This window comes from Solanum dulcamara, chromosome 1 (genome assembly GCF_947179165.1).
Source record: "Solanum dulcamara chromosome 1, daSolDulc1.2, whole genome shotgun sequence".
NCBI classification, from domain to species: Eukaryota; Viridiplantae; Streptophyta; class Magnoliopsida; order Solanales; family Solanaceae; genus Solanum; species Solanum dulcamara.
Genome location: NC_077237.1, coordinates 5,645,045 through 5,933,402, shown reverse-complemented (window position 1 = coordinate 5,933,402; position 288,358 = coordinate 5,645,045). Strand labels below are relative to the sequence as shown.

The window sequence follows — 288,358 nt, the reverse complement described above, 5'->3', positions numbered from 1 at the left end:
CTTCGGCTCAAAAAAGGCATAAAAGGCATAAAAAGGGGGTCAGATAAGGTTAAGAAATTCAAGGCGCTATAGGAAAATAAATAACAACAGCGTCACAGATAAAATAGAGTAATCAAAAGTACAGAAAGTAATAAATAGTAACAGAAATAGCAGAAATGAGAGCACAAGGAATTGTAATGTGCTAATGCGCCTACGAATAGGGAAGAATAACGAGACTATGTACTAGCCTTCTACCCTAATGTGAGTCCTCCACACCCTCCTATCTAAGGTCATGTCCTCGGTAAGCTGTAACTGAGCCATGTCCTGTCTAATCACCTCTCCCCAATACTTCTTCGGCCTACCCCTACCTCTTCTGTAACCATCCATGGCCAACCTCTCACACCTCTTCACTGGGTCATCTGTGTCTCTCCTCTTCACATGTCCAAACCATCTCAGTTGCATTTCCCGCATCTTGTCTTCCACCGAGGTCACTCCTACCTTGTCCCGAATAGCCTCATTTCTAATCTTGTCGCTCCTGGTGTGACCACACATCCATCTCAACATTCTCATCTCGGCAACTTTTATCTTTTGAATGTGAGAGATCTATATTTTCCATCAAACAAACAAAGATATCTTTTCCTTTAATAGGATTTTCCCTTTTTTGAGTAAATGAGAACTCTTTTTAATATTATAAATATGGTCAAAAAAACTGAAGTACAAACTTGATGATATTGGACCAGCTCTTTCACTTGACAAATAAATTTTCTTCTGTAGTTCTGTTTGACTCTTTTGACTAAAGGAGTATAGAAAATGAAATATATTAAAGTTGATGATTTTACATACCACTTTTCAAAAAAAATGGCATTAATTACAGATTTGAAAACAAAGGAAATAGTGAATCTACTTTGGTAGCTCATTTGAAAGTGAATTATCCAAGCATTAAATATTTTATAAGTAATATCAGATTTGATATTTAATTAGGAGTTATATAAAATAAAAAGTGAAATAACTAATATATGAATAACTAAATTTTGTATAACTAATATATGCATAAAATAATACTCTTTTTGTTTTAATTTGATTGTCATGTTTTGACATTATATATCATTTAAGATAATAAAGAAGATTTTTGAATCATGTAATTATAAATTGAAAATATGTATAATCTATTAAAATATTTTTTAATTTTATTGTGTTACACATGTCATATGAAAAATTAAATTTAAAAACTTGTCAAAAAAAAGAAAATATGCATTCTTTTTTAAGGCGACTTAAAAAGAAAATAATACAAATAAATTAACACATAACTTTTCTCATAATTAATCATTGTTAACTAAGAATTGTGTGCATAACTCTAACCGACTACCAAACTACTTCTTGTAATGGATTGATAAGTACTACTCCCTTTGTCCATCTTTATTATCCACTATATTATTTTGAGATGTTCAACACTACTTGTCCAATTTATAAAATCACTTAATAATTTATCATGATGTGTCTATTTTATCTTTGCTATTAAATACTATTTATTTTTCAATATTTAGATAACTTGTATTTAATAAGGCTAGTTTGATAAAATTATCTCTATCATTTATTACTTCTTAATTTATTATGTCAAGTCAATCATGAACAACTATTATTGAACAGAAGAAACATTTTATTTTTAATCAGAATTTTTGAATATGATATATGAAACCACATTTGTTAGAATACACTCAATTTCTCGATGTGAAATTTTCGAATTCTAACACAAATACCAAATACCGGGTGAACCCAACCACACAAAAACAAAGGAAGAATTGTTAGTACCATAATAAAATCTAAACAAATTAAATTGGGCTGGTGGAAAGGAGAACAATAAATAGGAATAAGTTGGAGGCTGCAAATGCAAAATAATAATAAATGTATCATAAATTTCACTCGTTTTTTCAATTTTTTTCCCTTACAAAATTTCCACTTTCTTGCATGTGGACTCATAGTCTCAACTGCACCTTCCTCTTCTCTTCCTTTTCTTCCTCCCTTTCTTCTACCCCCACCCCCCAACCCCAACCCCAAAACCTCAAAAGAATGGAACCCCTCGTGATTCTTGAGTTGTACAAATAATTTCTTCTCAGATAATCGGTGAGTTTTCAGCTTTCTTGGTTTTTTTTTCTTTTGGTTAAAAATGGAGTCTTTTTGTAGTTTTAGTTCTGATTTTTGAAGGGGTTTAAGTTAAAGACTTTATAGCTTTTGTGAAGTAGCTTCCATGGATTTTTATCTGCTTTTTTTCCTTTCTTGGTTGAGATTTCTGTATAAAAATGGAGTCTTTGTTAGTTAATTTCTGCTTTGGGGAAGAATTTTGAGTTTATGCTTCTATTTGTATTTTTGTAGAGTAATTTCCTCTTCTTATTTGTGTTTAATCTTTTTAATTGGATTTTGCTTGTAAATGTTTCTCTTCATGTTTTGAAATTTTGAGAAAAGAAAAAGACAGAAGTAAAAGAACTTTATTTGGGTTCTGTTTGGGTGAACTTTTGGTTTTACAGATAGTGATAGTAAAGTCACAGAAATTATGGAAAAGACGAGGAAAAAGGGAAAAAAAGATTTGCTTTTTCCAATGCAAACCAAATTAAAAGGTATAGACTTTAAGATGGGATAGTGAAATCTTGGAGTAGAAAGTATCAAAGATCTGCTTTTGATTGCTAAGCTGTAAAATTTATAAAAGGACAAATAGTGAAAGAAATGGATTTCACATTTTTCCCCCCTTCAAAAGTTTCAGAAATTACTAGTTAAAGCTTTTCATTATGTCATTTCATTCATATGTTGTTCTTGTATTGTTTTTAGTCAGAATTAAGTTGCTGGTGGATTTGAGCTTGAGATCATTCTTGAATATCCCCTTTGATACTAGAGATGGTTGCTGAATCTTGGTTTCGTAATTTGTGGAAAAATTCGAAAAAACATGAGAAGGGTGGTCATCAAAAGGTGCTAGTTGGTGTTCTAGCATTTGAAGTTGCAAGTTTAATGTCTAAACTGGTTCATGTATGGCAGTCTCTGAGTGATAAACAAGTAGCTAGATTGAGGGATGAGATAATGAACTCTGTCGGTATAAAAAAGCTAATTTCGGATGATGATTCATATATTGCAAGAATGATATGTACTGAGTTGGTTGAGAACTTGGGACATGTAGCAATTGCCGTTTCCAGGCTTGCGAAAAAATGCAACGACCCATTCTTGAAGAGTTTTGAGCAAGCTTTCAATGATTTGCTAAAAGTTGGTGCTGATCCTTACGGTTGGCAACTTTCATGGAAGAAGATGGACAAGAAAATCAAGAAAATGGAACGGTTTATTGTGATTAATGCGAATTTGTATCAAGAAATGGAGAATCTTTCCGACCTTGAACAGACGTTGAGGAGATTGAAGGGAAATGATGATGCAGATAGCATTACTTTGGTTGAATACGAGAAGAAGCTTGCATGGAAGCAGCAGGAGGTGAAGCATCTTAAGAATGTCTCTATTTGGAATAGGACTTATGATTATACCGTCCGTCTTTTGGCGAGATCCCTGTTTTCTATATTTAGTAGGATAGGCCATGTGTTTGGAGTTGATCCCGTTGTGGATGAGAGGGATAAAGCATCCAGAGATCTAGATTCTGATCAAATCTATCGGAGCCACTCAGTTGCTTATGCTCAGTCATCTGTTCACCCATCTGAAACTAGTCTGTCTAGATTTTCCTCCGAACCAGTAGAAAACATCCTTGCCAAATCTGGGCCAATTTCAAGCACAAGGAACATTCAGAATTCTTATTCAGGTCCTCTGAAAAGTTCAACATCAACAGCAAGCCCGATTCCTGGAAGGCATTCTTCTGCTGGTTTCTATTCGGGGCCTCTGGGGAGGTCGACAACAAAATCTGGGCCTCTCCCTCTATTTAATAAATCAGGCATGAAGTGGTGGAAATCCCGTGATCGTTCAGGTAACTTAAATGGAAAAAGTTCAAATTCGAAACATGCTCGACCGACCTCTGTTGGACCGCTAAAAGGCTGCATGATGGTTGGGAACGGTTCTCCACTAAGTAATTGCCATCTAGATCCACATGGATTTCATTCCGGTTTTCTCAATGCAACCAAAGGAGCGGGTGTAGATAGACTTGCTGATGGCTATTCAATTTGCTCTTATCTAACAAGTTATAATGCGAAAAAAAGGCTGCTAAACGCCCCTCCAGAAACTCTCGGGGCTTCTGCCTTAGCACTGCATTATGCAAACGTTATTATCGTGATTGAGAAACTAGTGGCATCTCCTCACTTGATCGGACATGATGCAAGAGAAGATCTTTACAACATGCTACCGGCTAGTTTAAGAGCAGCCCTCAGGGCGAAACTAAAGCCATTTGCTAAGGGCTTGACGTCATCCGTTTATGACACAGTTCTTGCTGGTGAGTGGAATGAAGCAATGCTGGGGATACTAGAATGGCTTGCTCCTCTTGCTCATAACATGATAAGATGGCAGTCTGAGCGGAGTTTCGAGCATCAGAACTTTGTTTCCAGAACAAATGTGCTGCTAGTACAAACCCTTTATTATGCAAATCAAGAAAAGACAGAATCAGCAATCACAGAGCTGCTCGTTGGTTTGAATTACATATGGAGGTATGGCAGGGAAGTGAATGCAAAAGCAATAGAGGAGTGTGCAAGTGCTAGAATGATGTTTAACGACGATTACTTGGATGACTGACGACATTTGATCTTTAGCCAGTGATTTTGGGTTTAGGAACTGTTCCACGGCAAAATGCCTCTCTTCAGAAGCAAAGTACGAGTCTTCTCTGCCACATTTCTCAACTGTTGCTGATTCAAGCCTACTCAGATTCCATGAGATTCTTTATTCGTTGAAAGGGTGACGAATACTGCAGGAATGTAACACTTAAAGCTTCTAAACATTCTTTCAGGTCAGTAAGCGATGACCATTTTCCTATTTTTCCAGCAGAACTTGGGGTCTCATTTGATGAATCGGAGTCCACGCTACAAATTCTGTATCTTGTTATTTTGATAAAATATATAGAATTGGCTGAGCTTGTTTTTTTCTAGCTTTGTAAATTTACATAACAAAGGCTTTCCTTTAGCATATAATATAATGAAAGGTTTGGTGCAGTTTGTTCTTGATGAACTTTTTGGAGTATCTTTGCAATACTATGAAGCAGGAAACTTGAGATTTAAGTATAGCCACATTTTTGGCTTGTGGTTATTATGATGGTTACATTGATACTGATTAGAATGCATCCATGTTTGGATACTTTCTTTTATTATAGTGGTGTTTGGCCATCTTGTGCACCTCGATTATTCTATCGAGTGATTGATTCCTTGTACTAGCACCTGCATTGGATAACTCTATCAATCTATCCACCAATGCTTTCATTGAGTAGTAGCTACCTCGTATGAGCTTGAATATCGGATAACTTTGTCCACCTACCTCGTTAATAACACATGCATTGAATAACTCTATTAGTTTATCCACCAAATGCTACCTCGTATTAATAGAAGTACCAGATAACTTTGTCCACCTACCTCATATAAGCACAAATATCGAATAACTTTGTCCATCTACTGCATCACTAACACATGCATTGAATAACTCTATTAGTTTATCCACCAATACTACCTCATATGAGCAAAAGTATTGGATAATCTTGCCCATCTACCTTGTTACTATGCACATGCATTGAATAACTCTATTAGTTTATCCACCAATACTACCTTGCTCTATTAGTTTATCCACCAATACTACCTTGTATGAGCAGAAGTACCGGTTAACTTTGTCCACCTTCTTCATTACTAGCATAAGTATTGGATAACTCTCATCAATTTATGCATCAAAGCTTTCATCGAGTAGTTGCTACCTCATTACCTTAAGTAGTTCCGAATAAGTTGAGTTTGCCGTCTACTATGTACGGACACATATATCTGATAACTCTATCAATTTGTCCATCCAAGGCTTTTATTAAGTAGCTGCTATTTTGTATGAGCACAAGTATTCGCTAATTTTGTCTAGCTAACATGCATCAGGTAACTCTATTACTTAGGCTTTTATTGAATAGCTGGTATCTTGTATCAGCATAAGTATCAGATAGTTTTGATCATCGACACTATCTAGACTTACAACAACAACAAGAAGCCCAATATAGTCCCACCATGTGGGGTCTGGGGAGGGTAGAATGTACACAGACCTAACCCCCACCTTGAAAGGTAGGGCGACTGTTTTCGAAAGACCCTCGGCTTTAGAGATAAGAACAAGAGAGGAGGAACAGGGAAAACAAGACATAGGTCAATAGAGTCAAGCATATCGAAAATAATATAAAAATATGATTAATGAGAGCGAAAAAGTCAGGGAAGGAAAGACCGAAAAGAAAGGAGCATTAACTACTATAGATAAATAGGACATCCAAAATAGATCGGACTAACAAATATAAGCAGTAATCAAGACTTAAACATACAATAATTGGTACTTCATATCAATATTAGTATCAGAATATTCTAACCATCAAGACTTAAACGAGCAAAGAGGAAAGAAAGAATGGTCAAGATTTAATCTTTTTTAGTTTTTTTGGCTCATTAGTACATTACAAAATGATGTGTCTATATTAAATGTTTTCAACTGTCAAGAATTGCTGGCGCCAACTCTTCATACAGCTCTGCAGTTACTTAAAATTAACTGCCCTTTATATAAAAGCATTTTTAATACAGAGAATTTGTATTGCCGACTTTACATTATAGCCGACTTCCACCCTCTATGAGTCTTGGAGGATTTAGAAAGAGAAAAATCAAAGTTGAAATATATTAAATATTTATGAGAATAAGATTAGCAAAATCGAACTCTTATTTGCAGGAGATTTTGGTTGAGATTTTTTTTCTAACACTAGTATAAGTATTAGATATATGTTTTCTGTTTAAATTTAGTTGTCTGATTTTGATTTGAAATGAAGTTTAAAAAATAAAAATAAAATAAAATTATGGTCTAAAATTAAAAATATATTAACTGTACCAAAATTTATTTAATTTTATGATATTAAATATGTCTTGTAAAAAGTTAAAGTTAAAGAGTTCAATAAAGGAAAAAGACATTCTTGTTTAAATGTGTTAAAAAGGAATATAAGATAAACCTATTAAAATGTCATTTAATTTAATCGTATTAAACATGTCACGTAGAAAATTAGACGTAACTGTCAAAAAAGGGGAAGGAGACATTTTTTTTAAAAAACTAGCTTAAAAAGAAAAGTAAGACAAATGTATTAAAACGAAAGGACCTGAAGTATTAGCCTTTATCAATTCAAACTTCAGGAACGACTTAGGAAGTTTATATTGATAAATATTTGTGTATTTTATAAGCAATTACAAATATTGGCGTTAATTACTATTTTTCAATAATATATTTCTTTTTGTATGTATTTTATGTTAATTAATTGACGCGATATATTAAATGCAGAAGATCATTTAAATTAATATATTGTATATATTGTAATTTCACTTACAATATTATAAGCTAAATTCATTTTGCCTGAATTTTTTTATATTAATGTGACATATACGTGCGTCGTAAGCTACACTAATATTAATAAATGGTCAAACCTCACAAAATTTTCTTTGCCTTCCAATTTCTTCCATCACCTCTTTCCATGGGCATTTTAATTGTTCAGGTTCCTATAATTAATTTTTCTTTGCCTTATTACCACATATTTTTGATGTAGTAGTTAGTGGTCCATTATGGTTAACTTAAGGAAAAATTCAAACTTGATACAAAGTAGGTGAAGAAGAAAGTTAAAAAATAATAATTTGTGACGATACTTGATTTTGACTTGAGAGAATTGAGTACAATCTCATTTCTTTATAATAACATCATTTATTAAGATATTGCTAAAATATAGCAATATAACATAAAAATTTAATTTTCTGATTTTTTTAATTTGTTATAGTGAAATATTATTATAGAAAAATGATTGTTATTGATAAATTTGACTTGATATTCAATATTTATATTAAAATTTGATTAAATTCATGAATTTCAAGATCTATTTCTATTATCATAGATTGAAATTCAAAACTTTTAATTAAAAAGAAAAAGAGATGTTAAAAGTTAAATACATTCTACTATTAATTGTGAGTGGTTTGCCCATTGAGTAAAAGCTATCAAATTGCACACAGAAAAAGATATGTTTAGTGACTCAAATTGCATGTGCGGTATTAGGTGGTTTGCAATATATATGTCATATAAATTCTTTTCAAACGAGGTGTCAATATCATATGATTTAATTAAGTTGAATAATTACCAAGATTTGGTAAAAGTTTGTAATTTGACAAAGTTTGCAATATATATGAGCCGGAGATCGCTTAAGTAGCAAACTATCCATTCATTCGCCAATTAATATGATACTTTAATCTTCGAAGATCAAATAAAGATAAATCTAACTTTGATATCATATAAAAATATAACACTTAAAAATGAAAAAAAATGTTGCCTTTGGTTAACTTTTGCTTATAACAAAAAAAATAAATCAATATCAAATGATATTATAGATATATACAATCGGTTCTTATAAAAATAAACGAGGCTATTATTATAAAAAGAAAAGATAATGTTTAAGATAGTGAGGCAGCAAAACATGTCTGTAACGATTAGAATAAATCTTGGCCACATCAAGTGCGCAAATCTGATATGATATGATTATATGAGAAATAATCAAATCTTTGTGTCGCCATTAGTGGCGGCGTCAAAATTGAATTTTAAAATATGAAAAAGTAGATATACGAATTAGTTGAATGTGTTTAACATATATTATATATATACATAAAAATAGTTTTAATCATATATAAATAGTGCAACTTTTCATGGAAGGAGGTTCAGACGAACCTAACCTCAAACTGGCTCCGTCCCGGGTGACAATGTTATTTATCCGGTTATCTTTTTATCGATGAGGTGCTATTATAAAGAATATATAATATGATATATTCTTTTCGTTTCAATTTATTTGTTTTACATTTTTTTAGTTTGTTTCAAACATAATGTATCTTTTCTTTTTTAGCAACTCTTGTTCCAACTTTTCACACAATTTATTTTATCATATTTTCTATCATATGAAAAAGTTACAGAAATTCCTACTCTCTCCTATTCTCGGATACATCACTTTACGCGATATATCGATCATATACATCACTTTACATGATATATCGATCAGATACATCACTGATCGATACATCACTTTACATGATGTATCGGGGACGTTGAGTGATGTATCCGGATCTGAGATACGATGTATCGGGACATTTTGGGATGTATCCGAATTCCACCAAATTTAAGGGATTTTTGTAATTTGAAAAAGAGTAGGGATATGATGTAATTAGATTGTAACACTATAAGAATTGTGTAATCACTACATTTTATTATCATATATACTATTATTTTTTATACTTTTAAAATATTACGTATTTTACACTAATTAAAAGTTCCATATCATGTATTGAGGAAAACACACGTAGATACATGTATTTTTGCTACCAAATACACTAAAATAAGGAGAGAGGCGAGCGAGATGGGGAGGAAGGCGAGCAAGATTCGTTATGCATCCCAAATACATGCGTATCACACTAAATACATACTAAATACATGTATTTTTATGTATCTTGTGTGATTAGCATGTATCTGGGACACCAGATACATAGAAGAGTAGCGAGCCAGATGGAAGAGGGGCGAGGGAGGTGAACAAAATATGCGCACTGTTACAAATTAACTTTAGACCCACAAATTTTGCGTCTTCAAATTTTTACATCAGAAGTTTTTTCGCTTTCAAATTATTTGAAGCTAGACTTGACGGGCTAAACTTTAAATGCATATATATTTCTGAAATCTTTAAAACTACAAATTTACACGTTGAAATTATTTTAAAATATCTAAACTTGCAAATAAATAAAAACTTAGACTATGCCTTAAATGGGGTCTCTTATTAGTTTGTACTTCCCCCATTTTTTGTTCAAATTCAACTTACTTATTTCAAAGTAATTACTAAACTTTAAATCATTCTTGAAAATTAGTTTTGCCTAATGTCATTTCTACAAAATTATCCCTCGTAAAATATAAATATTTTCATGGCATACCTTCCTTAATAATCGATCTTTAAATTTTTGATCCTCTTAAAAAAATGTACAAACATAATATTCCGTCATAATTTCTCTTCTTTCTTCTCATCTTTCCTCCTTCTCTATCTTCTTATTTTAAAATTTTGAAAACTTGTTACTTATTTATGAATGAAATTAAGTGGGTAACGTTTCATTAAACTTATATTATCAATCCTAAATGATTTGAATAGGTTTGGTTGGTAAAAATTTAAAAACGTCATTGTGAAATTTTTTGTTGAAAAAGACAAAGTGAGTATTAATTTTGAATACTTAAAAAAAAGAGTATTAATTTTGAAGATTTTGGTTGAATTAGACGATTGAAAATTATTGAAATTGATATATATAATATATCAAATTTAAAGTCATTTGAAGTTGATCTATGCTAATTTTGAAATAAATATATGTTTGGTGCAATCTTTACACAACAAGTTATGGTGATCTGTCATGACATTATAGATAATTTCGCGATTTATCAAGCTTTGTGATCATAATTCTGATGATATGTCATGATTTGCAACACGGCAAGTCGCTTATCAATATGTTTGGATTTGAGGCCAAAATTCTAGCGATACATTAGGATTTGTCTAGAATTATTGGCAGATTTAATGACAAGACAATTTGTGCCCATTAATTTAAAATCTTGACGGTTCACAAAACTTAAATGGTGACACCAAATGTGTCTATTCGTGTAAAATTTCCTTTAATATACGCTTGTCAATTGCAAAGTGAGGCCCAATTAGTTTTTGTCAAAGTAATCCTTTAATTTTTAAATCCCGGTATATAGAAAAACAATTGGGATAATTACGGCTCTTAACATTTCGATCAATTAGTTAACAATATATATATAAAATGTATAAATAGTAAATACTTTACACTAAATATATATATATATATATATATATATATATATATATATATATATATATACTATACATAACATATACATTGATAATGTATATGTTATATATATTTAGAACATATTGATAAACTAATTGACCGAAATGTATATATACGTAACTTTCCTAAAATAATTGAGTCTCGTTTTTCTGCAAAGAAATTTCATGACATTTAGCTGATTATTTCTTCATTTAGTTTATTGTTGAATCATTTGTGTAACCTAAATAATCAAACCTTGTTAATTTAAAAGATTATGGACAACGATGCCATCAAAATACCAACCACATCCAATTATATGTCTTTAATTTATTTTATTTTTCTAAAAAAGTTCAATTTCAAGTGAGTTCAATCTTCAATTTTACAAGTTGAGTTTCAATTTTATACAAGTCCTGTATTAATTGGTTCTTCCATGGTTGTCTTGGCCTTCAAGTTCAAATTGAAATATATTGTTTTTTTTGTGTAGCATTCTTATAGGTCGTGGGTTCAAGTTGTAAATTAAACCATTAATATTATGTATCGTAAGTTATCTATATTACAACCCTTCTCGGAATTCTGCGTAAATGTAAAATACTTTGTGCGCCGATGGTAAAGATTGAGTAACAGTGTATCCTATTTTCTTCTATCCATTGCCTAGTGTATAGTAGTACTATATTACATATATTTCTTTGGTTAAAAGTTAAAAACAATTTGTGAATATGATATGTTTATTTTAGGCTCCACTGAAAAGGAAGAAAACACAAAAATATGATGTGTTGGTGTTTGAACCGACAAAACTGAAAACTGATGTATTAGTATAAGGATATTGAGTTTATCTGAATTTAATATTTTTGATATAGTGTATAAGTTTATAATACAAAAATATATATGAAAATTATAACAAATAATAGATATGAATTTATAACTTTAAATGAATAATGAATTTAATACTAAAAATCTTAAATATTGAACTCCTAAAATTTAAATTATAGATTCGTCTCTACTTTGCATTATGTACTACTTTTGCATCGTTAAATGTATTTGTAGTTTAACTAAATAAATTGGATCCAAAACAAAATATATTTTTAAAAATTTAAGAGGAAATAATTAGAGTAGTATTTCCTTTAACTTATTGCTCATTTTGAAAAGAAACAATGGATAATTAAAATAAGCAATTTTTATGATTTATTTTATTAAGTAATTTTTTTTAAATGATAAAAAAAGGGCAGTTCGGTGCGCTAAAGCTCTCGCTATGCGCAGGATATGGAAAATGACCTGACTACAAGGGTCAATTGTACGCAATCTTACCTTAGCATTTCTGATATTTAAAATTAATGGATGGAATATTTGCTAAGAGAGGAAAGGGTAAAGAATGGAGTAAATCCAAAGATTTGATGACTTGGAGATCAGAAAAGAGTTTTGTCTGGATTGTCTACTCATATTTTTTGCTTAGACCAATAGTTGATATATATTGTAGTATTTGTTTTCATTTGATAATCGATATTCATTTGAAATTTTGATTAATTTGAATTTGTACCTGTAAAACTCATTAAAGGGAAAAGAGTTTTCTAGTTGAAACTTTTTTTATTTTTTTCGTTTTCATGATTTAGACATAGAAGTCTTTTGAATTATAGACTCCTCGATTCATGTTTTCTTATTTATTTATTATTTTTATAATAGTTGATATAATTGAAAACAAGTTTAGGATTTCAAAGTTATTCATCTATTTATTTTTTTTACATTGATGTTTTTATTCATGCTATGTTTTACTTGAGCAGTTGATTAATTATAAAGAATTTCTCTATTTTCACAAGACAAGAATAAGAGTTCATACACATCATCCATTCACCTCAGACTCCACTTACGAAATATTAAACATGTTACATATAATATGCGTGTAGCTATAAGAACTTTTTAATTAATAGATATATAGAAATACATAATTCTTTTTGGAACGGACTGATCATTATCCTTTTTAATTGTAACGATCCATTAGGTCGTTTTGAGTACTAGGGCTTTTTATTTCATAAAAGACTCATTCCGTAAATTTTTAATAGTATTTTGGACTATTAAATAATTATGGTTATTTAATTGAGGGGTGAATTTAGATAACTCATTTAATTAATAGGCTAAAGTGATAATATATTTAATATCCTATATCACTTGTCTCATATTTATTGAAATAAGAAATAGCGTTTAATAATTTTTAGATCATAAATTGAGGGCACAAAATAAGAACGGGTAGAAGAGAAAGAAAGTGACTTCAGGTAACATTGATTGCTGCTTTAACTTTTGAATTTGGATTGAATTTATGATACCATACATATGTTTGTATATTGCTTCTAATTGAAGGAATAAGAACCCATTTTATTGTTGGTGGTAAAGTATTTTGGCCAGAAACACGTGTAGGCCATTGTAGCTAATGATAAGAAAATTTGAGTAAAAAGATTTATGAAGTATTATTAAATAATGACGACCAACACCATAGAATAGCCAATCATTAGGTGTTAAATATAGATGAATGAGAAGTTGGTGCTGAGATTTCAGTTGATATTTTCTTTCAATTTATCATATCACTTTCTAACTCAGTTGATTTCTAGCTTAATTTTTATTATTTTGTTATCATATTATAAATTAAGTTTGATATATGGAAATATGTAATTAAATATTAGGTATATTGTATTATATGAATATCATTAGACTTATGTTATTTAAAAAAATTGAGGCTTAATTCTAAGCTTGAGTTTTAGGAAATTGATTATAGAGTTGGGTCTAGGTTAAACATATATATATATATAGTATGGATGTCTACGAACTCGTTTGCTTATGAATATTATATACTTGATAGATTGAAAACGTTTCAAGGCGTTGAAGAAAGGAAAAGCATTGATAAATTAGCTTGCTTGATTTCGGTTCTTCGGTCGAGATAGGTTATGGTTTTATTCTATATCATAGATAGACTCTTGATAGTGATTGATAGTCATTGAGTAATGCGTGAAGTTTACTATGCATTTAATTATTGTGGTTTGGATGGTTGGTATGTTCTTGTGATTTGTCTGAAATTCCAAGACCGTGAAATCCATAATCTTGAACTTGCCCTATCAAAAATGGTGCCTTGAATAAAGAAGGCTTGATGAAATATTGTTAATGGAGTGAAATGTAATTAGAAGAATGATAAATTAATTATATTTAGATCGGATGTCACTTTCCGATACGGTATATTTGGATCGGGTGTCATGTTCCGACATGGTATATTTGGATCGGGTGTCACATTCCGACACGGTATATTTGGATCATGTGTCACGTTTCGGCACGGTATATTTGGATCGGGTGTCACGTTCCGATACGGTATATTTGGATCGGGTGTCACGTTCCGATACGGTATATTTGGATCTGGTGTCACGTTTCGGTACGGTAATATTAAAGGAAAACAAATTAAAATGACTTAATACTACCCAATCTCCAAAAACTCATTTTCCAAAAGAGTGTGATGTGGAGGTTTGAGTCCTCATGTGTGATCTTGATATTGTTGACTGGTTATGTAATTGTTCATTGGTTGCCACCTGTTAAGTGTTATTGTTGATTTCCCGCTATTACTTTATGCATATTGATTTCTATTTTGAGTCGGCCGATGATATCTACTTAGTATATTTTGTCCTGTATTGATCCTTACTTGTATTTTTTTTATTTTATTTTGTGGAGTGCAACGAGTATTCCATCGACTTCGGTTCAACCTCAGTCCTAGTCAGTCTCCAGTTCATCGGATTACAGGGTGAGTTATCTGTCTAACTGGCGATGAAATCTCTTGGTTATGGCATGGTGTCCTTAGTTTTCGGACACATTATGTTAATTATTTATTCTGGTATTTGATATTTTCAGACTTAGTTTTAGAATTTAAAGAATGGAGTAAATCCAAAGATTTGATGACTTGGAGATCAGAAAAGAGTTTTGTCTCGATTCTCTACTGATATTTTTTGCTTAGACCAATAGTTGATATATATTATAGTATTTATTTTCATTCGATAATCGATATTCATTTGAAATTTTGATTAATTTGAATTTGTACACGTTAAACTTATTAAAGGGAAAAGAGTTTTCTAGTTGAAACTTTTTTCTTTTTTTCTTTTCATGATTTAGACATAGAAGTCTTTTGAATTATAGACTCCTCGATTCATGTTTTCTTATTTATTTATTTATTATTTTTATAATAGTTGATACAATTGAAAACAAGTTTAAGATTTCAAAGTTATTCATCTGTATTTTTTTTTCATTGATGTTTTTATTCATGCTATGTTTTATTTGAGCAGTTGATTAATTATAAAGAATTTCTCTATTTTCACAAAACAAGAATAAGAGTTCATACACATCATCTTATTCACCTCAGACTCAATTTACGAGATATTAAACATGTTACATATAATATGCGTGTAGCTATAAGAACTTTTTAATTAATAGATATATAAAAACACATAATTCTTTTTAGAACGGACTGATCATTGCCCTTTTTAATATTAATTAATCTCAATTAATGTTATCACTTTAATTTGCTTAATAATAATGATAAAATTGAAAGAAAGAAAAAATTATTCTCTTCTGTTTGTTTAAGTGGACAAGTAAATGTTTCAACATAATGGATAAGTAAAAATAAAATGGAGAGAGTAGAATTTAGCTTAAAATATTTTCTTGATCTTTGATGAACCAATTAAGGCTTTGACATCAATTGTAAAAATGATATTTCCAATTCCCTTCTTTCAATATCACTAAAAATGTGGACCAAAATTATTGGATCAAATTAGTGTCCACAACCGGCCAAAAATATTTCAATAAAAAACAAAACAAAAAAAAAAGACAAATAGAAAAAGTCAAGCTTTATATATACAAAGTTTTGTGAGCATGATAGTGACACTTAATTAAAAGTCAGAAAATTATTTATTTCCACAAAAATCCTATGGTTTAAATGTAAGAATATTGTAGTTCAGATCTTACAAGTACCACTAAAATTTTTAATTCTAACATTTAATAATTACATAGACATCATATAAAATGACCACCACTAAGGTTTGCCAATTTACTCATGTGTTTTACACATTTTAGAACTTTTATAACGGAACAATATGATAAAAATTGAGGGATTACACAATCGAATTGATTGAGCAGGTGATCTTTCAAATAAAAAGTCTTAAGTTCAAAATTCTTTATATACTTTTTTTGGTCAAACTTATTGTACAAGACTTATTTAGTTCATTAACAACAAAAAAAAAATGAGGAACTCATTCAATATGACTTTTATGATTTAAATAAAAAATGATTATGTAAAAATAAATACGGTTTATTTTTAGATTTTTGATGTGTAAAACATTTTTTAATTTTTTTGACATTAAGCTTTTTTTTTTTTTTATCTGTTCAAACTCCAGTACTCCACTGATTATTGAATAAGAGAAATTAGTATGGATTATTCAAGTCAACTACTAAAGAATAGAAAAAACAGATAAGAAGTACCAACCAACAATAGTAATTAATTTGTGATGATAATGACTTATTAAATAATATTGATTCATGTGTATTGTACCAACTAATTTAGTGGGAAATTTATCCAGTAATTTGGTATCTACCTATATAATTAATACTAATAATCTATGAGAAAAAGGAAATAAGATTAATGCATTTCTTATTTTGTGAGGGCGCCTGGCTAGAAATTAAAATTCATATCTTATTTATAGTTTAAACATTTAAATTTTGTGTATTAAAGAAGTTCATAAATCGTAAGGAGGCAAATTAATATATGATTTTTCGACAAATGAAGGGTACCAACAGGGTCAGAGGGAGTGTATTTGATTACAACTTACTGGATTCAATAATTTTTATTTAGATTTTATACTTGTATTAAATTTTTTATTAAATATGTATAAATATTTAATTGCGAATCTAATAACTATGATGAGGATGGGTTCCAAACAATTGACAAATGAACGATACGAGCGAGACAAATCAATATGCAATTTTCTGACAAATGAAGAGTATGTGCAAGGTGAGGGAGAGTATTAATTATGAGTTCAAATGAATCCAATAACGATCTCTATTTGAATTTTATATGCAAATTAGATAGAAAAACTCATTAAATATACATAAATTTTTATTGCGACAATAATTATGACGAAGATGAGTTCGATGATAAATTAAGAATTTATAAACTTTAAATTATGACTCTACATCGCTAATATGAGAAGATACACTCAATACAGTAAAACCTCGATAAAGTAATATTCGATAAAATAATAATCTCGCTAAATGAATATTTTTCTTCGGTCTTCACTTGGGCCAGTTATATTAAAGTAATATTCTCGCTAAATGCATTAAATAATAATTAAAAATAAAGTATTAAAGGCCCAAAAAAAATATAAAGTAATAATTACTATAATATATCAATAATTTATATATATTTAATCAGTCAATAATACTACACCAATAACTATTTCTAGCTTTTTCCTTTTATAGTTAACATAAAATCTCTTCATCTTCTATATACACAAATACAATTAGAAGCATTAAACTTCACTAAATTTAGCTTTTCTATATTTAAATAATAAATATGCAAAGACTATACTTTTTAGTTTCCTAGATTTAAACTTTTAAAATTCTTAATTCAAATATTTTTATTTCTTTCTTATGGCACATACTGCAAAATACTTTCTAAAATAATAAATATTTATTTATCGATAAATAAATATTTTATAAATTTATCGATAAAATAATAATCTCGATAAATGAATATTTTTTTCGATTCCAAATATATGCATTTATAGAGGTTTTACTGTAATATGTAATTTCTTCTCTAGCAAAATTCAAGGCAGACGTCTTATAACACTTGTTTGGATGGTTGTTATATATTGTATTATTGTGGTGTTAGTTTGAATATAATATTTATTTTGATTAATATTTAAATTTTATCATATCGTATCATTAAATTTATTGTTAGGTATGAACGAAAATCTCATTTTTGTAATCTCATTGTTATCATTCTTTTACCTCAATTTTTTAACTTCTGCATTTAATAATTCTATTGTATTCTTTATCCTACCTATGTTGAGTGAATTGTCTATCTGAAATAACTTCTCTATCTCAATGAGGTAAATGTAAGATTTGCGACACTCTATCTTTCTCAAACCACACTTATAGAATTACAATGATTATGTTATTGTTGTATCTTACCTATTTACGATAATTCTACCCCGTACATTTTATTATACATTTATTCTTCAAGTTGTTCATGTGTGACATTATATAACGACAAAAAATGATACTCCCTCCATTCTTTTTTAATTATCATAGTTTTTTTTTGAGAGTCAAACTATATAAATTATGATTAATATTTTAAAAAAAATATATTTTTGTCATATTAATATGAAAAAATTTAAAATTATAATACTTCTTGTATAGTTTTGTAAATATCTAAATTTTTTATTTAAAATATTAAATTAATATAATCTAATTTTACTTTAAAAATTAGTCAAATTAACTCTTGAAAAATAAAATACGACTAAAAAAGAAAGAAGAGATTATAAATTATAATCCAGTCAAACTTTACATTCATCAAAATAAAATAAACAAAAAACAACAGAAGAACTTAAATTCCACGTCAGATGGAGCCCACTGATTTCACAGATTTCTTTTCCAGAAATATTACCCAAAATATAAAATATAAAAAAGCTGAAATTCTCTCATTTCTTTTGGTTCACTCTGTTTTTTTCTTCCATTTTCTTCTTTGAATGCTGTAAAAAAAAAAAAAACCACAACCACCATCGTACTCGAGTCGCCGCCACCGCCATGTATCGGAGTCGGTCGGCGCGATCATCGTCACTCCGTGAGCCGGACTCTCGACTCTCTGAGTCCGATAAAATGGAAGGAGCCGGTAGCTGGGATGCCCTTGAATGGACCAAAATCGATGTAATTAATTTTACTTCTCTTAGGGTTCTATTCAATTCAATTTACAGATTCCGTTAATGTGTGTTGAATTGTGCTTAATTTTTTTAATTGAATGCGGAATTTGATTTTTTCCCCTTTTTTGTGGTGATTAACACTAGCAGCCTGTTTCGAGGTCGATTCCTCTTGGAGTTAAACAGTTTTTGTTGGAATCAGAGCATGTTATAGTAGAGGTAATGCTATACTGTGTGTGTTTTTGGTGTATGTATGTGTAGTGCATTTTCAATAATTGTGTTTCCATACAATGAAATTAGGACACTGGTGATAATTGCTGTGTAATCATAGTGCGGAATGCAGATTTTTTTGGAAAGAAATCTGCAAGGAAATAATTAGAGGATAATTTGTAGTGTTATTAAAACCATTTAAAGCGATGAGGAGGGCGTGTGCACTTCAAAGAAATGTGGCTTGAAAGAATGATACCCAAAGTGGTGGTTCTTTAAATCTCAACTTTGAGGAATTGGATTAATATTCACAATATTATATATTGGATGCGGAAATTAGTTAGTTTAATTGTAATTTGATTATTAGGTACTAAATTCAGGTATGCTTTTTCACACTTTCTACATATCCTGTGAGCATTTTCTGATCACGATTTAAATAATTCCGAGATGTAAGAAAAAACGTTTATCGTGGTATCATAAATGAGATGATGCGAGCTAACTTAAAGAATGCTTGTGGGCCAAGCTACTCTCTTTTGCCTTTAAGGGTTATAAATTTGGCCTGAACTCTGTTGCATTTGAAGCTTTCTCATTTCTTAACTACTTACAGAAAATAAAGTATCATATGTAGATGATATGTTGTTTTATTTGGGGGTGGGGGTTCCATATCTCTCTATGTTGAAGAATACATGTTACCAGTTTTAACAAAAAAATCTCTCTCTATGTTACTTATTATTGAAAAATAAAATCTGGCCCTTAGTTGCGAATATAGGGATTTCATCAATTATAGAAAAGGTGGTCGGCCTGTACACAATGAGAGTATGTTATACAACCAAAGATGGAGCAATTTGGAGATTAACAAAGATGTTTGTATGGTTGGCTAGGTGTGTGATCTTGGTTAAAAGTTGACAGTTCACCTAAGTTTTGAGGTACTTAAAAGGGTTTACTATGATTAACTAACCACCTTATGAATTGTGAATGTGCCCCTGCGATTTTTGGATAGGATAAAGTAGCGATTGAGAATAGTGGCTTAGCTTTAGCTTTTCTCTAGAAGATGGGCATCTCTTTTTTGATATGACAAGGGAAGCCCGAGGGACCATGAAGGAAGTCTGTAAGACCCCTTCTCTCCCTTCTTATTCATTATTGCTATGGAGGGAGTCAATGAAATGTTGAAAATTGCCCAAGAGAACCAATGGCTAAGAGGGTTCAGAGTTTCAAACAAAGTGGGATTTGACATGGAGATCACACATTTACAGTATGCTAATGACACTCTGCTCTTTTGTGATGCCAATAGAAACCAACTGATGATACTCAGAGTAATATTTGTGCTATTTGAAGCCATCCCAGGGCTACATATAAATTGGGAAAAGAGCTTCCTAAACCCTGTCAATGAGGTCAACAATCTAACCTCACTGGCTAGGACACTTGGGGTAGAACTGGTGAGCTATTGACAGTATATTTGGGTATGCCACTAGGAGTAAAAAGCAAGTCTATAGGAATTTGGAATGAGGTGGTTGAAAAGTGTGAAAGAAGACTGGTGAACTGGAAAGGTCAATATCTAACTATAGGGGGAAGACTTACACTCATTAATAGTGTCTTGGACTCCATGCCTACCTATATGATGTCCATTTTTCCTATTCCAGATGGGGTTGTGGATAGACTTGATGCAATCAGAAGGAACCAGTGAAACTAAAAAAATTCACTTGGTTAAGTGGGATGCATTGATTGGAAGCAAACAAAAAGGAGGTCTTGCGGTAAGGAATCTGAAGACCTAAAACCAAAGTCTTATGATGAAATGGCTATGGAGATTGGCTTCTAGTGCCTGAAATGGAGGCTCATTAGACTACCAAAATGGTCACTAACACTTATGGAACTAGCCTCTGGAGGGCCATCAGAAACCTTTGGCCAAAATGAAAAGAAAATTGCAGCATTAGAATAGGAAATGGCATGAAGGTCTCTTTCTAGGAGGACAGTTGGTTAGAACAAGGCTTCTTAAAAGCTCTTTTTCCAGACATCTTCATTTTGAACCAACAACAAAGGCACACTGTGGTTGAAGTATGGTCAAATCAAGGATGAAATTTGAGTTTTAGAAGGCCCTTAAATGATTGGGAGATCCAAAGACTAGTAGAGTTCTTTAGAATTCTAGACCAATTCAAAGGAACTTCTACCTCTCAAGATGGATTGATTTGGCATCACAGTAGCCAAGGATTTTTCAGTGTCAAGGAAGCTTACAAGAAGTTCAACCCTTTCTCATATCAGGTAGCTGGTTGGCCATGGAGACTTATCTGGAAAGTTAAAATACCTCTTAAAGTATCATGCTTCACTTGGCTACTAGCTAAGCCGGCTGTTTTGACTCAGGAAAATCTCATGAAAAGGGGTATCCAATTGAGTCTTAGGTGTTTCCTGTGTGGAGAAGAGGCTGAAACAGTGAACAACCTTTTCCTTCACGGTAGGATCGCTAATATTTTGTGGAGTATCTTCACCAATCTGAAGGGCCTATGTTGGGTGATGCCAAGAAATATACCCCGAAGATATGGAGTAGTTTTGCTAATATGTCTGGCCATAAAGAAAGATGGAAGATCATTCCCACTTGTGTCTGGTGGTCTGTGTGGAAAGAAAGGAATCTCAGATGCTTTCAGAACAAGAGCAACAACATCCAGAAGGTGAAGATGAATTGTTTTGTTTCCGTTTTGGTGTAAACAGGAGTATATGGAAGATCTAGAATCAATAATGAATGCTTTAGGCACCTTGTAATTTTTGCTTTTAGGGTTGAAGATCTTCCTGATACTCTCCTGTATTTGTAATTAGTATACCTGTAACATGTTGTGGCAGATTTGATTTTTTTGGAATAGAATACAACTTGTTACCTTCTAAAAAAAAGAAGCATTTATTATCTAATGCATAAGATACAAAATATGATTCACCACACATACACTGCTATTTAATATTTTTCCTGATTTATTGGGAAGACATGATGCTGGCTTGTGAGGGTGTTAAATTTTTTTTAAAAATTAGTTTATATGTTGATTTCATTGAATGATTGTTTGGTTATTTATCTCCTCATAAGCCTCTATGACATCAAGTTGAGGCTATAGTACCAAGGCATTTTATCAATAACATATTAGTAGTTTAAAGGGCAGCCCGGTGCACTTAAGCTCCCCGGACCCTGCGCATAGCGGGAGCTTAAGTGCACTGGGCTTCCCTTTAAACTACTAATATGCTATTGATAAAATGCCTTGGTACTAAAGCCTCAACTTGATGTCATAGAGGCTTTCATCAGTTTCTGTTCTCTTCAGTTGCCAAAATTTTGAGTTGGCACAAGTCTCAAGTTTAACTGATTTTTTCCAGGGTTATGGGGTAGTTCTTGTAAACACTGATGATGCTGGAACCTTATATGTAACTAATTTCCGCCTCCTTTTCTTGGTAAGTAATGCATGCAGTTTTCATATTTTATATCCGATGGTGTATATGGCCAAAATCTTATATTTGCATGCATTCTAGTTATGGAAGTTACCTTTTGTAAATCGATGCCAGTGAAATTGTTCTCAAATCGTGCAAATTCATTCTATATAATATTATAATGTCGGAAACATCATCTCTACCTTCACAAGGTAGGGGTAAGGTTGTGTATACACCACCCTCCCGAGACCTCGCTTGTGGGATTACACGGGATATTTTATTGTTGTAAAGTATTGTAATGATTTATGAAAGCACTGATTTCTGAAGGCCTTATGTCAATTTGATAGCCATACTGATGAGGTATTTAGATTGTTAAAATTTGTAATTGCTTATGTCTTATCTATCTTTTTTTTTGGATGCATGCGCCTTGATTTTAGAAAATGTCTTCATCTTCTTTTTCTCTACAGTGGGACAATTTAAGCGATGTAGTTACTTTTTTTTTGGATGAAGTAAAAGATTTTATATAATATGCATCAAGAAGAGGCAATAAGTACGAAAAAAGTAAGTAGAAGTCAGCTTGGTACAAAAAGTGCTAAGCTAGCAAAAGAGATGACAAAATCCAAAAAGTTAATAGGGCAATCTAGAGGGTCTACTAAATCTGCTAACTATATACTACATTGCTCGAACTCTCCAAAATTGTTGCCGCACCCGTGTCGTATACTCCAAAATGCCTACTTTTGGAGTATCTGGCATGCACTCGTCGACTTTTTTTAAGAGTCCCAGCGACATAGACTATGGAACCATAAAAGACATCTAACTTTAAGAGTATGACGAGGAGTTGATAACCCATTAAAGTATCTGCGATTCCTCTTTGTCCAGACACACCAATTTTCCATTATTTGTCTATCTTATGTTTTCATGTTCAGAATTGCTCGTTTGCAGTACTTACACGATTGGTCATAGATCTTATCTCCAGGGAAAAAAAGGAAATTAAAAAAAGATGCTAAAGAAGTTTATCGATTTCCGAAGCTTTCTCCCAGGTCAAGCAGAACTAGCTTTCAGTTTATCTTAGCCCTTCTATACACGCAAGGATATGACCTAATATCTGCATATAATAGTCCCAAATCAGCACACATGTCATTATCAGTCAGAAAAAAAAATTAGCACCTACAAACAAAGAAGTAACTAAGATAATGAAGAAACTTCTAGAAAAAGGAAAAAAGGAGTTTGAGACAGAGAGAGCAGAAGACAAAGAAGAATTGTTGAATCAGAAGCTAATCCAATTGTAGCAATGTGAAGATGATGAAAACTTGAGAACATACTAGCAAAGAAGAGGAAGTTGAAAGCAGAAGATGAATAAGAACAGCATACTAGTCATCAGTTCACCTAGCCCCTTTAAGAAAAGAGAAAGTTCATGAAAAGTGGCTTGGACCTCTTGCTAACCTAAGGATAGATAAGCAATTCCTTAGGGGTCATTTGGTACGCGGGATAAGGTGGGATATCCCAGGATTAAAACTGGATAAAATTATACTGCGTTTGGTAGACGATATAAATGTATCCCAGGACAATTTATACCATCTACCAAACTCCGACTTGGGATTTTTTTTTTTCATCTACCAGATGGGATAAATTAGTCTGGGGATTATAATCCCAGGATTATTTAGTCCCCGTACCGAACTACCCGTAACAGTATCAAGGCTAATTTCCATGAACTTGCCGTGAAGTTCAAATAGCTGAGCCCATAAGATGGCCTGCCTTTTTTTTTCTCTTGGCCTGCTTGTTTGTATCAGAAAATATTTGTCTCCAATTTTCCTGGAAACCTAGGCAAGGAGAATTTCGTTTTATTGGTAATTTCTGAAATAATGTCTTGAGATAAGACTACAAACAGAGGTTTAAAGATGTATCCTAATGGAGATGTTTCTGCCCTCTTGCCAATGAGACTATTTTCTTGAGATAAGACTACAAATAGAGGTTTAAAGATGTATCCTAATGGAGATGTTTCTGCCCTCTTGCCCAGTGAGACTATTTTCCCGTTTGGGGTGTTGGCCGGTTGGGGTGTGTGTCTGTTTTTGGGGAGGGGGAAGGGGGGATATGTTCTAATTTATATGTTGGTTCCGTTAACTGATAATGTTCTTAGAAGTAAAAGCAAGCAGTCCTTGACCTCTTGTCAGTTGCATTTTGTTGCACACAGATGTGTAGGATTAGCGTGTACTTGATTGAATGTAGTGTAATGGCTTGATGGTGTTCTGATTATTGTGATTGTGATTTGTTGAATGTTCAGATAGTATTTCGACATTCTGTGGTTTTGGTGGTAGTTTCAGATTTCCGGCTGAGACCATTGAAAGATTTTGGTCTTACTCTTAAAATTTGCTTTCTAAACTGCCTTGAGTACTTTAGGCACGCATGCTTGGTTACTTACATGAATTACATGAGATGTTTTTGCAGTTTCACAATTTTCTTCTCATCTTCTTCTGCTTTCTGCTATTCTTTACTGAATTGAATGTTGTTTCTTTGTATTATCTAGAGTGAAGGGTCTAGAGATATCATTGCAATTGGCACAATACCGCTGGCAACCATTGAAAAGTTCCAGAAAATTGTAGGTTTGCTTTTGTTTCTTCTTATAATCCAGATATTCAACAGTTATATTGTATCACTCTTTTTTTATTTGGGATAAAGGTGGTGTCCTGTCAAGTTTTGCGCACTTCGATTAATCCACCACATAATTGTTTTTACTAAAGTTTAGCTAAATGGGAAGAAATCACCTAGCTTTTTTCCCTTCTACATACATTTGAACCTTGGTCTTTCACGGTCCATTCTAGAATCAGTACTATGTAACCCTTTCCTGTGCTGGTCAAGTCTGGCTATAATTCTTTCTTTTCCTGCTAACCAGGCTTTGAAGCCTCCATCAGGTCCACGTCAACCTGAAAAAACTGGATCACAGCGATTGCTTCAGATCATCGGTATGTCATTACATGAAGGCACTGTCTTCATCCTTGGAGAATATGTTATTATAATATATTCTGAAAATGGTTAGTTAAATTCATGTGTTTTTTCAGGCAAAGATATGAGAATCATCGTCTTTGGTTTTCGTGCTCGAACCAAGCAGGTGAACTTATGAGAACCCATGTGCTGATTTTATCTCTTTTTTCTTCTGTAGATGCTTTAGGCTTCATTAAGATGATTTGTTCATTCATTAATATATTTGCTTTGTTATCTTCTCTTTATGGTTGTGGGGGAGGAGGGGGTCCATGAAATTCCAGCTGCTTTATGTTTCTCAAACTTGCAGACTGAGTTCTTCAATAATAGCATGAGAGCTTCCAGTTTCTCTTCTTGACTGGGTAGTTTGAGTTTTTGTCCTTCTGAATAAATTTTTTGGACTATTACTGATAAGAGATGTGTGTTTCACAAAGTACAATGCCCTGAGCAATTCAGGTTGGAAAAGTGAGTTTAGATTTTGAAAATATAATGAATTAGAGATTGCAACAGTTAGAAATATCTAGATTCGTTGTACATCTCTAGTTTATTTGGTAGTGGCTGTTAAACTTGTACTTAATTAGAAAGACAATAAATAGAAACTTCACTAATTCCCGGTAACTTTCCTCATGTAGGAAAAAATACGTCGTGATGGTCTCCTATACAATGAATCGTCTTTTATATTATTTGTAACCAATTAAATACGAGTTCTTTCCTCTACTTTATTGTCCTTTCAACAGTACCTGGGATTTATAAAATTTTGAGGTACTTATTTAGTGTCCTGTCAGTTAGTTGTGAAAATAAATAAATCCTCACCACATTTTGTTGCTCCTTGTTTATGCTTTATCCTTTTACAGTAGTTTTTATCCTGTCACATTGAAGTTGCATTCGTTCACTTTTCCTTGATTCTTTCCTTAGTAATCTCCATTCCAGAAAAAATAAAGGTCTTATGTCTTTGGTGTTTTCTCCATTCCACCCAATTTTGACATGGAAGAATTTTGTGTTGATACACACAATGGTGAAATCTTGTCAGAGATCCTGTGCTTATGCGGCTTCAGGTCTTTAGTTCCAGCCGCAGGTACGTGAACGTACCCGACGTGTCGAGTTTCTATCAGCCATGTCAGCACATCATCCCTGTCCCCTGTCATGTCCTCTCTGTTACATAAACAATACAGTTTCACTTTATTACTTTAGCCATCACATCCACATCACCTGACATGTCAAGTTAACAATTCATTTTAACTAACTTGTCTTATGAGATGTCCATGTAAGCTGACCCGACCAATCAAGTCAGTAGCAGCCAGTAATCATTGCTATGCCATTGGTCTATGTCAAGTGACCGGTCAAGTCAGCATCCACATTAGCTGACATGTCAAGTCTATAGTTTACATTAATGTAGCAAGTATTCCATGCTAGCCAATATGTCAAGTTAGTCAATTTATTTGGTTACTAATCCACATTACCAGGTCATCTTGTTATTAAGTTATACTAACATACAAAATCTAGTCAATAACAACAACAACATATCCAGTGAAATCCCGCAAGTAGGGTTGCTGACTAGTCAAGAACTCACATGTTCAAAAGATGCATGTTGCGGAGATGAGGATGTTGAGATGGATGTGTAGACATACTAGAAGCAACAAGATTAGGAATGAGGTTATCCGCAGGAGAAGGTGAGAGTGACCTCTGTGGCGGACAAGATAAGGGAAGTGAGATTGAGATGTCATAGGCATGTGCAGGAGGTATGTTGATGTGAGGAGGTGCGAGAGGTTGATTCTAGGGGGTATGTAGAGGGGTTGAGGTACGCCGAAAAAATTGGGGAGAGGTAATTAGATAGGGCAGAGCACTGCTTTATATTTACGAGAACATAACTCTAGATAGGAAGGAGTGGAGGCCGCGTATTAGGGTAAAAGGTAAGTAGGGGTGGAGTGTTGTCTTGTCGTGTGTAGGTTTAGGCTTGTTAGTGCCTATCGTAGTACTAGTCGTACCCTTGTAGTTCTTGCCATGTGTTATTTATTGTATTTCGATTATCACACTATTTTGCTGCTATCATTATTTCTTTCTGGTAGACTTTACATTGCTTTTCTTATTAACGACTAGCTTCTTCACTGTTTTCTTCTTCCTTTACTTGGGTTTGATGCACTTGAGCTGAAGTTCTTTCACAAATAGTCTCTTTACCTCCACGAGGTAGTGGTAAGGTATGCTTACACTGTATCCTCTCCAGACCCCACGTAGTGGGATTTCACTAGGTATGTTATTGTTGGGGTATGGAAGGGTAAGAGTATGCAAGCCTTACCACTACCTCATGGAGGTAGTAAGGCTGCTTCCAAAAGACCCGCGGTTCAAGTGCAACAAATTCAGGTATAAAGAAGAAGAAAACAGTGAAGAAAATATAACATATAAGAGAAGCAGTGCAAAGCCTACAAGAAAAGAACAAGAACAACAAAATAGTGTAGTAACCGAAACAAATTATAATAGATATCCAAAGCAGGAACTACAAGAGTACAACTAGTACAACGACAGACCCCAACAAGCCTAAACCCTCAAATCAAGACAACATTCTACTACCTACTCTTACATTTTATCCTAATATGCGACTTTCACACCCTCATATCTAAGGTCATGTCCTCGGTAATATGAAGTTGCATCATGTCCTTTTTAATCATCTCTTCCAAATACTTTTTCGGCCTACCTCTATCACTTTTCATGCCTACTCTGTCCAACCTTTCACACTTCCTCAGTGGGGCGTCTGTGCAACTCCTTTTCACAGCTCCAAACCATCTCAATCTCGCTTTTCTTATCTTGTCCACCACGGAGGCCGCTCCTACCTTACTCCGAATAACCTCATTCCTAATTTTATCTTTCCTAGTATGCCCATACATCCATCTCAGCATCCTCATTAAAGCAACATGCATTTTCTGAACGTGAGAGTTCTTGACTGGCCAACACTTCATCCTGTACAGTAGGTCAGTCTAACCACCACTTTATAGAACTTATTTTTAAGTTTTGGTGGTACCTTTTTATCACATAAAACTTTGGAGGCAAGCCTCTACTTCATCCACGTCGCACTAATACGATGTATGATATCATCGTTGGTGTTCCTACTTCGCTGGATTACAGACCCAAGATACTTGAAATTTTCTTTCTTAAGGATAGCATGTGTATCAAGCTTCACTTCCACGCCTGCCTCATGCATTGCATCACTTAATTTGCACTCTGAATACTCTGTTTTGGTCTCGCTCAACCCAAATCCTTTAGACTCCAGAGTTTGTCTCCACACCTTCAGCCTCGCATTAACTATGCTACGTGTCTTTCAATTAGTACTATGTCATCCGCAAATAACATACTCTAAAGCACCTTGTCTTAAATATACCGCGTCAATTCCTCCATTATCGAGGCAACCATGAACGGGCTAACTGATCCCTGGTGCAACCCAATTTCAAATGGAAAGTGCTACGAGTCTTCGTTCACCGTTCTAACCAGATTTTTGGCTCCATCATACATGTCCTTTATCGCCCTAATGTAAGTCACCGGTACACCTCTAACCTCCAGGCATCTCCAGAAGACTTCCCTCGAAACTGTCGTAGGTCTTTTCAAGGTCAATGATCATCATATGTAAGTCTCTTTCTTTCTTGATATTTCTCCACCAGTCCCCTCACAAGTTGGATGGCTTCTTTAGTCGATCATCTCGACATGAATCCGAATTGGTTCTCGTAAATGGACACCCTTCCTCACCGTAATCTCTACCACTCTCTCCCAAACTTTCATAGTGTGGCTTAGCCACTTGATATCCCTGCATTTGTTGCAGTTTTGGATATCACCCTTATTCTTAGACAATGGAACCATTGTACTCCACTTCCATTCTTTAGGCATTTTTGCCGTCTTAAAAATGACGTCAAACAAACTAGAATGAATGTGCTTTCCAGGAGTCAGATTTTTTTTCTCCATATTTTGATGCTCATTGTTCCTATATTTGAAGTCTATTTGACAAATTATTTCTGTAGTCCAAGAATCAAGTACATCTTTGGTTAGCTTGGAGCATTGATATATATGCTCTAGCCCGAGGGTGTTTATCAGAGTTGTATAGGATGCTAAGATGCTCTAGGTTAATTGTATAGCATATTCCTAATGGCTGTATTATAATTTTGATAATTATTGAACCGTTTTATTTAGGAAACATTCCCAATAATTTCCTTGTTTTAAAAAACTTCTATCTATAAAATCCTATTGTATGTTCGTAACCAACATTCATTAAGAGTAATATTTTGTAGCATTTACTACTTGCTGTATATCAATGAATTATTTTTACCAAAAAAGTATACATTCATTACGAGTTCTCTCTTTTCCCTTGTTTCTCTTGTTTCATAACAACGAGTTCTCTCTTTCTTTTCTCTCATTTCACATGTTTCATAGCAATCTTGAGTTACTATTTTAACTTCTTCAGTGATTGCTGCACATAGATCTGCTTCAAAATGATGAAATTTATGCAGGATAAAGGGGTATTTCGTGAGGACCACATCTCATTTGTGTTGGCTTTAGTAGTTGTTAACACCTCCATATATGCTATTTCAATGCCTTGATGCATCGTAAGACTATTATGGTAGTTGAAACTGGACAGTAATCTGAATACTTCTATGTTTAGCATATATCTGTAATAGCTTGTATTCATTAACAATGTCATGCATACTCTTTACTTCACAAGCTTCTCCTAACTTATGCCAAAACAACTGCACACGTTTTGCTTACAAGCTCTTCTTATGGTTTCCCAGAGGCGTGCTGTCTATGATGCATTATTACGGTGTACAAGGCCTGCAAGGTTATGGGATCTCTATGCATTTGCTGGTGGCCCGTCCAGGTTTAGGAACACAAATCCCAAAGTAAGGCTGTTGAATGAGTATTGCCGACTTCTTGGAATGGGGTTTTATCAAGCTTCTATCTGTGCTATTGAAGATGGGGCATTCACACTCTCAAATGAGTGGTGGCGTATTAGCAGTGTCAACTCTAATTACACAATGTCCCCTACCTATCCATTTGCTTTACTCTTACCAAAGTCCATAAGGTGAGGTTATGCTTTTTGTTCTGCCATATTTCTTGGGTTAAGTGATTATTTTTTTAGTATTTACCTAATGACTTTTCGTTCTGCTTACTTTAGTGATGACAAAGTGCTGCAGGCTTGTACATTCCGCGCACGGTCTAGGCTTCCATCCATAACATGGTGTCATAGAGGTGTGCCTAAATTTAGTTCTTTGCACTCATTTGCCTTGATCTTGTTAGGCCATTGCTTATGTTTTGCATCTGTTAGGAACTGGGGCTGTTCTTGCACGATCTTCTCAACCTCTAGTTGGACTCATGATGAATATGAGAAGGTTATTCAAAATTATATATATATTTTTTCTTTTATGAATTTTTGTGTTAGGTTTGTTCTCGTGAAAAATTAAGTGGGCTGTTAAAGATTTATAGTGGTCTGTGTTTCCTCTAGCTAATTTGAAAAAGAAATTTATATGTTCTTTTCTGCAGCAATGCTGATGAGAATCTAGTTGCTGCACTCTGTACTCAAATTGCTGGAGAGAAACGAAGGTTTTCCTTTTACTTCTTTCCTTTTTATATCACTTAATTTCTAGATGTCTTCTTGATTAAATTTTTGTTCTTAAGACTTACAAGTAAATTTCTTGGTGTGTGATTAGTTGTAGAATTTCTTTCACTTCTTTCCTTGGTCAGGTCATAAAAATACTTCTATTCTTGTTTCTCTTCTTCTTACTGAATTTTTTTTTAGATAGTACCATTTTGATGAATCATTCCTTTCAGATAGCTGCATGTGGAGTTCTAGAGCATACCTGGCTATCTCTCATTACTTGTGTATGATCTTGATTTGTCTTCTTAGGAAGCTATATATTGCTGATGCAAGGCCGAGGAAAAATGCTTTAGCTAATGGGGCAATGGGAGGTGGATCAGAGTCATCTGCAAACTATTTTCAGTCCGAGGTCTGTTTAAGTATTGAGCTGTCTGGTTATGCTGCTTTTTCCATCATACTACTCCATCCGTTCCATTATATATGGACACACTTCCTTTTTTAGTTTGTCTCCAAAAAGAATGACATATATTTGGTAACTCCTTAACTTTAAGCTTCTCAATTTACCCTTAATGACATGCTCTTATAGCCATATAAATGTCATGACATGGCATGCTTAAGACCATATGATCTTAGGGTAATTTAGCTGTGTGTCAAAAAGCTTTCTTTGTTTCTTCAACTCCATATAGAGTCAAAAATCTAAATATAAAATGTGACGGAGGAGTAGATTTTTCCCCTTTTTTCCTTGGGACTTATGTTGCTTGATTTACATGCTCTTTCAGATTGTTTTCTTTGGCATTGATAATATACATGCAATGAGGGAGAGTTTTGGTCGGCTTAGAGACTATGTAGATACTTATGGGACTACTTCATCAGACGGAATGTCGTCTTTTCTGGTATGCCGCTAATTTATCTGGTATTATTTTCCCGTTTTCTTCTCTTATAATGATCTATGACATCAGTATTTAGTGGCCCAGCCAGAAGCTACCTCATAGGTAAGGAACTAAGAAAATTGACGGGGAGCTTCTGTCCTTTCGCCACCGTTAATTTCTCTCCTTTTTTTGGGGTGGGGTGGGGTGGGGGGCTTGGTGCCAGAAGGAGATTGAGCAAAGGCGGGACAGTGATGATAAGCTAATGCTATCAATTGTTTATCTGCTTTTACAGAGGCATGGTGGATGGAGTTGGGGTGGAGGCAATCTCAGCAGTATGTCTGCTTCAGTTTCTACTCTGGGGGACACTGGGTGGTTAATACATGTCCAAACTGTCCTGGCTGGTTCTGCTTGGATTGCTGCTCGTGTTGCACTAGAATCAGCTTCAGTGCTTGTTCATTGCAGGTTTCTTGTCTTCTGGACCCATTATTATGCTTATAAACAAGGCTATAAATGTCTAAATGGAGAACTTTGTTAAATGCTTGAGTCCCTTCTATTCATGTTTCTGCTGATTCCTCTTTGGATATTTATCAGTATATTCTTATTAGTTGGGACTATGTTTTAGTCACGGTACTACGTTTACTTTAGGCCTTATGTTATCTAAGAGCTGTTTAGTCCTATTTAGCAGAGACCTCCCCTCAAATTTTGCTTCATCACACTGACGTCCCTTGTGGTTTACAAGATTATGCTTACTTGTTTTAGTTTCTTTGTAAAAATTCTTTTATCTTATATATTATTAATTCATAAAAATTGTGATATGACTAACTTGCCCTTTCTAATGTACTCTTTTGCTTAATTAATATTGTAAATGTACTAGCTCTCCTGCAATGACATTGATGACTCATAAGAGCCATAGAAACGGGGAGCCACTGATCTCTTGTTCATAGGTTAATCAAGGGTTAAGTTTGTTATTTTATAGCAGAACTTATGAGATTATTCTACTTTTTCTGTGATTGTCGTGATAATATTATGCTTCATACCTTTACCATGCTATGTTTGCTTATTTTTAGCAAAATTCTTTCATAGACAGTCCAGAGGCAACACATCATCAACAACTTAATTATGAACACAACAAATTATAGTAACCGTAAAAATATAATCGATAAGCATATATTGAAGTTCAGTTAATTGTGAATTGTTGTCTTGACCCTTTCTGTTAGATATTTAGTACTTTAGGGTTTTTCTAAAGGGATATCTTTTGGTTAATGCTTCAGAAAGCATTTTTCTGATCAATATAATTTTTGTAAGTTGAATGAAGAAGTGCGGAATTACTTCTTTTCCTTGGTTTAGATGTTTAGTTAATCATGTTTGCATAACTTGGCTGGCTGATATACCTGATGCTATACTAAAAAATTTAAGTTGATGTTCCATAGTTTTTTAAAACCTTTTTAGCAGTACTAATTCTCTTAATGCTTCTCTCAACGTATTGGAAATTACCTATAGCATCTTAACAGGTCAATTCTAATAAATTTATTTTGTCAAAACACGAGGAGTGATGACAAGCAAAACTAGTAATCGGTTAAACCTGCAAACGAAGTTTGTCCACAACTTCTTCAACTGGCAAGTGGTTCAACATAAATTGCAGTATGCAATTAATTTGGCAGTAGCTTTTAGTATGTTTTGTTTAAAATATTTGTGTAGTTCCCTTTTTACTCGAATGGGCAAATGCACATTCATCTGTGGTTTTTGTTTGCAAATAACCAAGAAACTTTGCTACCTCATATTTGTTTATCCTACTATTCTGATCTTTCCTTTATTTATTTTTAATTGATTGTGCATCTAAATCTTCATCTGAGAGCATTTGAAGAGAGTAGCTCGCTTTTTTATTTTTTGAATGCTGGAATTTTATTTTGCAGTGATGGATGGGATAGAACAACACAATTGGTCTCACTTGCCAGCTTGCTACTTGACCCATACTATCGCACAATTAGAGGGTTTCAGGTACTGAGACAACTTGTTTGAATCTAATCTGCACATGTTACGTGGTATTTACATTTGTAGCCTTGTTTTTTTTTTTTTGCTTCTTGGAGCGTAAAATACTCCATCCACATGAAACCACTAAGGTCTGTTAATGCTTCAGCTTTTCATTTTACTCCTGATAATGTACTCAGTCGCGCTTCTGTCCTGGGTGATAGAAAGATTTAGCTTTTTAGTGAGGCATTCCTACCCCTTGGTTATATATGGACAGCTTTTCTAAGTTGCTCGAATGATCTGTTATTATTTAGGCACTTGTAGAGAAAGATTGGCTTGCATTTGGTCATCCATTTTCAGATCGTCTGGGAATGCCCAGTATATCTGGAAGTGGCAACATGCCATTTGAATTATCTCGTCAGGCTTCGACTGGGAGTTTACCTTTATCACCCATGCGGCAAGGATCGGGGTCAGCCTCACCCCAAGCTCAAAATACATCACATTCGCAGAACCAAAGTTCCCCCATTTTTTTGCAGGTAAGTCTTTTGGGTGATAAGTCTGCATGGTGCGCAGTTCTATCCTTTGTTTGGGTTAATTTTTTGCATTTGACAAAATATCCCTCCCGCCCCGTGCTGCTGCTGCTTCTTCTTTTTCTTCTCCTTCTATGAACCCTTAATTGGTTTCTCTGATATTTTAGCTCTAACTTGATATACTTGGATGGCCTATGCAGTGGGTTGATTGTGTTTCGCAGTTGTTAAGGATGTATCCCTTTGCCTTTGAGTTCTCTTCGGTATGTGTTGCTAAAGGACATGAGAAACCAAATATGAATAAAATGATTATGTTCCAGTAAACTGATAAATCACATCCCCAGGAGAAAATAAAGCTTCCCATCTTTCAATTCCAACAATGCAGGCTTTCCTGGTAGATCTTCTGGATTGCATGCTTTCTTGTCGTTTTGGAAACTTTTTGTGCAACAGGTAATCTCATTTTGGCAGTATTTTTTTTTGCACTTTCATTTCTGTACACTTGCTTTTTGTTGGAAAAACAGAAGAACTTGCACTCTGTTAGAAGTTAAGGTGCTTGTTTGATGTATTGCTATGAATGAGATCCAGGTCTGATAGAAGGGAATAGAATTAGAGTTAACAACCTGAAGAAGAGGTGTTATAGTTCTGAGTCGTCCTCATACCTGTCAAACTATAACATTAGGTTACTTGGATGTGCATGCTCCTTATTGGATTATCATGAGCCTCCTTCTGTTTCTACATGGCTAGTGTTTTGATATGCCATTTTTCTCTCAACAATTTATGCTCTCTTTTGTGTCTTGTGTTCAAGTGGACAAGTCACTTGAATGAAGATGATTTCTAGAATAACCTCTGTGTGTGCCAAGTGGAGAGGGGCATCCGGAAGGATACAACAACAACAACAAGAAGCCCAGTATAGTCCCACCATGTGGGGTCTGGGGAGGGTAGAGTGTATGCAGACCTAACCCCCACCTTGAAAGGTAGGGCGGCTGTTTCCGAAAGACCCTCGGCTTAAGAGAGAAGAACAAGAGAGGAGAAACAAAGAAAACAAGACATAGGTTAGTAGAGCCAAGCATATCGAAAACAATATAAAAATATGAATAATGAGAGCGAGCAAGTACGGGTAGGAAAGACCGGAAAGAAAGGAGCATTAACTACTATAAATAAATAGGATACCCAAAGTAAACCGGACCAACAAATATAAGCAGTAATCAAATGCAGAAATCAAATGTTAATAAACAAATGAGCAAAACTACGACTACTATGGAGAAAAGATAAGCCACCTAGCCCACTATCTTAGTCTGAGTCCTCCACAGCCTTCTATCTAAGGTCATGTCCTCGGTGAGCTGCAAATGTGCCATATCATGTCTAATCACCTCTTCCCAATACTTCTTCGGCCTCCCTTTGCCCCTCCTGAAACCGTCCATAGCCAACCTCCGCACTGGAGCATCTGTGTCTCCTCTTCACATGCCCAAACCATCTCAGTCTCGCTTTCCGCATCTTGTCCTCCACCGATGCCACTCTCACCTTGTCTCGGATATCTTCATTCCTAATTCTATCCATCCTAGTGTGCCCACACATCCACCGCAGCATTCGCATTTCCGCGACTTTCATCTTCTGAACTTGAAGTTTCTTGATTGACCAACACTCCGCCCCGTACAATAGAGTCGGTCTAACCACCACTTTGCAGAACATGCCTTTGAATTTTGGTGGCACTTTCTTGTCACACAGCACTCCGGAGGCGAGCCTCCATTTCATCCACCCTGCACCAATACGGTGTGAAACATCATCGTCGATATCCCCATCTTCCTGTATAATAGACCCAAGATACTTGAAGCTTCTTTTCTTTTGAATGGCCTGGGTACCAAGCCTCACTTCCCCGTCAACCTCACGCGGCAGGCCATTGAACCTGCACTCCAAGTATTCTGTCTTGGTCCTGCTCAATTTAAATCCTTTATACTCCAACGTCTGTCTCCATCCCTCCAGCTTGTCGTTAACTCCGTTGCGAGTCTCGTCAATCAGGACTATGTCATCCGCGAACAACATACACCAAGGCACCTCACTTTGTATTTGTCTTGTCAATTGATCCATCACCAGGGCGAATAGAAACGGGCTAAGAGCCGATCCCTGGTGCAACTCCATCGTAACAGGAAAGTGCTCCGAGTCCCCTCCTACCGTCCTTACCCTGGTCTTAGCTCCATCATACATGTCTTTAATCGCTCTAATGTACGCCACAGGTATACATTTCGCCTCCGGAAGGATAATGAAGTGAAATGGTTCAGTAGTAGGGGTGACAATTATTTCATGACAACATGACCTGCCTAACTCATGTGAGTTTGGGTGGGTTAGTGACCCGCCTAATTGCTACTCAGTCCATTTTGACCCGCGTAATTCAACTCATCTAAAAGTCGGGCTGATTGGGCTAAATATGTAGTCCAAATTGATCCATGAAAGCCTTGTCAAAATATTTTTAAAAAGTTTATTTTTAAAGTGAATATGTTATATCCATGAGGAAAAAAAATGTTTTATTAGGTAATTAAACAAATTGAAACTTGGTAAGAGTCGGGCAGATTGGGCTGTGAGTTTACCCCATCTTGCCCAACCCATTTCAGCCCAGTAATTTTTGAGCGGGTTAATGACCTGCCCTTTTGTTAATTCAGCTCATTTTGACCCGCCACAGTTCACCCCAACATGCCAATTTAACACATGGTAGAACAATTGTACTACCGACAATGTTACATGGAAGTGAACGTTGAGCATCTAACCGGCAATGTTACATGGATGTGAATGTTGAGCCTCTAAGGTCCAATATTATATCCACAAGATGAGTAAGCAGAAATGTGATATTTTTTTACCAGAAAGGTACCAACAACAACATACCCAGTGTAATCTCACTAGGTGGGAATTACCAGAAAGGTACCAGTGTTATACAGATATATAGATACTTACCACAAAAGTTGTGCTAAGAAGAGCCATCTTTATAACTCAGAAAAAGCGGAAAACCCCCAAGAGTGAATCTTTGTTCTTCGTACAGAGACTCTATAATGCATAACAAAGATTCTCAGTCATTTACAAAATCCCTTTTGAACCCAAAATAAAACAAGAAGTAGGCAATTCCTCTCGAGTCTCTAAATGAGGTGTTAATTCCTTAAAAACATCTTGAGTTCCTTTCCTTCCAAATAGTCTACCATATGCACCTAGGTATGCGTTTTCAACCATCTATCTTGATTTACAAAGACGCAATTGAAATTTCAACAGGCTAATAAGTCTCCAGATGTCTTAGGCAGGACCCATTTTTGATATCAATGAACAAATTTCATAACATCTCAATTACTTCACACACTCACAAAAAGTTGAATGTTGCTTTCTGATTCCTTTCCACATTAATGACATTCAGGAACTGTATAGCCATACAAATTATTCACTTTTTTGGGGAATAATTTCACTTTATTTTAAAATCAGTGTTTGGTCGTGAAAATTCTAAATTCAACTTGAAGTTGTATTTCAAATTTGGAAAACAGTTATAAGTTGTTTTCCCGTTCACTTAGTTGTATTTAAGTACATTCAAGCATGAACATTTCCAAATATTCTTTGCAAAAAGTATAACCAACAGAACTCCATCTTCAACTTCAACTCTATAAACTCCAAAAAAAGTGATTTTATATTTTGGAATCTATAGTCAAACGCTTACTTAGAACAGAGTTATATCCCTCTCCTTTTAAGGTTTTCCTATGTCAAACATGCATCTCTAACCACTAGCCACACAAAACGTGCTACTTTGCAAGGAATCTTGAATTTCCATACTGTTTTCCACTTATACACCTGCTGCCCCTCTGGTTTAAACTTGAATGTGTTGATTTCAATGTACAATTTCCTTTGCTCTGTCTTTCCGGATCAACTTATCCCTCTCTAAATTGGTCTATCTGAACTATTATAAATGGTTTAAAAATTCAGAAAGCCTTGTAATCTCCTGGTCCTTTAGTGACTTCTCAAGTTGAAAGTCCATCCATGTTGACTCCAACATTCTTCCACCGTGGCTGCAGAATTCATTACCTGATTATATATATATAGGAAAAGTCTCTCCGAGAGGCCCATGGCCAAGCCAATTGTCATTCCAGAATAACGTCTTCCATTCCCCGGTTTGATGTCTACATAAGCAGCAAAAGTTGGACAAATATTCCCTTTGCTTCTCCACACAGCTTATGGATAAGCTGAAGTCACTGCTTTTGATACCTAATGCCCTTCCAGACCATATTTCACCTTGATCACTTCCCTCCATAAGGCTTGTTCCTCCCTGTTAGACTCCCATAGCCACTTCATTAGCAGGTTGATGTTCTGGTAGTTTTTAATCCCCAAACCCCCGGACTCTTACTTGCTCTGAGATTCTTCTGCTTCACCAGATTGTAGCTCTTCTTCTCCTTGTTCCCTTGCCAGATAAAATTTCTCCTCAAAGATCTGTTCTCTTTCTGCCTTAACAGAAATTGGAAGTAAAGACATCATGTATATTACAGAAAACTAAAGTATCATCTGCATATATATGACCGATGTCTTGACTTCTAATAACTCATTTGATATCTCTAAAGATCTCTTTGCTCCCAATGGCATACCCCCAGGTATTTAGTAGGCAGGGTAGGGTGCCTTCGGAGCACCCAAGTATTGCTGTCAGGATATGCATATCAGACACTTTATTAACTGGGAAGAGAGTTCTTTTACCAATTGACATGGACCAGATACTGCTTCAAAAACTGTCAAAATAAGTCTTAAGATGCTTAAGTTGTTCCACTTTAATATCACAGAAAACTAAAGTATCATCTGCATACATATGACAGATTTCCTGGCCTTCCCGTCTCCTATTTGCGACCTGGAACCCTGAAAACCAACCATTTTGTTAGCTTTCCTCCCAACGCAAGGAGAAATGTGAATATTAAAGGTATAAGATAAAATTAGAAGTAATCACATTTGACAAAGGGGCAAGTTGCACACAGAGAGTTTAAAATGGAGGTAGCTTGAGATGGTTCTATCACGTCCCATCTGAATCTTCAGGTGTACAGTCCCTGGGTGTGAAACCACGGTGATTGAAGGTATAAGAAGGCATCAAGGTAGATAAAAAATAGCTTGGAAGAAAGTTGTCCCAAAAGACATTCTATCTCTTGAAATCCATGCAGATATAGCAAAAGATAAGATACAATGAAAGAAAAAGGTCCATATAGGTTATGCCAATTAGTTTAGGATTAAGGTTTAATCATGTACATTTACTTTAGGTCCATTATTTGCTTGGAGTCTTTTGTTCTGGTTAAGAGATTTGTATGGCAATAAAAAATGTAGAGAACTAGGTAGAGAATTTCTAGTGCTAGAGAACTTAATTTTTAAAATATTGGATTAGAACAGGTCTAATTGAGCTATATGGATACAGAGGATTTATATGACCAACCCTACTATCTTGAGATTGAGGCGTTATATTTGTAATTGACTTTTATATCCCCCTGGTCATGTTTGATTACATCATATTGGAAGTTAGGTTTCCCGTACAGCACAAAAGGGTGTAGTAATTTATCATGTGTGCATGACTTATTTAAAAAGAAATTATCCTATATTATTGTGCAAGAATGACAAGATGGGGTACATATACTCGGGAAAAATAGTTTTACCCTATTAATCAAACATGAAAAAAATAATCCTTTTTTGTGTCTCTTCTTTTCTTTCTTCATTCATTATTTTTTTTTGGGTGGGGTTGGGGGTCGGTTATTTATACTTTTATAATCAGGATTTACAGCTATTAAGCACATTAAGAAACTTCGCCACCTCAGTGGTTTTGGCTTTAGGTTGTTTGAACTCCATCTCAGGAAGCTAGGATTTTCTAAATATCATTTCCTAGTTTCAGTTCAGTTCTTCTAACTTTTATAAATTTCAGCGAGAAGGAAAGAGAGCAAGCTGGTATATCTGATGCTTGTGGATGCCTGTGGATATATTTAGCTGGACTAAGGACATCCGAAGGAAGCTCTCATGCGCATTACAACCTATTCTATGACCCACTGAAACATAACGGTCCTCTACTTCCACCAGCAGCAGCTTTAGCTCCAACTGTTTGGCCTCAGTTTCACCTTCGTTGGGCTTGCCCCTCAGAGGCACAAGGTGGGGAAATTGAGGCAGAATGCAGGAAGCTGACGAGAAAATTCTCTGAGCTGCAAAGGGTAAACTCTCTTTTTTCCTCTGCTGACTCCTTTCTCCTCCGGCCTCTCCAAAAGAAAAAAAGGTGGTTTCCAGCTTGAAACTGCAAAGTGTATGGAAACCTAAATATGGCATTTTAGTGTTGACAGACAAATTATAATGGTTGACCAAATTTGGCTTGTAGAGTTTCATGAGAAGATTGGCTACTATGAAAAAAATAACTTTGCCATACAGTCTAGTATAAGATTCATCCAACCGACATAATTGACAAGTATAGCTTTCTAGCTTCTTTGTAGTGTTGCTTGTCATTGTCGGTCGACTGTTGCATCTTAATTTTGTCAATGCAAGCTAGAACTTGGTGTATCCATAACTCCTTCATCAACTGTCTAAAAACAACTTTTACACAGGCCAAAGAAGCAGCAGAAACAAGACTTAACGAAGCAAGTGCAACCGTGGAGTCCTTAGTTACAGAACTGAGAAATGAGAAACTTGTCAGCACCTCTGCCAGGGATGCGGTGAAAAGAGCAAGCAAAGAAACTGTTAATATAAAGCGTGCAGTACAATCTTTGGGGTTCAATGTCTACTTTACAGCAGATGGAGACTGTAATGTAGGCATTGAAAGGAACCCAACCGAAATTCCTCAGCGATCTGTCTGCTCAGTTGTTACAAAAGATATAAATGGTTCAGTGTCCCACAGTGAGAAAGCAGACCTCTCTGAACCTGTTTCTGTGATGGAAGATAATGTTTCTGACAATCCTCTCATCCGAGTTTGTGGATCGCTGTGCCCGATGCACAATAGAGATGGAGAGTGCCAGTTGCCAAATGCTGGTTGTGCTCAGTTTCAGAGCCAATTGGTTGATTTCAAAGCCAACTTTGATGCATTTGATCGGCTTTCGATATATGATAGTTATTTCGGATCTTAACAAAGACGGTTTCAATCAAGCTCACTTTGCTTGCGTCAAACTCCATTTATCTGGTCAGATATCTTTGTACAGTTGGGAATTAAATGGATGCAGTAGGTCCAATTTCTATTTTTGGCAAAAATTACAACAAACAATTAGACAAGTAGCAGCAAGTGTTCAAACATAGTTTCTGTTAGATGAGATGGCCCAAGAACTGTACATGGAGAACTGATTGAGTTTCTATGCAGACCATCTGAAAGTTTTGACATTGCGGAGGATTTCAATTGGAGAAGATTGGAACTGATACTGTATGTTTAGGACTGATATTATTTAGACACAATTCAAATGTACATTTTGACATAGGCGTTCCTCCTCCGCAGTGTCTGTAGGGGTTCTTTCTGCATTTTTGTAAATGACAAATAATTATGAGTTCTGAATAAAACGATTCCGGTGGACATCCTCTAACAGTGTGTGGTGTTGTACCTTTCTGCTAAACAACTGTTCGCTATTATACTGGGGCTGTCTACCCGCAGCATTCAGTCTTAATTATAATTCGAACAGATTGTTTCTGCACTGAGCCAGAGCACTTTTCTGCGCTTATCATACTTGGAAGCTCAGATTTTATCTGCCCATGTTTCTTTTGATTGGGTGTGTGTGGTGGACGACAAGTGTACAAGTAGCAGCATCAAATGAACTGTTACATTTTGTCGTTCATTTACACAAGTTGTTGTTCAGCTTGGGTCTGTGGTTCAGGAGATAAATCATGTGGAATTTTGGCATCTCAATGTTGAAAATTTTGTCTTCGAGCAGGAACCTCGTGGCACAGTGTCTTCTTTGTTGCCAAATGTTTGTTTGAGCTTGTGGGTGGGCATTTTTTTTCTCATCATAAACGTGCGTGCAAGGCAAAGGTCATAAATGAGACAGATACTTTCTCGTTTTCCGGCTAACTGTGAACAAGAGTGAAGGGAGGCCAGTGGAAGTTATGGAGGTCGAGGATTAAGGTAGAAGGTTAGTAGGTAGTCAAGTATCGTTTAATTTTCAATCTTTGTATTATTATTAGTACTCTCCTATTATCTCGTCGTTTTTTCCCTCATTATTTTCAACAAGACTTTCTTTTTTGTATTTTCTTTCCATGCCTAATTTGATATGCTTTACTTGAGCCAAAGGTTTATTAGAAATAACCTCTTACCTTGAGAACGGAGTAAAATTGCACACTCCCTCTCTAGACCCCATTTGAAGAATTACACTGAATATGTGGTTGTTGGGATATCACTATGCTTGCAACTGAACGACATTCAAACCTAATACGAGAAAAGTGAGATTGTTGTGCTGTATCATCGAATCCACAAGTTCTATATAAATGTATTTTCGTTCATCAATCCATCTCATCTATTTGAAGGTGATTAAAAATAAATTGGCTTCGACATATCTGAAATTTTGTTCCTCGAACTGCAATCTGAGCTACTTAGCATGAACAAAATGATGAGAATTAGCTTTCCACTCTCCCAATATCATGTGCTCAAGAGTACCATCTTTTAAAAAAAAATACTTATCAAGTTGGATGAATATATGAGCTTGCAATAACTCAACGCACACATCCACTTGCTTTAGCAAGAATTATCAAGAACGGCCGAAACACAGGTTGTACAAAATAATGCTGAACGGCCAATTGACTTAAATCTTGATTCGGGTTATTACTTTTAGTATTGTAAAACCAGAACTGTGACTTCAACACTTTACAAGACTTACATAAAAGTCATAAACCTGTCTCCACAAGTGTCATGCTTCTTTTTCTCTCGTCTAACATGTTGCAGTACAAATGTCAAAGTCTACTCTTGACCGGGAGGAGGTTCTTCATCGGATGGCTTCCTATTTCCACGACGCTCATTCCATCTTGACCATGCCCACCTTAAAACAAAGAACCCTCCGATAGCATATACCTGATTTCAGAAACAGTGCAGAAGATTCAGGCAGTAGAATAGAAAAGGCAGCATATGAAGAAAAAGCAAAATCTTAAGCATGTAGGGGCTCCACATTTTGCTCGTCAAAGAGATGATTATTTACAATTTCCTCCTATTCCTTTTTTGGGTGTCACAATTCATTCAACCAACTTATTTCCTCATCAGTACTCTATACTGAGACAAATAAAACTTGAAACTACACCGACAGAAAACAGGAAATATAAGATCTAGAAATTTGGTCATCAAAGTTTAGATCAAGACAGATATAGATTAACCCCAGAAGCATACACAAGCCGTGTCCACGCATAAGGAGAATTAAAGCTTACTATAACTGACTTCAACTGTCAATATCTCTACTTCTCTTCCTTCCTTTGTCGTCTGCCTTTGCGTTGACCTCGAATACAAAATCTTGTGTGCAAATCTTTCATTTCATCCTTGGCTCACTTTGATGTATATATATCCACAGCAAGATAATTCATTTACATCTTTCTAAATTATACAGCTAAATGTTCTGAAACATATAATAGATGTAATAGATGGTTCCACAGTAGTCGTATGGCTATCCCATGTACAATATCTGACATTATTATTATTTTCTGCCTTTTTTTAGAAAGGTAACTTTGTATTCATCAGTACCAAGCTGATACTGGCAGTAGGGTAGTTACAAAAGGCCTAGGATCTTGCAAGGAATAAAAAAAATCTACAAATGATTCTGTATCCACTACATAATTCTCTTTACACCAGAACTGATATGACGAAACAATTTAGCTTGATTCTCTGTATAGATTATTTCTATTCTCAAAACATCTACTGTTCCTCTCTTTCCAAATGGTCCATCAGATACAAGTTGGTGCCACTGACCACTACTTCTCCTGTCTATTCTTATCTACTACATAATTCTCTTTACAACAGAACTGATATGACGAAACAATTTAGCATGATTCTCTGTATAGATTACTTCTATTCTCAAAACATCTACTGTTTCTGTCTTTCCAAATGGTCCATCAGATACAAGTTGGTGCCACTAACCACTACTTCTCCTGTCTATTCTTAGTTTTACGGTTGTTTCAGCACCACAAAAGATCCTTAGTAATCCTTGGCATCACCCAATTTAATATGTATTCTAGCCTAGCTGCTGCTCCTAGTTTGTCTTTTTTATCCCATTTATGATATCAGCACTGCTTTTTTCCCTCAGAATCAATGATAAATAACTGATTAATCAGTTGAGGTACTTACAGACCCCAGTGAATACACTGTTCTTTTCTCTTTCTAGTTTGACAGAGTGTAAACTGCTCTCAAAAGGTGCTAAGGTTGGAGAATATGAACTGCTTTCACTACTGTAGACATACTATACAGTAGCTATTCCCAACAGGTCTGGAATTTCATGAAGACTTTTCTGATGGTAGGAATTCATGCTTCTTCTCAGCACTAATTCTCTTCGATACAATCTCTCAGAAAACAAAGTCACATGGGCCAGTACTAGTATCATATACAAAATGTTGGTTTCAGATAAGAGGTGTCTATTTCAACTCAACATCACTGAGAAGTGAAAGGATAGTCTCAAGGAAATAATCCTTTTTTCATGGAAAATAATCTATTCATCATAAGGTTAAATAGCACGAAATGCCACTAGATAAGCTCTCCAAGAAAACATCTTACCATAAATTCGCTTTGATATGACCTCTTAAAACCAAAACCAATAGTTGAGGTACTAGTACAAAAGTTTCATAGAACGCACATCTTCTTTTACTTCTCTATCTTTGAGAAGTAAAAGGCAGACGCACATCTTCTTTCACTTCTCTATCTTTGAGAAGTAAAATCAGTGCATCTTTGTAAAAGGCATGCTATTACAAAGAGTTGAATACCAAGAAAAAGGTAAAGAATCAAAATTTAGTTTTGATTTTCAAGTACATAAGAATTTCCCGGTAAGCTAAGAATGGAAAATTATCTCCTACTATATTCCTGGCAAAGTTTCAAAATTCAACCCACGGAACAAGAGTTATCATAAAGGCAAGCTAGCCAGATACATGGGCAGATGTGCCCAACGAGTAGGTGGTGGAGACTATTTAGGTGAAAGGACCCTCCAAGTCTAGAATTAAGAAAAGAGAACCATTGATCTAGTCAAGCATAATTAAGTGGATAGGGTGTGATTATAATTCCTAAAAAAATTAGGGTAAAGATAAAACTCTGAAAATTCTTAAAAGATCCATGCGCATAGCGGGAGCTTTAGTGCACTGGGCTGCCCTTTTTATCCATTACCCACTTCCAATTTTTCAAATTTTAAATTTGAATTCCCTCCTCTTCTCTTCATCTTCAGTTTCTCCTCCCCCTCCATTTAAGTGTGAAAAACGATTTTCTAACCAGTGAAGGGGATTCTGTAGTATATCCAACAACTACCGCACATGTATTCTTCTTCTCCTTCAATCTCCTCTATTTAGGTGGAAAGAGATTTTCGAACCTGCGGAGAGAATTATGCAGTAAATTCCAACAACTTACTAAAGTTGTCCAAAATGTTCCAACAAGTACTAATGAGTGTTGGAACGAATTCGGTTGTTGTCAACTATTGTAGACAGCTATGAAGTTGTTGGAACATATTCAATAGTTGACCACCAATTGTTGAGGGAAGCTCTTGTAGTTGTTGGAATTTGTTGTGGGGATTCAAAGAGGATAACTAATAAAGTTGTTGTTGGACAACTAGTTAAGTTAAAAGGGAGCTTTGAGTCTTCTTTTTAAGGAAGAGAGAGACTCATGTTCTTTTTCTTTGAATCTTCTTTTTAAGGAAGGGTGAATCAAGTTCTTTTTCTTTGCTACAAGTGACTCCTTTAATTAGTATTAATGATACATATTTAAAAGCCTCTGAAGTTTTTTTATTTACACAAAGCTCTGGCCCCCATCTCATCTGCCTCCGCCTCTGTCTTTAAACCCACAACAATAGAAATCTCACAACAACAACAACAATACAGAAATTCCTCTTTGAGACTGCATCACAACAACTTCAATAGTTGTCCAATAACTTCTTGTTGGAGCTTGTTGGACAACTTCAATAAGTTGCAACTATTGAAGTTGTTGGATTTACTGCAGAATCCCCTGCATTGGTTCAAATCTTTTTTTACAACCAAATGGAGGAGGAGATGAAGAAGAGAGGAGAGCAAAATTCAAATTTGAAAATCCAAAAGTGGTAATAGTTTCTTTTAAGAAGTTTTGGAGTTTTTAATTCTTACCCCAACATTTTAGTAATTGTTTGCACACCTCAATCTACTTAATTATGTTTGAGCAGGTCAACGTAACTCTTCTTTAATTCAGAACTTGAAGGGCGTTCACCCAAATAGTCTTTAGTCACCTTGCACCATTATCCATCCTTCCATTTACAAAACTACTGTTTTAGCCAGTACCAGAAAAGTTTTGTGTCAATACATTTTACAACTATAGTTGACCTTAGCTTTACACAAATTCTGCATAGCAAACTCTGCGGTCATCTTTACCACCTATTCCTGAATAATACTCTACATTGTTAAAGTCAACTATATGACTCATGAAAGAATCAAACATTCAAATCTCACATTTCCAAAAAGATCAGTTCTCACAAACAGAAGGAATTCAAAAAAATAATTCATTTATTTCTACACGGAATTTCAACAACAACATACCCAGTGTAATCCCACAAGTGAGGCCTGGGGATGGTGGGGGTGTACGTAATTTCAACAAAAACAACATACTCAATGTAATCCCACAAATGGGTTTTGGGGACGGAGGATTGTGCTGAATTTCAACTACAAACACCAAACATAACCAGTGTAATCCCATAAGTGAAGTCTTGTGACAGTGGGGTGTAAGAAATTTCAAACAACAACAACAACAACATGCACAGCGTAATCACACAGGTGGTGTCTAGGGACGGTGTACGGAATTTAAAATGTTAATTTGACATATACACACAGCAAATACCAAATAGTAGTTCAAAAACTAATTAGCACGAATGGTTAAAGGAATTTGAATTTCAAAATGGAAAAAGAGTATAAGTGATATAGAATACCTGCCACAAGACGATTGGGTTTGTATTGGGTTCTTCCCCTTCTGATTCGAGTTTCAAAGAAGGCAAATCCTGTCGTGGAAACTTCACTACAGCAGGTTTTTCCTCTTCTTCAGCTGAAACAATTGGTTTGGGGTCTGAAGTAGCGGCGGTGGGTTCAATCTTCTTACTGGGTGGCGATGGCGGCGGTTTGAAGAGCTGAAGAACACTAGAGATAAATGAGATAAGTGGGTTCATCGGTTTGCTTTGCTGTTTATCGGGAATCGGAATTGAGTCACCGGAGATTGTTGTGGTGGTGTCCGCCATAGCTAAGTTTTTGGAGGTTTTTGAGTTTGGGGAATTGCGTTGGTTACGATAACATTAGTATTAACATTCTTATAAGTTAAAATTGTTTATAAATTTTTTTAAAAAAAATAAGATTCAGACCATTTTTTTTTATACTTATAAACTGTTTAAAATAAGTTTATCCAAATAAACTCAACTATTTATTGAGGTTTATTTTAAGTACAAAATGACTTTAAATTAGTCAATCAAACACTCAAAAAAAATTAAAAACAACTTATAAGTCAATACAAACCGCCTCTATATATAAGAAGTCAAAAGCAGCCAGAAATTACCGGAACAAATGGGGAACGGGTAATGGGCCCCATTTTTTTTCTTTTCTTTTCACAACCATGACAGTTTTACTGGGGCGTAGAGGTCATGTATTTGGATTGAGCGTTAGTAGATTATTGAGCGTATGTTTTTTTCACTATAAGAGTATTTGTAATTTTAAGTTGCTTATTCTTAGATTCCTAGAACAATGTGATAATTTAATTTGCTTCGTTTATTTTATTATCTTGTTAAATTGTAGTGGATCTCAGAGGTGACAGTGGCGATCAAAGTGATATTGATGATAGTAAATTTAAATATAATGATGGAAGTGATAAGTGTGATAGTGACTGACGGTGGTGGTTGCCAATGATGTTATGATGACAGAAGCAGTTGGTGGTGGTAGTGTCACGCCCCAAGAGGATACCATAGGAGTGACCGGTACTCAGAAACCATCTCTGGCTTCCGAGAGAACCACTTGGTCTCATCACTCATTCATTCATCAACGAAAGACTTAAGTGAAAATAAGAATACTTATGTGGGCTCGCCATCATTAGCATCAAATGAAAGAAATAATTTCTTAGAAGAAGTAGTTTCAAAGGAGAACTATTCCAATTACATCATCAAACTCTGACTATGAAGCCTCTAATACTATCAGAGGGTGTCAATGACATGTCCATGACTACCTCAAAAGAAACACAATACTCAACAATAAAAAAAGGATAAAAAGTTCCTCCGAATACAATAAAAACTCGCCAAATAACTGAAAAGTAATGATCTTCAACGATGCGTCTGTTGAGGATCTCTAACACTTGTATCTGCATCATAAAACGATGCAGGTCGAATGATGTCAGTACATAGAATATACGAGTATGTAAAATGGCAGGAAAGTAAGGACAAATATCAAGAAACTCCTCTCTAGAAGACTCAGCTCAGAACTCAACATCATCTCAACATCAATATGTAATGCAAGTTTAAAAATAACAATAATAAGCAATGTTTACTCAGTTAAGAGTTTCTCTAACCGGCAACTATCATTTATGAGCTAGTGATGATACAACGAAGTGATGTCGTTGCCACATCCATCCAATACCTTGCCATGGTAAAGGACATCACCATCTTGGATCCAATCATCAAAGTCCTCTTTTGGGGACTTAAGAGGTATAGCCTCTATCCCACGCCAGCTACATAGTTCTGGGGTTTGAGTCAATTAAACTCTTATCCAACTCGGTGCTCAATACTACTCTCAAAATATGTGCTTATATTAATATCATTATCTAGTTTTATTGAAATTTTATTTAAAACATCAAACTCATCTCATTACCTCTTCGTCAATCATTACACTTCAAAACATCATTTATATCTTATCAAAACATCTTGCTCAAAACATCATTTAAACTCAATTCTTTTGCTCTTTCAAAACTCAATAAAATACATATATAGTATTAATTCAAATCACTCTTTTTGCCAATGAATATTAAAAGCCAACATCTTTACTCAAAACACGTGTGAAAATATTCATGAACATCAAATCAATTAGGGTTCATGGAAAGTAGCCACGAACAATAATTCCAATAATATAAGAGATAAAAATAATAATAATCTCAATGCATAAATATATCTAGCTCAATAGAAGAATAATTAATTCATTTAGAATTCAAGATTAGGGTAAAACTCAACTATAACTCAATTACAATGAATTTAAATATTGGGCGCATGGAAGAACTCAATCCAATGCTATGAATAGCCTTACATACCTAGAATCCAAAGCTTTACTCCGAATTGAAAAACTCAATGAACACTCTTGAACCCCTGACCGTTTCTCCTCGTTGGAGCGTTTTGTGTACTACCCGGAGCATAAGAATCACCGGAATAATTTCTACACTACTAAAAACTAAAACTATATTTGAGAATGAGTAAAAAAAGTGTATATAGAGAAAAGTTGTTTGAGAAAGCTCGATGAATAAAATAAGAAAATAAGGTGGTATTTATAGGTGTGAAGGAGAGACCTGACAATAAATAAAAATAATTACAAAGGATGATCTTGAAAATTCAATGGAGGATTGTGATCTCATGGATGATGTCAAATGGAGGACTATTGATGTCATGGGTGATAGTCAAATTGATCTAAATTTTTCCATGGTTGGTGAGATGAACCTTCTTTTAACGGAATATCCTTTTTCGGAGCTTTATTTGAACAAGATAACTTCCTAATTAAGATTTGGTATCTTCATATGTATTATATCTCTAGAAGTCTACTTTCATATCGTTCAAGAATCAACCGATTTGGATCATCCTACCATGAGATATGGTTTTTTTCTATAAATACTCTATTTCGTCACATCACCATGTCTTGCAAAAATTAATTTATTTGACCTACTTATCCTCTGAATCTTAAGATATGGTATTCATGAAAGTTGTAGGTAGTGACGTTGGGGTTATTCAAAAATTTGAATCACCTAATTTGGACTATTCTATGAAAAATTATGCCCAAAATACAGAAGCAGTATCATTTTCATCGAGAATTGAAATACCATATACAACGTTTTAGGGGGTGTTACAGATAGCTAGTGGTTGGCGATAATAATGATTGTGACGAGGGAGGTGACTATAAGTAGTGGTAGCAGTTGTATGAACAGAGCGATAATGAAAATTATCTATACAAAAATACATCTTAATAATATAAATATTTTGTTTATGATCTTAATGATAAATACATATTCAAACTAAGTACTTAAATTTGATCGTAAGCAGATGTTCTTAATGACCTAAGATCTAAATCATTTAGCTTTAGACTTTCATTGAGTGTAAACATATGGAAGATTCATGACCCAAATTCAATATCCAACAAATATGTTGTGGCTAATAGATAGTATAATTTAATTACTTTTGACACTTTTTAACAGAATTATGTTTGATTGATTATAAAATATGAATTTGGTTAAATAAATTTGATGAGTTAAATAGATCTATTGTTAAATAAAATCTTAATAATATGTCAAATAGTAAAGAACTCGCTTTTATAAAAAGTTTGATTTCTCCAAAATTACTCATTTAGGTATTTGTTTATGTTTGATCAGAACATCTATCTTTTTTCATGATATGAATTTATTAGATTGCCAGTTTTTGATTTCAAAGTTTTATACAGTAGGTTCAATTTTGCAAATACTGATGGATAAAACTTTTTCCTTACAACAACGACGACGACCCAGTGAAATCCCACAACGTGAGGTCTGGGAAGGGTAGTGTGTACGCAGACCTGACTCCTACCAAGGTAGGACGGCTGTTTCCAAGAGGCCCTCGGCTCAGTAAAATCAGATAAGAAAGAAGTGAGATAAGAATAGGAATAGGAATAAACACAAGGAGTTCAAAGCGATATAGAAAAGCAAGCAAAGTAAGATAGGGCAATCAAAGTACAGAAAATAATGAAAGTAATAAATGATAATAGATATTAAACTACGAGGAATTATAGTGCGCTAATACGCCTACTAATATGAAGGAATAACGAGACTATGAACTAGCCTTATGAACTAATAAATTAATATTCCTTTCGTTTCATGACACTTGTCATGCTTTGTTTCAGAGTTATGCTATTTAAATTTTTATAAATATTTTAAGATGTATTTCTTTTACTGATATAAGAAGAGTTGCATGCTAATAGGACTTTTTATATAATTCTTGAATACCAAAATCTTAAATTAATTTAATCTAATTTAAGTTAGAATATTAATCAAATTGATTATGAAAACGAAATGTGACAACTATATATTATGAGACGAACGGAGTAATAAAAAGTTGTGATATGAGAATTGTAAATTACGTCCTTACTTTGCATATATCAAGAAGTTTAGTAGCACTCTCTCGAGTTCTTTTAATTTAGGAAAGTTGACATCACTATTCACATAAAACCTTACTCGAATTGGGAGTTTACACACAATGATACTAATATATTACGATTAAGTGATAAATTAAAGCGAGAACATGTGGTAAAAATATACTTCTTGTTTAGCTATTTATCAAATATCGTATTTGATATACTGAACTTTACGGATCACAATTAAAATGCTACCAAATATGGTGCCAAATATATTAATTTTAATACATAAATAATTTACCTTCTAACTAGATTACACGATTCAATCATATTTTTTTAATCATTTTATAAGAAATTAACAAGATGCGAAAAACTTATTATTCATTAGTATAATAACTATTTAAGTATTATCATTAATCTTGGCAAATTAAATTCCACTTTGACACTACAATATTAATCTCTGAGATATAGCCACACAAGAAAAAAAGATAATGGAATAATAGTTAAAAAGAGTGCAAAGACTTAATTACAAAAGGTTTATATAAAGTCATGTTTTTTCATGGCAGAACCATGCGTTTTAGTCTTGTATAGGTTTTGTATCACAAGTATTTTTGGTCATTCAATCTTAAATTTCTTTAACATCAATATAAAATTTAAGCTTAAGTTATTGCATTTTATCGAACTCATACAAGCCTACAATACTTATTTGCTTTTAATTTCACATAATCGACTCATTTTATCTTGTTGGATATGATTCATCTTTTGTACTTTATATTTTAAAAAATATTTCTCTCTTTTTAAAAAAAAAGAAAGGAAAGAAAGAAAAATACTAGTTAAGAGTAATGTTGATTTTTAACATTAACTAATTATATAATATAATATTCAATTGCTCCTTTTTATTTTCCTAATAATAATAATACATAAGTTATGCACAATAGAATGTGAGACAAAAATGATGAATATGAATATTAGTATAATATAATATATTCTATACAAATATTTAATACATCAAACTAAGAATTCAATAAGATGTTGTATATGATTATTGCATTATTGCTTTTTTAAAATTATAATTCTTATATTATTAATTCACGTATTACAATTCTCGCCTGACTAATAAATTATGTTATTACTAATAACTTGTCTCTGTACCAAAATGACTCCTAAGTATAGTTATTCCCATTGCAAAAGCAAAAAAAGGAAAATAACATATAATACATTTATATATATATGTCTGGTCGTTGTCAAATTTCAACTTCATGTTATTTAATCTTTTCTTTTTTTCTAAATCAATTTGGTTCATATAGTAATATATAAAGCATGATCGATGTTGGACTATGATGTTTTTCAGAATATTATATTGTCCTATCAATGAAAAACAGTCAAAAACAGACTCAATTTTATTAAATATGTATAAATATTGAACTCAATATTATCAACACTCCAACCGTTGATAATATTTTCATAACTTCGAATTAATATATTAATATCAATAACAATTAAATTCATGGTCAAAATATTAAATATTTTTTAGTACATGTATAAAAATCCCGTGACCATAGTTCTTATAAATTATGTTCTCATTAGTGGACAAGTGCTGGCCACCATTAAAATCTACCGACATCATGTACTAAAAGAAAATATAAAGCAAACACAAATTGATTAATAAATTAAGAGATCTATCTTAAGTTTATGCACCTATTGCCATGGGTAAAAATATTAATATTCAGTTTATTTATAAAATAATTATAACTATTATTTCTCTATTTCAATTTAAATATCTTAATTATAACATAAAAAAATAATTCACAACTTTTTTCTTAAATATTTTAAATTATTAATTGTGGTAACTTATAATAGTTATTTGTTTTTTAAAATATAGAATCTTTTATTTTTTAAAAATAAAATTTTATGTTTAAATTTCACAAAAAATAAGTTAATTTGACTCCTATACTATGAATCAATACAATAAATGGAAAGAGTGTGAACAAATAACTACTAACACTTATAATCTGTGTCTCAAGTTCCGTGGTATCCTTTTTTTATTATTATTATTTTTAATTAGTTTAAAAAATATTATCACATTTCGTTGTTTGACAACTAGTTAATGGCTAAAGATGTAAGTTGTTTGAGGTGAGGTATAAAGTATAATAATTTTATGATAAAATGTAGATTTGTTTCATCTCACATTTAGTTGGAGATATTAGATAGTCGTTTAATTATTTATTCCATTATTTTTGTCATAATAATGGAATAAGATATCTCACATACACAATAAAATAATTTATTGATGGCTCATTCCAACCAAACGATTCCTTATCTTTTTTTTTTGTTTTTCCTATTTGAGAATTAAGTGTCAAAACGTCTAATTCATACCAAACATTTTTTTTATTGAGACTCAGTAATACTTTATTAATGAAAAAATTTAACTAAAAGTAACTACTAAAATAATTTTAAATAAAAATAGTTTGATAAAAATAATAAAGTCTTTCGTCGTTTCTTAAATTTTAGGTCCAGATATCACATATTAAGAGAAACGGGATAGTAATTATGAGGCTGTTTGGATTGACTTATAAGCTGTTTTCAGCTTTTTTTGAGTGTTTGACTAACCAATTTAAAGTCATTTTGTGCTTAAAATAAACCCCAATAAATAGTTGAGTTTATTTGGACGACAATTTATAAATTTAAAATAACTTATAAATCAAAAAAAAAGTTTACCTGCATCTATTTTTTTTTTAATAATTTATAAGAAGACTTATAAATTGGTGAAAAAAAGAAAAAGAATGACTTTTGAGAAATCGAAAAGTTATTTAAAATATATCTATTTCCCGGCCTCACTCACCAAAAGCATTTTTGTTACAGTAGTCTACTATTTTTAGCATTTTTGCTACCTCCATTATTCTATTCTCTCTCTGAGCTGAGCTCATTAACTCATCGCAGCTGCAGTGACGACCGGCTACCGGAAATATGCACTCCACGAACTTGCTCCTCGAAGAACCGATTCGGATGCCTTCGATTCTCGAGCCATCAAAGCCTGTGAGTAAATTCTACTACTTGAATTTGAGTTTGTTTGATTCTCTGTAGATTCATAATTCTGGTCAATTTAGGTTTGTTATTTATGAGGCTTTTTACTCTTTAGTTGTGGAGTTTGTGTTTCTTTTTGGGAGAATTGTTTTCGTAATGTGCTTGCAGATGCTATGAGCTTGAAGTGATTGTTGTTGTTTGATTTGTGTTTTATGATCTGTTAAATTTACTAGTAGTTGTAGCATTACTTTGGTAGTTTCTTGTTCTTTCGATTTCTGTTACTATATTTTATTTCTTGTACTTCAATTATTGTAGTATTATGCACCCAAAGGTGTGGCCAAGTGGTTTAGAACTATGAAGTCTCATGTTCAAATCCTACCGAGAGATAGGAAAACACTAGCTGATTTTTTTCATATCTTCTAGCCTTAGTGGACAAAGTTATCTGGTGTGTGTTGCTAGTGGGAGGTGCCATGAATCTCATGGAATCTGGCCCGAACACCACGATCATCATAAAAATAAAATAAAAAAATTATAGTCTTATTTTGTTGTAGATACTATTCCTTTTTTTTTCTCTTCAAAATACTCTATCATGCTATCTTTAGTATTTTATCTAGTTTCTTCACTTCTGGTATTCCTTTTCCCTTTCCCGAGTGCTTTCTTATGTTTTTTGTTGAGTCGAGGGTCTATTGGAGACAACCTCTCTACCTCTTGAGGTAGGGGTAAGGTTTGGATACACGCTACCCTCTTACATCCCACTTGTGGGATTACATTGGGTATCCTGTTGTCGTTGTTGTTGTTGTTGATTTGTTAAATTTTGATTTTGCAGACTTTTTTTCCAGCAATGACGAAGATTGTCGGCACGCTAGGTCCAAAATCACGTTCGGTGGAGATTATCTCTAGTTGCCTCAAATCGGGAATGTCTGGTATGGTATCATATTCAAGCACTAGCTATGGGGGCAGAGTTGATGTCTGTGTAGTGTTAAATTGGCCATTTGAGTAACTAAAATGAATATGTTTGAATTTTTTTTTGAAATTATTATAAAGGGCAACCTGGAGTACTAACCTCGCATTATGTGTAAGTTGGGGAAGGGGCAGACCAGATTGGGTCTTATCTTGCATTTTTGCAAGAGAGTATTTCCCCAACGTGAACCTGTGACCTCCTGGTGACACTGCAACAACTTTTTCCATTGTGCCAAGGCTCCAAATGTTGTCACTTGTCAATAAGAAAAAAGGGGAACTTCAGAAAACTAAGAAAAAGGAACTAATGGACATCAAATCAGGGGAGGCTTACACTAAGACATCTGCATTTTCTATATATGTGTATATAGAGAGATTTTTTGTTGTTATTTTTTTTTCCAAAAAAAAGAATGTCTCTGTAATGTAAGTAAAACTGTGGAAAATATTTCCGCACAAGTAATTTACCTGTTTTACATTTGTAACCCAAATTGAAATAGGAAGGGGACATAGACTTTGTGTTGGGAGATTTAGAACATACAGGGAGGCATCGCGATTTTGGGTATTGCAGGAGTATTAAAGTCGAGGAGGTTAAGAGTGTCGTTCGTAGGATGCGCTGGGGAAGAGCAACGGGATCTGACGAGATTCCTGGGGAATTTTGAAAGAGCGCGAGCTCGGTAGGTTTGGAGTGGTTGACTAGGTTATTTAATGTCATCTTTAAAACAGCAACGATGCCCGAAGAATGGAGGTCGAGCGTAATGATCCCTTTATACAAAAACAAAGGGGATATCCAGAGTTGCAACAACTATAGAGGTATCAAGCTACTAAGTCATACTATGAAAGTGTGGGAAAGAGTGGTGGAGATGAGGGTGAGGAGAGACGTGTCTATTTCAGAGAACCAGTTTGGATTTATGCCGGGACGCTCAACTACAGACGCCATCCATCTTATGAGGAGACTGGTGGAGCAACATAGGGAGAGGAAGAGGGACTTGCATATGGTATTCATCGACCTAGAAAAGGCTTATGATAAAGTCCCAAGAGAAATACTATGGACATGTTTGGAGGCTAAAGGTGTACTTGTGGCATATATTAGGGTGATCAAGGACACGTATGAGGGAGCCAAAACCAGGGTAAGGATAGTAGGAGGGGACTCAGAGCACTTTCCAGTGGTGATGGGGTTGTATCAAGGATCAGCTCTTAGTCCTTTTTTATTTGCCTTGGTGATAGATGGATTGACGCGACAAATTCAAGGTGAGGTGCCATGGTGTATGCTTTTCGCGGATGACATAGTCCTGATCGATGAGACTCGCAGCAGAGTTAACGCTAAGCTGGAGGATTGGAGACGTACCTTGGAGTCTAAAGGGTTTAAGTTGAGTAGGACCAAGACAGAGTACTTAGAGTGCAAGTTCAGTGAGACACCTTAGGAGGTTGGCGTGAAAGTTAGGCTTGGTGCCCAGACCATCCAAAAGAGAAGTAGTTGCAAGTATCTTGGGTCTGACAATTAGAACAACTAAATCAAGCTTCAAAAAAAAAAAGAAGGTTACTTTCGTCCGGGGATGGATATGAAGCTTCTATCATGCAAGGCAGCGGGGAGATTGACGATGATGTCACACATCGTATTGGGGTAGGGTGGATGAAATGGAGGCTCGCTTCCGGAGTGCTATGTGACAAGAAGGTGCCACCAAAACTTAAGGGCAAGTTCTATAAAGTGGTGGTTAGACCGGCTATGTTGTATGGGGCGGAGTGTTGGCCAGTTAAGACTTCTCACATTTAAAAGATGAAAGTTGCCGAAATGAGAATGCTGAGATGGATGTGTGGGCACACCAGGAGCGACAGGATTAGAAATGAGGCTATTCGGGACAAGGTAGGAGTGGCCTCGGTGGAAGACAAGATGCGGAAAATGCGACTGAGATGGTTTGGACATGTGAAGAGGAGAGACACAGATGCCCCAGTGCGGAGGTGTGAGGGGCTGGCCATGGATGGTTACAGAAGAGGTAGAGGTAGACCGAAGAAGTATTGGGGATAGGTGATTAGACAGGAGATGACGCAGTTACAGCTTACGGAGGACATGACCTTAGATAGGAGGGTGTGGAGGATCCACATTAGGGTAGAAGGCTAGTTCATAGTCTCATTATTCTTCTCTATCCGTAGGCGTAGTAGTGCATTACGATCTCTTGCGCCTTGATTTCTGATTTCTGTTATTTCTGTTATTATTTATTACTTTCTATGCTTTGATTACTCTATTTTATCTGTGACGCTTTCATTATTTATTTATTCGTTATTTGTTATTTGTATTTATTTATTTGTATTTATTTGTTATCTATTCGTTATTTGTTTGTTGTTTTTCTCATAAAGCTTTTAATTTCCTATTCTTATCTAACATTTTTTTAATGCGTTTATGCTTTTACTGAGCCGAGGGTCTCCAGAAAACAACCGTCCTACCTTGGTAGGAGTAAGGTCTGCGTACATTCTACCCTCCCCAGACCCCATGTTGTGGGATTTCACTGGGTTGTTGTTGTAAACCAAATTGCTACTTGCATCCTACCAAGTATGGTTTGATATAATTCAGGATGGGAAATGAACTAGACAAATAGAGCAGGCTTAATTGAGTGTTAGAATATGGTGGAAATAGATTTAAGTTATATATACTATTAGTGTAACGATTTAGTGAATTTTAACCTGCGATTGCATGTTAGTTACCATTTTAATCAGATTACCCATTTATACTTATCAAGAGATTTACTTGTAATTACCTAATTTGTGACCTGGTTGTGTAAGTAAGTTTTACAACTTCAGTCCATAACACTTAAAATGGTGTTTTTCAAAAGCTTGTTAGTAGCCTTCCGTGTGCTCCTTTGTTTGGAAAGATGTTGAGTGGCTGGAACTAAGCTGATCAAGAACATTGACACCACTGAGCCAATAATTTTCTTGTTGTGTATATTAGTGGCACGATTTGACTTTTCATGGGGAGATGCCGAATTTCACCAAGAGACATTGGAAAATCTAAGGGCAGCTATCAAAAAGTCGAAGAAGCTCTGTGCGGTAAGCTCGTTGCTCCTGCTATTCATACCAAGTTGAAATTCTCTGTTTATATGTCTGAATATATAACCTCTAAAAATGGTTATGACCAACTATTCTCCTTCTCTTTTCAGGTTATGCTAGACACTGGTGGTCCTGAATTACAAGTTGTCAATAAGAGCGAACACCCAATTTCACTCCAAGCAGATTCCTTAGTTGTCCTGACACCTAATCAAGATAAAGAGGCTACACCAAATCTACTGCCAATAAATTTTAGTGGCCTATCAAAGGTAATTTCCCTTGGGAAAAAGTATGTCATTTCTGGAAGTTTATTGGAACTGCACCTCCAGGCTTCCTATAGCATAACATACATAAAAGTACATTTGAGGTTGAATCGACTCTTATCAGGGGAATGGTAGTAGTAGTAGGAGATGGACCGGTGTGCTATTCACATCATGTTAGTTCTCAAATTGGACCTTTTTACTTTTTCAGGGAAATTTAGGTTAGTCAATCCCTTAATTGATCATCAGCAAACTGTAGCTATTAATGTGCATGGCGATTAGAGTTGTGGACCCTAAAACAAGGTTGCAGTGGGTTGGTGATCAAGAGACATATGGGCTTAAGGATGCGAAGGCTTCTGTTGAACTGGGGAATCAACCGATGACAAGTGTATCAAAAATAAAATCCAATCTCGAAAGTTAAAGTGATAGATGGAAATTACATCCGAGACTGTAAACGTAGAAGCATACTGAATTTTAGTTCCCATCTTTGCATTCACTTTGCATGAACCATGACATGTTCTGATACTCAGTTTTCATGATTTTGCAGTCAGTGAAGAATGGAGATACTATTTTCATTGGTCAGTACTTGTTCACGGGAAGTGAGACTACCTCTGTGTGGCTAGAGGTGAGGCAGCCTTGAAAAACAAATAACTTAATGTTTGAACCAGCGAGATGATCATTTTTATTTCGTTTTAGAAATGTGAGAAAACTTTGTAAGCCATCACTGTGCAGTCCTCTCTACCCCTTCCCACAACACACGACACCACCAAAATAATGTGTGCCCGCATGTTCATGCGCGTCTCTGTGTGTGTGAGAGAGAGAGCCAATGCTAGAGTATGGTACTTTGCTATCACTTGTGACAGCATAGTGTAGGTACTCTTAGAGTTGCATGGGCCTTCCATTTAGACTTTCTTCTGATGCAGGAAATCAATGTGAAAAAGATGCACAGGATGTGGTCAATGTTATACTAGTTAAATTTCTGATCTCAAGAGTTCCCCTCAATGCAGGTTACAGAGGTTGAAGGAGAGGATGTAGTTTGCTTGATTAAAAATTCTGCCACCTTGGCCGGACTATTGTACACATTACATGTCTCCCAGATCCGTATTGAGTTGCCAACTCTCACTGACAAAGATAAGGAGGTCTGTTGTTACCTAATATCGAAGACTATCATTTTGCAATTAGTCTTTCACTCTCTCTAAATTTATTTCACATCAAATTGGTCTGAGAGATCCAAGTATTTAGTGTAGGCAGTACAAAAACCAAATACTTATGGTTATTTTGGGAATGACAATTTGTTTGCTCATTAAGGTTCACATTGTACAGTTTAAAAACAACTCTGCAGAACTTACTGGCCAACTTTTGTTTAGAACTATGATATTCTAACGGTAAAATTTTCGCTGTACATCTTGTAATCATTTTAGGTTTTAAGCAGTTGGGCTTTTCGAAACAAAATAGATATCCTTTCACTGTCATACACGCGACATGCTGAAGATGTTCGACATGTAAGGCCATTTTATAGAATTTTGTTTTCCACTTTATTAATTTCAGCATTTTTCTTACCTATGTAAGATCTGGACTTCTCCTATGCAATCACTTCAGCAGTGAATAAGCATATCTTGTAACAATCTTGTGGTTCTTCATGTTCTTGTTCAGGCTCGTGAATTTCTATCTAAGCTGGGTGATCTTAATCAAACGCAGATTTTTGCTAAGATAGAAAATGTGGAGGTTAGTTACCTGTTGAATTGGGATTTATTCATAAAAAGAACTGCACTGTAGTTTTGAGTTTACAATGTAGTTTGTATAAAATTTCCCTTGCATTTGCTTATAGGGAATGGGCAACTTTGACGAGATTCTCAGAGAAGCTGATGGCATCATTCTCTCTCGTGGAAATTTAGGGATAGATCTACCACCTGAGAAGGTCCAGTGAATTCTCCTCAGTCTTTTCTGGTGACATATTATTGATGATGATAAACAGCCCCCTCATTAAAGTGGCATATCATTAATGGACATTCAAATGATCTACCAATTCAAACACCAAATGGTACATAGATTATTTTTTTTGGGGGTGGATGTGAGTGAATTTTATGTTAGGGATGAAAAGTGATACTGTGGATTATGCGAAAATAAATGGGATCCCATTTGACGTACATCCATGAGGCAGTGTTCTCTTACTTAGAGTACTAAAATGTATTGCGTGGCTTCAGATAATTTAGTGAATTAATTCAGACTTAGATGTCACACTGTTTTATTTGACCAATCTCTTTCCTAGAAAGGGCGATAATCTATGACTCCTTTATGTTATTGATTTAAGAAAAATGTTATAATCTACATAAAAATGCGTTGTGACTCGAACTTCAAATTAAAGGTTGAGAAAGCAACAACAACAACATATGAAGTGTAATCCCACAAAGTGGGTCTAGGGAGAGTGGTGTGTACATAGACCTTACCCCTACTTTGTGAAGGTAGCGAGGTTTTTTCCGAAAGACCCTTGGCTCAAGTAAGGTTACAACAACAACAACAACATACCCAGTGAAATCCCACAAGTGGGGTCTGAGGAGGGTAGGATGTACGCAGACCTTACCACTACCTCATGGAGATAGAGAGGCTGTTTCCGAAAGACCTTCGGCTCAAAAGTCATAGTCCCAAGCATAATGGCAAAAAATGAAAAGCGATGCAAATTTTACTAGACAAGAACAATAACTATATCCAAGTAATGTGATAATCAAAGACAATAACAACATAACTATATAGGCACACCTAGACCTACGACCACCCTAAAATGACACACGGCAAGACACTATTCTATCCCTACTAGCCTTCTACCCTAATCCGCGACCTCCACTCCTTTCTATCTAAGGTCATGTCCTCGGTGATATGGAGTAGCGCCACATCTTGTCTAATTACCTCTCTCCAATACTTTTTCGGTCTAACCCTACCCCTCTGCCTAACCCCCAAAGCTAACCGCTCGCACCTCCTAATTGGGGCGTCGACACTCCTCCTTCGCACATGCCCAAAGTCATCTCAGTCTTGCTTCTCTCATCTTGTCTGCCACAGAGGCCACTCCCACCTTCTCCCGAATAACTTCATTCCTAATCTTAGCACTCCTAGTGTGTCCACACATCCATCTCAACATCCTCATCTCCACAACATGCATCTTCTGAACATGAAAATTCTTTACTGGCTAGCACTTCACTCCATATAACAACGCCGGTCTAACCACCATTCTGTAGAACTTACTTTTAAGTTTAGATGGTACTTTCTTATCACACAGGACTCCAGAGGCAAGCCTCCATTTCATCCACGCTGCCCTAATGCGATGCGTGACATCATCATCGATGTCCCCACTACTCTAGATGATGGATCCAAGATATTTAAAGCTTTCTGTCTTGGGGATAAGTTAAGTGGAAAGACTCACTTCCATGTCCTCTTCATCCATCGCAACACTAAATTTGCACTCAAAGTATTCTGTTTTGGTCTTGCTCAATATGAACCCTTTGGACTCCAGAGTTTGTCTCCAAACCTCCAATCTATCATTAGCTCTGTCCTGAGTCTCATCAATCAAAACTATGTCGTCCGCAAATAACATACACCATGGAACCTCCTCCTGAATAAACCGTGTCAGCTCATTCATCACCAAGGCAAAAAGAAAAGGAGTCAGTACAGATCCCTGATGTAGTCCCATCTCCACAAGAAAATGCTCTGAATCACCTTCCATCGTCCTAACTCGAGTCTTGGCTCCAGCATACATGTCCTTTATCATCCTAATATACACCATCGGGACACCTTTAGCATCTAGACACCTCCAGAGAACATCCCTCGAAACTTTGTTATAGGCCTTTTCAAGGTCAATGAATACCATATGGAGATCCCTTTTTCTTTCTCTAAATTTCTCTACCAGTCTCCGCATAAGATGGATTGCTTCAGTAGTCGACTGCCCCGGCATGAATCCGAACTGATTCTCTGAGATTGACACTCCTCTCCTCACCCTCATCTCCACCACTCTCTCCCAAATCTTCATAGTGTGGCTTAGGAATTTGATACCCCTATAATTATTACAGTTTTGGATATCACCATTGTTCTTGTACAATGGAACCATAGTACTCCACCTCCATTCATCGGGCATCTTAGCAGTCTTCAAAATAACATTAAACAACTTAGTTAACCACTCCAAACCTGCCTTGTCAGTGTTCTTCCAAAAGTCCACCGGAATCTCATCAGGCCCGGTTGTTCTCCCCCTCCTCATCTTGCTAATAGCACGTCTAACCTCCTTAACCCTAAAACACCTGTAGTACCCAAAGTCTGGAAGACTATGAGAGTACGCCAAATCACCCGGTACAATGTCTCTGTCCCCCTTTTCATTTAAGAGTTGGTGGAAGTAAGCGTGCCACTTTTGCTTGATAGAGGTTGCATCCACTAACGTTTCACCTTCCTCGTCCTTGATGCACTTTACTAGATCCAGGTCTCAGGCTTTTTTCTCTCGCTTTGGCGAGCCTATACAATCTCTTATCCCCACCTTTTCCCCCTAACTCGACATATAAGCGTTTAAAAGCTGCTGTCTTAGCACTGGTGACCGTCGATTTCGCTTCCGTCTTCGTCTTCTTATAGATATCTTTAAGCCCACTCTTCTCCTCCTTATCCACGCACTCCAACCACTCCGTATAGGCAACCTTCTTAGCTTTCACTTTGCCTTGTACTTTTCCATTTCACCGCCAATCTCCTTGACGACCACTAAAAATTTCTCTCGATACCCCTAGAACCTCGGTAGCTGCTTTTCTAATGCAACCAACAGTCATGTCCCACATGTTGTTAAACATCCCCGCTACTACTCCAGGCCCCTAAACCAATTAACTTCTCCCCATCTCTCGAGAACGGGCGGGGGTTAGGCCTCCATCTAATCCTTGGTCGGTCATAACGGGTCTTTTTTCTCCTATCCCTTTTAATCTCCAAGTTCATCACCAGGGATAGTAATATTTCACTCGGAATAACCTTGCTATCCTTACAAAGACCTCTATCACCCTTCTGGAGAAGTAGTCAATCTGAGTCCTAGCTACCGTGCTAGTGACCAATTGGTTATTCCTTTTCAGAAAACACGAGTTAGCAATAACCAACTCAAAAGCTTTAGCAAACTCCAGGAGAGATACCCTGCCGCCATTCCTTTCCCCAAAACCAAAGCCTCCATGGGCATCATCAAAATCATTAGAAGTTGTACTGATATGACCATTGAAATCTCCATCAATGAAAATCTTTTTGGTACTCGGTATACCTCTCACTACCTCATCCAAATCCTCCTAAAAGAGCCGTTTGACTTCTTCATCCAGGCCCACATGGGGTGCATACGCACTAACAACGTTCACAATAAGCCCGTCTATAACTAGCTTAATAAACATCATCCTATCACTGATCCTCTTTACCTCCACCACACACTCCCTAAGATCCGCATCGACTAGAATACCTACTCCATTCCTATATCTTGAGCCTCCTTACCATAATTTAAATCCGTCCATATCCCGAGCTTTGGAACCTACCCATCTAGTCTCCTAGACACTAGCTATATTAATCTTTCTCCTCTTAAGACTCTTCACTAGCTCGATGGACTTCCCTATAAGGGACCCCCTTTGTTCCACGATCCTACTCTCAATTTACGAAAACCCATCTCCCTCTTACCACTATTTCCCCTCGCCTTCAACCCCAATTGAGGACATGACCCTAGTCCACCATCAGTAGCCAAAGCCACTAAAATGATATGAACTACGAAGTGAAAAACTGATAACAAATAAATCCAAAAAATACAAGCAACGAGATAATACTTGACAATAGAGAATTGTATAATAGAGAGGAGGAGAAAAAAAAAGAATTTCGCCGGAGAAGCCAAAAAAAATAAAAATGAAGAAAGAAAGAAAGACATAAAAGAAAAGCCAAAAAGTGTTCGAAAAGCAGTGAAAATTGACCAATATGCCCTCAGTACACCATGATATCTGAACACGTTCTGAAATGTTGAGGCAACATATAATGAGATACTTTTTATGTGTTTTGGGTCAAAAAAGGTGCAAAAAGCTACCTTAATAGTATCTTAATGACATCTAATGATTGATATTATAGTGGTGTCAAGACCTTCCATTCTTGTCACTTAGTTCCTAGAAAACTTTCGTCTTCTCAGTAGCAGAATTCTCGAGGAGGTCACCTTTGCTCCTTGATAGTTGTTATAGTTGATGCTTTCCAGTGACATTTGCTCTATATGCAGTGAGTGAGAGGTTCAGCTCGTAGTTACATCAAAGAATGAATCTGACAAAGCCAGCCAAAACATCTTCAATTTTTGCTTTCTTCTCATTATTACACGAAGGAACAGTTGTTGCACCTAAGAACAAGCTGGAAATCAAATTTTCAGTTGCTGGAGCATGACTTCAATTCATGGATGTTAGTTCATAATTAAACATTTTCTATAGTACTAGCTTGAATGATGACATGGAGTTTCAATTGGGAACAAAATATGGAAAAGTTGTATCGAGAAGAGTAAAGGCGGACATCATAAAACATTTTTATGCTATATAAAGGTTGAGCATTGATTTGTTACTAATGTAAAGCAGTGTTATCAAAGGCGAAAAGTGCAAAAAAGGTCTAAGTTCTGTTGGGGCTCTCAAAGCGCAAATAAAGGCTTTAACGAAAAAGGTGCAAAGGGACAAAAAACACAAATATTTATGTTTAGTCCAAGACTAATAATTATAAACATGAATGACAAATATATGACCAAAGAAATTGAAAAAAAACTACGATAAAGTGAAATATCAATTGTTTGTGTCACTTCTTCAGAAGAAGCTCATTGGCAAGGAAAATTTTGCCTTAGAACCTTGATGACGACACTGAAGCGAACATAAAGCGAGGCGAAGCGCTCAACATGTTTTGAGTCTCACTTTAGGGCTTAAGTGCGCTTAAAGCACACCTTTGACTACACTGAGTTTTAAAGACAGAGGAAGAGAGGCAATGCACTTAAGAAGCAAAGGCAATGGCATATAAAATGGAAGTCTTCTCATTGAACTGTATGTGGGCTAACAATATATTTGAATAACCTACCCGTGATTGAATAGTGCCTGATGGGTTCAGTGTTGCATTTTTCTTTGTTTCATTAGATTGTTTCATGGTGCCCTTTCGTTCTAACTAGATTCTATTATTTACCAGGTGTTCCTATTTCAGAAGGCAGCTGTTCACAAGTGCAATATGGCTGGGAAACCTGCTGTGGTCACTCGTGTTGTGGACAGTATGACTGATAACTTGCGACCCACTCGTGCTGAGGCAACAGATGTTGCCAATGCTGTATTGGATGGTAGCTTCTGTTCTTGACAGGCCTGTTGTCATATTAATTTGATAGACTAGATTCCTATGCGAACAACGTGGAATATATACTAAATACTTGTGGTAGGTATAAACGTGCCTTTTTTGGCCTTGTCTCCGAGATGCTTCTTATCATTTTTCTTTCATCTCAGGTAGTGATGCAATTCTTCTAGGTGCAGAGACCCTGAGAGGCCTATATCCTGTTGAGACTATTTCCACTGTTGGTAAAATTTGTGCAGAGGTAAGTCTTACCTCATTGCTGTTCTACATATGGCTTATGCTACCATTGTGAATTCATTGTCAATGGACACCCTGATTGCCTTTTTGAATCTTCTTTTCCCCGTTCTGTCATTTGTTCTTTATACTATAAAACTGTAATCATCAACCTTCAGAGTACAATTTCTACTGAAATCTACCGACTTAATGTCACATTTTTGGTAATATTGAACAAGTATGATATATATGGAGCGCAAAGTACACCTACTATCAGAAATATCAGTTAATAGACTACTGTACCACTGTATTGATGCCATAGAAAGTAAAAGCTATGTTGACGTATTACCATGATTGTGGTCCTACCTTACAAAAAGCATGATTATGTCGAATTCAATGTTGATTCTTTACTCATAGTGGAACTGTTAAAATTCTTTTCCTTCTGAAGATCAGATAAATATTCTAAAGCATACCCCCTAAAGTGATATTGAATGCACCAAAAGCACTTTAATCATATACAGTGGAAGTTCTAGATGTTTGATAGGATTTCAGTTCATAAGTGGGGAAGTCTTAGCATGCATCAAAGTACATGGGTAGGCTCACAGGCGCATCTATTTTTCCCAGCATACACGTAAGTTTAAATGTGCCATGCTCAGTGCAAGTTGTTGGGGACAATCAATTGCTGCTATGGTGTGAATTAGTCATGCAGCTATGGAAAAAATGAATTAGGAATTGTATTTAATAAGACCTATCTTCACCATCTACTTCTCTTTTAAGGAACTCTTCAGTGATGAATTCACTTTGCAACGAAGAGAAATACGGAGAGAAGCTCAATTTCCGAACTCGGATATACCATGGTTCAAGTGTATTTTCTACCACATTTTGTTGGGTAGGGGACATATGAACTACTAAAGGTTGTGAATTTGGTTGACTGTGTGTTGGTTAAGCCAGTACATTTTTCTAGTTGAGTTTGTATTTAGCCAAAATGGCACAGGAGAGGAACAAATCTGTAACCAATCAGTCATAAGGCTGACATTGTGACATAACCTTATTTTTTGTTTCATATTTGCCTTAAAATTCACTTTGTGCCTTCCAAGGCGGTGTCTTGTTGATTTCAATGTAGTCGTATGCAGTGTTGTCAAAACGTGTTGAGCGCTTCGCCTCGCTTTATGTGCACTTCAATGTGGTCATCAAGGTTCTAAGGCAAACTTTTCCTTGCCAATGAGCCTCTTTTGAAGAAGTGACACTAAACAATTGATATTTCACTTTATCATACTTTTTATTCAATTTCATTGGTCATATATTTGTCATTCATGTTTATAATTATTGGTCTTGGACTAAACATATATATTTGTATCGTTTTCTCGTTTTGCTCCTTTTTTTCATTAAAGCCTACACTTTATTTGCGCTCTGCGCTTAAAGCCCCAATGGACCTTAGAGCTTTTTGTGCTTTTCGCCTTTGATAACACTGGTTGTATGATAATTCTGAGTTTCTCTTATAAATTTTACTGCTAACATTAGTTCCCATATTCAGGCAGAAAAGGTTTATAATCAAGATGTCTATTTTAAGAGGGCTGTTAAGTGTGTGGGAGAATCCATGACTCATTTGGAATCTATTGCTTCCTCTGCGGTATGTTGTTTCTGCTGCTCAAGTTAAGCTTTCGGCTTGGTAGGAGGAAACAGTGTCATAGACTTTAAGATTCTGATATTGACATGAATCTCTCTGCTCTGCTTTTGTTTGGTTCAGGTACGTGCTGCCATCCAGGTCAAGGCATCTGTTATTATCTGCTTCACTTCTTCAGGGAGAGCTGCGAGGTCTCTCTTCTCTTCCCTCTCTCGCTCCAAGCATATATTTGCTACACATTGATGTAAATTGTGTTTTCCTGTCAAAAGATATCTTTACCAGGTCTTCTCACCAAAGAATGCCATCACATTCTGAAGTCCATTCTCTAGTGCAGAAAACTTAATTTATAACCTTTAACTGATTTTGCAGATTGATAGCTAAGTATAGGCCACCGATGCCAGTGTTATCTGTTGTCATTCCTCATCTCAAGACGAACCAGCTTCGCTGGACATTCAGTGGTGCATTTCAGGTAAGCATATTTCGTAAGGGTCTGGTTGGAAAACCACTTGGTAATTAAAATTGGTGTAATTACTAGGGTAGTAATTACCAGCCTAGTAATTACACAATCTAGTAATTAGGATGACTGTTTGTTTGTCATAATGTAATCACAGTGTACTGTTTGGTTGCACAAGTGTATTCATAAGATTATATTAAATTTTAAAAATAAAAGTTAATTATCTAAAATTAAAAATTTATATTAGACAAATAAAAGCCTTTATAAATGATATTAAATTAAATATTTACGATATATATTGTCTTTTGAAAATATATTAATTAATAGACATATGTTCTTAACTAATATTATAAAAAAATTAATTTATATTTTTCAAATTAGTATATTTTAATTAAATTAATCATAAAAACTAAAAGTACAAGATTTCTATGAACATCATGAAATGTATGTTTGACAAACAGATTAATATTATAAATATAATGTCATAAAACTATTAAAACATTTGACAAAAAGATAATCTATCAAGTCTAACTAAAAAAAAATAGCTTGCAATATGAAATATCGAGTCAATACTCCTAAAACAAATGAAACTGAAAATATAACATAAGTTCTAAATTCAAAATAAAAAATTTAACATAATATTCTTATGTCAAATTTCAAAATAACATATATAAATATGAGTTAAAAAAAAGGAAAATGTAAGTCTATAACCTTATTCAACAATGAATTTTACTTTGATTTTAAAAATTAGAATACTAACAAAATTATGCTAATGAAAAAAATAAACACAAAATAAATTAAAAAATTGATAATACTAAAAATTGCGTGGAATCACATGAAGTAAATGTTGAGAATAAGAAGGAAATGAAATATAAATAATATAAAATAAAAGAATATATTGTTAGAAAATATTAGAATAATAAAAATAGAAAAGAATTTAAAATAGTAAAAATAAAAAATAAATTGAAATGAAAAAAATAAAAATACAAGAAAAAACTTTAAAAAGTAACCAGTTTGTAATTACATCATGTAATTACCAGTAATTCACAACCTCCCCCTGTGAATTGGAGAGTGTAATTACCCCTGCCAATTACACCCAATTACTTGATGACCAAATAATTACATGGTCAAACAAACATGCTAGATAGTGTAATTACATCCAATTACATCAAATCCAATTACTAGGGTGGCTTTCAAAACAGGCTCTAAAGGACTTCTTTTTTATAGTATTTTTCAACTTATATTGTCACGACCCAAGCTACAACCCTAGACATGACACGACAAATTTGATCCCAAAAGATCCTAAACAAGCCTCTTAGCATAAGCATGACTTAAGATAACAAGATAAATCAAATAAACTAAAAGCGGAAGATAAGTCTCAATAGCAATGTCATTATAACAATCTCAATAGGAGAGAAATTTGAGTATAAAGACTGATAAAACGGAAATCATACTAGTCTGACATAGTCTCTACTATCATATGTATTGTATAGGACAAGCCCGAGCTCACGAAATAAATTGAAACTGCATGAAGTCTGAAAATGAAGAGTCATCAGGAACTCATAAGGTGGTCATGCCCTCGAACCATGAGGACTAACCAAGCAAAGCACGCTGATTTAACTGACGGCAGAGTCTACGGCAGGGTAGTTATAGGTCTTGGTAATAGGTCCAAAACGACATAGCTTAGATATTAAAAGAATAGGAATTGACTGAAATACCCCTGAAGAATTAACTGACGGCAGCTTATACGGCCCATAGAGAGCCGTCCATAGAAATCATATGATGTTTCTGAGTTTCTGATCCAAGGTCTACAGGACCCTTCTACGACCCGTAGACCTTTATACGACCCATACACACCATCAGTAGACCCAAAGTACTGAAATCCCCAAGTTTCAGAGGTTCTTCCTACGACCCACTTCCTCAGTCCGTAAAACATTCTATGGACCGTATAACCCTCTCTTCCTGTTCAAGTTCCAAACTCAACTCTCTGAATCTCCATCTAAGGCCACTCCTACGGACCGTAGAACCTTATACGGTCAGTAGGTAGGCTCGTACAAAACGTCTAAAACTCTGATAGATTTCCAACTTTCAGGACCCCTTCTATGAGGCCCTTCTACGGACCGTATAACTTTGTACGGTCCGTATATGGCTTCGTATAGACCTCGCACCAACAACTTTTTCTGCATTTTCTTTTCCAACTAAACTTTCCGACTTCCGAGGTGTTACATATATGTCTGTTAATATTATCATCATGTTTTGTGTGCCAAATTGAAGTGCATCTTTACCTATACGTATAACAAGTCAAGCTCCTGCTATATGGATTTGTCCCTAACAAAATGTGGTACATCTGCTTCCACTCATTGATGATATATTATTCTTCTGACTAGATGGTTCAATAATGACACATCCTTATTAGAGATGGATCTGATTCATTCTACCTCCTATGAACGTGTGCATTATTTTCTGGTCAAATGCTAAGGTGGTGTTTGCTTGAAAAAATAAAACTCAGTTTTTGCAAAAACTGTGGTTCAGACAAACACCCACTAATTCTGATGTGAAGCAACTATTTGAATCCTGTTAGACTGTCAACTTTTCCCTACTATTTCTTAATCACATAGACTGATGCTTGGTGTTAGAAAAGGTTTATTGGGATGCCAATAAAGCTCTTCTTCTGATGCTTTCTTTTTCTTTTTTTCATTCTTTAATTCATATTATTATTGATGATGTATCAATGGCAAATCGAAAATAAAACTGATTTTATTTGGCGATTGCATTGATGACTTAAATGACAGGCTAGGCAATCTCTTATTGTTAGAGGGGTTTTCCCCATCCTTGCAGATCCAAGACATCCGGTATGAATTTTTCTTCTGTTCCTCCCTAAATAAGTGATTTCTTTCTAGATCTACTGCAGCTCTGTATACTGATTAAAAGATTATGTTAACCAACATGGAATTGTGAAGTGTGTAACAATGTCACTTGATCTCATCTTGTATTAGTTCTTCTGTATTATTTTGTGAGCTTGTGAGCAAAATATTAAAGGTAAGAGAATACAATAACTACACATCATTCAAGGTAGTTGTTGTCGGCTATATGAATCCTTATTACACCCTCCGTTCTGCTTTATTTCGCACTATATCTTTATACCTGTTTAAAAAAGAATGACACAATTTAATATTTCTTTAATGAGAAGCTTTTATAGCCACACAATTGTCATGGCATGGTTTAGACAACAAGTTTTTAAGTCTTTTCTTTTTCCCTTAAACTTCGTGCCGAGTCAAACTATGACAAACAAAGTGGTATAGAGGGATTATATATTTCGCTCCATGTTGACTCGTTTCATTCCAACATTAAATAATTTAGGCTCTTTAACACTCAATGTTGACTCGTTTCATTCCAACATTAAATAATAGGTGGAACAGAAGTGCATTTTATCTTCCTTCTGACCTTTTCAACTTCATAGTTGCTGTAACCTTCTTTCTTCTTGTTAGAATGTTTGGTGTGCTGAGGCGAGAATATTGACTTCGTCCTTTCCTTCTTCAGGCTGAGTCCACAAATGCAACTGATGAGTCGATATTGAAGGTTGCACTAGACCATGGTAAAACAGCTGGTGTTATAAAGGTGCATGACCGAGTTGTTGTTTTCCAGAAAGTTGGTGACTCATCTGTGGTGAAGATTATTGAGCTTGAAAATTAGGCTTGTACATCTTTGTATGTTTCACTGGTTGTTCAACATTAGAGCATTCTCAAGTTAACAGAATGCATGAAAATCGTCTAATGGAGCTATAAAACCAGGTTGATCCATGGCTGTAATAATTGCTCCTGACAGATGTAAATCCTCTGTAAGTAATACTTACCAGTTTACATTGTAAGAATCTTATCTTTTAAGGCGGTGCCCTTTCTTGACATTTGTATTTGAGAGGATGAGAAGGAATGGGTAAAAAAGCTTCCTCGCTAGGCTCTTACCTTTTTTGGCTGTAGGGTTGGGGTGTTCCCGGCTAACCGTGAACAGAGTGAAGGGTGTGCGTCCTCTTTAATAAATCTCTTTTTATTCTCTAATCCATATGTTGCGTAGGCAGTGAGGGGTGTCATCCACCATTGTTTCACTATTTTTTTTGTGTCAATAGTATTATATATATCTTCAGGCAGATAAGCAGCTATAATATATGTTGCTCGGACTCTTTAAAAATGTCAACGGGTGCGTGTTGGATTCTCTAAAAGTAGTGTATTTTTGGAGAATCTGACACGAGTGCGGTATTGAAAGTGAAGAGTCCGTGCAACTTAGGCTATAATAGCTGTCTTATGAATTGAATGGTGATATATAAGAACCTTTCTTCTTTTCTTGATGATATCAGACTCTTCATAAGAAGACTGTCAAACATTTGGTCAAGGAGAAATCATCAAGATTACTTAAAGAATAAACCTTCTATTAGTGAAATTTGTTTACCTTGATAGAGAACTTATTCAAGTACTGTGGCACAAGGCATATCAACGTTTTCCCCCAAGTGCGAAGCTAGTATATATAACATCATCAAAAACAACAACATAGCCAGTCTAAACAACAGCACCATAGCCAGTCTAATCCCACAAGTGGGTTTGGAGAGGGTATGAGTGTATGCAGACCTGATGTTGTTTCTAAAAGACCCTCGTCTCAGTATATATAACATCAATGACATCAAAATATAGAGGAACTTAATTTCTCATTAGTAGATAGAAATTAAAGAGCACATCTTATTACAACTTCAGAGATCATTCTTTTTACAACTGTATCAAACACTACAAGTGTTTGATACTCATCATCAGAAATAGCTTGCATAATCACAGCTTCTGGGCTCAAAAGCCCACTTTCTTCCAAGAAAACATTCACAAGATTCTTTGAAAATCCACTCACTAGTGCCACTCCTTGTTGGTTACTAGGAACTTGTGTTGCCTTTGAATTCCTCAAATTCCAAAACACAATTTCAGGCACCCTGTAATAACCTTTTTTTCTTAAACTTGCTTTGTGTCACTTGATAATCCTAGTCCCATGGCCATGGACTTGCTGAAGCCTCATCAAATTCCATGTCACTAAAAACAAACAATCTCTTTATCATTTGTTCCTCACTCAACCCCCCCCCCCCCCCTCACAGCAACTTCAAGAATCTTATCAAACACTTTCTGAAAAGCTGTATTACCACCCCAGTCCATTCTCTTAATGAAATTAGTCTGACAAATTCTTCCCATTCACCATATGAAATTCTGGATTTTGACTAAATGTAATTAACTTTCCTTTCCAAGGTTCTTCACTAAGTTCAGAAATAAGTAGCCCCAGAGCCACACAAACCTTCATTGGGGTTCCACTCATGCTTCCTGAGACATCACAAGTTGCCGTACAGTTTGTTAATTTCCCCTTCTTTGCCAAGTCATTAACCATTCTGTTCCATTGAAGCTCCTGCAACTTCCGGCTCCGTGGAGTCTTCTAAAGATGCAATTATCTCATGTGGAAGCAGAGCACCAGCGGCTATTGTTGTTTTCCCACTCTTCACATCTTCAAGATACTGCTCGAATCTTTCTTTATCATGCTTGTAGATTAATTCCTTGTACATTTTCACGGCTACAGAAGGGACGCGTTTATAAGGAAGCTCTTCCCACTTATTTGCACAAATATAAACCTCTGGAATCTCCAACACCTTGTGGAACCAACACTTCTTTTCTCAATCTAATCCTCAGACGATAAAGATAATGAGCATCTTCGAGATCCATGTACTCATCATGAGGAAATAACTTTCTTCCAACACTTTCACACATTAGCAATGACTTATCATAAGAAGAATCAGGACACCACTTAGCCGCAAGGCTAAGCTCATAAAACTCCCCTTCATTGTACAACTCCATGTCTTCTCGCAAAGCATTAGCAAAGAAAACAGAGACTTTATCATACAGGAATTGAAAATCATTATCCTGTGTGTCTGTCCAAGAATTTATTTGCCTTAGCCAGAGTCTTTTCCCGAATTCGTTTGGCCTTTCTATTAGGAACACTACTGTCTCTTTTCTCCTTTAAACATTCCAAAAATCCTTCTCTTTTCTTTTCCATCCACTTTTCTTTTTCATTCTTTCTAACTTCAGGTCCCTCAAGCAATCTGTACAAAATCTCCAACACATCCTTAAAATCCCCGAAATCGACAATGGCTTTAATATTGTATGCTAGAGTTTTAGGATGCTTATTGTGAAGCCATAAAGAAACAGTATAAAACCCTTCTTTCTCTGATTTGCCAGTGCCTCTAACACCCCTTAAATTGCAAATAAGCTTAAGGGTTGTCAAAGCATCACATTTCCAAGAAAGTTTCAATCTTATGTAATAATTCTTGAGGTGGGGTGTCAGGGACAACATGGAAAAAGAAATCTAGATATGGGTTTCCAGTAGTCAGAAAAGTTGCTGAACCATTCTCTGTGAAACCCATTGGAGGAAATATGAATGTTTCTGGTAATTGTGAGCTTGTTCGGCGTGCATTTCCAACCTGTTTGGTATGGCAATGCACATTCCCAACATGTTTGACACTCAGGCCTCATTTTTGGGGCCTTTGGGCTATGTTTGATATAAAGGTTGAAAGGTTGAAGAAGGAAGGTGATTATGGTGAAGTGAGAAATATTTTGGTTTGAAATTTGTTTTGGAGTATTATATATGTATATATAGTGATGGTTTTCATTGGTGGCTACACAATATAAAACCAATTTAGGATTTTGTTTTTGGATACTTATTAGTCGGAGTTAAAATAGGGAAGTTATATAATATGTTTATAAAATTTAGTTTCTTACTGTTTTTGTGCGTGTATTTACTTGTTTTGCACGGTATTAGTCAGATTCAAACTGATGCTACTAGGGACATATGGTAGAATGCAATAGAGAAAATAATACGTATTGGTATTACTCATCTGTGATATGATATAATTTTTCAACATATATATAATTAATACTAGAGAAAAGAACATTTGTACGCCAAAAAAGAAAATTAATTACAAGTGGCTATCCCCTTACCTTCATGCCCTCCTGCTTCTAACTACTAATTCAAGTTTACTGCTTGATAATATCAAAGTATATATATATATATTCTGATGGTATCAAAGAGGAAGAAGCAGTACTTCAGTGAAAATACTACTTAGTTACTCCATGATACCATTAGAATATATATATAACAGACAATGTTTCAGTGAAAAAATTGCTCAATTACTGCTTGATTCCATCAAAGTATATATATACTTCGATGGTATCAAGAATGAAGAAGCAGTGGTTCAGCGAATAGAACAACGGAGCAATCGGTTAAATAGTTTGGGCCGTGGGTTCAATTAGGGTACATAGTTTGGATTGAATCCAATTTGAATAAATACTTTGCTTATTGAGTTCAACTTGTGTAATTTTCACTATTTGGGATTATCTTAGGTATAACTTATATATATCAAATTATGGTATTAGCAGTACAAGAATTTTTAGCATAACTAATCCTTGTATAATTGCATTACTGATTCCAACATGCCTTATTAATATGCACTATTCTTATACATTATACCAAACGAGCCTTGAGCCCTTATTATATTGGTAAAGATATATCAAGTGAAGACAATTTTTACCCCCACAAAAAGAAAGAAAAGCTTGAAGGAAATCGTACGTTATGAATAAAAGAGTGCTCTGATCTATTTTATTTTGTTTTTAAAGGAAAAGTGATTTAAGAACTAGAACAAGATTTGATTAAAAATAATGACACAAAGCAGTACAACATCTTAGCATACGTAGTAAACGGAAGGTATAAACAGTCGTGTATTTATCTCAAATCATATTAATTTATTATGATTAATGTTAAAATAGTTTAATAAAATGGGGAATATATATCAATTAATCATGATTAAGTAACAAAAAATGCATGTGTAAACACATGACATGCATCTATTAATTTAATTTAAATAGACAGAACGAATATAATTTTTACTGTATTTCAAGTCACTCTATAAAACTAGTAGATACGTGAGATACAAGGAGTTATATACCGAAGGAACCTTAATAAAGAATCATAGATGGACCTTATAATATCGAAATGGAATGGTTGAGATCTCTTTACCCTTTATAACACATTTTGAGTTTGAGTCCTTAGGAATGAAAAAAAATATGTTGAAAGCGTCGCATCAAGGAATGGGCCCGTTAATGAGCGAATTCAAATTTAATTGAACCTCAATATGAGTATCGAATACTGGATGAAGAAAGGAGAAAGAAAAAAAATTATAATAAGAAGATTATTTGGGGAATGAGTATGAAAATTAGCAAGGGCATATTCTTGTCTAAATCTCGAGTTGGTGAATTAAAAGAATCACATTTTGGGGGAAAAATATTCTTTAATAAACGTTTATTATACTTTAAGCAATTGTCTTAAGTAGTTACTTATTTAATGGGCATTAAAACTATAAGTTAATTTTACTTCATATAAAATTTGAATGTAAACATTCTGATACTAAAAAGTTCAATACTGAGTAACACATTTTTGTAAGAAAAAATAAGCACATATACATATTTAATTCTTATAAAGAATTTTAATGATGAATAATTCCATGAGGGAAAATAATGTATAGTATTTATTTATTTTGGGGGTTTGGGTGGGGTGGGGTGGGTGGGTGTTACACTGGAAAATAATAAACAATACTAAAATCTTTTAAAGGTATACGGTGTGAATCTATCAAGAGCAAAAACTCCATTTCCTTGATTATATTTTTCATATTTTCAAATCTTTTATCATACTTGTGATCTTCATTTACGTGGAGGGGTTTATAAGCCAATAATGATTTGTATTCAAACTATATATGATACAGATTACAAGTTCATAAATTTATAAATGTTAAATTATGATTCCGATTTTGATCTACCATCGATAGAAGGTGAAATTCATTTTACTCGACTTCAAAATCATATGCAATATCAAATTGTTAATATTTTATAATAATAAAATACAAAGAAAAAAACCTCTTTTTTTGAGCTGAAGATTTATGAGAAATAACTTTTTTATCTTTGCAAATTAGAGATAAAATCTATGCACGCACTACTATGAGCAATGGTAGATTACATTTGAGTATGTTTGTTATTATGATTATATCGAAAAATCGTTGGACTTGGGCCAGCCTCTCTGTCCAACCTGAGGAATATGACTTTACGCTAATATATTGGAAATGCTAGAGCACAAATGTTGATATTAAAAAAATGACAGAAACAAACCAAAGATGCATATGGATAAGCATATTATGTTAGTAAAACATTGTAAAATAGAAACGAGAACAGATTTGGTTATTCCCATATATATGCGTGATTTCAAATGAATGAACATTGGAGGATAGATCAGTAATTGCTGTTGGAATAATAGGGGGGAAAATAATTGTTGGAAAACAGTGAAAAACTTCATAATAATAATAATAATAATAATATAACTTATTATTTAACAAAGTAGAAGTACTAAAAATTAAATGGATCTTTCTATTTAATTTATTTCAATATCAAAATAATAATATAAATATTTAGATAAATATTACTATAATAATATCTCATTAATATATATAAATAATACTTAAATCGTGCGAGGCACTGTCCTAAGAAATTATTTCAACAGTGTGAAATGTTTGTCCGAAATTAAACAAACATTTTCTAATTAATTAAAGAATACAAAAATCGACAAAATATAAATCCTACAAAACCAGCTAAGCAATTGAAATAAAAGTATTTTGTATTTTCTTTTGTGATTTGTTCTCCCTTCGTTTCTTCTTCTAAAGAAAACATATTTTGATCTTCATATAGAGAAGATGAGGAGGTTAGTAGAGGAAATAAGTGGCTTACTTTTGTTACAACGGAAGGACGCAAATCCGAAAATAGAGAAAATAAATAAATAACATCAAATTTAACGTGGGAAAACCCCTTCAAATCGAAGGTAACAACTACAGGATCTTCGAAATCCGAATTGTTCCACTATAATAATAAGAGGGTTACAAATATTCTCCTAAATGAATACACAATAATTGCCAAGCAAGAGAAGCAATAAAAATAATAGGAAGAAAATCACTCAAAACAGAGCTACTGTTCGGAACCTAGACTGAGATGTTGCTGACCTCCAAATTTGATCTCCACCATTCAAATCAAACATAAAGATATTAGAAACACTCAGTAAAATTTTCAGGCTGATCCAACGGTTAATGAATCGGAAAACGCAATTTGAACGTTTCTGATCGGAGAGGCAAAACTGCTGCGGAAAATATCATTTTCTTCTCTCTTCTCTCTTCTCTCTTCTCTCTTCTCTAGCAATTACATAATTCTCTCAAATCATCCTATTTATAGAGTGATACTTTTTTCTAAAGCCAAAACCAACTCCAAAAAGGATTATAATTCCAATCCTTTTCCGAGTAGAATTAGGAATCAAATTAGGAGAATTATTCCAATCTTTTTACAAATAGAATTAGGCTATGGACCTTTGGCTGGAACATGGGCCATATTCCAACAATTTTGTCTCCAAGTAAATGTAATAATTGGTCACCAAGTTAGATGCAATACTTGGTCACCAAATTGGATGACTAAATAATAATAAATCACATGTTAAATATTTTACTTTGATTCAAAAAAACTTGATATTTAAATAAATCTTTTGGAATAATTATTATATTGCTAACAATTGCTAACATACAAAGTCTCAGACACAAGGTTCTAACAACCTTATATGTTTTGTCTTGACAAGCTAAGAATGAGAGATAATTGCTATGGTTTACCTCAAGCAAGTAAATAAACAATTTTTTTTACCTATAACACTTGTCATTATGGAAATTAACCCCATCTCATTTCAACTAAACAGAGCACTCAGATAGTAATTACCCTATAAACTAAGCTACAAACATCACAAATTAATCACGATTCTATAGAACAAGTGAATTAATTAATTGTCATATCTTTTTCAAAGAAAAACAAATGGGTAATAATTCATTTAACATATACTCGCAAATCGCAACACAGTTTTTCCAATCCATAAACATTAAACTATCCATGAGAAATAACAAGTTAACAACTACAACTCAAAGATCCAAATATAGATACAATCGGAATAGTAAATCAAAATGGGGGCCTAAAATTTTCAATAAGTTACTTGTTTTCTTTAAATTGTATTACTACCTACACTTTCTTTTTTAGACCGTATCAAAAAAAATGTCAACTTTTTATAATTAAAAAATAATTTAACTTCAAATTAAAATAATTTATAGCAACAGTAAAGAGGTTTTGACACATAAATTAAAACAGAAGAAAATGATGTATATTAATTAGAACACCACAAACACACCATCATATAGATATTTTTCATGCTCTATTTGGGTCAGCAGTTTGGATAACTATTTTTGTTATCGTTTGGTCTGAGCAGTTTGATGTTTATAGTATTGATCCCACGTGAAACTTAAAAAGTTGGTATCGTTTCATAGTTTGTTTAAGTGAATTTATTTATTTACAGGAGGTATTGCATATTGAGAAATTGTGACTGAAACATGTATTGTTTAAATTTGATGTGGTGGGTCCCCATTATAAAGTTAAATAAATAATTTCTTTATCTAATTTATGATAGTTCATAAAAAAATGAAAAAATTGCGTGGCATAGCTAACATTGATAAGTAACTAATATATATAGCTACCATTTAAAATATTCATTATATATAAATATATTTTAATATTAAATAGCGAAGAAAAACTTGCATGCCATTATACACTTTGCCGTGTAATAATGGGAAGTATGACAATTCAAATGGCCGCGATTTAAGGTCCAATGGACAGCAAAGACTATGGCTGAGAGACTTACTTACAACAATGAAGTCCAAGTATGATTTTCACATACCATTGCCATTTTACTTACACGTGACAATGAATATGTTATAATTAACTGTTGTCACTTTTCCTCAGTGCACTGTTTTGGAGGTTAAGGTTGTTGAAGGTCATGGAACAACCATTGATGTGATACTGGTCAATGGTGTCCTCCATGAAGGAGATCAAATAGTACTTTGTGGCATGCAAGGAAGCTTCTATTATTTCTATGTCGTGCTAAGATTCCTTTGGAATTCTGTGAATGTCTGATGTTAACTTTTTTGTGTGTGTAGGGCCCTATTGTCACCTCAATCCGAGCATTATTGACGCCTCACCCACTGAAGGAACTTCGAGTAAAGGTAGGAAACTACATGGTTCTTTATGCATTTTCAATTGGTTCCTTTTTTATCTGAGATATGCTTTGACCTCCGCTCAACTCTTCATATAATTTGAAAGCCAATATATGATCAAGCTGTTTGTCATGTTTGAACTTTCAAAGGAAGAGGGGAAAAAATGGAGGGGCTCAGTTGGGGGACGGGGTTAATAGAATAACCAGGACCCCATTTTTTTATGAAAAAAGTTGGGTCCTTCCTTTTATCCTGCAATTTTTTCTTTCTAAGAGGTGGAATAGAATAACCCGGTTGAAGCATAATGATCATACGTTTGTAATGCATTGTATGTCTCATAATAGGTCTCATTCTTCTACTCTTTCCCGAAGGTTGATGACTATTCATAGCTATTACATGATCTCTTTTTCTTTCCTCCCTATGTGTTTCTTCCAAATAGTAGCTGGTGTAATATTTGTACTTGTGAAAATTTGTTTGGAGATGTTTAAACAATATATATTTTCATCATGACTTGTTTCTTTGTTTGCTACACTGGTTTAGAGTTAACACAAGTAATATTTGGACTTGGTATCTGTCTCAAGATCTTCTTGGTGCCAAACTTAATTATAATGATTCGATTAAATGTGGCAAATGAAACTTAGAAAGTTGACTAATTGAAGATGCTTAGCTCAACTTAATAGATGTTCGATCCAATATCCACTTGTTCTATTTAATCTTTCAGAACGAGTCGTCTGTAAGGTGTATCTTTGCTTATATCCTAATATATTTCAGTACTGTTAACTTTGTAGTGCACGGAACACTATAAAACTCTCAAGAATGAAGTCATCTTCTTGACGTTTAATTTCTGTATGTAAGGATTTTATTTCCTGGCTATGTTCTTATTCAGGGATCATATGAGCATCATAAAGAAATCAAGGCCTCACAGGGGATAAAGATTAATGCTCAGGTAAAGCCATTTGCTTCTTAATGTGTGTTCTTTGTTTCTTTCTGTTTTAAGGCATGCTTATTTTGTCCCATCTATAGCTTGGAACGGTTATTGGAAGTAGAAAGTTGGTGCAGAGGCAATCATGTTAAAAAGATACTTTTTTTGCATAGAAATGATGTCAGCAATTTGAAATGGCTGTTGTTTCCGAATTTTGGATTAGATGATATTATGTTTTGGAGCCTAAGTTCCTTTCCCTTTTTTTAAAAGAACGTGACATTTTACCTTTCGAATAATCTGGGGAGGTGGTAGTGATCGCTATAGAAGAAGAGTATTCATATTATAATTCTTGGGTTTGTAATTGATACAAAAATACTGTGTGACAACAATCAGAATGAATTGTTGCTCACAATCAATACAATAAGCAACGAAAGGAGTTGGGTAAAGTGAAAATAGGTAATTCGTATTCCTCGCATTAAGGGCTACGCTGGCGTCCTCCAAAAAAACACATGAAATGGTATATTAAATCGAATACCTTAATTAATAGTAGAACAATGAAGAAGCTTATGAAACTCAGCTTAGCTAAATCCTACTCTCGTTCTTGTGCAGAGGCTTGAGCATGTGATTGCTGGTACTAGTTTATATATTGTGGGTCCCGATGATGACGTGGAGGACATCAAAAAAGCATCTATGGAAGATATGCTTGAATTCCTGAAGACCCCTGAAGTAAGCATACAGGATAGGCAACGTGCACAAAAAGGATGTAACGAAAGCTAGTGTCATGCTTGAGAAGAAGAAAGAGTATGCAACAATCTTGGCCTTTGATGTGAGAGTAACAAAAGAAGCTCAAGAACTTGCAGATGAAGTTGGTGTCAAAATTTATACGGCTGATATTATTTATCACCTATTCGATCAGTTTAAAGCCTATCTTGACAATCTCAAGGAAGAAAAAAAAGAAGGAAGTTGCTGAAGAAGTAGTCTTCCCCTGTAGGCTGAAGATCGTACCTAATTGTGTCTTCAACAAGAAGGATCCAATTGTTTTAGGAGTTAGAAGTTCTGGAGGGCATTGCCAAGGTATTGCCTATTTCTTTTTTATATGATGAAATGCGCTTGAATGCTATTCTTCTTATCAATCTCTTACGATGTAGAGGCTTATTAATGTTCTAGCCCTCATTGTGGTTAACTTAATGTTATAGGTCGGGACTCCGATATGCATTCAACAGTCTCTCGTAGATATTGGTCGGATTGCTTCCATAATGAATAACGATAAGCGTGTTGACTCCGCCAAGAAAGGCCAGAAGGTGTCTATTAAGGTATGAAGCCACATGTTGATTGATATTTATCTGTGTAAAGATTGTGACCATCAATTGATCAAATATTTATGCATATGATTTGGCCTTAAAACGCAGATAATTGGGTCCAACATTTAGGAGCAACAGAAGATGTTTGGCAGACGTTTTAAAATTGAAGATGAGCTTGTAAGCAAAATCTCAAGATCTATCGACATTCTCAAAGCCGACTTCCAGGTACGTAAATTACTTCATTTCACGGTGAATTAACACTCCATTGTTGCTCCCCTTCATTTGGGCTGGCTGACTTTTCGATGCAACTTAACAGAAAGACTTGTCCGTTGAAGATTGGAACCTAGTTCGGATACTGAAGGCCTTATTCAAGATTCAATGAGACTTGTTCTCAAAGGTTTCTATGTAAGTAGCTATTTTACTTCTCTAAGTTCACTTGTATATCAAAGGAAACCAAAACTGCAGTTAGCCTTGTTGGTAAGTAGCAGACTTAGAATAGCTGTAATGTATCTAGACAAGCAGTGATTAAACATTAGACTCTTTTTACTCTCAATCACAAAATAGTATTCAACCATTTCTTCTCTTTAAATTCTTTTCATTTGAGGCATTCCAACTAGGGATCCATTAAATTTATGATTGACCATTCGATCCATTCCTTGGTACCTTCTCTACCCGCAACACTTTTCCAACCTAAATAAAACGCCACGAGAAGAAAAAGTGTATCAAATAAGGTATTATTAATACACCGACTATTATTTTTGTTGATACACTTTACCAAACGATCCCTAACAGTATTAACATATTGATTTTTAGCCTAGTCTTGTAATTTTCCAAGTAAATTTGGTACGTAACATAATTTAAATATGAAATAATTCAATGCATAAATGTAGTTAATTTTAAAATCGCAAATAATAGAATAATAATTTAATGACTATTCCTAATTAGAATGGATATATTTACATGACAAATAATAATTTACCACGTCAATCATATATGCTAAACATACTCATTTTTCTTCTTTCACCACCATTATGTTTTCTGCGTAGAAATCATCCAAATAACAATTGTCATTTTCTATGTAATAAAAAATTATTAAAGAACTCAAGATTCTAAAAAACAAATTACTAAGAAACGCTTGTCAAAAAAATATATCCACTATTTTCCGGATGAATTGCTTGAATTTTGTGATAAGTTTTAACAAATTGTGTTATATTTTGTTTCAAATTTTGTTACTGTCTACTTACACCCTTATTTGGAGAAAATTGTATACTGAAAATCATATTCCATAGAATTTAAATATGACTCTCAAAATATTTGTTCACTTTAAATATTATTTGATATCAATCCACCAAATATGCTATTCTAATTTTCTTGTCTTTTCATATAAAAATACACTCTAAACAATTAGGTAAATGAAAAACAAACTCATTATATATGTGCACAATAATAAACACAAGTATTTACAACAAATTAAGCTAAAACATACACAAAATACCATAAAAAGACAAAAATTATATTAATCGAGTGAATAAACTAAAGCATCAAATATCATAATTTAGCTTAAAAGATAAAGCGGAGGATCAAACTTACAATTAATAGCTTGATACGTCGTAATTATGGCTAAAGTTTAGCCGGAAGTTATTTTCATTATTAGATGCTTTATAGATGTGTTTTTCTAACCTAAATACTAAATAGGTGATGTACTAATATAAGTAATATTAATCAATTAGTTAAAAGAATTCTAATCCAAAGTTAAATTAACAAAACTGTTCAATTAGTTAAAAGAATCTTAATCCTAGAATGTTTCTTAAGGCTAACTTAACAAAATCGTGTAAAAAAATAATAGAAAAAGTTATTGCTTAAATCCATCAGAAAAACTTTTTTCTTTCTTTTTCCTTTTAGATCACGTCTAAATTTATTATGCCGAAAAAAAGATCTCCTTTTAAAATCCTTTTTCTGTTTTAACCTATGCCACTTCAACCCAAAAGAAAAACTTCTTTTTCCTTTATCACGTCCAATTTTATTTTAATTAAAAATAATAAAATAATAATTATAGAAAAGGGATGAAAAAACAATTTTGTCGAAAATGATGGTTTTACTTGGTGGCTACACAAATATAGAACCAATTTAGGTTTTTTTATTTTTGGATACTTATCAGTCGGAGTTAAAATAGAGAAGTTATATAAGATGTTTATAAAATTTAGTTTCTTACTGTTTTTGTGTGTATTTACTTGTTTTGCAAGTAAGATAGAGGAGAAGAGTTGGTATTAGTCATATTTAAACTTATGTTACTAGGGGTCGTATGTAGGATGTAGGATGCATTAGAGAAAATAAAGCGTTTTGATATCACTCATATTTTGTTTTACAAGAATTTTTAGCATAAATAATTTTTGCATTACTTATCACAACATGTCTTATTAATACACACTACTCGTATACATCTCTCCAAATAAACTCGGACCTCTGGCTCAGGTGAGGGAAGGAGATTAAGGTGGAGCGATTTATTCGGTAGCAGTATTGGTAAAAATATATCGAGTAAAAGACTATTTAATTAGACGTGTGTAATGCAATCAACCATTAATAGGCCAAATTTGCTCCGGACAATCAAGGCCAGATTTTCTGGAATTGTCCAATCTTAGTCATGTTAGTCCTTACGTGACTGAAATGGGCGAAAATTATGGAGACTAAGAGTCTGTTTGAATTGATTTGTTTTAGATGTTTTTAAGCTAAAATGACTTGTTAAGCAATTGTCTAAGTAGTTACTTATTTATTGGGCATTAAAACTATTAGTTAAATACTTTATATAAAATTTTGAATGTAAACATTCTGAAACTAAAAAGTTCTATACTGAGCAACATATTTTCGTTAGAAAAAAATAAGCAGATATACAAATTTATTTCTTATAAAGAGGTTTAATGATGAATAATTCCACTGAAAAACAACCATAAATGAAAAAAAAAATCAAATCGTTAATTCTTTATAATAACAAAATATATAAAGAAAAAGTCCACCCAAGTTTATCGAAAATAACTTTTTTTTATCTTTTTAAGGTAAAGATAAAATTTACCTACGCTCTACTCTCCTATATCACATTTATGAGATTACTGGTATGTTATTGATTAAGGACAAACAAGTTATTTAATAAGTTGAGAGATGTCAGAAGAGTTTATAGTAGAAAATTAATTTTGGCATAAACAAAGCGGCACCCGTGGCCTAATGGATAAGGCGTCTGACTTCTAATCAGGCGATTGTGGGTTCGAGTCCCACCGGGTGTGTGATTCCTTTATTTTTATTTTTAATGACAATGCGTTAGGTCATTACATTTTCTAGTCAAACATAGGCAAACGCCGATTACACTGATATATTGTTATAGTTATACAACAGTCTTTTGTACGCACCAATTATTACGTTACAGGTACACAGGTAGTTACTTTTTTTTTCCTTCACTAAATAATTGTTTAGTACCCAAGAAATTGGATATTTGCTCATTGTTATATTATTATTTGTGTAATTTAATTTATTCATATATGACATATTTACCAAGTTGCATTTTCATATTTGAAACAAATATTCTTTTATAGTTACTTTTTAGATGCATGATTTTATTGTTTAAATAATTTCATACTATCACTAACTAAACTGAAGTTAAAATCTTTTAAAAAAAAAAAAAAAGAAGGAAAAAAAATAAGGCCGTGTTCTTTTTGTTCTTTTGTCCCCCTCATTAATGAACACAGAAATTTCCATTTTAATTATTCCCTTTCTTGCATTGAAATTAATTGGAACAGATATTAATTTCATGTTTTTGGCCCAAAAAAATTGCCCCAAATTTGGCCATGCTAAAAAGACTTAGCATATTAGCGCACTATAATTTTTTGTTCTCTAATTTCTATTATTATCTATTTTATCTATGTCCCTTTCGTTATTTGTTTTTCTATATCGCTTTGAACTTCTTAGCCTTATCAGACCTCTTTTTATGCTTCTATTGAGCTAAGAGTCTTTCGAAAACAGTCGTCCTACCTTAGTAGGAGTAAAGTCTGCGTACATTTTACCCTTCCCAAACCCCACGTTGTAGATTCCAATGGGTTGTTGTTGTTGTTGCTAAAAAGACCTATTCATACTATAAACTAGTTTGTAAAGAAGGAACCAAATAAAATAGATTTAATTAGCAAAATATATTTGGAATTCATAAGTTGCGAATGCTTTATAGATTAATAGCACGGGTATAAAGTGTCAAATATCTCAAGAGATTGTGCAAAATTGAAATTAAAAGCATTTCGAAATACATTCTGTTTTTTTTTTTAATAGTTCTATGCTTAATTAGTATTGTTGCCTTAATAATGATTACTAATAAAATTAAACACTAGAAACTAAGATGAAATATGAAAAAGATATTTGTTCCCCTCTTAAATGGATTCTACACGATGTGAATGCGAATTAGTTGGTATCTTGATATAGCTATTCAAAAATGGGAACTCATGCCCCTTCTGCCATGATCCTTCAAACTGCCACCAATGTCTACACCATGACATCAAATAGCTTCGGGGAACCGTAATTCTGCAGGACCAGGACCTAAAATCCCTTTTTGCTCAGTTATCTTGCCCAACCCTATAGATGAATCAGTCTGTCCATTCATCTCCTCTTCATTCCACAAAATGACTTGCCATTCCATCTGGATCATGAGGAGACCGAGCTTTAATTATACAATAGACTACAAGGAATAACATGGCAAGGCTAGTAATACAAAGTAGCAAAAGACAAGCATGTCCTCTGCCAAGAAACCACTCCTGTAGAGTGTTTCTTTTAACCAAGATGCTGCTAATCTAAAGAGTCAATAACTCAATGGTATCGTTTATTTCCCAACCATATATTATGTGGACTTTCCATGAATAATTATGCTGCCTACACACAGTTTGAAGATCTTATGAAATTGAACAAAGACCTCAAAAGTGGAGTAGAATTGTTACCTCATCAAGATAGTGGCTTCCAACAGGCAAAAATGGAGTTGTAAGTGGAGGGGCAATATCTGGATCAGGCTTTTGAAATATGAATGTGGTGTATAGACCTGCATAAGAAAAATATCATAAGGATAGGATATGAGTGAAAGATGTTGTAATATGCAACCAGATTTAGGTGATGGTCAATGCAGTGAATAGACTGATTACCTAAAACATCATACGATCTGGGAAGAAGTCTGCCCCTGGGATCAATAAAGTTATGACCAGCATCTTGTAGAATTCCAAGAAATAGTGCTCTATGAATGGAGTAAAATGAAGGATCAGCAGTTCTGATTGAAGCAATGTATCAGAAGAACTTTATTGATGGAGACTAAAGACGCTTGAAACAATGGTCTAAATAAACAGACACTAATTATAATATAAGAAAATGGAACCAGAAAGGCTAAATGTAGCAACTTTATCAAATTACCAGTTATTTTTGCTGAAAACAATAATACTGTGGTATATTAAACCTTAATTTAAGAACTAATTCAAGGCTGGATAAAAGTTTATCCACTTTTTGCTCGGTCATTCTTGTCCAGCTAACACCGTCATAAACCTTCTAAAAGGAAGAATAAAGTTTAACAAAAACCAAAATAGAAGGAAGAATAGTTACAATTAGAAAAAGAAAAACAGTATACAATAAGTGACCCATTAAATTCATAAAAGGAAGGAAAAAGGTTCAAGTCATGAGTAACCATTTTCTTTCGCACTTGCTAGGAAATATTATGGTATACTTGGTCAGACAAGTTCAGAACACTTAACAACATGAAAAAAGTTGATTTGAAGTTAGGTTCACACCCAATATTACATCCACCTGAGTACTATGCAAGGCATGCATACACTACTTTTTGACATAAAGAGCATTTCCATGAAGTATATAGTTTCCCTACCCAATAAACTATCACATTTAAAAGTTTAACTTCAAGAGAATCATCACTTTACCTTCATGGCATCATCAATAGTGTGATAAAAATTTAGGTAAAATTCCATGATAGATTAAGATGGCAAAAAAAGACAGCCATGTTGGCGAAGTTGTAGATTACAATCTATTACCTGTTATCATCATAAAAATCTGTCAAGTTCTGAATCTCCGTGTGCTCAAGGCCAGCCTCTCTGGCCAACCTGAGGAATATGACTTGACGAATTAGTTATAGGATTTATTTACATTGGCAGGATAAGAAAATAAGCTAAGCTAAAATATTTCCTCCCATCTGGGAAATGCAAGAGCACAAATGTTTTCTGAAACTCAAAAAAACGACACAAACAAACCAAAGATACATATGGATAGCCTATTATGTTTGTAAAACATTGTAAAATAGAATACCCAGATTCACATTAGGAGAGCAGGTTTGGTTATTCCCATATCCGAAAAAGCATGATTTCAAATGGATGGACATTGGAAGATAGCAGTATCATCGTGGATCATGCTTGGAGTTGGAGGCATGGCGCTTACTGGGAAAAGGAAGCTCAAAAAAAAAAAGGGGGGGGGGGGTCTCAAGGGAGATATAGATAGAGACATGGGGAGGGGTGAGGGTAGCACAAAACAACAAATCCAATTGAAAATTGACACAGAATAATGCTGCATGAACCTGAGCAGGCTTGGAAAATGAACCAAACATTGGGTTTCAGCAGAAATGTCACTTGCAAACTTCAATTGGTACCTCTTACCAAAGAAAGGAAACCTGAAATTCACAACAGCAGAAGTACTTGCCTCAAAAGAGATACACAATAAGATCAAACATAAGTGGGTGCCAAGTGGATTACATACTTCTCTTCCTCAACCTCGAAAGTAATCATGTAATTTTCTGATCTAATACAACTTGGAACAATGTTTGGTTTCATCCCACCGCTCCTATTATGGTATGCCTCAACATTCTTCTGGTACTTTGCCCTATAACAACCACGTGCAAACAACCAAACAAGATTAAGCAGAAACTTGAGACGAAATGACTTATGCAAAGAGATAGAGAACCATCACGAGTGGATCCCAACAAGGCCTTGAACCCAAGTAAAATCCCCAGGCCTACTAGACTTACATAAGCATCCTCTTTTATTAGGTAGACTTACATAAGCATCTTATTGTGATATACTTGTATTAATTGAAAAAATATATATTCAAGAAATCAGCATACTTGTAACACCCCAAAAAGGCAAGAAAATGACAAAAGAAAGCACAAGATCTAAACTATAGATTCTGAAGTATGCCTCTAACATATATGTCATACTTCATCCAGAAAATGTAACTAATGTGAATCTAATGTATAAAGGCAATTACAGAAGCAAGAGGAATAAATAACCCAACTACCCGAAAAAATGAGATATTGATCGTTTCTTTTTGACAAGGTAAAGTGTTTACTGATAAATAAGTATCAAGAGGGTACTGCAAAAAGGAAACTGAGATATTGATAAAAGGATTTTACAGCCCATAAACAAGGGTCTCACTTTTGTCCTTCTCAATTTGTTGAATAATGTCAATTATCACTATGAAGAATCATGACTTACTATAATGTGCAAAACACCTAGAGATTCTGTTATTCTCCATTCATCTCTTCATGCAGTGCTGTCAAAGGGGCATTTGAAGCACACTTAGACCTTGAAAGCTCAGTTAAATCCAGGTTGTGTGCTTCGCCTCACTTAACTAGCCCTATAGCGTAGGCACTAAGGAGCTAAGGCATTGTTGCTTGTCTTTGAAAGAGCAATAACAAGATAATATTATAGTTGGTAACTGATGTATTAATTATTAGAAAACATTAAGAACGTATTTTTTGGGATTAACAATAAGAAAGGCAACCCAATGCACAAAAATTAAAAATTTAACATAACCCACAGGGGTTGGCCTGGTGGCAATTGACTTGAGCCTTGGGGTTTGCTCCCTTTCAAGGTCTCAAGTTCGAAACCCACTGGATGCAAACAATTTCTGAGGGCCATCGGACTGGGTAAAACCTGAATTAACCGTGGTGCACTTGCGGGAAAATCCTTGCCGAGGGCCTGTGCACCGCCGGGATTAGTCGGGGCTCTAAGAGACTCGGACACTCGGTGCAAATCAAAAAAAAAAAAAAATTTAACATATGAAAAGTAGAGAACTAGCTCCAAAAACATTTCATCTAAACCAGAAATTAAGATGGTTATCAAACTTGACCGATACAGAGGTGGTAGAAAATTGATGGTTTTTAATAACACCAGTGACAACAAAAGCTAGTTTTATCTGTTTTAAGCATTCAAAAGACACCCCACTTAGCAGTTCCACCCCACCCCCCCAAAAAAAGACACCCCACTTCAGCAAGATGAAAAGAAAATAGACTGCAAATATGTGAATCAATCATCCGATTTCAGTTTCGTACCATATAGTAGATGAGTCAGGAGTAATACCAAGAAAGTAACCCCCGGGTTTAAGCAAAGATGATACAGTATGCAATAGCCTCCTTGCTTTCTCTTCACTATCAAAGCACACCTGTAAGCAAATGTCAGATTCATTTCAATGCAACTAACAGATGCTAGAAACAAGATACTAGTACAAGAACAGCTAACCTGCAAATTGTGCATGCAGAAAACAATATCGGCCTGCTTTTCCTTGTCCTTCCAATATAAGTCTATATCTTCCTGCACAGAAAAAATGCACTTCATTCAATTAACTGCATACTAGACAGAAACATACAACAAACCTCAAAACTTAGAACTCAATAAACATCCGTACAATTCCCCTTTCTGTTAATGATGTCACACAAGAAAGGCAATATTAATTGGAGAAAACAATTAACTCAATAACACTGCTCTGCATTGCTGAAAAAGCAACCAATCACACAAATAAGGAAAAGGATAAGAAAAATCAAGGCACTAAAACAAATTCCTGGTGAAACAGAAGGAAGGGCAAGAGACCAAATAGGTAATTGTACATTGACTACTTGAAATGTGAACTATATCAGTAAAGTGGGGAGGGGTCGAGGATTCAATCTTTTACAGGAAAAGTTCATTTCAACCTTGGAGGTGAGGTAGATAACACTTCAACCATCTTGGCTATTTTACTTAAACAGACAATAGAAGTTGATCAAGAGAGTAAAATACAAAGCAGCAAACCAACTGACAAACAGAATCTGATAATGAAAATAAACAGAATACTGGATTCACAAGTTCAATTAGCATAGACCAAATAAAATACGCCAAAAAAGAATAGTTGTCGGACTCACAATACAAGGATCGAGCTCAATGAACTCAGATGTGTAAGCCTTCCGCTGACTCTCCCACGCTTCCTTCACTTCATTCACTCCCGAAGTTGCCACATCTATTCAACATAATTTTCAATTTTAAGCAACAATCAGTGGGTACCTATGCAGTACTCTCAGGTTCAATTTATATGAGGGTGTTTGACTGTACACGGAGTTTAAGAAAGAAAGATTTTTTATGCATAAGCTATATGTATATATATGTGATATACCAAAGTACCTTTAAAATCTTGTTCCTAAACATATTATTGATATCAGTAAAAGCATGCCATTAAGGGAAACATAGGAATGATACAATCAAAGAGTTTCTGATGACAAAAACATGTCAATTTCTTTAGAATCACAAAAGAGAAGAGTGTCATACAAAATACAATAGATACTATATATGAGTATTAATGTACATATGTATTTGTGTATTTGCACACATATATACTATGTGTATGTGTTGTGTATCTTAGGCAAAAACACTAATTGAGTTATTCCCATATGATAAAACCTTTGGTGGACAGAATTACCCAGTAACTTTGTTGGTGAGAGGTACTAGCCAGTAATTCTAACAAGGGGATTTAAAAAGAAATTCTTATGCCTAGAGAATTAAACAACTTACACATGCATAAAAGAAAATATCATTTTTCCCTATTTCAGTAGTATAATTTTTCAACGAATGGGATTCAATTGAACACCTTGCATACCTATGCCTCCGCCCCTAAGGTAGCATGTTTCCCGGAGGTAATAAGCACACATCAAAATATTCAAGATACGATTTTTTAAGAAAAAGAATGAAACAAAAGAGTAATAGTCAGGGGCGGAGCCACATGTTGGCTAGGGGTTCATCCAAACCCCCTTCGACGAAAAATTATACTATTTATACATGGTTAAAATATTTTTTTATGTATAAATAGTAGATGTCGACCCCCCCCCCCCTTCGGTTGGTTCATTTGTCTGTCTTCTTCAGATTTTGAACCCCCTTATTGACAATCTTGGCTCCGCCCCTGGTAATAGTTATCATACCAATGCCAATGTAGTGACCAATTTGAGCTTCGTCCCACTTCTCCACATCAGGTACTTTTCCACAATACATATCACATACCTACATAATACATGTATCAGAAATTTTCCGTATAGAACTAGAATTTTGAGTTTATAGGTTCTACATTCTAGAAACTGCATTTTAATTGATTCTTGTTTTTTTTAAAAAAAAATTGACTAATTCTACCTAATACCTGCTACCTCCCACCCTGCAACAGGTATCAAGTAACTCTGTTTACTATAAATTATTTATTACATATTAAGTGAATTTTCAACTACAAGTACAGATTTTGAAGCAAAACGAAGGTGTAGCTCCGGCATAACATTACAAGTCTAGCATAATAGTGAAATTAGAGAGTACATACAGTGGCATAAGGGGAGACAAAGATATTGATAAGCACATTTTTGACGAAATCGAGGAGTCGATGGTGAGTTGACTCGCCAGGTCTGTGACTCGGGAATGAACTCGCCATCATCATCGTCTCTAAAACCCACAAAACCCTACTGCTCTCATTTACAGAAGAAGTTCTACTAATTCAACTTTTTGTCATCCAGTTTACGGGTTGATTTGATTTTGTGTTTTTTGTAACCTCAGTTTTTCATTTTATGTCCATAGGAATTTTAATTTTAAAAAATTAAAGTATTAAAAATATATTTAAATTATATATATATAGATATATTTTTAATTTCATACATAAATTATTTGAAGTGTCCGAAACAGAAATTTAAAAAGGGAAAAAACAGTTTAGTCAGCAAAAAATAACGTCACGTGTATGTAAATTTTGGGTCAGATCCATCTGAAATTTTTCTCACACTTCCAATAATTTAAATATAAAAAATAAAAAAATAAGTGTTAGTAAAAAAAAAAAGTCATGTGGATGAAAAATTTAGATCAAATGCGTGTGTGTACACATTTGATCTAGTTAGCATTGTGTTTCTCAAATTAATGAGTAATAGTTTGTGTGTTTTTTAAAATCCTAATAGTTTAGATATGAAATTCAAAAAAAATTATTGTTTAAATATATTTTTGACACTTAACTCTATTTTTGAATATTATTTTTTACTTTAAAATCATTTTTTTAAAATTTTTTTCAATAAAACATGATAAAACACCCATTTACATTTTAACACAAGGCTAATACTTCAAAACCAAATGACCTACTCTAACAAATTTCAGTAATCATTTGATAGAGGGCAGTAATAATGGTCACATTAATAATATTTGTATTAATTATATTTGCATTAGTTATATTGAATTTATTTTTTATGCAGAGTTTTGTTTAATGTATCAAAAATAACATACATTACGTAATTTCTATAAAAAATATATTTATTTATAAAAATACGCTCCATAAATATGATTAAAAGAATTTGATTTTTTTTGAGTAATAGTTATATCTATAAAAATATATTTATTTACAAAAATACGATCCATAAATATGATTAAAAGAATTTGTTTTTTTTTGAGTAATAGTTATATCTTTAATCATGTTAGTACAATAAATTATATTCAAAATATTTAAAGAATATATGAAAAATTTAAGATAAATAAATTTATTTGAATCTGTAAATGCAAGCCACACATAAATTGGGAAAGGGGTATTAGACTCTGTAATCCATCCTACCAAACCACCCGTAAAGTCGATGGGTACAGAAGAGACTCTTGTTGAAGCGGCGCTGCGAGTTCTGAATACTGCTGACCCTGTTGAAAAGGCTAGCATTGGTGACGAAGTAGCAAACAAATGGCTGCAAGGACTCATTTTTCAGCCTTATAATCCTTCTGAGGATCTCCCTGTTCCTGATCGTCCAGCCCGTCTTACAAATGTAATGGTTTCTACTTAGCTCAAATTCTTGTTTGTTATGTCTATTACCTGTTCGATGAAATGCCCAAGAGACCCAAATGCTTGTTTTACCATTCTTGTATGTTAAATTTTCTGGGAAATGCTAATAATGATGAACAGGTGAAGCTGGTGTCACCAAGTCTCATGCCGAAGCTTGGGAAAGCGGGAAGCTTGCAGAGTAGACAGGCCATTGTACATAGTCTTGTACACACTGAAAGCTGGGCTATTGACTTGTCTTGGGTAATTTTAAAAAATCCCTTATTTCCTTGTTTACTCTACCTTTTTTTGGCTTCTGTTATGTATTCCCAAGTATTAGCTTGTGAAGACATTTGTAGGATCTTTAATGGTAAGATGAATTAGTAATAGAGCAGGTTAATGTATGCTGAGATTTTTCGAAATAGTACTTGGTTTACATTGTGTAATACTATATGTTGCTTCATTTGTTTTGTATCTTGCTTGTTGTCATATTTTCTTGCAGTCCTGCTACAAAAAGCTTCTCTTTTGAGTCGAGTTTCTATCAGAAACAACGCCTCTAACCCTTTATGGGGTAAGGTTATCCTACTCTCTCCAGACTTCACTTGTGGGATAATAATAGGTATGTTGTTGTTGTAGTACTTGGCTGACAAAATAGTGGACTAGATATAATTTCTCAAGTGGGATGGATTGTTTTGCACTAGAAACGAGAAGAAGAATGGTGTTGTTCTTGAAAAGAAGGTAAGTAAAGACAGGCAGCCAGCCAGTGAGTATGGGTACCAACTGCACCCACGAATTTCACAGTGACAATCAGATTTGAACTTTGTGTCTCAGTGTGTGTTTCTATAACTATATATATATAACTTAAGTTGAAGGTGATGGGCCTGCCTACACTGTATAATTACTCGTGGATAGAGAAACGTTTAACAACGTTGTTAGTGCTGTTGTGACATAGCATGGTGAATGGTACCTCTATTTGATGATTCATTCTTGGATATATTTATGCATTTTTGAGTCCCACTTGTCAAATGCAACTATTGATTAACTATCCCTGGATGATTATATATGTCATTGGTCATCTTACAGGATATAATTGCTCGATTCGGTAAGCAACAGGCAATGCCAAGAGAATTTTTCACCGATTTTGTAAAAGTTGCACAAGATGAGGGGCGGCATTTTACTCTACTTGCTGCACGGCTAAAGGAACTAGGTTCATTCTATGGAGCTTTACCTGCTCATGATGGCTTGTGGGATTCAGCCATTGCTACTTCCAAAGATCTGTTGGCTCGTTTGGCTATTGAACACTGTGTTCATGAGGTTCTCTCTTCATCTCTTACACCTGATAAAAGAAATCTGGATATACATGAATGAAGTAACAAAAAGACACTTTCTTTGTGAAGTCTCAAATGAAAGAGTCCGGCCACACTTTTATGTCTTACTTTTGTCAATAATTTTGATAATAAAATTCATAAGCCTCTAATATAAGCAAGATTCCTTTGCACTATGTGATTCATCCATTTTAATGTGAAACATTCATAACGTAAGAGCTGACTGTAACTTTGTAGTTTATACTCATATATGAAGCAACCAAAAATTGAACTTAAGGAAGAATTTAAGTCCCCTCATTCATGAGCTTTTTCAACTATCTATTGTCACTTTAATTTCGTTACATTACTTAAAAACTATAATGTGATTATAGTTCAGCGGTCTGCAAACTAGAGCGATCTGGCGCTACTTGTCATCATATTCATGATCATTACAGGTTGAATTTTAACAAACAGCTGCAGTTTTGCATTGTGGTATCATTATAACCTCAGTTATTTGTTTATTCCGAACATAATGTTCACTGCTGACACTAGCGATCCTTGAGTAGTTTCCAGTTTAACATGCAAACAGGGGTGTAATAAAGAGATTTCGTGTGGTTAGACATATTTAGACATCTATGATAGATATGCTTGTCTTAGAAGGAACTGAGTATTAGCAAAACTTACAGGTCTTAAGGAAACTAACAGTGTTGACTTCCAATATATCTTATATACTGTATCTAAGTTTCCCAACAACGGTATTGATCTAAAGCTTGTTTTATGCAGTTCATCATCATTCTATTTTGTAGCATCACTTTCACTTTTCTATACCAGGTTGGTGACTTCACATTTTCTGATAATGTAGGCCAGAGGCATTGATGTGATTCCAACAACAATATCCCGTTTCCGCAATGGTGGTGATAATCAAACAGCCGAGTTATTGGAGAATGTGGTGTATCCAGAAGAAATAACTCACTGCGCTACGGGAGTAAAATGGTTCAAGTATCTTTGCTTGAGATCAACAAATCCAAATCTGAGTGACCTTCCTTCAGAAGAAACTAGTGATGTAAACAATGAAGTGATTCAAAAGTTTCACTCCACTGTGAGAACATATTTCAGAGGGCCATTGAAGCCTCCTTTTAATGAGCAAGCAAGAAGAGCTGCTGGATTTGGTCCACAATGGTATGAACCTCTTGCTGTTAAAGACTTCACAGTTCTATGAAGGTCTCTCTTTCTCGCTAGTAGGAGGTTGCAGGTACCCCATGGAATTAGTCAAGGTGTGCATAAGTTGGCCCAAACATTATGGTTTTCCTAAAAAAATTGAAGTTTCTCCTCTGATTTGTAGAATTTGTGATGCTTATAGAGGGAAATTGGACATTGATTATTGGAAACTTTAGTGTTGAGAGGATTCTTCTCTATAGATCAACTGCAAGGGGTAACACATTACCACAGCAACAATTATTTGGATCCTTCTCATCATTGAGTTTTATAGTTATCAGTTAATATCTATTGAGCAATAATTTCCTTTTTACAGAGAATAGCTGTTTGGTGATTAACAAAACAAATTTGGTTAGCTGCTGCATGTTGTTAGTCTTATTATACATGGACTTCTCATCTCTTGTAAAGTATAGTTCCAGTACCATCGTGATTATATAGGTATATCAAGTACTCTATCTCGCTATAATCTACTTTTTGGTCCAAAATGAGGAGAAAAAAAAAACTAGTATATATTCTAGCATGCAGATTTCAAATTTCTGTCAGGTTCTTTTTTTCTTGGGAACTCTCAATAAAAAGGGAGGGATTAGGGAGAAAATTACAGTTCACAATTCAAATGGAAGAAATTGACCCTGCAAAGATCTCGTGTGATATTTTCAGATAGACATAAAAGCTACAAAACCAATTAACCCGAATGGAGATTCAAATGTAACATGCAAGTTACTACGCCATAGAATCAACACATACAACAAAAGAATGATTTTGAAAACATCATAAAATGACAACCTGGTGTAGGAAGCATCCCGTGTTCATACAAGGTCGTAGAAGAAAGGGAAAACATTATATCCAACAAGAGGGGGAAAAATCAGTAGCTCTTTATTTGGTAAAGAATATTGAGGCACCCTTCTTATTGTACAACTTTATAAATTACAGGTAAAGCAGATGGACTAATATGTCAAAAGTCAGGTGAGAGTATCTCAGAAGTAATGGTAGTATCAGTGGGATTGGAACTAGTCCAATTTTATGGACTTCAATCATTCTCATCCTCAAGAACAAAAATGGCACCATTATACAAGCTTCAGATCTGAAAAAGGTAAACTATTATCTGAAAAGAACTATGCCGCCTGCACACCTGTAGGAAATTTTGTTCCCAGACTTGAACGTAAGCTTTTCCTGTATTACAGTAGAAGCTTCTTGATGTCACCAAAGTTAGATGACAATGCCGAAACGAACGCACCTGCAAGATTGATTGATATTTGCTTTCACCCATCAGCACCCAACCGTAATTCAGGTCCTTACGTAAAAGTAGCAAGATACGAAAGGAGGAGGGGGGGGGGGACTCCACTTGGATGGCAACTGAACCACTCCTTGCTTTCACCCTTCACCACCAAGGATAATTAGAGGCAAAAGAACCCAAATTCTCAGCCGCATACCAAAAAGCAATAGTAAGGATAATTAAATCTAGCATAACTCATGTCCTAACTGTACAACTGTGACATTTTTGACAGTATTACAATCAGCCTAAGAATTGAAACTTTTGGTGATGATTTTACGAGATTAAGTGCAAACATGTGAACTAGTAGCATAAAAGACAATCTCTACTTCTGTAAACTACACAAGTTTTAAAAGATCAGAAGTCTGAACTTACCTCCAACCTTCCCATCAAAGACACGATGATCAGCTGATAATGTCAAACTCATTTTGTTAACTACAGCTGGTTTCTCAATTCCTGAAAAGAAGTAAGCAAAATTCAACTAGTTAAAGCAACTACTATGTCCCTCCATTTTAAAAAAGAAAAACTACTATACGTCTCAATCCTAAACTAGTTGGTGTTGGCAATATTTCAACAAATTGCATAAGCCAAAAAATTATGCAAGGAGAATTTTCAGTCAGAACTATACCATCAGCACCAACCACCGGTTCTACAACTTTATTGCCCCTACCAACAGCAATTATACCAGCCTGAAGAAAGAGATCACAATGTTATGAATTTCAAGCTAGAGATTTATGAGCAGTGACAGGAATGACCTGTTCTGGAGACCTATTAGGTTATATAACTCACCGGTGACAGTTCAGTTATAAATTTTAATGCATCAACTGTAGGAGTTCAATAGTTAAGGAGAGGCCCACAAAAAAACCTAATCTATTCAATCAAAGGAAAGTAATAGCAGATATCTATCATGCATGGGTGCTAGTGAGTGCGTATCTAGGATTTCGAGATGATGGGTGCACTATTAAGGTGGATCTAAGATATAAATTTGATCGGTTCGACATTAGGTTCTTATCACTGAAAATCGTTAAAATTTTAAAATTATAGATCCAAAATTAATTCTTATCTATTCAAATATATATATATATATATATATATATATATAAAAGCTATCAATAACCACTTAGAGAGGTGTAACCTAATTTTAGAAAGAAAAATAAAACAAGATAGATATGAGATTTCAAATTTCTAACCTCACTTAGAGAGGTGCACCCAATTTTCATCGCATTATATGATACTCAGGTTCACACATCTATATTTCAATATTTTAAAAAAAATATAACACTATTATATATGATCTCGGAAGGGGAGCATGGGTTCACGTGGACCCGGTGACCGCCCTGCATACGCCCCTGGGTGCTACCGGATGAGAGGGAAGAAAAGTATAATGACCTGAGGGGGGTTGATAATTGCACAAAACCGATCCACTGGAAACATGCCCAAGTTTGAAATGCTGCATAAAAAACACAGAAGATATAATTCCTGCCCAACAGAGCTTCTCTATACAATACCTAGAATCTAAAGTCGATTATTCACCTGAAAGTGCCACCTTGGAATTCATTAGGTTTAAGCTTTCCAGCTCGTGCCTTTCCAGCAAGCTCCTTGATCTTTCATGCACAAGTAGATGATGTTTGAAGGTAAGAAACCACAATAAGATGAGATATTAGACTCCTTAAATAAAGACGGTAATATGCAGTTTATACATATTGCAGAAAATATTTCTTGTGCTAGCTTCTACGAACAAAATTGCAGTTCCCTTCAAAGCATCAAAATTCTATAGTTTATACGTAGAACAGAATTTCAATATCCCCACTTAAAAAGAAAATAGTGTGTCTAGCCTTATCGTCAGAGATATTGAAAAAATAAACAGTTCAACCTATATCCTTTTTACCTCCGCAGATATTGAGGATATGGATTTTTGATCAGCATTCCTGATAATTGGGGTCATCAAGCCCTGAAACCAAGAGAATGGGATGAGAACAAGATTGGTACAAGATCCAACAAAACAGTAGTATGCCACATACCTTTTCAGTGGCAACCGCAACGGATATATCAACAGAATCACAAAGCACCACCTCACCTTTTCCATCATCCCAGTAAGCTGTAATGGATTTAAAGAGTAAGCTTTTCAGGTAACAAACATTTCAGGGGAGAAGCGTCTTTTACTAGGCTAGTCATCCGGAAGTAAACTAAAAGTTTATATAGTGAAATTCAATGAAGAATAAGCATAGATCAGGAATGAATTGATCTTAGTTACCGGAAAACCATATTTGAAGGATATAGCCATCAATTAAATACAATGAACTCTCCAGCCTTTTCAACTATTCTTGCTTGTGGGAGTGGGTTATAACTTATAAGGGTATTGTGAGAAGAGAAATGCTACAAGTTTCCGAAGAACACTTCAGCAAAACTTTCATACTCTCAATTTCTGGTCTAGATTGTATCATGATGTCCAGGAGACAAATAGGGGAAAAGGTCATCTTACAATTTGACAGTATCATAGGACAAACACCAACAAATGAACGTTGCTATCAATAGTTATTATGAATGCCGGGAGAAGAACCAAAACTACGATAGGTTTCATGGAAATAATGGTCTCCATTAAAAGTTTGTCTGAATGAAGAGTTGGACCATAAAAAGAATCAACTCTTTCCACAATAAGTTGCAGTATATACAGAAGCGAAGAGGATATATAATTCTTTGGCCAGTTTGACTAATAGTTTGTGATTTTACAACATAAAGGTCAACGGATAGATGCTTTTAGAGTTATGGGAAGAAGAGAAAGAAGAAGTGTACACATATAAAGGCCTGTTAATGTTTAAATGCATTTTTTAAAAATTTAACTGGATAACAACTGTAGTTCGTAACCAGACAAGTTTCCTATTCCGTCCGGAAAAAGGTTCCGCAAAATGAGTATTTTTTCGGTGAAGAAAAGTTAGACAGTTAAGAGGCTTCCTTCCAGACCAACAGAGATGGTACATGATATTGATAGGGATGAAGCCTAATGGGGTTATAAGTGTCTCATTGAGTGCTTCTTAGTAACAGAGGTTGTAGGAGACCCACTAGACCTCTGGAAATATGAGAGCTAGTATGCTTCATTTATATAAATGGAAATACATAATTTTATAGATTCATTTCTTCAAATTCAATGTTCAACTCTGAACTTACCGAATATGAAAAAATTTAATACACTGAGCATTTGAGACACTACAACAACATACCCGGTGTAATCCCACAAATTATGGTCTGGGGAGGGTAGAGTATACGCAACCGTACCCCTACCTTAGTAGAGAAGTTGTTTCAGACCCTCGGCTCAATAAAAAACAAGAAATAGTAATGGAAGTACAAGAATCAATACATAGTGACAAAAAAAGTAGATGGTAAAAGAATGGTTCCACAACAAAATAATACGACAGTCGAAGGACAAAAAACTACACGAGTAAACTACTACTACTAGTATGGACGAACAATGACTACTAACCTTCTATCCTAATACATGTCCTCCACAACCTCCTACCTAATGTCATGCCCTCGATAAGCTGAAGTTGCAGAATGTTTTGTCTAATCACCTCTTCCCAATACTTTTTCGGTTTACCTCTACCTCTCCTCATACCCACTATATCCAACCTCTCACACCTTCTCACTAGGACATTTGCATTTCTCCTCTTCATATGCCCAAAATATCTTAAGTCTCTCTTCCCCTCATCTAGTCCACCACGGAGCTCACTACCACCTTGTCCCGAATACCCTCCTTCCTAATCTAATCACCCCTAGAATGCCCAAACCATGAGCATTTAAGAGAAACGGAGAAAATGACAAGTCAATTATCATCAAAGAGATATTTTTATGTTCACGACAATATATCTATATATAAACTCTTAATATTTACCTAAAACAGAACACGATAAATATACGTTTGTAAAGGACTATAGGATATCTAAGTGCATGTTACAACAAACACCAATCACATTAACTGGAAAAGCTATCTTTTGTCCCTCCTACATCTCCTTTCACAGATCATATGATCTTTTCCTGATGTAAGAACTAAATGAAACTGACTGGGAAATATCAAAATTGAGAAAAAAGATTATGGTCATTCCTCTAACAAAGCTAGAAAGCCTGCTTCCACATACTGAACATAGTCACAATTAGGCTTCATAGCTAACTATGCTTCGCTTCATCCTACATTTTAGTTGTTAATATGAAATAAGTTAAGAACTTCAATTAGCAATGAAAATACTAATAAATCTCACCATTTGCTTCTGGTACATTTCTTAATGTTGTTGCAACCACTTTGATGACAATGTCATTCACGGAGACTTTAACATCATACTTTTCTGCACAGAATAAAGATGTGCCAGATAATTATTAAGGAATATCAGCACAAGCAACAATACAAATTAAACACCTTAATTCTATACCTTTAAGCTCCTTTCTGAAGGAGAGAAGGGAGTCCAATATAACATCTGTTAGAAATGACCATTAATTTGAAAAAGTTCCACATATTAGATATAAGTAAATTACTTCTCATAGCACAAAGAAATTGAGAATTCACAGAACCTGTGGACAAGTACAAGTGCGGAGTAGATTGCTTAGATTCCAATAACCTTGCTGCTATCACCTGCAAAATGTAAGGATTGAGAGACACAGCAAATCAAGTATGAGATGTCATCAGTGAAGGTCTCCTATATGCATAAAAAAATACAGGAAATGGGAGTGAAGAATACATTGATGGCACCTAAACTTAGTAAAAAATAAGAACAATGTAGAGCATAAGCCAAGTCGAAAGTGGATCACATAATAAAGCAAAAACCACGATGAATACACTGCATAAGAAGCACTTCACCAGAAAAGAGGAAAACAAAAAAGACAAGCTAATACCCTACCTGGAGTTCCTTATTTGAGCAGCTGATATCCTACTTGGGGTCCTTATTCGAACAGCTGATTTATTCGCATATTTTTAATTTTAGGCTGTAAGATGTTGAATTTTAAAGGTGAAAATAATTATTCATATTTCAACTTCTCCTTGGGTGATTTACAAACTGCCTTCTAAGTTGAAATTTCACAGATCAACTTGTTAGTCTTTGTTCAATGCTCATTCAACAAAGGAAAACTGTCTAGAGATGCAAAGAATGATACTTAAGAACACCGAAATTTTAACTTGGTTATTACTGTCACCTTAATAATTTTAGGTCGCTACAAAGTTTTTAAAAGAAAGGTGTAACACATGTTTATTTGGTAAACAAAACAAAATTTCTTTATCGAAACAAAATAAAAATTTCCCCAGAAAAAAAAAAACAAACTCACTTCCATATTAACAGACAAACTTACAAGTATTATCAGTTAGACTCTCAAATTCCTTTAATAATTTATTTTTCTCTTTAAATTTTCACCTTTTCATCTATAGTTGTATGTCCAAAATTTATTTTCAAAGTGTAAAATACTGTTTACTTTTTTTTTCTTTCTAAACCTATAGATTTGTTATTAAGTCTAAAGCAGATCGCTTTCTCTCTCTAAAACATCTATCTAGCAAAAGCTCTCAAGGAAGGGCATTTTAGTCATAATTTCGGAAATGGGGTGGGAACCACCTCCCGACGTCGAAAAATTTCCTTCGAAAGATAAGATCGAAGATCTCGTCGATACGAACGCAATGCAAGTTACCACAGCTCCTCAAATCAGCAAAACACTGAAGCAATCAATGTTACTGTCACCAAAGAGGAGCTGCGAATTTTCCAAAGAATCACATCTCTTCAAAAACGTGGACTGATTCGAGTAAAAGGAATTGGAGGAGCTGAATCCTCATCACAAGGACTAATTACAGTCCAAAAATCAAAGGATTTCAACGCCTCAATCGCCCGCACTGAAGAGATTTCTGGAAGAAGCAGAGCAGAGTCGCCACCGACGCGCCTCCATATTCGAAGTGGCTACGGCGAGATTCGAGCCATCATACCTACTGGGGTTTGCTCACAAGATCATGGCGCAGCTGTGGGAACAATCTTCGCCGGAGAAATCATCGACGGCGACGAAAATTCGAACAAAATTTATGCCAAAATGTTCCTCAGGTTGATGCGCTTCTCCTAAGCTCAGAGCGCCACTTCGAATCACTCCATTGGATTCGAATATCCCTTGGACCTCTGACAACAGCTTGAGCCAAGAACTTGCAGGTTCAGCAGTTCAATTTTCAAAAAAATTTAATGTGCAGGACCAAGTACAGCAACAATTGCATGGAATACAAGTGTGTGATCACTATGATCATGCTCCAGCTCAAATTCAAGAAATTCAAGGTGCGGATAAGCAATGTAACAGTAAGTCATCAACGGAAATTCAAGGTAAGTATTCTCAGCTCACCAAGCCCCCTCAATCTGAACAATTCCATCATGTTAACAATAATGTTGATGCTCAATTACCTGTGAATGCACTAGAACAAAATTTTGGTAGTGTAACTCTTACTATGCAGCAAATGGCTTATGGTTCTACTGAAAAAACTGGGAATTCTACTGTTCCATTGAATAATATGCTGGTCTGTGGTCACAAGGAGATTAACGAAATCAGCTCGTCTAATTTTTCCTTTGGTATGACAACTACTGGTACCTTGTTAGACATTCAAACTAATGGAAAGAACCAAGGATCTTTGGTCAATGAATTAGAATTTGGACAATCTCATAAACAATTGAACAAAACCAACTATAGTAGTGTGCCTGCAATGAATCACATATCAACTCAGCAGCAGGGTGATAACTTAGAGAATCAACACCACCACAGAGATGATGTAAATACAAAGCAGCCACAGCTACAAAGAGAAGGAACAACTGCAGGTAAGTCTACTCCCTCTAACTTGATACTTTCTACTGATGATATGCTGAAATCCAGTGGAGCTCATTTGCAACTTCATGCAAATGAATTCCCTGGTACTGCTGTAAACAATTCCATGCAGGGCCCCACCTATAACAACATCAAGTCTACTAGCAACCCTGAAATTATACCCAAAGTGTTTAACAATGTTAATCCTCAGCTTAGCAACCAGCACCACAATCAACAGCCTACCAACATCCACAATAGCTTTCCTAAGGTGTCTAGAAACTTTGACATTCATGTTCAAAATAATCATCCTAAGGTGTCCAGCAACCTAGACAAAACTGGTCCTAGCCATTATGGAACCAAATCAGTCAATACTCAAAATCAACCAAATAACACTAACCAAAACCCTCAGAAAAACAACTTTCCCAACATGAAGGACCTGATCCCTCAACCTGCTCCCTAAACTGTTATTCAGACTTTTGCTGCCAAACTTAGAACTAACCAAGCAAAGAATGAGGCCCCTTTTGAGCTGGCCTCCCCTGAGTACACTATCAAACAGGGTCTGCCTGCTGTGATCTTTAAAAGAGAAGATTTTATGATCAAACTAGCTGCAAGATGCAAGTACACTTTGGTTGGCAAATTTAGCAACACCATGCCAAAAATAGAGTTAATAAGAAGAAGTTTCATTCTTCAAACTCAGCTTTCAGGAGGTGTTAAAATAGCACATTTCAATGCTAGACATGTCTACATTGATTTGGACAATGAGTTGGACTATACCACTGTTTGGACTAAACAGAGAATGACTATAGAGGGCCAACTCATGAGGATACAGACATGGACACCTACTTTTAAACCTGAAGAAGAAACTCCAATTGTGCCTATTTGGGTAGCTTTACCTGAACTACCTTGGCATTGCTATAACAAGGAGTTCATAACTGCCCTCTTAGCCTCTGTAGGGAAGGTGCTTTATCTTGATACTGCTTCCATTCAAAAAACAAGAGGAAGCATAGCTAAGGTGAGATTACAAATGAACCTCACTAAAGAAAGACCTCCCCATGTATGGATGGGATATGATGAAGAGGATAAATCACTAGGGAGGTGGCAAGCAATCCTATATGAAAATGTACCTGAATATTGCATGTATTGCAAACATCAGGGTCACTTGATACATGCTTGTAATGTTCAAAGGAGGGATGAAGAACAGAAAAAAAGAAAAGAAGTGGAAGCTGCAAAAAAGAACAAAAACAAGGAGGGCATGATAAACAAGGATCAGGATGAGACACAAACTAATGGACCTGCAACTGATGATCATGCTCAGCCACAAAGTACTGCTGATAATACAAAGGAAGAGCTGTGGCAAATTCAGAGGAAGAAACATTCCAAGGGACAAAGCAAGCCCCAACAAAACAATGTGGTTAGCTCTATTATACCACAGAATAACAGAAAAAATGATCAACTTCAACAAAAAAACACAGGGGCAGGTAAGCACTTCAATCTCATTTCTACTTCTAATAATTATGTTGATCTTGTTACACAAGATCAAACCACTAACCAAGCTGCAGGAGAACCAATCAACCAAAGGAACTCAATACTGAAGAGTTCATCAACACTGCAGGAAAACACCAAATTTCAAAGACAAGGTATTGATATAGTCCTCCCAAAGACCCATTCCCCCCATATTGAATGCACAGGTACTGCTTTAACAGGTACTAATCAAGGGAGCAATGTAGCAAGGAATTCAGGTATTGACTTATTACTCCCAATACCCCTGAAAGCCCCACATTATAATTCTACTGTTGCTGATTCAGTAGTTGATGGAGGTATGGCTGGAGGAATACAGGAGAACCTTACTAATCTGCAGTATGGGGAATCCAAAAGGGCTGGGGTATTGCCTCATGCTTTGCATGAGAACATCACTGACCCTAGGAGTGACCTTAGAACTCCTGCTACCACTGAACACAAGGCTCAGAAAGACACAGCAACTCCAGAATCTATACAAAGAAATGTCCTTACAGATGACTCTACCATGCAAACCATCAAAGGTTCCATGGCCAAGGATTTGGGATCCATTGCAAGATCTAGTGGCAAAGGCTCTACTGCTAAACAGAATAAGTTGAGCAAGAAAAGGAGAGAGGCCATCAAAAAGAAAATTGAAGAAAAGAATTATGCTGAGGAATGCCAAACTCCTAAAACTCTTGACAGTGTGGCACTGCAGCAAAATGAGCAGGGATGCCAACAATTGGTACTTCATGATGATCAGGTGGGCATGGATATCCCTCCCCTCCAAGCTCATTGCATTTTCACAACTCCCAGGCATTCAACAGACAACATTCCAGAGACAATTACAGAATACCCTCAACTCAATTGTACCCTCAACACCAACATACAGGCTCATCCAGATATTGATGAGTATGCTGTGTGTGATTCAGAAAAGGAAGGGGATATGTAAGTGAGCATTTAATCAGAACCTCCAGTCCCTCCTCTGACAATAACCACACAACACCCCAGCAAACAGCAGATAAAACTTCACTCTCAGATGAGCTAAGAGATGAATACAGGGTCATTCACTCTGAGGATGAGGAAGATCTTGACCAATTTGATGAAACACAAATGGAAGAAGAGGATAACAGTGCCCAACAGTTGGAAGCCTTTAGATCCACCATGGCAGCAGTAATTCAGAATGAGATTCAGCAGGTTGCTGAGAAGAATGGTCTATCCCCTAGAGGCCAACAAGAAAAGAAGAGGAGTAAGCCAAATACCACCAGCAGCACTGATAATGATGCTGTCAAAAGCATCATCAACACAAGGTCCAAATCCCAAAAACTTTGATGATTAGTACACTTTGTTGGAATGCAAGGAGTATTGATACTCAGGGGCCTTGGACAGAATACAAAAACTCAAAGACTACCACAACCTCTCTATGTTGGCAATCCTTGAACCATTTTCCAACAGATCCCAAATTAACTTCTACAAAATCCATCTCAAAATGGACCATGCTACTTATAATCCCAATAGTAAGATATGGCTTTTCTGGAACCAAGATGTAACCTGCAGCATTCTTGATCAAGATGAGCAACAAATTACTTGTGAGCTCAAACACTCTGACAATTCTAATACCTATATTTCCACCTTTGTGTATGCTAAATGCAAAGATTACATGAGGAGGAGTTTATGGGAGAAGATGCTTCAGCTTGCAGACATTGATAAACCTTGGTGCATAATAGGGGATTTCAATGTAATTACTGATACTGAGGAAAAGCTGGGGGGAAACCTTATAATATGAATAAAAGTTTTGAATTCATAAGTGTTATTGAGGCCTGTGGTCTCACTGACTTGGGTTTTTCTGGTCAGAAATTCACTTGGTGTAACAATAGAGATTATGAGGCAAGGATTTGGAAGAGACTAGATAGAGCAATGGTGAATGACAAGTGGTTGGAGGTTATGCCTGTAACCACTACCACTCACCTGGCTTCCACAGGCTCTGACCACTGTCCTCTTCTTTTGGAGTGTTTTAACAGACAAGTCAAAACCATCAAGTACTTCAAGTTCCTGCAATGCTGGGTGGACAATGATACTTTCTTAGAAACTGTGAAGACTTGTTGGGAGAGACCTATTGAAGGGAACCCTATGAGAAGATTCCATCAGAAACTGGAAAGAGTCTCAAACACTCTTAGCAAATGGTCTAGACAGCAGTATGGGGACATTTTTACCACATTGAAAGACTTTGAAGAGAAGGTCAGGAATGCTGAAGAGGCCATCATCAATGACAACTCTGAATCAAATAGAACCAATCTCAATCTCATCAATGCACAGTATATTAGATATCTGAAGATTGAACAATCCATCCTTAAACAAAAAACACAACTACAGTGGTTTAAGGATGGGGATGCCAACTCCAGCTACTTTCATGCTATTATAAGGGGAAGAAGAAGGAGGTTGTTTATTCATAGAATCACTGATGAGCAGGAGAATAGTATTCAAGGGGATGAAGATATAGGCAAGGCTGCATGTGACCATTTTGCAAAGATTTTCACTGGAGACAACAAAAATATCAATGAGGAAGTCATCAATTGCATTCCCAGGAGTGTCACTGAGCAACAAAACCATCTGTTGAGTGCCCTACCAACTAAGGAGGAACTCAAGATGGTTGTTTTCTCTATGAGTGATACTTCAGCTGCAGGCCCTGATGGAATGAGTGGAAAATTTTTCCACTCTTGCTGGGACATTATCCGTGATGATCTGCTCAACCTCATCCATTATTATTTTAATGGACATACCCTTCCCAAATACATCACCCATGCTTGTTTGGTCTTACTCCCAAAAGTGGATCATCCTAATAAATTCTCTGAATTCAGACCTATATCCCTCAGTAATTTCACAAGAAAAATCATTTCCAAGCTCCTGTGTCTAAGACTTGCCCCTATTCTTCCCTCTTTCATCTTTGAAAATCAGACTGGGTTTGTAAAAGGGAGAAGCATCTCTGAAAACATAATGCTTGCTCAGGAAATTATCCACAACATCAAAAAACCCAATCTTGGGGATAATGTGGTTATAAAGCTTGATATGGCCAAAGCATATGACAGGGTCTCATGGTCCTTCATCTGTCTAGTCATGAGAAAGATGGGTTTTTGTGAGATATTTATTGATATGGTATGGAGAACCATGTCAAACAACTGGTACTCAGTAATCATAAATGGCACTAGACATGGTTTCTTCCATTCCACAAGAGGGCTCAAGCAGGGAGATCCCCTCTCCCCAGCCCTCTTTATTTTGGGTGCTGAAGTGCTATCTACAATGCTTAATAATCTCCATCACCATTACTTGTACACTGGCTTTCAAATGGAAAAGAAGGGGCCTCAAATCAATCACCTGAGCTTTGCAGATGACATAATCATCTTTACTTCTACTTCCAACTTTTCCCTGAAGCTCATTATGAATACTTTGAAGATCTATGAAGACACCTCTGGACAGCTCATTAATAAGAGCCAATTCCTCATCCCTATCAACACTTCTCCTGCAACCATTGACAGGATCAAGTCAATTACTGGCTACAGGTATACTAATGGACCCATTACATACTTGAGATGCCCTCTATATATTGGAAGTAGAAGGATTATATACTTCACAGGTATGGTTGCAAAAGTAACTGCTAAGATCAGAGGTTGGCAGACAAGGATGCTAAGCTATGGAGGAAGAGCTACCTTGATCAAGTCAGTATTACAATCTATCCCAATTCATTTACTGTCTGCAGTTACCCCCACCAACACTACTCTTAAGCAGATCAAATGTCTAATTGCTGATTTTTTCTGGGGATGGGAGAAGGAGAGAAAGAAGTACCATTGGGCATCTTGGGAAATACTTAGTTACCCCTATGAAGAAGGGGGTATTGGAGTGAAAAATCTGAGAGATGTGTGTTTATCCTTGTAATATAAACAGTGGTGGATCTTCAGATCAAAAAAGACTTTATGGGGAGAGTTTCTGAAGGCTAAGTATTGCCAAAGGGCCAACCCAGTCATCAAGAAATGGGCCAATGGCCAATCTCTCATGTGGAAACATATGATGGCAAACAAAGCTGATATTGAACCTCATATTCAATGGTTAATCAACTCAGGTACCTGCAGCTTTTGGTGGGATGATTGGCTGGGAGTAGGGCCCCTAGCTAGTCACAATACTTACCTACCTAGACTCAACAATAGCACAGTCTCTGAGTACCTTAATAATGGAGTGTGGAATGCTCAGAAAATCAGACAACATGCCCCTCCACAGCTGGTTCATCAGATCCTTGATACTGACATAAACTACCAACCTCACGTAGCTGATCAAGCCTGCTGGAAACTGACCACTCATGGTAATTTTACTTGTAAATCTGCTTGGGAACATGTTAGAAAGAAAAAAGCTAGGACCTTGATTGATTGCTGTACTTGGCACACTAACATCCCCTTCAAAGTGTCCTTTCTACTCTGGAGAGCTCTCAGACAGAAACTTCCCACCAATGACAGACTTGTCCAATTTGGAGTAGAACCAGCAAAATGCTCTTGTTGTCAAAGCCCTGGTTTGGATAATGCTGATCACATATTTGCCTCTGGAAATTTTGCCAAGCACATTTGGCAACAATTCTCCAGATCTTGGGGAATCCTTCAGGACACCAGCCTCCTGAGAAGCATCTTGATGAAGTGGTGGACATCCAAATACAATAATGATGTTCATAAGCTCATGTTGCAGGCCACTCCTATTCTTGTTTGTTGGCATATATGGAAGAATAGATGTGCAAGTAAATATGGAGGAAAGAAATCTAGTGTTACTAGAGTTAAGTTCTCCATTGTAAAGGATCTATATATGCTTATAAGCACTTCTTATCCCTATATTAAGTGGCCAAAGGAATGGAAGGAACTGATTATTATGGTAGAGAACTGTCACCATGACATGAGAGTGATCAAAGTTAAATGTCTCAGACCCCCACCTTCCATAGTGAAGTTGAATACTGATGGGAGTGCATTAGATAACCCTGGGAAAATAGGTGCAGGGGGAATATTAAGAGACCACAATGGTAACTTAATATATGCCTTTGCAACTCCTTTAGGACATGGCTCCAACAATCTAGCAGAAGTGCAGGCAGCAGCTATTGGCATCATTTGGTGTCTCCAACATGGCTATAGTAGAGTGATATTAGAGGTTGATTCAGAGTTATTGACCAAGTGGCTGAACCAAGGCATCAAACCTCCATGGAGCATACACAAATACATAGCAGAACTCCAGAAGTTGGTCCAGTTTTTAGACTTCTTCCATTGCAGACATGTATTCAGAGAAGCAAACTTTCCTGCAGATACATTATCCAAATGCAGCCATATGCTTGAACACACACAACACTTCTACAACCTTCAGCAACTACCTCAAGAAACTAAAGGCTACATCAAGTTGGACAAGCTAGGGATGGCAAGTTTTAGAAGAAGAAAACTAAAGAGGATCAAACAACCTCCTTGACTGGCTCCTCTTATATTGAGAGTGTGATTTTAATTTCTATATGGATAATGTAGTTTACTCTTTTTTAGTTATTTCTTATTGTAAGGGGAGAGTCTCCCTCGTTTATTGCTTCCATAGACTAACCAACTCATCATTAAAGGTAAGGACTAGAGTAGCTGTTTCTTCTTTGTTTTGCTGTGCAGCTACAGGGATGACCTGCAACAAGGGAGCCAACATGGAATTGTCTTCTTGGTTGATTCTTGGTGTAGCTACTCTAAAGTGTTGTAGCACTTGGTTATGGTGTTGCAACACTCTTCCAGTACCTGCAGAATTCAAGAAGATGCTCCACATTCAAATTCAAGATCCTCCACATTCAACACCCTACAACACATTGCAGACCGGCACCTTCCAGCAACTGAAAAGGATCATACACTTTCACTGCAGCCTCTAGCAGGTATACTGCAACTAGTAGATACTCTTTCCTTGGTTTCTTTTGGTGCAGGTACATTGCAGGACTACAGCATCTCTAGGAGCTCCTCTACTGCAAACATGTTCCCACAGAAGCAAGTTCAACCACCGACAACAACATCATTACATGCTGCATCACACTTGACCTTCAATCTTTCACCACAACTTCATTACATGCTGCAAATTTGGGTTCAAACTGCAACACTTGAACCAACAGTTGGATATTCAAACACCAACTTCGACCCTTGTGTTGGAGTTGCAGCAGCTGATCTTGGAGCTCTTCCAATGTGCAGCAACAAATCCCTACAGACCTGCAACATCTCAACAACAACAAAACCTGCAGCAGCTACACTACAGCAGCAGCAGTCACCAGGAGCAACACACAACAACAGCAACATTCAACAACAACAGCACTCACCAACATACAACATGCAACACTGCAGAGTTGGAAAACATATCTGCAACACTGCAAGACTCCAATGGGAAACACCCCCTTACTTCTTAATAGTTTGGGACATTAGTCGAGCGACCTTGAAAAAGTTAGTTGACTTAAGTTCCATCAAAGATGGATACTTTCTATACATCCAGAGCTGCAGCAACATATACATTCTATGCATGATGCACTCTCAATTCATGGACAAACTCGGTATGACAAGCCTAAGAAGGACAAAGATGAAAAGAACGATCTCGATCCATGGAAATTAGAAGTTTCGTATACTTGTTCTTCTTCATTTTAGCTATGTATAAAACGCAGCTTATTTGAATAGGACTAGTGTAGGTTTCTTTCTTGTACTCACATGGAAGGGGAGAGTCTCCCTCATTTATGTTTTTTCTTAGTCGCATTGTATCGAGAGGAGTCCTCTCATAGGTTTTATCGCTTTTCTAGTATTTAGGAAGCACTCTGTTGTATCGGGGATGAGTTAGCCGACCTTAGTAGGTTAGCCGACTTATGAACCAACTTAAGAACGGAGGTAAGGTTTATGTCCCCCTCCTTGTATTTTTCTGTGTTCATGTATAATAAAGCTTGGGGGTGCTGCTCAACCCCTGGCCGCGCACGAGAGGTGGGAGCCTCGTGTATGGTCTGTTCCCTTAAAAAAAACAGTCTAAAGCATGATATTTAGGAATTGTCACCATATTTCAACTAAGATAGATAGAACAAGTATTGTGAAGGTCTGGTTGTCAATTTTGCAAAGTAAATGGTTGAAAATAAATTTTCTGTTTTCTAAATCATCCAATCCAAAATTCCAAAGAGAATTGGCTTAAATAACAAGGTGATTATTAATCTTAAAAGAATAGTTCATACAGGGGGTTGGTATTTTTTTCAATAAAATGAATAGTTCTGGTAATCAACTAGTCTTTTATAGAAGGTCGATCAAAGACCTCTTATCGAAGAGTAAGAATTGCGTAAACGCAAGAAAAAGGAAAAACAATAAGAGAGGAAAAAAAGAATCAAAAGTATTAGAATCTTACAATTCAATGCTTTATTATTGCTTCGCAAAAACACCAGTCAGGAAGTCACAAGATCCCATTTAGTACAACTTTCTGGCATGTTTTTCCAACAACTTCTCTGGTGACTGTTCATATATCCTTATTTTCAGAATAAAACAAAAAAAACTCAAGTTGGTTTTCCCGGCTAAGTTGGTTATGTTAGTGCATTATGTTAGAGTTAGAATGTTGTAAGTGTTAAGTTTTTTAGTTAGATACATTTTTTTGGATGAAGTAAAGCATCCATTGCTAGCATCTAAGTTGCGCGGACTTTTCATATTTGTTGCCACACCCGTGTCGACACGAGACGGGTGCGGATGCGGGTGCAGGATACGTGTGGGATTTGGTCAACCCACATCGGATACTTTGACCAAGAGTCCATGGACAAACTACATCAAATACATCAGAAGGGTGTGTGGGATGCGGTCAATACTTTGACCAAGATACTTTTCCTCTTGGTCAATATTCGTAGCTTCATGTTTCAAGCCAAACAAGGAGATGCTAAATATTCAAGCGGTTGTATTCCGACTTATGGTAGACAGTAACAATGGTCCGTAAGGAGAGTTGGTTGAAGGTCTTGAATGACTTTCTCTATCTTTTCTGAGGGGAAGAATATCTTTATCTTTATAACTATATTTTTATAATATTGAATATTTTAGCCGAATCCCCGCACCCGTATCCATACTCGGATTTGTATCCCCGAATCTTAAAATTTAGATTATGCCGAATCCGACTCTCGGATTCGCATCCGTCTCGGACACCCGCACCCGAGTGCGAGCAACTTAGGCTAGCATCAAGAAGAAGCAAAAAAGATCGAACAATGATATTGCAATTGAGCTCTCAAAAAAAGTAGGAAGTTCCTTAAAACAGGGGTGGCTATTCTAAAACCAGGGAAATAATAAACTGCAACAAGTTATCAAGGGTATCTATAGGGGTTACACTGAACCAACTAAGTAAATATGAAAGGCATCTAGCCTAGATACTGTCTTCAATTGGGCAAGTATAATGTGTATGGTGGAGAAGATTAGAATGACCCCCTACAAAGGATGACACACCCTCAAATACAATGTGTATAGTGTTTGAATCTATAAGTAGGTGTGCCTTGTACTAATCAAATTATCAAATTATTCATAAATCCCTTTTCTTCTGTTATGTTCTCACCCGCATTTTAAACTTTAAGAAAGAGACTCGTATTACATAGATAAATGAAACTGATTCTCATGTCCAAGAAATAAGATCTTCCTTCATTTTTTTCAATATGTTAGCAAATATGATAGTATATAACATAAAATACCTATACAACACAATTAAAGCTCTATCATTTAATAAGTACAATAAGGTAAAAGGATTAAATAACTGCTGGTGGCAGGTCGTAGTACCTTGCGAATTTGACTATTGGGTAAATCTTCATAAGCATCCTTTTGTTGTCCATCAGATTTTAACCCAACTGACTTTGTTGGAGTAGCTTGTTGGTTGACTTGAGGAGGAGATGGAGTTGCCTTCCTAACTGATGAACTGTTGGTTGATCCCTTTCCAGACTTCAATGCAGCAAGAACATCTCCCTTTAACAGGGTACCACGAGGACCAGATGCTGGAATTGATGATGCATCTAAACCATGTTTTGAAATTAACAACTTAGCAGCTGGACTGGTTCTATTGAAACCTGTTGTCTGAGTTCTAACTTCAGCTGTGACATCATGACGGACCGACTTTTCTTCCTTAACCACATTGTTGCCGCTGCTCGATGTCCTCACAGCTTCAATATCATTTTCATCCTCAACCTTGCAAAAAAGAAGTATTTAGGAGTCGTTTGGTGTGAGGTATAAGGTATAACAATTCTAGGAACAAAATGCAGGACTATTTTATCCTGCGTTTAGTTGGAGGTATTAGGCAGTCCTAGGATTATTTATCCCACCATTTATACCTTAGTGATGGGATAAGTTATCCCTCATACATGGTGGAATAACTTATCCCAAGATAACCTATCCCGGGATAATTAATCCTGGGATAACTTTTTTCCAACCAAACGACTCCTAAGAGTTATAATCTGCAGCAGATTAACTATACCAGATCAAATATTTTTTTTTTTTAAAAAAAAAAACTAAGTCAAGTCCCTACCCTAAATCTGAATATACTGATTTGCATCTTTTAACAGTTAAGACAACAGAAAGTTCTAAACTTCTCTCAGTAGGTGAAAAAGGAGAGGACCATTAGCAACTTACTGTGATTGCAATAGGCTGCCCAACAGCCACATCTTTTGAACCTTCAGGTGCCAGTATTTTGGCCAAGAATCTGCAATCACACCAGATAAAAATATTTTTTTGTGGGCACAGAAAATGAACACATGAAATTGTAAAACCAACACTGAATCAGAGGGAAAGAGTTTCACAATCTACAAGAGCAAACAGGATACAGATGGAATGGAATGTCTTCTACTTTAAAGACCCAGAAACATGATAACACCATAATGAAAACAACCTCACATACTCCCAGAAGTAAACAGCAGCAGATGTAACTAAGAAGGCCATCATCATTATATAAAGTCAATATGAAGAGGCTAGGAAGGATTCTTCCTTCTATATTTGACGCTGCTTTTCTGGATAAGTAAAAAGTCCTAAGAAATAATTACCTCATAGAAAGTACAGTAAAAATAGTAATAGATATATATCTCTAACAGTCACTTATTTTCTTGCAATTAAACATCTTATTTAAAATGTGATAGGAAAGTTTACCCTTCTTCGAGACTTTCATGCTCAAGAGTTGCTTTGTCAGTTTCTATCTCACAGAGAACATCACCAACCTCTATCTGTGTCAAAAGAAAAATAAGATAATAGTTACACATGCTGTTTAGTCATCACTGCCCAGTGTCTGGGGTATTTGTGAAAATTCACTAGTCTCTTATAATGCAGCACCAACCTTGTCACCTTCCTTTTTCCTCCATTTAAAAATATTGCCTTGGTTCTATAGGTAAGAGTTCAAACAAAGATTTCATCAGCATTGACAGGTAAAGGAAACAAGTATAGCATGGAAATTAAAAAGTACATTATTAACTTTCCATACCATGGTTGGGGACAAAGCAGGCATATCAAGGACCAAATGAGGAGGAAGTTCAGATGAGCTGATATTCGCAGGACTCGCTTCTGGAGCCCTGTCTCCCCTTGCTGCATCTGTCTGAGAAGATACTTGATTTTTAACCTCTAATGCACCACCAATGGTAGCAGGGACTTTTTGTATGTCATCTGCTTCTTCCACCTACTCAATTAGCGAAAAACATTTACAATAATAGATGCCCATGGCAGTCTACACAACCTGCTTAAGCTAAGCATGTAGGAAATGAGAAGGCTCTGAGACATCCAACGTAGTGGCAGAAAAACATTGCAAGAATTTAATCTAAAGGTGACAGTCATCCTGATTTTGACAGGGAACACAGTTTAGTTCATATTAAGGTAGAGAAATTAGTTCATAGTAGCGAAATAAGCTGCTCATTGAGGAACCAAAAGACAAGAACTTGCTAGTAGACTTAAAGCATTCAATACTACATCCTCATGTCTAATTAGCCATGAGATAGTATTGCCTTTGCGGGTATATTTAAGTAAAAAGTAAAAAAAAAAACTGGAATTAGGTAGTATATAAAGAATCCTTGCAAACCAGGATCCATTTCGCTTAAAAGGCTGTCTTGTTTCCACTTGAGTTTACCACCTCAAGCATTCAATGAGTACTCTTATTAACTTCCGTTTGAGCTTAGAATACTTGCCTGCATTTTTATCTTTGCTACTTTCGTTCGATCTCAACCATGTCAGGAAATTCTTTTCAGATCTTCTACAGTAAGATTCACTAGACAAAAAGCTCTTAGTTGGTTAACTCTTTCAGGACGTAGAAACATTGTAACAAAGAATACCAATTTGCTCCTGGATAGAATCGGTCTGCTAATAAAAATATGTGTGTCCAAAATTCAGAAAGTATGCATCTCTTTCTACACTGTACATTAGCAGCTGATCTTTGGAACATGTTCTATTTTATTTTAGGACTCAGTTGGGTCATTTCACTCACAATTAAAAAAAAAGCATATGAAATTTGGTGCTTAAGGAGAGTTGGCAAAGCCATCAAGAAGATCTATTGATGATCCCTGCGAGTATCTTTTAGTGTGTTTGGACAGAAAGGAACTGAAATGTTTTGATGGAATTTCAACTCCAAAACACTCCCTAAAAGCAAGCTTAACTTGTTTTGCTTAAGCAATTGAACCCCTGTAAATGGCTCTGACCAATTTTTGGTCTTTGTTAGCTCCCTAATCCTATCATAGTCTCTTCTCATGTATTGGAGCTAACCAGATACTACAATTTCCAGGAGTGAATGTATTTAGTCTTCAATCTTTCAAATTTACACCAATTTCAACCTGATTTGATCTATGGGTTTGTTGTTGTTGTGGGTGTCAGTCTTCCAACTGTCAGGTCTCTGATAGGCAAATCGATATTGAATTGGGACCCACAAAAGAATTTGTTTACCAAAGAAGCCTGTGCCTCTTTTTTGTTAGAATAAGACTAGTTTAAAAGAGGGAGGAGTTGACAACTTTTCAGAGAGAATACCCACTTCCAAAAATGAGAATTTTTAAGTTTCCTACTGTTTATGTGAACAAAAAGAAAAATAGAAACTTAAAAAAAAAATAGAAATTCTTGTGACGTAACACAGACTTCTTTTTCCATTTTGCAGCAAAGAACTCCAGAGAAGAAGAGAAAGAAAAAGAGAAAAATGCAGTATTATCACTTCAATTATATTTTGTGGTGCTTTACTGAAAGGAGATAATCACAAAATAGAAAATGAAGAGGAAAAGTGGCAGGAGAACTATCTGAGAACACTTCTTACCGTAATTGCTATAGTCTGTCCCACTGGTACATCTTTTGTTCCTTCAGGGACCAATATCTTTGCAAGGAAACTGCAAATGATATCCCCAAACAACAAAACCAATTACATTAAAGAAGTGCATCCGTTAACAGGATGATTAGAGTGAGTACTTCAGGCATTTTTGAACAGCAAGAAAATCAGGAAGAAAACTAATCACATACAAAATATCTAAAGAAAAGCACTAGCATCAGAAAAGAACATTATTTACCTTGTGAAAAGAAAATCCTCTCTTATAAGTTTAAACAAATACAGTACAATTGGAATATAGGCTTACCCTTCTTCAAGACTTTCAAACTCAAGTGTTGCTTTATCAGTCTCAATCAAACATAGTATGTCCCCCGGTTCAATCTGTTAGGAAATTAGAATTCAACCGAGTGTAATAACACAGAAATGTCAGTTGTTGAGCCTTAATACTTAAGCAGGCATTATCTCTGTCTAAAAGAGAAGATATTGTACTACTTTAACTTTCGGTAGCCATGAAAAGCAACTGACCTTGTCCCCCTCTTTCTTTATCCACTTTGCTATATTACCTTGAGTCTGCAGTGAGACGAGCATGTAAGTTAAGAATTTCCACAATAATAGGGAAATGACAAGCAGAAAACTTCATCATTCATATAAATAATGCTGATAAGATATTACCATTGTAGGGGACAAAGCTGGCATTCCCACCTCTGTATATGAAGGAGCCTCTGCAATAGTAGGAAATAAGTATTATAACATTTAACAAAGAAAGACCTCATTTCTGCCAGATAAAATCTCATATTATCAGTAGATTCTCACACAGTTCAAGATAAAAGTTGTATAACGTGTCTGAAGGTCACCAAATATCTTTCCACTGTCTTTCTAAAATAGAAAATAAATTCACTTAAGGGGAAAGAAATATACAGCTTAATGGGACAAGACGTTCTCTCCAAGAGATGTACATCTTGGAGAGCATGTCGTGCCTAACACCTTAGAAGCTAAAAGGACTATCCCATCGCATATATAAGTCAGAGATGTAACTGTTTTTCAATGTTCTTGCATTATGTTACAACCAAATGCACCATTAGCCAGATTTTCAATCTTAAGGCTCTAAACATTCTTACACCTGCCAGGGCCACTGAACTAGATGAAGAGGAATTGAGTTAATATCATGTGATCCAATGGCCAACATAACATATACTAAACTGATAAGAGGAGGCCAAAATCTTATATTTGGAGAACACAAGATACACATATAGTAATCTAACATTTGCTGAATAAGAAACACCTCAGATTTAGCATGCACCAGCTAGGACAAAAATTACCTTGTCAGGCTTCTTTATAATTAGCTGTAGCAGGTGAGGTGATCAAAAGTGTTGAACCACATAACACATACATGTATAAATTTAGAAGAGACTTACGTCTTCCCAAAAGAATCAAGGTAATGGAACAGCCACTGGAATACTTGAAGTACAAGATAACACTTACAAGTAAATACATTCTAAACCAAAAGTCTCCAAAACATCAGATTTAAGCATCAGGTCGGAGGATGTGAACTAGCAGTCCATCTCTTTATCATTCAAACAACAACTACGTCTCAGTCCCAAACAAGTCGGGGTCGGCTATATGAATCCTCACTTCTCCATTTAAGCTCAACTTAAATCATCATCATACCAAATAAAAATGAAAGTGAAAAATAAATTAAATATATACAACTAATACTCCCTCTGTTTCAGTTTAACTATCTTAATTTGACTACGCACGAAGTTTAAGAAAATAAGGTAAACTTTTGAATCTTGTGGTCTTAAACTAAAGGTGTGAACAATGTTCAAAATGCCCTTTGAATCTTTTTTTTGAGTAAAGGTAACTTTGTATTCACAAAAAACTCATCAACAAAAAATGATAAAGAACATTCTACAGTCCACACATGGTATGTGCACTTTCCTCAGTGAGGACTACTCAACAAAACACTTTAGTAGTTACCTATGAAGTCAACTATGTCTACTGTATCCCCTACCATATCCTGTTTACACCAAAAATAAAGTAAACTAAGGCATTGGATTCTAATCTGCTGGTTGTTGGTCCCTTTGCCCTTTGAACCTTCTGGTAATAAGCATGACATGTAAAATATCGGATTAAAGGAGTTACCATATATAGAAAGAGGCATTCTTTTTGTACAAACTAAAAAGGAAAGTACACTTATTTTGAAATGGAGAGAGTAGTAATAATAATAATAATAATTTTAAAAGTTCTCTAACAAGCTAAAACCTATGTCCAACTAGTAAATATAACCTATATGAAATCATTTTTTTCCATTGTGCGCTATCTTTAGCTAAGTTTGCACTGACTCCATCTTTTTATATTTCAATTTATTTTCTTTAAAAAAAACATGGGAGCTTCAAGAAACACATCCCCATTATGTAATAAAATGATGACATGTGAAGGGGCTATTAGTTATAGAAAACAGTATAAATGAGGAGCTCAAGTCAAGATATAAGCACTTGATCAAAGCAACGGTCTCCTACAAACAATGATACTGGCATGACCAAAAGGAGTGGACTTATCTCCATGTTTCATGCAATTTCAATTAGATGTTAGAAGTTGAAAGAATTTCTTAAGTTGTATTCCACTTTTCTTTTTATATGCTCTTATCAGATGAACCCCTTACTAATTTTTCATTCCGTGTTGCACTTGAAAGTCAAGATATGGCAGTGAAAGTTACTGAAAGCAATCTATGAATATCTGGAAACATAATAGTATTGAGTGGGAGCAACATCATTTGTATAATGTGCTTACCAGCTGAGGAGAAGTGCCGAACACCACTTTGCAGCTGCAACATTTCCACCATTGAATCAGGGAAACATAAAGTAATGAAATTTATTTGACAGACGTGTGTTGCAACTAACCTTAGATGGTATGACATGTACTCCACTGAGCAGGCGGAAATTTAAAGGCCTGAAAAAACCTCATAGTCAGTGAACAGCATATAGTTCAAGAAAAAACAATTATGGAGCAGATTAAACTACCTTCAGCTGATTAATAATTAATAATTGCATTTAGTTCAATGTAAATATGACACTGATGCAACTTAATCTCCAAAGAAGTAATATCATCTCCCATGCAAAGATTCTAGCCTATCCTTGTTTGTCATTAACTCGATTTTCTGCTAAACCAGAATGATCGATTGTAATATGCAAGACGAAAGACTAACTAAGCAACTATGCTGCTATTAGTATTGGCACCCTAAACTAAAAACTACAGCTAAAAGTCAAAATTTAGATGGTTATTATGATCAAAGTATCAATCTCTCAAGAATTTTATTCACTGAGCATATGACATGATAAATCCAATAGTGGCCATAGTAAAATAGAAGATTTTTTTTTTGAGAATAGTAAAATAGAAGAATTTAATTGAGGAGTCTCTAAAATTTTATCACATCCATTTCAGCCATAAATGTATGAAGATACGCATCATCTTATTCACTGCATATATCCCAGTCAGATAGCAATAGGTTGGTGAGACAGAGAGAGAGAGACCCAAACTGTCTGCAATCATGCATGTGAATGCTGAAGACTTATGGCCATGAGTCATAATTTGGGAGAGGGATCTTTCTGGACATAATTGATAACAGAGTGATAGACAGGTGTACTAGATAAATCAGTTTCTTCATCACATATCTAAAAGAAGTTAATGTAGTCAGATCTTAGGAATCTTTAGGTGAAGCTTTTGTTATTGCTCATTCCTTTTTCCATCTCCTTGTAACTTTGCATCATCTCGACGTCCTTTCATTTTAACTCTAAGGAATATAAGTCCCTAAATAACCTTCCTTTTCTCAACAAGATCTTAAACCATATCAAGGAGTGTATCGATAAAGTTTCTCTTTGAGAACAAGGAAGTATCATCCCGTTTGACCTTAATCTGTAAAAGAGTTGGATTCATCTCCAGCATCTATAATTTGTGCAAAACAAAAACGTCAATGTGGAACTCATGCCACCACAGACATGATAGGGAGGAAAAAACATTAGTCATTATGCCAGGCCCTTCTAAGGAAACATATCCATCATTGCACATCAGTCCTACTAGACCGCATGAAATCTGGAAAACTGGGTTGAGTTGGGATGGAGTTTCTATAGGACAAGAAAATGCTTAACTAGCTAAATGATTTATTACTGGTTCTGACATGGCATTAGATTCAAGAAACGCACTTAAACCATGGCAACATTTAAAAATGAAAAATTAGTTACTAGCTAATATACTTCTACCTATACGTTCATCTTAATACTAAACGAAAGTAGTCTGAGCAAAGGAAAAATTATATTAGTGAACTTTTCTTTAAGAAAAAATTATGTCAGTTACACTTTTTAAGTTGAGATGGCACATTTCAGTAAATAAACAACTAAAATGGACCACCATCAGACCTTAATGAAGAAGCATCCACGTCAGGAATTTGATTCAGCGCCCCAGGAACACTGCACTCAATAAATAATTAATGACAATTTGCAAATCTAATAAATGTATTTCATAAATATTAACAAGGGAACAATGAGCATCATTTTTTATAATGGTGATGCTCGGGCAAGTTTACTCGTATTTCGACTATTCCACCAGGTACCTGCTACCTCCCACTAGTATAGTACCAACTATCAGGTAACTTTGCCCACCAAGGCTTAGGCAGATGAGAAGAAATCAGCTACACGCATTTTGTCCCTGATCTCCACTATTTACCTCATTTTATTGACCACTAGACCACACTCTTAGGTGCGTGGAAATAATGAACATCAAAATACACATTATATTCTGCCAAAGTGCTTAAGAAAGAATGCATCTTCTCAGTCAGTTTGAACACACATTACAATAATTGGACCTTGAGGAATTAAGTGAAATGAGAGGTCTCTTGTGCAAATTTCTTATGCAAAATGACTGATAATAAGACAGAAATGATACAGTAATTACTCCAGTATTTTGCTGGCATACATCAATAAAAGTACCAGACTAAAAACGTTGGTGCATCACCCCACTTTTTCTTTAGTTAATAATGAAACTATTTAAACTACATTGAAGGGGTGCAATCCCAATGCTGCCTTTTTTAACCCAACAAAAAGAAAACCTAATTCCCCAATTGTTTACTCGCTGAACCAATATGGACCAAAAAAGTCCTTGGTATACATTCACCAAAAGGCTAATGAGGATAGAAAACAAAGAATAAACAGGAAGATCTTCCTTTTTTGTCACTAACTATAGTTGTCTTGTCCACCAAATTTATTCTCAGTTCAAAGTTTAGAGCATTCTGAAGCCTTTCGTTCTTGTTTTGTTTTAGCTTGCTTTTCTTGTTACTCCTTTTATTACTTCATCTTTATATCTTTTTTTCAATAAGAAGTACAAGCCTTCAATTACTTGCAATACTGCAACCAATGAGGCACACAGTTCCATTTCATTTCTCACAACGTATAACCAATCTTGCAATCCACTTTTCCATTTACGTGCAGTTATATTCATAATCAGACATATAAGCATGCCTTTTGAAATTCTCTGTATACCCTGAATTTGAATGAATATTACTTAAAATACTTTACGCACTCCCCTGAAAACATCACAATCATCTTCTTTCACGATAGAAATTCTCCACCATAATGAACCCCCAATCCACATCCTAAACATGAAGATAGGAACCTTTGGAACATTACTAGATGGAGGAAAATCAGTTTTTCCCTCAAACTGCTAGGTGTGATCTTAAAAAATGAGTCCTCTAACTAGAAGAAAATCTTCAAATTACTCAACAGAAAACATAGTAACTTATACAATAAATCTAACTAATATTTGAGGTTCCAAAGTCCAAACAGTTCAGAAGGTTCATTAAAATGGAGCAAAATAAATCATTTGATTAATGCGACAGCTATTTACACCAACATACTTATTTGCTTCTTCTAGCCTAAATTACCAAATATTATTCAATCTCAAATACCTATAGCTACAAAATCCAAACACGCACACATCTATATTTAATCATGAAGATAGGAACCTTTGGAACATTACTAGATGAAGAAAAATCAGTTTTCCCCTCAAAACTTTTAGGTGTGATCTTAAAAATTGGTCCTTTCACTAAAAGAAAATCTTCAAATTACTCAAAAGCAAACCGAGTAACTTATACCTTAAATCTAAATAAATTTGAGGTTCCAAACAGTTCAGAAAGGTTCATTAAAATGGATAAAAATAAATCATTTGAATAATGCGTCAGCTATTGCATGTGCAAGAGCTTCTTCTAGCCTAAATGAATACCTATAGCTACAAAATCCGAACGCGCGCACACATATATATTATCAATTCTCCTTGTTTTTTAGCTAATATCTACAATCCACGGGAACATTAAGCAATTTATAATTCTTATTACAACCAGTAGAATCGATTACAAAATTTTGAGTTATCAAATTGCGGCGCTTCAGAAAATGACAAAAAATGTAAAGAGAAAAAGCGTACTGATGGAGCGATCGGAGAGTGGAGGAGTTAGAAAGACCGGAGGTGAGAAGACGGCGAGGTCGGAGAAGAGAAGGAGCTCGGAAAATCACCGGATGACGAAGTCGGGAAAGCGCCATCGATCATTCACAGATCCACGCTTTGCCTTTCTTCAACTTCTATATGCTTATTATTATTCTGTCCCGCTATGAACTTTTTTTCTTTTTTCTTCGGCTTACTGTAAAAAGTAGTATATGTCAACCCAATAATTAGAGTAAATTGGCAAAAGTGGTCTCTTAATTTCCTTTTTTTCAATAGTTTCCGTCAAATTTAACAAATAAAGTTCGATAAATATTTGAAAAGAGCTAGAATATTTAACTTAAAAGATCAAAATTGTTCGATGCAATTTGTTTTCTAAATCTAGCCTTAAATATAAAGGACCTTTTTGTCATTTCGATCAATAACTACATAACACATGTTTTACGATATTTATAATTAATAATTACATATTATTACTTTAATTTATAATTAAATTATTGTAAAGTAATAGTAGTACCGTGAAAAATCTTTTTTGTTGTTGATAAGGAACCTACATACAAAATAGATTTTCATTCAGCGTAAAAGTCTGCAAATCACATATAAGCAGTGGAGGAGTCACCTTGGGGTTAACCTCCTTCGTCAGAAAATTATATTATTTATACATGATTAAAACAATTTTTTATGTATATATAGTAGATGTCGAACCCCCTTTAACTAGTTCATATATCTATTTCTTCAAATTTTGAACCCCGTTAATCAAAATTCTGACTCCGTCATTGCATATAAGAGATAAACTATACTAAACAAATTTTATGTAACGAGTTCGATCGAAATAGCATACAAAGAATTTCTAGCCAGAAACTTATTATTCAAGAGATTACTTGCTCAATTAACCCGATTAGTCTTATAAATATATTTTTTTAAAAGTTTTGAAATGAAGAAATAATGGTCCGCGATGATAGTGGCGGGCTGGGGAAATTAAAAAAGCAGGGGTTTGGTGGGCAATGATTCTTTGGTCTAATTTTGATGCCTTGGGGAATTCATAATTTGGTCCACTTTTTTATTGCAGTTTGACAATAAATAAACAAAAAAAATTGTGCGAAAGTGACTAAAAGTTTAAACAAAATGTATTTATTTTAATTGAATGTCTCAATGCCCCCTTCCTATCATGAATGGTGGTTTTTTTCTTCATGTTTGCAGATTATGTACTAATTTCATGAATTTAATAATTTCTTGGGCACCAATTCCTCTGTGACCTTTATCAAATGTTGTATTATAAATTAAAGTAAATGTGTTACACAATATTTGACCGAGGGAAGTCTCAATTATTTGAAATGATATATAGTGGTATGTTACACGTCAAAAAGTTAAAATGTTTAGTAGTTATTCCTAATATTTGAGTGATAATCTGTTTTTCATCATGTATTTTTTTAGTGAGCTGATTTGTTGGAAATAAAATAGAAAAATCATATTTTATAGTATAAAATTTCTATTGATTTCAATGTGAAAAACTTTTTATTTCTAGTAGTTTATGTTTACTCTTTATTAATTTTGGTCAAGATCCATCAAATCAGATATTCTAATTGAAAATATTGAACATTAGGATCAAGTAACAGTTGATTCATAATAAGCGTGATCTTATTATACGTGTACATTTAGATATTTTTATGCGTACACATACATAATTGAAATAATATTAATAAGTTTAATCGAACTCACAGAATCTGCTCTAAATTCGTCTCCGATAATATTCTAGCCATCATAAACATGTTAGCTAGAATCCAGAAACATAGTTTACTGGCAGTGACTTAACAAAACTAATAACAACTTTGGCTGTATTTAGAGCAGCTAAAGATCCAAATAATCTTATTGTGTTATCCCCTTTTTGTGTCCCTGCTAAATCTGAAAGTCCACGAATAGCAATAACTGGGTATCCACTTGACAAACATGTCTGCACAAATAGGAAAAATGAACCCAAAAAAAGAATTTAACTTATATATACAAATCTGTAAAAAAAATAAAAAATTTACACTATGTATTTTAACCTGTTATGATATATAACTTGTCTTATTTTTCATGTTACTTATCTACTTTTTATGGATGGTTGCATGCATAAGAGGCAGGTGGTTTATCTAAATTCAATATTTATTAACACGCAACGTAAATAAACAGAGAAAAATCACTAAAATTTTAATAAATATTCAATCCCCTTCCATAATTTCAAGAATGAGTTCTATGCTAAAAAAAACATAAAAATTAAACTCATCAAGTTTATATCAGGAATTCCCTTTAATTATAACTACTTTTAAGTGATTTGATAGTATAATTATTTTTGTACACTATGATGTATAGAAGTTCGTATATTTTTTTTAAAAGTGTTTAAGTTATATATATCGCTAAGTACAAAATCAATTTCCTAGTAAAGCTCCTTAACATATGTGATTAAAAAGGGCAGTCCGGTGCACTAAAGCTTTCGCTATGCGCAGGGTTCGGGGAAGGGCCCGACCATAAGGGTCTATTGTACGCAGCCTTACCTTGCATTTCTGTCAGAGGCTGTTTCCAAGGTTTGAATCCGTGACCTCCTGGTCACATGGCAGCAACTTTACCAGTTACCAACCTTACCTTAAGATATGTGATTATTAATCTTAAAAATAAAGCAATTTATTTTTTATATCAGATAAAACTGATATTATAATATAATATTTTTTTATACTGATGATGTATATAACTTAAGAGAAGAAAAGCAAAATTACCATTACTACAGCTGAGCTTTCCATATCAAGTGATGTAACCCCAAAAGTTTTGGAAAGGAATTGTGTGTAAGCTGCATTGTCAATGAAAAAGTTTGAAGTAGCTCCCTTCAGTCCAACAACTAGCTTTGGCTTTTCTGGAAGGCACAATGTTGAATTTGCACACTGATCCAGTTTTATCCCCTGCTAATTTCATCCAAACACATCACAATTACAACAAAATAACCACAAAGAAGTATAAAATGTCCCCATTGTACCCAAGTGTGTGATCTAAGGAGATTAGGGTTCAAATTTTAGCGGAAAACAAAATTACTGTGCGATTTTTTCTTATTTGTCTAAGCCTGATGTCAGAGCCGTATGTAGGATATAAACAATGTATTCAATTGAACCCGGGCATTTTACACACGGAGTATATATATATATATATATATATGTAAAAACTAAAAAGTCACTAAAATTTCAACAAATAGCCATAATTTCAAAAGTATAACGGGCTCAACAATAAGAACCTAAAGATGGAAGCTAAAACAACAACATATCCAGTATATAGTTCCAAGTGGAGTCTGGTGAGGCTGGGTGTACGGAGACCTTACCCCTACCTTCGTGGGGTAGAGGTTGTTGCTGATAGACTTTCGGTCCAAGAAAATCATTTTTCAGAACAGTGTGAAAACTAAAATTTGAAGCCATCAAATCTAAATCCTAGATCCGCCCCCACTTGATGGATATAGTTATCTAGTACTTGTATTTAGTGTCAAAGACATAATTTTCACTAAGGGATTCATCATCTACTATATACATACAATATACAATGTGGTTTACTGACAAAGAAAGTTCGGGCTCCGCCTATACTAGGAGAGATGATAGATAGATACCCGATGGTATAATTAAAATGCGTGCAAACTGACCCGATTCTATGTATATATTACTTACCTGCAAATGAGAGGCTACATGAAGCCAATTCTTGGTTATGTTAAACCAAACTGGTCTTTGAGGCACATTGACCTCCCCTGCAACTGAGTAAAACTGCTCAGTGCTATATCCAACTTTTCCCAACTGATTTTCCCCTCCTTTTGGATCATTATAGCTCTTGAAATCAAATTGAGCAAAGTCATTTGGTTCCATAGTTGCATTTGGTTTCTGTCCAAAACAAACAAATTTAAGTGAGCCAACTATTTGAGTTAGAAATCTATGTTGCTCGGATTTTTCAGAAGCTATGCATTTTTGGAGGGTCCAAGCAACATAGATAAATGTACAAAAAAAGGTTTGTTCACTATGTTGCTCGAACTTTTCAAAAATGTCAACGGATGTATGTTCTATCCTTTGAAAATTCTACATTTTTTGGAGGATCCTTGAAAAACTAAACATTTTTTAAGGACCCAGTATTAGTGCGACAATATCTTTTGGAAGGTTCAAGCAACATAGATAATAAAAATACAAAAAAAAAGGTTTGCTCAGTATTGCTCAAACTCTTCAAAAATATTGACGGATATATGTTGGATCCTCCGAAAAATGATGCATTTTTGAAGGTTCCGACACTGGTGTGACAATACTTTTGGAGGGTTCAAGCAACATAGATAATAATAGTACAAAACAAGTTTGTTTACTAGATGTTGCTTGGACTGTTCAAAAATGTTGACAAATATGTGTTGGATCCTCCAAAAGTTATGCATTTTTCGAGAACCCATCCTGATATGATAACATTTTGAAAAGTCCAAACAATATATTTTGTTTGAATAAAAATTAGAAGAATTATTTACCAGCCAATCCCAAAGCCCTGTTTGTGCAAGTTGCCATGGGATTGTGACATCTCCAATTTGCATAGAACTGTTAGCATTACCAGAGATACCAAAATGGATTATTCCTTTTATATCAAACAGATCCAACATCTGCTGTGTTGCTGCTGCTGCATTCACCTAAGTAAACCAATCAACTATTTCATCAATTTTTTGCAAGATAGTAACTACGCAGTAGTAAATCAAACTCTCATTAACAAGATAAAAAATTTAGATAGTCAACCAACAGAACACTAAACTACAGTCACTCTACTCTTACTTCCTATATCAGCCCGACTATTCATAATTCGAATCGGATCAGACACTCTCACTCAAAGAAATTTTACATTTTCAGAAGGTTGGATTCGAAAACAGAATAGAGAAAGAAATTTCAACCATCCTTCGATGATTGGTCTCTTATCATCAACAAGAGGACAAGAAAAAAAGCACTATTTAAAAAAATATAAAAATAAATAAAGGACAATATCCATCGACTTTGAGAAATCAAAGATATCGGAAAATTTTACCAATCCAACTCCACATTTTACATAAATGACTTTTTTGCGCTCAACTTTCCCAATCCGGAAACGTCTACCTGCAAGAAATTCAAAATCTAAAATCAGTAAATTCAGAAATAGTCTTATTTCATCACATAAGTGTACTGTCAAACTTTTCTTTTTTCTTGCATAAATACACCTGATTTGAGTTGAAAGTAATTAATTCAGTTAAACTAACAGAATCCGACCTGATAAGTCGACAAAGGGGTGTCTAGGATCAGGCCTAAAAACACCAGTTTTAAAGAAAGCTTCTTCTTCTGGTGCATACACTGTGATAAGTCCAAGAAAAGGACCATTTTGGTTAACCTTTTTGATAACTCTTAAAGATTCCAATCTTTCAAATGGAATTGCCTGTGCAGAAAACACAAGTAAAGGGATAAATCCCAAAGCCAATATGAGAGAAAATGGAAGGACAACTTGTTTTGCAGCCATTTTTTATTGAACTGCAACAAGTTATGTCCATGGTTCCAAATTAACAATGTTGAATTATATATAACAATAATTCACACAAAAGGTTTATCAATTTTCTAATGCTACGTATGGCCGGAGCTAGAATTTTCTTACTGTTATATTAGGATAAATTGTTCACATCACATGTCTTGGAGTGCGACCCTTCTCCAAACCACACTAAGACCATATGATTTGTGTACTAGACTATTCCTTTTTAACTAATTGAATTTTAAATAAATTATTGGTATATAAATAATTAGTGACTTTTAAAAACACAAACATAAAATTTAAATTAAAGTTATTAAGTTTTATCGAAACTGCGGATGGATTTGTAGCTCTCCCTTTATGTAGTATATATACTTTTCTATTGAATAACAAACATGAGCGGATCTAAAGGCTTTGTTACCGATTTACATGAATTTAGTAATTTTTATTCAAATCATATATACATATATTTGATAGTAATTAACTCAATTATTATTATATTACTATCTTAAATTATTATAATTTTTTAATAATAAATTTCACCTTCTAAATTCGCGAAGGATAACAAATTGGGATAGATATCTCATATCTTTTATATATAACACATAATATAAACGTTTGAGTTGATCGTCCTGAACTCATGAATCATAATGCTACCAACTAAAGCTATTGGACTTAAAATATTCACAATAATTCACAGCAAATCTCAATACAAGATCCTGATTTATTTTGTTTATTATCCTCCATAAATTTCACGTTGATTCTCAAATATATAATGAATTTTTTAATACTAATATAAAATTGAGAAATATCTACTAGGTTTTGTTGAATGAGTAAATAGAACGGTAACTTCGCTCCTATTTTTATGGAATAAAAAAATAGAGGTTAATTTCGTACCATTAATAATATATTTTATACAACCTTCATACCTTTGGTAAAACCAAATATATTTTACGTATGTAATACTTTTCAAATACGTGATTTTTTTTTATTTTATCTTTAGTTGTAGCTCACTATAATTAACTAGTTTGCTATTTGAATTTATTCTCACGTAGTATTAATCGCTACGAGATTGTATACTATTTAACTAAAAATACTATGTTATTTTTAAAAGATTTACGATTTTTTTTACAGAAACAAATTGATAACAATCACGATTTAAGTCATCAGCTATTGAAAATCCTCATGAAGCAAATAAATTATCTTTTTTTACGGTTTAAATACTTTTAGAAGATGCAAAAGGTTGTCTTCACAAATACTAGTTGTCATATATATTATGATGACAGGAAAAATCTTTTTTTTCTTTTCTGATATCCATAATAGCACACATATATGTTATAAGTGGTTTTGGGGGAAACAAACTATAGTGAACTAATTAACGCCTCTTATAAATGAACCTAAGTTTAAAAGTCGATTTAACTAAGTTTAAAGATCGATTTATGATTTGAGTATGGATAACTTAACACTACTAGCGACAATGAGTCACTTGTGCTACTGCGAACAAAGCTACTACGAACAAAGTCATTTTAAAATAAATAAAATATAATAGTAATTTATTTTATATTTTTATACTTATTGATCACAGCACATGTATAAAACCAAATTTGAAATTTTGGTGAAGTATGAAAGATCCTTCGTATGCACTTTATTTTTTTTTTACCAACCTAACTTTTCAACAATGATTCTGTAATCACTTCCATTATCATTAATATAATACATAATTTAAATTTAACATCTCAAATTTTATTTTTAAATTAAACATCGTCGTATAAAATAAAGATAATAAAATGTGAATATTGTGTTTTTGTGCACATATACGAGTACTTTATACTAATGGGTTTATCAAATAACAGGCAGAGTTAAAAGCATACGCAATCGAACTTTATAGTTCATTAAATATATATAAAAATTAAATTTAAAATTCAATTAATAATACCTAATGTTACTATCTAAAATTTAAAATTCTAATTCTCTCATATTTTCAAATGGCATATGGTGGATCGTGTCATCATGATTGACACCTACACCAACCTCTCTGTGGGCAAACTCAGATGATTAACATCACAAGAACATCTAATAATTCTAGCCAAAAATATAAAAGTATAGCAAAAAAAATTCTAATTCTCAAAATAAAATAATAAAATAGCAAAAATTAAAAAAAAACATCCTTAGAATTCGAAAGTCGTCATACTAAAATGTCTAACTAAAAAAATAAAATAAGAGTAGCAATAACTAAATAATAACTAGTCTCAATGTCTGTAAAAAAAAGAAGACATAAAGCTGAAGAAGATCTGTGGCAGTCCGAACATAAATAGTTCACACTCAAATATGAAAGAAACTCAACTAAATGCAGGGTCTAGTAGACGTCTTTGTATCATAATTTGCACTCAAAAGAAAGTGCAAGAGTAGCATCAACACAAATACTATGTACTGGTAGACATCATAGGCCGACTAAAATTAGTAACAGATATATAATTATAGTTATAAAGCAAGTAAATACAGGAATTCCACACAGTCAACACACAAATCACAATTAACAAAGTCACCTAAAATTACTAACATATCTATGTGTGTAAGTAGATGTAATATTTACACATCATCATCAGGTTTAAAACATATCAATCATCACCCATTGAGCAATAACTACACAGTAATTAAGTCAAACTTTGATAACATAATTATGTACAGTTATATTTAGATGTGTATAAGTATGTACCTTCCTTAAAATATGCACAAAAATTCAACTTTTTTCCTTCAGAAATATGGTGAATATGATATCTCAAAACAAATTTTCTAGGTTTATGCTTATTAAATAAATCACTAATAGATCGTCTGGTAGGACGTATAAGAATAATGTTAATCAAAATATATTATTAATGTTTGTATTAATTATGTAGGATTATTTCTTATACATTGTTTCATTTGATGTATTAAAAATAGCATATTGTATAGCATAATTTTTTTTAAAGTATTTATTTATAAAAATACTCTTCACAAATATGATGAAAAATATGTTAAAAAAGGTTTTGAGAGGCAATTGTGTCTTTAACCATGCTTATGCATGCATTAAATTTAATTGCATTATTAATACCATGAATGTTTATGTATTAGTAAAACACTCCTGAACACACAATAAAGTATATACCAAATGCAAACATTAGTTATACATATGCTAAAAAAATATATCAAACAAAATACTACTAATACACAAAGCTAATATATACATTATTCTTTCTAAAACACTCTACCAAACAACCCCTAAATTTATATCTAGACATCAAGTGTGATTTTATTTTACACAATAAGCCATCAATTTTCAGATTTGTAACTATTGGACTATTATGACGATATTTATTCACCAATTATAAGTTATAACCTCCTAATTTCCTTCACTTACATATACACACACCCTTTCCTTTTGTGTGACAGATCAAGAATGTTATATAAAATATTATTTTTTCTTTTAATTTTATATTAAATAAGTTTTGTTGATTTTTGACGATACTCATAATTTTCATAATCAAACAAACGGCCTGCTCAATAAACAGTCTGTTTCACCCCAAATTGAGTTCCCCGGTTCGCCAGCTTAATACTGACCGAACACACCTAAAACCCAAAACCGATCCCGTAAACTGAACCGGAAACTGAAAAAAGAAAATAAGAACTCCGGTTCGGTCGGCCTATGTAATAAAACTTCCCCGGTTCACTGGAGGGTTTTGTAAAACCCTATTAAGCAAAACTTTGAGAATTGTGAGGGGAGAAACAATGGCGATCTCAATTAGACGAGCATTAGCATCTTACCGCAGTATCTATAGTGCATTGCGGGCTACCAATTTCACTGCAAATCGTTTCTCCTCTTCTATAGGCTCCACTTTAAGTCCAATTCGGTATGAAACTGTTCCCTGTTTTCTGCAGCAGACCACCAATTTTCTGCTTGAAAGTCGGAGAAGTTTTGCTAAAGGAAGGAGACAAATTAGTAATGATTCTATATCCCATTCTTGTTGATCCTCCAATTTATGTATATATATATATTTAGCCCATATTCTCTTTTAGTTGTTGAAAATGTGTTATAAATTTCTAGCAGTCATAGTATGGCTTAGTGGTTAATGAAGTGGGCTGAGAACGAGGTCTTAGGTTCAAATCCCAATTTGTTTACATTTCTAGCAGCCGTACTGTGTGGATTAGTGGTTAATGAAGTGGGTTGAAAGCAAGGTTTTAGGTTCAAATAGACGAAAATACTAGGTGATTTCTTTTTATTTGTTCTAGTTTTTGGTGGACATAGTTTTTAGTACCTGTTGCTGGTGGGAGGTGACACGTATTTCGTGGAACTTGTTGAGTATCTGTTGTTGGTGGGAGATGGCAAATATCTCGTGGAACTTGTCGAGTGCTTGTTACTGGTGGGAGGTGAGAAGTATCTTGTGGAACTAGTCGAGGTGTTGATAAGCTGGCCCAAACTACAAAAATAATGTGTTTACATTTCTTACTCACCAAGCTAATTGCTTTGCTTAGTAAAGAAGAATCAAGGTTTCGTGATTTTTGTATATGAAAAATGAGTTCAACTAATTGTATCTATACACAATCGGATCATTTATAAGTACTTATAGGTAAATGAAAATATCTATATGATAAGCATTAATCAATTATCTGTTAAAAAGTGGTAATTAACGTACCATCACATGTTAAACTACACTCTGTGTATACAACTTAAATCCTTTGAAAAATGAGTTTGGCTTGTATACACCGATGGTGTAAAGAATCCTTTAAACTATCGGGCCAATCAAAGAATTTCATGGAAAGTGTGATTTGTAATCTTGAATTATTAGAATAGCAAAGGTTACCTTATAGTGTAAGAATTCTTTTCACCGTCGGTGGAATTAGTTGAACTCATGAAAAATATGTTAGAATATACAGTTTCTCGAATGGTTGGGTACACTTTTAACTTCCATAATATCATGTGTGAGTTTTCTCCTGTTTAGGTTTGTTGCTTTTCATTTGGATTGTTGTTATAATTTGTAATGACTGTTCTTTCTGTTTTTGGTATAAGTTTGGAGGAAATATAATATCGGTCACCATTAACGACTGAATGTTCTTTGTAAAATCATTTCTTTTGAGGCAACATCCTTGAAGTTTCTGACCGCTTGCAATCTGTTGTTTGATGAATTTGTAGGGGAGGAGGTAGATGGTGATGATTATGGAAGTGTGACCACAGCTGTAAATGTAGGTCCTAACATTAAAGCTACTGCAGTCTCACAGATGGAGGCAGCAATTGATGCATTATCACGAGAATTGACCAAGCTGCGAACTGGAAGAGCATCGGCTGGTACATGATATCAACTTTTGTTGTAATACAATCACCTTGTTTGCCTTCAATATGGACTCATTTGTTTAGCTTCTTGGATTCACAGGGATGCTTGATCATATCATTGTTGACTCAGGAGGTGTTAAGACACCTCTTTGCAGGATGGCTGTCATTTCAGTGCTAGACCCAAAAACCTTGTCAGTGAATCCTTATGATCCAGATGTAATATTATACACTTAAATGCATATGCATATACTGTCTGGTTTTCGATATTTTTTCTATACATATTTGTCTTACTTGATTAATGGACCATTTCTTTATATTCATTCTGGGTGCAAAGAAGTTGCTAAGCTGAAGTGTATTTTTTATAAACATCATGAATTGTCTTTTGCAGTCTCTTAAAGAGTTGGAGAAAGCCATTATTTCATCTCCATTGGGATTAAATCCTCAATCCGACAACCAGAGATTAATTGTACCAATACCTCCGTAAGTATCCATCTGAAAGAGTAAAATAGTCTCTCCGTAATTATTCATCTCTCTTCAGTTTTCCAGTGCTTTTTGACTCACCCTTTCTTCTTTCCTGGAAATCCGTGCAACAAGCAGGTTGACTAAGGAGCATGTGCAGGTGATCCTTGTCAATTGAATTCCTTTTAAATGTTTCTGTTACTGATAGTGTCATCCTCTTTACTAGGCTGTATGCAAAGTGGTTGCGAAATCATCTGAAGACGTTAAGCAAAGTATAAGACGAGCGCGCCAGAAGGTACACCTTTGACCAAACACCTTTGCGTATTTTTCCTTTTTCTTCTGATCTTTTTTGTCATAGTTCTCCTTTTTCCTTTTTTACATCCATAAGCAAGGCCAAAAGCAAAACAAAGGAGCCCTAATAGCAGAAAAGTACCCATTTCATCCTATTGAAATATATTACCCCAAAAGCTTATATGTGAGTAATAAGGGGAAACAGTAGACTTTAAAATGGAGCAGCATTGGAAGAGAAGACATGGTGATTGGTGGATGGATGGGATCACATCCATGGCATCCATTGGGTAAAATAATTGAGATACATAAGGGTGGGGGGCAAAGGAGAGAGAATGGGTAAACACGTAAGGATTTTGTTAGGTTGAAAACCAACATATGATGAGATTAGTAAAGTAGTTGCACATATATGTTATAAAGGTTGCTGATTGAGACTGACCAGAAATATGGTTCTAGCCAGCTCAAGCTCATTAAAAGCTGGGAAAAGAATCAGGCCCTAGCTATACATGATTTGTGCCGTATTCTGTGCAGCCCTAATTGTAGGCGAAACCCATTGGTGGACTCCTAAAGTTGGCACCAACTTTCACTTAGACACCTAAACCAGGAGATGTTCATTTTAGACACCTTATGTAAGGGTCGAATGTGTCATTTTGACACTTTTTTGACAATCACCAAAATATATTAAGTGTGTGTAATGCACTCGCCTGACGTGTCAAAAGCAGCGAATTAAATAAAGACACGTGGCATATATATATCAAAAATAATTATTAAATAATGACTTTTGAATAGAAAAAATGATCAATAATTTGATGACATGTGGCATTTTTTAAATCCAAATAATAATTATTTTTTTTAAAAAAAATTAACAACTATTAACCCCCACCCACCCCGCCGTCATCTTCTCCAACCCCACCCACCCCAACCCCTCCCCCACCCCACCCCACCCCACCAGATCTTCTTCTCCTCCAACACCTACCCAACACTATCCATATCATCTAAAGAGGAAAAAAGGAGCTATAATAACAAACAAAAATATAAATCAAATTGGGTCAAATGTTAATTCTCATCTTCAGTTGTCTTAGTCTCTCAGTAGCTAACCCTAATGTCAATTTATGACATCTCCTCTGATACTTGAACCCATTTATGCATCTCAATGTTTGAGCTACAGATACATAAAAAATCACATGGGATAATGAAAGAAGCCCAATGGGTATCCAACAATGGCGGCATTGGAGCTTTGGGGAAAGAGCTTGACCCAAAAAGATTAAAGATAAGAAGATGAAGAAATATTGAAACATCTTCCATAGTTCCTTTTTTTGTAAATCGATGGATTTTTTTTTCTCGAGGGTTTTCTCGAAATGGAGCTGGATTATGGTGTTGATAGCTTGTAGAGCGGTTTCTTTCTGGATTAGACTTGGGTGGTGGTGGGTCGGGCCGGCATCGTAATTCGCCATTGAAGAAAGCTTGGAAGAGTTTTAAAAAAAAATTATTTTAAAAGAAAAAACGCTCTTCACATGCTTAAAATGGGTGCAACACATGCAATGTGCCTAGTCAGCACAAAGTGTCAAAATGACACATTCGACCCTTCCATAAGGTGTCTAAAATGAAGTTCTCCTAGTTTAGGAGTCTAAGTGAAAGTTGGTGTCAACTTTAGGGGGTCACCGATGGATTTCGCTCTAATTGTAAGTTGTTTGTTGAAATGCTGTTCTACAGTAAACACTCGACAATTGCATTTGTCTATTACTGAAGTCCTTGGAGTAACTGGTAAAGTTGCTGCCATGTGACCAGGAGGTCACGGGTTCAAGCATTGGAAACAGCCTCTGGCAGAAATGCAAGGCAAGGCTGCGTACAATAGACCCTTGTGGTCAGGCCCTTCCCCGGACCCCGCGCATAGCGGGAGCTTTAGTGCACCGGGCTGCCCTTTTTTATTACTGAAGTCCTTGATGACGACTGCTAAGCTCTCATAAGAATTCAGTTTAGTACTCTTCGATTTGAGGGTCATGTTGTGCACTTCCTATTTTTATGTGTTTTTGACTTCCAAGAGCATAAACGGTCCAAGTCGATATTGGTGATTCATGTAGCTTACCCCAACTTGTTTGATAGAGGTGTAGTAGTACTAGTAGTTGTTGTCGTTGTCTCTGAAGATCAACTAAATTGATAAGTAATTAAGGAGCCAAAAATCAAATTTCTCTTACTAATCTAAAAAAAGGGAACCAATATTGATTAGTGATAAGGAGCCAACGAGTTGAAGAAAAGTGTAGGCATGATGGTTGTGTATATCAAAATGAAGCTGGAGGTATGTTGGACTTGGTTATTGCTGGGTAACAAAGACATGACTTTCTGTCTCAGATGTGTTGATGTGATTGAGAAAGTAAATGGTTAACAACTATAGTGCTTTAGAGGGGTTATATTGTGTAGTTGTATTCTGGTAATATCTGGTTGCAGCAATGTATAGGGAAGTGCTTTAGAGGATATTCTTGTAAAAAATAAGGTGCTTTAGAGGAATAAGAGAGAAGGAATATTGGCATTGCGAGAGGTTTAACAGTCTAGTTACTTTTTAAGTTAGAGAAGTGAAGGAAGAGAAACAAAATATCTAAGAGAAAAAAGGGGGAAATTCCAATTACGGAGATGCTAAATGAATGATCACCTAGTTCATTAACCTTCAACCCAGTTTGGCCACTAAGAAGAGTTTACTGTAGTTTTCAGTATGCTTTCCTCTATTAGCAAATTAATGGAGCTCTTTCTCGTAGTTTCTTATTTAGAGTTGAGGGCAGCATCTTTGTTCAAAAGTTGTGTGTTATGCTTATATGATGTCCACGATACTCTCCTTGCATGACTTGGGATGTACTGAAGAAGACATGGTCAATTACCTTTTTTGTCACCTATCCTTTATGAGGTCGAACGTTTATATACCATTTTCTCCATGCAAGGCAGCAGCATGACCGGTAGTATCGCTCCTAGATTTATTGGTGGACTCGATCCCCACCTCCCAAATAAACGGAAGTAAAGAATGGGAAAAATGATGTTTGAGCTGATGAAAAGAGTCATATGCATGTAGTTGATACAACTGAAGAATTTATGTGGCACAGATGTCTTCACGTCAATACTACAAGATGTTAATTCCCTTTTTATCAGGCTTTGGACACTATAAAGAAATCTTTGCCCAAGAAGAAAGACAAAGACAAGTCAGCTTCAGCTTTCTCAGAAGACGATGCAAAAAGACTGGAGAAGGAAGTACGTTATATTTACTTGTTTGCTGAAGATATCGCTATGTGGTGTATAATTTATATTCTACTCTCTACAGGCTCTTTTATTTAGTTTTTTTTGTGTTCTTTCAGATTGATGACTTGACTAAAAAGTTTATAAAGTCAGCAGAAGATATGTGCAAGTCAAAGGAAAAAGAAATAACTAGCAGTTGAAGAAACAAGTTTTCGTTTTTCCAGAGGCTCATGCAAAGGTTCAATTTTTTTGCTGAAGCTATCAAGGGAACTACTTACGTGCCAGAATTCTTGTATTCGAAGTCAGAAAAAGATAACGAGGCATGTTACAAGTGATTATGTTAATACTTGAAAGGAAAATATTTTGTTTCGTATAACCCATGCTGTTGGCTTTTAGCTGTTTACGTCTCAGATAATATATCATTTTGTGACAAGGGTTGAATGTAACATTTTTTTCTTAATTCAGAAACCATTGTTCTTTCTCTTCTACAAGAATAATCATGTACAACAAAAGTATAAGTCAATTTGCACAGAGCAGAATCATACCAAATGAAAATTTCATCATCTGTTAAAGTCAGGTACAAACACTATCTAGGTGAATATAAGCATATTTGCACTTCACCACTGTCGAATTTTGTGATCTAATTGCCAGTTCTATGACAACAGGATCAACCTGCAGACGCGATAATTCTCTATAAGGTATCACTTCGATAGATGGAAGACAAGATAACAATATTACAGACTCACACTGCAAAATTATCACTACCAGGATCAATTATCTGGTAGCTGCACAAGGAAAAGTTATATCGCGGAAGCCATGATTGTAAAACTCCAAAAAAGAAGTTGGTTTAGACCAGCAGTACCCTACATGATTCATGTTACAGAGGATAAAAGTACAACATGAAAAAGTTAACTAACTAGCTTTGGTAATGCACAAACCAATATGCCTTTTCTTGTCATGAAATTGCATAACTTTTTTCAGTTTGGAATGCAAGGTTCAATCTTTTCAACATGAACATTGCCGTCATAGTCAATTTTGTAGGAGGTGTCAAGGCCTTCCAAAATAAGGTGGTAAACAATATCGTCAGGAAAATGAAGTTCCTCTTGACTGTCATCGTCTTCAGGTGTTACATTATTCGTGCTGCTATTTTCAGTCTTGTGAGGACGAATTCTCTGAGATACTGATCGTATGTCCCATGACAGCACTTGTTGAATTAAGTTTTGAAATTCAGTAGGAGATGTATAGAGTGATATCTCAGTTTTCTTCTTGTTTTGCATTTTTCTTGACCAACAATGGTTCAGAGAGGCAGAGAAGTCGTGAGAGAAGTTAACAGATGTGATAGCTAACATATTATCCGCCTTTACCCAATCGGGGACCATTGCACCAGGGATGCTATCACAGTATGGAAGATATGGCTTGATGTCAAGGACGGGAGTTCCATCAACTAAATCAACACCAGATATGTAAACTTTATTCCCATCCACAACATCAACCTTTGCAACAGTAAGGCCTAGAGGGCATGGGCGATGAGGAGATCTAGTCGCAAAGACCCCCATCCTTTCTCCTTTCAGCCTTGGTACTCTTACCTTTGCCTTGAACTTAGACCGTGATGGATGCTTCCATAACTTGTCAAGATCCGTGTTTAGATGAAACACATAGATTATCCAACAATGTGAATAGCCTTCAAGACCTTCAAGAGATGCAGGTGGAACTCGAGTTGGATCAAATACTAGACATGCTTTAGCAACTGGTACAATCAAAGGTTGCCTCGGAGTCCCATTCCTAATCACAATTATTAGTGCCACAACATATTATTTACATTGCCATCTATATTAACAATCCATACAAGAAAACACAATGTTAAAAAAGAAAACGGTAAAGGGCGTCTAGTATTTACCCTTCAACTATTGGAAAACCTCATCCATCTATTGGGTCTAAAATGCCTTACATCCACCTTTAGGTCAAAAACTGACCTTTTCTTTAATAGAAAAATGACATTTTAGTATCATTTTCAATAATTCGAGGGCATTTTAGGTCCTTTTAACATAATTTTAATTAAATAATTTTTTTAAACACGTGGCGATCATCTATTGGTTACAATTTAATTATTTAAAAATCAAAATTTATTTAAAAAATTTTTAATTAGATAATTTGAATAAATTTTTTAAACACGTGGCGATCATCTATTGGTTACAATTTAATTATTTAAAAATCAAAATTTATTTTAAAAAATTTTAATTAGATAATTTGAATAAACTTTTTAAACACGTGGTGGCCATCTATTGATTACAATTTAATTATTTAAAATTAATTATAAATCAAAATTTATTTAATAAAATTTTAATTAAATAATTTTTTTAAACAAGTGGTGGTCATCTATTTGTTATAATTTAATTATTTAAAATTAATTATAAATCAAAATTTATTTAAAATTTTTTAATTAAATTATTTTTTTAAACACTTGTCGGCCATCTATTGGTTACAATTTAATTATTTAAAATTAATTATAAGTCAAAATTTATTTAACAGAATTTTAATTATGAAAAATGGTATAAAATGCCCTGGAACTATTGAAAATGATACAAAAATGCCTCTCATCCATCTATTGAGCCTAAAATGTCATTTTTCGTTAAAGAAAAGATCATTTTTGGAGTTAAAGTGGATGTGAAAGATATTTTAAGTCTAATAAATTGATATTTTTATACTATTTTCAATAGTGTAAGATACATTTTCGGAAAAGAAAAAGGTACCTCGTGGAGAAGCATGACCGAGTGATTGCAATAGGTGACAAGGGATATGAATCACTAGAATCATTTGACTTGGCCACTTTCCTCAATGCTTGTTCAGCTCTAATGCGACCTTGCCTCTCAGCACTGCAATTTTGCAATGCAGCCTTCAAAGATTTTTCCAACTCTCGGATTTTCTCCTCATCAGTCCTCGTCTTTCTTCTCCAAAACACAACACCTATGGTTGCTGCTGATGCAGAAAGAGCAGCGAGTGCTATTGAGATTGTCATCAATTTGGTTGCCGCCATGAAAAATAATGACCTAGAACGAAAGACGAGCATAGACATTGATAACCTTTCCCTCATTTGAGAATTTATAGATAAATGAAATAGAGTTACAAGTCAATTGAATTTTATAGCAAAACACATGACTTCCCCTTCAATCTCCTGTTCAAAAGTACCGCCCAGAGCTGTGTTGCTTGGATTTTTCAAAAAATGTCGACAGGTGCGTATTGTCTAACACGAGTACAACAACATTTTTGGAGATTCGGATCAACATAGGCTCAGAGATGATTTATTATGGAAATAACTCAGTGAATTTCACATTACTTTCGGTATTGCTTCAACTTATGTTTACAACTGAGACTTAATAATGGGAATTGTAAATTTTACACAGAAAATAAATTCAAATCTCTTTCAGTCATTTTAACAAACAGGTAAGGGGCATCTCAACACTACCTAATTAATACACGGCTGAACGAAAAGAGAGATTAGGGACTTAACTTTTACCTTTGTTTAATGAAGCGCAACTACAGCATAGCAAGACAGATTGTATCAAAACCTTAGCTCTTAACGGTTTTAATGGCGTGAAAAGAGTTGAGAGTGAAACAAGAAGTTGTGTCAATACTACGGCTTGTTACCCTCAATCTTTTTATTTCTACAGACAGAAAGAAACTATTAAGCACAGTTTTAGTTAAGAAATTTGAAAACACACAATTTGTGTAAGAACATAAAATTATCTAAATACATAATTTATTTGACCAAATTCTTTAAATTTTCTATCATTTGAAAAAATTACAAAAATCCTTATTCTCTCTTATTCTCAGATATCGGTCATATACATCACTTTTTGTGATATATCAGGACGTTGTATATATCACTATACGCGTGTATCGATCGAATACATCACTTTTTTTGATGTATCAAGACGTCGGATACATCACTTTACGCAATATATCGATCGGATACATCATTTTACGCGATGTATACCTTTTGGGATGTATCTGGATTTCACCAAATTTAAGAGATTTTTATAATTTGAAAAAGAATAAAAATAGGATGTAATTAGTTCTTAACATTATGGAATTTGTTTAATATTTCCTTAAATAAACCCCAAACATTGGCGTATTTAGAAAATACTGTCGAATAAACCTCATAAAAGCCTTGTTTGAAAATAATGAATATCTTGATGCAGGTTTAAATGATGTACGAGGAGAGCAAGTATTGGAGTTGTTGCTTTTGATAGCCTTGCTTCATGTTCATGGATCCCAATCCCGTTTGCTGTATGAAAACTTTACCCCTAGCTTCTATGTTAGATCATGTTGATTTTGTGCATATACCTAAGGACTTTCAATTCAGTTAATCACTTGGCCAAATTTTCTATTTCTTTGGTACAAGGTGTCTCTTGGGCAACTACATCCCTATGTTGGATTGTAAATGGTTATGTAAACTTTTTGAGACATGATGTTCTTGATGAAGCATAATCATGAATTTCTTCTGCTGTAATATACCTGAGTTAGGATCTTTCGAAAACCGTCTCTCTACCTCCGAAAGGTAGGGGTAAAATCCGAGTATACTATACCTTCCTCAGACTTCACTTATGAGATTTTCGTGGGTATGTTGTTGTTGCATCAGCTTTAGTGTATATTTATGATTCCTAGGTTCCACAAACAGTTTGCTTGAGCAATGAAATAATAGGGAGCAAAATAGCTGATAAAATCAGCTCACCAAGTTCTTTCAATTGAAACTGTGTCTTTACAAGTCTGTAAACATACAAATGTGATTGTGTAAATAGTAGTGAGCTTCATCCAAGGATAACAAGTGTGGTGAAAATTTCTACTAGAGAGAGTAAAGCTGTAAAATTGAGTGATGTTGATAAGAAATTCTTTGGGAGAATCCACAACTGTTTCTGGATCCTGTTCGCTCTACAAGTTCCTCATGTTTGCAAAGAATGTGTAGTCAAAACAACAAAAAGACCAGAATCACCGGTTCTGGAGAGCTTCAATTGCCTTTTTCCACTGTTGTGCTCGGTTTTTAGCATCCTCGAATGACATAACTTTCTTTGGCTGTAATGATCACAAGATGAATGCACACAGATAGCAGAAACGAGTTAAGACTCCACATGTCTTGGCTAAAGTAACAAAAACTTGATTAACAAGGTAATATGCAGGAAAAGCGAAAGGACTTAACTGTACAAATCTTGAACTGAGAAGGACTTGTGACTTGAATACTAAGGTCGTTAGGATTGTCGGACCATATAATGTTCCCTTTGATCACTAACTTTGAGGGATCTACATAAATCAACTTTGGTTTATTTGTTAGGATTAGCTGAACTTTCTTGTTTGTGAGCTTCTGTAACTTTTTCACCATCGAGATCATGAGCACGGATTCACCAGGATCCAAAAATTGCTTCCTATTGATGCCATCACAAGAAACAAGTGACACGACTTAGTTATCAAATAGGAAGAGAGCGAGAGAGAGCATTTGGTCCTTATGGAAATACAGAACTCTATTAAAAAGGTTAACAAAGATGACTGCATCCGAAATATACCAGAGTGTTTTTCATTGCAGAAGCTCATGGACCTACCATTTCGAGTCGAAGGAATCGATTGATGCAAGCCTGGTGATGCTGCTACCAGCTTCAGAAGTTGATGCAGCACCACCGTTTCCATCGTTAGGTCTAACTGAACAATCTCCAATGTGCGATGGATTCCATGAAGGGTCTTGCTCATCACCACTGCTATGAGTTGACGGGGCCTAAATGATTCAAATAGCACTTCAATAATACTAGAACTGTTTAACCGGAAAAGAACTATCTGCTGGGGCAAGTAGGACGTAAAACTTAAAGCAAAACGAATGACATACTTTTGGCTCCATGGCTAGCCTTGGAGGGGTCTGTGACCGCAAATTCTCCCAATCGATCCCACTAAAAAAAGGATGAGTTTTCAAGGAAGCATAACCATCAGGTCCAGCACCAGGTCTTCTGCTAGGATCAGTATCCTGAGTTGTTTTTGCATTTCAGTCAATCAGCATAATAGAGAACACGAATATGAAGATATATCTAACATACCAACAAACATACTCCATTGTTTTCAACATGGATTATTCATTACTGTATATCCTTTTCAAACTTGCTTTGATATGACTTTACTTGAGTCGAGCATCTATCGGAAACAACCTTATCTTCAAGGTAGGGTTAAGGTCTGCATAACACCACCCTCCCGATACAACACTTGTGGGATTACATTGGGTATGTTGTTGTTTGTTGTAGTAAACATGGTGTTTGGGCCAGCTTACGCACACCTAGACTAGTTCCACAGGGTAGCTGCTGCCTCCCGCCGGCACAGCTACCAGGTAACTCTGTCCGCCAAGGCTTGGATAAATGGAAGAAAATACCTTGAGTTTTTTCCTCAGTTGGGAATTAAACCCGAGACTTCGTGGTTCTCAACCTATTTCATTGAACACAAGGCCACACCCTAGCGTGCACCAACCTAAAGTTCTACAACCTGAAACTTCATAGGAACTAGTGAAAGACAATGTAACATGTTGCTCATATTTGCACAAAAGCTCCACAAAATACCAGCAACTTTCTTTTCCAGTACTGGATAATAATAGATTCAAGTAACGAAAAATGATCAGGAATATTATAATTCCACAAACAAAGCTGGTCATCCCTCACTTCAGGAAGGAATGTTGTTAAAGCAGAGACAACACTGTTTATAGATGAAAATTCAGTCAAATGGAGAAATATAAAGTATAAAACATAAAATGAAAAAAAAAGCTAACATAATAGGGGAAGCAAAAAGAGAAACCACAGGATGGAAGTGAATATTAAATACGAAATAATAGCTTACCAGCAGCTGATCAATAATATCTCTGGCTTCATTTGAAAAATAATTTGGGAATCTAATATCTCTGGCAATGATTCTCTGGAAGATGAGCCACTCGCTGGCATCTTTAAACGGAGAAGTTCCTGAAAGCATTTGATACAATGTACAGCCAAGTGCCCAAAGATCATTTCTGGTAGGACATATCCAAAACGAATAATGATGTTAGACAAATACAATACACAATAAAAAGAAATCTAGAAGCTAATATGATCAAGCAGTAAAAAATTAAAAGGACAGACATGCAGAGATAGACCTACAACCTATGTCTAAGGAAACACAACAACAACAACACACCCAGTGTAGTCCCACAAGTGGAGTCTGGCGAGGGTAATGCGTACGCAGCCTTACCCCTGCCTTGTGAAGGTAGGAAGGTTGTTTCGGAAGGACCCTTGGCCCAAGTAATGCATATAAAAAGAAGTAAAAAAAAAGGGCAGCCCGGTGCACTAAAGCTCCCGCTATGCGCAGGGTCCGGGGAAGGGCCCGACCACAAGGGTCTATTGTACGCAGCCTTACCTTGCATTTCTGCCAGAGGCTGTTTCCAGGCTTGAACCCGTGACCTCCTGGTCACATGGCAGCAACTTTACCAGTTACTCCAAGGCTCCCCTTCATGCATATAAAAAGAAGTATGAAAAGGAAATGCAATAATGAAGAAGCCATTCTGAAAATAATGGAGAAAAAAAACCAATAGCAATAACATATAATTCGATAAACTAAGCAAAAGGTAATAAAAACAAGAAGTAATAAAAAAATAAAATGGAAGAATAAGATATGTCTAATGAAATACAAAGAAGAAAAAGGCTTTGGATTTTCCAAGCATAGAGTTCCATACCCAAAAGTGGCCGGAGAAGAATTTAAAACTTCAGGAGGGACATAAGCGGCTGTTCCCACAAAAGTACATGCTTTGTCATCTGGATAGAAAGAACAACCAATGATTCAATAATGATCAAGACGACAGCATACTCTCATCGGGTCAATGTGAATCCAATTTTGAGGAAGTGTCCTCGTAGAAAGCAATATTTACCTGATGCAGCATTCGGAAGGACTGTTATTCTGCTATCCTGCATTGGCTTTACACTGCCAAAGTCTGCAATTTTAATATGTCCATCTGAAGTAAGAAGCAGGTTCTCTGGCTGCCAATAAGAGAACTGTCAGAATCTTCACACGCCATATATTTATCACGTAACAGTCCACATTGTGAAATACCTTAATATCTCGATGAATCAACCCCATACTATGTATATATTCAAGAGCATCTACAACTTCAGCTGCATAAAAGTGTGCTTCGTCTTCAGACAAACGGCCTTTCTGCACCCACCAAGTTAAAAGTACATTGTTCATGATACTCTTGCTAGCCAATCAAACAAGAATATCAGCACATCATACATGTAGTCACAAACTTTAGAGAAAGGAAACACTTTGACGAAAGGATGGAAACATTTTCAATAAATTCATGAAAATACCAATGTTCGACAGGAAAAAACAGAATATACAAGGAGCATTTGAGAAGATGTTCGTTCTTTTGGGAAGTTGAAAACAGAATAATCAAGGAGCGTTTGAGAAGATGTTCATTCTTTTGGGAAGTTGGAAAGAATAACATAGCAACAGACACCTTCCAGACCATCAAGGAGTATAGAATAGAAACTTTTTTTTGATGGCTAGATTTCAGCCTATGTGGGATGAGCAGATTCTATGTCGTATTAGCAGAATATCTAACATTGAGGAACTCAATCATTCAGCTTTCATTCAAAGAAGTACAATATCCATATTTGTAATACTCTGCAAAAGGTTCACGAGTTGACAGGAACTTCCATTTTTCTTTTTGCACCAGGTTCTATTTGGGACACTTCATATAACAACAAGAAGAGTACATGCATCAAGGTTCTTCATTTACTTACCCTTGTTATTTGATCAAAAAGCTCTCCACCTTCACAAGACTCGAGCGCCATGTCTTCATAATATAGACAAATACAATTAAATTAGACAAACCAAAGATCAACAAGAGTGCAGACAAAATGGCGGAAAATACTCTAATGAAGAATATATAAAATACTCACACAGTGAAAAAGTGTCTTGAAAGGTGAAATATAGTCGGACAACGCCGGGATGATCTAACTGATCAAGTACAATACGCTCTAGTTTCACATAAGCAGTCTTATTTTCCTTAGTGATGAACTTTTTGTCCATGATCTTCAAGGCATAAACATTTGCAGTATCTTTCTTTTTTGCTCTGACAACCTGATACATCATAGAGGGTAAATAATTTAAATGGTAAAGCTCAATTTGACATGTCGATAAATTAAGCATTGACACCACCATTTGAGTTCATGTACTTTAATTATATCCATAATCTATCCTAAAGAAAAAGTGGAAAGATGAAAGGAATAGAGAACACATCTCAGAAGATTCTTGTTAGTTACTACTAAAGGCTAACCAGCTAGACACTCGATCGCACATTGGACAATTTGGAGCACTACACTAGGAGTGTGATCTTCAATTAATGACACCAAGTTTCTTGTTCTTCTCCTTCTTTTTGACAAATCAGACATATTCCAAATACAACACACCAAGGACGTGTCAAAAATTATGTTAACACACTAAAATTGTGGTTCAACCAAAATCATTAATTAGATTACACAATCTACCAATACAAATGAGAATTCTCTTTACACCAAAGGCAAATGAATGATCTTTAGACATCCCTAACATAATTTCATGCCATGAAGCATAGGTTTTATATGAGTATAAATCTCTTCAAATGAACAGCTACTTACCAAAAAATTCAGAACAAACTTCAAAAAAAGATAAACCCCCACACACACAAAAAAAAAGATTTTTCTCAGTGGACTATAAACAAAATTTCTGCAAACAGAGATAAAACCAAAAAATAAAGGAAGCCATGTGGAATTCAGTAAAAATGACAACAGAGAGAAAATTAGTGACCAAGCCCTTCCATTCTAAACAGAAAAAAATAGCTTGGAGAGGGGAACAGAAAGAGACAAAAAAAAGCACAAGAACATATAAATGCTAACAAGTTAAAATTTTCACAGTTAAGCACAAATTTGAGCAATTGAAACAAAATATAGAAATGCTACCAAGTTAAAATTTTGAAAAAGTGGACATAAAAGATAAGGAACAGAAAGAAAAAAGAAGTGACCTTGGAATAAGAACCAACTCCATAGATCTTTCCCAATTCAAAATCTTGAATTGTAAAATTCTCCTGTGGTGCTCTAAATGAAAAGCTCTTAGATCTCTGAGTATTAGCTGAATTGTTCTGAATCTTTAACTTTGCATCAAATTCTTGCTCCATTTCACCTTCTCCCCCTACCAACGCCAACATTTCACCCTCAAACCAAAAAAAAACCTAATCTTTCAGCACCCCCACAAACCCCTTTCAAACAATGCACATATATTATTCAAAAAAATTGGATTTTTTTCACAACAAACTATGAAAGGGGTGAAAGCAAGACCATTGAATAACAGCAGAAAAAGAAAGAACCCATTAAACATCAGCTCATACTCTCTTTATATATTCTCTATCTTTCTTTTTCTTTGTTCTGATAAAGCAATTCCATATGTCAAAGACACCCAAAAGCAAATGATTCCTTATACATGCAAAAAAAAAAAAAAATTACTAAAATGAGAAAAGGAGAGACACCATTATGTATATATATATATATATATATATATATATATATATATATATATATATATATATTTGTATAAAGGTAGGAGCTTTAAATTTCTTTCTCCCCTTTTCTCTAAACCCTAGAAAGCTAAGGTAATAATAAGGATTTCAGAAGAAAAGATGAATGAATAGCACAATATGTTATATGGGGATTGAAGAGAAGAAGAGCACATGAAAATGAATGATGCATATCATTTCATTTCCATTACAAAATCCCAATTCTTGATGATTTCTATCTTAAAAAAATTCTTTTTTTTTCTCTCTCTGTATGTACATAAGTAGATAGAACACCCCTTTTCTTTTTCTTTTTTTTTGTATAAAAAATGATTTTTTTTATGTATAGGACCAAAACTGTAGGGTAAGGGGAGAGGATGATATTGCTTCCTATGATAGGGGAGCCGTTCAAAAATGGCATCAGTAGTTAGTTACATTGTATGCTGCCATGAGCATTGGTTTACCAGTTACTTTGAATGTTAATGGTTTTTTTTTTGGATTTTACAATCTTGACACCTTTGTTTTTATGTGCAAGTACAAAATCCCTTCTTGGAAGCTCAAAAAGTTGTAGTCTTTTTCACTATGTGATCACTATGCTTGGATAAATTGACAAACTTCAACAAAATTAAGATGGATGTATTAGGTGGAATAATGACCTAATACATGTAGGCATGTAGGACACAAAATTTACATGTAGGCGTTACGTAAGATTAATGTATCTATATATTCAATTTTATACAAATTTAAGTGTCTATTTCTGTACATCCAAAGTTAGAGAACATAAATGCAAACTGAAGCCAAGTCGAAGGAGATGTTTATATATTATGTCATGAGAAATAATGTCAGCATTCACTACAATAAAAAAGACATTTAATGGCATTCGATTTTTAAAATTGTCACAAAAATATGCCGCGGTAATTGAATTGATATCATTACATTCAAAGTCGATAAAACATTTAGTGACATTTATAGAGAGTTGTGGTTATAAATACCATAGTTATTATTATCGTTAAATTATAATATAGGGACAAATATATTATTGCAACTAATATTTACCCTTATATCCTTTATTTATTGTAGTGATTACTAATTTCAATATAACTAATCTCATATTATTTGTCTCTGAACCAAAGAGCCCTAAGGGTCGTGGGAACAAATAAAATTAATCTATTGTTAATTATAGCTTTGAGATTTAAGCTTTGATAATAAAAAAATAATAAATAATATTTCTTCTTTTAATGAACCTTTCGTAATGGAAATCTAAATTAATCAGAATTCAAAAGCAGGGCATCAGATATAGAATGGAAAAAAATAATATTAGGATGTATTGAGTGTATGGGTTCAACACTTTGATTAGGGGAAAAGATCACGTAACTGTCCATAAAAATGAGATCAATAACTTTCGAAAATGAGGCAAATACATCCTAAATATATTAATAGCATAAAAATGTTTGGTCATAGTCAAAAAGCCAAAAAAGTTGTTGTGTTATGTCATTTCATTTTTATTAAAGTTATTAATTAGCTGGTGGTATTTTCTTTCCCCCTTGGACGGATAAGCCCATGAATGGGAAAAGGAAGTAGTGGATGGTCCGAGATCTTGAGGTTTCAGGTTTAAGCTGAAAATAATTATGTTGGGAGCGTCGATTTTAAAAATAAATCTTATAATATGTGAAATTTAAAATTAATCGAATTTTAATATCACTGTCGAACAGGTAAACACCAAATATAAAGCTAAAAAAAAAGTGTGAATAATGTGAAGTTTGATGCAACACTATAGACTTATATGACTATTTTAGTATTTTTCTTCAAAAAACAAAGAAGGTACAAATATGACATTGTAGTTTACCTAATTATGTTACATTAGGCTTAGCTATGGAGTACTAATTTTGCCTAAAATGAAGTTAGTTTCTCATCCTTATCACATGCATCCTTCCTATACTTTAGTTATGGATATTTGTATACATTTATGAATTGAGTAGTGATACATTTTATTTTATTTTTTCTTTAAGCATGTATAAAAATTCTGATTCGTGTTAGATTGATCCACTGAAAGGTAAGTATGCTTACTACTAAAGGGTTATGCATTCTCAAATCTTGAACTCATGATTCATTACCAAAAAATGCAAATTTCTAACTGAAGTTACCTTTCAAATATCAAAATTTTCGACGAAAAATATGTCGAATACATATTAAGCAAGTCAATTTACGACGAACTCCGTTCAAAATTTATATTTTCTATGGGGTAAATTTATATTTTTTAATATTATTTTTTATTGAGGTAAACAAATTTTGATTATTCCGCTACATTCTTTGATATTCTATTTTGCCTTCTCTTTAATTTCTTGGTGGATTATTCATGGGTGGTAGACACAAATATTTTTAATAATTTGAGGCATTTGTCTTGAGAGATAAGATAAAATTATTCATGTTCCTAGACAAATTCACCACCCTTATCCTTAAAATTAACCACCTTTAATTGGGAGGCAAGTATCTAAATTTCCAAGATAATAATAAATATGAGTATTTATAATCAACATTTTATATAAATATTGCTAAAGATTTTAGTGACTCTAGATACATGATGTTAACTCGATTACCGCTAAATATTTTTAAGGCAATAAATATTACTGCTAAAATAAAAATATATTTTGTTGTAATGTTAGTTCATTCTTCAAATTCTGTTCAACTCCCCCCCCCCCCCTCCCCTCCCCAAGAATTAAGGTCAAATATAAAATATCAAGGAATCTGATTGACTATCCGAATTTTTATTTTATTGATAAAAATTTAATTTTCCACCTAGTAATCCCCTCCCCCGTTTATTGGCAGGATCCACCCAAAGTATCACATATATCCCTTCTTCATAAGAGTGCTACCTAGAGGCTTGTCAATCTTTCTTTTAGATCCCCTCTCCATCAAAGGTGTCCAAAGATATAATGATATTGTACCATAGTCACTTCAAAAAATGCTTTTTATAGTAACCACGAGCTTTAATTTGATTAAACCTTGTAGTTAGTTTTAGAAATTCATTTGATATGTACAAATTATTAATTAATAATTCAATAGCTTAAAAGGGCTAGAATTCATAATCTAAAAGGCAACATGTATGTGTACCTAAAAAACAATACAATATAAATTAATTCACTAAATACTTTTACATAAATTGAAATGATAAAGTATTCTTAAATTATTTACTTAGCAATCCAATATTATCACATGAATGGAGACATGAAAGTACTAATAATTTGAAATAAGAAGTAAAATATGAAAACCAACATGGTCCAAAGAAAAAAAAAAAAAAAGAGAAAGGAAGAGAAATGGACCCAAGGAAGCCCAAAAGGTCCAGACTAGGTGGGTCATAATCATATAGTTAAGTTTGATGAGGGGTTTCAGAAAAAGAAAGATTTGCAAGCAAAGTATGGATATCAAACTTTAAATTTTGGATAGTATTTACCCGTATCCATCCATATACATCATAAATAATTAAAAGCAGATTCAAAATTTTAAGTTTTATGAACTCGGAATATTAGTAAACTACTAACACCACTTGAGTCTGCCCTTGTTTTTTAGCAGATCTAACTCTTGATATATATATAGTCATGCCTCTAGTACTGTTGTACAATTTTTTTTTAGTATGTAGAGTGAAGGTTTTCGTATATCCAAAATAGAGGGGCTGCCTCCATCAGATAAAACTTAAAATTATTTATTTAATTAATTAAAATTATTTTTTTTAACTAAATCAATAAACTACATCGTAGATCCGCCTCTGACATTATTTGTATCATGGACCCCAAAGAAGCAATTATGTCAAAATGTGCTGTCAAAAGGGGCTATAGTTGTGGCTAGTGGAGTACCACAAACATTTTATTTTAGGTCCCATTTGCACACACATAGAGCCTACATATTTTCCCTTCCCACATTCCCTATGCTTCTTTAATATATTCCCTCAATCAACCCACATGCACAATAACGTGATTGGGAAACATTAAACTTTTGGATACTACACAAAATACATAGGCCAATCTAATTTGCTCACGTCTCGATTATTTTATCTAATATTTGTTATTATTCATTAAAATGATCATTGAATAACTTTTTTTAATTAAAATTTATGTAGATGAGAAGAAATTATAAAAGTACGTTCACGGGTGATATTCGAATCAATTTATTCATGTTTTTACTACTCGTTAAATATTGACTGTTTTTTCATCGAGACGAGCATTAGCTAACTTTTCTTGTCAAGATTTAGGCAGATATAAAAGAAATCGTAAAAGTAGCGGTTACTTGCCCTTTTTCAGTGTTCTTTTTGAAAAATAGTCCATGATTTTGAAATATTTCCAGGACATTAATTATTTTAATTATAGAGGTTGAGAATTAAAATGACTATTTGTGAATATTACATCTAGCATGCATATTTTATTTATATTGGAATAATTTGAACTCTCAAAACACAGGGCAACCAAAATTTTGGTAGTAAACAGTTATACATTCTTCTAAGAAAATATATATTTTTCCCTTCTGGTTAATTAATATATGATGCCTATTAAGTTGACTATATTATATAGTACGTTCTATCATATGAACATTCCTCCAAAGGAAAAAAAGTTTAAAAGAAAGCAAATAAAATTTCTACAGATCTTTTTTTTTTCTTGTGCATATTAATCAATCTTGAAAACAGGAGGTCACGGGTTCAAGCCTTGGAAACAGCCTTTGACAGAAATGCAAGGTAAGGCTGCGTACAATAGACCCTTGTGGTCGGGCCCTTCCCCGAACCCTGCGCATAGCGGGAGCTTAAGTGCACCGAGCTGCCCTTTTATATTAATCAATCTATCTTCACTAAGATAGAAATAAGGTTACGTACACATTATCTTTCTCGACTCCTCGACTCCATTTGTGATTATATATTGTTGTTGTTGTATCATTAATTAAAGCAATGTTACCAAAAGTTTTTGCCAACAACTATGGCAATATCATCTGGATTTTCTAGCAAATAAACAAATGCTAATAAGCCTATAACTATGGAGTGATTGGACATAGTGGTTACAAGTTTACCTAAATAACCTTTGGGTAAAACGTTCTAATTCTGTGGAAAATCTAGCACTCTTCTACTTTTTCCGAAACAGATCAAATCACAAAATCTTTGTATAAATCGAATTTTCCTTCTTTTTTTATAAGGGTGTTAGAGGCAAGTATGAACATATATTTCCAGCTTGATAGTAATTACCAACTGCAAGCACATGAATTCGCTATATTAATACTTTGGCTTTTGAAGTTACCCCCAATACAAGAGCAACACTTCACAAAGTATGATATGAATATAGTTACCTAATATAAGCACATGAATTCACTATCAATAATTCGGCTTGAAGTTATCCTAATACAAGAAAGACACTTCACAAAGTGTGATATCCATAGTTAAGGAGATTCGGCTTGAAGTTATCCCAATACAAGAAAGACATTTCACAAAGTGTGATATCTACCCGTCAAGGAGATTATAGTTATACAAACAAATGTATTCACTACCAATAATTCAGCATGAAGTTATCCCAATATAAGAAAAACACTTCACAAATGTGATATCAAAGGTTAAGGAGATTGCAACTATACCTTATACAAGCACATGTATTCACTACCAATAATTCGGCTTGAAATTACCCCAATACGAAAGAGACATGTCACAAAGCATATGAATTCACTACCAATAATTTGCCTTGAAGTTATCCCAATACGAAAGAGACACTTCACAAAGTGTGATGTATAGCAGTTAAAAGGAGATTATAGTTATCTTACACAAGCACATGTATTCACTACCAACAATTTGACTTGAAGTTATCCCAATACAAGAAAGCCATTTCACAAAATGTGATATCAATGGATAAGGAGATTATAGTTATACCTTATACAAGCACATAAACTCCCCTCCACCCTCACCCCCACCCCCATTTCCAGCTTCTTCTATGGAAAGAGAAGAAAAGAAAAGGGGAAGCCATTTATGACCAGAGGAACTGTATTGCTTTGGATTGAAATCGTATCACAACTATATGTTGGTGATAAGTATATCTTGAAAGCTGATAGGACAACAAAAGAACTATATCAACTTATGTATCTAAACTAATGTACATTTGACTGACCAAAGTTGACAAAAGTCCTCCCAAAGAAAAATTCACAACAGGAGGTAAACAAAGCTTGGCAAAAATCACAAAACCAAAATTATACCAACAGAAAAGAAAGATCAAAAAGAAGAAAAAACACTAACTTCAACTATGATGCTAGAGAATTTGTTCCCTTCTATACATCCCAACCGTCGTTTCGATGATGAAATTGTGATTTTCTACTTGATATGCTTCCATACATTTCTGAAAACTTTTGGAGGCAACTACTTCTGAGTCCATAGTGAGTCTGTGTATTCCGGCTTATTGCAACGCCAGAAAACTTTGAAGTATCGATTGCCCATGCTGGTTTCACATATTCAACTGTACTGGAAGAGCTCGCATTTGCGTACAAGTAGTTTAACAACACATCCTCACAGTTAAAAAGTTTGTCCACCACTGCCCTTCCTGCTGCAGCTTCATTGCTCCAGTACTTCTCAAAAGCCATTTTGCTGTCGATGAAGGCAGCCCCTGTCAGAATCATATTGTATCCATTGTGATCGCGAGCATGATTTTCAGCTCTATATTTCAATGGGTTTCCATCTGCAAGCCGGGGGTAAAACCCTACGATGCGTTCAGGGTGCTCACGCCATACCTTAAATCCCCGTTCAACATCATCACAAGGCATCATAATGTCGTCATCAAGCTCAAGAACTGCTCGTGTCTTTATGAAAGGATCTACTTTAAATCGATTGTTTAGCGAGTTCTGTTCCTCTACTCTTATCCTCACTGGCACTGCTGAGTCGAGCTCACTCAGTTCTGGAGGTTGGCCTTTATTCCACACTACAACGATCTCACGCACGGAAGAACACCTTGAGTAATGCTTGACGTACATTTTCAAGTTCCAGAGCCGAGCATCGTAGGTCATTGTTAATAAAGTGAACTGAGAGTACTGACCATTCAATGGGTAAGCTTCCTGTGCACCGCTGCCTCCATAAATGTATTTCACTCCAGTGCACATTAACACCACAGTGACTATAAATATTACAGCAAGAACCAACCCTCCACTGCATGTTTTTGGCTTTATTCTGGCACGGAGAGACGAGCTTGCTCTGTTCAACCGACTACAAAATAGTCTCATTCTATTAGATAACAAGCTTGATCTTTCCCAATCGAAAGACGCATCACTCCTCTTTCCAACATTGTGAGGGCACCAACTTAAGGGAACTAATCCTTTCACTGCTCCTAGTAGCATACCAAACACTATAACCAGCATTACAACACCTAAAACTGATGCACAACCTAAAATAAACCGTCGATTTACATCTCCTGAAGGGACTCGGTCCCCATCCATTACTGCAACCCACTCTCCAGAGCTTAGTTGCTGCACATCAAGTTGATGACTGCGGGCACCATTCCAGGCATTTCGTCCCTTCATTGAATCTTTAAGACCCAGAGGAACCTCAACTTCTTTGTATTCAGTAGGTGTCAGAGCTTCTATTTTAAATAGACGTAAACGCCGCCCGTATGTCTCACCACAGTCTTGACCAGCACGATGAAGATGGCCACCATATAAAAATGGTCTACCTCCATTTCGGGCCCCCTTGCTCTTATCTGTGTTATAGATAGGATTCTTTTTATGCGGTTTCCAAGGACCAAGAGGTGAGCTACTATACCAAATCTCCAACTGACCATTCTTCTTGGCACCAATTCCACTGTGATCTGAACCAAAAAGCCAGTACTTCCCATCATGTTGAATGATAAAAGAATCAACAAGCGGCTTTTTCATTATGATCTTTTCCAGTTTCCATTCCGTAGGAAACTTTACAGATCGATAAAGACGAAGATCCCCTTTAGCACTGCCCTCAGGCATCATATAGGTCTGCACAAAATAATACAGATGGAAGGAAATATTACTCACGGCTTCACGCAAAATAGACTTCAATGATAGAGCAAGATTAATATTTCCAGGTAGCAAAAGAAGATTTAAAGACCACAAAATCAACTGATAGAGACTGTTTAGGAATTTTACTAGTGGTGCGTCAGAATAACACCTCTGATACAGACAGTATCAGTACTATACAAATTTTTAGTAGGATAGTTAACACTATATTGGATACTCCCTCCGTCCCGATTTAAGAGTCTCAGTTTAACTGGGCATGGAGTTTAAGAAATAAAGAGAGACTTTAGAATCTTGTGGTCTTAAACTTGACATGTAGGATGTTGCAACTTGGAAAACTTACTAAATATAGAAAGAGGCACTCTTTTAGGGACAAATCAAAAGGTAAAGTAAGAACTCTTATATTGGGACAGAGAAAGTAGTTTTATTCTACAGAACAGGATCCTGCCTATAGAATCATAAAGATGAAATCACATTCACACATGCTATCTACAAGGCCTGTCACGAGGTACTAGCAGGTTCAATATTTTTAAGTCCTTCCCCCCATTAAGCTTTTTACAAACCAAACTTCAGGACTTAGAAGTAGCAAGTTGAATGTTGTTCCCGACAAAATTGAGTTACATGACGCATACGTAGTTCAGGAAGTAAGAATCTTACATTGCCATTGTAGTCAAAGACATAAGGATAGGAGAGATGCCAGTCTTCATCCAGAGCAACACCCAACTGCTCCCACGTTGCTCCCTTATCAGTACTTCTTGCAACTCCAATATCCCCTTGCATTGTGATTGAGTTTTTTGCTTCAAAGAACAGGTAAAGGATGTCTCCCTGAATAACGTAATTAAACAGAAAAATAACAATCAAGATTTTGTATGAACTAAAGGAGAGGAATTTAAAGATTGTAGCACGACCTAACACCTTAGTGAAAATAGTACAAACATTAAATATCTTGTGTTACCACAACTAGATAAGCCATATACATGACATAACTTTCAGATGAGTAATGCCACATCTAAGAAAACAATACAAGTGAAACTCAAAATTCCTGGTTTTTCTTGTAAATTAGCTTTTGATGAAGCAACCTTATTATATTCGAGTATGCACCACTTTAAATCTAAGCCTTGTTGGGTCTATTTGTGCAGTAGAAGAGAAGCCTATTGAGTTAGTCTTGTTGAACTTTTTGAACATGAGGGGACATCACTGCTTCTCAGAACACATTTGACCATTTTTAAAGAGCTGTTTTGTGCAGAATTTCCCATGCTACAATGAAACTAAAAATTATTGCTTACCTGTAGAAAAGACATTCTTCAAATGTTCTTGATAAGAAAATATAATGTTCTATGTTGTAAGGAGAAGTTCTTAAAGGCCTAGTTTGAAGGACACCAGTAAAGGAATTACTGAAAGATCACAATTTCAGACGCAAAAACAAACAATCAACAATTACTCCCTACCTTTTATTAAATTGACCCCAGTCAACTTAGACGAGTATTAGACCACATATTTAGGACATGCAACCTCATAGTTAAAAGTTCAAGAATGGTCGAAAGCTCAAAACAGATGATTTTTTGAACCAGTTCTGATATTAATTGAATATTTGGATATAGGAAATTTGCCTCTGAGAGAAAGGTCAGCTCTATTCAGAAAAAAACATATATCCAATTCTCCAGCTCTTATATTCCTCGAGACTAACATTACTTAGCGTCATCTATACCATTTCTTTCTGATCAGTCGTCTATACTTTTTTTTGCGCCCCTAGAGATTAACAAGCCCATCATCACGATGCTATCTCTGCTATAACAGATTCCACCCAATTTTTCTTGTCTCGATTGCATATTGTGGCACAAGAAGTGGCCCTTGCACACAGAAGTGCAGGAAAATTGGGGAGCAGACTCTTCTCTTGTCCAGTTCTCTAATTATCTCTTTCTATCCCATGTTTTTGCACATTTTTAGCTCAGGGACGGGATACGCCCCACACAGAGAAGAATAATAAGCACAACCAAGGAAAGCAACATCCAAAAGAGACAAAAGGATTATGTCAAGGAACTAAACTATAACCTTTTCCATCACTATCTACTCTATGACTCAACCTACTACTCCTCAGCAGGATTCCTCACCAAGAGGATGTTAAATGACAGGTCATGTGACATCATCAGCCAATTTAAATAATTGTAACAGCATAATCTATCTGTTTCAGAATGGTGATTAAGCTGACATGGTTGCATAAACATCACATCAATCTCTAAAAGATGATGATAATAGAGGATTAAAGTTAAATACTCCTCCACAAGTGTCTCATCAATGAAACTTCAAACAACTAATCATACTTTCAAGTTTCACCAACCGGATTACAAACATGATAGAAAATCCAAAATTGCTTCTTCTTTTTTTTCACATCACAAATATAACAAAGCCAATCCATCACAGAGTAACTTACTAGTAGTACTTTCTACCAAGGATCAATCAATAAAAGCTATATAAGAAATTTAAAAAAAGAAGCTACCTGGACATAAAGAAAAGGATCAGCAACAAAATTACTAGGAAAACTAGCCCCAGAAGCTGAAGCACAAGTGACAACAGGATTTGCCACTGGCCATGCTGCAGTCTTGTTCCTCCAAACAAATGCCTGCCAAACATTTCCAGACACAAAGTTCAACAATCATGAAATTCACACAAACCAAGTATTTTTCATCCATGAAAAAACAATAAGCTAACTTTTGACCATAGATTTTGGGAGTAATTTTTGACAATTTATCATCTATTATATCTATTTGGCCATGAAATTTGATCAGATTTTCTTCAAATGTTTCAAGTTTCAGTTTTTCGAACTTCCACTCACAAAACATCAATTTTTCTCCAAGTAAAATACATGTCCAAACACAACTTTCAAATTCCAAAAATCACAAATTCAAAAACTATGGCCAAACAGGAGCTAAAAACTCTTTTGAGCACAAAACACAAGAAGCATTAATCTCTAGTTCTAATTGACAAACCCCTAATAAAACCCAGAATCTCAATTGAAAAGGCTCAAAACAACAAATCGCAGAACCCCAAATCATAGAAAATCAAAACTGAACCTTTTCAACTACAAAAATGAGCAAAAAATGGGTTGGGGGTGGGGGGTGTTTGCTTACCTCTTCAATGGGTTTAAGATTAAAAGGAGAGTTTCCATAGTAGACCCCAATTGACCAAGAACCTTCATTGTCCTCATTACACCCCAAAGAAGAAAGTGTTGTATGTACATTTGGGGGTAGTAAAAGTCTACAATAAAGTCCAGCAATTGAAGCAAGACAAACAAAAGACACCAAAAAGAACACAAAAGCTGATGAGTTAGCACAAGAATCACTGCTGCTGCTGCCATTACTACTACTCTTTCCGGTACTGTTATTCTTGTTGCACCACCGCCACCACCTACAACCTCCACCGTTGACGGTGGACCCAGAAACCGCAATTGGAAGAGAACCCATTTTAACCAAAAAAAGAAAAATGTTCAAAACTTCAAAACCGCCGGAATGGGTTAAAGGGTAGTTACCGGCGGCCGGCAAGATCTTAAAGATTGTATCTTTATAGTCAACGTGAAGTAGTTATAGAAGAACTAACTAAAACCACCATTTTTCTTCTGTATGTATGTATGTATTTTCCATCTTTTTTCTTCTTTTTTGATGAATTTTGTATATTTCTACTATGTGTATTCTTGAATTCCTCTGCCTTTTTGGAAAGGTGACAAAGAGGTGGGAAACAATAGAAAGAAAAAAAAATGTTTTGATTAAGGAACTTCTTGATATGTATTATGCTCCTTAATTGAGTTGTCTATGTTGGTGTGCTGGCTTTGGCATTGATGTAATATATAGACATAGAGAGGGTGGAGTGGGGTGGGTGGCGTGGGGGTGGGAGTGGGGGTGAGGGTGGATTTTCAAATTCCATCATTTGTTTGGGTTTTTCCCCTTTGGATTTGAAATAATTTTAATGTCAATCAAAAATAACTCCTTTATTGATATAACCTAAAAATCTCTATATATTTTATCTTTTCGAGAACTTATTTATGAATTACGGTAATTATGTTAGTATTATTTTTGTTATTGAATTTGAAATTTATTTATAACGATATTTGAGCTAAAGTTCGAATGTATTTATTACTTGTTCATTAAGTTTGTCTTGTGTAATGAAATAATGGAAACTATCGTCTTTCTAATTAGAAGTTTGAATTTGAATTTTGAAAAAAAAAAATAAGAAAAGAGGGTAATGAGCATTTTACTCTGATTTGCCCCAATTTTTGAAAAGTTAAAAGTGTTATATTTTTAAAATTTAGGGATTCGATCAAAGCTTTTAGAAAAAAATGAGATGTTTTTTTTTCAAAAATATTTTTGGAAACTCAGCCAAATATAAATTGATGTTTTTATACTGATGACAATATTTTTCAAATTGATCAATCAAAATACAAATTGCTACTTTTGAGAAGTACTTTATCGAAAAATAATTTTAAGATTATTTTTTTTCAAGATGAAAAGTTTATAAAAGCTTGGCCTACTTGATGATGTAAATAGGAATTAGAGAATTTTAAATATATGATATTAATTAAATGAAAATCAAGAATCCTTTTTGATTGTTCTTTCTCGTGTTGTTGGCATATTTGTCAAATGAAAATGAAATAGAATTTGTATTAGTGGGCTGTTGACAGATAGAGTTGGTCTTGGTCTTTGGAAACGCCTCCGTAAGTAGGCCTTGTTTGACAAAAACATTAAATTAACCTTATTAATTAAACACTTGCATTAATCACTTCTAGAAACAAATACTCCCTTCATTCCATTTTACTTATTAAATTTTAATTTGGCACATTTATTAAAAAATAATAATTGATATAGTGAGTTTATCATTTTATTCCTATTAATTGATAGAGTTTTAAATATATTTATTCAGTACATTTTTCAAAGACATTAACTTAATATTAATAAATTGAGGATATAATAAAAAGAAAAAAATTATCGTTTCTTGACATTTCAAAATTGACAAGTAAAATGGAAAATCAATTTAGAAAACAGTTGACAAGTAAATAAGAACGGAGGGAGTAATAAATATATACTCCTTGTTTGTTCAATTAATAATGATGTTGTTTTAGACGAATAATCAAATTAGTTTCCTAATCAAATTGCAACGTGTTTGACGGAAATTTCCAAATTTAAGAGAGATTGTAAATTTGTAATTACAATGTTAGCTAATTTGATACTTTAAATATAGAAGTTTCGTTAAAAACTACTCCCGCCATTTCTGTTTCTATTTACTTGTCAAATATTTTTTAATTTGATTTTTTTAATTGTCATTTTATGACAAATCATGGAAGAACAATTTTTTTCTTCCTATTATACCCTCAATTTATTAATATGGAGTTAATATTTTTTTTAAAATATAGTGAGTGAATATGTTTAAGACTCTATCAATTGATAGGGGTAAAATGGTAAACTCATATACCAATCATTGTTTTTTTAATAACTATCTCAAGTCAAAATTTGACATGTAAAAGAGAACGGCGGGAGTAATTCCTTAGTTCCTCCGTTTATTTTTACTCGTTCGTTATTTTATCCATTTTTTAAAGACTAATATAGAAGTTTCGTTACAAAACTATTTCCTCCCTCCATTTACCTTTTTTTAAGATTAATGTTTTTTTAAAAAATAAATAAGGTTATTGTTGAATATAGATGTCTACAGAAACATTATCTCATGTACAATTGCGGTTTAATTGTAAATAAAAGGGTAAGAACATACATTCTGTTCATTTTTAAGCTATTTATTCTGACTTTTAAAAATAAATATCTCAAATTATATCTCTCCTTATATATATAAATAAAAAAAATACAATAAACATTATACTTGGGACTTGAAATTGTGTGAGTAAGTTCCAATTAAGAATTATGACTATATTAAGAATTTGTTTTATTGGGTTGTGTTATAATCCTAAATCCTCTTCGCTAATGGTTTTCAATTTTTAATTTTTACATTAATTTGTATATAATAGATTGGCAAAAAAACATTATCTTATCTTTATATTTGATTTTTCTTATAATATTATTATCAGGCCAATTAATATACTTATCAATTATTAGTTCACTAATATATAATATCTTCTATCATTAAAGTATCCAATAACTTTACTCATTAAGATTAAAATAAAATAAAAATTATCACCTAAATAGTTTTATTTTGTCTATGCCCAAATAACATTATGTTAGTTTTATTAGAGCCACCAAAAAAGTGAGTTTATGACAAGTTTTATGATATGATTCAATTCAAAAATATTCTTTATACTATGAATGTTCTAGAAATAAAATTCTAAACTTTATCTATAAATAACGTGATTTGCAAGAAATTAGAAGGATATGTCTGCCGTTAATTTATTTTGCATCTTTAATGTTGCTACCGTGGACTAGCAATTGGACTTTAAAAATTCTTAAATGGCATGCTCAAAAATCATCTTTGACTAAAAAAAAATGAAGAGGAAAATAAAGCACACGTTCTTTTCTTTTCTTTACTTTTTGGGATTTTCGTTTTGATATTCGTATAAAAAATAATTAATTTGATTTATATACTGTAGGGCTAATTTTTAAAAATAGCACTCTCAAATTTTTTTTTATATTCATAATTCAAATTTGAAATGTCTAATTAAATAGTGGAAGAATCTTAACAAATAATATGATAACCAAAATGAAGAAGACAATCATCTATCATAATATTCGATTTCCAAATCTTTCAGGTGATCTAGGCTTATCTCCTCGATAAGTTGCAGGTATGTTATATCTTGTTTTGTCTGATCAGTAATCATCTCTCCACAGTATTTTTTTTGATCTACTCTATTTCTCCTTATACCCACAATAGTTAACCTCTCACACCTTTTCACTGGAACGTCTCTACATTTCATCTTCACATAATATGTCTGAATCATGTCAGTCTCACCTCCCTTATCATCTTTTCCACCATAGAGGTCAATCTACCTTATCCTGGATTTTTTTGCCCCCTAAACCTACCTTTTCTAATATTCTCCCACATTCATCTTAACAACCTTAATTATTTCCGCTACTTTCGTTTCTTGGATAATCATGTTTTTGACCAATCAACACTCCATCATGTACAACATAGCTAGTCTGATCAATATTTAATAAAACTTACCTTTAAAACTAAATGACACATTCTTATAATCTTATTCACACAAAACACTACATATGAGTCTTCATTTCATCCACTTCATCCCTATACGATACGTAATATCCTCGCTAATCTCCCCCAATTTTTTAAAATGAAAAATATTATATCTATAGGGGGAATAAGTCTAAATATTTAGTCAATTCATACATATCACTAACATTGCAAATCATCTCGTACTTGTCATTATTTTTAACACAACGTTAACATAAAATTAGTGTATTTCACGTATCCAAATTTTTCAAAGAGAAGTTCGAATTTGCCTCTTAATTAACTTTTAATAATGATTTGATTTAAATAACCCTTGAAAAGTTGAAGCTCTACTAAGCGTTAGGGGTAAAAATAACATTTCATTTTCAAACAATTGAGATAATATTAGACAAAAATAAATAAATAGCAGAGGACAAAGTTTCTCAATTTCCAACCATACAAAGGATAATTTGACCTTATTTATTATCATCATAGCCGTTTGGATGATCTTTAGAGGAAGTTTCTCAAAGAAAAAGTTTTACAAGTATAGTGACCATGTCAAAAGGAAGAACAACTTCTTTAGTTTTTTTTTTTTTTTTAAATAAAATAATAATATGCTTATCACCTTTTTTTAAATATAAAAAATAAAAAAATGGTTTAGGGGAAGGAAAAATTAAAGAGGAAATTAGAATGTGGAGAATCGAATCTTTACCAATAAGGTGAAAATTCAAATAATCAACTAACTGAAATACAACGATTCTCTTTTATGTTTATCACCATAGAAAATTAGCAACCAAAAAAAAATTAAAATGTTCAATAATGTCAACCTAAAAAGAGAAAAGAAAATGTTAGTAAAACATATTCTAGAATTATAAGAAAATTCAAAATTGAATTATCAAATGGGTAATATTATTATACAACAATATATCGGAAATTTATGTAAAATCGCTCAATTTTTGCCATCCGTTACATTTTTAATTCATTAGTCATCTTGTATTTGTCAAGATCCTATGACATAAGTGAACTTTACGTGTCTCATTTTTTTTTGAAAAAAATAAATTTAGCTCTTAACTTTTGATGATAGTTTAATGGGATAATGCATAAGTATTTTTGAACTATGATTGAAATTTCAGCGATACACCTTAATTTAATTAGGGTTCTATTACTCCCTGAACTCATATTTTTTGCATTTTCGTGCATTTTTTGTGTTGACATGACACCTTCAACCAAGTAAGTTTGTTATGTATGTACACACGCGTCGCTACGTCAGTAAATAATTTTTTTTCATTTTTTTTAAAAAATATATATTTTTAAAGATTTTTATTCCTTTTAAATCTTTTTATTTTCTTTATCTTGTATTTAAATTAAGTTAATACATCTAATGTTTTTAAAAAAATTACCTTCATTAATTGTCTTTTCTATTGATTTTATTTACTCCTTTTATTTTCTCTGTCTTTTTTTTTTATCTATTTCAAATTTAATTTCAAATGCGTTGTATTTAAAATAAGTTAATTTCGAATGAATATCAAAATAAGTGAAATAAATTAAATAAAAAATAAAAAAATTAAAATGTTAAAATTAAAGGACACTTTTTAATTATCTTCTTAACAAATCCACATAATCTTTAAACATAATTAAAGTGAAAATATAATAAATTAATGAAAGAAAAAAATAATTAAATGAGGAAGAAATTAAAATAAATATTTTATACAGAAAAAAATGATAATAAATTAATATATATGTAAGTTTTAATATCAACAATTATGTATACTAACTAATTATAAAGTTACAAATTAAAAAAGAACATGTGTTCACTTTTTTCATCCATCACTTGTCTTTAATAGAGTGTGCAAATTCTCTGTGCCACATCAGATTTAAGAATATATTTATTTCATTTTAAAATTATTCAAAAATTAATAGGACCCTAGTAAAGTTAAGATATGTTGCTGAAATTTCGGTCATAGTTGAAGGTGATACTTATGTATTATCCTAAATTACCTTTAGATTGAAGCTCTCCTAGGCATTACATATGGACAAAAATGAAACTTTTTTCCAACGACAAAAATAATATTAGACAAAAAGATTAAGGGAGGACGAAATTTCTCAATTTTGAACCATCTAAAGGCTAATTTGACCATATTCCCTATTGGTAAAAAAAAAAATGATCATAGCCTTTTGGATGATTTTTGGAAGAAGTTTCTCAAAGAAAAAGTTTCTACAAGTTACAACTTATAAGTATAGTGACATGTTCGGAGGAAAATATTTTTTAAATTTTTTAAATTTTTTCATGTTTGTTTGGTTAACAAAGAAATTTAAAAAATATTCTTTTAAAAAAAATAAGTCACTTAAAAATAAAAAATAAAAAATTTCATAGTAGAAATAAGGAAAACTAATTCTACAATTGACATTATATGGACATTGATAATGTCCTCCATCCTCCAACTCACCTCTCTTCACCCCCGCTCCGCAGACCTACGCGACTAGAGGCGGAGCTATGGTACTATAAAAGAGTTCATCCGAACTTTTTTCGTTGAAAAATCTGACTATATATATAAAGATAAAATTATTTTTCATGTATATATCATAGATGTTGATCCCTCATATCTTATTCGTTTGTTTATCATTTTATATTCTAATTATTTATTTAGTGCAATTTTTGATTTTGCTTGCGTACATTCTATTCTCTTCAAATCCTACTGGTAGGATTTCACGAGTATGATATTATTGTGTTATATTTACACCTTTGAAAATCAGCAACCAAAAAAGTAAAAAAGTTCAATAATCTCAACCTAAAAAGGAGAAAAAAGGAAAAGTTTTTTTAAAAAAAATCTTGAATTATTAATTAAAAAAAAAGGTCAAATGTCAAAATTGGATTGCCAAATGGGCAACATACCGGAAATTTATTTTATTAAAATAGAATTTTCGATAAGGACAAGAGGCGGAAGTTTCGAAAGTATGTAATGAGACCCACTCGCAATAACTGAATGTTTAATACACGCTCTAGTCAACGACGACTACGGAGCAGGTGGCCTTCACGCGTTCCTCGCATTTCACGTGCACAGCCAACTGTGGGACCAGTGAGGCTGCTGCTTTTTTTTCTTTTTTTTTTTAAGGTGCGACTTGACATGTGTAGTTTTCCATAAATTTAGCGAGTGTTTTGTCATGTTTAATTATGAAATTTGAAAAAATTATATATTTTGAAAAATAATATTTACAAAATGAACTTGTGTTTAATTATAAATATAAATCAAAGTTATTTTTTTGTTTTTTAATGAGCAATTTAAAGTAAAAATATTTTATTTATTTATTCAAATTTTAAAAATTCTGAATTGAAGTTGAATTTAAGAATTTTACCATCTAACATATTTTTTGGAATTCAAGTGAAAAACTTTTGAATTGCAAACTCAGGGACTGCAGTCAGTTGCTTCGCTTGTAATCGTCAGCTCATTCTTGACATATATTTTATTGTCCTCACATTTTATGGCCAATTGCAGAGTCATACATCCTGTTTTAATTTTATGGGTTCTCAATTTTCCGATAATGATGGTAAGTGATAGTAATTAAATTTTGAATTTAATATTTATATATATATATAAGAAATTTATTAACATAAATATATTATTCGAATAAAATTTACAAGTTTGCTTAAGAGTGGTGGACGGGTCGTTTAGAGGACGTTTTCGATTAAGCGAAGGATTATGTACGTAATATGAGCCGTCTGACTTTTAGTTATATATGTGTTGTGCGAGCGGCTTCCTTGAAGCGAATAAAACATAGTACTTTGAGAGCTTTTGAGTGAATTATATTTATTTTCGGTCTCTAATTTGATTGTTGTTGGGTTTTAAAGATGTAAATAGGAAATGAAAGGTTGTGACCTTTCATTAAAAGGGCTGTGACTTTTTAAAAAGAGTTGCAACTTTTCTGAAAGGCGATGACTTTTGTGAAAGATTGCGACTTTTCCGATAAGCCACAATAAACACATGTTCACACTACTCTTTGTTGTCTATAAATAGAGAATTTTCCTCTCATTTTTATTTCATTGAATTTTCCTTTTCTTCTGCATATATTTTCTTACAAACAAAATTGTGTCTCTATGTGATTACATTGCTTCTTTCTGAGTTTTCTGAAATTGAAGAAGTTTAAGGTACCGCTACTTTTTTAATGATCTATCAATTTTATCCTGGGGGGAAATAATCTATAACATCAGGTACAGTGACGGGATTAAATTTCTTAAGGACACACAGTGAATTCTGTGGACTCAGATACTATCTTTTTCTCTTTTTATATTTACTGTTTCTGATTTACTAACCTTAATACATGAGGGATAACAATCTTAAGGAATTTAATTTTACTGTATAATTTTGAATTTTCGAATTTGGTTTGGTAACTTACTCTAGTGGCATGACTATTTGCATTTTTTGATTTTGTTTGTTACTGTCTTCTCATTCGAAGAGGACAAATGAAATGAAGGAACCAAATATTATCAACGAAAATGGTCAGATGCATTACATTTATAAATTTGAACTTAAATAATGTCATTTGTAAGAGGATAAGTGACATGAAATCAGTAAATATATTACGTGATCGACCCTAGTGACCATTGATTTGATGATATTGGTCATGTATTAAAGTTTGTATTTTTCGTGTAAAGGTATCACTTGAAATTTTTTGACTTCTCATGAATTATTTTGTTTGACTTTTGGAGAGTAAAATATTTTCATTTTCTACTCCTTTGGTTTGAAGCATATAAAAATTTCATTGTTAAACTAAAAACAAGTTGTATATTTTTGCTTCATCTTATATTCTGTTTGGGTGGCTAGAGACTAAAAGTTGAAAGACTTTCTACTCCAGTGATTAACTTGGTTCGAAGAAATAAAATCTTTATCAAGTTAATTGAGTTTTTATTTTTCTTTTCGGTTTGAAGAATATAAAAACTTCATCGAGTTGAACAAAAATCCCTATTTGGTTATTTTGTTGTTTAACACTACTTTTGTTTTGTCAAACAGAATGGGTGATACAAATGTATCAAGTTTTGAAGCAAACACAATGCCTTCAGTCAGTAAAACACCAGTTTCTACAGCAATGGCTACTATAGAAAAGCCTGTAAAGTTTACTGGTATTGACTTTAAACGTTGACAGCAGAAGATGTTCTTCTATCTGACTACACTCAGTCTACAACGATTTATAAATGAAGATGTTCCTGTGTTAGAAGAAGGAACTTCTGACAATGAAAAATTTATTGTGACTGAGGCATGGATATATTCTGATTTCCTTTGCAAGAACTACATACTCAATGGATTGGAAGATGGCTTGTATAACGTCTTCAGTGTTTGTAAAACCTTTAAAGAACTCTGGTATGTTCTTGAAAAGAAATACAAAACTGAAGATGCAGGCTTAAAGAAGTTTGTCGCTACAAAATTTTTGAACTATAAGATAGTTGATAGCAAGAATGTCATGTCTCAAGTTCAAGAATTACAAGTCATTATTCATGATCTCCTGGTAGAAGGTATGATCAAATTCAATAGTTATATTGATAAAATTGTTGAATATAATAGTGATTTTAAATTATCCATTATAGATATGGTCATAAATGAGATATTTCAAGTAGCAGCGTTTATTGAGAAACTACCTCCTTTATGGAAAGACTTCAAAAATTATTTGAAGCACAAACGAAAGAAAATAATTCTTGAAAACTTGATTGTTCGTCTCAGGATCGTGGAAGACAACAAGGCTGCCGAAAAGAAGGCTAGAGGAAACTCAACAATTATGGGAGCAAATATTGTTGAGGATGGTCCAAATAAATCAAAAAAGAGGAAGAAACCTTTTTCACCAAAAAACTATCCTAGCAAAAAGAAGTTCAAAGAAGACTGCCACAACTGTGGAAAAACTGGACATAAGGCTGTGGAATGTCGTGCTCCCAAGAAGGAAAAGAAGAAAGGTCAAACCAACATGGTTGATACAAACGGGGATGTTGAAAACTTATGTGCAATGATGACTGAATGCAACCTGGTAGGAAATCCCAAAAAGTGGTGGCTTGATTCAGGAGCTACGTAGCATGTTTGTGAGGTCCGAGAAGCCTTCGCTACTTATTCCTCTGCCGTACTTGATGCGACTATCTATATGAGAAATTCTGCAATGGCTAAGGTTGAAGGATATGGTAGAGTATTCCTAAAAATGACATCCGTCAAGGTGGTGACGCTGAACAAAGTTTGTCAAGTTCCAGAAATAAGAAAGAACTTGGTTTCTACCGGTCTTCTTATCAAAAATGGATTCAAGTGTGTTCTAGTTTCAGACAAAGTAGTTATCAGTAAGAATGAAATGTATTTAGAAAAAGGCTACCTCACTAATGGTTTTTTCAAACTAAATGTAATGATTGTTGATAATAATAAAGTTCAAGCTTCTTCTTACTTAGTTGAGTCAAATAATTTATGGCATTCACGTTTAGGACATGTCAATCATAAAACCTTGCGAAAACTAATTAACTTAAATGTATTGCCTAACTTTAAGTGCAATAAATCAAAATGTCAAGTATTTGTTGAATCTAAGTATCCTAAGCATCCTTATAAATCTGTTGAAAGGAATTTCAATCCCTTAGAATTGATTCACACAGACATTTGTGATATGAAGTCAACACCAACTCGTGGTAAGAAAAAGTATTTTATAAATTTTATTGACGATTGCACTAGATGTTGTTTCGTCTATTTGTTAAATAGTAAGGATGAAGCAATAAAAGCATTTAGACAATACAAAAATGTTGAAAATCAATTGAATAAAAAGATAAAAATGATAAGAAGTAATAGAGGTGGAGAGTATAAATCTCCTTTTGCAGAAATATATTTAAAAAATAGAATCATCCATCAAACTACTGCCCCTTACTCACCTCAATCAAATGGAATTGCAGAAAGGAAGAATCAAACTTTAAAGGAAATGATGAATGCCTTACTTATAAGTTCAGGTTTACCATAAAACTTGTGGGGAAAAGTCATTCTTACAGCAAATCGAATACTCAATAGAGTTCCCCACAGCAAAACACAGTTTATTCCATATGAGAAATGTAAAGAAAGAAAATCAAACTTGAAATATTTCAAAGTGTGGGGTGTCTAGCCAAAGTTCAAGTTCCTAAACCTAAGAGAGTCACAATAGGATCTAAGACCGTGGACTGTGTTTTCATTGGATATGCTACAAATAGTAAATCATGTCGATTTTTGATTTACAAGTCTGAACATCGGGATATTCATGAGAATACGGTAATAGAATCAGATAATGTTGAATTTTTTGAACATATCTATCTGTATAAAACTAAATTTGAAGTATCTAGTAAATGATCTAAACGACCTCGAGAAGAACCAAAAGAGAATGTACCTAATAAGGAGAATCAAAGACAAAGTAAACGTCAAAGGACATCTACTTCATTTGGATTTGATTTTGTAACATTTCTTCTTGAAAATGAGCCTCAAACATTCAAAGAAGCTATGTCCGCTGCAGACTCATTTTTGTGGAAAAAGGATGTCAGTGAGATTGATTCAATATTGAGCAACCATACTTGGGAATTGGTTGATCTTCATCCAGGAAACAAACTTTTGGGTTCAAAATGGATTTTCAAAAAAAAAATGAAAGTTGATGGAACTATTAACAAATATAAGGCAAGACTTGTTGTCAAAGGATTTAGACAGAAAAAAGGCCTTGATTATTTTGATACATACTCACCTGTAACTAGGATTACATCCATTCGGATGTTAATTGCATTAGCTGCAGTATATGGCCTTGAAATTGATCAAATGGATGTAAACACAGCTTTCTTAAATGGAGAATTGGAGGAAGACTTTACATGGAACAACCCGAGGGATTTGTGGTTCCTGGTAAAGAAAATAAAGTCTGCAAATTTCTCAAGTCACTTTATGGACTAAAACAAACACCCAAACAATGGCACGTGAAGTTTGACCAAATCATGTTGACAAATGGATTTAAGATTAATGAGTGTGATAAATGTGTTTACATTAAAGACACTCCAAACAAAATTATCATTGTTTGCTTATAAATGGATGATATGATAATAATGAGTAATGACATTGCAAACATAAATGCTACTAAGCGTATGCTTTCTAGTAAATTTGATATGAAAGATCTAGGAGTTGCCGATTTGATATTGGGAATTAAAATTCACAAAATTCCGCAAGGTCTAGTATTGTCTCAAACTCATTATATCTAAAAGGTACTCGAAAAATATAAGTACTTAAACTTCGAAAGTGCAAAAACACCAATTAATGTAAACCTTGATCTTGCTAAAAATAAAGGTAAAAGTCAAGCTTAGTTGGAGGATATATTGATGCAAATTGGATTACTGCGTCAACTGAAACTACCACAAGTGGATACGTTTTCACCATTGGTGGAGGAGCGATATCTTGGAAATCTTTCAAACAAACATGTATAGCTCACTCTAGAATGGAGTCTGAGTTTATAGCCTTAGACAAGGCCAGTGAAGAAGTAAAATGGCTCCGGAATTTCTTAGAAGATATTCCATTTTTGCCCAAACCAATGGCTCCTATATGCATACACTATGATAGTCAAGATGCAATAGGAAGAGCTAGGAGCGTCATGTATAATGGTAAATCTCATCACATACGACGAAGACATAATACCGTTAGGCAATTTATCTCTAGTAGAATTATTACAATTGACTATGTAAAGTCAAAGGATAATGTGTCGGATCCACTTACAAAAGGCCTATCTAGAGAGGGAGTTGAGCGGTCATCAAAGAGAATGGACTATGGCCGAGGACAAATCATCGTGGCGGTAACTCTACCTAGAAGACTGGATATCCCAAGATCTAGGTTCAAGGTGATCAAACAAAGACATTGATGACGATTCAACATTGTCAACATAATTTTTATGATCCATTTTCATGATACGACAATGTTCAGTAACAAGGATAAGGCATTAGGACCTTTTAATGATGTCTAAGTTTGATACAGGGCATATCAAATGGTGTTTCTATGGGATAACACATTTAGATATCACCTATGTAAGTGTGAAGTGTAAGCCGCTTCAAGGAGAATCCGGTAAGGCCAGTTCTCTACGCACTTATGAACCAAGAAATGTTCATGGATGAAACGAACAAAACAATGAGAACCAGAAATAGTTAAAGGGTTAATTGTGTGACTTATGTTGTCTAGGTATACACCAAAACTCGACGGTTCAAAGATATCAAATCTATCGATTGACCGAGTATATCCTATATATGTTCACCAAGGAAAGTTCAAATAGACACCTACGTATCCAAATGCAATTAATTCTTACTTACAAATCACACCGTTTTTCATGCATATGTTTTAACAATAGTCATTTCCCCATTCATGTGGGGAATTGTTGAGTTTTAAAGATGTGAATGGAAAAAAAAAGTTGTGACCTTTCATTAAAAGGGTTGTGACCGTTCCAAAAGTTGTGACTTTTTTAAAAGAGTTGCAATTTTTCTGAAAGGCTGTGACTTTTGTGAAAGATTATGACTTTTCCGATAAGCCACAATAAACACATGTTCACACTACTCTTTGTTGTCTATAAATAGAGAATTTTCCTCTCATTTTTATTTCATTGAATTTTCCTTCTCTTCTGCATATATTTTCTTACAAACAAAGTTGTGGCTTGTGTGATTACATTGCTGCTTTCTGAGTTTGCTGAAATTGAAGAAGTTTGAGGTACCGCTATTTCTTTAATGATCTATCCGTTTTATCCTGGGAGGAAATAATCTATAACATCGGGTACAGTGAGGGGATTAAATTTCTTAAGGACACATGGTAAATTCTGTGGACTCAGATACTATTTTTTTTTCTCTTTTTATATTTACTGTTTCTGGTTTATTAACCTCAATATAGGAGGGATAACAATTGTTAGGCGAATAGATTGAGCCTTTTTTTAAGATTTAATTTATGAAACTAATTTTATGTTGTGATAAAGCTTTAGTTAGGCCGACTATTAAAATTGAAACTTGGAAACTCTTATACTAGTAATATATATAAACATTAATATAAGAACTTGACTAAACATGTAGCTAACCTATAATAATAACTTCAATTATGAGTAGCTTAAGTATATATAAATTAAATACTATTTTCTTTTTGTTTGTTATTATTTTTTTGCACACTCATTGAGAATATCAATACAACATGAATTATAAGAATTGTTTGACTAGATTAATTACCTTTTATTTATCCTCAAACTTTTTTCTTAAGATATGTTAAGATTGGTAAAAATGAATTAGATTTTTTAAAATATATTATTCATTTAAGGGAATAATAATGATACATATAAAAGATTTTTTTATATATCTCAATAAAGAAAATTGGAGGGTGTAATATTTTTTTTTTATATATCTCAATAAATCATGCCTTTATATCTATGTGTGCGTCTTTTCACCAAAGGAGAAAAGGAGTAACGTGCACATCTCATCTCCTAATATAGAAACCAAAAATTGGAAGAATAAAAAAAGAAATAGAGAAATATAATGCACATAGGTTTGCATTTTTATCCATCTATATTCTAATGTATTTTAAACTTTCGAATTTCAGAATTTCATCTATATATTAGTCAATAACATATTTGTTGAAAATATAAATATTTTACTTAAACATTTTAAGGTATTGCGTATAAAGAAAAAAAAAAGTTAGTCTGTGCGCTTTAATTGTTCAAAAGTGTTATATAAAATTGACCAAAAATGATCACATCATAAAGGAGAAGATGAAGCTATAGGAATTAGTTTTAGGGCCAGAATCAAATAATGAAACGAAGAGTACTACTTAGACAATTCACTTCGAATACAAAATTGCTGGTAGAATTCGTTAGGGTGTACGTCGAAGCAATTGCAAAGAAAAACTGAGCTGAAATCAAAGTACTTCATTTGTTGACATTACAAAAATGATGAAACTTGAACTTAATTATACTTTTAGATCGAGTCAATACTCTAGTACGAGTAGACTAGGGAGGTCCGCATGAAAAAATACAATACGATCGAAGAAAGAGAGAGACCTCCAACGTGTAAAATCCTCGAATCAATCATGATCATTAAATTAAGTCAATGTTCTACAAATATTGCAAAAGGTAAACTCATTACCCCCTCGCCCCACCCCAACCCCCATCCAACTGCTTTGTTAATGTCACGATCCAACCTCGTAGGCCGCGACTGAGTTCCGACCTGGACCCCCGTATACGTATTTATTAGCTATAGTCAAGTTGAACTACGTATAATGTGATACTACACACCAAAAACCCCAATGGGCCAAAGCTTTTTCATGTACATGTAGCCTATTTCATTCATATCATATCATGAAATGGCACGCAAACCGACAAGACTACCATAACATAAAAATATTTACAACACGTCGTATAGGTGCAATTGAACAAACTTACAAAAAACCCACATACACATGTCTACAGACCTCTAAGAGTATTAACTGTATCATATGGCGGGACAGGGCCCCCGCTGTACCCTAAATTAGACAAATATATACATCAAATGACCAGCATCAAAAGCTAGACTCCGGGACAGTGGAGCGCTTCCAACATAGCTGAGTGGAAATCCTAAGCTGGCGGATCCCCAAAATGAACATATGTACCTGCGGACATGAAACGCAGCTCCCTAAAGAAAGGGGGTCAGTACGATATATATACTGAGTATATAAATCATAACACAGTATAAGTGAGATTACAGAAGAAGCAGGCGTGCAGGAAACAAGTACTCAGTGAATAATCTTGTCCTCATATATCATACCTGGCCCTTTATGGGACTCGATGGAAGATGTATTAACAACATGCATGAGTAGAGTAGTGAGTAACCATATGCAATTAGCTCATCATCTGAGACTCGGTATAACAATCGTCATGAACTATCATTTGAGAATCAAAATGATCATTATCTCAAGTATCCTCTAAATGCCATTAGGGGCCATATCAACGGAGTCTCAGGAGTCATAGACTTTTACTAAGATAATGCCAAACGGCTTATGCAATCAAACACTTGTCATTATAGAGTCCTTAGGCACAAAAGCTCATACATTCAATTACTATTTCATATATAGAAGGCTCGAGGGTGATAGCTCAACTACCTTAAGAGCTTTTTCCATCAGAGAGTAAATAAGATACATGAATCGTATTTAGGACTTAGGAATAGAATTACCCAGAGCTCGTATCATACATCACCTATCTCTGAGACATGCCAAAAGATAAGAAGAAACAGACTTTACATACTTACTACTTTCCTTCATGTAGAAGATTTGAGAGGCAATATCTCCCTTATTGTAGTAGTTCTAACATCAAGAAATAGGTAAGAGGCATGAATCATTCTCGAAGCTTTATGAATAGAATTATCCTCAAAGCGCATATTACGTTTCACTTATATATAAGATATGCCAAAAAAAAGGCTAGCTTTACATACTCATCACCTCCTAATGTATGGAAGGCTTGAGAAACCCTAGTTCAATTACTATAAGAGTGCTTTCATCAAGAAGTAAATAAGGACTGTGAATTACGTTTGGCATTTATGAGTAGATTTACCCTTAAGCTCATATTATTCATTACTTAACTTGAAGACATGCCAAAAGAAAGGAAGAGATAAGCTTTACATACCTCTTGTGGATTACTCGTAACCACATTTGCGTCGTCGTTCTCTAAACCTATTTATGAAAATAATACTCATATTAATAACCTTCGACTCTCCAGCTCCTACATTTGCATTCAAGTATCCATAGGAACCATTTCCTTGTTCGCCTTTCTTGACTAGTTTATAAGTTAGGTAAGAAGTTAACGGAATTCGGGCAGTATCTCCTTTATAACTCGCCCTATCCGAACTTCCAATTACATCTTCAATTAGTACAGCCAACCAACCACAACAATCAGCAGCCAATACACAATTATACCACTTCAACATTACACAAAACAAGTCTCAAACAGCCCGCTCAAAATTATGACTCCAAAATACGGTTTTCAATCTTTATTTCGTAAAATCTTAACCATATGAAACAGAGCATAACGTGGCTGCAATCAGCAGCACTTATACCCCTATTTCAACACGTTTCCATCCCTACAACATTACAAACCACCTCCAGGTAAGACACCACAATAACAACGACACTAGTTGAACTTTAAGCTAACTAGAATACGCCAAAACAGTCCCTACACGACCTGCAACCTTCTTCAGCAGTAACGTGCATATTTTCATGTTCCCAATTCATATTTACACCTCCATAACGTGTCCAAACCCTTACTAAAATGTGGGAAAAGAGAATCAAGCCATACCTTGCTGAAAATTACCCTCGAAAGTTCCTTAACGTGCTGAGAAATTGGTGGGCAGCTTGCTTCACTTCCTTGCTTCCCCAACGAGTAATTTATGCTATTAACCACCATTACTTAGTCGACGAATACCTTAGCTAATTAATTTACGGAACGAAAATTCGAGGCTTAACTTGGAGGAGCTAAAGCCGTAGCTCCCTTCTCTTTCTCTCTACGTTTTTCTCCACTTTTCTAAGGCTTAAACATGCTAAAAATGAAAGATTACTCATAGTTGAACATATATATACTCCTCCTTAGGGAGTGACACGTGGCAGCCCCTAAGGGTGACACGTGTCCAGCCCCTAGGGGTGCCACTTCATGCCATGCAGCCAACCATGTGCTGCCACGTGGCAGGTGGGGGTCCATCCCAAGAAGGTGAGTCACCTACTTGGTCGAAGTAGGTGCATCACCTACTTGTCACCTACTTGCTTCCTTTTTCGTGGGTTCGTAATCTCGTCTCACTTTAAGAACCTATGTTGTCCTCGCTACTTAAGCTCGACATGTGCTCCATGAGCTTAATTATTCAATACATCCAAGTCGGTAGCTTACGCAAGCACGTCGAGTTCCACGACTTGTTATTTGGCCTCCAACTCCTTTCAAATCCTTATAACTCTATTTCCAACCTTCCCTATTATGGGGCATCACATCCTTCCTTCCTTAGAGTCATTTGATAACATTATAGATAATATGGATCACGTGACAACTTTTAAGAAGCTTAAGAAAACGTTCCGAAGTAAAAAAGTACGGGGTATAACATAATTAACAAATTGCTCATAGAATTAGAGCCCGTTTGAATTGGCTTAAAAAAAGTAGCTTTTAAGTCAAAAAATAAAAAGTCAAACTTAAATAACTTTTAAGTCAAAAAAATAAAAAGTAGGGGAGGCCTACTTTTAATTTTTAACTTAGTTTAAGTCAATTTAAACTTATTTTAAGTTATTTTATATTTGTCAAACACTTTTAGAAGTCAAAAACTGACTTAAAAGTGAATTTGACCAATTTTTAAGCCAATCCAAATGGCTCTTAGTCTATAGATGAGTCTACAAACTAGTGAAATTAAAGGCACTTGCAATATATGATCATCCTTAACTAATTAAAAGAGTTAATTAAGAGTAAGTTTAATGTATAAATTATTATGATATAATCAGCTAATGATACAATTAAATATATTCTTTCATAATATAAAATTGAATGTTTTGAACGAATTAGTAAGAGGGGTTTGTTGTCACTATCTGTACATGAGCTCATAAAAATTATTTGACAAATCATACTTGTTCCTAATAAACATATTTCAAAATATTAATTTAACCAGAAAATATTTTAGGAAGGCTTTTTCTGGGTAAGTTTTTTTTTTTCATTTTCAAATTTCAACTCAACCATCACCACCATCACTAGAAAAATAAAAAATAAAAAATAAAAGTTAGAAAAAATCAATTGATCTATTTTTTTGTTTCACTTTCAGATTAATAAAAAAAAATACAATAATGTCAAAGTATAGCACTCCCCACCTCTATACCATTTTTGCATAGAATAGGTCTCTAAATTTTTGAACCACGATCTTCCACGTAAGTGACTAGAGTTTTTTTCTTCGTTTTTCTAGTCAGTCGTATTCAAAATTTACTGATTCAATCAATTTATATTAGTATTGTGTATGATCCACTAGAAAGAAAAAACTCCTTATAAGAAATATATTCATTTCAAGTGCTCGAATTCAAAATTTTAATTTATGTAAAGAAAGAAAAAATTTCAACTAACTATCCTGTCATGTCTGTCCTCTTAGTGGAACTAGAGTTTATCCCTTGACTATATAAAGTTGTGACCTAGATATATATAGAGTTTATGACATTATCGTTATTGTGGTTTTACCTAAAAAAAAATTAATTTTAATTTTTTTAAAATGGCATATTTGGTTGCTTAAAATGACTCATAATGTGCCTATATGATGTCGTAAATTGGTGAGACATTTTGCTATAATTTAACCAAATTGTTTCATAAATTCAACTTCCAAAGTTTTGCATAATTGCAAATAGAAACTAAATTGGATGAAATATACCTTTATAGTATGGGTGTAGATATAAATATGTTCTCTTTAGATTTTATGCTAAGCTTTGTACGAAATCTTAACATTTTTTGTCCAATTTAGTTACGATAAGGACATGATTGAGCCAAATAATTAACAAATGGTAAATGTTATGAAATTCACATAATTTAAAAATATCTTTTTTTTACTCTTTTCCATTTTAATAAATCAACATGTATTTACCAAAAAAAAAATGTTTCAAATGAAGAATGAAACTTTTGAATTTCTCAAATTCATTAACTCTTAAAAATTAAGTGCCTTGTATTCATTATATTTCTTGTACTTTAATTGGTCCATTTTCATTCATGACGAGATTTTTTATATTTTTTGGGGGTTCTTAATCCAATGTTCGGACCTCATTTGGAGCTTCGATAAATTCGGATCGCGCAATTGCAGAATTCATCCTTAGGGTAACGCTCTCAATAGAATTTTTTACGTATCCAAAATTCAAACTCAAGATCTCTAATTAAAAATAAATCAAAATAATCTCACCATTATGCCACAAACCATGTTGATTTCATAACAAGAGAATTACTCCTCTTTTTTTTGTCTCCACCCCCAAAAAAGGCTAAAGAAGACAATATTTTATTAAATATTTTCAATTATTCCTCGAGCTCACAAATCATTTTTGATGTTATATTTAATCATACACAATATTTTAACTTTTGAATTTAATATCCGCATATAGGGTTTAAAAGAATTATAATGCAATGATTAAATCTCACTAAAGCTTCCCAATATTCTCACTTGACTTTTTCAAAATCGTAGTATAATGACTAACCATATTTTATATCTCTAGTGACCTTATTATATGCGTGCTTAATAAACAAAATAAGACAGTTAGTATAGCACAAGGATGTTGACGACTTTACAATAAAGACGTTTAAGGGCTTGTTTGGTTCAAAATAAAATTACCTTAGGATTATAATTCTAGAATTATGAATAAGTAATTGATTTTTTTTATACAAGTCTGATAACTTCACTTTCTTATATAAATCTTATCTTGATTCTAACCGTTGAAAATAATTACTGAGTCGGATCCACTCTTAAAGAGTGTTAATTAATTCATTAGTCGATTAGTTTGTCCTCCTCCTAAACCCTAAACCTAGCCTGTAATATATAAATTAAATACACCATTATATGGGTGTTGGAAGAACAAGGATTTTCCACGTTAGTATGATCCAGTTAGTCAGTTAGGGTTAGCTATCCAAAACAGAAAACACTCTACATCTATTGAGGATATCTATGGTGTGGATAAAGGGAGTTCATCTACTTTGTGAGGATTATTGACGTCCGATGACACTATTGAAGAACGTAATTAACACCCTGCCTAATTATCATGTATTAGCATTAGTCAGTTTGTTAGTTGTTAGAGAAATTAGTTCAGAAGTTAGCTAGTAGAATACAGTTGGAACTCTTACACTTGTATATATACATGATCGTTAATTGAATGAAGAACAAGTTCTCATTTCCTAAAATCACAGTTTGTGTGAGTTGTTCTCTTCTTCGATTGCTAACTCTGGCTTCTTCATTCATACATCTGAATTCTCACCATTGATGAGAAAGTTTCATAGACACGAATCGTGATTGTTGCAAATCCGCTTTCACTATAGAAAAACTTGTAATTAAATCTTCTAATACAATATTTAGCTATTGAAATTCTACATTAACTTACCGTCATAATTAATTATTAGATGAATTTAATTTTAATTTTTTATTAATTTTTGTAACCAAACGATTCCTAATTATATTCTTAAGAAAACAAAAAATAATTAATATCTTTAAAAATGAAATCAATTTCTTAGCAGAAGGTATCTCAGAATGACGTGTGAAGATCCTCCTCCCACAGGCAAAATTACAAATAAATTGACGTAGAATCATTATCCACTGTCTTTTTTGTGGTAGTATTTTGTTAATTTTTTCAAAAGTTGTTGGGATAAATTCTTTTTTTGCTTTTTTTTTTCTTATTCAGTTGTCCCCTTCGAGGAAGATTATTCTAACGTCTACTAAGGGGTGGATAAGCTTCAAAGTCTTAAAATATATTCTCCTCTTTAAATATAAGTAATGTATTTCTGATGGAAAGTATAATTTTTTTATAATAAAAATTTATCCATCATCGATTACTATTCACGTTCACCCCTAACTGATGTATCATCCATCTCTAACTAAGATTTTATCATTACTCCATTCACGTTCACCTCTAACTATTACAAGTCTTTTGTTATCCACTATTGTGCATTCTCACCAATGTTAATGTTGTCCATCCTTTTTATTAACTATCACCATTCATAACTATCTGTGCGACGATTAATTACTATGATCAACTATCATCATCACTGTTATCAATTACTATTATCTACCATAATTATCAAATATTAACGTATACTACCACAATCACCCACCATGTGTTATATTTATTATAATATGGATGGACCCCTAACGTTTTTCTCACGCCCAACTACTTTAATATTTTGATAATGACTATTCCTAGGCTTCCACTTTTTTGTGCTATTAATTCTGTCATTTCATTTTCACAAAAAGGGAATTTGTAGATGTTGTGTATGAAATGAATTCCCATGTCTATTTTTTTAAAAATGAAAATATATGGGAGAAAATGAAAATAATAATAAATATGTACGTTGTTCATAAAAATTACAAAAATTTATAATTTATACTTGTTCATGTTCAATTTACACGCTACTTAAGAAATAATGATTAGTATGAATTTTATCACATATTCATATTAGTTGATGTATAGTCTTAAATTATGGAAAATGATTTTGTGAATAAGTAATATAGTGAGGGTAAAATAAAAAATATATAATTGTCTTTTCTTAATATGCTGAAAGTTACAAATTTAAATGAAAATTTATTTTTGAAATAATGAACAAGTAAAAGTGAACGGAGAAAATATTAAGTTGTGCTTAAGTTACTTCTACTAGGGTCGTTTGGCTAAAGATCAGATTATATTATTATTATTATTATTATTATTATTATTATTATTATTATTATTATTACTATTATTATTTAGGAGAAAGAGTAAATAAAAAGAATTGTTGGACCACGCTATTCTTTTTTTCCTTTTTTTAAATAAAAAATAGAAGACTGTTATAAATTGAACTAACTTAGCAAAATAAGGAGAGAGTAGGAGGAAGAAAAAGGAGTAGAAGAGTAATCTTTTGTATCTCTGTTTTTTTTCTATCATTACACAAGAAAGAGGCTATATTTATAACCATAAAATGAGTAAAAATCAAGTGGGCAACTTGCCCACTTTTACGTGTGGCCCACTTGAAAAACAATATCAATAATATATAACTCCCCTTTGGATGTCTATATAAAAGAAAAATTCTAGTGAAACAATAAATATATATAGTTATTTTCAATATTCATAGGTGTTGTGCCTCGTTAAAACCTTACTAGAAAAATCAGTGAGATAAACCTAGTGAAGGAAAAAGAGTACACACATCTACTAATACGCCTTGAGTGCTGCTTTATTAAAAACCTTACCAGAAAAATCCAGTGGGACAAAACTTTGGTTAAGAAAAAAAGAGTGCAGCGCGTATTTTACTCCCCTGATGAAAACTTCTTTTGATATTTTGGAGACGACGCATTCTCATCTTATATCTTAGTTTCTCAAAAGTTGATGTTGATAATGCCTTTGTGAATAAATCTGCAAGATTTTTACTCGAACGAACTTTTTGTACATCAATATCACCATTCTTCTGCAGATCATGTGTGAAGAATAATTTTGGTGAAATATGTTTCGTTCGGTCTCCTTATATGAAGCCACCTTTCAATTGAGCTATGCACGCGATATTGTCTTTGAATATAATTGTGGATACTTTGACATCATTTTCCAGGCCACATCGTTCTTTGATGAATTGTATCATTGATTTCAACCACACACATTCTCTACTTGCTTCATGAATTGCTATTATTTCAGCATGATTTGAAAAAGTAGCAACAATAAACTATTTTGTAGATCGCCATGATATAGCTGTTCCTTCGTATATAAATAGATAGTCTGTCTGAGATCGAGCTTTATGTGAGTCTGATAAATAACCTGCATCTGCATAACCAATAAGGTCTACATAATATTTGTTAGTATAAAACAAACGCATATCAATGGTACCTTTCAGGTATCGCAAAATATGTTTGATACCGTTTCAATGTCTTCGCGTTGGGGATGAACTATACCTTGCCAATAAATTAATAAAAAATATTATATCAGGCCTGGTTGCATTAGCAAGGTACATAAGTGCACTAATAGCATTGAGATATGGTACTTCAGGATCAAGAAGTTCTTCATCCTCTCCTGGAGATCGAAATGGATCTTTTCCCACTTCAAGTGGTCGAACAACCATTGGAGTACTTAATGGATGTTCTTTGACAATGTAAAATCGTTTTAAGATTTTCTCAGTATAGGCAGATTGATGGACAAAGACCCCGTATGTTAAATATTCAATTTACATACCTAGACAAAGTTTTGTTTTTTCAAGGTCTTTCATCTCAAATTCTTTCTTTAGATATTCAATCGTCTTTAGTCCTTCTCTCGATCCATTAACGCAAAATGTTATGTGCAATGGACCGTGCTCTTACAAAGATATGCAAACTTACATTTTCTTTTATATAATATTCGTCCAGCTTAAAGGTTTTGTGAAGATCTGATTTATAATTAAAATTTACTTATGAGAAAGATTGTCTTTACATGCAAAATCTCAACAATATAAGAAATGCTGTTGAACTTTTTACTAATACAGAACTTTCTACTGATATAGGACAACAATATAAGAAATGCAAGCCATTGTGACATGAATCATAATGTTGGGTCCTATTCATCTAGTTCTTTATAAATGATTCATATATATATATATGCTAAAGTTTTAAGATATGCTAAAGTTTTAAGATAACAATTTATTTGATTTGCATTTCATATAATATATATTTTTTAATAAATGACGTTCTTGGTGAAATGATATATTTCAAACAGTCTGCAGTCCTTTTGAGAGATAAAGACTAAGTGCAAGAATTTTCATGCCAGAATTCAAAGAGCCATAAATCAAGACATATTCTTTCTGTTGAGACTTTTAGCAAAACATATTGAACTCATATTAAGTAAATAGTTCTAGGAGATAACTGAATTGTTAATTAAAGATCTCTTGGCTTCTCTTCTAAACTTACCCAAAGCCCTGTTATCCTTGTTGATGTTCTTCTCTTGCTTCTTCTTAATCAATTTAATGAAGTATTTCATAATTTTCTGGTCCAAATCCTCTCCTGCAATGAAGAAACCATCCATGTAGTTTAACTTGTGAACATGGTTGATTTTAAAATCGGTAGCATGATCAAAGTATAGTTTTTTTCGTCTAAAACACATACATATTCAGAATCAAAATAACAACTTTAACATGTCAAGAATCGACCCCTGTCTGCAAGCACAACTCTACAACGGTTGGACTACGATCATAATCGAATCTTTCGTGGTGACTGATAACATTCTGAAACGTAGTTCGCAGGCGAAATGCCTCTAATGGGACTAGAATATCAATTAAGCTTCCTCTAATCAATTCATGAGCCTGATTGTTAGCACGAAGCCGGTAACTAGTAGAACACTTTTCTTTCATTACCAGAATATATATATTTAGTGGACTGATCTGGCCCGATCCGACCTACTTAACACTTTTACTTGACACGAAATACATAATTAATTTAAAAGAAAATAAGAAATAATTAGTGTAAAAGTAGGGTTCATTAAATAAGTAATCACACAGTGGTGATTAATTGAGATTATCTAACTTCATAAAAGTAGAGACAAAACCAAAGTTTTAACATTATTATAAGTTTTGAATGCTATAACGACGATTCCCATTTTTAATCATTGGATTCTAAATTTAATATTTGTAGATATTTAATAAACTTCTTAATACAAAAGCATTATTTGAAAAAACGTTATTCTGTTCGGCCGAACCTCTAGTAGGCTTCTAGCTCCGTCCCCGCATAAGAGATGATTAATTATTTATAGTTCGATCCAACCAATTAATTTGATAATGAATCATAATTTTGCACGTAAAATATCAAGAACTAGGATTTATTTATCAAAATAAACCTAATTTTATATGTCATTGGCATGATTGGTTGGAATTATTTTTGGGGGCATGATTCATTAGTTAAAGTTACAGACATCGTGTGAGAAATAAAGTAACGAAAAATAGATTACTTCCAATAGTTCTTCTAAATTTCACAATTATATTCTTGTAATATTCTATCAATGGCTTAAGGAGATTAAACGTACGTAATTAATCTCATAAACGACTTGATCATCATCATATTAAATTATTGGATTAATTACACATTTTTTGGCAAAGTCAAGTGGTTGAATAAGTGTTTTTTTAACAATGTTTAAAATACCTTTTTTTTTCTACAAATAGACAAGCTGATAGCCAAGACGATACGGAGCATTTACGGCTTCACGTAATCGTATTCAGGAGAATAAAACTCTCAGAATCGAATTTGGCATGAAGGGTATAATTTTAATGCAAATTGGAAGGGATGTGTGGAGAAATGGGGGCTTGGAGCACGAACTCCGAGCTCACTGTTTTCGCATATCCCTCCAGAGCAGGATTATTCCCGCCAGAGCGGATAGTCGCGACTTAAGTTGTGAAAAAGACCGAAAACAGTCTTTGCTGCAACAATCATTTTCTAAAACCCCAAGAGGCGACCTAGGATGATTTTCATTGATTTTCCATGGATTTCTACGCTTAAGGTAAGGTTTTACTCCTTAGATTCATACTTAGATTCCTAGAAACGAGAAGTATGGGTGATAATCAAGGGGGAGGGTTTGAACTAGAAATCTATGGTGGAAAATAGCCCTGGGGTAAGGTTAGGGTCATGAGTTTGGCTTGGGAGTGAAATTGTGTTATATTTCCTGATAGTTAGGCCATTGTATTGATCCTTGATATATATTTAATATTTTCTAGACCAAGAACAAACCCAAAAAGGGAAGGTTCTTGCATTGTAAGGTTGTGAAAGCTTGAATTTGAGGTAGGTGATGATGTAGTTTCCCATATGTGTTTCATATATACTTGTTAAACTGCTTCATGATATACATGTGTGTCTATGAATAGGGAAACATGCTAGATTATGTGTGAAATGATCACTTGCCGACCTGCTATTGTGATGAACTTATTCTTGGTGGTATAAATGTTATAAACACTGAATGTTCTTGTGATTGTGATTGTGATATCTTGGGATCGGGTGTCACGTTCCGACACATAATTTGGATCGGGTATCATGTTCCGACACATACTTGGATCGAATGTCACGTTATGACACATACTTGGATAGGGTGTCACGTTCTGACACAAAGTTGATTATTTGTAGGTCACTTAAGAGGACCCTTGTGTAAAATTATAGCATGTGGAAGACATTAAGTTTTGATATTGAGATGTTGTTGACTTATTCTGTATATGTATATACCTATTGTGTTGAATTTACTTGTCTATGATCTTCTTACTGGCTAATAGCGTAATCCTACCAGTACGCCATTATTTTTGTGTACTGATACTACTCTTGCTCTGCCTTTTTGTTGAGTACAGGGCATATTCAGCTGACTACGGAGAGACCTCAGATAGAAGATTAAGTTTGTTCAAGTTCAAGGGTGAGCTTTTTGTTGCAAGCTGCCATGGACTCTTCCATGTTCTAGTCTCCTCTTTCTAGGACTAAGACTTTAGACGTTGTTTTATTATTATGTTTTCTTGTGGGAGTGTTTCCCTTTTCTTTTCATACATTGTTAGAGTTTTGGTACGGGCGACTTTCAATTTTCTAGGGTGTTTCCGCACTTCTTAATATTTGATCTTTTTCTTGCCGACTTTATGGAGACTCAGTCATTATTCTAGTTTATATTCTGCTTCCTCATATATAAGCTTGTGTACATATTTTGTTTTTTATTGTTGGGCTGTTAGAATGGTTCTCCCACCGGAGAGTTAGAGTGGGTGCCAGCCATGGCGGGTTGGGATCGTGACATAGTGAAATTCAAGAGTTTTTGAGTTTATAAATAAAATATTTTTCTTCAATATTGAACCGCATTTATATTGTCCATGTTCAATTGTTAGGCCCGGACATGATGTAGGGTGGTGGTATTGATTGTTCCACATCAATTGAAATGTGGACCTTGAGTTTTCTTATATTATCTTGAATAATTTTCATGTGTTAAACTAGTTTTTGAGGTCAAATTACGCTCAACTAGCACATCTGGTTTTGAATAGGTTGAAAAATTTGGATTGACACCAAACAAAGCCACTAAAAAGTTAGTGTCTCCTTACATACCTAAAAGTTTTTCATTCCTAGCTAGATTTTTAGGAGACTTCTACCTAATAGTAGGGGAATTTTAATCATCACGGATAAAGTTGATACTTTAATTATGAATTCGAATGTTGAACTCATCAATTTTGGTTCAAAACTTATTTTTGTAATAATTTTTTTATTAAATATATGCAAATTATTATTAATTTAAAACTCAAAAACATATAATTACTTGTCAACCTTTTAACTATAAGCTTTAAATTCTGACCTCTAACTTTATTTAATCATTACACCACATTCCTTCGTACTTGAATGAGTCAAAATGTTGAGGAATAAAGTAATAGAAATGGTTAAGTACAGGGTAATTAATGATATCTTAAATCAACAAAGTCAAAGTCAATGCCTGTCTAGTTTCATTTGAATATATTATATATAACTCTCAAATTGCTGCATACTTTAACTACACCCTTTTATCTCCAAATTCATTGTTTTAGAGCTTCATATATTCTTTTAATTTAATCATCATCATTTGAATTAGTAACTTGTACTGTATGCTTTGAGCTATTTGTATGAAGCCTAATTAATTTAAATTTGCACTGAATATAACTTCATTCGAGGCAACGATCTTCACTAAGATTTTTTTCAATTCATAGCTTGATTCGGAGACCTCTAATTAAGAAATTAAGAAATGAGCAGTCTCATTCACTGCATCACATTCTTTGATGGTTATACTTTATGCTTTTAAAAAAGCTTCTTTTTTCATCTTTCACCTCGTGTCTATCATTTGCATTGAAATCGATGAATTTAAATTCATGCATTATAAAATTTATTTTTGAGAGCCGTTTAGAAATTTTTTTTTTCCCTTTTCCGGAGCTCTCCAGAGCGGCGCTGCCAAAACAAAACATATTAGTACATTATTGACAAATTTTAGTCAAGTAAGCTATATTTTTTTTTGGGTATGTGCAATATAGATTTATTCAAGTGTTCAATTTAAAAGATATTCACTATCTCTAATTTGATTGAATCGTTTTTGTTTTATCCTCAACTTGTATTTTTTAAAAAATTAAAAATTGGGAAGTCACGTCAACGACGACTATACATAGTGATGGATCTTTGGAAAAAGGATGTGGAAATTCTGAATCTTTTTTATTACGTCTTTGTTATGTTGTGGGGTTGGAGTAGTAGCTAGGTGTATCAAGCTATTGCTATGTGCGCAATTTGGAAAAGGGCTCGATCAATGAGGAATTCTGAATTTTTATTAAGATAAGACTACTTTCTATTTATCTGAATCTGTGCCACATATTTTTTGATACTATTAGTAATAAAGTACAGCTATATGAGTTGTTAAAGATAAATTGCTTTTCACTTTCGTACAATCGAGTTGTTAGTATGTGTTTGGACACGTATTATGAAGTGATGATTTTAAATCAATATTGTAACATGTAATTTAAGGTCATGTTTTCAAATCTCAAATTTTTTTAAAAAATATAATTTGGAATTTCAAATCCTGATTTCAATTTTTTTTAAACGTAAAACTTGATTCATAAATTTATATTTTGTAAATTAAAAGAAAATCAACATTTTAAATTTTGCAAAAAAAAAAACAAAAAAAAAAAACTCATGTTCGACGTGAAGAAATTGTTCGTACAATGTGAAAAGATTATATTAAAGAATAAATAGTTATTAATATTGTTGACTAGTGAATTTTTATAAACTTATGTGTATTTAAAAATCAAAAATATTTATTTAAAAAAGAAATATTATAAAAGAGAAGTGATTACCAAAAACATAAAAAATGATTTATGGTTCGTCTTTATTTCCTTGAGGGGCAACTACTTCGTAGTAACATCAATGTGGAATAACAATATGTTACGTACATTAATTTAAAAATTTAAATATGAACGCGGAGAATTAGATGTTCAAACAATACATAGATTTTTCGTTTATAACTAGATTTTTCATACCCCACTTACAAAATTATATTGATATATTCTTATTGTTGCTAATCATGAAGAATAACATAGCATATTAGACTCAGGAGGAGGGATAGGTGGAGTCCTTGGGGATACGGAAGGAAATTGGGTAATAGGTGTCATGGGGAACCTATTCAAATACACGGTAATTCAAACAGAGATACATGCCTTATTCCAAGGGTTAAAAATGGATTTTGACAATAGGATGCTACCTCTACACATTGAAATTGACTGTGCTGAATTAATACATTATTTGTTATATGATTATCCTGTTTTTTTCTAACTTGTTATCCTATTGCAGAGCACTACTTCACCAGTTAAGGAATTCCCCCCCCCCCCCCCATCCAGCATAGGTATCGAGAGGAGAACCAAGTGGCAGACGCGCTACCTAAGAAAGGGTCTGAACTATCAACAAATTCTTTTGTGCAGTGGGTAGTTCCGCCCTTGTTTGTATCGAAAAAGCTAAATGCAGACAAGAAGGGAATTCTTTTTGTTAGGCTACTTAAGCCTTCTAGTATATTAAAACAATGTAATATAATTACCTCTACCCGTGTACTTAATAACAATTCCATTACACTGCCATGTAATGATGCATATTAAGTTCTATTAATATATTATCATCTTTTACAAAAAATAAACGTAACATATCCTCAATCATCTAATAAAAGATCAAGTTCTATTATCCAAAGTATGAAAAAAAATTGATTCTAGGTAGAGAGGGATGTGTGAAAAAATAACTTGTGTATTAGGTATCTTCCAACTAAACTCATGCCCAATTCATGGGTTATATTGATCATATAATAAGAATGGACCCCAAGCGTTTTTCTTACGCCCAACTACTTTCATGTTTTGATATTGACTATTCCTAGCTAGACTTCCACTTTTTTGTGCTATATATTAATTCCATCATTTCTTTTTCACAAAGGGAGTTTATAGATATGTTGTGTATGAAATAAATTCCCATGTCATGTATATTCTTTTAAAAGAAAAAAAATATTAGGAGAAAATGAAAAAAATAAAATTGTTCACTTGAGCTACTACCAAAATTTAGGTTGCGTTTACTATTACTATTTAAGGGTCGTTTGATTTAAAATTAGAATATCCTTGGATTTTAATCAATATAATAATCTTGAAATATAATCAAGATTATCTATCAATTTTTTTTTTGTATCGAATAGACAATTTCATGATCGTGACATAAAATTTATCACGTTGATTGCCACTATTTAAGGTGTTGTTTGACCTACTCATCATTATCGCAATATCTCAAAATTTCTATCAATAAAATATTAAAATACGCACACATTTTTATTTAAAATTTACTCCATTTTTCTTAATTTACTTATTTGCAAATACACTCACCATGCATGTATTTTGAAGAATACATATAGTTATATAAGAATCCTATATATAACGAAAATTCTACATAAATTTAAAAATGTGCATATATAAGTCTGTTGAATATGTGAGGGAATTAATTGTTTGGTTGGTGTATTCAATCATATTATATATTGAGGTACTTATAAGAATACTTTACTTTCAAGAATATTTTGCAACAAAAATATTCTATGGATATTGACCTTTTGTCTCAAAAGTAAGATGTATTGGTGCAGAAAATTAAGGGCTTTTGTGGAACATAGATAATGATTTTTTCATGTTAAATATTATTAATATAAGCATAAAACAAAGACAGGAAAATATAGTCCCTCTCATTTGAAAAGGAAAAGAACAAAAATGAAAAAATAATAGAAACATTGTAACGTGGAGAAAGAGTAAATAAAAAGAATTGTTGGACCACGTTTCTTTTCTTTTCTTTTTTTAAAAAAGGAAAAATAAGAGACCACATTCTCAATATTGATATTTGTCAAGTAAGTCACGTGGATTTGAAATTTATATTCATATGTATTAAGATAAATTAAATTGTAGACTAATTTATAGATGCATATCTTAATGTAACCTCGATTTTCATTTCCAGAAAAGGATAAAACATATCTTGAAATACAATAAAAATACCCTCAATTAATAATTTTATTTTTTTTTAAAAAATATCACTTAATTCATGTCCAAGCACCAAAGAAAAAGAAAAAAAAGCAATACTACAATATGTTTTGAACCAATTAAAATATCAACCATCTACGCACAAATCGAAGGGAAGTGACGGGAACAACGATAAAATTATTTTTGTATGATCTATAGATTATGAATTCGAGTAAAAGAAACAGTTATTAATACTTGCTTTAGAAAAGATTGTCTACATTAGATCTTAGGATACGGTTATTCTCCGTGTTAATGCGGAATGCTTTATATACTGAACTAAAGATCTACAAACTTACTTTCTTTGTATAATATTCGGCCAGCTTAAAGTTTTTTGTTAAGATCTGATTTATATAATTAAAATTTGCTTATGAGAAAGATTGCCTTTACATGCAAAATCTTAACTTTTTCTCTGTACTTGACATGAAAAATATAATTAAAAGAAAATAAGAAATAATTAGTGTAGAAGTAGGGGTCATTAATTAAGTAATCAAACATGGTAAATTTAAATGGGATTATCTCAATCCAATAAGAGATTATTAATTATTTAGGTTTTGATCCAATCAATTAATTCGATGTTGAATCAAACCTTGGATTAATTAGATTCTTGAATAGTTAGTTATACAAAAATGATTTATTGAAAAACACTTCCCTTGACGAAATAATTGGTATATGAGAAATAAATGTTCAGCAAGCTTATAATATAAGTAATAACATTGAAATAGTAAACCGTTTATTTAAATTGATGATTATGTTAGTTAATATAAATCGATAATGTTCATCCAGCTAGATACTGACTGTTCCACATCAATTGGAATCTAGTCCTTGAGTTTTCTTATATTATCTTAGATAATTTCTATGTGTTAAGCTAGTTTTTGAGGTCAAATTACACTCGACATCTATTTTTGCATCACATATAGTTTCAAATATGGTAAAAAATTTGGGTTAACACCGAACAAGGCCACTTAGAGGTTAAAGTCTCCTTACATATCTAGAAGTTTTTCATTCATAACTAGACCTCTAAGAGACTTCTAATTAATAGTAGAGGAATCTCAATAATTACGAGTAAAATTAATATTTTAGTTATGAATTCAATAGAACCCTGAAATTTTGGATCAAAATCTATTTTTATAATAAGTTTTTTTTATTAAATACGTACAAATTATTAATTTAAAACACAAAAAATATGTAATTACTTTTCAACCTTTTAATTATAAGTTTTAAATTCTGAATCATCGTTATTTAATCATTACACCACATTCCTTCATACTTGAGTGAGTCAAAATGTTGAGGAATAAAGAAATAGAAATGGTTGAGTACAAGTTAATTAATGAAGTCTTCAATTAACAAAGTCAAGTCAATGCCTGTCTAGTTTCATTAGAATATATAATACTACTATCAAATTGGTACATACTTTAATTTCACCCTTTTATCTATAAAATTCATTGTTTTAAAGCTTCATGTATTCTTTTAATTTAATCATCATCATTTGAATTAGTAACGTATACGGTATGCTTTATGCTCTTTGTTATTTTTTATTTAGTGTTCGTTATTTATATGGAGCCTAATTAATTTAAATTTGTATTGAATATAACTTTATTTGAAATAACGATTTCTATTAATTATATTTTCAATTCAAAGACCTCTAATTAAGATAGGAGCACCTTCATTTACTGCACCACATTCTTTGATGGTTATGCTTTATGTTTTCAAAAGAACGGATTGCCTTCTATTTTTTTCTTTTCCCGTCTTTCATCTGATGTTTGTCATTCGAATTGAAACTCGATAATTTAAATTCACGCACATTAAGGTGTATTTTTGAGAGTCAATATTATTTATAAATTTTAGCCAAGTAAGCTATTTTTTTAGGGGGTGTCGTTGAAATACGTGCAATATAGATTTATTCAATGTTCAATTAAAAGGATATCCACTATCTCCAATTTGATTGAATCATTTTTGTTTTGACCTCAACTTGTATTTTTTCTAAAATAAAAATTGGCAAGTCTCGTCAACGACGACTATACATAGTGATAGCTCTTTGGGAAAAGGCTGTGGAAATTCTGAACTTTTTTATTGCGTCTTTGTTACGTTGTGGGGTTGGATCAGTAGCTTGGTGTATTAAGTTATTGTCATGTGCGGAGTTTGAGGAAGAACTCGATTAGTGAGGGATTCTGAATTTTTATTAGGATAATTCAAAATATAAAAGAATAATTATATGTATAAATCAAATAATAATTTTAACATAATATAAAGTTTTTTGTTCTAATTTTATGTGGCATCATTTTGATTTGGGACAAAATTTAAGAAAAAAAAAAGGACTTATGAAATTTGTGGTCTAAATAAATATTAAACATTTGTGTTGGTATAAATCATTTTATTAAGACTAAAGGAGTAATTTTAAAGTGAAATTGTTTCTAATTATAGAAATATGACATTATTTTTTAAATAAGGTAATAAAAATTATACCGCATAAATTGAGATGAAGAGAAATTCGCATAAACCCCTTGCACCAGCGTAGCTCCACCGATGGGCCCATAAAGCTTAATCTAATAAAAGAATATATGATTATATTGATACTTAGAACTTGAAATCGAAACGTCCTATTAAAAATGGAGGAATTCATTCATTCCGTCATAACTCAATATTGATAGGCATGGTAGGCACCCAATAAACTACTAGTCCACTACTGCTTTTTTCCTTTGTCTCAAATTGTTTATAATTATAGAAATTCAAAATAAAATTAAATATTTTTTATTTTATTCTTAATAATACATTTCAATAAAGTAAATATTTAATTAAAAAAATTATAAATTAAAAAATTAAATAAAGATAAAATTGTCAAAAATTTCCTCCTAGTTAACTTTTTTCCCCTTAAAAATATGTAAAAAAAAGGAACATGATGAATAATTTGAGACAAAAAAAATTAATAATAATTTCATAGTACAAAGTTACGGATTCTTTTAATCCTATTTTTTTTGTCTTCCATTCATCAATAGAGGATAAAAAGTGATGTTTTTTCCATTCATTAATCTTAGGTTAAATTTAGACCGTTAATTAAAAATAATACAAATTTAATCTCAAATTTAATTTTAAATATTTCATTTTATTTCACCAAACATGAGATTATTTTATCTTGTCTCTTATGTTGAATCATTAATTTAAAAATTATAATCTCATAACTATACTCTCAGGATAATTTAATTTGCGCATCAATTAATTTAGTGTTATACTTTCAAAACTAAAAATATATTGACCCCAATATATAAATTCATTTTGTCATCCATAAGATTTAATAAACTTCCCCTTTAGTCACCAAAAAAAAAAAAGAAGAAGTTGTTTGCTGTCTTGTCCTACGTGGACATGAAAATACTTTTAAAAGGGATTAAAAGTGTTTTGTACTTCAAAATTAACTTCAAAATGTCGATAGTCTCAAATTGTTATTTCAAGATTATTATTTTACATACAATTATTAAATCATTTTAAAAAAAAATAAATTGGAATTGTGTGTTTGATGTGTTGAAGTTTGTGCTAGTACAATAGTGGCAAATACTTGTCAACTACTCCCAATTGACATTGATATTTAGTTAAAATAGGAGGGGTCCACTAGTCAGCTGCAGGAAATAATGACTACTACTAAGTTACAAATTTGTGTAATGGACAAAATTGATCACTAATTTTTATTTTTCAATCCGGGAAAGTAGGAGTATTTATTTCATATTTGTTATATATTCAAAATCAAATATACAGTCCGTTTGGATGGGCTTAAAAAAAATAATTTTTATGTATGAAATGCTTTTAGAACTTTGAAGTGCTGAAAATTATTTTTATAAATAAGCAGTTGAGTGTTTGGATAAAAGTGCTTAAATGAGGAAAATGATATGAATTTTAGGGTTAAAAGAATAAAAAGGGTAGTTTGGGAATTTAATTAAAATATAAGGGATATAAAAATAATTTATATGGTCAAAGAAAATGACTTTAAGCACTTAGAAAAAAAAAAGTTAGGAATCCTAACTTTTCATTTTTGACTGACTTTAAGAATTTTATGGCTTAAAGTTACACGTCCAAAAGCTAAAAATGGGCTTTAAGTTGATTTTGACCAACTTAAAGCCCATCCAAACGGACTCATAGACTTTCACTGCTAAAAAAAAAGGAGAGGTAAAAATCGACTTTCAGAGGTTGGTTTTTACGCAATATTGACTAAAAATCGATCTCTAAGTAGAGTTTAGTGTACTGATCGGTAACAAAAATTGATCTTTGATCTTAAGGGGTCGGTAACAAAGATCGATCTAACGCTAAAAAAGCGATCTTTGAATATTGAATTCGTTAAAAAATAACTTTTTATAAGAAAAAATTAAGTTAAATAATCGATTATTCGAAGTAATTAATGACTAAGTGGTTATCATTATCGTGATTAATGGATATCTGAGCATATAAAATAGGATTAATTACTTTCATATCCGATTGATTGTTATTAGTGGATCAGTTGATGATGATGATGATGATTGATGAGTACATTCTTATGGCCCATTATATATATATATATATATATATATATATATATTTAATGTTTATGTTGTGCTATCCTTAATTATTATGCTTTCATAGGCCATAGCCAAATAGTAATGATTAAAAAAGAGGAAGGTTTTTTTTAAAAGGGAACCAATCTAATATAATACTAGTCTAATATATCTAACATAATAATAAAAGAATGTCTTTTTTATATACTTTCCTTGTTACTGTGGGCTTTACGCAATTAATCGAATTAGATAGATATTCCTTTAATATAGGTCATCGAAAGGATATGGAGACCCATCAAAGTACAAAAGTCAGGATCTTTCAGAATACAAATTTCTATTCAAAGAATGCATAACTACATAGATAAGTTCACACTAACCCATCAATTTGAGATTTAAATTCAAAATTTAGCTTGGAGATATCGATATTTTTCTATAATAAATTATGACAATCTTATCTAATAAAACATTCAAGTTGTCACACATATACATAGAGCCGTCAAAATAGACTTAGCCCATGAAGCCGGTCCAACCTAATTCATTATTGGGGTAAAGTTGGAATAAGATTTTTCAAACTCATCTAAAAAACTAGGTCTTATATGTTCGGCCCAACTAAGCCCTTGGCCCTTGAGGCTTGATTGAGGCCGGGTAGGGTCAGCCCATGGGCCAAATGTATTATTTAATTGAAAAAATTATGTGGTATAACAAATCTTACTACTATATTACACGTTTAGGGTATAGTTTAAAATAATTACGGCTCGCAACAAACATATTTACGCGGTATGAAAAATCTCACTGCCAGATATATAATATATATGTATATCAGTTACCATAATATAATTTTCTGACAAATATACGTATACAATTCTCCTCTCTCCTCCCTCTCTTGATCTCCCTCGCCTCTCTTCTCCCTCTCTTGATCACACTCACCTCTCTCCTCCTCTCTCTCAATCTCGCTTGCCAGATATACAAATACATAAGTATACCAGTTACATATATATAAATTTTTGACAAATATACATATAGAATTCAACAGATATACATATACAATTCGCCTCTCGCTCGCCTCACTCCTCCCTCTCTCGATCTTGTTTGCCAGATATACAAAAACATATGTATACCAATGTTTGTATATTTCGATATACAAATACTTCGTGGGTCCAACATCAACATTTGTATAATGACAAATTTATGATTGTTATTATAAGTAATTAGGAAAACTATACCAATATGGAGTGATTATGTTTAAAAGGTTTGTCATATTTGAAAATTCCCTATTTAATCAAGACTAAAAACAACTATTGTGATTTTACCATGTTTGATTGTCGATTGAAAGGTGATATTAAGAGTTGAGTTTGTAATAAAAGAAAATAATTTATTTTTCAAATTCTTTTCCCATTTTACAGAAAGGAGTAGTATAATTATTTTTTTTAATTTTTTATTCGGTATTCGATATCTACATTGGAGTCTGACTAAATTCGAATTTGCGCCAGAAAGAAGTAGACTAATTTTGAAGGAAACTGGAAAGACCTTTAATAGTAGAAATAAATAAATAGCAAAAAGAGGAAAAGAGAAACGAATAAAGCATTGTTATTAATGAAACATCCTACAATATTATAGATGAGTTTGAATAAACTCAATAACTATTATGTAAATTTTATATTTTTATTTTAAAATTCATCAAGTATGATATATATTGAATTGTGAACCCAATAATTAAATCAAATTATAAATTCAACGATAAATTCAGAATTCATAAAGTTGAATCTTGACTTCGATTTTGTACTGCAAATTAGCAAAACAAGTGATTTGGCAAGAATATGTCATTGTCGATTACTTCTATACTTTAGAATGAAGTATACTTTGCCTTTTTTAGGGTATATGTTTTGGTTCTTTATCCACTTACAGTTTATCTTCTTAATTAAAAAGCTCAATGATTGTCACGATTCAAAATGAACCATGAATGACACATACACTTAACCTCTAAGATGAGAGAACCTATGATACAAATTCCAACTTATATTAGCGATTCAACTTATAAAACAGGATAATATTGCGGAAGCTCAAACCTTATTAAAGTAAGAAACAACAATCCATGAGAGTCTACTACATAACGTTCTCCAAAATTTGAAAGTCATCACATCAAGAATATCTAATTTTAAAATACTAAGTCTAGAAATTCAAAAACTAGAATAAATAAACAACATAATGTGTCCGAAAACTAAGGACATCATGCCATAACTGAGAGAATCCAAAACGAGCTAGAAGGAATAGCTCACCCTGAAACCTGATGTGCTGGACATTGGCTAGAGCTGAGATCGAGTCGAAATCGATGAAACACTAGTTGTATTCCACAAAATAAAATAAAGAAAATACAAGTAGGGATCAGTACAAGACAACATGTACTAAGTAGGTATCATTGGCCGACTTGAAATAGAAATCAATATGCATAAAGTAATTGCAGAAAGTCAACTATAGCACTTAAGAGATGGCAAACAACGAGATCAAAATCAAGTGACAACACAATAAAACAATTATTTAATCAGTCAACAATATCAAGAGTATACATGAGGACTCAAGCCTCCACACTACGCTCTTTTGGGAAATGAGTTATTTGAAATTGAGTAGATTAAATTATTTTAATATGTTTTTCTGTAATATTATTGTGTCGGAATGTGACACCCGATTCAATAATATTATGCCGGCTTGTGGCACCCGATCTAAATATATCGAATCAGCTCGTGACACCCGATTCAAATATATCGTGTTGGCTCGTGACATCCGATCCAATAATATCGTATCGGCTCGTGACACCCGATCCAGTTATATCGTATCGGTTCGTGACACCCGATTCAATTATATCGTGTCGGCTAGTGACACCCAATCCAAATATAATTAATTTATCATTTTTTATTATCACTTTCCACTTCATTAACAATATTTCATTAAACCTTCTTTATTCAAGACATCACTTTTGATAGAACAAGTTCAAAATTATGAATTTCACGGTTTTGGAATTTCAGACCAATCACAACAGTATATCAATCATCCAAACCACAACAATTAAATGCATAGCAAACTTAACAACATTACTCAACGACTATCAATCACTATTAAGAGTCTCTCTATAATATAGAATAAACCATAACCTACCTCAACCGAAGCTAATTCACCAACGCTTTTCCTTTCCTCAATGCCTCAGAACATTCTCAATCTAACAAGTATACAATATTCGTAAACATCCATACTATGTATATATTTAACCTAGATCCAATAACTCACTCAATTCTATAATCAATTTCCAAAAACTCAAGCTTAGGGTTAAGCCTCAATCTCTCCAATAACACAAATCTAATGATAGTAGTATAATATGATACTCTATTATTTAATTACCTATCTCAATATATCAAAACTTGGGTTATAAGGTGATAAGTAAAAGAAAATCGGGGAGAAAAGATATCGAAGCCAAGTTAAAAAAAAACCTGCACGCCAATTCACTGGAGCTACAATTTACAGAACTTCAATTTGCACCTATTTTATTCTAAATCATTCCAATCATCATTTAGATAATTAATAGCCTCAATCATCATCCATCATTAGCCAATAATGACACCAAAGCTTGTCTCTCCCAACACTTTAAAAGGAATCAATTACATTTCAACTTTGAAAAGAATTACTTTGTTTTTCAATTTAATTAATATTCTATTATTTTTCATTTCATATCCAAGCATTTAATGCTTATATCACTATGAAGGCTTGAGATCTTACCTGCAGCTTTGTCAAATCGGTTTTCTTCTTTCCGCACAAGGGATTTCAGTTCTCCTTTTTCTTTTCTAAAAGTGATAAACCCTACTAATTTATTTTAATAAATATAGAATAAGTGGTATAATATGTTAACTAAATTATTACTTTAGTCCACCAATTAAATTAGTTATCTAAAGTTACTTTTCAACTAAATAATTGTATTTATTGAATAATCCAAAAATACCCATTAAAAGTTTACGGGGTGGGTCTTTTATGAAACAAAAAGCTCTAGTACTCAAAATGACATAATGAGTCGTTACAATGATTTTACATTTAAGATTAATTTAACCAAAAAACCTACTATTTTTCTATTTTGTATCCACTATTTATATTGGAGCCTAATTAATTTGAATTTGTATCGAATATAACTCCATTCGGGGGTAACGCTCCATACTAAGAATTTTTCCAATTCAGGGTTCAAACTGGAGACCTCTAATAAAGAAAGAATCAGTTTCATTCAATGCACCACATCCTTTGATAGTTATACTTTATGCTTTCAAAAGGGTGAATTGCCTTCTTTTTTTCTTCTTCTTTCATCTTTCATCACCTAGAGTCTGTCATTCGCATTGAAATTCGATGAATTTTGAATGTGAGCATTGCAAAGTTTATTTTTGAAGACCCTTCAGAAATATATTTTTTTATTTTCAGGAGCTCAATTTTTTTTTTCATTTTCGAAAGTGACGCTGCCAAAACAAAACATATATTAGTACATTATTGATAAATTTTAGGCAAGTAAGCTAATTTTTCTTTTTTGGGTGTCGTTGAAATGTGTTCAATATAGATTTATTCAATGTTCAATTAAAGGATATCCACTATCTCCAATTTGAGTAAATCATTTTTGTTTTGTCCTCAACTTGTATTTTTTTAAAATTAATAAGTTGGAAAGTCTCGTCAACGACTACTATACATAGTGATAGATCTTTGCAAAAAAGATATGCAAATTTTGAATTTTTTTTATCACGTCTTTGTGATGTTGTGGGGGTGGATTATAACATCGACTGGAATATTTTAATAGCTCGGTGCATTAACCTACTGTTATCTAAAGAGCTTGAGCAACAATTCAATTAGTAAAATGATTTAAAATATAATAGAATAATTATAAGAAGAAATTAATAAGATTCAATATCTACTATATATATACAAAATTTATTTTTGACTTTATATACAATTTTTCGGTATCAATTTATGTGACTTGACACAAGATTTTTAAAAATGATGACTTGTAAAACTTATGATCTAAAATAAATATTAGATAATTGTATGAGTATAAATCATTTTATTAAAAGTAGCAAGAAAATTTTAAAGTTAAATTATTTATAACTATAAAAATCTGACCTTATAAGAAGGTTACCTAAATACACAACTTATTTTACCATATTCTCTAAAATTCTCTTCCATTTGAAAAAATTACAAAAATTCACACTCTCTCCTATTCTCTGATACATCACTGTACGCGATGTATCAGTCGGATACATCACTTTACGTGATGTATCAAGACGTCAGATACATCACTTTACTCGATGTATCGATCGGATACATCATTTTACGTGATGTATCAGGACGTACGTACGTGATGTATCCGGAAATGACCAAAAAAGAAGGAATTTTGATTAATTTTTTAAAAAATAAAAATAGAGTGTAATTGAAAAGAATTATTATGAGATTTAGATAAAATTTACTTTTTTTTAAACGAATCAAAAAGAAAAGTGCGTCTCACGAAATAAAATGAAGAGAGTACAATTTTCTGACAAGACGTTTGCATGATTAACAAAAGAACACCACTATAAATAACAAAAGAAAGTCCTTCGAGAAGAGCAACTGTGACGTTGTATTTGTGTAGTAACCTCCAAACTATATGCCACATTTGTATGTCTAGTTTTTAAATTTCATGTCTTAATAGAAATAAGGATATTTGTAACACTGTTAATATTATCATTGACAAACAGAATCCAGCATAAGTACACACTAAAAGAGCACCTCGAGATCCCCTTATGAAAGTGGAATGAACTCAGGCCTCATCAGGAAAACATAAAAACTAATTACATGTGTAATCTAAGCATTAATCCTCTGCATTCCCCCAACTTATCAATATAAAAATATACGTGGTTCATAAAATTGTATTATCTGTAAAAGCAGCATGGTTTGGATGTGCATAATTAAGAACTTGAAGGTGTCCTTCAGGGAAGTCCAAAAAACTAAAGGATGATTTGACATACCTATGGTGATTATAGGTAGAGATTTGTTATCTGAATGTTATTCTTGTTTCCTGTTGCTGAGGTATTTTGGTTTAATGTTTGACTAAGCAGAACGGGGATATTCCACTGCGAGTTGCCAGATCAAGCTCGCCATTACAATTTCAAGATTCAGAGATTGAAAAAGAATTGAACCATTTAATGTTTCATGCTTTGTTTGTGTTTCGGGAATGATTTCTAGAGATCATAGTCGACCTTTCACACTTCAAATCGTCTTCCATTAGGCATTTGTTACTCAAAGAATGTGGCTTTTGGCTTTTCACAAAAGTTGCCTCATCGCGAATATAGGAAGTGAAACTGGGGAAAGTATATTGAGATATGTTGATATATCTTCTTTCAAATTATTGAACAGCATTATGGCAATATAGGATTCTACCTTTTTTTTATATCCAGACAATGAGAACATTGTTTCATTTCTACTCATATTGATATAAACAAGATATTACTCATATTGGTTTTATGATGCTAATATACCATCTTTTATCAACCAACCAGAACTAGATGATATCACTTATCTAGCAATGCTCACACCAAGTAGAAGTCTAAACATATACTATCTTTGATCAACCAACCAGAACTAGATGAAATCACTTATCTAGCAATGCTCACACTAAGTAAAAGTCTAAAGCTTTCTTCGAAAATATACATCAGCCTGAACTCGAGCTCGAGTGGCCGGGCAGATACTCACTGCCGCTAGAACTGCTGTTTCTGCTACTTTCGTAATAATGTTCGCCACTACTGAAGTTGCTGCTGCTACTTTCGTAATAATGTTCGCCACTACTTTCAGTAGGTACAGTTTCAACACTTTCAACACTGTCATCTGAGATATTGATGATGGACGTGTCGTCATGAACAACATTGTTTGGAACCACTTCAGTTAAGGCCTTCAAAGGCCAGCGAAGCAACTGCAGGCACGATGTTATGATAGTCTTAATGAATAGACTCATCCAGTTGAAATCACTTAAAAAAAGAAAATTACAAATTAGTTAATAAACAGACACAGATCAAGACACTAGTGATCAGAACTGATTCCTGTTATTCCTCCAAATCAGTCACCATTGAGGATAACTTACCCTAATCACATTACTCTTTTACAATCCAACTGAATCATTTTCAGCACATTCATAGAGGAAAAACAAAAGATTAACAACAAAATCTAACTCATCAAGATTAACAAAAAGATTAGGATTTAGGAGTTACCCAATTAACAAAACCTACAATAACAAAACCTTTAACTCATCAAGATTATTTACCCCCTATTAACAAAGCCTACAATAACAAAACCTTTAACTCATCAATATTTACCCTAATTAACAAAACCTACAGTAATATCCCTAACGAAAAAAATAATGCCTATCTTATGAGTAGAGTCCAGCAACAACAAATTTTTAACCCAGATGATCCTCTTAGCTTCGTCCATTCCCATTAGTGTAGTTCTAAGATTCTCCGCAGTACCAAGCTGATTAATGCATGTCTTGAGATCGTCAGTATTCAGAGGAGTGAAGACGATAGACAGAACGCAGCCGGTTTCATTCATAGCAGGGAGAAGCATTGATGCGACAAACGAGAGAAAATTTTACGTGTTGGAATAAAGAGAAGAGAAGACAAAGAGAAACAACTTGCTGAAAATTATGCAAACTAGTATGGGTTTATTGTTAATATAACTAGTATGGGCTTTTATTGTTGTTTATCTTTTATATTTGTATATATAGACATGAAGATTGTAGAGGGTAGATCATCAAACGAAAAAATTCAAAAATCTGTCTTCATTTTATACTTTTTTTCATGGTATCAGAGCAGCTGTAAGATCCAAATCTTTTCTTTATTTTTATCCTTTCAATCCAAATGGAAACCACATCACAATCATCTGAGGGAAACTCTTCTTCATCTGCAGTAATGGATTGTAGCAGTCCATATTACCTTCATCCCTCAGATTCTCCAGGAATGAATCTTGTGAATTTCGTTTTCGATGGAACTGGTTTTGCTGCATGGAGAAGGACCATCATTATTTCTCTATCAGCTAAGAACAAGATGAGTTTTATTGATGGTTCTGCCGAAATACCATCTGCTGATACACCTGAGTTCAAGTTTTGGACTAGGTGTAGTAACATGGTGATTTCTTGGTTGCTTAACTCTCTTTCAAAAGAAATTGTAGGGAGTGTGATATACTCTAAATCTGCTAAAGATCTCTGGACTGATCTTCATGACAGGTTTGGTCAGTCCAATGGAGCTCAACTCTATCACCTTCAAAAAGGCCTCACAGATCTGATGCAAGGAACAACTGATGTAGCAGGATATTTCACAAGAATCAAGAGGATTTGGGATGAGCTGGATGCTCTCTCCAGCGGAGAAATATGTTCTTGCAACTGCACCTGTGGAGGAAAGAAGAAAATAGTCAAATCCAAGCAGGACGAAAGATTGATCCAATTTCTAATGGGACTTAATGATGTTTATGCAGCAGTAAGAAGCAACATACTCATGATGTCACCTCTCCCAAATGTGAATCATGCGTACTCTCTCCTCATTCAAGATGAGAAACAGAGAGAGGCATATGTTAATCCTAACTTTCCAGGTGACACATCTTCATTTCTTGCAACACATCAGAATTTCTCAAGTCAGAGGTACAACAATACTGATTTTAGAGCAAGAAACTACAACAATCTGTATTGCACAAATGTAAGAAATCAGGGCACTCAATTGCAAAATGCTACAGAATAATAGGTTATCCACCTGATTTTAAGTTCACCAAGGGGTCAAAATCACAACCAAACAACAAAGGGAACTATGTGGCTAATAAAGTGACAACAGTTGGATACTCAGGTTACGCAACAAATGGGAAACAAGCAAATGGACCTGCTGCACAGGAGAACTATGGTGGTTTGGAAGAAAAGTTTTAGAATGCACAGATTGGAGATGTGCCATTTGCAGAAAGTGAGGTTTCAGCTAACATGGTGCACTGTTTTTCTGGTAACACTTTCAGTGATCCAAGACTATATCAAACTCATGCTAACTCTAGCTACTGGATATTAGATTCAGGAGCTTCTACTCATATGTCTTTTGACCGTGCTTTCTTTACTACTCTTACACTTCTGTCTTCTCCTATTTATGTCAAGCTCCCAAATTTTTTCAGGGTAAGGGTGACACATGGAGGAACTGTCACTCTCCCTCATAATTTGCTACTAAAGAATGTTTTGCTTGTCCCTTCTTTTAAAATCAATTTGATATCAGTTCATCAATTCTGCAAACAATTCTATTGCACTCTAAATTTTTCTTCCATTTGTTGTGTTATGCAGGGCCATTCAATGAGGACCCCTTTGGTTATTGGTGAAGCAAAGGATGGGATCTATATCATGAACACTACTTCAGGTCTACAAAGTCTTGCCAAGTCTAGTTCTAAATCTGATGTTTTACTCTCCAGTTGTAGTTCTTTTCCTAGCTCTTTTTCTATTCCAGTAAATAATAGGGATGATGTAAAATTATGGCACATTAGATTGGGCCACATGCCTTTTGATTCAATGAAAAACATCAGTTCCTCTTCTTCCTTTTCTCATTTTGATCACAAATGTGATATATGCCCTGTCGCTAGACAAACTAAACTGTCATTCCCTTCTAGTTGCATCAAAACTAAGGCAATTTTTGAGTTAATTCATGTGGACACTTGGGGACCCTATAAATCATCTACCTACAATGGATACAAGTATTTTCTTACTATTGTAGATGATTTTAGTAGAGCAACTTGGACTTACCTCTTGAGTACTAAAAGCAATGCTTTCCCTACACTAAAGAACTACCTAGCTTACACTGAAAGACAATTTGGGGCTAAGATAAAAATGATAAGGTCAGATAATGCTCTTGAGTTAGGCAGTGGAGTGATTCTTTCAGAATATTTTCTCTCAAGAGGAATCATCCACCAAACTTCTTGCACTGCCTCTCCACAACAGAATGGAGTTGTGAAAAGGAAACACAGACACCTTTTGGAGACTTCTAGAGCTTTATTACACCAATCTAAAGTGCCTATTTGCTACTGGGGTGATTGTTTATTGACAGCAACTTTTCTAATAAATAGGTTTCCCTCATCTGTGCTCAAAGGAAAAACACCTTTTGAATTGATTTTTGGAACTTCTCCTTCATACAAGTTTTTGAGAAGTTTTGGATGTTTGTGTTTTATTTCAACCCCTTCACATAACAGACCCAAATTTGCTCCTAGGGCAGTCCCTTGTATATTTCTTGGATATCCTGCAGGGAAGAAAGGGTATAAAGTCATGGAAATGAATTCTAAGAAAATCATCATTTCAAGGGATGTAGTTTTTCATGAAACTACATTTCCTTTTCACACTCAAACTCCTTCTCCTCCTATTTTCACTACAACCACAGCTGATTTAGGACCATCTATTTCTTCTTCTCATACCCTATCTCCATTGGTTTCTACCCCTGATGAATCTGATTCCTTAGGATCCATTCCTAGTGATTCTAGCTCACTTCCTTCATCTAGCTCATCTATTGATGTTCCTCCACCTTCCCCAAGTCTATCTTCCTCATCTAATAGTCTTCCAACTCATGATGTGGATTCCATCTCTGTTGCACCTGAAAGAAGATCAGAGAGAGTTCCTAAAAGGCCTGTGTATCTAGATGAGTATGTTTGCAACTCAGTTTATCTCACTGATCTTTCCACTTCATATTTTACTGATCCCATTGATCCTCCTATTTTCTCCTTTGCTGCTTTATCTATCTCTAATCAACAGGTCTTGAATGCAATTTCACGTATAAGTGAGCCAAAGAATTATTCCCAGGCAGCTATGGATCCTGGTTGGTTAAAAGCTATGAACACTGAATTTGAGGTATTAAATTCCAACAACACTTGGGAAGTTGTGAGTCTACCTCCAAATAAGAAAGCTTTACCCTGTAAATGGGTTTACAAAGTAAAGCACAAAGCAGATGGGTCTATAGAGAGATTAAAGGCAAGATTGGTGGTAAGGGGAGACATCCAAAGAGAAGGCATCGACTTCAATGAAACGTATTCTCCTGTTGTCAAAATGACAACAATAAGATGCTTACTTGCAGTAGCAGTCAAGAGAGGTTGGAATATATCTCAACTAGATGTCAATAATGCCTTTTTGCATGGTGAATTGCAAGAAGAGGTGTATATGAAATTTCCTCCGGGTATGGAATCTTCTAATCCTAACTTAGTTTGCAAACTAAACAAATCTTTGTATGGATTGAGACAAGCCTCAAGACAATGGTATGCAAAATTAGGGGTTGCTCTTAATTTCAAAGGCTATGTTTCATCTCTAAATGATTACTCTTTATTCTACAAGCATTTAGGTCACTCAGTTTCTTTAGTTGCAGTCTATGTCGACGATATAATTATTACTGGGAGTGATTCTATAGAGTTGTCTAACCTCAAGCAATTTTTGGACACTGAATTTAAGATAAAAGACCTAGAAAGCTTACATTATTTCCTTGGATTGGAGGTGGTACGAGAAGACCATGGTTTGATAGTGAATCAGAGGAAATTCACTCTTGAACTTTTATCTGAGTACAACTGTGATGACTTAGCTGAAGTACCTTCTCCACTTGATCCTTCGCAAAAACTCTCTGCTGATGAAGGGACACCACTCACAGATCCTTTTTCCTATCGAAGATTGATCGGAAAACTCAACTATTTAACTCACACTCGTCCAGATTTAGCCTTTGCGGTTCAGCATTTGTCACAGTATATGCAGTCCCCAAGGTTACCTCATTACGATGCTGCAATTCGTGTTCTTCGATATCTTCGAAAATCTCCAGGTCAAGGATTGTTCTTCAGTAGCAATCCTTCTTTTTCCATTCTTGCTTTCTGCGATGCCGATTGGGCCTCATGAAAGGATACAAGAAGATCTGTCAGCGGGTATTTTATAAGCATGGGTGGCTCTCCGATTTCTTGGAAATCCAAGAAACAAATTTCAGTATCACTTTCATCTGCGGAAGCAGAATATAGATCAATGCGACGAGTTGTTGCTGAAGTCACATGGTTGAATCGTCTTCTTCGAGATCTATCAGCTCCGCCTAAGCTACCAATCTCGGTCCATTCTGATAGTCAATCGGCACTCTACATTGCTAGAAACCCTGTGTTTTATGAACGCACAAAGCACGTCGAACTTGACTGCCACTTTGTGCGCCAACAGTTCACTGCATGTCTCATTTCTCTAAATTTCGTTCCATCTGCATCTCAAGTTGCAGATATCTTCACAAAGCCTTTATCAAGACCAGCTCACAATACCATTCTTCGCAAGTTGGGGGGTTAATTCTCTCCCCTCCAACTTGAGGGGGGATGTTGGAATAAAGAGAAGAGAAGACAAAGAGAAACAACTTGCTGAAAATTATGCAAACTAGTATGGATTTATTGTTAATATAACTAGTATGAGCTTTTATTGTTGTTTATCTTTTATATTTGTATATATAGACATGAAGATTGTAGAGGGTTGATCATCAAAAGAAAAAATTCAAAAATCTGTCTTCATTTTATACTTTCTTTCATTACGAGTTAGAGAATTTTAGGAAGTTGAGTGATTTCAAAAAGCTAATGATCGTCCGGTTGAAATACTCCTGTTAGTAACTAACTTTGCCTCCAATTTTAGTGACCCGGTCTAATGCTATGGTGTGAAATGACCATTTTGCCCTTCCCTTAGCAGTTTCATGCTTTGATTGTGTTTCGGGAATGGTTTGTGTAGTCCCCGATCGGGAAAGATTTTGGTGATTTTGAGACTTTGGTTAGAATTTTAATGAGATAGTTGACCTTTATCAACATTCTGAAATTCGAGCGTCAGATGATGACTCTGTCAGTTTCGTTGCGTTCGAAACGTCGAGTTTGATCTAGCAGGATGGTTGGTTAGAGCCTCTAGACCTTAGAGCTCGTTTCAAGTATTTAGGCTAAAAGTTGAGTTTTAGGCCTAAGAGAGGTCCTTACAATCTTTATCGTTATCGCGGTTTTACGCTAAAAGGCACAATGATTTCTTCCTATCTATTTAATTTTTGGCGGAAAAAATTACTCGATATTCATACTAGAAGAAGATAACAAATGCTCCGAGGAATAATTAAAATATTGGCTAGCTGGCCAGACACCACAATCTATATTCTACATATATAAGTAAAAGGATATATCTATAATTAAAAGGAAGAAAGACTAGCCCAAGATCATGTCAAAGTGGCATCATAGAATCAAGATATGTGGCATTTTTAGGACGTTAACTAGTAGTTAAGTTAGATAATAATTAACAAACTTTTACAACTTTTTTTTATATACTTAAATTATGAAAAATATTTTATTTATGAAAAACGTTTTTATATTTATTTTGATTTTCAAGTTTTCTGTAAATACAAATTGTGACAATTTTGTAATTATAATAATGGATTTTTAATTTGATTTAATTTTAATATTTGCTTTTTTTCTTTAATACAAAAAATGAACAAAAATAAAAAATAAAACTAAAAAATGCTAACTGTTTGAAATCACATTGATGATAATATAGTTTAAAAAATATCTCAATGCATTTATTTAAATCAATAAATGAAAATAAATAAATACACACCACATCACCTGCACAATTACACGTTTCAAAGATAAATTAAGCCAAATGGAAGAGTATAAAAAATACACGTGGTCATTTTAGATTTTACATTTTTTTCTAATTCAAATTTTGAAAGCTATTTATTTTAAAATAATTAAAATCCGATTAAAACCCAACCCACAATCAGTTATCATTGAATACACGTTCTCATAAATCTGCACATTAAAAAAAAACCACAAAAATATATATTTACGGCACAGAAGGTTCTCACAAACAGCATAGTTTAAGCTGTCTCGTTTGTATAATTTATGAATTTATATAATTCGCGAGTGAATTTGTATAATTTCCGGATATGTTGGTATAATTTAGTTATTTTTATATAAACTAAATAATTATACAAATTATATTATACAAAATTACATTATACAAAAGCTATACAAATTCGAATACAAATTCCAAAAAACTTTACGTACAAACTTTAAAAAATTATACAAAAAAGATTGAATGTATCTGATGATTAAATCACCGTCATATACAAATACAAACCGTCATATATACAAATATAAATCAAATGAACAATTGTTATTGGCGAATTATACAAACTGAAAAAGTGGCCGACATGATTATCATTGAGTGTTGGTGGCAAGTGGTAATTAACTAAAGGAAAAAATAGTAAACTAGTCAAAATTCTCAACTTATTTAGTGAAAAGGACTATAGTTTTAAAAAATTATCAATAATAGTTATATTATAGTTCTATAGCAAATTAATAGTATCCCAATTTAATTCCTAATTTTTCTCGACTTGTTATGCACACATTTTTAAAGAAATAAATAAAAATTAATTGTAGAGTGACCCACTCTCTTAATGGTCGCGTTTCTTTCTCTCATTTCCTATTCTCTCTCTAATTTTTTTTTCAATTCCTACATATCTCTCTTCCTTCTTCTCTATTTTTTTTTTTCAATTCCTACTTATCTCTCTTCCTTCTTCTCTAATTTTTTTTTCAAAATTTCTCCTCAATAGAATCCCACTATTTAGGTAACAAAATATTCATCATATATCATGGTAGATTTTTATTAACTTCTATTATGTACCATTTCTCATTATTTGCATCCTACTAAATTTCTTTTTATATTTAGTATTTTCTTAATAATATTTTGTATTCATTACTATTATCATTATATCTGTAGATTTTAGGATTATTGTATCCTTCAACAAACAGTACTCATTTCAATATATAAGCTTATTATAGTTGTATTCATATTAGTATTATATTCAATCCAGATGTGTACCACTTATATTTGGAATTTTATCTACAATATTAGAATATATTCAATCCCAATGTATGTCATTTAATTAGTTATAGTAATTTGATGTATTTTAAATATGTATTTTTGTTAATAGTAATTGTATCCTTTAATTATATTTATAGTTTAACCGAAAATGATATCCTTTATCTATCATTTATTTTGTAATTATCATTTAGTATTGTGTATTTTTCATGCAAATTGTATTTCATTGAATTTTTGTATCCTTTCCAAATATTTACAGACAAGTAGATCTGTATTCCATTAAACATGATTTGTATTTCATTACATTTTTGTATCATTTCTGAATATTTATAGAAAAGTAGATTTGTATTTCATTCTACTTGATTTGTATTTCATTGCATTTTTTGTATCCTTTCTGAATATTTATACGTTAGTAGATCTGTATTTCATTCAACCTGCTTTGTATTTCATTTCATTTTTGTATCTTTTTTGAACTATGATCTAATTTTTTATTATCAGACTATCTTTTTGTTTTATGTATCATTTGTCAAGTTATAGTTATTTTCTATAAGCATGCTTGTTGTGTTTTCCAAATCGATCTCCTTTTTGTAGCCACAAATTTTAACAAACGAATTGCATTTACACAAGAATTGAATATCGTTAATGGAGGATGAGGAAGAAGATTGAAGCTCCTTAATGGAGGAAGAGAGAAAATTAATAATTGAATTCGCCTATTTGGATCTCCTAATAAGTAACGTAATTAGTATTTACCATATTTGAAAGATACTCTCCATAATTTTCTCCAATCTGTTTTCAATTACTTGTATTCTATTAAGTAAAAAATAAAAAAGAATTACAAAAAATATCTAAATAACAAGTCAAAGTATTGTCATTTTCAATAAATATTAAAATGTTGCTAGAGAGTCTTATTAAATACTAAAATATTGTTGTTTTGAAAATTTCTTCTTAACTAAAACTATAGCTATGATAACTAATTAACTAGTATATGTTTGTCCATGTAATTTTTCCTATAAAAAAATCAAAAAAACAAAAAAAACAGACTAAAAGTATTTGAGAGATATTTTTGTACTTGTATTAATCCTATGGTATTAAATCTTATGTATTATTAATACCATCAAATGAAATGTATTAATTATACACCACATAATACCATATAAGAAGTATAACTAATATATGTATTGGTTATTGTATTAGTTATATATAAGCACAAAATTTCTATCAAATATAGTGCTAAATAATATCATACATAATATATGAATTATTTTTCCTAATACACCCTACCAAACAATTCCCAAGTGGAATATTTAGTAATTCGATTCAATAAAATAATAAGATGACCAATTCCTTCTCATGCTGTCTCTTTTTGAAAATTAGTTGACTTTGACATTTTTTTTAATTCTTAATGAATTACTATAATAATTTATTCGAAATAAAATTTTATTCTTTTTATAAAAAAGGATAGAAAGAAAAGATATATAAAACTACGATAAATTTTGATACTTTGTATATATTTGACTTAGATATTATTTATGTTTTTTTACGTCCACTAATCAAATGTCTTTCATGTCAAATGGAGACGAAGGGTGTTTGGATCGAAGGAAAATATATTTCACGGAAAATATTTTTCTTCATACCAAACACGTTCGAAGAGAAATCTTTGGAATGATTTAGTGATTTGGGCTTGAGACTTTCATGTTAGAGGTTTCAAGTTCGAAATTCATTACCAACAAAAGTAAGGGATTTTGCCTTCTGGGTCGAGCTCATCGCATCAGACTTGTTTAGTACGAGTTACTTCTTCTGTGTGGTTTGCGAGCTATTGCATAAGAGCTGGGGATCTTACCTATGAGCTCTAAAAGAATAGCAACTGCGATTTTTCTTGTCATGAAAAAACACATCCGAAGAGAAGAGAGTACTATAATATGAAACTTTTGAATACATAAGTTATCTAGTTCTTTGGGTAAACGAGCAAACATGTTAAAACTATCATGTTTTTACAATTTTCACAATTCAATTATCAATTATTTTCTTTTTCTACCTTAACTATTACAATTTATATAAAGACATCTCAAAATTAACTAGGTCATAAAATATAAGTCATTCTCTTTTTTTATTTGAACTATCATCATTTACGCAATTAGATGTGTTTAATATACACATATATGTGATAGTTTAGGTATTAAAACAAAACAATCAATAGTCAAAATGTGAAACTTTATAAAAAAAGTGATAGTTCATGTGAAGACTGTGTGTTTGACTTTTTTTTTTTTTAAAAAAAGAAGTAATGAAGATATTTCTAAACTTTGCATAAATTATTCATTTCGTTTCTGAACTATTGACATGCTTAAAAATATTCCCTAATTGACTAACTAAATTTAGATACATTCCCGATCTGTCATATGTCCATTCATGGTCTCAAATTCTTGTAGGAGCATGAGACGCTTCATAAAAAGCCGAAGAAAGTGTTAAAAAACTTGACGAAAATTTAAGTGTGTATTTCAGTCATATTGTAAAATCGAGTGTGTATTTAAGTTCATTTAGTCAAGTAAAGATATATTTTTAAGACCGTCACTAGCTCAAAAATAAAACTAAAAATTTACACCTAATTTAGGTATATTTTCAATACTTCAGTATTTTGTTTTTTTTCTTTGGGTTTCCTCTTATATAATCATAATCAGTCAACAAACATTTATTTTTAATTATATTTTTTGCCAGAATTAAACAGACGTGCAAGAATTTATTGTAATTTGCCAATTCCAAAGCATTTCCCATAGTAATTATTACTCTACTTAGTTCCTAATTGGAATATCCAAAAATCCGTTGACTATATTGTATTTCACACTTAAAAAAATAAATAAATAAAAAAAATACTATAAATTTCAATTTCACTGAAACTCAAAATAATCTCAATTTTTCCTCCATTGTTGTTACCTTGAGAGTTTTGGGTTTTATTGGAAAAAAATGGAGGGTGGTGATGTATCTGCGGAAGGGAAAGTGGCTTGTGCATCGTGGATCAAACGGCCGGAAAACAGGCATCTGGTGGTGATTGGAAAGTCGAGCGGAACTTGTTCTTCGCTCGAGATTTTCTCCTTTAATTCAGAGACTACTTCTCTTTCTTCTTCTCCCAAGGTAACCTTTTTTGTTTTCACAAAATAATTAATTTTTTTTTTGAATTTTCAAATTTGTTGGTTACTGCAAAAAAGTTGGAATTGGTATTAATATATAAGTTTTATTAGTTGTGGGGTTGCTGTATTTTCTGTGGATTTTTGAACTTTTATTTATTATTAGGCGACGTATGTGTTGGAGGAAGGTGGAGATCCAGTAACGATTGCGGTACATCCTAGTGGGGATGATTTTGTGTTCTCCACCACTACTGGTTGCAAGTAATTATTGAAATCCTTTTTCGCTTTTAATTCTTAGTTATTCTGGAAGTTGATTGTTTACTGCATTTTGTTGTGAAAAAGATTGATTCTTTTGGCAGTTGGGTAGTTTCTTAAAGAAGGAATGCATGAGTTTAATGCCATATGATTTCCAATTGTTGCTTTTGTCTTTGTATATTGAATGAAGCTTATAAATGCATGTTTTTGCTTATGTGATTCATGAAGTCAATGATCGGTAATTGTGTTATTGCGCAGTATGTAAACAGGACGAGTTTCATGTAGAGACATTGTGAGTTAATTTTCTTAATTAATAGTTGTGGACCTAAAAAGTGCTGTCCTGCTTTGTTAAATATTCCTTGTATACGTAATTAATAATCCTAGAAGGAATCTGGATCTTGAGTGAACCTCAAATAGCCATGCCGACTTGGAGTTAATTCTTTCTATAGACAACCCTTTTTTTAAGACCTAGTCTAGGCATTAGCCATTTAAAACAACGGATTTAGGTTTTTGACGTAGATCAAAAACCTCAGCGAAGGTGCATTTAGGTTTTGGAGGTAGACCTAATCTAGACATTAGCCATTTAAAAAGATGTTAGACAACGGACCACTTAAACTACTTAATTTCACTCATAATAGGGGGAAGTTTTAATTTGGCATCATTAGTATAAGTTGGTCAGAACATCTCGGGACCTGATTGCTAGTGACGCAAGTAGCAATGGTTGGACGGTCCTAAATGTTGCATTCATGATGTTTCATCTATTGATGAAAGAAAAAATTCCATTATGTATATATTTTCATCGATATATTCAACGAAGTACTATGTTCCTGCATGGACATGTGTTTTACAGCTTTCAGTTGTGCTGACTCCCTTTTGAAGCAAAGGTTATTCAGGTCTTGTTTTGGCCAATAGTTATCCTTTCACATTACTGATAAGGTTTGTCACCCAACAAAGGAACATACAAATGACTAGTATGAGTTTTTAATATTATTATTGTCTTGCTTTTTGTGTATTTCTTAGCATGGGAAGAGGATATATTGTTTGCTGTTCCTTGCAGGTTGTTTGAGTTATATGGTCATGAAGATAATATTAAACTTGTGCACAAGGAGTTCCCTTTCCAAGATGTTGGTCCACAAAAATGCATGGCCTTTAGTGTTGATGGCTCCAAATTAGCCACAGGCGGAGTTGTAAGCAATTTTGTGAAAGATTATTTCTCTTATATTCCATGAGGAGATTGCCTTGTTGTTCTGACTTTATATTTCTTTGAATCTTGAAGGATGGACATTTTAGACTTTTTGAGTGGCCAAACATGCGCATTATTGTGGATGAACCTAAAGCTCACAAGTCATTCAGAGACATGGATTTCAGGTATAGTTAGCTTTACTGAGATTATAGTTGTGCAGAATCCTCTGTTACTTATGATATGTGAGAATTTACCTGATATGAGCTCCGGGACCTATAATCTTCAGGGTCTGTGCACTTGTGTTGATCAGTGGTACATCTTGTTCTCTTACTTTTCTTAGACTTTAGTGTTGAAAACGTCGATTATATTCTAAAGAAACTAACTGATGGAAAAATGAAGTGAAGGATCTTAGTCTCTTTGTCTTTTAACAATTATGATGATGTAGATTTTTCACTTTAAATATCTGGATGAAGTGCTTTTCTCATCCAATTATAGTCCATGTGGATTTTATCTTTTTGGTTCACCTGTCACGCATCGCACCAGATTTTAAAGTTGTTTGCTGTTGCTCTGTGTGCTCTTTTGCGAGTGTTTGAAGTAGTTTGTTCTCATGTGGAATTAAAAGTGAAAAAGGAGACAAATGGTGACCTAGTTTGCATGAGTTATTTCTAGGAGTTGAATAGCATGGGATGTAAAGCTACAGTAACTGAATTTGAATACAGAATTATATTTAATCCTTTTTTGGTTATATTTAAAAAGTGAGGAATGTCATAGAAGACTAAACACGTTGATATTTCAAGAACGATACATTTCCCGATCAAGAAACCCTATAATACATGCATTTATACATGTATTTTCATTCATGCTATACTCTTTGAGTTTTGAAGTGTGAATCTGATTTTTGAATATGATCATGAAATCTTCCTAGAAAACAAGTTTCAAAAGATTTAAGAGTCTTTAATTTACTGAGCTTCTTATTGCAGTTGCAGAAATGATACTTAATCCATGGATTATGGAATCTTAAGAATTATTGTTCCTGTGATTTTTTTGACCAAGATCTTAATGTCTTTTCCCTGATTTTATATATCTTCAGCTTAGATTCAGAGTTCTTAGCTTCCACGTCCACAGATGGTGCTGCCAGAATATGGAACACAAATGACTGTGTTCCAGTAACTTTGTCACGAAATTCAGTAAGTTCTGAATAAAATGACGTCTTACCTGTCAGACTATTGGTTATCCATTTTTATGTCGATGTTATAATATCCTGGCTTCCACATTGCAGGATGAGAATATTGAGCTCTGCAGGTTTTCTAAAGATGGGACAAAACCGTTTTTGTTCACTACTGTCCAGAAAGGTATGTTAAAGTCTGGCTTTAGTTAATGAAGTTATTAAATTGAGATTGTGTAACTTTTCTTATTGAAAACATTGTGTAACTATCCAAACTTGTGTCAATAAAACAGGCAATAAGACATTGATTGCAGTTTGGGACATCACTACATGGAAGAAAATTGGACATAAAAGCCTGTTAAAAAAGCCAGCTTCCATTATGACAATTAGTTTGGATGGGAAATATCTTGCATTGTAAGATCTTTATCCTTTTGTGTCTCCTAGTAATGTTGAACTTCGATTATCATCAACATCTTTACTGTCCAATACCTTCCTTAGATATGCACTGTTGAAGCTAAAGAATGGAATTTGACACCGATTTTGCATCTGCGTATCTCTGTTAAAGTATTTTTTTACATGGATGTTGAATGAATCATTGGGTTGATTTGACATTTAAAGTTTCGTGATGAGATAGGCCAAAATGAGGCATGAAGGGGACCTAAAACAGAGTAGCATCTGATTCCTATTCCTTCCAGTTGGAGTTAGTATAAGATTTCATCAAATTAATTTGAAGTGTTCCCATCTTTCTAAAACACCATCGTCTTTTTTTGAACTTTTTGCATGAATGAAGTTCTTTTGCTACTCTCGACTTGTCTTCTTTTTGATGAATGTCTCTCCCATACATGGTCTATAGGCCTGGGTTTTGGTGTTCTGCAGCTAGGGGTGGCAATGGGGTGGGGGTTTGAACCTTTAACCCACATAATTTTGAACCCGCCTTGTCCGGCTTAAGATTGGTAAAGATAAAGTGTCCCTGGAACTTCGGTCGTAGTTCAGCAGGGCACTTATGCCTTTTCCCTAATTAAAAGCTGATAGAAATGAAGTAGATGATGAAAGATTGCTATACCAATCAGTTTAGAAGAGATTCTCTTTCAAACAGTGTTCAATTTTTTTATCCCTGAGAAAATTTAAATTTTAGTATCTAAACTATAAAAGGAAAGCAGATAGTTATTTACTTCTTTTCCATTTTGTTATTGTTTTGACTTGACTGTACATTTATGTGCTCATTTCTGAACCCAGCAAATCAGAAACAAAAAGAAGCATAAAACATAAAAAAGAACTGAAGAATAAGTTTCAGATCAAAATTTAATGATCAGCGATAATATTTTTAAATCAAAATTTCACAGAGGAAGAATAATTTTTATTTTTAATAATTCCAAAAGATTCATGATTACCAGAATTTATATCTTGAAATTTTGTTTGCTATGTCTTCCCTCAGAACTTCAACTTCAGAATTTACACCTAGTTGTATCTTATCTCAACCCACAACCCCCCTTTTAAATTATAAAAAGATCTGTTCCAACAACCCCCCACACCCACATAAGCTGTAACCTGTCCATCCCTCATAGGCTGTAACTGGCACCACCCCATTTGCATTTCTATCTGCTGCGGTGTTTAGTTTGCTAATGCATTGATCTGAATCTATGCTTGTCATTTAAATGCAGGGGAAGCAAAGATGGTGATGTCTGTGTTATTGATGTGACAAATATGGAGATCTCCTCTTTGCACAAGAGAATGCACTTGGGTACTAATATTACTTCTTTGGAGTTTTGTCCTAGTGAAAGGTATGTGCAATTCTAGCTATAATTTTCTATGAAGTATGAGTCTCTGTCATTCGTCTTCTGTTCTGAAGCCCATGCCTTTTCTTTTAGAAGCCATGTTTTTCAGGGAGTTCTAAACAGTGCTAGCATTTGTTTTTTTTTTCTCCACAAGATACGTATGGAAATAAAGATGAAATTGTAGTAGATGTAACTCATGACTAAAGGGTGAATAGGGAAGTTTTTGTGATGCTCTTGTACGTCATACGTACGACTTTAGTGTTGCCAAGAACCTTTCATGAATATCTCTTGTGTATGAGCTACTTTTGCAAGCACCAGTCGCAACAACTGATTATTGAAGAAGACAAAACTCAACTGCGTCAGTTGTACAGCGTCTGATTATTGAAGAAGACTTTTGTGCTTTTTACCTTTTTGGAGCACCCATAAGTTATTCTGTTGGTTTAGTTTGAATCTGTCTAGTCTTTAAATCAATGGTACTAGTTTTAGGTATTCATTTGCCTATATCTCCATGCAACATTCCATCCATTTGATTAAATTAGTTATAGCAGAGCTATATCAAAGCCCAAAATTTAGTATTAAGAGAGACTCAGCATTTAATACTTCTATAGCTTCTTTTTTATTGTTCTGAGTCTTAGATGCTAGGTCTCGGTGATACCTGATGACATGATTTCCTAATGATAATTGTTCTTCACTAGTAGTTACCTAAATTTGTGCTCTTCAAAGTTGAAACCTTGTGTTTACTAATGTCATCGTAATCTTTCTCATCAACTATTCTTTAAGAATCAAAGCTCCTACTATTCTGTCTGCTTACTTTACCTTACAAGTCCACATTGGTGCACATTTTGGCAGGGTTGCTCTTACCACTTCATCTCAATGGGGAGTAATGGTGACTAAGTTAAATGTCCCAACCGATTGGAAAGGTCTGTCTCTCTTTCTTTTCTATGCATGTGGGGACGACAATCGTGTGCATTTGACTCCATGATTGACTTTGTTTCCCCCCTCTCTTCAATTGCAGAGTGGCAGATTTATCTATTACTCTTGGGATTGTTTTTGGCATCAGCTATTCTATTTTATGTGTTCTTCGAGAATTCTGATTCTTTCTGGAACTTCCCGGATCCATCTACAAGACCAAAGATTGAGACCCTCCATGTTGATGCAACATCTGAAGAACAATGGAGCAGCTTTGGACCTGTAGATTTGTAAGCTCTCCTAGCTTTTCCGTCGGATTTCAGGATGGCAGAACTGAAGAAAGATTATTATGAAATAAGTCTAGTTTGGAGGCATTTTATTAAGCTTTCAACATGTATACCTTCTAATGGATGGATTGTTAAAAATATGAGGCTAATATTGCCTCTTTTTGGGTGTTGTTAATCTCTCTTTAAGATTTATTTGATCCTAGAAGAAAATATTGACGCTGCATACTGTAAAATATTTTAGTGTGGCTAGTTTCTTGGAATGACCAATATATGGATGCAAACAAGAAAAACTTGAAATTCCTCCCTTATTTGTGATTTCTTCTGGATGCTTATTTCACACACTATGATTTAAGGCATGCCTCCATGAATAGAGGATCTATCGAAAATAACATATCTAGCCCACTAAGATAGTGGGTAAGGTTTGTGTACACCTCTCTCTTTCCAGACCCCTTATTACACTCTGATTTGAGGCATGCCTTCGTGAGCTGATGATTTATTGGAAATAATCTCTCTATAGTCTATCCACTTAGGTAAAGGTAAGGTCTGTGTACGCTTCACCCTCTCCATACTTCTTATTACACTATGATTTGAGGCATGCCTCCTTGAGCCGGGATCTATCGGAAACAACTTCTCTATCCCACTAAGATAGGAGTAACGTCCCCGTATACTTTACCCTCCCTAGACCTTAGTTATAGAGCCTTAGTGGGTATATTGTTATTGTTGTTGATGATGATGATATGAGGCATGACCTTTTTTCATTTTTCTAGTACTAATATGCTAAACCAATTATATAGTCCCATATTAATTGTCATATAGTCCCATATTATAAATTAGAAGTTTTAAAACTAATTTATCATTAACTCTCTTTGTACGGTAATCAAAATTGCTTACCTTCAAAATAGTTAATTTTATCGGCAAAATGATTTTTTTAGTTAATTCTATTTTGAATTTGTAAATTGACAAATATTTGAAAACAGATAAATTTAGTAATGTTGACAATTAATATGTTACGAACCAGTATAAGCCTATCAATTCTAATGATTGTAATGGACATTTGATTTTCAAACACTTTTAGTTGTACTCTATTTTGAATTTGTAAATTAACAAATATTTTCAGACAGATAATTTTAGTAACATTGACAAATAATATGCTACGAAAGGAGTATAAGCGTACCAATTCTAATGATTGTAATAGATATTTGATTTTCAAACATTTTAGTGGTATTGTACCAATTAAAATTGCTTAAGCATTAATAATGAGATATACATAAGCAAAAAATGTTCTCTATAAAATAAGAAATTTGGTTGAAGAAAAAAGGGAAGACCCTAGAAGATCTACCAACCAGAATATTCTCAAAGTTTAATTTTTTTGATATATATATATAGAATAAATTAAAATAAGGATATCATTTGTACAACATAATTAAGTCCCAAGAATTGGTAGTGGTCTACATGTTCAAAGGTTCATAAGATTTTCTAGTTGAATATAATGTTTTTATACATATGACAAGTTATTTAACTATGTACAAAACTAATTAAACAATTTATTAAAGCATATTTGACTTACTATTTTCTACTTAATTTTAGTGGTAAGCATTTTATCACAAACCAACTTACCATTATTTATAACTAACTAATGCTATTTGCTTCATGATATTCATTAATTCATTTTCATTCTCTTTCAAAAGTAAAAAAGATTTTCATTCATCATCTTGAACTCTTTGCTTAACATTTGTTTTGTAATTTTTTTCTTTATGGTTTGTGTTTGGCTAATTTTCAAAAAAACATGATGGCACCTCAAGAAATAGCTTGAAATAAAGAGACAATAAAAGTTTTAAAGGTATAGTGCTCTCTCTTTACTTTCTTAGATTGTAACTTCTCATATTTATTATCACATAGTCTAAAATTCATGTTTGTTGTGTTGCTATAGACTGTAGAATAGTTCCAAACGTTTTTTTTTTTTTTTTGGCTTCTCACCAGATGTATGTTCGATACTCACTTTGGATTTAACTAATATCTAGATTCGCACTAGAAAGTTTCATTTTGCGAATAAAAGTTCTTTATTAAAGACAAATTTCATTCTCAAGATTTGAACCTGCGGCCTGATTTAATTAGCCCAGGTGGGTTATTCATATTAGTAATAGGAAAAAAGAGAGGAGGATTTCACCTAAAAAGATGATGTGGTGACCGGTAGGTTCAAGCCGTGGCAATACCCACTAATATTTGCATTGGGATAGACCGTCTATTTAATAGTACCCCTTGGAATGCAATCATTTTCCAAACCTCGTGTGCACTCATAATATGCTTTGTGCATCGAACGGTCCTTACGATTCCTTTAAATGCTTGATATTAGTATCTAAATATTGATTGGAACAAGTGATTTGGAGTAAGAGTTGAAATATTTATTTATTTCCGTCATAACAAGAGGAAAAGAAAACATTTTCCATCGTAAAAAACATTTATTTGCCAACAATTGCTACAATTGCAACTAGCTTATTTATACCTATGGTTTAAGTTAACAATATGATCTTTCTTTATACTATTTGTGAATTTAAACCTCCTACAATGGATTAGTTACCAATTTTACCAAGTTACAAATTAATGTTAATAATAGAGACTTAACTGCAATTACATTTAAATTGATCTGATTGTGTAAATATCTTTTTTTAACTTGTATGTTCTTTCCATATAGTTTGTAGTTCATAAAAATGTCCTTCCTTAAGTTTAATTCCCTATTAATAACCTATTTGTGTAACTGGTAAAGTTGTTGTCATGTGACCAGAAGGCCACATGTTTGAGATGTGGAAACCGCCGAAATGCAGGGTACAATTGACCCTTGTGGTCCGGCCCTTCCTCAGACCCTACACATAGCAGTAGCTTAGTGCACTGGATTGCGTATTTTTGCAAATGTGATTGATCTTGTTTCTTGATTAGTACTAGGGAAAGAAGATTAGAAGAACTCTTTTGGAATGGAAGCAAATGAAGAAGGGGAGTCATTTTTTCCAACAAAGTTATTTGGTCAAGAAACAAAGAGAACATGTGAAAGAATTTGGAGATGTTTAAAGAAAGACAAAGTTACAAGTATTGGTATATATGGAGTTAAAGGGGTTGGAAAAACAACCTTAGCCAAGCTCATCAATCATCTACTTGAACAAAAAACAAAATCCCAAGTTTTCTGGATTAATGTTTCTCAACAATGTAACATCAAGGGGTTGCAAAATGATGTTGCGAAAGCACTTGGATTGGATCTTTTAGAAGAACATGATGAAGATAAGAGGGGGATCGCGTTACACGAATCATTCAAAGAGAAAAAAGACTTTGTTTTAGTACTAGATGATGTGTTAGAGGATGTACCTTTGAAAATGTTAGGTAATCCTCTAAAAATTGAAGGAGGAAGGTTGATAGTAACAAGTTGTTTACTCGAAACATGTCGAAAAATGGGATGTCAAAGGAAATTTGGATTGAATACACTTGAAGCAGAGGAATCTTGGAGTTTGTTTATAGAAAAACTTGGAAATGAGACAATAATTCCTCAAGAAGTTGAAGGAATTGTTAAGTCTTTGGTGAATAATTCTACTTGTGGCCTTCCACTTGGGATTATAACAATAGCTACAAAACTAAAAGAATTGGAATTGGATAATGTTGATGAATGGAAAAAGGCTTTGGAAAGTATTACTTTTCAAGAATCATTTAAAGGGGAGAACAATGATGTTATAAAGATGTTGTTATATAGTTTTAATTCCTTGAAGGAACAAAAGTTACAACAATGTTTCTTGTACTGTTGTTTGTATCCAGAAGATGAGAAAATCCCCAAAGATCAATTGATAAGTCGATTCGTTCTAGAGGGGTTAATCGATGAACAAGAGACACGCGAGGCAGAATTTGAAGAGGGATCTCAAATATTGAACAGATTGGAAGGTGTTTGTTTGTTGGAAAGTGGCATTTTAGATAGTGAAGGAAATCAATGTGTGAAAATGCACAATTTGATTAGAGATATGGCATTGAGGATCACTAATGAAAATCCTGTGTTTATGGTAAAAGCTGGAGTTCAACTTAATGATGCACCAAAAGAGGATGAATGGATGGAAAATTTGGACAAGGTATATATTTGTTACTATGTTGCTTGGACTCTTCAAAATGTTGTTGCAACCGTGTCAGATCCTCAAAAATACAGTATTTTTGGAGGATCTAACACGTACCTAGTGACATTTTTGAAGAGTCCGAGCAATTTAACTTGTTAGAACTTTATAGACTTGAACATACATAATGAGAGAAAATATTTTTTTTATAATTTTCGTCTAAAATTTTGTTCCGAACATACAGGTATCTCTAATGAGGAACCAGATGGCTGAAATTCCAGAAGGAACATCAGCTAAGTGTCCTAGGCTAACAACCTTGATGTTGCAGCAGAATTATCACTTATGGAAGATTCCAGATTCTTTCTTCGAGCACATGAAGGCGTTACGTGTTCTTGATTTAAGCCACACTTGCATTGAGAAGTTGCCTGATTCTGTATCCGACTTGGAGAATCTCACCGCGCTCTTGGTTGCATTTTGTTGGAACCTAAGGTCAATTCCAACTCTGCAAAAGCTCATGTCATTGCAAGAATTGGACTTGAGTGGCACGGGGATTCAGACTCTGCCTGAATCCCTCGAGGCTCTATGGAGCCTCAAATGCTTGAATATGTATGCAATGCGTTGTCTTGAGAAAATACCAATAGGTATATTTCCCCAACTCTCAACTCTGCAACGCCTAGTGTTATCACATCATATAGACGTGCAAGGTGAGGAACTAGAGGTGTTAAACGAGTTGGAGGAATTTCAAGGCAGGTTCTCTACTGTTCATGACTTCAACCGGTTCATCAGAGCTCAAGAAAATGAGGGATGCCTCGCGTTTTACAGAATCCTAGTAGGTGACTATGATGATTTAGGACCAATGACACAAATCCAATACAATCATGGAAGAATTTTGGATAAGTTAGTCAAGTGTTATGGACTTGGAAAAGAAGATGAAGTACTATTACTGCCACAAGACATTCAACACTTAAAAATCGAGAGCTGCAACAACTTCAGTAGTTGTCTTTCAGACTTTTTGTCATGTCTTTACGATTCAAAAGATCTAAAGTACTTCAAAGTTCGTTGGTGCAACAAACTAGAGTACCTTATGAAGGTCAAAGAAGGACAAGACCCCGTCTTATTTCCTTCTCTCGAGCATCTTGATCTCTTTGAATTGCCTAGTTTCGTTGGTATTTTTGACGAATGTGAAACAAGTTTGAGTCCTTCAATTCCTCTTGTTGGTACTTTTTCCCTCCTTAGAATGATACGAATCGAAAGATGTCACAATGTCAAGAAGCTACTTCCAATTGATCTATGCTCGAACCTGATACATCTTGAGAGGATATATGTCCTATCGTGTAGTCAAATCGAGGAAATAATTGGAGAGGAAAATGATGGAATCGTCGTCCTTCCTAAATTGACAAGAATAAGTCTATGGTCTTTGCCAGAATTGAAAAGCATATGCAATGGAAAAATGATTTGCAGTTCAATCAAGAAAGTGTCAATAAAGGAATGTGGTAAGTTAAGGAAATTGTCTTTCTTTTTTTCCCATGAAGAGGAATTCAAAATTCCCTCTACACTTAAAGAGATTGCTATAAATTCAAGTGATAAAGATTGGTGGGAATCTTTGGAATGGGATCATTCAAGCACACGAAATGAACTCCAACCTTTTGTTAACTATTTGTAAGGATTGTGTGCTTGATTTAAGCTCAAAATGTCGACGCCTGTGTGTCTGATCCTTCAAAAATAGCGCACTTCTTTGACAATCTGATATGGGATGGAGCATCATTTTTGAAAAGTTCTACCAACACAGTATTTTACACTTGCATAATTATGAAAATTCTATTTTTGTTTTTATTTTTTGTATTACTTTTTCTAATACCAAGGTATGTATTTGTGTTTATAATTACAAAATTTTCATATGATTGTGGTATGAAATTATGAAGAATATTTTTTAAGGGGTTTGATAGAAATATTTTGTTTATTTTTCTTTTGCAAGAAGAAAGAATGAAAAAAGAAGTCAATTTATAGGTTCAAAACGAAAATTCAAAAATAACCAAACCGATTAATTTGGTTTAGATTTGAATTATTTGGTGTATGATATATTAATCATTTAGATCTGCATATATAAATTGTTAGCTCTTGCTTGTTTTCACTTTTCATAATCCAATCATGAGGATATTGAAAAAGAAAAAAATTGAAGAAAAGGAATTAAATGTAACAGAAAAATTCAATTTTTCATTATTCTTGATGGGACATAAATATATATATTTTTGACTTGTCAAACAACATATAGAAAAGCCAATAACAAATGCATCACCAGAAAGATTTGAAGTGAAAATTATATATATCACTTCCTTAATTTGGTGATTCGAACTTTAAGGTTAGACGTACCATCTAAACAACCTTTATAGTCGTATCACTTCCTTAATGTTCTAAGTCAAAGACTATGCTTTTGCATGCTCTTTGCACATCTTCATCACCCCCACCAAGTTTCATGCCATTCTCGTAACACTCCTTATAATACGGGTCTTGTTCATCTTGTCCCACAACAACAACAACGTTTGAAGCAACAAACATTGTCACCATGGCAATGAAAAACACAGCTACGACGATGTTTTTCGATGCCATCCTATTTTTGGTACGACAAAAATTAAGTGTGTATATATATATTGTTGCTTGAATGTATAATGTAGTTGAATGTTTTCTGATTTATAGGTTAGAATTTTTTTTGAGGTTTGAATTAGTTTTAAGTGAATTTGAGGAGAGGAGATAATTATGCTTGTCCTTGACTATCGTATTAGTCATAGATTAACTGAATCTATTTAGACCCTCCATGTTTTTGTTTTGGTTTTGTGTAAACGTTAAACCAAAAAAAAGAAACTAATCTCAAGTAATTGGAAGACAGATTTATGGTAATATTTTTTATGGCGTCCTACCTATATTATATGTTATGTAGGACACGTGTGTCTACCTGTTCAACTTTATACAAGTTTAAGTGTTTACTTGTGCACACCAAAAATTCAAGGACATAAATATCAGCTGAAGCCAAGTTAAATGACACGTTTATGTTAATTGTCATTTGTTTACGTCCATTGAGTTTAAGTTCTATACATTATACTACTAACCCAATCAGGTCACTTACAATTACCAGTAAATGTCTATGATAAGTATTATAACTTAATTGGTAAATTGTAAGGAGAATGAAAAAATATAGTGTATGTCTCATTAAGAACTTTCCTTTATAGAGTAACAAAATCTACATAAAAACAATTTCCATAATGCAATCAAATAAAATGCATAGCAATGTCTCCCCATAAGAATCTCAACTAAGACTAATTGCTCTTGGATAAATACAATCTCAAGGATGAAAAATACATACCAAACATGAGATTGGAATTCCGCGTCTTTTTTTTCTTTTTTCGGGAAGAGTTTTCTGCATAAATACTGTAAATAACCATCGCGAACCCTCGTCTAATCACATGCATTCAACATCATCTTCCCATTGTTCGAGGACGATAGAAGCAAGTGCAAGTCTATATGCTGTGGACCTTAAATTTCTAACCAGGACATAGATGTCCTTCCTTCTTTTCCTAACACCTACAGATTTCCACTGTTCCCCTCTCAGGTGAGCAAGACAGACAGCCTCGCAAAGAGCCACTGCTACAGGCTTCTTACTACAGGATAAATTCAGATAAACTCAGTGCCAAATGAAAGAACAAGTCATAATTGCTATGCTACAAATATCCAGAATTACCATATAATTTACTAACCTTCCTCGAACAAATCCTGTTGTAATAAAGCCAATTGGTAATCTATAAGATTCTTTGGTAGCAGGATCTTCAGGTACTTGAAATTCCCATTTACCAGTTGCTTGCTGGGAGAAGCACGATCTCACAAACGACTCAGGTACTTGAAGTTCTCCTTTGGAAATCTTGGATCTGCATAATTCAAAAACAGGTTCATTTGACAAAAAAGCACCTCTAAGCTCTCCCTTTACTTCTATTTAAAATCAGTTTCAGCAAGCATCAGTAAAATTAGTCCTGTTAAACATCAAAAAAACGAACCTACTAACAATTGAACAGAGTTTACAAGATGGCTATTGGCTTTCCTGACTTTAGGTGAAGGGCAAAGCACAGGCCAAAATAACAAGAAGAGATCGTAAGAATCTACTAAGTATGCGTAACTACTATATGTATATAAATACTAACTACTAGCTAGCGAAGGTGATATAACTTTGTCCTTCCCTAGGTAAATGATTCATAGTAAACATCTCATTCGAGAAAAAGCAAAATGAAGAAAAATGACTCAATCCTCATAAACCTACAACTAAAGCTTACAAAAGAACCGTAATTTTGCCCCATCAAAACTTCCAATGTCAAGTATCCTCTTGCTTAGAATTGGTGAATTATCATAGAAAACAGCTAATGCATCTATTGATCAACCAAATACTTGAGCCTCATACATGAATGTGTGTTTCTAAATGATGTTCTCCCAATTCTGCCACCTCATAGGCTCTATCCAGGTGTCTTATGGAAGTCATATTTTTGGCAGATTACATGTGCCAAAGATATTTGTTATCAAAGCATCATCATTTAGCAGTAGGCTTAGTCATGCATATTGTAATGAAGAGGCAATTGTGTTGCAGATAAAATTCTTAAAATGAACTAGTAAATATAATTAAATGGGATAAGGCAAGCAAATAACTGAATACAAAATGGATAATAATAGTCACCTGGTTGTGAACAACATTACATCATCAATTTGAGGTGCACAAACAACTGCTCCTTCTTCGAAGGAACCTTCTCTGTAGGCGTGCAGAAGAACTCTGACCAAACACAGCTTTTGGTCCCGATTAATCTGATAAATGCCCTTATCTGTATCCTCATTGAATATTCTTTCGTCCTTCATAAATTTGGATATGCACTTCGTCCTGTGAAGCACTTTGGGAAATAAAAGTAGATGACTACCACTGATCTCATCCAAAAACTGAGTCAGAACATAAGACGTCCTTGCCACAAGTCCCTCGAGTGGAGCACTGCAACTACTCTCTATGTCTGTTATGCATCTGCTCGAGTATGGAGTATTCATTTTTAAGTTTTTTGTTATATCGTTTGGAGAAAGCTGTTCATGTTGCATCCAATCATGACCTGCCCCACTGAGTCCTTCTAGAGCAAGCCGGACACAGTCCCATGGAGATGAAACTGGAACTTTCCCAGTCCTTGTCTGAGGAGAACGGAGCTCAGACTTTTCATCATAAGCAGCTTCCTTCAAGGCCATAAAACAAGTGTGCGCGTTGCAATCAGGGAATTCCCTTGGAAAGCATGGCAACCCAAGCTGCAAAGAGGAAAAACATATATTAGGATTTAAAATTGATGTCAAACTCGAATTCAGAACGAAAGCAGAACATGCATACTAACATCACAAGCAATCCAGTGTTTCTCCCTCAAACCAATCGCTTGAGCACCGTTGGTCACAAGAGAGATCCAGAAGACCTTGATCCAACACAGCGGAAGAATAATAGACCATCTGAAGGGAGATTTAAAAGAACAACAATGAGGTATTCTCTATATAAGAACATGATATCCATACCAAAGCATGATGTGTAATTGCCTCATTTTCTTATGTAATTGGATTGAGGAAGACTCAAAAGTGAGTATTATGGAGGTCGATTCTCCCAAGTGGTTAGATCAGCAAAAGAGATGTGACAAAATTGTTGCAGAAGACCAATAAATAGCTTTTTAAGAAAGAAAAAGGCAAACTTTACAGAAGTGCACTGTCAATAAAATTAAGGGAAAATATGAACATATATACTTAACAGTCAAATTTACTTTTATGCATATTGAAAAGTTTGAGAGAAAAATGAGTAACATGTTACACAAATAAAAAGTTCTAGCACAATCATATATCATGTTATAACTAACATGATATAGCTTCTAAATTTCCATCCCATCAAGCCAGTTAATTCACATACGTAATCACTCAATCATTGTTGCAACTTATATGATTGACTTTATAGTCATACAACTGAGCTTGCTAGCAACCCTATGACAAACAGTTATATGTAGCCTTTTTTTGGGTAAAGTAATCAAATCATATTAGAAAAGCATCAAGAAGATGCAACGTTACAAGAGAGCAAAAGAAGCTGCTTCAAACAAAACATGAAGCAAACTTACCTGTAAAACAGCCAAAACAATTCCCTGAATATTCTACTAAGCTAAAGACATGGAGCTAACAAAATCCAAAAAGTTATCCACACTGTTTACAGGGGAAAGAAAGTGCCAACTGAATAAACATTCCAAATATCTAGCCTTGAGGGTGCTAATAGGAGTCGAGATTCCATCAAAGCATCTGCAGTTTCTCTCCTTCCAGAGACACCAAACAATAACTGTTGGAATCATTCTCCAGATTCTTTTGACGGTTTTGTCAACTCTCCACAGTGACCAATTAGCATAGTCTTTCATGGAGAAGGCTATTACCCTTTGTAATATGTAGCCTTATTTTGTTTGTCAACCCTAAAGAGATTTGACAATTTCCAAGAATTGCAAATAAACCATCTTCCAAAAGTTAATTTAATATTTCATATTTGAAGTGGTATCTTATGCCCTTTCCAATTCCTACAATTATTATTTTAACATATTTTTTATAAACTATATTATAAAAACTACTTATTTTTATTCTCCTTAATCTCCATGAAAAATCAACCTAGACAAACAACTAGGATAGGAGGCACACACAAAGACACATGTGCATATGCATTTTATGCTACACTTATTTCTTATTCTATAAAATTGTTTTCACTTATTTCCTGTTTCTATTTGTAGAAATATAAGAGATGCTTTTTGCTTTGTCTTTTAAGCCGGATCGAAAATGTATTGGTAAGGATCTCTACCCTGACTATTGAGGGTTGACAGCTGCTTGTCTAGCTCAGCCCCTACTGAGATTTCCGGTAGGCGATTAACAAAGAAGTAAAATACACTTTTGCAATGTTACTATTGGCTAATAACCTTACATGATACATCTGCAGAAAGCCAGAAACTAGCACAGACCAATAGGACAATTTCCTACGCTATCAACTATAGAAAGTGCAATTACCATCTTTTCTTTTGTAATTAGATGGTGGTGTCCTTAAGGTGGATGTGTATATATATGTATCCTCCTCAAAAGTTAAGCCTACAAACTAAACCAGAAAAAGATGTGGAAGCAGAACAATACATGATATGAAAATAATGACATCAACCTAGCCACAAGTTGAAGGTTGGAGACATCAAAACTCGAGAACAGGTGTTTATGGCATGAGAGTTCCTGTTTCAGCACATGCAATAGTATTCTAGTCATGTGAGTATATTGAGCAACCATGCGTAAATATAAATCATACTTAATTTCATTTCTAAAGCCTATGCATGGAGATTTACCTAATAATAGAAGTTTTCTGGTTATCACTTTTCAGAAGCAGTATAGGGCAGACTCTAGAAAACCGTCTCTCAACAGAAGTTTGTTGCCTGCCTGAGTTCACATCGCCAACGCGAAACAACTCCATACGCTGATGGTGTTTCTCCATGCAAATGATGTTTTCTTCCATTGGAGGGTCGATGCCTTCTTTAGCATCCCACAGATCTATACACTCAGATAAGCCAGGACTTCCTTCACATTCTAAGGACGAGCAAGAGAGTAACTTCATGTCCCTTTTTGGAATTCTGTTTCCTCCGTTCTCATCTTTCTTATAAGATATATTTTGACTCTTTGCTTCTAAAGGATCAGTAATATCTTTATTTAAAAATCGAGGATCATTGACAAAGAGAGAAAAGATTGCTGAAGAAAGGATTTGGTCGTCATTCTCAATGAAGGATGCATACTTCACCAGGGAAGAATTTACTGAACTGCATAGAAAACAACGACGTTCGGTTATCATGTTCATAAATCAGTTAAAATAGAAAGGTTGTGCCTTCAAAAAATCACCATGTTGCAGGATGTAAAATCTTTTGAAGAAGCTCAGATGCCCTTGATCCAATCACTTCCAACTTCCCAAGATGATCCTCAAGGGAAATGCAACTAACTCTGGAACCAGCAGCATCTACCTGAAAACCAAGAAGCATTATTTCTGATCTACAGCAACATGAACAGGCAAGTAAATCACATCTCCAGTAAACTGTATGCATTTATAATCAAAAAGGAATATGTATTCAGCCATCACCATTTTATTATACCATCCGAGACTGAAGAAAGTAACAATGACACTAGTATATAGCATTAGAAATGGACACCACATGATTCTTTACTCAACCTGCCTTTCACACGCATTTTGCAAAACATTATATCCTTCACTGAAAGCAGCAGCATGTATCCAAACCCATAGCCGTCTTAAAGAAGCACATCCATCAATCTTCTGTTGTTCACCACATATATCGGCATGATCAACCTTTGTATCAGCTTTCCTACACTGCTGCGGTTGCCACATATAGGTTACAGGAGCAATTGTCTTAGAAAAGGTGGCTCCTACATGATGAAGCTGCCAAACGAAACACATGTATCAAGCAAGCAAATTTTGGAGGCCATATCACTTTAATCAAAATAGCAAGATGGACCACCCACCTCAGCACTACCATAGATAGCACCACAGAGTACGTCATTACGAGCATCCTCACAATGTGAGTATGGAGAAGGCACAAGCACAGTCTTTAGGATTGACAGCAACAAATCCTGAAAGAATATGTGAATGACCATGTTATATAAGCTCAATCTCTGGCTGGCAGAAGTCAACTTTTTCCTTGCTAATCCTTTTTTCTGGGCCCATAATTGCAAGTTATGGACCAACATATGATAAAAAATAAATACAATTGTTTATTTGATTTTTATAAGACAAATATTTATTTAATTATGTCATCACTTTCTAAGTAATCCAGTCACCAAAAGGAAATAATTTAAAGAGGAGCAATTATCAAGTAAGATTTTGGCAGGAAAGAGTGAGTAAATGCCTGCCTGTGGACCCTCCAACTGGATAGCACTGCAGTAACTTGCGTCATGTACAAGTACACCTCCTTTTAGTTTCTTCAGAAGAGCTCTTGATCCCCTCCCCCTGCATCATATATTCATGATCAATGAAATATAAACAGGCAAAGGACCTTCTTTCCCACAATAGAAAGAATACAACAAGGAAAAATTGCAATTTTGAACAATGAACAAATGTATTTCTTTTTAATTCGTAAAACAATCGTCTTTTTTCTTGTTTCAGCACAAGATAACAAATGTTTCCTTTCAATGCACTAGGATAAAGTTAAAATTTTGTAGCTGCACTTCGGATATATTGGCAAAGAGCAGAAAGTTATTATACCTGCCTTGCACACCGAGGGGAAGGTGGAATCCCCATAGTTTTGTCATTGTGAAACGCTTAGCATACCACAAGTGGGTTCTGAGTCTCTTAGTCCCATCTCCTGAAGTTGAGAAGCCATTCAGAGAATTCTTTTTAAGCTCAACTCTCCTACGAACATGGCGTGGAAGCGTCTTTTTATCATTCTTCAAATTGTCTGATTTATTGAGATTTTCCTCTCCTGGTTTCTGCTTCTTTCTAACTCTACTTTTTGCCACTCTATTGTCATGTCCAGTTGTTCGCCTTCTCTTGCTTCTTTGAGATCTAAAATCATTACTTAAACGCTCTTTTACAATTGAGTGGAGAGATTCAAGTTCAGAAGCTCGAGACTCAGCAAATTTGTTCACATTAAGGGTGCGAGGCGGACCTGCTACTGTTCGAAGTTTGCCTTTATCTGGATTTATCAAATGAGGATAAAAACCAACGTCAACTCCTATGAATGTAGGTAGATTCAATCCACTAGTCCCGCATGTATTCAATAGTAGAATTAGAAAAAGAAAAACAGAACAAAAATGAAGGGGGAGAGTAGAAAACATTGTACAACTCTCATTTATATAACATCTTAAATTACTATTTTCACACATATTAACCCTGATGTCCCCAAAATCTCATGTTTCTCATATGCCTTCATATGTTAGGTGTTAATTCTGCTTTCATAAACCTAGTAAATAACCTGATGGCCCCAAAAAATCTCACGTTTTTAAGCCAATATCCAGATATTGGTAGGATCACTTACAAATTTCACTGTCCCTCCCAAAAGTTCAATTTTTTTCCAAATAAAATATATGTCCAAACAAACTTCAACTTCCAAAAATCACAACTTCAAAAGCCCAAAACTCAAAATCTCAAGTTGTTGATAAGAAAAAAAAAACTCACGGCTCACTTGCAAACATAATGACACTGGCCTTAGACTCCTCCATCGATTTCACTTATTTATTACTTCTTTTTTGTTTTATGACCGTGCTACCACCAACAGCTACTAGATAACTCTGTCGAATTATCACTGTGACAGTGCTTGGGGTTATCGAATAAAGAGAAAAAAAAAATCTAACCTTTAGTCATTCCGCCCCAATTTGAGCTTCTCTTCCTGCTTTCTCCCAGCTACCTTCTTAAACCCTTTGTCCGCTGGTTCGTTAAACCCTTTTTCTATTCCAGGGCTTATGTTACGTCCATTTTTGTACGTAATATAACAAATATTTTTACCCTTTTATCACTTAAGTTTTTTTTTTTTTTAACTAAGGACAATTTGGTAAACTAACTTGGATTACAAGGATTTATTACTTTCTTCTCCTTGTTTGAATTTGTTTGTGAAACTTCCATACATTTTTAGTTTAAATAAAATAATAAGACTTGAAGAAAAATAAATTTGAAACGGAGGGGACTGGGAGTATATGTTTTCTAGTTTTCTCGTAGTCTGAGTGTGCATCGATCGATTTGGTTCAGTTTTATATATTATCGATTTGAGTTAATAATTTTCAATTTTAAAGTATGCAAGACCAGTAATTAAATTAATAAAATATTTTTTATCGATTTTTAATTTATCGTTTATTGGTCTTTAATAGTTCGATTTTCGTCTTAACTAATAAGAAAATACTCATAAAACAGATATATGATTTCTCTAATAATTTGGCGGGACAGAATAATATTATAACTTTATATAATGTTCATAAAATAGAAATAATAGTAACTAACATGAAAATAAATATACAAGTGCAATTCAAATTAAAGGACCGGGACAATCTTGTGAATTAAAAGGCTAAAGGGCAATAGTAATCAGTAAGGTACTAATATTAATATTTTAATATTACATAGACATAAAGTAATAAATTATTATAGTCTTAATGAGTTATCGGTTTACCCAACAATTTAATATTAAAAATTTATATCGAACCAATAACCTGATAATTTCTTTTATGAAACTGTTAAAAATCCGTTAACCCAATAATCCAATAACATTATTTTGATTCGATTTATTGGTCGGTAATTTTTTTTAATTCCAATAATACCCTCAAGGCCTCAATAAAAGCCCTAATCACTACCTTTTCTTTTCTTGTTTCTCCTCTTATTATTTCCCTCACTTGTTTCATCCATCTCTGCAACTTCAGTGGTAAAGGTAAGTTCAATCTCTCTTCGTTTCTGAATTCTTGCTGTTGGTTTACTTATATTGAGATAGAAGGAAGGTGTGTTGGAGCTATGGGAATTTTCATTCAATCTTTGACTGCTTAAGTTACCTAGAACTAAAGCTGAATCTAGACTTGAATATCTTACTCTGTTTCTTTGTCCCTTGGGTATGAAGGGAGCAAGTTTGAGTATCTTCAATGTACATGAAAATAATGATTATTACACATGTGGCATGGGTTATCTGTTGTTTATTGTGATTCCATTATTGCACTATTTTGTTGTTGTTACTGTTCTTTCTATGCTTTGTGCTGCTTTCCTTATTAGTTATCATGTTTTTTTTTCACTATCGTTTTTCCTTTTCATAATTACTTTGATTTGAAGGTCCTTCGGCAATAACCTCTCTGCCTCGACAGGTAGGGGTAAGGTACACTCTACCTCTTCAAACCCCACTTGTGTAATTACACTGGGTATGTTGTTGTTTTTGCGTGGGTTATGTAATCCTTTATAGGAATTCTAACATCTTACATGTGGTCTTCGTGTATCCTCGTTAAAAGGTTGATGCTCTTTCCATTTGTATATCAGAATTGCACTGTTACATTTATCATTTTACGGTGAAATAATTCATGATAGATAAACGATACCAGTTTTGGTTACCAAACTGTAGTATGGCTAATAGCCAATCAATGAGAAATCCCGAGAACAGAAAACGTGAATAGCATAAAATCAATGTGAAAATTTGGATGCACCAAAAGACAAGTATCATGACAAAACTGAACAGTTACATAACACTAAAAAGGGATCACAAAATACTCTAATGATAAGTACACATGCGACATTGTGTATCTTCTCTGTACATTAAAATAAACTAAGGGTCATTCTAAATATGTTGAGGTACTAACTTGATTAGCTTGATAGGAGCCTGCTCTCCATCATGAAAAGTAATAGTAGCATATTACAAATGTTCTCCCACCCACCCCCCATTGCAAAACAAAAAGGAGAGTAGGAGAAACATGGAAGACTTTGTGATTTTTTTTTTCAAGTACTCTGGTTTAACAAGAACTCATCTTGAAAAGCCCTAGCCACTGAATTCTGAAGCTTTGTTAGTCTACAACTGATTAGACTTGGTTTAAATGTTGACTAACGATTATGTACTAAGAAAGAGAAAACCTAAATAAAACACTTTTTTCCAGGAAAAGATAAAAGGAAAAACAAGGCTCATGCTTGTTTTTTTTTTTTTCCAAATTACAGATACATCCCATTGCAAGCAACTCCTTGCAAGTGATTGAAGTATTATAGTTTGAACACGGTGTCCTGGCTTCTGGTGATGAAGATGTATGTACTCTTTATGTCTTTGTTTCTAATCGAAGCCCATTGCTTCATTGAGCTACTAAGTACATGGTCTTTGTTCTTTATTTTCTGCAGCCTCGAAGCAAATGCAGGTGCTCTCACAAATTTTGAGGTGCTTGATTTTCTACGCTCAAGAGGTGCAGGAAGAGATCCTACGCGGGTCATAGTTCCCATTGCGCCATCAGAGTTCAAGGTTGGAAGTTACATTATCGCACTTCTTGTTTGAGAGTATTAAGTATTTCGTTGTGCCTCGCAATATCTGATGTTTCTGATCTTCTAGGTGTATGATTATTTAGAGCAAACTGCTGCTTGCAATCAGACAAGACAAGTGATTGGTGAATTCTTGGGAAAATGTGAAAGTATCAAACTCACGAAAGCTGAGATCCTTAACATCATCAATATCAGGCCATCTTCACTCGTTGAACTTTATCCGGTAATTTCGAAAAGATGATGTTCTTGGTATTTGACTAAATAAACTTGCAGCATTGTAACTTGTTAGATATCTGTGAACTGTGGTTTTTTTGTTGCACAACATGGGATCTTAATACTTGTAAGCAATGGACAATATAGAGAAATGACCTTTCCCCAATGGATAGAAAGTAGGAAATAGAAGATATGGTTTACCTCCTTGGTACACTCATCTAATTTGAACATATAACAATGGTGCATCAGTCATGTTTTAGTCATTAACAATGGTAAGCCCCAAGAATGTGATCTTGCTATTGAGGTGGTTGTTGGGATCCTTTGGTATGTTAAACTGGAGAGGCTGAGCCATAATTTCAACTTTATGAGTTCGGGATTTTAGAACGACGACTTCAAGTGTTAATGACGGAGTCCTAAACTTAATATTGTACATATTTAATGAATTTCTCAACACAAATATATTGTTTGAGCAATAGCTGTTGGGTTCAGCCAAACCTCTATCTTAGCTTCTATCGACCATGTGTTAAAAAAAACTGGGTTTCTTGATTAGAGCCTGGAAGGATAAGAATGGAACCATGTATCCTCGTGAGTTTTAAGTGGTTGGTGTACAATTGAGTGCATGGGATTGATGTGTTGCACTTGGATAACTCCCTCCTTGAGGTATCATTAGATAGCCACTTACCGAGCTTTTGTATTAGTATGTTGAATTCATTCTGGTTAAATGTATGAATGTCTCTTCCTAATTCACAATTTAAATAGAACTCTAGCGCACTTTTGAAACACAAAACTATCATTAACGTGTTATGTTGATTTTGCTTGAGGTTCTGATATATATATATATATATATTTCTTCTTGACGTATACCAGATAATAGAGGAATATGACACGCGTTTTGGGGAAGCTGCAGAAACAATGGAAGAGTTTGTGGAAACTGTGGTGCAGCTGTTGCCACCTTCTCCAAACCAAATGCAGTCTGAAGAAGGAACTGCTACAGATGAAAAAGAAGCTCCAGATGGAGAAAAGATGGAGACTGCACCTGAATTAGACTCCAAAGTGTAAATTCTCGTTACATTCTTGAACAGAAACGTTCTAGAGTGCTGATTTCTTTCATTCACACTCATATCCAATGAGCAACTCAGTAGTCAATCTTGATATTGGCTTGAGGAAGTCGTCATTCTGTCCTGCCCACTCCTATAAGGTTCGAGAAAAAAGGACTCCGTCCAGCTCCGAATGCTTTACTTATATTTGTTGTCTCAGGATTGGTACGATGCGATGTGATGAAAATCTTAGTCTAGATCCTATGCTTCACAGAATGAAACTGAATTGGATGGGATCATCTTTGTTTTTTGCCTCAACTTGCTGTGTCAATGCAAAAAATTGTTTGATTTTTCCATGATCAAAAGCTAAAAGAATACAGGTTACTCCTATTAATTAGTAATTAAATTTTGAATCTTATTTATCACTTCTTTCTTAGGTTGTGAGGGTGGATATATAACATCAGCGAAATATTAGTAGCTTGGTGCATTAAGCCACTGCTAAGTGCGCAGTTTGATCAGTGATGCGAGCTGGTTCACCAGCCACTACATCTTTAGATCCCACCAAAATCATTAAACCTAAATTTACTAAAGGCCCTTATATATATACAATCCTTATTAATGCGGCTTCAATATCGGTACACCATATACCTGAGGGAACCACACAAAAGGAAGACAAATGATGGTGAAATCATATATATATATATATATATATATATATACCTGAGGGGAACCACACAAAAGGAAGACAAATGATGGTGAAATCGTATATATATATTGATTTTCATAATTGATTTGAGACATGATATTAAGAAAGCTTCTTTAGGTTTTTATATAGAAAATAATTGAATAATTAAGTTTATCATATCTTCGTGCCCTTTAATCTAGGGGTATCTATTGTTAAAATAAATTTTACACTTGCAAGGAATTTTCCTAGTTGCTTCCAAAATCTACCCCTTTCATTATCTTCCCTTATCTCTTTATATAATTTTTATTTTAGCCAACTTGTTACTACGTGATATCTACTCTACAAAAAAAAAATTGACTTTTTTTCTTCTTATATGATAATTTCTATATTTAAATTTTCAAATCCATCTTGTCTAATGTCTATATAAAAAAAGGCATAGCTTCTTCTCCTGCCATCAAGTGTTGATGGTTCAATATTTGACTTTAACATTTGGATATCAAAGGTCTTTGGTATCGTATTATCTTCTTATTGTTTTTGGTCTTTGTTTTCATTGTTCGTTTGGTCGAGGTCTATTAGAAACTGTCTATCTACTTTCTCAACACATGCTATTCTTTTCAGACCCCAGATTACGCTAGATTGTTGTTATTTGGATATCAAAGGTGTAGTACTAGTGATTTCATTTTTGATTAAATTTTTTCAATTTTCTCTTTAAACATGATTATCTAAATTCCTCTTTTTAATTTTATATGTAGAATAATTTTGGAACAAAATGGATATGGAGGTTGATATGGTAGATTCTTTCATAAAGAACAGCCAAGAAAGCTTTGAGTACAATCTGCAAAGCCTTGAAAGCAATATGAAGGCATTAAATGGCATAGCATTAGAAATTGAGGTAAAAGTGAAAGAAGCAGAAAAAAGGAAAAGGAAAAGAAAAAGAGAAGTTGAAAATTGGTGTGAAGAAGTTGGGAAAATCAAAAATCAATTTCTGAAATTGCAAAAGGATTTATTAGAAGAAAAGTGTATTAATTCAGAAATTTTGTGTGTGATTAATTCAAGAGTAGTAGGACTTATTGAGCAAAGTCAACATGTTCCTCAAGGCCTTTTGGATGATCAAGAATTCCACCAAGATTTGCAAAGAATTTGGTCATGTTTATCTATTGATTGCTAAGGAAAGTTATCTATTTTCTTTTTTCGAAATAATCATTCGATATTTAAAATTCACTGATCCCAAATAATCAATCTTCAAAAATGAATGGTCGAAAAAAATGACTTTTATTTACAATCAAATGAAAGTACTTTTTTGAGCCAATCAAGGGTATATCAGAAGTTACATCCTTACTTTTTATGGTAGTTAAAGATCGCGTCTGTATATACTCTATCCTCCTCAGAACTCACTTGTAGGATTATATCGAATATGTTGTTGTATACAAAACTTTGTAGAATTACATCGAATATATTATTGTTCTTATACAGAAAGTACTCCTGTATTTTCACTATATTCTTTATTCTTAACATGAATCTATACTAGTACTATTTTTTTTTACTTCATTGTTGGATCATTCTTGGCATGTTGGCTCGTGAGGAAGTGCACAAGATCCTAATAGTTATCCTCTCACAATCTTTTGGCTCACTTAACAAGTGATTTTTTTTTTGTGATCCAATATTTGATATTTATAATTAAATTTTGATTAATTCAAATTTGTATAATATAATACTTTTTTTAAAAAAATTATTGTATGCACATAAGACTCTTTAAAGAAGAAAACACTTTCTTCTAGAATTCATTTTATATAAAGGATCGAACTCCATACTTCTAATTAAAAATGGAGAGATTTTATATATCCTATCGCATTATATTCCTTGGTGATACTTGTCCCATGAATTATTACACTATTTTGGAGCACTCCATTGTGAAAAACACCCCATTTATTAAATTAACAAATTCAACTAATTCGATTGTGCATCAATAATTGATATACATTGATTTAGGGGTTGGGTAACAAACAAAGAATATAAAAATTATTCTTATATCACAAATCAATTCACTGGAGTATATCATTCATCTTTTGAAATTAACAAAATGTGAATATTTAAATATAATTGACAAATCATATAATTAATTAAGTATAACTTTCTCATTTCGAAATAATGAGAAAAAAAGAAATGTATGTACGCCATGAAAACATTAAAAAAATCTGAAGGGTATTATAGAGAATCTTGAAAAAGGTGCCTTTTTAGTTTTCATTTGGAAGTTAGTTATATAAATAAAGTATCTTTATACAAAACGCCAACAAAATGAAAAAATAAATATCAGACACGAGTATAGTATAACATTGTTCCTATCAGATTTACTCTGCTCCATATCCATTCATTTTCCCAATGAATTGCCTTCAGAATCTTCCCAGGTATATATTCTTTTTTTGTTTGAATTTAAACAGTTTCGTATAGAAATGTAGAGTAAAATACACCATTGTGGTCTGATCCCGTTAGTGGACCAGACTGCTTTCTTTTTTTTTTGAATTTGTTCTGTTAAAGTTTTGATTTTTTGTTGGATTAATTCACTTTAATTTTGATTCTCAGATCCTCTGGTTTACCACTTAGAAGCTTCACAGGCAATTTAAGAAAGCCTTATTCCACTGTTGTTTCACTGGTAATGATCATTTATTGATAATTAGATTTGATTGGATATTTTTGATTTCTGTATTATATTAGTGATATTGGATGAAAACTTATATAGGGGGTATATCCTCATTTGGTAGAAATTGTATATACCAAATCAATTACTTTATTGAAGATTGGTTAGAGTTACTCGTTACCTGTGTTGGTGGGAGGTAACAGGTACTTGTGGAATTAGTCAAGGTGCATGTAAGCTGGTTTGGATACCACATTTGGTAGAAATTGGAAATATCAAATCAAATTACTTTCTTGAAGATTGGATAGAGTTACTTGGTACCAATGCAGGGAAAAGAATTAATTTTGGGGACCATGTTTGGTTGTCGTTGTGGAGAAAGTTTCAGCAATTTTTCCTTTTGATTTCCTGCTACTTGGAGCTTATGATTTTGTTCCTATAAAAGGGTAGTTCTTCTTCTCATTTCACTATACCAGAAGCACAAGAAGCAGCGAAACAAGTCACAGACAGTGAGAATTTAAGAAAATAGCGTGCGAGGCAAATTGGAGAGTGTGAGGGTGATATAATGTGTAAATCAAAAAAGGCTATTTTTAAAATATAATTGTGGTGTCTCAACCAGGTTGCGCACACCTCCACTAATTCCGTCAGATACCTACTGCCTTCCACGAACACAAGTACCCTATAACTCTGTCCACCAAGGCCTGTACATTCGGATGAAACCACCTAGTGTTTTTGCCTTCACTGGTATTTGAACCGAAGACCTCATAGTTCTCAAATCACTTAATTGACCACTAGTCCACACCCTTTGGTGCTAAAGGAGGGCTATTTCTTGTGGTGGTATCTTGAGTATCTTACTCAAAACTGCGAAGTGTTATGAAATTTACTTTGCTCCTCTTGGCCTGCGGTTTCCTCATTAAAAATCTTGGTGTCCTTATTACTCTTCTATTGTTGTTGATTACTATGTCTAGGTGATCTGTTTATATTGCTATTAGTTACTGTGAGTATTATTTTCTGTGGGATAGTATTCACAATAAAATATTTAAGTAATGGTCGTGATCAACAATGAACCTTAGCATGCTCATTGTCTTTCTTGTTTACAGGGGATGACAAAATTTGCTGGTCAGCGTCTAAGTATTGTGGCACAGGTAATATTTGAAACATCGATTGATGCTTAGATTATTTGAAGAATTGTGGAAACTGCTGTATTGTTTTACCTATTCATGAGAAGGCGAAGTGTTGCTTTTGTTTTCATCCATTAACACATCTTTTTGTAGCCAGTCTCCAAGATTTCTGCTGTCTGATCAAAAAGTTAGTTTCTATGAGGTGGATGTATAGATTTGAACTCAATCTGACATTTCATTGCTTTCACATCTTAAAACTAATTTGTCAAGTCCTAATGTGGACGAAAATGGCGAAAAAATTGGAACCTGCTTTCTGCACCTTATTGAAATTGAGTATTATTATACTCCCTTAGTCCCAATTTACGTGAAGGTGTTACTATAGGGGAGTCAAATAGTTTTTTTCTTTGATAATAATTTTCTCAAACTTCTTTTAAATATTTTGGATCATTAGCTTTATTGACTTGTAGTACTTTTCGTGTAAATATAAATTTTATTTTGAAATATTTGAAGACCTCCCCCCCCCCCCTCCCTACCCTTTCTTTAACCTGTGAAATCCATTTCTAAATTGGCATTCACTTACTTGCTCTCTTTTCTAGGTAGTATCTGGTCCCGAATCTAGTACAGAGAAGGATGAGGGAAAATCTGATACATACAGTCATGACATGACTGCAGCTATGGGAGCTGGTTAGTCTATCTTCCTACGCATTTTCTTAGTGCTGTGAACTTTATGTTCTTTTACTTTGAGGAGTTTTCTAGTGCATACTTTTCCGATCTGAACAGGAAAGCTGTTTAACTTATTAGTGTCCTTGACTTATCAAAGAGAACTTATTACATAACTACATTTCATACTAGCTAAAAGGTTAGGTTATGCGTTATTGTTTTCTACTATCTACTCTTCTTTGTTTCTCCTTCTTGCCTTCCCCTTTGTTGTTGAACATCCTTTCCTTGTGCAAACTGCAAATCCAAGTTTTCTCAATTTAGACATAATTCAGTGGTATTAGCATAACTTTCGGCTTATCTAACTTAATGACATGCACAGTCCTATTAACTAACTAATATGTGTGGCACTCATATCGTCGCGTTGCTCACTTTCTTAATGCAGTCTTAACCTATAGGCATGAGTTAGGAATGAACTACAACTTCATCCGGCCAGATTTGATTGTTGGATCATGTCTACAGGTACTGCATAATTCCTTTACTTTAAACGTATTATCCTTCTTTTTTTGACACCAACAAAATGGCAGACTCCTGAGGATGTGGACAAGCTTCGCAGCATTGGAGTAAAAACTATTTTTTGCTTGCAACAAAATCCAGATCTCGAGTATCCATGGAATATGTCATGATTATTTGTTTCATGTTGGATCAACAAATCTATTTCACCCTCAATCTACGATATTCTTTATAAGTCCTTAATTAGTGTTTTCTAGATACTTTGGGGTTGATATCAATGCAATTCGTGAATATGCCAACAAATGTGGTGATATTGAACACTTGCGTGCCGAAATAAGGTAAGTTTAAGAGAAAAAAGTCAGCAGTGACTTGTTTTGTGATTGTAACTCTCTGTTTCTCTACGTATCTTTATCTCCCCCTTTTATGTGATGTAAGATTACCTGCAAGGGTGTATGCACTCTTTGTGATAAGTACGTTATGTCTACTAGACTTACAACATAATATTATACCATGCGAGATTATTTTGCTTTCGCATGTTTATCTTAAACCCATATGAAGAAGGAATAAAGAGGATTTGGAATTTGATTCCGAGCAGCAATATGCTTGTATAATAACAGCATATGTGTAGAGTACTAAAAGATGAAGAAGTTATTTCCATTTCAAGATTATTTGCTAAATGTACACTACCTCACTTGCTGATGTTGGAAAAAAGGTTCTTCATTATATGGTCTGACATGTCTCGGCATTCTCATTCTAATCCCAATCTAAGGTGAAAACTGAAAATGTTTTTTCCGAAAGTGACAATATGTTGTAATTGAACAGAAAATCTCAGTGAATTTTGTGCATACAAGGTCCAAAAATTGGACTAGCATCTTGCTATATTGGATTTATAAAATTATATATTTTCTACAATGTGTGATGCCTGAGGCATTTCCAAAAGTTAATTCCATGAAGCTAATTCCTCCATGTGTTGATGCTTGATGAACCAGAGATTTTGATGCATTTGATTTGAGGTTGCGGCTTCCAGCCGTAATAAGCATATTGAACAATGCCATCAATAGAAATGGGGGTGTGACTTACATACACTGCACAGCTGGACTTGGCAGAGCTCCTGCAGTTTTGGTATGCGCTTATGAGTTTCTTTATGTCGCCTAACGGCTGCTATTGCATTAAAGTACTTATTTGTCTGGCTTCCGGGAAGATCTGAAATGTGCTGTTGAATAAAAGAAGGTTGCTATAATATAGCATAGTCCTTGTTTTTTTGCTATTATTATTATATAACACTTCTGTCAACGAACATGTGCTTTCTACAAAATGATTTCAACTAATTGTGTGCAACTTTTTCTTCCTAGGGTATCATAGAATGCTTTTATTACTTGTGCCTCTTATTTTCATTTACTTGAGTTTGTTCTTTGCTAATACATAAACAGTGTTGTTGATGCACTAATATAAGTTACTTGTACTTGACGCAAGACCCTAAATACCTGTAGTGGCCTACATTCTCTTCAATATAAAATTTACAGTCAATTTCCCTTGTCTGAATAGTTGAGCTTCATACATAATTATCATCAGATTAGCAGATTCTGTTTCTTTGATTCCCAATTAGCGGTTCAGTGCCTTTGCTTTGTGCGTAGAAGTTCATTGTAATTTCTCCATTAGACTGATCTGGAGATTGTTACTTGCATTTTTTCTTGTGTTTTTTTCCACTTTGTGGTGTTGGTAATGGACTAATATTAGATTGCACGAGCTGTAGTAATGCAGTGGAGAAGTTTACCGAAACTTCATCCTAGTCTGTGTCCCTTCTGTGGGCATCGGTCCATGTTCTGCCTTCTTCTAGACCTCAAAGATGTAGGGTGATGACTAGTCGTCTTGGACAATGGACTGTCTGGTGCTTGCAGGCTGCGTATTTAGTAGCCTGCATGAGGAAGTGAAAAACAAAAAGAGACCATTCAATAGCTGGTCATACTCCAAATAAGAATATCCATTCAATAGCTGGTCATACTCCAAATAAGAAAATCAACCAATTGTATATGTTGAACCGGATGATCACTCATTCAAATGTTTAAGAAGTTAGAGAGTACACATTTATTTACTTTCTTATGTCTTCAAGCACACCTCACGTGCTAACTAGATTCTCTTTCATGGGTCGAGCATGTCAAAACTTCTTTTCATTTAAGGATGCTAGTGAGACTTGAACTTAGTTTCTCTGGATACCATGTAGAACTGAATGATCCACCTTAACTAAAAGTTTAAGTGGCTATAGAGGTGCACTTTTGTTTACTTAATGATGTCTTCGACGTGTTTATTGTTAGCTAGGATCAGGAGAATATTATTTTTTGTGTAACTATCCATAAGTGGAGAGCCTTGCATCTCATTTAACAAGTTGAGTTTGCGAGCATCAACATAGCCTGAAACATTTGCGGAAAAAGACATTTTCAGAAAAAGTTCTTTCATAATCATTTCGGCAGTTCTCCTTGTACGTCCTCAACGAACTAGGACTTGCAGAACGATTCCTAAAATGTTCTTGTTGAATTCACCTTGCTTACGACTCATAACAGTTCTTAGCAGACACAAGACTTTTTTGGTACTGAGGTTTTGCTTGCAAACAAAACCATGTGTTAGCGTAGTACTTAAGGAGAAAGTCATCTTTGATGAGAAATTTCAAACTGTCAGATTTCTACAGATATACAAACACTTTGTTGTTTCATTTATCAAATTTATCTTGTAATTTCTTATTTGAAAAAGTATCCTGTACTTGAAAAGCAATCAAAATTAGGTGGAAATATGTTTTTTATTTATTTAAGTTACATTGTGATCGAACTTACGTTCTTTTTGGAACTTTGAACTGCAGTTGACATATATGTATTGGGTTCAAGGCTATAAGCTTATTGAAGCTTTCGATTTACTAATGGTAATTTTTCCCTGTTATGTTGTTTATTATTATTGCTGGCTGGCTTGCTATAACACCAAGTGTTCCTTGGGAATATTTACCATGAATTATATAGTCCTTGATGAAGAAGAGTTTGTTTTTGGTTGTTGCAATAAAATTCTCCTCGGAATAGTTTATGAACCATAGCCACTGAAACTTGGCTGATTCTTTTTTCTAGTTTCCCCCCTTTATACAAGTTTATTCTATGCTTTATGTTTTATTTTTCAACTCGAACCGGATTTTTCGTATCTTGACCATGTCTTCTTCTCTCTTCTTGCAGAGAGAACGCTCCTGCTTTCCAAAACTAGATGCCATCAAAGGTGCCACAGCAGACATCGTGAGTTCTACTGTCATTTTAACAATTTATCATTCCCATAGTTACCTTGTGGCTTTTGGTGTTGGTGTGGGTGCATGGTAATATATATTGCACTTTATCATTTGATAAATTGAGTTTGAAATTTGAATCATCAGTGAGGATAGGATCAGTAGTGCTACTTATATCTGACAACAACATATTTTTGTTAAAGGGTCAATTTTAAAAACAAAAACAAAAAACCAATACACTACAAGGATATCTAGTGTACTTGTAAACCTGAAAGGGATTCAAAAAATTGACCCGTACCTGGACTAATTTCACAGGATATCTGTCATCTCCCACCAGCAACAAGTACTAGGTAACTCTGTCCACCAAGACTAAAATAGATGAGAAGCAATCACTTAGCATTTTTTGTTCCTATTAGGATTTGAACATGACACCTCATGGTGCTCAACTCACTTTATTGACCACTGGGCTACACCCAAGGGTGCAAGATGCATCTCTTGTGATTATAGTCGAATTGGGAAAATATTGGAAGATTGTGGTGGTTTGTTTTGGAGATAAAATAACAAAAATCTGGTCAATCCTTCCACAACGTACAAAAAGAAACTATTTTGTTGCATAATGTACCTTTAGTTATAATCCTTATGAGTCCATGGAGATTGGGCGACTTCTCATCTTTCCTTTTTTTTGCTAGATATGTCTTCTGCAAACAGTGTTGTTCCCATCCACCTTTACATCTATGTTTCATATATTTTTATGTTCTTGACCAAGTATCTTCCTCTTTAAAGCTTACAGGCCTTAAAAAGAAGCCCGTCACATTGACATGGCATGGCAATGATTGTACTACAGTGGAAATATCTGGACTTGATATTGGCTGGGGCCAGGTAATAGCCAAGCTTCACAACTAGTATTAGTCATTTTCTTCAGAATGTTTTACGGTTTCTCATCTGACCATAAAATACTGAAGTTCATCATGTTCAAAGTTCGACTGTAACCTGATAACTAAACTTTAGTTGAGCACTCGAATATACTGCTACAGTTTTATAATGAAGTCAGATAATTTTATAACAATAGTAAAAAAAAAAATAAACTGTCAGATACGTGTTACCGTTTACGTTTGAGAAAATTGTCTCAATAATGTTGTCTTTCTAATTTATCAAAGATTAATGCACTGCTTACATGTAGAGTTATTCTAACAAGTAACAACCACACTCCCTGTCCTCAATTTGGTAAGAACTCTTACTACTTGGAGAATAAGAACAACGGATTTCCATGATTGTAGCGTTTCATTGCCTTTTACATGTTTGTAGAAGGTTCATGAAATATTCTTCTCACTTGATGCAACTCGGCTTTAGTTCATGCTTAATATTAGAGCTCATTTAAGAACTCTTATAATGTTCTGCAGAGAATTCCATTGAAGTTTGACAAGGAACAAGGTTTATGGACTCTCCAAAGGGATTTGTATGTAAGTATGTTGTTTTAGGCTTGCAGTGTTTTTTCCTTTTTCTTTCGATGATGGAAATTGTATATATCGAAACATATTGGAAAGTTATGTGGCATGTATGGTGTAATATCTGTTTTATTATCTTCATATGCTTCAATCCCTTATATTAGCAGGGATTAAGAATCTATAGAATATATTGTTATAAATTAATTGGAGCACATGCAACAAATGTTTCGTAAAGATTGTCAATCCTAATGTCTCCTACATCAGGGGCGGAGTGGTGGGTGTGGATTCCCGAGAATCCAGCAACTTTCACGCATATCTTGTATTTATATTGATAAATCTATTAAATATATAAGAAATATTTATTGGAAACTATTTATCAAAGTAGTCTCTTGGTCCAGTGATAGAAATAGAACTTGTTGAAGGTTTGCTACCCTCTTAGACGAGGGTTCGATTCCTCCCATTAACATAAACTTCAATTCCTGAATCCGCCTCTATCCTCCATTTACAGGAAGGACACTATGAATACAAGTACATTGTTGATGGTGAATGGAGATGCAATGAGTTTGAGCCAATCACTTCTCCCAATAAAGATGGACATATCAACAACTATGTAGAGGTAAAGAACTAATTTTTTGGTGGTTTGGAGAGAGGTTCTATGCCTTCCTCCTTCGTTTTGTCCTGGTTATGCCTTCGTTATTTTGAACTTTTTGTTTCATTTGTTGGAATCTACTTCATCTTCCTGTCAAAATGTCTTCTTCTGAGGAACAAGACATTAACGCGAATCACTGACTAGAGCACAAAGCGCAACTTATTGGCCATACATATGCTGCAGTTTAGTCTTTTATGTCTAATTTTTACCCTGACTGTACAATCTTGAGTTACGATTCTTTGGTTTCACGATTGTCATCTCTTACCTCTAACGTTCAACTTTGAAGTGCCAACAGGTTCTTGATGAAAATCCGGACAACATCACTAGTGCAGCAGTCCGGAAGAGGCTCACCAGTGATGACCCCGATCTTACCTCAGACGAAAGGCTCATAATTGAACGATTTCTCGAAGCTTATGCAGACGTAGAATGAGGGAAATAGAGGCACAACGTACTTATTAGTTACTACTATACACTTAATAATTGTAAACAAAGCCAATAATCTGCTATAACTGATGTAGTTGTAATTAAGATGTAGCTATTTGTAGTATCAATAAGACTTCTATGATACTTTTACAAGGAATGAACACTAGTTATATATCATATATGTTGTGGTGAAGAAATAACATGCTCCATCTTGTTTCTCTTTTGGATTTGCTTTGACAGCCTGATTAATTCAGATTCGCGTTCGAAAAAGTTCCACACACTCCTTAACTAAGGTCACTTCATTTCCAGAGCTTAAATCCGATCTGGCTAAGAATAGACGAGTACAAGTACCCTCTACTATCATTTTTGGTCTTCAAAGCTCACAATTCTTCTAGATCCACTCTCTAAAACATACTCCATCCATTCATTTTTTACTTGTTCACTCAGGTCTTTGCACATTTCTTAAAAAACAAATTAGTGTGAGTATTTTATTACAATACTCATATTAATGGAAGCAGAGTGATCGAATCGAAGCATTAATGTGTAAGCACAAGTGTCGCAATTAAGACTAATCTAAGTCTTTTAGATTCCTAATCACATGCTTAAGCATTAATTGAATATGTCGGTGGTTTTTTGTTTGTCATATTAAAAAAAAAAAATTAAGATAAATAAATTTCTATAGAGCTAACCTTCAAATCATACCTCAAAAATAGAAAGAAGTTGATTATAAGTAATTATCGTTGTTCATTGAATTTCGTAGAAACTATTTTGTTAGGATTGAAGAATTGTTGAGTTCTTCCTGAATAGCTTGAATTCTCCTGTCGAGATTCATTTTAAAAGTATTATCTAAATTCTATAGAATATGATAAAGTTTATAAAAGACAAAACTATATCACGATATCATTTTAATTATTTTAATTTTAATTTTTTGTATCATGAATTTTAAGGCACTCTTAGGATCAACTGACACTAAATAAAATAAAGATTTTCAATTGAAGCTCTCGAACTTGTTTCGAAGTCACTTTAAAATTTGATTGTCACTTTAATTGATGTTTCAACATCCCAAATCGAGATGATTTTATTCAATCAATAGATTATAAATTCATAACTCCAACTCATTCCCATTTGGCATCCTAAAAATAAATAAATTATACACACCAATTCTATCCATTAAAAAAAACTTGAAACTCGAAATCCACCTCATAACCACGAAAATACTTTACAAATTTTAGACAACAGACCCCATTTCCATGTTGTGCTTTTTTGTTAGTTGATGTGAAATCTTTTCTTTTTTTGTTTCAGTAATTAATGACATTAGTACTTTCTTTTATCACATTAATAATGGTGGCAAAAAATAGCAGAAAGCAATTTTGTAACAAACTTTTTGCACGATATAGACGAATAACAAATTTTTGTAACAAACTTTTTGCACAGTTTCACAAATTATTGAACTTTAACTATGAATAACATATATAGATTCTTCAAATAATTTGAAACAAAATTATATATTTATAATTATTAACTTTTCTACCACTTTACAGGTGTATTATATTAAGCGTGCTCATATTGATTGTAATACAATTCTAAAAATAGTTCAAATATGACTGTATTTTTTTATCTTACGTAAAGGAATAAATAACACATATTTCAATTAATTGAAAATTAAGAGTTAGATTAGAATTCCAATATATTTTATTTTTCTTGTTTATCTCCAATAGTATGCCTTTTAAGAAAATATTAAATAAAACGATAAGCTATTCATATTTATTCTTTGATCTTAATTTAATACTACTCTTCCCCTCTCTAAATTAATAATTCTCCACTTACCAAAGTAAGAAGTAAAAGTAGAAAAAAATAATTAAATTTATCTTGATTTTCTAGAATTACAAATATTTTTAGAAATCGTGAGTCCATGATAAGTATTTTCTTCTTTATTTTTATTTGTTTACTATACTTAAAAGTTAAAATGTATTATCATTTTTATTTGTTATTTTTAACATATCAAAAAAAAAAGAATTCATGCTTTACTTGTAACATTAATTACTTATTTTTCGAGACCGAAGATTAAACATCTATTAACTTAAAGTATTATAATAAAATACTCATATCAATCCTTAATTTTTATTTTACTTTCTCCATTTAATAATAATAGTTCCTATTATTTCCTGCCGGCAAAGCACGTAGAGCCCACAGATCATCCCATCACGTTGATTATTCAATCACAAAATTAAACCAAAAAAAAAATCAGAAAAAAGTAAATATTAGCAATTTTTATCTACATTATTGAAAAATTCAAATTTGGTCCTTTTATATATATAATTCATGGCATTTATTGGTCTGTTCTTTTATCATGTCAATCACACTCCCACTTAATCGATTTTAATAGTCTGAATAAAAAAAAGTATCCTAATTTAAACACTCTTCAAGTTGATAGAGTTTAAATGAAAAAAGAAAATATAATGATAGGGACTCGTGTAAGTTGAAAAAAAAAACTATTCTAATTTTATCATCAATTATACCGTGTAAACCTTTGATTTGCCCATCATTGTCTTCAATAAATTATAGTGTATGCTTTTAATCTTTGACTTAAGATATAAGTAAATATTTGAACTATTTTTTTAGAAGTATATTACCCTCTAATATTGAGTAACAGTATAATTTAATATAGCACATGAGTATTTAAATCTTGGAAGTAATAATTACTACTCCATTCGTTTCAATTTATTTGTTTTATTTTTTTTTTACTTTATTTAAAAAGAATGTATTTTTGTTACTAACTCTTTAATTTCAACTTTTCACGTGGCATGTTTAAAGTTACAAAATTAAAAGATATTTTTTAATTTTCTTAAACTTCATACCAGGTCAAAATCAGACAAATAGATTGAAACATAAAGAGTAAAATTTATAAATATATATAAAGTAAAAGATTAAAAAAACACCTGAAGTATCCGAATTTTTAAGTTTCCAACTTGAATTATCAATTATTTTCTTATTCTACCTAAACGATGGTCATATTTTAAATAGGAAAAGAGAATAATTGTGTGCTAATTAACATTTGGTAATAATTCTAATTGTAAACTCATATATCTGGTACTTCTCATGTAAACTTCAAAAAATTGCATATTTCAGGTGTGTTTTTGACACGTCCTTTTATTTATAAATAAAAGGATTAACAACATATTTAAAGTAATTAAAGGTCAAATATGTATAATCAATAACTTCAAGGAGTGAAATTTTAAAAAATTCAATAATTAAGGGATCAGAAAGAGTGTTAATAATAATTAACAATCAACAGTCAGATTACATAGAAAAACGAGTGAAGAAAGCTGTGAAGCAAAAACAATATAAACAGATTTCTACTACTATTAGCCATTTGCCATATTTTTCGATTCAGAAATCACACTCTTTTCAATGCCAAAAACAGGAATCAATTCACAAATTCATACAAATTCCGATTAGATAACGATGACAATTGGCCGTAGCTCCGGCGATGAGAATAAGGATAAGAATGATAACAATGCCATAAGCTCCGGCGGTGGATTTCACTCGATCCGTGACCGTTTTCGTTTCAAGAGAAATTCACAGAGACCGACGGAGACGTTACCGTCTTCTTCTTCACCGGATCGGCAGTGGAAGACTGCGGCACGATCTCATCATCACCATCACCATAACCGATCTTATAGTAGGAAGCTGCTTTTCTTCTGTCTCAGAGGGAAATGGTTATATTTGTGCATATTTCTGGTTATTTTTGTTTTCGCATTAGCGTCTATGGTGTTACAGAGTTCAATCATGTCGGTGTTTAGGCAAAATGAGAGAGCTCGTTGGAGGTGGTCTGTTAGGGATGATTTGAAGTTAGGGAGTTCATTAGAGTTTGTTCAACCACGGAGGTTTCAGCTTGGTAATGGTTTGGACTTGGTTAGGAATCAGCCTAGAATTGGTGTTCGGCCTCCTCGGATTGCGCTAGTAAGAATTCTGTACACCTGTGTTCATGTTTAAGTATGCGAATTGCAAATGTGAGGTTATTAATAATATACTTGTGAATTGCAAATGTGAGGAAAATAAGTTCAAATTTAATGAGAGAACGATTTTTTTGGTAAAATTCTAAGTGAATATTTAGGAAGACAATGCAGAAATTGATACTTACATGATCATGCTCAGTTGTTGGATAGGATTCGAGTTCTCAGTTCTCTTCTTTGATACAACTTTTTTATTACTCAGAAAGAACTTACCTCTGCTCATTGTATTTCCAAAAGACAGTAACGAGGATAGAGCTTGAACAGATTTATATTACCCTGATATTTTGTAGATATGTTTTTCATGTCGATAAGAGAGAAATTAGATGATATAGGTTTAAATTTTCAATTATGAATATATTTTACAAATCAATTTGTTTCATGTGTGTGAATGCCAAATGATTATTTTGGTAAGTGAATATGAATTCTGTCACATTCTTGTTTGCTTAAAAAATGCATTTGGCGTTCCACCTCTGACTTGTAATCTCTAGTTGTGAAAATGTGATGGATTGAAACCGATAAAAAATGTTGTCATGCGCATCAAATATATGATTTAGTTGTCAACTACCTTACTTGTAGATTGTATTTTTGGTTGAATCTGTAGGATCTAGATGAATGTAAGTGCAGTTTATACTATAGCTTTAGAGCTTGGCAGATGATTCAAACTTAAGAATTTCATATCATTGTGTGAATTGTGATAGTGGCAGGATAATGCTCTTACAAGCCTGAAACTATAATTTTAGTGTTTGTCTGAATTTGGAGGATATGCTGTAATTTTTTATTTGTTGAATGAGTGAGAATAAAATATGAGCACAACATTTTGACATGTTTAAGAATATATACAATTCCCTCTTGCTCATTATTCATGACCTGTGATCTTTACCTGGTTTCTGCAGTTATTCAGTTTTAGCAGATGTGAGTGATTTTATTTTACACGGATTATACCTTTTTGATTGCTAATTTAAAATGCATAGAGAAAAGACAAGTTTTGAGAGTCAAGTCTATAATATATTATATCTGCCCTGCTGCTATTTCTATATCAAAGTGCATGTTTCATTGGTCTCTTTAGGTTCCACTAATTTAACTGTGCTTCAATTTGACTGTGTAAGGTCTTAGGAAACATGAGGAAGGACCCACTGTCATTGATGCTATCTACTGTGGTGAAGAACTTACGGGGACTAGGCTATATGATTAAGGTAATTTTTGGCAACTTCAAGTTATAACATCTGCTTGCTGTATCCTATAAATGTACTGTCTAAGAGATAAAAACTTTAAGCATCTGTGTTGCAATTTGCAACTATTTAATGTTTCTGATGGTAATTCTGCTATAAAGATGGTATTTCAGCTGTAGAGATTCTTTTCACCTGAAATTTCTATTTGAGATTCATATATGACAAACTTTTTATTTGAGATTAGGTGAAATTTGGTTGCAAAGAGGTAAATTGGGGTAAGAACTGGATCACCATTTCCCATTGAGATTAATACGCCTTAGGTTCTGGGAAATTGAAGGGGGTTCTTCTCTTGGAGCTGGGAGGGGACTGATCTGGCAGGTTGTGGAATTAGGTTTTAAATAGAACTATAATGTCATATGTTCTTCCTGTTTACTCTGCAGTTTCTTATTTAAGTTATGGTTATTCTTATTTGTTATGATTCATTTTCTTTTTTCCATCCATATCCTTTAAATGATAATTGCATCACACATCTGATTATGACATTTTAATTTGTCTATAAGTCGTTGGTTCTCTATCTGAACTTGGGATTAAACTATGATTAGCGTGAAATATGGTACCATATATAAGTTGTGACAGAAAGACTGCACCTTGTTTGATAGTGGTGTATAGTGGTTATATGCAATCTTGTAACCTACTTAAAACTCTTCTTTGCAGATATATGCCGTGGAAGATGGCATTGCGAGATCCATATGGGAAGAAATAGGAGGGAAAGTATCAATTTTAACTGCTGATAGATATGATCTCATTGATTGGTCAATGTAAGCATGCTCTGCCGTTTGTATCCTTATGACAGTCCATTCTGTAAATTTGCTATCGTTACTCTCAATTAGCTTGGCATATATTAGTTTCTACATTTTCATTCGTGCAGTTTTGACGGTGTTATTGCTGATTCACTTGAAGATAAAAATGCTATATCAAGGTATGACTAGCCTGTTAGATGAAGCTTACTTTTCATTATTCTAGGAGATTCAGAATGAACATCACGTGAGCATTATTTTCCAATAACAAACTAAAACGTGTTTTGATCTTCTATTTTGAAAGTATAAGCTATTTTTATGTGAAATGTACGGGAAATGAGTTTTTCTTTACAGTATCCTTGTCCTATATTGAAGGGGAGCCTTGGAGTAACTGGTAAAGTTGCTGCCATGTGACCAGGAGGTCACGGGTTCAAGCCTTGGAAACAGCCTCTGGCAGAAATGCAAGGTAAGGCTGCGTACAATAGATCCTTGTGGTCGGGCCCTTCCCCGGACCCTGCGCATAGCGGGAGCCTTAGTGCACCGGGCTACCCTTTTTATCCTTGTCCTATATTCTGAATTTCTCTTGTGAGAGTTTTAAGTGTTTCTTGTGCATATGCTTGACTTGTACAACATAAAAAAAATGCTTGAACCTAGTGTTGCAATAACATTTGAATGAAGAACACTGCTGTAATATGTCGTAATAAATCAATCCTACTGTCAAATTGACTTTATGTTATTATTAGATGATGTCAACACTAGTATGTTCAATTTTTATTTCTACATTCTTGATGTACTCTAAATGATGCCTACAAAGTACCATATCCATGTCAGTCCTTCTCGACATGGTTATGTCGGCAATACAGGGAGACCATGTAACAAAGATGAATCTAGATCTTGAACTTGGAAAATCCTTTGCATTCTCTATATTTTGTTTGAGATATTATGGTTTGTGAGTTCTATATTTATGCAGCCTTATGCAGGAGCCTTTTTGCTCTGTCCCCCTTGTATGGATAATTCAACAAGATACTCTAGCAAGTCGCCTTCGTCTCTATGAAAACAAGGGCTGGGAACATCTTATTTCTAATTGGAGAGATGCTTTTCGTAGGGCTGATGTTATTGTATTTCCGGATTATTCTTTGCCGGTATATTCAATATTCTCTGTTTTTCATTCTGATTTTATATATTCCGAATTTTTAGGTTTAGTTCAAGTGCTCATGAAGCTTATCATGTACTCAACCATTGCATTTCTCCTGTTATAGATGTTATATAGTGGACTTGACACTGGAAACTTCTTTGTGATCCCCGGATCACCAAAAGACAATTGGGCTGCTGGCAGTTATAGTAGGAGACACTCAAAATCTCAGTTAAGGGAGAAATATGGTTTTGGCAAAGATGATCTCTTGGTTTTGGTTTTTGGAAGTTCCATTCTCTACAATGACCTGTCCTGGGATTATGCATTGTCCATTCGTAATATAGAACCTTTGCTACTCAAATTTGCTGGAAGTGATGTTGAAGAGAGACTGAAGTTCGTTTTCATGTCAGGAAATTCCAGTGATGGGTATAATGAGGCATTGCAGGTAGAATTCTTGAATGATGTATTAATAATATAGATAATTCTTAATTTCTGCATCATATTTCACTCTTTATTCTGTCCTTGCAATTGATGGCTTGCCTTCGCCTTCCTGTCCTTTTCTAGTGTTTCATCTCAATATTAAAAGAAGTTTTGTTGTTTGAATTGGAAAAAGGATAAATCTTCTTAAATATTCTTATGCATAACAACTGAAACTCATTTAGACTAGGAAATTCTAAAGCATTTTCTCTTGATTTTATACTTTAAAGGGTTTGTTGTTTTAGTTACCTACGTAAACTTTTCACCCTTCTGTCATCCAACATGTGTTTTCCATTTTTTACCGTCTTCACTCCATGCAAGTGCTTTACTGTGTTATTTGTTAGGTTGAGATGAAAGTTCAAGTGATTTTGAATAATGCTTCAGCATTTTGCAGTAGCAGTAACGTGCGGTTTACTTACTATTATCTACGCAGTAAAATTTTAAAAAGCTACACTGTCTCAAAATTTGTAGGATATTTCTACTCGTCTAGGACTTCGTGAAGGATCTCTTTCACACCATGATATGAAGGGTGATGTTAACGGTATTACACTGATTGCTGACATTGTCCTCTACTTCTCCCCCCAATATGAGCAAGAATTTCCTCCTATTCTGATACGAGCTATGTCATTTGGAATACCAATTGTTGCACCAGACTACCCTGTCATTAAGAAATATGTAAGTCGATCAAGTGTTGTTGGCAACTTTTTTAAGCTGGAAAGTAGAATACTTTACTTCTTATTTTGTTTTTCCCTGAATAACTTTCTGTATTCAGGTTGTTGATGAAGTACATGGAATCATCTTCTCTCAACACTATTCAAATGAATTGGTGCAAGATTTCTCACTACTTATATCTGATGGAAAACTCACGAGATTTGCTCACACTATTGCATCTTCTGGGAGGCTGCTTTCCAAGAACATGTTTGCAGTGGAATGCATTACAGGTTATGTAAAACTGCTGGAGAATGTCATAACTTTCCCATCTGATGTCCTACTTCCTGGAGACACCTCTCAGCTTAAGCAGGACTCGTGGGAGTGGGGTTATTTCCTAAAGGATGTAGAGGATAGTAAGGACATAGAAGATGTTCAAATGAAGGACGTGGATCCAATAAATTCCAGTGTTGTTTATGACCTTGAATTAGAGATGACAAGTTTTGTTCCTTTGATGAATGTATCGAGAGATGATCCAGAGGCCTTAAAGGAGGAAGACTTTCCAAGTGAGTTGGATTGGGACATCTTGAATGAAATGGAGCGTTCTGAGGAAGTAGATAGACTCGAGACGGAGGAGGTATGTGAATAACTTTTGCTGACAAGTAGTATTTCCCTGTCCAGCCAATCCCATAACCAAAAGACAAACAGAACAAGAAGGAAAAAAAGAAAAAAAAAAGAGCTTTACTAGTCCATGTTTCTATTTTCTTGAATTCTCTTTGATGCAAGATCTGTTGAGCACATTTTCTGTATATGTAGATTGAGGAAAGAATGGAAAAAGGCATTGGTAAGTGGGATGAAATATATCGTAATGCTCGAAAAGCTGAAAAGCTTCGGTTTGAAACTAATGAGAGAGATGAAGGAGAGCTGGAAAGGACTGGGCAACCAATATGCATTTATGAGGTTTATGATGGAACTGGAGCTTGGTCATTTCTGCATCATGGCTCTTTGTACCGTGGATTGAGCTTAGTGAGTTCCTGTGGCTTATTCCATATGCTTCAGTTTCATATGGTTTCCTCTCGTTTTTTGGCATCTCTTGGTACAGAAATGAAGTTATTAAGAATATAATGCTATATGTTATACATATTTGCTAATTCAGAGCAAGTACATTCTCTTAAATTTTATTTGATTCATTATGTTACATCTCTCGTTTCTTTGGTTCTGACTATGGCATGTTCCCTTATAGTCAACTAAAGCACGGAGATTGAGGTCAGATGATGTTGATGCAGTTGGCCGGCTTACCCTCTTGAATGAGACCTACTACCGGAATATCCTCTGTGAGATGGGTGGCATGTTTTCAATTGCAAACCATCTAGATAATATTCATAAACGACCCTGGATTGGATTCCAGTCATGGCGAGCTACTGGAAGAAAAGTATGTGATTAATCCTAATGAATCTTGACGTGTGAACTAGTTTCTTCTTGTAATTGTTAAACTTGACATCGTCATATTCACACATAATCTTCTATGTACTCTTTTCTTGTTAACAAATTTCATATAGGATTCTGTACTAATGTATCAGGTTTCCTTATCTAAAAATGCTGAGCTGGCCCTAGAAGAAACAATACAGGCAAAGGCTAAAGGTGATGTAATATACTATTGGGCACATTTGGATGTGGATGGTGGATTTACAGGAAGCAATGATGCCCTTACCTTCTGGTCAATGTGCGATATATTGAATGGAGGCAACTGTAGGTAAATATTACATTATGAACAGTGGGATTTGAACATAGATTTATTTCAAAATTATGCATTCCTGCTAGCATTTTTTCCTTTCCATTTTGGTGGATAGGTTTCTTGTATTTGAACAGTCTAGATCTCTTGTTATATAGAAATTTGGATGAATGACATTATTTACGTTTATCTTGCATTGAATACAATAACAAATCCCAAATTCAAGTTGATTCTATTTCAACTATTTCATGTTCTGAAGTCCAAGAAGTTGGAAATGGAGATTTCAGAAATTCTTGTCCTAGAATGTATAATGTTAAAAGAAGAGAGTTAAACCGGAAACTGGAAATTTTACACCCTACTCTTCTTAATAAGTATGTGCAGAGGGGGTGAGTGTAGTTTTGCTGTTAAAAAGAGATTGTCCTTTGTAAGTTGTCTCAGCTAACTCTTGTTCTTTAACGTTCTTTTCAGAAATGCTTTCCAAGACGCATTTCGTATAATGTATGGCTTACCGTCACATATAGAAGCTCTCCCACCCATGCCTGAAGATGGTGGGAGATGGTCAGCGCTGCATAGCTGGGTTATGCCAACCTCTTCTTTTCTGGAGTTCGTTATGTTTTCCAGGTAATCTAGGGAAACAAACATACTTATCTTGTGGTGTCGTATTACTTGCATAAATTTGGATATTCTAGTTCGAAATATGATTTGTTTATTTGAACTAAAACGGTTTGAATTTCAGGATATTTGTCGATGCTCTGGATGGTTTGCACGTGAATTCAAGCAATAGGACACATTGTATACTGGCAAATTCAACCTCGGAGGTAAGCCTATAGACATAAATTGCATTAGTACTAGTTTACATTTGGTAGAAACTTCAACGTAATGCAGTCTAGAAGGATAAGTTCTTATGTTTTGATTGTTTCTGACCACCAGAAGCAGCACTGTTACTGTCGGGTTTTGGAACTGTTGGTAAACATCTGGGCCTATCACAGTGCACGGCAGATGGTTTACATTAATCCTCACTCAGGTGTGCTGGAAGAGCAGCATTCAATTGAGCAGCGAAAAGGATATATGTGGGCAAAGTACTTCAACATGACACTGTTGAAGAGTATGGATGAAGACTTGGCAGAAGCTGCTGATGACAATTACCATCCATATGAAACATGGTTGTGGCCATTAACGGGAGAGGTATATTGGCAAGGGATATATGAAAGGGAGAGAGAAGAGAGATACAGGCAAAAAATGGACAAGAAGAGAAAGACCAGAGAGAAACTACAGGACAGAATGAAACACGGATATAAACAAAAGACACTTGGAGGATAACACATGTTGGCTAGAAGAGATTTTTGACACCATTTGGGAACACCACTTGGCTCCTAACACAGCAACCAAGCTCATTTTTGCTCTGGGCTTGTGGATGAAAGAGAACGACACCAAACAACAAACGAGTGGTTTAATTCTTTCTAACTGCATCAACACACGGAAACTGACATACTACACTGACCTAACTACATATATTCATATGGAGGGAGAGAGCATTACGCTTGGCAAGAGCGAGTAGGTTATCTGTGGCTCACCAGCATTTTTGAAAGCTTTTATAATGGACATCTTATGCGGGGCTCGTTACAATTCTCTGGTTCTAAGAGGCACAATCTCTAGTGGAGATTCCATTACTGCAGTATTTGAAATGAGCTTGAGCCTCTGCTGAAATTGTATTCTTTCGACAGTGTATATACATTTTAATACAATAGGGCAAATGCAAGATTCGTTTTACTGTGCTGGAGAAGAATTTCTCTCGCAAGAAATTCTCAAGAGGACCGCGGTCTCTCATTCTTTTGCGCGAAACAGGAAGAGTAGAGGTTTCAAGACTCTAAAAAACCTCAGTAAGCAGCTCCATGAAACCATGAACATATAGGCTATGACACATTAGAGTTAAGACTACAACTATCTATATGACTGAAGAAAATTTAAAATGTATACATATAATAAGATCATATTTATCTTAAACTCAGTGACTCTAGATCATGGATTCACCTAGCCATCACGTCTTTATATATTCCGCAATTATACCACCTAATTTATTGCTGTTGATTTTGATGATAAAAGTTATGAAGTTCGAGACCAAGTTAGCCGTAGGGCATGTAGGTGTTCCAATAAAAATAATAATTACGTGATGCTAGTACATTGTCCTATTTATAACATGTATTTATTATTGGTTTCTTAAATTTGATAAATCAAAGCCCATATAATCACTCTAAAAATGGGTCGATTGACCTCTAAACTCAACTTCGATTACTCAAAAAAAAACAAAGCAGAGAGAATATGCAAACTTAAGAGCCAGGATGAATAATGATATTTCCACTGATCAATTATTTAAAGCTCGTATCATATCATCAACTCAATAAATAAAACATGTTTTATTATTATTATTTCGCTCATTTTTACTTATTTATGTTTGACTTAGAACACTCTTTAAGATGCAGAAAATAAAACCGACCTTATTCATTATAAATCATCTTGAATGTTGGGAATTAAATAGCAGTGGTATTCAATAATAAGGCTAAAACTGGTATAAAATGATAAATTATTTTTTAATTTTTAAAACTGAATAATTAAAATTAGACATCTATTTATTTTTAGTACAATGAATAAATAAAAATAAACGGAGTGAGTATCTAAACCTTTCCTCCTCAACTAAAAGCTCAAAAAGATAAAATAAATCAATTCAAATAAATAAATAATGAGCCCGCCCTCTATGTGGACCAATAAAAAATTGGAATACTGGAAGCTGTGTCTCACTCCTCAGTCCTCACTGTATAGGGTTTATCACTCTCAAAAGCCCTCATTTTTTTTTTCTTTCTATTTCCCTTCACTTCCACAAACACCCACTACCCAGGTATGTACAATCTATCATCTCCATCTTTTTTTAAATTTTTTTAATTTTTTTTTGTCTTTTACAACTGCAAAATTGTTTAGCTATAATTGAATTATTTTTGTTTAATTTTATATTTTTTCATTTTCAATTTCTTATTTTGGTCTTTGGGTGTTGTGTTTAACTGTTCTTGTTGATTAGTACTATTTTTGGAAGTGTTCATTGTTGTAAATGAAGAAAAAAAACCCTGGACTTACAGATGGAACAAAAGTGTTGAACTTTTTTGTCCTTAACATATTTGGCTCTAATTAATTTTTTTCTGAAGGGTTCTTTATGTTTGAACTGTTTATATGCTATGGTACATGGATTAGAGTGTGCTTTTTCCCAAAATTTAGCTAGTTTTTAGTATATTCTTGAAGGATTAGCAAGAAAGTAACCCGTTCGGATTGCATCAACACTAATGAAAATTGCCTGGAATATTGATTCTTCATGTTGCATTGTGGTGTCCATTCGTCCATTTTTACTTGTCCAGTATTGAATTGGCACACCCTTTAAGGAACAACAAGTAGAATGACAATTTTACTATATCACCCTATGAATATAATAAATTTAATACTTTGGGGAGTGCATTGAGAAATGACTATAGTTAATAATAAGGGTAAATTATATCTTGATTTTCTAAACTGGACAAGTAAAGTGAACGACTATTTTTAGTCCAGTGGACAAGTAAAAATGGACGGAGGGAGTATATTGTTCATCATTTTGTGTCCGTTCTAATCATTTGTTAATTCACCTAGAGTTTTTGCTTGGATTGAAAGAGATTATTTCATTACCCTTTCAATATTGAAGATAAATCATACCCCTATCAACTCGTTCAACGGGGGAAAATCAAGACAAATGAGAAATTCAAGTATATAGCCTTGTGTGTAATATGATGGAATTAAATTTTCTTGTTTTCTTTCCATTTCCCTCATTTGTAAATTCAGCTTTGGAATTTCATTATTTGATAGGGAAGCTTGACATTTTCTGTTGTTCGGCATTTCAGCTTTACATGAGTAGCTGAAAGCTAAACATGCACACAATTAAGGGTGGTTGGGTCGGGCAAACATTTGCCCTTGCTACTTACAATGACTCTGGTAGCCGGAAGACTAGAATTAGGCGTTCGAAAGAAGAGAGGAAGACTATGGTTGAAACTTTTATAAAGAAGTAAGTGACCTTTTCATTTCTTCCTTAAACCAAGCTATTCTGATAATTTCTGCCAAGTCTGGTTGATTTGGGCCAATATGTTTAGGGTTTAGAACATCATGTATGTTGCTTTGTATCATGACATCATCAGTTCTAGTAGTATTGAATCTATTCTTCTTTTTAAACTCTTATGATGCTTCAGTCTAGCTAACGGATCAGCTATATCTGTTTGTGATATTTGCCAAATTTTAAGAGCAGGTTCTTGAAATGATATTTCTTAAGGTTATTATACAAATATTTGATTTAAGGTTGCTGCTATAGTAGTATCAAATTTGACAGAACGAAACTTCCAAAAGTCTCAAATAATTTATAAGTTTAAGCACCAAAATATGTAACCAAGGGTGTGGCCTAGTTGTCAATGAAGTGCGTTGAGCACCGTGAGGTCTCACATTCAAATTCCAGCGGAGACAACACACTAGGTGATTTCTTCCCATCTACCCTAGCTTTGGTGGACAGAGTTACTTGGTATGTGTTGTTGGTGGGAGGTGATAGGTATCTCGTGGGATTAGTCAGTGTTGTGAAAAAGCGCTGAAGCGCTCGCTTTAAGCGTGAAGCGAAGCGAGGCGAGGTACTAGCGCTTCAACATCGTGAAGCGAAGCGATTTCGAAAAAGCGAGCGCTTCACGGGAGAAGCGAGAAGCGCGCTTCATCTAAAAGCGAGAAAAAAGCGAGCTTTTTTGGAAAAAAACGGCGCTAGGTTTTTTTTTTAAAAAAAAACTGTATAACTTCTGTGACTTCTCCAAGCTGCTCTTTCAGTGTGACTTCTTCAATTCGACAGTCCAACTTCAACATTTCAACGTCAACCAAGTTAGTTTTTCTTCTTCTGTTCTTCTGTTCTTCTCTTCTTCTCTTTCTATTTCTATTTTTATTTTCATTCAGCGCAGCACTGCTCTCAACTGCTGCGATCTTCTTCTCTTCTTCTCTTCTTTTCTTCTTCTCTTCTTCTTTTTCTATTTCTGCGCAACTGCTGTCTGCGAAGAATTATTTTTTTCAACTTTTATTCAGCAGTTTGGCCTTTTTTTTAAGATAAAGCATATGCTCTGTTCAAGTTCATGTTCAAATAGAAGTAGAACTCTTGTTGATGAGTCCTCCGATGAGGAAGAAGATGAGGACCAAGTAGAAGTAGAACCCTTGTTGATGGCACTTCAAGAGTTTGAGGATCTTGTTGAAGAATAGGATTTTGCTCTCTTTGTGATTTGGTTATGCATTTGCTTTATATGTTGTTACTTATGAGGATTATTGACTATCTAGTTACTTTTTAATCTAATTCTTTTGAGTTCTTGATTATTTATCTATGCATATTTTATATTTTATATTTTTATACTAAATAACGCTTTTTCTGAAAAAAGCATGCGCTTCGCTTCACGCTTCTCGCTTCTATGAAGCGAGCCCCCGTCGCTTTTTTCCGCTTCTCGCTTCTCAAAACACTGGGATTAGTTGAGGTACACTAGCTGGTTTGGACACCACAATTATAAAAAATAAAATAAAAAATATATGTAGTTAAAGATTAGCAAATTTGGCATGCATAGTACTCCTGTATGGTTTAATACTTAAATACTGCATAAACTAAAACTGACAGAAATAAAACAATCTGAAATGAAAAATGAAGTTAAAAAGGTAGGAGGAAAAAGAGGTTTTTAGGGGTGGGGGTGGTCTGCGCGGGAGCAAAAAGGGGTCGATGAGAGAGCTGGAGGGGGGCAAATGAGTAGAATAACCTCTTAAACCCATTTCCCAATGAAGAGGGATGAGAACATCAAGGTGGTGGATGGGGAGGTGGCGGTGTAGAAAAATACACGAGTGAAATTTCCCTTCAACTCATGCGCCCTGTGACTCATGAGATACATGAATCCTGCAAAGAGGGGATCATTATCCTCCTACAATCCTAAGCACCTGAAACTAACTATTATTGGTTTACTTATTAACCTCTTTCATAAACAGAAAACGTCTTAGTGTTCCTCCTTTCCTTCATCTGGTGTGTATAAATCTTCGGATGTGAATGCGTAATCATACTCTGTTGGGACAGATACCCACATGTCTTATTTTCTGCTACTGCATATTCTGATAAGCACAAGGAAGAAAGGTCGAGAGTTGGTGAATAAATAAGCTAGGTCCACGGTAAAGATATAAAATGTGACTATAGTTTCATTTTTTATGATTGTTGTCTCATAGGTTGCTATTTTTAGATCATCTCTACCTATGTGAATATCTTCAAAAAGTGCTAAGAAGTAAAATTTTCGATGATCTTAAAATTTTCAAAGCAAAAAAGAAGTAAAAATTTCAATCGTCTTTGGCGCACTATATTTGTACTTGTCAGCAGTTAGATTGACAGAATGACATCTTATTTGCTCTTGGCTTTAATGGTTGCAGATATCAGAAGTCAAATGATGGGAATTTCCCATCACTTAATTTGACGCACAAGGAAGTTGGTGGCTCTTTCTACACTGTACGAGAAATAGTTCGTGAGATAATTCAGGAAAATAAAGTTCTAGGTCCAGCTAAGTTATCTCCTGAAGAGCAGAACAATATCATATTTGCAGAAGAATATCCACTAGGATCCATATCAACTGAGCCTCAAAGTTTATCTTTATCTGGTGAGACCCAGGTTATGTCAAGTTTTGTGGCCAACCATTACATGGGTAAAAGTGAAGAAGCTGATTTTGGTGTGAATGGACAGCTTGATATAGATGAAATGAAGGTTGCAGATTATGGACTACAAACTAGCACAAGTGACGTTTCTGAGAGGATTGAACAATCTGATGAATCATACATAATTGGTTCTGAATCTGACCATCAGAAAAACAAGGATGAGGTTTTGCATTCTAGTGGGCTTAATGGAGTTGACCATGAGATGCTCAATGAACAAATGGTTGGTGACTCTGAGACAACCGAAGAAAATGAAATCTCTGGTAAATCTGAGCTACTCAACACCCTCTCTTTCAAGCATCAAAATACCAGTGTACAAGTTTTAGATTCTACTGAGATCATCTCTGAAAGTGTGAATGTGAGTCTCCTCAGTGGGGTTGATGCTATTCGTCCTACAGTTAAAAACGATGAAACATATGGAGAACCAATATCTACAGAGTCTGTGGTAGGAGAGAATCTAGATGTTGAAGTTGGATTGAATGAACTAGAAGCATCAAAAGCTGGAATACCTCTTAAAACGTCAGAATCACTGGTGGAGAAGTTTCCCCTGCGACCCATTTCTAAGAAAATAGATGACTTGGATTCAGGATTAAATGAAACAACTAGTGTAGCAAAAACATCGGAAGAAACAGAACATGAACATGACAGGATAACCTCTTCGGAAAAAGCTGCTCAACTTGTAAATGAGCCAGTTGGTGTGATGATAGCTGATCCAACAACAGAGAAGTCGAGTAAACTATTGAACGAGAAAGAAGAGGCGAAAGCTGGAGAGGCATCATTGGAAATTTCAAGTTCCTCGGAAGAAAGAGTGGCCATTGCCACTGATGTAGGAGTTAAGGCTTCATCAACTTTAAGTGAGGTAAGCTTTTTAAGCAGTAAACTTTAGCTATGTTTTCACATAGGTTGTGTCTCAAATTCCTGTTTTTTCTTTCATATTTATGAATTAATCTTTGATTGAAGGTTTATCACCTGGTGCTTGTCGTAAACTTTAATGCACTCATTATTGGGCTGGGGTGTATAGATGACAAATGTACGGGAATAGAGTCCAGTCAATCACAGCTGGAGTTCGCAATTTATCTCATGTGACATGCACTAGTGCTAAGGGATGTGTATATTTTTGTGAACATTTCGTAGGCATCTAGCACTGTTAATACTGTAGTATTAAGTTTTAATATTAAAAAATAAAAATGAAATTTGAAGTGCTTATGGATGAAATAAGAGGGCATGATTTCGGAGATGTAGTAGAGGTTCTTCATTAGAGCCATTCTGACAAGTTGAGTGTATCTAACCCCTTAATGCTCACGTAGGGTGAAAACTGCTTTCCATGTAGTGTTTTATTTTGTTCTTTTGGGTGGGGCTGGGGCTTGGTTTGAGATTCTGGCTTTAGTTCTTTCTTGGTAGTGAGTGTGATGGAGAGCTAATACGTATATGTTGGTTTGGATAAGGATTATGGAAATCGGACTAAACTAGGGTAAAATTTGTATATTAGATTGAAACCCAATATTATCTTTAGATAGGTAGTTTCACCTTTTCCCAAAGTTCACTTCGATTAATTTGTCAAAGACATACCAAAGTGGGCATTTATGTGGCTTCGTTTTTGTATAGTCACTTCATGCTATCATGGCCTCGACTATTGTGATTTTAAGAAGGTTTAGAAGGTTAAGATGCTCCAACTTTTATGATTAATTTGACTTTGATAAAGAAATTCCCTTCAATGGCGAAGCAAATTTTCTAGAAGCAAGCTAGTTCTTGAACACATATATATACAACTCAGCTTACTTTCATGAACAAATGAATGTCTCTCTTTTCCGATATTTGTATAGAATTTATGAATTTTATAACCTTCTACATTGCATTAGACTTTTTTTTTTCTGCCATGATTGCAATGATAAAGAGTTCATGTACTAAGGTTGTCATATTTTATAATCAAACATATTTTGTTGCTGCAACTAAAAAAAGTCCACTTAATGATAAATGCAAATCGCTTCTTACTCTCATCTGCATTTGCTACCCTGCTCGTCTTTTCGACTATTTAGTGTAATATTCAATTTCTCTCATTTATGATGTTATCACACTATATTCACAATGTTCAAACTTTTGCAGACAGTTAATATTTCTAGCCCTATGCCTAATGAAACTGTTGATAGCAGTAGTAATACTAGTACTTCTAAGAAACCAGCTGTGAACGAGTTGATGGAAGATAAAGGCAAAGCAAGCGTTCAACATGGTAGCAGCCATCAGAAAGGAGGCGGCAATCCTCCACTAGACAGAATTCATCTGTGAGTAACTGATAACTCCTCTTCGATGAAGCTAAATGCAGTTCCTGTCTCTTTTTTTCCTAGTTCTAGTGTCAACAATTTCATCGCTCCTGCAACACGATTCCCACTAATTTATTTTTTGATTGCTAATTTCTCCAGCGAAACATGGAAAGGTGCTTCATCCAAATCTAGGGAACGTGAAACAAATCCACTCCTTGCTTTATTGAAGGCATGTGTCACAGCTTTTATGAAATTTTGGACTGAAGAATAGCTTGAAGATGGCTATAGATCCAGCAGTAGTTGCTGCAGTGATATTCGGTTTCATGGGAGAACACTTTTCTCGAATTCTATCATCTCGGAGCTGCAATGGAATTTACATACTCTTATCACGCGGGATCTCTCAAACCAAAATCTCAAGGTTTTCGATGATATCTTAGTTGTAAGATAGAACTTGTGCTAGTTGTGGTTTAGCAAAGTATTTAATTAGATGGATTTATCAAATGAATGAATGAACATGTCACTTGTGAATTCCAGATACAATAGATTAGATCCATGAATGCTCTATTTTTTTTCTCATAAGGCAAAAACTGTCTTTACTTGAATATATAAGAGGATTCATTGTTGTATGAGCTTGCCATGTTTCTTGGAAATGTTGGAATGTTTGTGATGTATTGTCACATTTTTTTATACTCTTTGAAATTTGTATTAATTGAACTACTTAGTCGGTGAGAATTTATATAGTCGGTTTCAACTTGCTTGGAATTGAGTCGTAGTATTGTAGTAGTGGTACTAATAGCTGTTCCAGTAGTCTTGCTTTCTGTGTTTGGTCACACTACATGGAATTAGGAGGGAGGCTTAGGAACCGTTAAATTAATAGTGGTTTGATTAGACGAAGGTGAAACATGATATCTTGGCATTGGAATAAATTCGGCAGCGGATCGCGGATCTTGATGATGGAACAACAAGGGATAAGACATAGACATAAGAATACTCTGAATTATGGCGAAATTGTCAGTTTATGCGAGGATTTTATTATCATTTTGAAATTAATTTTTGGTATTATTTATACACCTAAACTATGGGAGGATCTTATTATCTCTAAATTTAATTTTAACCCCTAAATTATTTTGGTTCAGTTTTTGTTTGTTGTCTAAATGCAATATTTGGTCTAGTTTTTGTTGTTATTTTAATTAATTTTTTTTTTTTTTTGGGGGGGGGGGGGGGGGGGGGAGGGGGAGACTACACAAATTGAATTCAACCCAAACTATTTATTCGACTTGGACCCACGGTCCAAACTATTTAGCCTTTCTGCTCCCTTGTTCTATTCACTAAATCATTGCTTCTTTATCCTTAATACCATCAGAGTATATATATACTCTGATAGTATCTATATACTTTGAAGGTATCAACAGTAATTGAATAGTCTTTTCATTGAAACACTATTTGTTTTATATATATATACACACACTCTAATGGTATCAAGGAGTAACTGAGTAGTGTTCTCTACTTCTCTTTGATACCATCAGAGCATATACATACTCTGATGGTATCAAGCAATAAACGCAAAATAGCGAATTAACAGTTAAAAACATGGGGGTATGAAAGTAAAGGATAAATGCGTATAAATAGTTTTCTTTTTGGGTACAAGTGTTCTTTTTCCATTACTTATTTAGATTTGGCTACTGTTTTGGTGCAGTTTTTTCTGCAATTTGCAAGTTTTATACACCAAAAAAATGAAGCAAATCAGTGCAAAATACCAGATAAAGTTTTCAACTTGGTTGAGATTTGAAAAAATGTAATATTGAAAGTTGAAGCTGGAAAGGGGAATTTGTAAGTAGAAGTTGTGTTTAGACATGCCTTCGAGTAACTGGTAAAGTTGCTGTCATTTGACCAGGAGGCCACGGGTTCAAGTCTTGGAAATAGCCTCTGGCAGAAATGCAAGATAAGACTGAGTACAATAGACCCTTGTGGTCGGGCCCTTCCCCGAACCCTACGCATAGCGGGAGCTTTAGTGCACCGGACTGCCCTTTAAGTTGTGTTTGGACATGAAAACACAGTTTAACTTTATGAGAGAAATTTAATATGATAGGCTAATTTGATAAATAAACATTTATTTGAAATAATTTGTAAATTTCAAAAAAATTTAGCCAAAATCTAGCGCCAAATGGCTAAGAATGAAGGCCCATCTGATTTTGTTTTTTTTCAATTCCATGTGGGTTCTAAGACAAATTATTATATGTCTTTTGCTGGTAGATGGGTTCACTCTTGTTTACTTGGTCCACTTTGAAAAGCCAACTTTTGATTATTTAGGTTATTTTTAATAAGTTTAGAAACTTGGTAAGATGAGTTTCAATTATCTACTAGATTATGAATTGTGGAGTCAAAATTTTTAGTAAGATGATTTAAAATCTGAAAAAATAGATGAATGAATTAAAAAAGAGTGTTTGACATCTACTATATATACATAAAAAAATATTTTAACTATGTATAAGTAGTATAATATTTCGCCGAAGGGGGTTCGGATGGACCCCTGACTGTAAGGTGGTCCGCCCTTGATAATGATTTTGATAGATTAAGACACAAAATTGTCATTTATAGTACTGTATGATTTCTCTATAACAACATTTTACTATAGCAATCAACTTTTTTTGCAATCAATTTTCATGTTATATTATATTGTATTGTATGTTCTCTATAACAACATTTTACTAGGAAACTAAAAATAGAGAAATAACGTCGTTATAGGGAGGTTTGAATCAATTTTACTACTTCGTCTATCCAACAATAGTTGTCCACTATTGATAGACACACACCTTAAGAAGCAATAAATAAATAAATAATAGGAGTAGTATTACTATATTACCCTTTGAATATATTAAATTTAATACTTTGGAAAATGTATTAGATATTGAATAGTATCTAATAGCAAGGGTACAATGGACACAAATAGGTAAATAATTCATTGATTTTCCAAATCGAACAAGTATTGTTGGACATTTATTTTTAATATAATGGACAAGTAAAGATGGATAGATATATAAATACTACTCTCTCCGTTCATTTTTACTTGTCCACTATACTAAAAATACAAGAGATAATTTATACTTAGTTCCTATTTTACCCTTATCATTAATTAGTAATCATTTTATTACATTTTTCAAGATATTGTATTTATTATATTCAAAGGATAATATGGTAAAATTATCCTTCTATTTATAGTTTCTTAAGAATTATGCAAAGTCAATAGTGGACAAGTAAAGATGAACGGAGGGAGTAGTAATACTAGAAACAATTCCAGCACAACAATTTTTGTGTATTATTAATTTTTGCACAACTTGTCGTTTGGACCAAATGACCCCTAGCTATTTGGATATTTACTATGATGAATTATTGTACAACCAACAACTCATTATTAAGAACATAATGATTAATGAAACTTGAAAATGAAGATAAATCTTTTTCATTATAGCAAAATATAACCCATGCCAAATAAAATAAATATAGCTATAGACACTATGTCTCTTTGTCTTTGGTGAATCATAACATAGTCCCACATGTTAAATGCTTCCTGATTAATAATTATTGGGGAAGTATAGCAAATATATAAAACCATAAAAATGAAATGGACACAAAATTGTGTCGGAATTGATTGAATCTCTCTATCTTTAGTAACGAGTAGCAAGTTCGAATATTGTATTAGAAAAACTCCCATATATAGGTAACAAGCATTTTTAATCTCTATTTAACGTATCTTGTATACGGGCGAATCTAAATTAATTGGGTCAATGAATATCAAATGTCATATGATTATCATTAAAAATGTCAAACATTGACAAAGGTTAAGATGGTCAAATCCTCCTTTAAAATTGCTCTTTTTAGGGAAATAATACCCTGAACACACACACATATATATATAATAGTTGAACTCTTGTGTCTTTTTCTGGTTACTAGTTCTGATTGACTGCCAATTAAGATAATGTTTAAAAGAAAAGTAAAAGAAAGAATATTTTAAAGAAAAGATAATTAAAAGTGTTGAGATTCTTAAGAAAACTTTGATAAAAAGGAATAAAGTGGTAGCTAAACAAGATTAATTAACATTAGATTTTGATGTTTTCTTGTTACCTAGAACTTAATAATTTACAATTACCAAGAAAGAGAGAAGCAGCACAATCATTGGGACATAGCTAAGAAATAGTACTCCCCCGCTCATCTTTACTTGTTCAAACAGATGTTTAATAATATTTGTCTAATTTATGAAATCAAAAGATAATTTATACTTAGTTCCTTATTTATCCTTATTATTAATTAGTAGTCATTTCCTATTACATTTTTCAAAACATTGTATTTATTATATTCAAAGAGTATATGATAGAATTGTCCTTCCATTTATAGTTTCTTAAGAATTGTGCAAAATCAATAGTTGTCATGTTGTATTTTTCGAGAGGTCAATTTGACTAATTTTCAAAACTAAATTAGATTTCATTAATTCCATATTAATATAAATTTTTTGATATTCAAAAACTATACAAAAAGTACTATAAATTGTAAATTTTTTCATATTAATAATTAAAAAAACTTATTAAATATTAATCAAAACTCATATTATTTGACTCTCAAAAAGAAAACTGTGACAATTAACAAAAAACAAAGGGAGTACTAATATGTTTTTTTATCGTAAAATAAGTATCGCTTTAGAAAAAAAGAATTATTATCCCAAATACTTATTACTTTGGGAATTTAAGGACAGCAATTAGTGATTTATTTTAATTATATTTTTATATTGAAGAACTACTTCATTCACTTTTACTTATTTAATATTTATAATTTTAAAAAAAAAGAGAGAGAGAAACAAGAAAATGAATATTAATTGTCTTTCGAGTATTATGAGTGGAACCCCACAGTATTGTGTTGGCTGTATTTAATTCCATATGCACCTTTTTGTTTCAATCAATTATCTATTTAGGCCAACTATTTATGTTTTGTGTAGGATATACTATTATTGTCCTCCGATCCATTTATTTTTAATTGCCACTATTTAAAAAAAAATTATTTTATTTTTATAATTAAATATTATTTATTTTTAATATTTAAATAACTTATAATATATAATTAGAAGTGATATAATAAAATTGTCATTTATTTATTATTTCTTAAAAAATGTTAGAGTGATCAAGCAACCCTTCTTGAATATATATCCAATGATATAGAGTGATGTGTCAGTAAGAAAATGAAACTTTTTATTTTAATTTGGAAGCCAAAGAATTGGGGTTAAAAATAGATATTCATGTTCTTGCTTAAAGGCTAAATCCTGTTCTGGTTCTCAATCCTTATACATTTCTTATGCAATGATTTTATTTTGAAATTCCGTACTTCGAAAAGTTTTTTTAATGCGTCTGTAATAGCTTATTGTCTGTCGAGTTAAATATACCTTACTTATATTTCCTCCGTCCAATAATATTTATAAACTATTAACCTTGTACAATGCTTAAAAATTATAAATAGAAGGGTAATTTTACCATATCACTCTTTGAATATAATAAATATAATATCTTAAAAAATCTAATAGGGTAATGACTATTAATTAATGATGAGGGTAAATTAGAAACTAAGTTAAAATTATTTCTTAATTTCATAAATTGGACTAGTATTATTGAATATTTATTTTTAGTATAATGGACAAATAAAATTGGACAGAGGGAGTGCCTTTCTTCTACAATGATTCTATTATGAAATTTTGCATTTTGAAAAGTCTTTTTTTGATGCGTCTGTAATAATATATTGTCCATCAAATCAAACATAAATAAATAATTATGAACGGATGAAATATTCTTCTTCTTCTTTTAATAATGTAATAGCAATAGTAAAGAGAAGTATTATTGTTCGTCACATTGTTCTTTTAACTTAATTATTTGGCTTGTGAGAAAAAGGATCATATATCTCAACACGACAAGGAAACATAATAATAATTGCCCTTCACATTAATTCTACTTAGCTCTAGTGTCCAAATAAATTATTTAATCATAAAAAAAAATCTATTATTTATAGGACCAATAAGGATTGTGACGAATAAACAAAATCATTTTTATCGTTATTCATCAAATGTCGCATGTTATATTTGAGCTTCTAAACACGAATTATTTTTTTTTAATAATAAGAATCTCTTCCCCCTCTCCCCAACTAAATTTTAATGAGTTTATGCGATGCTAATTTAAATTAAAATGTCAAAACTTCAATACAAAAATCGGAGATGATTTTTTTTTTTAAAAAAAAAAAAAAAGAAGAGAAAGAAAGAATATGGTTGAAGGAAAAACAAATCACATGGAATGATTCATTAGGTAGGAAGGGTGTGGTGGGTACTATATTATTTGGTAAATTAAAAATCAACTAAAAAAAAACTTACCTCTTGATTTTATTATATAGTATAGTTTATAATATAAAAAACAAATATCTGTTAGGTACTGCGTCTTATTGAAGTCTCCATCAAATTAAAAGGGTACCCTATGGCCTATGCCCGTTTTGAGTGTGACTCTCTCATACTACCTAGATTATTCAAACTTTTATTAAGAGAATTTAAAATATTAAAAAGTATACACACAAATAAACTAAAAAGAAAATCACATTATATATAAAAAGGTAATATTGAGTTTTAGAGGTGTAAATGGAAAATAAAGTGTTGTGACTTTTATAAAAGGTTATGTCTTTTTTAAAATGTTGTGACCGTTATAAAAGGTTGTGCATGCATTTTTCAAAGAGTTGTGAACTTTCTGAACGATTGTGATTTTTGCGAAGGATTGTAACTTTTTCAAAAAATTGTGACTTTTTTGAAGAGTTGCAATTTTTCTGAAAGGTTATGACTTTTGCGAATGGTTGTGACTTTTTCGATTAGACAGAATAAGCGCATGTTCACACTAACCTTTGTTGTATATAAATAAAGAATTTTCATCTCATTTTTCAACATTGAATTTCTCCCTCTTCTACATATATAATTTCTTACAAACAAAGTTGAGTTTTTTGTGTGAAATTATTGAAATTTGAGGTACCACTATTTCTTTAATAGGTTATCTGTTTTATCTTGGGAGGAAATAATTCATAACCTCAGATATAGTGAGCAGATTAAATTCCTTAAGGGCGTACACAGTGATTTATGTGGACTCAGATAGTTTCTTTTCTTTTCCTCTTAAAAGTACTTTTGTTTTACTATATTAAATAGAAGAACAACAGGTAATTTTTCGACGAAAAAGATTCAGATAAACTTCAATTGCCACCCTAGATTTCCCATGCCTCTCAATGCATGCTACGAGAGAGCATGCATGCATATATATATTGGTATATAATCTAGACAAATACTCTGAGAGATAGGGTGGGGTAAGAGTGGAGGGGAGGGGGGTAGCCCAGATATATATTGATGAGATAGTGCACCTACACGGGATACCATCATTCATAGTATCAGCTACGTAGAGGTGAAGATGAGGTGTGTTGGAGAGTACTGAGGATGACACAAATAATATGAAATGTCGTGTCATTTATGAAATTAATAATTTTCCTCATATTTACAAAATTTATTAATTTTTAAAAAATATTTTTTAAAATTTTTGACCTATCAAAAATATTGTAGAAAATATTTTTCTCCCTATTGAAAACCCCGTATATAGTTGAAGGTAACAAGTAAATAGGTGAAATACATACATATATATATATATATATATGCTAGAGGTAATTATTAATGGGACATTATTACATATATAATAATCATATTAATATATATACTTATTATCATGCGCACTATCGATGTATAATCTTTTTGCATTATTAAGATTAAAGTAATATACAATAACAGATAATAGATTATAGTAAACATAACGATCTAACGAAGAAAAAATAAAGTAAATAAATTTTTTATAACCGGCTAAAACACTGATAGTGGTTTTTCCTTTATCTATAGTACATGCATTGTGGGGAGAATATTATTTTCAAAAATATTTATTTCTAATAACAATAAGAAAAACATAATGATAGGGAAAAATTTCTTTACACCGATTTATATAACTATTTAAAATAATTGTTTTTTTGTTTTTTTCCTTTATTATTTTCTTGAGAAAGGGTTTATTCCAATGTAAAGTGGTATAAAATTTTGACTTTGATAGGGAATTTCTATTGAACTCTTAAAATTATAAGCAGAATATAATATTTATTTAAAATAATTTTAATTTATATTTACATATTAGAAATTCTGAATTTTAACCTTGCATCTCAATATGTAATTAGGTGGCCCAATCGCAACCACTAGATTGCATCTTAAAACTCATTATATTGGGGGCAAATGTGTCAGATTTTTATTTAATAAATCAATTTCCAAGAAGATATATATATATATATATATATATATATATATATATATATATATATATATATATATATATATATATATATATTGGAGCCCGCATTGGAGCTCCCACTAAATTTGAATCGCGCATTGCAGGACCCACTTAGGAGTGACACTCCCAACACGATTTTCTCCATACCCAGAGTTTAAATCTGATATGGGATATGTTTGGTTCGGTACGGAGGAAACATTTTGCAAAAAGATATTTTTCAATATTTACATATTTAATTTGTCAAAATTATTGAAAAATATTTTTTTTAAAAAAGTAAATTCCTTAAAAACGATTTCTCAAATGTAAAATAGAAAAAAATAATCACAAATGACCTTTCACGTTGATTGTCTGATCTTTTCCACCTTTCAACACGCCGGCCGTCGAGACATCGACCACTATACCCCTTAGCCCCACCGTCACCACTGGCCACAACTTTATCTCTCCACTCCACCTCTCCTAATACTTTTCTAAATTATATATAAATATTTTTAAAAAAATAATATATTTTTATTTACTTGTAAAAAACGAAAATTATGAATTTTCATATCCGCCAAATTATTTCTTAAGATTGTCCCCTAATTCCTTCTCCCTTCATAAACTCTTGAAAGTTATCTTTTCTGATCTCCTGTCTTTCTCCTGACTTTAATTATTACTTCTATTTTGTCTTTTGGGTTGAAAGCCTAATAAGATGAATTAAAAACCTATTTTTTTTCATCTGAAATTAATTATTATTTTAGCTCCAAAAACACTATATATGGTTTATGGATAGTGTTTTGGGAGCTAATTAGTTTTAAAAGAGGTAGCTTAATTAGTATGCACAATACATTAATTTTTTTAATGAGCGTAAAAAAAATTAAAATAACAATTAAAATGAAATAATGGGAGTATGTAATTAGCGTTTGACGATAAATTTTAAATATTTTGTACTTTATTTGAAATTTATCAAGTTGAAATTGAAGATAAGATTGTGTTTGATATTTTTTTTTCTTTTTTTTGTGCAAAGGATATTTGGAATAATGTTCTTTCGTGAATGTACTTAAACACAACTTCAAAAATGAACACCATTATCCAAATAAGAAATACAACTTAAAATTGAATAAGAAATTTTCATGACTAAACACTCATCTTCAAATAAAATGAAAAGTTATTTCGAAAAGGTGAATAATCTATGGTCCAAACGAGTCCTTAGTTTTAGAAAAGTATTTTCACCAAATTAAATTTCAAAAAAGACGAAATTCATCAGTGGCCCCTGGCCCCTTAAAGTTGGCACCAACTTTCACTTAGACACCTAAATCAGAAAATGCTCATTTTAGACACTTATGTAAGGGTCAAATGTGTCATCTTGACACATTTTACACAGTTGGCATCTCGCGTATTTTCCACCCATCTGAGGCGCGTAGAATCTATTTTTTAATCTGACGTGTCATCATACTTGGCCTATAATGGTAATATCTCTCCCATCTATGTATTTATACCCTTTCTTCTTCAATTTTGCCCTAATTCTTAGCTTCTTTCTCTGATTTGAAAAAAAATAATCAGTTTTCTCTCTTCTTCAATTTTGCCCTAATTCTTAGCTTCTTTCTCTGATTTGAAAAAAAATAATCAATTTTCTCTCTTCTTCTTTGTTTTTCTCTCTTTCATGTCAAGCTTCTCCAACACTTTCATGTCGAGCTGTTCCAACTCTTCCATGGCCTCTTTGGATGAATGTCGATATTGTAAATGTGGTAATGAAGAACGATTAAAGACTTCTTGGACCCAACTAAATCCAGGTCGTAGATTTTTTACTTGTAAACTTTCAAAGGTAAAGTAATTCTTTATTTTTCTTAAAGTTAATTGTATAGTTAATTGTGGGCTTCTAATTTTTTTTTTCTGATTGATTTTATAGAAAATGGGTGGCCGTGATTTTTTTATTGGTATGAAGATCGACACCCTCCTCAAGCAAATAAGGTGATCTGGGGTTTGTTGAAGAAAGTCAAGGCTTTTGATGAAAAAATAAATCGAGCAAGAAATATATTTATTGTTGGTGTCATCGCTACTGGGTTGGTAATGTTTGGAATATGGAGATTGAAGCCTAATTGTTAAAAGAAAAAATTACCAAACTACAACAAGGTTTACTGCTTCTGATACAACAATCTTCAATGTATCAACCCTAAATCTGTCGAATGTATCAGCTATTCTTATGTATACAACTATTCTCATGTATCAGTTTATGTATCAGATTCTCATGTATCAGAAGCTTTACTGCTTCTAATACATCTACAACCTATATCAATACAAGATGTTATGTATCAACCACAATTCAATTGAAAACTAATACAATAATCTTCAATGTATCAACCCTTAATCTGTCAAATGTATCAGCTATGGTTATGTATCAGCTATTCTCATGTATTAGTTTATGTATCAGAAGCAGTACTGCTTCTGATACATCTACAACCCATATCAATACAAGATGTTATGTATCAACCATAATTCGGTTGAAAACTAATACAACAATCTTCAATGTATCAACCCTTAATCTGTCGAATATATCAGCTATGGTTATGTATCAACTATTCTCATGTATCAGAAGCTTTACTGCTTCTGATACATCAGCAATAACAGCACCAATAGACTATTATCAGATATATGAAAATCTGATACATAAACTTTCCTCTTAAATTCGAATTTGATACATGAGAATTTGATAATAGTCTGCTGCTGCTGTTACTGCTGATGTATAAAAAACAGTAAAGCTTGATACATGAGAATCTGATATATAAATTTTCCTCTTAAATTCGAATTTGATACATGAGAATAGCCGATACATAACCATTCGACATATTCGACAGATTAAGAGTTGATACATTGAAGATTGTTGTATTAGTTTTCAACTGAATTGTGGTTGAAACATAACATCGTGTATTGATATATGTTGCAGATGTATCAGAAACAGTAAATCTTGATACATGAGAATCTGATACATAAATTTTTATCTTAAATTCGAATCTGATACATAAGAATAACTGATACATAATCATTCGACATATTCAACAGATTAAGGGTTGATACATTGAAGATTGTTGTATTAATTTTCAACTGAATTGTGGTTGATACATAACATCTTGTATTGATATAGGTTGTAGATGTATCAGAAACAGTAAAGTTTGATACATGAGAATTTGATACATAAATTTTCTTCTTAAATTCAAATCTGATACATGAGAATCTGATAATAGTCTGCTGCTGCTGTTACTGTTGATGTATCAGAAGCAGTAAAGCTTGATACATGAGAATCTGATACATAAACTATCATTTTGAATTCGAATATGATACATGAGAATTTGATAATGTGACACGACAATTTAATACCAAAAAGTATTCAAAGCTGGTGCTGCTGTTACTTCTTCTTTTTGTTTGTCATTTGCTGCAACTGGGAGGTAGTGACAGCATCTCTATTTCATTTTGATAGTAAAAACCCTTCACCTTCTTCTCCAAAAAAAAACCTAGTTACAAAATGCTAAAAGAGAGTGGAAACAACCAGAACATACACATTCTTCTTCAAGAATGAAACATGCAAACACAAGAAGTAGTTGATAGAGATGTCAAAAAGCTTGGATTGAAGTTCACCCTTGCAATCTCCAACACTTGATTTCAACCTTTAAACCTGGAAATTGGCAACATAAACTAGCATAACAGTTAGTACTAACTAAGAATTGAATGAAAATCAAGAAAGATTGAACTTTCATATTCTTATCTAGGATTTTGATCGGTGAACTGAGGAAGATGGGTTTTTGAACTGAAGAGAAAATGAAGTTGAAGATCAACTTTTGAGTATTTAAATTTAAAGTTAATATGACGTGTAAAGAAGATAGAGTTGGCATGATATAATTGGTCAACTAATCCATGTGGACGAAATTGTAATACACGCTCTTGAGTTTAATAATAGATTATTTAAAAAGTGTCAAGATGACACATTTGACCCTTACATAAGGTATCTAAAATGAACATCTCCTGATTTAGGTGTCTAAGTGAAAGTTGGTACCAAATAATTAGAAAAGTGAAATTGTGTTTGAAAGAGTATCACTAAACCTGAAACATTTTTAAAACACTTTCATATTGCTACTATGGCGGCTACTTTTGAACATAAAACTTTTTTTTGGTTGGTGGATCAAAAATATAGATGTGACTTGTAGAAACATTGGGCGTGTTGAAAATATGGAAATCATATTGTATGTCTCATGAGTTACATGCATATAAATGTATATTTTTGATGTAACATTTGGTTTACAAATTTAAGTCTACATTCAATGCATGCATTGGAGCGTAAAAAAAGAAACATAAATTACTTTCATTCATTTTTATTAGTTCAATTTATATTTTATATTCTCTTTTAAGAGAATAATAACAAATATCAACGTTTTATCACAATATTCATATTAATTGACACTTCATCAATTATTGAAAAATTAAAGTCAAAACGTGATTATTTGAACCAATATGATATTCCAAAGTTTCAACCCTAAATCTAAACCTAAATCCTAGGGGATCATTGGTAGCTGATTTGGAGCGTGAGCCGTGAGCTATGCATACATTAAAATCTTACGTAAGTAATATAGCATTTAGTAGTTGTTTATTAGGAAAGTTATGTATGAAATTAATTTGTTATCTATATATCATTTTATGCAAAATATAATATAAAATAATTAATGCAGATTAATGAAGAGGTTCAATTGTGTGCCAATTCCAATATTAAGTATTGGTTATCTAAAAAAGTCTTAGCAAATGAATTAGGAAATACCCTCTTTGTCTCAAAATAAATGTTACTTTAGCTTATTTCATGCTTATTAAGAAAAATAATACATAGATTGGTATAGTTTAATAAATTACCATATTAGATGTTTCTCGAGGATTCAACACTATAAAGAAGTAGTTCATTAATATAAAGATATAATTGAAAAATATTACTATTTTTTATCCAGAATTCCTAAAGCAATAGTTATTTTGAGACAATCTATTTTTGCTAAAGTAATATTTATTTTGGAATGAAAAAAAGTAAAATATTATATTACCGACAACAATCGTCGTATTAATTATGCACTATAAAATATGAGCAGAACAAAAAATATAGACGAGAGAGGTAAATCGTGTAGTACTAGAAATACCTATTTATATAAGGTAAAATACCATATTGAAAGTTACAAGATTCTAACTAATTTATTAAATACATTTATTTTGAATAAACAATGATGGACATCCACTTTGATGAATACATTAAATTCATCACACTTAGAGCATTCATATTTTACCCTTTTCATAGATGGCTCATATTAAGCAAGATTGTAATATAAAACAAATGTAGTAAGTTGACCCGATCACTATGCATATTGAAAAAAGAAATTTTAGCTTATAATTAATAAAAAATTTAAGATAAATATAAAATTTAGATTAAAATTATTTGTTTCAGTCGAATCGAATTATTAAGGGTATAAAGTGCAAATAGTAAAATTAAAAATTTAGTACTTACTTTCTATAGGCGTTCGTCGATTGGTATCTGTTGTACGACCCATTAGGTCGTTTTGAATATTAAGAGTTTTTATTTTATAAATGACTCATCTCGAAAACTCTTAACGGGTATTTTGGATTATTCGATAACCATGGTTATTTAGTTGAGGAGTAAATTTAAATAACTAATTTAATTAGTAGGCTAAGTTAATAAGTTATTTAATACTCTATACTAATTATTAAAATAAAAGGATAGAGTTTATGAATTGTAATACATAAAGATTAAAAAAGAAAAGAAAAAGGAGAAGAACTCCTTGTGCGATAGCGAGCACGGAAAAGGAACAATCGAAGGCTTCAGGTAAAGAAATATATATATAACCAATTCCTAATCTCTATGATTTTATATATTGATAAATGGTCATAGTACTATTATATTAATAATTGAAGTGGATGAGAAATTGAAAGTGCAAACTTTCCATGGTTACTGTAACGTTCTATTTGTTTCGGGTGTTCTGAGGGGACCAAGTTTTAGTTTCTATTATTAACTAATGATTAGATGTAGATGATATATTTTAGCATTAGGTTTAAGGTTCTGCAAAGTTAGGTTAGGTACTGTTTTGTATAATTTGGAATTTACGTTTCTTGTTATTATATTATAAATCAATTTTTGACGTCTTAAGATGGATAATTAAATATAAGGTGTATTGTATTATATTAATATCCATTAGGTAGATGATATTTGAGAAAATTGAGACTTTCACTCTATGCTTGAGATTTGAAAATTTTATTGTAGTAATATGGGTGTCTACATTCTTGTGTACTTATGAATATTATATATTTAATAGATTGGAAACATTTTGAGGCATCAAAGAAAGGAAAAACATTGGTGGATTAGCTTGCTCAACTTCCGTTCTTCGGTTGAGGTAGATTATGGTTTATTCTATATCATAGATAGACTCTTAATAGCGATTGATAGTCATTGAGTAATGTGTGAAGTTTACTATGCATTTAATTGTTGTAATTTGGATGGTTTGTATGTTGTTGTGATTGGTCTGAAATCACAAGACCGTGAAATCCATAATCTTGAACTTTTTCTATCAAAAATGGTGTCTTGAATAAAGAAAGCTTGATGAAATATCGTTAATGAAGTGGAATGTAATAATAAAGAATGATAAATTAATTATATTTGGATCGGTGTCACGAGCCGACACGGTATATTTGGATCGAGTGTCACGTTCCGGCATGGTATATTTGGATCGGGTGTCACATTTCGGCACGATAATATTAAAGGAAAATCAATTAAAATGACTTAATGCTACCAAATCTCCAATAACTCATTTTTCAAAAGAGCGTGATGTGGAGGCATGAATCCTCATGTGTGATCTTAATATTGTTGATTGGTTATGTAATTGTTCATTGTGTTGTCACTTGGTCTTGATCTTGTTGGTTGTCACCTGTTAAGTGCTATGGTTGATTTTTCGCTATTACTTTATGCATATTGATTTCTATTTTGAGTCGATCGATGATACCTATTCAGTACATGTTGTCCCGTACTGATCCCTACTTGTAATTTTCTTTATTTTATTTTGTGGAGTGCAGCGAGTGTTCCATCGACTTCGACTCGACTTCAGCTTTAGCCAGTGTCCAGCACATCAAGTTTCAGGGTGAGCAATTCCTTCTAGCTCGTATTGGATTCTCTCGGGCATGGCATGATGTTCTTAGTTTTCGTACACATTAAGTTATTTATTTACTCTGGTATTTGATATTTTTAGATTTAGTATTTTAGAATTAGATGTCCTTGAAGTGATGACTTTCAGATTTTGGAAAAACGTACCTATAGACTTTAGTGGTTTTATTACTTCTTACTCTCATAAATTGAGCTTTCGTGTTATTTTCATATTTTATAAGTTGGGGTTCGTGATCGTTGGTTCTCCACTTAAGAGGTTAAGTGTGGGTGTCACTCATGATCCATTATATATATATAATTCGATTTGAGTTGATTTTGGACTGAAAATTGTAACCGCTTTTGTCTTTACAAGGCAAAAGATATTTGGACGACCATCTGTTTTGAAAATTGAAATTGACAATTTCTTGATTATAATGTCTTAAAGATGGGAACATCGAAAATGTAAGTAGGTAACAATAAAAGGTGAGAAAAACAAGTGGGTATAAAAAACAAGAAGAAGATTTAATTTAAATAGTCGTTCAATCAATTGATTAAATTAAATATAGTTGATAGAGGCAAATTTATCGTGAAAGCGGAGGAACTGTTGAAACTACATGAAACCCTCACAAGGGTTTATGAAGAAAGAACGAGAGGTATAATATATATATGTATATATATATATATATATATATATATACATACATTGTATATATATATATATACATATATATATATATAATTTAAATATAATATGTATATAATTAGTGTATAATTTATGTATACCAATCAAAAAACTAAACAATAAATTCGTTCAGCTATGGAGAAGATCTCATGAAAAAAGTAAAATTGCCTAAATATAAAGAAAGAAAAAATTAGAACCATTATATTAATTAATAATCTAAATTACGTATATTGTGTAGATTAGTAAGTATATATTTCAAAACCTTATATATTTTTTCTAAAATACCAATTGGTCATTTTTTTTTTTAAAACTTAAATTACGCTAATGTTTAGTCATAAATTTTGGATCAAATTGTGATGACTTTTCTTCAAAAATCTATTTGATCATGAAATTTAATCAAAGTTTGAGAATCTGATCTTCAAATAATTTCAAGCAATTTTTGAATTTTCGAAACTCCATTCACAAGATTTCACTTTTTCCCACAAAGAATATATATTCAACACAATTTCTAATTCTAAAAATTTAAATTTTTAAATTTCAACTTCAAATTCTACTACCAGAGAGCTAAATATCATATGTCCATCCAATACAAAAAGTTTTCATTTTCCCTTACCCCCACCTTTCCCCACCCCATCTATCTATCTATCTATATATTGCCATAAAACATATATATATATATATACATATATATATTGCCATAAAACAAAAAAAGATACCTCACATAGCTTGTCCACACAACTTTTTCTATTTCCCTTCTCTCTCTAGATTTTTTTCTCTCTCTAAAACTTCCAAATTCTATCCAAGAAAAAAAAATCATGTCTACAGATCTACAATTGCCACAAGATCTCTTTGAAATTAATTCACCAAAAATCAATTCTCAAAGATACAGCAATAATAATATTACTATTATTAGCAATAAAGATGATTGCAAAACCCCAAAATCTTCTCCTTTTTTGATCCCTAAAATTCTCAAATGTCCAGCTGCACCTAAAAAACCCAAAAGGGTAATTTCTTCATGTAAGAGGAAATTACAATTTGTTGAGATCGTTGCAAG

The 288,358-nt window shown here is 33.7% G+C and overlaps 20 protein-coding genes, 1 non-coding gene and 2 pseudogenes across 29 annotated transcripts; 14 read left to right on the top strand and 9 right to left on the bottom strand.

Annotated features, from left to right (window-relative positions):
• Positions 1 to 1,865: 1,865 nt before the first annotated feature.
• Positions 1,866 to 5,109, top strand: LOC129899662 (uncharacterized). Of its 2 annotated transcripts, none has more exons than XM_055974689.1 (2): positions 1,866 to 2,100; positions 2,804 to 5,109. In XM_055974689.1, exon 2 carries the CDS (start codon positions 2,866 to 2,868, stop codon positions 4,678 to 4,680), a length of 1,815 nt encoding a protein of 604 aa, XP_055830664.1. In that variant the 5' UTR covers positions 1,866 to 2,100; positions 2,804 to 2,865; the 3' UTR covers positions 4,681 to 5,109. The 2 variants fall into 2 exon arrangements, with proteins under 2 accessions (XP_055830664.1, XP_055830655.1); XM_055974680.1 differs by having other exon boundaries at positions 2,800 to 5,109.
• Positions 5,110 to 18,705: 13,596 nt separating this feature from the next.
• LOC129899639 (phosphatidylinositol-3-phosphatase myotubularin-1) lies at positions 18,706 to 41,954 on the top strand. 3 transcript variants are annotated; one of them, XM_055974661.1, is made up of 19 exons: positions 18,706 to 18,923; positions 19,064 to 19,132; positions 22,466 to 22,540; positions 25,041 to 25,112; positions 25,407 to 25,476; positions 25,573 to 25,622; positions 30,259 to 30,548; positions 30,642 to 30,715; positions 30,792 to 30,855; positions 31,007 to 31,066; positions 31,371 to 31,470; positions 31,841 to 31,954; positions 32,223 to 32,392; positions 33,844 to 33,928; positions 34,213 to 34,434; positions 34,629 to 34,688; positions 34,811 to 34,875; positions 40,331 to 40,610; positions 40,995 to 41,954. In XM_055974661.1, exons 1-19 carry the CDS (start codon positions 18,804 to 18,806, stop codon positions 41,508 to 41,510), a joined length of 2,556 nt encoding a protein of 851 aa, XP_055830636.1. In that variant the 5' UTR covers positions 18,706 to 18,803; the 3' UTR covers positions 41,511 to 41,954. The 3 variants fall into 3 exon arrangements, with proteins under 3 accessions (XP_055830636.1, XP_055830630.1, XP_055830645.1); XM_055974655.1 differs by having other exon boundaries at positions 19,061 to 19,132; XM_055974670.1 differs by lacking the exon at positions 19,064 to 19,132.
• A 1,015-nt stretch (positions 41,955 to 42,969) lies between these two features.
• On the bottom strand, positions 42,970 to 47,834 carry LOC129899629 (uncharacterized). Its single transcript, XM_055974643.1, has 2 exons — positions 47,484 to 47,834; positions 42,970 to 43,429 (listed from the first exon to the last, which is right to left on the bottom strand). Exons 1-2 carry the CDS (start codon positions 47,784 to 47,786, stop codon positions 43,319 to 43,321), a joined length of 414 nt encoding a protein of 137 aa, XP_055830618.1. The 5' UTR covers positions 47,787 to 47,834; the 3' UTR covers positions 42,970 to 43,318.
• Positions 47,835 to 54,680: 6,846 nt separating this feature from the next.
• Positions 54,681 to 72,681, top strand: LOC129899619 (pyruvate kinase 1, cytosolic-like). The gene is made up of 16 exons (XM_055974633.1): positions 54,681 to 54,921; positions 55,736 to 55,832; positions 58,808 to 58,905; positions 59,016 to 59,171; positions 59,710 to 59,787; positions 60,170 to 60,301; positions 60,584 to 60,664; positions 60,816 to 60,887; positions 60,991 to 61,080; positions 66,336 to 66,480; positions 66,641 to 66,729; positions 68,236 to 68,331; positions 68,449 to 68,516; positions 68,695 to 68,794; positions 71,572 to 71,631; positions 72,320 to 72,681. Exons 1-16 carry the CDS (start codon positions 54,853 to 54,855, stop codon positions 72,470 to 72,472), a joined length of 1,584 nt encoding a protein of 527 aa, XP_055830608.1. The 5' UTR covers positions 54,681 to 54,852; the 3' UTR covers positions 72,473 to 72,681.
• Positions 72,682 to 73,492: 811 nt separating this feature from the next.
• LOC129885366 (uncharacterized) lies at positions 73,493 to 75,215 on the bottom strand (annotated as a pseudogene).
• A 10-nt stretch (positions 75,216 to 75,225) lies between these two features.
• LOC129885356 (eukaryotic translation initiation factor 5B-like) lies at positions 75,226 to 83,754 on the top strand (annotated as a pseudogene).
• Positions 83,755 to 86,382: 2,628 nt separating this feature from the next.
• Positions 86,383 to 86,455, top strand: TRNAR-UCU (transfer RNA arginine (anticodon UCU)). The gene has a single exon. It is a non-coding gene; the product is annotated as a tRNA-Arg (tRNA).
• A 964-nt stretch (positions 86,456 to 87,419) lies between these two features.
• On the bottom strand, positions 87,420 to 94,004 carry LOC129899599 (mRNA cap guanine-N7 methyltransferase 2). Of its 3 annotated transcripts, none has more exons than XM_055974611.1 (11): positions 93,792 to 94,004; positions 93,409 to 93,487; positions 92,362 to 92,456; positions 91,706 to 91,777; positions 91,519 to 91,628; positions 89,946 to 90,068; positions 89,767 to 89,859; positions 89,231 to 89,299; positions 88,343 to 88,464; positions 88,145 to 88,242; positions 87,420 to 87,849 (listed from the first exon to the last, which is right to left on the bottom strand). In XM_055974611.1, the coding sequence occupies exons 1-11, from the start codon at positions 93,903 to 93,905 to the stop codon at positions 87,709 to 87,711; spliced, it is 1,116 nt and encodes a 371-aa protein (XP_055830586.1). In that variant the 5' UTR covers positions 93,906 to 94,004; the 3' UTR covers positions 87,420 to 87,708. The 3 variants fall into 3 exon arrangements, with proteins under 3 accessions (XP_055830586.1, XP_055830591.1, XP_055830599.1); XM_055974616.1 differs by having other exon boundaries at positions 92,362 to 92,442; positions 93,410 to 93,487; XM_055974624.1 differs by having other exon boundaries at positions 88,343 to 88,431; positions 93,792 to 94,003.
• Positions 94,005 to 95,000: 996 nt separating this feature from the next.
• On the top strand, positions 95,001 to 98,047 carry LOC129899591 (uncharacterized). Its single transcript, XM_055974600.1, has 4 exons — positions 95,001 to 95,250; positions 95,388 to 95,507; positions 96,327 to 96,557; positions 97,410 to 98,047. Exons 1-4 carry the CDS (start codon positions 95,071 to 95,073, stop codon positions 97,764 to 97,766), a joined length of 888 nt encoding a protein of 295 aa, XP_055830575.1. The 5' UTR covers positions 95,001 to 95,070; the 3' UTR covers positions 97,767 to 98,047.
• Positions 98,048 to 98,610: 563 nt separating this feature from the next.
• Positions 98,611 to 126,338, bottom strand: LOC129899582 (dihydrolipoyllysine-residue acetyltransferase component 1 of pyruvate dehydrogenase complex, mitochondrial). Its single transcript, XM_055974592.1, has 23 exons — positions 126,075 to 126,338; positions 124,019 to 124,069; positions 122,507 to 122,555; positions 122,397 to 122,430; positions 120,279 to 120,328; positions 120,132 to 120,176; positions 119,914 to 119,987; positions 119,601 to 119,670; positions 117,801 to 117,992; positions 117,657 to 117,701; positions 117,473 to 117,546; positions 116,963 to 117,032; positions 116,120 to 116,521; positions 103,590 to 103,650; positions 103,451 to 103,495; positions 103,283 to 103,366; positions 101,054 to 101,130; positions 100,921 to 100,983; positions 100,566 to 100,636; positions 100,422 to 100,482; positions 99,661 to 99,721; positions 99,408 to 99,488; positions 98,611 to 98,996 (listed from the first exon to the last, which is right to left on the bottom strand). Exons 1-23 carry the CDS (start codon positions 126,188 to 126,190, stop codon positions 98,938 to 98,940), a joined length of 1,935 nt encoding a protein of 644 aa, XP_055830567.1. The 5' UTR covers positions 126,191 to 126,338; the 3' UTR covers positions 98,611 to 98,937.
• Positions 126,339 to 127,694: 1,356 nt separating this feature from the next.
• Positions 127,695 to 131,779, bottom strand: LOC129899571 (bark storage protein A-like). Its single transcript, XM_055974582.1, has 6 exons — positions 131,357 to 131,779; positions 131,139 to 131,206; positions 130,597 to 130,752; positions 129,770 to 129,976; positions 128,843 to 129,022; positions 127,695 to 128,040 (listed from the first exon to the last, which is right to left on the bottom strand). Exons 1-6 carry the CDS (start codon positions 131,598 to 131,600, stop codon positions 127,864 to 127,866), a joined length of 1,032 nt encoding a protein of 343 aa, XP_055830557.1. The 5' UTR covers positions 131,601 to 131,779; the 3' UTR covers positions 127,695 to 127,863.
• A 3,435-nt stretch (positions 131,780 to 135,214) lies between these two features.
• LOC129899562 (uncharacterized) lies at positions 135,215 to 141,362 on the top strand. The gene is made up of 8 exons (XM_055974573.1): positions 135,215 to 135,579; positions 136,771 to 136,923; positions 137,009 to 137,124; positions 137,297 to 137,388; positions 137,506 to 137,527; positions 137,594 to 137,662; positions 140,791 to 140,889; positions 140,994 to 141,362. The coding sequence occupies exons 1-8, from the start codon at positions 135,369 to 135,371 to the stop codon at positions 141,072 to 141,074; spliced, it is 843 nt and encodes a 280-aa protein (XP_055830548.1). The 5' UTR covers positions 135,215 to 135,368; the 3' UTR covers positions 141,075 to 141,362.
• Positions 141,363 to 141,691: 329 nt separating this feature from the next.
• Positions 141,692 to 144,377, bottom strand: LOC129899556 (uncharacterized). The gene is made up of 2 exons (XM_055974562.1): positions 143,625 to 144,377; positions 141,692 to 142,656 (listed from the first exon to the last, which is right to left on the bottom strand). The coding sequence occupies exons 1-2, from the start codon at positions 143,963 to 143,965 to the stop codon at positions 141,852 to 141,854; spliced, it is 1,146 nt and encodes a 381-aa protein (XP_055830537.1). The 5' UTR covers positions 143,966 to 144,377; the 3' UTR covers positions 141,692 to 141,851.
• A 1,208-nt stretch (positions 144,378 to 145,585) lies between these two features.
• LOC129899546 (3-phosphoinositide-dependent protein kinase 2-like) lies at positions 145,586 to 151,407 on the bottom strand. The gene is made up of 11 exons (XM_055974551.1): positions 150,923 to 151,407; positions 149,823 to 150,003; positions 149,664 to 149,716; positions 148,972 to 149,073; positions 148,790 to 148,898; positions 148,598 to 148,676; positions 147,733 to 147,898; positions 146,744 to 146,878; positions 146,466 to 146,635; positions 146,069 to 146,291; positions 145,586 to 145,944 (listed from the first exon to the last, which is right to left on the bottom strand). Exons 1-11 carry the CDS (start codon positions 151,103 to 151,105, stop codon positions 145,861 to 145,863), a joined length of 1,485 nt encoding a protein of 494 aa, XP_055830526.1. The 5' UTR covers positions 151,106 to 151,407; the 3' UTR covers positions 145,586 to 145,860.
• A 6,109-nt stretch (positions 151,408 to 157,516) lies between these two features.
• Positions 157,517 to 163,238, bottom strand: LOC129899535 (glucosamine inositolphosphorylceramide transferase 1-like). The gene is made up of 4 exons (XM_055974540.1): positions 162,562 to 163,238; positions 161,931 to 162,053; positions 160,091 to 160,258; positions 157,517 to 159,415 (listed from the first exon to the last, which is right to left on the bottom strand). The coding sequence occupies exons 1-4, from the start codon at positions 162,892 to 162,894 to the stop codon at positions 157,733 to 157,735; spliced, it is 2,307 nt and encodes a 768-aa protein (XP_055830515.1). The 5' UTR covers positions 162,895 to 163,238; the 3' UTR covers positions 157,517 to 157,732.
• An 8,357-nt stretch (positions 163,239 to 171,595) lies between these two features.
• On the top strand, positions 171,596 to 172,642 carry LOC129885347 (uncharacterized). The gene is made up of 3 exons (XM_055959595.1): positions 171,596 to 171,704; positions 171,798 to 172,094; positions 172,167 to 172,642. Exons 1-3 carry the CDS (start codon positions 171,596 to 171,598, stop codon positions 172,640 to 172,642), a joined length of 882 nt encoding a protein of 293 aa, XP_055815570.1.
• Positions 172,643 to 216,532: 43,890 nt separating this feature from the next.
• Positions 216,533 to 222,702, top strand: LOC129899524 (SEC12-like protein 1). The gene is made up of 10 exons (XM_055974528.1): positions 216,533 to 216,820; positions 216,980 to 217,074; positions 218,126 to 218,255; positions 218,345 to 218,436; positions 219,342 to 219,438; positions 219,531 to 219,603; positions 219,710 to 219,830; positions 221,078 to 221,197; positions 222,041 to 222,111; positions 222,207 to 222,702. Exons 1-10 carry the CDS (start codon positions 216,653 to 216,655, stop codon positions 222,392 to 222,394), a joined length of 1,155 nt encoding a protein of 384 aa, XP_055830503.1. The 5' UTR covers positions 216,533 to 216,652; the 3' UTR covers positions 222,395 to 222,702.
• Positions 222,703 to 225,356: 2,654 nt separating this feature from the next.
• On the top strand, positions 225,357 to 228,129 carry LOC129885330 (probable disease resistance protein At4g27220). The gene is made up of 2 exons (XM_055959574.1): positions 225,357 to 226,487; positions 226,711 to 228,129. Exons 1-2 carry the CDS (start codon positions 225,357 to 225,359, stop codon positions 228,127 to 228,129), a joined length of 2,550 nt encoding a protein of 849 aa, XP_055815549.1.
• A 1,517-nt stretch (positions 228,130 to 229,646) lies between these two features.
• LOC129899515 (ribonucleases P/MRP protein subunit POP1) lies at positions 229,647 to 236,981 on the bottom strand. The gene is made up of 11 exons (XM_055974517.1): positions 236,862 to 236,981; positions 235,774 to 236,203; positions 235,422 to 235,518; positions 235,035 to 235,142; positions 234,727 to 234,951; positions 234,402 to 234,520; positions 233,858 to 234,322; positions 231,863 to 231,971; positions 231,178 to 231,779; positions 230,216 to 230,383; positions 229,647 to 230,119 (listed from the first exon to the last, which is right to left on the bottom strand). Exons 1-11 carry the CDS (start codon positions 236,869 to 236,871, stop codon positions 229,921 to 229,923), a joined length of 2,532 nt encoding a protein of 843 aa, XP_055830492.1. The 5' UTR covers positions 236,872 to 236,981; the 3' UTR covers positions 229,647 to 229,920.
• Positions 236,982 to 237,861: 880 nt separating this feature from the next.
• On the top strand, positions 237,862 to 241,131 carry LOC129899502 (DNA-directed RNA polymerase III subunit rpc9-like). Of its 2 annotated transcripts, XM_055974504.1 has the most exons (6): positions 237,876 to 237,922; positions 238,312 to 238,354; positions 239,179 to 239,262; positions 239,353 to 239,470; positions 239,558 to 239,710; positions 240,568 to 241,131. In XM_055974504.1, the coding sequence occupies exons 3-6, from the start codon at positions 239,255 to 239,257 to the stop codon at positions 240,757 to 240,759; spliced, it is 471 nt and encodes a 156-aa protein (XP_055830479.1). In that variant the 5' UTR covers positions 237,876 to 237,922; positions 238,312 to 238,354; positions 239,179 to 239,254; the 3' UTR covers positions 240,760 to 241,131. The 2 variants fall into 2 exon arrangements, with proteins under 2 accessions (XP_055830470.1, XP_055830479.1); XM_055974495.1 differs by lacking the exon at positions 238,312 to 238,354 and having other exon boundaries at positions 237,862 to 237,922.
• A 2,576-nt stretch (positions 241,132 to 243,707) lies between these two features.
• On the top strand, positions 243,708 to 252,339 carry LOC129899493 (phosphoglucan phosphatase DSP4, amyloplastic). Its single transcript, XM_055974486.1, has 14 exons — positions 243,708 to 243,827; positions 244,003 to 244,072; positions 245,152 to 245,196; positions 245,769 to 245,856; positions 246,275 to 246,351; positions 246,417 to 246,493; positions 246,600 to 246,680; positions 247,332 to 247,464; positions 249,194 to 249,253; positions 249,552 to 249,608; positions 250,379 to 250,474; positions 250,996 to 251,055; positions 251,549 to 251,656; positions 251,985 to 252,339. Exons 1-14 carry the CDS (start codon positions 243,802 to 243,804, stop codon positions 252,117 to 252,119), a joined length of 1,113 nt encoding a protein of 370 aa, XP_055830461.1. The 5' UTR covers positions 243,708 to 243,801; the 3' UTR covers positions 252,120 to 252,339.
• Positions 252,340 to 255,436: 3,097 nt separating this feature from the next.
• LOC129899478 (uncharacterized) lies at positions 255,437 to 263,853 on the top strand. Of its 2 annotated transcripts, XM_055974473.1 has the most exons (15): positions 255,437 to 255,831; positions 255,916 to 256,075; positions 257,235 to 257,321; positions 258,012 to 258,115; positions 258,226 to 258,276; positions 259,065 to 259,236; positions 259,354 to 259,671; positions 260,175 to 260,378; positions 260,476 to 260,988; positions 261,168 to 261,377; positions 261,595 to 261,783; positions 261,932 to 262,104; positions 262,552 to 262,704; positions 262,820 to 262,901; positions 263,014 to 263,853. In XM_055974473.1, exons 1-15 carry the CDS (start codon positions 255,578 to 255,580, stop codon positions 263,401 to 263,403), a joined length of 3,060 nt encoding a protein of 1,019 aa, XP_055830448.1. In that variant the 5' UTR covers positions 255,437 to 255,577; the 3' UTR covers positions 263,404 to 263,853. The 2 variants fall into 2 exon arrangements, with proteins under 2 accessions (XP_055830448.1, XP_055830442.1); XM_055974467.1 differs by having other exon boundaries at positions 255,437 to 256,075.
• Positions 263,854 to 264,846: 993 nt separating this feature from the next.
• Positions 264,847 to 271,774, top strand: LOC129899465 (uncharacterized). Of its 2 annotated transcripts, none has more exons than XM_055974446.1 (5): positions 264,847 to 264,976; positions 265,998 to 266,158; positions 268,564 to 269,698; positions 270,943 to 271,118; positions 271,257 to 271,774. In XM_055974446.1, the coding sequence occupies exons 2-5, from the start codon at positions 266,025 to 266,027 to the stop codon at positions 271,366 to 271,368; spliced, it is 1,557 nt and encodes a 518-aa protein (XP_055830421.1). In that variant the 5' UTR covers positions 264,847 to 264,976; positions 265,998 to 266,024; the 3' UTR covers positions 271,369 to 271,774. The 2 variants fall into 2 exon arrangements, with proteins under 2 accessions (XP_055830421.1, XP_055830430.1); XM_055974455.1 differs by having other exon boundaries at positions 265,963 to 266,158.
• Positions 271,775 to 288,358: the final 16,584 nt, after the last annotated feature.

Excerpts from the sequence above, each read along its gene's own strand:
- LOC129885347 (XM_055959595.1), top strand. The coding sequence starts at position 171,596 with ATGGGTGATACAAATGTATCAAGTTTTGAAGCAAACACAATGCCTTCA. Across the intron at positions 171,705-171,797 it reads AAAGCCTGTAAAGTTTACTG|AAGAAGGAACTTCTGACAAT; the intron begins GTATTGACTTTA and ends TTCCTGTGTTAG. Across the intron at positions 172,095-172,166 it reads TCATGATCTCCTGGTAGAAG|ATATGGTCATAAATGAGATA; the intron begins GTATGATCAAAT and ends TATCCATTATAG.
- LOC129899556 (XM_055974562.1), bottom strand. The coding sequence starts at position 143,965 with ATGAGGGAAAGGTTATCAATGTCTATGCTCGTCTTTCGTTCTAGGTCA. Across the intron at positions 142,657-143,624 it reads CGGTCATGCTTCTCCACGAG|GAATGGGACTCCGAGGCAAC; the intron begins GTACCTTTTTCT and ends AATTGTGATTAG.
- LOC129899591 (XM_055974600.1), top strand. The coding sequence starts at position 95,071 with ATGGGTACAGAAGAGACTCTTGTTGAAGCGGCGCTGCGAGTTCTGAAT. Across the intron at positions 95,251-95,387 it reads GTCCAGCCCGTCTTACAAAT|GTGAAGCTGGTGTCACCAAG; the intron begins GTAATGGTTTCT and ends AATGATGAACAG. Across the intron at positions 95,508-96,326 it reads GGGCTATTGACTTGTCTTGG|GATATAATTGCTCGATTCGG; the intron begins GTAATTTTAAAA and ends GTCATCTTACAG.
- LOC129899619 (XM_055974633.1), top strand. The coding sequence starts at position 54,853 with ATGCACTCCACGAACTTGCTCCTCGAAGAACCGATTCGGATGCCTTCG. Across the intron at positions 68,517-68,694 it reads TCTTCAGGGAGAGCTGCGAG|ATTGATAGCTAAGTATAGGC; the intron begins GTCTCTCTTCTC and ends CTGATTTTGCAG. Across the intron at positions 68,795-71,571 it reads CATTCAGTGGTGCATTTCAG|GCTAGGCAATCTCTTATTGT; the intron begins GTAAGCATATTT and ends CTTAAATGACAG.
- LOC129899582 (XM_055974592.1), bottom strand. The coding sequence starts at position 126,190 with ATGGCGCTTTCCCGACTTCGTCATCCGGTGATTTTCCGAGCTCCTTCT. Across the intron at positions 117,033-117,472 it reads CATGAAAGTCTCGAAGAAGG|ATTCTTGGCCAAAATACTGG; the intron begins GTAAACTTTCCT and ends GTGTGATTGCAG. Across the intron at positions 103,651-116,119 it reads CCAATAGTCAAATTCGCAAG|GTGATAGCAGCAAGGTTATT; the intron begins GTACTACGACCT and ends TACATTTTGCAG.
- LOC129899599 (XM_055974611.1), bottom strand. The coding sequence starts at position 93,905 with ATGATGATGGCGAGTTCATTCCCGAGTCACAGACCTGGCGAGTCAACT. Across the intron at positions 93,488-93,791 it reads TTGTCTCCCCTTATGCCACT|GTATGTGATATGTATTGTGG; the intron begins GTATGTACTCTC and ends TGTATTATGTAG. Across the intron at positions 90,069-91,518 it reads CCTGACTCATCTACTATATG|GGCAAAGTACCAGAAGAATG; the intron begins GTACGAAACTGA and ends TGGTTGTTATAG.
- LOC129885330 (XM_055959574.1), top strand. The coding sequence starts at position 225,357 with ATGGAAGCAAATGAAGAAGGGGAGTCATTTTTTCCAACAAAGTTATTT. Across the intron at positions 226,488-226,710 it reads GGATGGAAAATTTGGACAAG|GTATCTCTAATGAGGAACCA; the intron begins GTATATATTTGT and ends CCGAACATACAG.
- LOC129899502 (XM_055974495.1), top strand. Across the intron at positions 239,471-239,557 it reads TTGCGCCATCAGAGTTCAAG|GTGTATGATTATTTAGAGCA; the intron begins GTTGGAAGTTAC and ends CTGATCTTCTAG. Across the intron at positions 239,711-240,567 it reads CACTCGTTGAACTTTATCCG|ATAATAGAGGAATATGACAC; the intron begins GTAATTTCGAAA and ends GACGTATACCAG.
- LOC129899535 (XM_055974540.1), bottom strand. The coding sequence starts at position 162,894 with ATGGGTTCTCTTCCAATTGCGGTTTCTGGGTCCACCGTCAACGGTGGA. Across the intron at positions 162,054-162,561 it reads ATCTTAAACCCATTGAAGAG|GCATTTGTTTGGAGGAACAA; the intron begins GTAAGCAAACAC and ends AATGTTTGGCAG. Across the intron at positions 160,259-161,930 it reads ATCCTTTTCTTTATGTCCAG|GGAGACATCCTTTACCTGTT; the intron begins GTAGCTTCTTTT and ends TACGTTATTCAG.
- LOC129899629 (XM_055974643.1), bottom strand. The coding sequence starts at position 47,786 with ATGGCGGACACCACCACAACAATCTCCGGTGACTCAATTCCGATTCCC. Across the intron at positions 43,430-47,483 it reads ACCCAATCGTCTTGTGGCAG|GTATATGCTATCGGAGGGTT; the intron begins GTATTCTATATC and ends TTCTGAAATCAG.
- LOC129899515 (XM_055974517.1), bottom strand. Across the intron at positions 235,519-235,773 it reads CCCCTCGGTGTGCAAGGCAG|GGGGAGGGGATCAAGAGCTC; the intron begins GTATAATAACTT and ends TATATGATGCAG. Across the intron at positions 230,384-231,177 it reads GTAATGTTGTTCACAACCAG|ATCCAAGATTTCCAAAGGAG; the intron begins GTGACTATTATT and ends TGAATTATGCAG.
- LOC129899562 (XM_055974573.1), top strand. The coding sequence starts at position 135,369 with ATGGCGATCTCAATTAGACGAGCATTAGCATCTTACCGCAGTATCTAT. Across the intron at positions 137,389-137,505 it reads TTAATTGTACCAATACCTCC|GTTGACTAAGGAGCATGTGC; the intron begins GTAAGTATCCAT and ends TGCAACAAGCAG. Across the intron at positions 140,890-140,993 it reads CAAAAAGACTGGAGAAGGAA|ATTGATGACTTGACTAAAAA; the intron begins GTACGTTATATT and ends GTGTTCTTTCAG.
- LOC129899478 (XM_055974467.1), top strand. The coding sequence starts at position 255,578 with ATGACAATTGGCCGTAGCTCCGGCGATGAGAATAAGGATAAGAATGAT. Across the intron at positions 261,378-261,594 it reads TGTACCGTGGATTGAGCTTA|TCAACTAAAGCACGGAGATT; the intron begins GTGAGTTCCTGT and ends GTTCCCTTATAG. Across the intron at positions 262,705-262,819 it reads GAGTTCGTTATGTTTTCCAG|GATATTTGTCGATGCTCTGG; the intron begins GTAATCTAGGGA and ends TTTGAATTTCAG.
- LOC129899571 (XM_055974582.1), bottom strand. The coding sequence starts at position 131,600 with ATGGCTGCAAAACAAGTTGTCCTTCCATTTTCTCTCATATTGGCTTTG. Across the intron at positions 131,207-131,356 it reads CCCCTTTGTCGACTTATCAG|GTAGACGTTTCCGGATTGGG; the intron begins GTCGGATTCTGT and ends AATTTCTTGCAG. Across the intron at positions 128,041-128,842 it reads AAAGCTCAGCTGTAGTAATG|ACATGTTTGTCAAGTGGATA; the intron begins GTAATTTTGCTT and ends CTATTTGTGCAG.
- LOC129899493 (XM_055974486.1), top strand. The coding sequence starts at position 243,802 with ATGAATTGCCTTCAGAATCTTCCCAG. Across the intron at positions 245,197-245,768 it reads GTCTAAGTATTGTGGCACAG|GTAGTATCTGGTCCCGAATC; the intron begins GTAATATTTGAA and ends TCTCTTTTCTAG. Across the intron at positions 247,465-249,193 it reads GCAGAGCTCCTGCAGTTTTG|TTGACATATATGTATTGGGT; the intron begins GTATGCGCTTAT and ends TTTGAACTGCAG.
- LOC129899465 (XM_055974446.1), top strand. The coding sequence starts at position 266,025 with ATGCACACAATTAAGGGTGGTTGGGTCGGGCAAACATTTGCCCTTGCT. Across the intron at positions 269,699-270,942 it reads CTTCATCAACTTTAAGTGAG|ACAGTTAATATTTCTAGCCC; the intron begins GTAAGCTTTTTA and ends AAACTTTTGCAG. Across the intron at positions 271,119-271,256 it reads CCACTAGACAGAATTCATCT|CGAAACATGGAAAGGTGCTT; the intron begins GTGAGTAACTGA and ends TAATTTCTCCAG.
- LOC129899524 (XM_055974528.1), top strand. The coding sequence starts at position 216,653 with ATGGAGGGTGGTGATGTATCTGCGGAAGGGAAAGTGGCTTGTGCATCG. Across the intron at positions 219,439-219,530 it reads TAACTTTGTCACGAAATTCA|GATGAGAATATTGAGCTCTG; the intron begins GTAAGTTCTGAA and ends TCCACATTGCAG. Across the intron at positions 219,831-221,077 it reads GATGGGAAATATCTTGCATT|GGGAAGCAAAGATGGTGATG; the intron begins GTAAGATCTTTA and ends ATTTAAATGCAG.
- LOC129899662 (XM_055974689.1), top strand. The coding sequence starts at position 2,866 with ATGGTTGCTGAATCTTGGTTTCGTAATTTGTGGAAAAATTCGAAAAAA.
- LOC129899639 (XM_055974655.1), top strand. The coding sequence starts at position 18,804 with ATGTATCGGAGTCGGTCGGCGCGATCATCGTCACTCCGTGAGCCGGAC. Across the intron at positions 32,393-33,843 it reads TCAGTGCTTGTTCATTGCAG|TGATGGATGGGATAGAACAA; the intron begins GTTTCTTGTCTT and ends TTTATTTTGCAG. Across the intron at positions 34,689-34,810 it reads TTGCCTTTGAGTTCTCTTCG|GCTTTCCTGGTAGATCTTCT; the intron begins GTATGTGTTGCT and ends CCAACAATGCAG.
- LOC129899546 (XM_055974551.1), bottom strand. The coding sequence starts at position 151,105 with ATGTTGGCGTTGGTAGGGGGAGAAGGTGAAATGGAGCAAGAATTTGAT. Across the intron at positions 150,004-150,922 it reads GAGTTGGTTCTTATTCCAAG|GTTGTCAGAGCAAAAAAGAA; the intron begins GTCACTTCTTTT and ends ATGATGTATCAG. Across the intron at positions 148,899-148,971 it reads TGATTCATCGAGATATTAAG|CCAGAGAACCTGCTTCTTAC; the intron begins GTATTTCACAAT and ends TCTTATTGGCAG.